The 288358-nt window shown below is 39.2% G+C and overlaps 3 protein-coding genes and 1 long non-coding RNA gene across 13 annotated transcripts in view; 2 read left to right on the top strand and 2 right to left on the bottom strand.

Annotated features, from left to right (window-relative positions):
• Positions 1–67288, bottom strand: part of VPS13C (vacuolar protein sorting 13 homolog C) — a 74081-nt gene extending 6793 nt beyond the window's left edge. For 2 of the 4 annotated variants that reach the window (XM_021554234.3, XM_021554238.3), the window contains exons 1-81: positions 67089–67288; positions 65743–65786; positions 64684–64726; positions 63861–63956; positions 63061–63162; positions 60608–60670; positions 58943–59008; positions 57103–57212; positions 56214–56273; positions 55591–55650; positions 54763–54843; positions 54074–54131; positions 53652–53779; positions 52674–52780; positions 51866–52037; positions 51342–51404; positions 50613–50748; positions 49968–50062; positions 49209–49351; positions 47856–48048; positions 47592–47706; positions 47122–47258; positions 46337–46463; positions 45609–45726; positions 45148–45277; positions 44783–44861; positions 43935–44074; positions 43233–43386; positions 42754–42830; positions 42530–42589; positions 41108–41261; positions 40835–40951; positions 39783–39886; positions 39317–39484; positions 38262–38566; positions 37872–38019; positions 37072–37180; positions 36491–36624; positions 36040–36196; positions 35330–35409; positions 34461–34520; positions 33204–33369; positions 32133–32249; positions 31498–31601; positions 30917–31084; positions 30162–30466; positions 29634–29778; positions 28370–28526; positions 27378–27508; positions 26182–26351; positions 25412–25650; positions 24967–25196; positions 24150–24242; positions 23302–23667; positions 22072–22161; positions 21504–21659; positions 20221–20485; positions 19232–19389; positions 18681–18802; positions 18142–18436; positions 16412–16801; positions 15593–15697; positions 14903–15067; positions 14423–14551; positions 13709–13842; positions 13336–13462; positions 12212–12447; positions 11733–11883; positions 10514–10654; positions 9421–9502; positions 9261–9330; positions 8795–8906; positions 8362–8475; positions 7775–7911; positions 7427–7508; positions 7106–7219; positions 6775–6850; positions 6054–6217; positions 5190–5235; positions 4055–4178; positions 3317–3431 (exon numbers count right to left, since the gene is read on the bottom strand). In XM_021554234.3, the coding sequence (XP_021409909.1) occupies positions 3317–3431; positions 4055–4178; positions 5190–5235; positions 6054–6217; positions 6775–6850; positions 7106–7219; positions 7427–7508; positions 7775–7911; positions 8362–8475; positions 8795–8906; positions 9261–9330; positions 9421–9502; positions 10514–10654; positions 11733–11883; positions 12212–12447; positions 13336–13462; positions 13709–13842; positions 14423–14551; positions 14903–15067; positions 15593–15697; positions 16412–16801; positions 18142–18436; positions 18681–18802; positions 19232–19389; positions 20221–20485; positions 21504–21659; positions 22072–22161; positions 23302–23667; positions 24150–24242; positions 24967–25196; positions 25412–25650; positions 26182–26351; positions 27378–27508; positions 28370–28526; positions 29634–29778; positions 30162–30466; positions 30917–31084; positions 31498–31601; positions 32133–32249; positions 33204–33369; positions 34461–34520; positions 35330–35409; positions 36040–36196; positions 36491–36624; positions 37072–37180; positions 37872–38019; positions 38262–38566; positions 39317–39484; positions 39783–39886; positions 40835–40951; positions 41108–41261; positions 42530–42589; positions 42754–42830; positions 43233–43386; positions 43935–44074; positions 44783–44861; positions 45148–45277; positions 45609–45726; positions 46337–46463; positions 47122–47258; positions 47592–47706; positions 47856–48048; positions 49209–49351; positions 49968–50062; positions 50613–50748; positions 51342–51404; positions 51866–52037; positions 52674–52780; positions 53652–53779; positions 54074–54131; positions 54763–54843; positions 55591–55650; positions 56214–56273; positions 57103–57212; positions 58943–59008; positions 60608–60670; positions 63061–63162; positions 63861–63956; positions 64684–64726; positions 65743–65786; positions 67089–67188 (10884 nt within the window). In that variant the 5' untranslated portion in view covers positions 67189–67288. Of the gene's footprint in view, positions 2530–3316; positions 3432–4054; positions 4179–5189; positions 5236–6053; positions 6218–6774; positions 6851–7105; positions 7220–7426; positions 7509–7774; positions 7912–8361; positions 8476–8794; positions 8907–9260; positions 9331–9420; positions 9503–10513; positions 10655–11732; positions 11884–12211; positions 12448–13335; positions 13463–13708; positions 13843–14422; positions 14552–14902; positions 15068–15592; positions 15698–16411; positions 16802–18141; positions 18437–18680; positions 18803–19231; positions 19390–20220; positions 20486–21503; positions 21660–22071; positions 22162–23301; positions 23668–24149; positions 24243–24966; positions 25197–25411; positions 25651–26181; positions 26352–27377; positions 27509–28369; positions 28527–29633; positions 29779–30161; positions 30467–30916; positions 31085–31497; positions 31602–32132; positions 32250–33203; positions 33370–34460; positions 34521–35329; positions 35410–36039; positions 36197–36490; positions 36625–37071; positions 37181–37871; positions 38020–38261; positions 38567–39316; positions 39485–39782; positions 39887–40834; positions 40952–41107; positions 41262–42529; positions 42590–42753; positions 42831–43232; positions 43387–43934; positions 44075–44782; positions 44862–45147; positions 45278–45608; positions 45727–46336; positions 46464–47121; positions 47259–47591; positions 47707–47855; positions 48049–49208; positions 49352–49967; positions 50063–50612; positions 50749–51341; positions 51405–51865; positions 52038–52673; positions 52781–53651; positions 53780–54073; positions 54132–54762; positions 54844–55590; positions 55651–56213; positions 56274–57102; positions 57213–58942; positions 59009–60607; positions 60671–63060; positions 63163–63860; positions 63957–64683; positions 64727–65742; positions 65787–67088 lie in introns of all 4 variants that reach the window. The other 2 variants (XM_021554236.3, XM_021554235.3) reach the window with 2 other exon arrangements.
• A 15-nt stretch (positions 67289–67303) lies between these two features.
• Positions 67304–89067, top strand: LOC110483955 (uncharacterized). The gene is made up of 5 exons (XR_002467661.1): positions 67304–67340; positions 68850–68936; positions 72764–72839; positions 83708–83807; positions 88792–89067. It is a non-coding gene; the product is annotated as an uncharacterized LOC110483955 (long non-coding RNA).
• Positions 89068–94348: 5281 nt separating this feature from the next.
• On the bottom strand, positions 94349–96146 carry LOC110483942 (C2 calcium-dependent domain-containing protein 4C). Its single transcript, XM_077785806.1, has 2 exons — positions 96029–96146; positions 94349–95759 (listed from the first exon to the last, which is right to left on the bottom strand). The coding sequence occupies exon 2, from the start codon at positions 95702–95704 to the stop codon at positions 94412–94414; it is 1293 nt and encodes a 430-aa protein (XP_077641932.1). The 5' UTR covers positions 95705–95759; positions 96029–96146; the 3' UTR covers positions 94349–94411.
• A 27200-nt stretch (positions 96147–123346) lies between these two features.
• On the top strand, positions 123347–265265 carry TLN2 (talin 2). 7 transcript variants are annotated; one of them, XM_021554183.3, is made up of 60 exons: positions 123580–123765; positions 127760–127873; positions 153966–154098; positions 166112–166194; positions 176270–176440; positions 179547–179644; positions 180294–180423; positions 181680–181832; positions 182669–182811; positions 184243–184370; positions 189448–189511; positions 191637–191741; positions 192094–192249; positions 193112–193213; positions 195193–195269; positions 196881–197061; positions 198986–199099; positions 199722–199830; positions 200480–200688; positions 200831–200929; positions 201991–202158; positions 202280–202574; positions 203445–203611; positions 204675–204803; positions 206249–206362; positions 208171–208284; positions 209580–209714; positions 210655–210783; positions 211399–211501; positions 213044–213252; positions 214046–214165; positions 215025–215222; positions 217243–217382; positions 220064–220157; positions 222960–223049; positions 224152–224274; positions 225535–225678; positions 225865–226026; positions 227127–227267; positions 228388–228569; positions 228967–229099; positions 230597–230698; positions 231433–231603; positions 232203–232349; positions 233172–233273; positions 234605–234724; positions 236209–236355; positions 237093–237259; positions 237979–238162; positions 238793–238918; positions 239210–239326; positions 240863–241048; positions 244919–245026; positions 248204–248309; positions 249964–250088; positions 256698–256823; positions 258579–258641; positions 258737–258919; positions 261073–261198; positions 262163–265265. In XM_021554183.3, exons 5-60 carry the CDS (start codon positions 176305–176307, stop codon positions 262289–262291), a joined length of 7629 nt encoding a protein of 2542 aa, XP_021409858.2. In that variant the 5' UTR covers positions 123580–123765; positions 127760–127873; positions 153966–154098; positions 166112–166194; positions 176270–176304; the 3' UTR covers positions 262292–265265. The 7 variants fall into 7 exon arrangements, with proteins under 7 accessions (XP_021409855.2, XP_021409860.2, XP_021409858.2 ...); XM_021554180.3 differs by lacking the exons at positions 123580–123765; positions 153966–154098 and adding an exon at positions 123347–123457; XM_021554181.3 differs by lacking the exon at positions 153966–154098.
• Positions 265266–288358: the final 23093 nt, after the last annotated feature.

Here is a 288358-nt window from a genome sequence, read left to right as displayed (position 1 = left end):
TGTTTCTGAACTATTCTCAATACACCTGATAGATGCCAGCACAATGATGGTGGCATTATGTAAAAAGGGGGTTGCACTTGATGTAAATTACTCCATGACCTGCACAGTGTTAAAATTTAGACATCTTAATCAAAAGCTGTTGTTCTTATGAGTATACTAGAGCTTTTTGAAGAAGTTAACTCATTCTTATTTTACATGGAAATGAAAGAACCAATGCAAATTTACACAGCAGAAGAGTGAGTCAAGCAGAAATAGAATCTGCCGTTTCCAGCACAGTCTATGCTCTGCCACACAACACTGTCTCACCACCCTGCCTCAATTATTCATGAGGTGTTCTGCATTCTTTATAAAGCTCCAAGCTTTAACTGGGAAATGAAACAAAGTAATGCCACAGGCATTGAATAATGTATGAGTGACATCATGGCAGCCCCGAGGAGCTGGGCCAGCAGCAGCCCCAGCCGGGCACAGCCCCGCCTTGCCAAAGGCTCCCCGCACCTGCTCCAGCAAAGCTCAGCTCAAACACCCCTCAGACCACGACTGGAACTCTTGAGAAGTGATTCCTTGGAAAACAATTCTATTTGCCCTCTGAGTTCTGCAGGCACGCTGTGCATTTATGAGTAACAAAACCCACGTGTGCTGCCCAGCCTCGCCCATGAGCTGAGGTACAGCCTGCACCACGGCACATCTCACCCCCAGCTTTGGGATTCACTGAGCACATCCCTACACAGCCCACAGACATCAGATCCAGCACCTCCGGCACAGGGAACTACAGAAACAAGTTTACACAACTCAACTGATCTACTCCACCTGACTGTAGCTCTCAGTTTGCACCAAAACCTGTGGAATAAGCACCTTCTCTTTTATAATCTACACGTTTGCTCCCCTAAGACGAGCTCTAAAGCCTACATTTCACACAAATGTAATTAAGCAAAACATTTTTCCATCCAATCACTGGATGGTACTAAGGCATCTAATCATTAAGGTAACCTTACAAGGCTTCCACTCTTTATTTTAAAGGGACATGCATTAAATGTAGTTAAAGTGGATGAGAAGATGTGGGTTCTGGTTCAACTACTTGTAATATAGGATCAAAACTGGATCCAAAAATAAGCAGCACTTGTACCTATTTTGATAAAATTTGTAAATGCACATAGGACTGACTTTGACTCATTTTTTTCATTAAATATCCAATTTCATGTAAAGACACTGTCCTGTCTTGCTTTACATTGCTTGCTAACTTACATTAGAAAACAAAGCCTTCCCAACACTGACCTCTAGCATGAAAATCAACAACAGTTAATTAAACCTCTCCTTTATTCCATTAAGTGACTTGTTGAAAGAAACCAATTGTATTTAGTGAACTGAACAGAGGATCTATTCTTGGTTTGCATCTCATACCAATCTACACCTCTTACAAAAAATACAAACATGTATTTTTGTGGAGGAACTGATTAATATCAAATTTTCTGTCTTGATTGTGCCATCTTTGCCTTTTTGCTAGATGTAAAAAACATAGGAGAAAGCTCCCAAAAAACTCAAGAAGTAAAATTGGTCTGCTTAGTATATCACAATTTCTTTTAATCCTCTAAAAAATTCACTATATGTTCTTTTGGATAATTTTAAACTGACCATTACATTCTAAAAGGTATTACCAGCAAAGATGCTTCTGTTCAACATTTTTTCCCATATAATAGGCAAAAAATTTGCTCTGACAACAGCTAGTTAAGCTTAGCTTGCTAATTTCTAAGATGCTGTATTAATAATGAAATTTATGGCAATGCTTAGTATAGAAATACATATATACTTGTTTATATATGTTTGTGTAAATTCCTGTTAACAACTGAAACTTGATACTTTTTTTCTTAATGTTGAACAGCAAAGCCCCTGAAGATTCTGTGAATAAAAGCCAGAGTCAACTAACCTAGCTGTATGTTTTAACTGAGCAAATTCATAAAGAACCAGCAGTAGTAACTTGAAGGTGTAGTGGGTCAGTATATTTGTAGCTGTCAGGGCAATGGCATAATACAGAAATCACAAGTACACATTTTCTCAGCATTTCTATGAAAACTTGAAATTACAAGCATTTTCCCAAAAGTAACTTTCATTCTTTATCACTATTTTAAATTTTGCTCAAGATGTTGCTCTGCCCCTCTGTCCACAGCCCAACCTCTAGGAGAGCACCAATAAATAAATAAACTCAGGATCTAACCTACTATGATTCTTTTTTCCAAGTGCCTTTTGTTGCCATTCATAACGAGCTAAGCATCCTCAGAAAAATAAACAGGAAACAAACCCTCCCTGTCTCTCCCATCTAATCTTACTGAAGATGGTTATTCAAGTTTGTTTTCTGAGTCTGGACAACATGAAAAACTGTTCTATTCAACTGCTACACAGAAAATATAGAGAAGAGAGGAGAGGACATGGTAAATGCAATCATGCCCTTTATCTAAATACTTAAGGCAGATTAAAAACCATGACAGAAACAGACAAGAAATATGGAAAATGTTTACTCCATCATTCCAGTTCTTGCTGCATGCCAGGAGAGAAGGAGAAAGAAAAGAAATGTTAGAAACAGTACAGGGAATAGCAAGAAGCAAATATCCAAGTTTTGATCTAAAAATGTTAATGAAGTCAGTTATTTTACTCCAACTTTTTAGCAACAGAATAAACATTTAAAAGTAAATATTAAGAACACAAAACCTAAAGTACAAATTAACCACATTCTGACTATCAAGAACTTGAAAACTCATGTTGTTCATCTTCCATATGTTAGGCACATGCACATGAGAAAGCAGGCTAAATGTTCACACAGTGCCTGTAGCTATGACAGATTGCTATTATGAACAACATAAGGAAAAACCAAGCAGCAGTATTATGAAAATTCATGCAATTTTTTAAATTGCTGATATGACCAAATAATTCAAGGTCTATTGCTTAGTTGCTTAGTTTCTAAACTAACCTTAGCTTTGTTATAAAGACAAAAATCTGGAACTATCAAAATTGGTGGGGGGGGGGTTCACATATTTAAATCTTAATCCTTACATTTTTTCATCCTACTACCAGCTTCCAGAGTATGAGAAGTAACTACAGAACATAAAATGGAGAAGACCATAGAATAGTAATGCTGCAAGTTTCCATTTTGCATTCAGCTTACTCCAAGCACTGGGCCCTTCCTGTTATCCAGGCTTGCTTTATGAAATATACTGGGGTAAATTTTTACTTCAGATAATGACTGCTAGAGATTGATTGCAATTTAATCCTTTATGGAACCCTGCAGGTTAGAGAATTTTAACTGTGTTTACAATGCAAAACATACCTCAAATAGATCATACCCCTCAGCTTCCACCCTGTTGTAGGGCCGGATGATGCCATCCTCACGGATGAGGCGTGGGGGACGGAGATTTGACACTTCTTCAGTTGATTCTGCCACCCTGCCATAGACAGTGCAACATCATTCTGGTGAGCTTAATACAAGCCTGAGTTTCACCAATATATCTTTAGAATACATCACTTGCCACACATCCCACTTACACATCCTGGGTCCCCAGCACATGTAAATAGTAAAGACACACTGCTAACGATGAATCAGAAGTAGCACTAGTCAATTAAACAGCTACAGACCAAGCTCCAGAAGTTTATTCCCAAATGCAGATAACTTAATAATGATTCTCAAGTTTATTAACACACTATCCAAAGGTCCCATTAAAACACAAGGAGCCCCTGATGTGCACTGCTAACTAAATTTCAGACTGGGAGGTTTTACTCTGAAAATTTCAGTGGTCTATTTTTCACAGTAAATTTAACTGACATTTCTCCTCAGGGGAAGAAGCAAAACGAAAAAATGGATTAGGTATTGTGTACCTGAACTACCACACTGCAGCATGTTCTCCAAAGCAGCAATTTCCTTGTCATGACAGGCTACTGGACATTTCTCAACCTCACATATCATTCTGCTTTTTGTATTTAACAAATAGTTGTGTGGCACTACTGGAGCACTCTACCACCTGGTATCCAACATAGGGTGAGTACTTCCAAACTTCCTCTTGCACTGTACCTTTGAATTCCCTGGAAGGTACTGCTTGCCATATCTACAATGCCTCCCGTCGGGCGGGCTACCACTCCTACAAGCCCCTTTCCAATTCCTTTAAAGAATCCAGCTGCACCTTCTTTTTTAGCCCCTTGAAAAGAATAGAAACAGAAAAATAAACGTTTTCATGACCTGCTTAACCACAGATTTTAAATCATTATTGCTACACAGGAGTTGTTTTGTATTTGAAACAGCGCACAGCCACTGATTGCATAGAGTCCTATTGTACACACAGCTGTCTGTGCAAAGTCACCCACTGCTTCCTGGTCTGCTCAGACACATCACTGTTCACTTAATACCTTACCAGCCTCTGAAGGGCCCAGAACTGAGATGTTATCAAGATTCTCCTTCTCACACTTTCAGTCAGGCCAAAAGGTGAGCTTCTTATAGGTTGATAGTCATTACAAAATATTCTGAAGACACTAAGATGAACAAGTATGATAGAAGTTAACTATTTCTATCTCAAAATTGCATGGTTCTGGTGATATATAACTCTGGGAGAACCAAAGGAGAGTTCAGAAAGCAGGTATAGTCACCCACCCAAGAGACAAGGACTACATATCCAAGTACCATGCAAAAGCTGTAAAATACCACACAGTTACAGCTGACTCCCAACATTTAAATCACTGGCACTTGAAGAATAATGAGAGGCATTTTATCCTGGATATTTTCCATCATCTATCATTTTCATGAAGTAACAGGAACAAATACTGACTTCAGGCATAAAACCAAATTTGCTAAGATTTCTCTGACTTTTGGAGTCCCAAATAACTTTTTCAGCTGGTGATTTTTGCTTTCTTGTTTTTACTATCTTTATTCTAGCTTCAGACAATAAATTGGGTACTACAGCAGGCCTAACAAAATACATCACAGAGACAACCCATTCTTAACTCATACAAATTTTTAAAAGGTGGTAAAGCCAGCAACAGATATAAAGATATTTGAAGAAATCATCATGTAAATTCACATTTGAATAAGAAATATAAAAATCTTGCTATGCTTTAGCATTACAATACTTGGTTTGCTATTTCTTAACATTACAAAATAAATTATCAAGTATTGAGAAACCACTTAAGCAGTGCAGTGCAGCCTTTGTGCTTACCTTCTACTGGTTTAGTGATGATGCCTGTCACACCTCCAACAACACCCTAAAACAAAGATAATTTAGTTTCCAATGAGAAACTGAAATGTTCTCAGTCCAACTGGGCAATCTGTTCTCTCACATCTTTATTTTAATATTTTATAATATAAAATTAAGTATCAGAAACACTGTCTGGCTAAGGGTTTTGGCTTTTTTTTTTTCTTTTACTTTGTATTTTTAAGAAAACTGTAACTGAGGCAAAGACTTGAATAACAGAATTGACTGCAAGGTCAAGTAAAGGCATGTCTCAGCACATGTCACAGTTGAGATGGCCACAATACACACAGTACCATCACACAATATAAGTGGGCCCAAACAGATTAACACCATACCACATCAGAAGCTTGCAAGCATCTGCTCCTCTTGTTTAGCCCAACCTTTTACACCCCTCATGTTGATACATTGCACCTGTGTGCCCTCTGTTCCCTTTGGTGGTTGGGCAGTGCCCCTGGGCACTCCATGGCTCAGTGCTGCTCACCTGCTTCTCACAGCTGTGCCCATTCCCAATTCCACAAACTGTACATACAAGGGCCCAGTTACCTTAATTACCTAACACATTTGTTGAATATAAGTAACTATTTATTTATTTATACAGTTCACAGGAGAAATTGGTGTTATTTACCGTTCCAGATCCTAACTTCAATTCCTCAGGTTACCAGAAACACGACCTCAAACACCACAGCTGATGCACTACACTGAGTCTCCTATAAACCCACTGCCTGTTTGTCTCTTCTGCTTAATTAACTGACAAAAAAATATATCAAACTTCCTGCAGGTAATTGTCAAGCAAGTTGGCACATGAAACACTCATCTCCAAATCCATACCCGTAACAGGCCTTTTCCTCCTTTGGCCAGGCTCTCCCCAAAGTCTTTTGGCTGCCGACCCATTTCCTCTCTCCTTTTCTGCTGAAATTCTTCATCCAGAGTAATGGCAGCCAAGCCTTTGCCAACAGTACCAGTGATCCTGGACACCATCCCTGCTGCCCCACCTGAGGGAACAGGGCTGATAGTTACAGAAGTTACTGTGCTTTCACAGCTTAAGAGCAGACAACACACAGGAAGCCAACAAGTTCATAGCAATTTCCCTTCATATTCAGTTTAGATGTGATGAATTCACACAGAGCTACATGTTATCCATGAGAAGACTCCAGAATCTGGTCTGATATCCACACATACAGCAAGAGGGAACACTTACACCACTTTACTCCATGTTACATAGCATAATGGATGAAACAGTGTTTTCTCTAATTACTGTCGAGACACAGCTAAATAAAAATCTCAAGTAATTGTAACAGAACACTTCTCAGGCTTCCCCAGACATTTTAGGACCATTAAAATTATGCTTCTCATTTATCCAGAGCATGTTACTAATTTAGTTATATATGCAATGTTTCTCACATTGGTTGCTCAGTCTACAACAGATATTTAGATGGTCTCAGGTAAATAACGTGTGAATGATCTGTATCAGAAACACTGGCAACAGTATGACAACCTTAAATACTCACTAGAAAAATACTGTGGGAATTCACCAAAAAAGAACACATACCCACTGTGTGCCCAAGAAGACTTCTAACACCAATTACAAAGCCTTCAGCAAATTCTTCAGGTCCTTGAACTGCACCCTAAAAATGAAATTTATTAGGAATAGCAGAAAACTACACCATGATGCATCTGTTTCAAGAAAAACTAGCAATTTCTTTACATTGATGCAAGTAAGGCCACTTGAGTAAGTTATTTCTTTGAAATTCACATTAAAAAATTAAAACAGGCTGCCTGCCTGTTCAGGGTGTGGAGTACAGTGACAACAAACTATAACCTTAGCAGTACATTCAATCAGCCTTTTATAACAACACAGTTAAAGAATCAGGAACTCATACCTGGAAGGGCTCATAAAAGAAAGCTTCAACTCCCTCAGACAGACCTCTGATCAAACCAAATGGATTTCCAAGAACATCTAATCCAAGTACAAGAACATACATCTGTTTCAGGAACTAAATTATGAGAGAGAAGAAAAAAGGCAAACAACAAAAGCAGTGTTATGAGCTGTTGTAACACACATCAGAACATCAGCCTGGTTCATTTTTTAGGTATTACCCAAGTAAGGTATTAGAGTGCCCAACTAAGTAGTTGGTGGAGAAAAGTAAGATTGTCTTTAAGACATATACTCAAAATCTTCCACAAAGAGTAAATAAGCTTACTTGTTCACTGTAATGTCTAATAACTCTCATCCTCAGTTGATCTCTCTTGTAGAACTGGTATTTAATTTCAAAGAAAGCAAGTCTGAAAGACAAGTAATCATACCTTAGTTAAAAATACTCTTCCTCATTCAAATACTTCTCTGCTTTCCTTCAGAGAATCCCGAAGACTATTGTTTTAAAAAGGATCCCAAACCCCATCTTCTCTCCATTCATCCCTTTCCCCTAAGACTGTATAAATTTACACTAGTCAGTCAGCAAAGTTTACCATGGATCCAATTATTAAGTGTACAGCAGTCAAAGTATTAAACAAAAAAACCCAAACAACCCCAACTGATTGTGTTGGCTTACTTGAAAATAACATCATCCACATCTGTTAGAGTAGCTCCAATACTTTTCAACAGCAAATTCAGAGAATGGATGGCTATCATTTCTTCCCCTTTGTCTGATGCTTCTCCACCAGAAGCCAGAGACAAACTCAAATGCAACTGTCAAGGCAGAATTAGTAAAACAAGACGAGTCAAGACCAAAGAAAACCCAAACCAGAGCAGACAGGTTGTGTGGTGCACATGTAAACAAATCAGTGATGAAAGCTGAGGAAAGCTATAATTTTATCTACTGATGGTTTTTCTTCCCTTGTGCAAAAAAAAAATCTAACTGCTTCAAGAGAGAAATGAAGATAATCCCATTACAGTGTATTTTAATACAATTTATGATACATTACTTTATCCAATATTTTATCTGGCTTTCAGCATTATTATACCCATTGATTCTCCTCACTTAGTTATGGTTAAAGGTCTGTTTGTATTCATGGACAACAGAGGAAGTTTTCCAACAAAATATTAAATTCTAAAGAATGTAAAATCCCCACTAGAGGCATATTTACTGTAATGAATTAATTGGATGATTTATTAACCAATAATCTCTCTATTGCATACCTTAATTGGTGAAATATGGAAATGTTCAAAGAAGCTGAGCATTGACATGTCTGTTAGGGAAGACTCCATTAGCTCAGTGTTAAGTGCATCCACATCTTGCTGAATTAATTTAGACTGGTTTCAATATTAAAAAAAAAAAAAAAGAAGTTAAACTTATGCATATATGTAATACAATTAATCATATTATATCTAAATGTGTTTTTATATATAAAAATAAACAGTAGAAAGAACAATCATAGTTAAATACAGTTGACTAACTTAAATATGAGTATATTAATGAATCCAGGAATAGCAAAAAAAACCCTCAAAAAATTCATAACAGACAAAACATTTCTGAGTGGTTTTTCTATTTTATATTATATTGATATTCACTTAAATTCCTCAGTCACTCATGGTCCCATTCCATCAAAACTCTGTTTCTCTCATATATTACCCTTTGTCTTTCAGCTTCTGGGTCTGTAGACGGAGTGAAAAGTTCACTAAGTGCTCCTAAAAATCCTTGATCAACTTTCAGTGCCATTTCCTGGATAAGAACCATGAAGTACCTAAAATGGGAAAGAAAGTGTACACCTAAATATGACATGCTTAGCCTACACAAGTGGAGTCTTGCTGTGCAATGTCACATTAATGTCACACATTAAGATTTACAATCCACAATATCAACTCTCAATTTATAGTTACAAGTGCTTTCTGGCCAGCATTGCACAGCAGACACACAACTCTGATACTGTAGTACAAGAAGGAAATAATTCTGATTACTAAAGAATTTGCATAACAGTCCCTTCATGTGAGCTGTCCTTATTTTCTAAAAATAAGTTATTTTTTTAAAAGGAATAAGTTCTTTAATTTAAAACACATTACATCTCTAAAACGAAATTACAATTCACTGTTACACTCACTTGAATTGCAGGACTTGGCTGTATTCATTGAATCTAGTGATGATGCTGATGTCAATGAAGGGTTTTGGCTCTAAGGAGAAAAAAAACACTTAAAAATAAATTACCAAGCTCCTACTCCCAAGGCTGAATAAATCTGGTATTACTATAGACTTTCTCTTACCTGAATCCAAAGCAATGGACTTGGGAGGGGCTACAGGGTGAAATACAACGGGAAACATCGATCCTGGTAATTGATTATCAACCTAAAAAATTATTGCATAATTACAGGAATATTTTAGTGACATGATAAACACAGTTCCCATTTCAGAAGGCTTGAGTAACTTGTTTATAAATTGTGCTCAAGAGGAACACCCTACACTAAAGGTGAAGGAGGAAAGAACAAAGGGATTACTCAGACATCATTGTGGAATGCAACTCATTCAGTTATAAAAGGTAAGATGGTTGCAAGTGCTGCACAAGGGATGCTTAGAGAGGTTCACACCCACAAAGACTCATTTACAAAGTCTACAGCTGATTGCATATATCGACTGTATAGTGAAAACCACCTTCAGGTAAAAGTAAAAACAACATGAAAGATAAAAGAAAAGAGCAAACTTCCCCACCAGCTGGTCAGAAAAAGCACCAGGGTCCTCAGTGAAGGACAGCAAATGGAGATGAAGATGGCAGTGATGATGACTCAACATTATTTCCCTCTAGCACTGAACACTTCTTGCTAAAGTGCTCTAATGGCAAGTTTAGCAACACTATTAGTACTGACAGGACTATGCTGATCTGCTGCAAGTGCTGCACATTAATTCAGTGTTAATATTACATGTAGATACATTACTGCATTTATTTAAATGCCTGTTCTCTACTTCCCATTAGGCAGGCAGTTTTTGTACTAAAGGTCTCTAAACCCCTAGATATACTCTGTAGAATAACGTTACACTTCTGTGTAAAAACTACAGCAAACATGTTGAAAAAGGTTGAGGTCTGTTTTAAAACACCAAAACACAGTTCTTTAGAAATAAACTCTCCATCATAGCACCCTACTTTACATTAGCACACAGTTTTGTGAAATTCCACTTCAGAATGCTGGGATGACAATTCTGCAATACTTTTCCATCACAGCACCCCCACTACTCTGATGTAGTGAGCAAAGCACCACATGCATAAGATCTGGAGATACTTCTTCACATAAACGAATTAAAAAATGAATTAAATCAAAGCCTTCATGTGTCTGTTTAGTTTCAAAACCAGAGGAAGGCTGGTACCTGCAGCCAGTACAACTGGGCCCGTAAGCTCCTTTGGTGAGGTGACTGCTTGAATTCAACCTGAATTCCTGACAGGAAGTTACGGCGGATGCTGCATCTGACTGGGAGACGCATTTCCATTGGAGACTTGCTAAAATTCACCTGCAAATATTAGAAAGCAGAGCCAAGATACAGTTTAATTTGGGAAACAATAAAATGGGACATTACTAGTTAACAGATTAACAAATCAACCCTGTGGTTTTCCTTATTATCAGAACACAAGGCTACTGAGTTTCTCCATCTAATTAACTGCATGGAAAGTAGTGAAAATCACCAGTTGGTCTGACAAGGACATTACACTGCAGCTTTAGCTGTCCCAGGCAGGAAACACTGTGCCATCTAAGTAGCTATTTCTTCATGAGTGATATATTACACTGGCATAATTAAAAATGTCAGTGTAATATATAAGATATTTAATATAAGATATTTATATGCAGCTGACTACTTTCCCAACTGATGTCTTCCACTGAACCTGAAATTTTTTAAGTTATGAAAAGCAGAAGCATAAAGCTCTCCTTCATTAAGAGTGAAATGCAATGACCTACAGATAAAAGATTTGATACCATGTATCATAAATGCACTACTGCAATGGTCAAAACTCAAGTATTCAAAGAGCTTCATATTGCAAATGAAAGGATGATACAGGAAACAGGTCTGACCTATGGTACTGTAAAATGGTTGTATTGGGCTTAGCCATTTGAATACACTCTTTATTATGGAATACAGGTATGTGTAATTCACGTCTGAACAAGCTCAGGTAAGTGGATTAATTTCCAGAGTCCTTGAACACTGCAGGTTCCTTTATCATATCAAGTAATGGGAACTGCACCTTATTAAGGAGCTAAAACCAAAATTTCTGCAAAGAATTTAGGGTATATACTGCAAATATAGGTTCACAACTAACACAGACACCAAGCAATCTTTTCTACAACACAAAAGAAAAATCCTTCGAAATTCTTTCTCCATAATATAACCCTGGATAATACCTCAGTACTGCCTCAGTATCATCACAAGACAAAAACATTCTGCTGTATAAAATATGTAACTATGTAAATAAAAATCTTGCCTCCTGTTTCTGTTTCTCTTCACGCAGCATATCTCCCAACTTAGCAAACCAGAAATCTGTTTTAACTGTTGTACTTGTTCGGCAAGCATTTAAACACTAAAGCTCAATACATACCTCAGTATTGCTGTCCAGTTTATGCCAACCAGGACCTTGAAAAGCACTCTTGGAGAGATACTTTTGGTATGCTTGTTCCAATTGGTTTATTTGCTTTTGATTAAATGGTTTCCACTTTTGCCTTGGTTTCCGTTCCCAAACAACATCGGAACTGCAAGACAAACAACAAAGTTAACAATTTTAGAGTACTTATGCCTTTCTTATGCATGCAAACCACATAAAATATATTTTTCTAATTTCTCAGGCTCAAAAAACCCTATTATGTCTTTTTCTAATCTAAGTTTAAAAAAAAAGGCAGCTAAATCCTACTGGTTCTAATTCCACAATAGGAGTAAATGCAAAACTTAATTTTAATTAAAAATGCTTCACTTGATTTAACTTGAAACATATCCCCTTCAACTCTATTGTTAAATTTATAATATAATACACTGCCAAATTTTGATTATTCAAAGGAATATTTGCATTTCCATGGGCAGTACCTTGTAATGCCTATGTAAGAGATTTCTTTTTTATTTTCATTGTTAACTAGAGAAAGTCCAAGACTATGGATTGACAGGTTTATTTCTTGATCAGGTTGCTCCAGCTCCTCTGCTTGTCGTGCTTTAGAAACCAGTGCCACATCATCTGTGAAAAGCAGCACTCGCTGGCGTCCATCCAGGAAAGACACCCAGTGAATTTGAATATTTGCATTATAAGGGAACTGGCCACAGTCATCCTGTATCAGGGGGGAAAAAAAAGCATATTACATGAGTAAAGCCTTGATGTTGCTCCATGTTTATAAGCAAGTTTACAGACAAACACAAACCAGAACTCAGTATTTTTCCTATTTGTTCAGTTTACTGCATTGTCCTGACTTGGCTGCACCTTATACCCTAATACTGGAAAGAAATTTTTCTCCCCCTTTTGTAAACTAAACATTGCAGCAATATAGGAAAGAAAAGGCTTCAGAGCAAAGGAAAAGGCTTTCAATCTTAGTAATAGTAGTAGCAAGCAATAAATCATATACCATGAAACAGTAAAACCAATAAGGTCTCTGCTCTTCAAAAGCAGATACTCCTTATTTTTAATTTGCAAGCCAAAACTGAGATAATTAAAGCCCTTTTCTCAAAAGCCCCAAATAATCATGAATGTAACCATAATTATATGGTAAGGAAATTAGTTTTAAACTAAAACCATTTTTAAATGTGAAAAATTTGACCCAAGGAAGTGCTTATACAGTAAAGCACCCTATAACTGGTTCTGTCTGAGTTCAGATGCATAAAATTAAACCAGTTTCCAGTCCAACTGATACTTAAGTTTGCTTTCCTGTCCTTTCTTCTGGCTAGCAATATTTTTCGATTTTGTTAACTCTGTGCTACTCAACAGAAAAACCAAACCATGTCTAAAGAATTCATTTTAGTGTAAGGTGCAAGTGGGCAGCTAATTAAAGGCAGACACACTGGACTAGCAAAACATCTAAAACCTTGCTTCTTGACAGTAGCTCTAAGTCTCCTTTAGGGTGAGAGAGAGACAAAGTTACTGAAAAAGCTTCCTCCCAGAGAGTTTTCATTTTGGAATAGTCCTAATTTCGTTCAGCATTTGCTCCTTCCCTTATGACATTTACCTTAAGTAGGTCATGTTCACCAAAACATTGAGAGTAGCCCCAAGTCAGTTTTCTTGGTTTGGTTGGATCTGTCCAGGCAAAGAGGCATACTTGCCTTGGTTTCAACTCCATTTCCTCTTGTAGTCCACTGCAGGTTAAAATAAAAGGAGAAAATAATAGCATTCACTGGTTAAAAGCACTGATGGAAGTGCTGCAAGCAAACCCCAGTAATAACTACTCCACCTCTTCAGCAGTGAAGCATGAAGGACCTAAGCTATTCACCCCAGACAAGTCCAGCTGCAGGTACATCAGCTCTTCATACACATGTGACATCTTATCTTAACCAGGATATTCCCTGTTAAACAAGCAATGGTGAATTGTTTCTTTCACATACCTCTGTTTATATCTGAGGGAGTCCCAGGGAGTGTGGTTTACAATCAGAGCTGGGGCAGCTCCCTCATGGTAATCCGTGAAGCTTATCACAGTAGAATGCTCTGAGACATTCACATCTACCAGCAAGCCCCCATTCTGGAGAGGAAGTTAGACAAAGCCCAACATTTGCTCTATGCATTAATACAAGTTAGAACTATGATAAACTTTATAGCCAAAGACTACTGAACATGGTACCTTTATAAACACATTCTCTAATGCTAGGCTAGGGTGAATTCCAAAATGGTAATATTCTTCATTTGAATCAAATTAATTTAACCATGAACTGTGTGTCTTCAACATATAATAGCTTATCAAGAAATCCTAAACCAGAATGTATTATTTGTTAACTATTTAAACAAACTGAAGGCACCCAAAATATACCCTCTGCAAAAAGCCCAGATGTCAGAGATGCAGTATACCATTGTAACTTAATAGCAAAGAGCTGTTCAGTTTCCTGTAAGCTTGTCACAAGTAAATCAACTTGCCTACACAGCTATGAAAATATTAACACCACCACAAACTTGATTCATAACTTTTTTAATGCAACAGAAGTGAAGGAAGTGCAGTGTACCCATAACTTAAGGCACAAGGTTTTGATCTTGATGATTTCACTGAGTCAAGCTACCATAGGAATAAAATGTAGAATTAACAACACACTACACAAAGTCAGTCTCACCAATTCTTCTAGTTTCAGCAGAGTACCATTATCCTGGGCTTTAAACAGGAATGGTCTGGATGAGCTTTCATAGCCAACTACTCTTACACAAAGTTCACCAGATGAGTTTTCAGGCCAAAACGGAAGACACTGTAAGACAAGAAATACACGACTTTAACATTTCATATATGTTCAATATGGTAACCCAGCAGTAAAACAAACAGGTTTGTGTGACTGAGACTATTTCACTATGCCTTAGTTCTTAGCCAAGTGTCTCCTGATGAACACAGCCACATGTACTAACTTACCTAAACTGAAGGACTTGATTAATGTATGAGCACATGCAACCTGTACTGTTCAAGTTCTCCTGGATGTGAAATATCCATGTCATGCCACCAGAGGAGACAGCTTCCACAACAGAACTGCCCTTCCCTTAAGTGACAACTTAACACCAGTTTTTTGTCTACAATGATATCAAAAGGAAAAAACATGAAGCATTACCTCTGAAGCTGAAATATAATTCCATTTATTAGTTGGAAGAGAACCATTAGGACCAATTTCTCCAACTTCAAGTTCCAGAGAAGATTTATTTGCTATAGTGTAGAACGGAGTGAAGGTAACTATCCTGGTAAGGTTGAAACTACTCATTCTGATGCTAACTCCAACCTGTTGAACACAGAGAATTTGTGCAAATAATCAACAACAAGCTAAGAAAAGTCAGGATGAAAAAACAGAAAAGCCAACATCAGGGTAATTACAAAGCCTAACACACAACACTCCTGTTCCTTCCACCTGAAGTAAAAGCACCAACCATGCACTAAAATCAGCAGATTATGCAACACAACTAATACAAGAGTTAACTGACAGGCTTAGCAGTAGCATTTTGCATTTTGTGGGGAAAATCCACCAGAAATCCCTCTAGAGTAAATCACGACAATTTAAAATTATCATTATCATCAGAAAACAGTTAAAGAGTACATGAAAGCACACCCCATATCCCTTTACTCTGCTCGGTTGTGCAAATGCAGTCTTGAACAAGAAGTACAGATCTAAGCACTTGCAAACAATTGTGAACAGTATCTCCACTATGCATGTTCATCGTGTTTTCAAACAGCCAACTACTACATGTTTGTGTAAAGTCAAGCCAAAAGCACACAAAGAACAATCACAAATCACTGCAACAGATCTTACCAGGTAGTCCATGTTATTAGCTGGACACCTGACACATCCATAGCTTCCTACAGTATCAAGGGAAAAGCTGCTGGACCAAGTGCTAGTTGAAACACAGAGCTGGATCTACACAAAAAGAACAACAACATGCAAAGTAATTCAGTAAACTTATTTTCATTCTGGGGTTCATGCATTATGGAGTGCAATTATATCACATATAGCAATGTAAAGACAACACTTCAGAGCTTTTAACACCTTCCATAAATTAGGACAACTTAATAATGTAGTATCACTATTCATATTCTGATTTATTAATCTGTGACCGAGTTCTGGGAAAGATGTACAGTAAAAGGTATCAAAGCAGAGTAGTCCTCATTGATTCATGCTCATGACAGCACACACATATGGGGAAAAAAGCCCACCACTTTGGTGTGCTTCACATATTTGAAGAGATGGAAGGAAATAATCAAATGAGCAGTTTTTCAACCATTTCTTCAACTATTGTAAGGTAAAAAAAATTATTGAAAAAGTTCTAAATTCCCAAAAAAATCCAATTTTTTTTCCAAAAGTATTCCAAAAAAACTTCTACTGCAGTACTCTTCCCTTGACCATGTAAACATCACGTCACACCAAAATCAAAACAAAAGGAATGCATGTAACACAAAGCAGAATATTTACAGTGTGCAGTTTATATGTCCAAGTACCAAAGAATGCAGGAGGCAAATTAGAACCTTCAGACTTAAAAACTACATAAAAATATTCCTTATATAAAAAGCATGTGTGTTTTCTCCCTCAGAGCATGGCCTAAAGATTAGGCCATGCTATCTAAATTAAGCATACCTTGTTCTTACTAAAAATATTTTTCTTTTTAAATGAAAACAGAACAATATCTCTGTAGTCTGCTGGATGCTTGACGTGAGTGTCTTCAGCTCGGTACTGGAGAACTCGGGAAGTCTTGTTGATAATCCAGTAGGGGCTGAACACAGACAGGACCATGTGGCTCCCAATCCGCCTCGAATGGATGTAAATGTCCACTGTCATCTCTGAGGCACAATGACATGTGAAACACACAGGGAAAAATTCAGACATCCCATCACAAATTTTAAGATGGCCATGCCAGTCTTTGCCTTGATATTTTAACAATGCAAGCTCCATTATTTCTCCACTGATTCTTGAATGAAAAACATCTGCAGTACTCCCTTCAGTTAATTCACGGTCTTCTGCAGTTCCCTGTAGCAAAATACGACAAGGCAAACCAAGTTTTCAACTCATAAAATTTAAGTGTTCAAGAACCAGCATTTTATTCTCTTATAGGATGTAGATTTCAGATACCTCAGTAACCCATGTCCTAATCTCCAATCACTTGAGATTGATCCTGTGAATAATTTGAGATCAACAGCACTTTACTTGCAGAGCAGTACAGGCTCCTTAATTCTCGATGTCTGAGGGGGCAAACTAGTTCTAACATATTCCCTATTTCCACTGCCTCCCTCTCTCCTCCATTATTTCCAAAGGATTTTGGCAATGATTTATTATTCATATTCTTACAATACTGGGTATAACACTGCAATAGACTATGCTGCAGATACACAGCCAGGATTTTTCACACTAAAGAACCCCCAAAGCACAAACTTGCCAGTTCTGCCATACTATTTGGTAGCATAACTTGGCTCAGGCAGTAGCATCCAACAACAATAGCTTTCTTAATTTTTACTGATAAAACATTTTTACTGATAAACACTATATTTAATTGTATGGGATAGTAGCCAGGCTTGATTAGCACATAAGCACAAACTCCTGTACAGGTACAGTGACTTCAGAAATAGATACAAATTACTGATTTCTAGCTCCTCAGTCAAGGCAACAGTACTCTGTTGTACATTCTGTTGTTCTAAGTACTGAAGTACAACGGAGGTGAGGAAAACTGGGAATAGTGCCATTGGGATGTTGGAAGAAGTGAAAGAAAGATATAAATCAATGTCACAGCCAGTTATGCAAGTAGGACAAAACAATAAAAACAAGGTGATTCTACATGCTCATACCTGTTGCATTTACTAAAATCACTCAGCCTTAATGAAGAAACACTAAATACTGAAAATACTGAACAGACAAGAGCAAAATGGTCTGTGTAGCATTCTTCAAGGATTCTTCAGATTTGTGCAAGACCTCACAATAGTCACCAGTAAAGAATCACTGTCAGAATTGAGAGAATTTGCATTTTATATATAGGAAAGAAAAAGTCTAGAAATTGCAGGTGCTTTCTCTTATACCTCTTCTTGCCAAGATAAAAACAACTTGCAAAACAAACAGATTCTCAGAAGAATATAAAAGAAAAAGTACTAGTACCAGATTCCTGTTAAAGAAGCAAGCCAGAATTGGTCAGGTACACACAAATTTAAAACAACCCCAAAACATCCATAATGAATTATCAGCCTCATTAATTTATAAGAAAAAATACAAAACCCAACATTCAGCATCTTCCACACTACATTTACTTTCACTTCTAAGTAGATGCATTCTTACTCAAAACCAAGTAAAGGATTTACAAATAAAACCATAAAGTAACTTACCTCAAGTAAAAATCTCAAGGAGTATGGTAGAAGATTCCTCACAGTCAGTGTAGGGCAAAGGTGGATAATGTAGGCAGGATCCAACTCCTCTGCACAACTTGAAATAAAATTTAGTTCATCAGGTACTGCTGTTGAGCTGATTATTAGAGGCAAGAAACTGGTCTCAGTGGCTGGGCACTGTAACAAGCACTTGACTTCATTGCTCCTGTGTAGCTCTTCCCTCCAGGCAATGTAAGTTGTAGACTCCTTGTACTGACCCTCATATATTCCTGCTGGTTGGACATACAGATGGCACCTGTAAGAAAACAGCAGGGATTGTACACAATGGCTTTTCACTCACATCTAACTTCATCCATTTTCAAGTCATGGCTAATATTCTGAAGTGGTTTTGCAGCACACTAATTACCTAACAAAGACAGCACTTTAGAGTTTTGGACCAGTCAGGAAGACTTTCACATGCAAATTAAGGTTTCAAAACTAATGCTGTATTTGTGCATCAGTGTCACAGAGACTGACCCTACAGAGCAGAGAAAATGTACCTGTATGAATGTAAAGGAACATGAAACTCTTCTTCTGGTTTGGATATGCCAATTGGCTTCAGCAACTTGGAGCCTTTAGCCAGCTGGTAGATCACAAAAGGAATTGAGAAATGGTTCTTGATCTAGAATCAGAATGAGTAATTTTTCATTACATTTCCATGGTACAAATTTCTAAAGGAAAAGGTATCAGTAACAACAAGGAAAACCAACATTAGTAAATTTAACCCAATTTCACTAGAAGACAGACTTGAGCTGTCTTAATACACAAGTATATGAGACAACTCTATTCAAGTCCCAAGTATTGAAAAACACGCTTAAAATGTCATGTAGCATAAAAGGCATCCCCAATGCTGAGGATATTAGAAAGCCAAACAGAAAAGGGAAAACCAATGGAAAACTCATGCAACAGAGCAAAATACTTTGTAACTGGCCTTTAAGTAACATTTTGGAAAAGTATGATCTCTAAGAAAAGCATTAAGGACAAAAAGGAAGGTGACAGATAGAAGAGCAGTGCTTTCAGGAGTTGGTTTCTGTTATTGGTTGGTTTTTACCTGCAGAGGGGAGCGCACAGTAATGACCTTATTTCCTTCCGCAGCATCGATCTGCACCACGACAGAGTCCAGGCAATTGGCACCATCTCTGATGCTGTACAGGCGGCGGCCTGGCTTGGCCACGGGAATGCTGAGTGCCTCCTTGTATCCCTCAAGTTCTGATCCATAAAAACAGACAAAAGTCTTGATCAGCAACACAAATCACATTACCATTTCCTATTTGAACAGTACTTAAGCTACTCAAAACTCAGCAACAACCAGGACTGAAGTATCCCCTGGCAGAAGGCACTTAAATGGTACTCGAGTCCCGAGTACCACTGAAGGAAAGCTTCCAAATGCTTTCAACTCCAAATGCTCCTCAACTCCACAACATTAGATTATGATTTATACACAGCATGGGAAATACTGCAAGCAGGCATCAAAGGTATTTCTTGGCTGAGTTAATGAACGCAGAACAAGCCTTGTATCACGACCAATTAATTTCATATGGGATGTGAAGGAAAGGGAAAAACTCAAGATGATTACATATTAGTGGCTATTGCAATCTGTTTTCTTAGGAATATTTCCTGGCAAAGCTAAAAACACAGAATCATAACTAGTCTCAAATAGATGGGTAACTACAGAAGGCCAAATAAAAGTAGTGATAGGAGAAATGGAAATCCTATTTAGTGGGAGTGGGAACACACAGGCCTATGTCACAGGGGCCTCTAAGATGGTCTATCAATGAATCCACTAGGATGCCTTCCTGTTCTCCCAAGGGGTAGGAAAAAAAATATCACTCTTTTCACTTTCTGAAAAACTGGAGCAGAGGAATTTTCCATCTTTTTAAAAAGCCCAGTACCTGTTTTGTGGTGTTTTTTTAATTGGCATCAATATTCAAAGGTAATTACAACACAACACACTTGACCTGAATTTCTACCACACTGAATTTAACTCCCATCTTCCCATGCACAGCCTGTCATAACAAACAGCATTCCTTAGCATAATACCTAAGTTTAAAGAGAAGACAGAGCTTTCCTGTCGGTGCAATGCAGACAACCTTCCTCGCTGAGGTGCTTCAAAAACAGAGTATTCCAGTTCCATGCTCTGACCAGTTTGTATTTCATTAATGTTTTCTTTTCCAACTGAACCCACTATCCGAAAATTGGAGCTAGAAAGCACTTTGAGAGAAACACCCAGGGCATTTTTCACTATGATAGGTGCTGTCTCTTTAAAGGAATAGCCAAAGGTGGATGCAGTTGCTTCTGAAAATGCCTGTAAAGAACAACATATACAGTATATTATACACAAATACCCACAACAACATAACTATAAGGACTTTAAAACACAGCTCCCAGTAACTACCTTTTTAAAAAGTAGAGGAATTATATACAGCAAGACCTATGCTTTGTATAGTAGTATTTCAGGCAAGTACAGGTTACTTCCAGAGAATCTAAATTCATTCTGTGATTTGCAACAAATGTTGATGCTACAGTAAGCATTCATGGGCCTCATGGGGAATTTTTCCAAATCTTACGTTGTAAGAGAAACAAGATCTGGGACATAGAAGTCACAAGGAGATGGAACACGTACAAGCTCCAAATTCAATCACAACTTGTGCTTGCAAACTTTTGTTTGATTACGCAGAAGCCACAGTAACAGACTGCCAATAAAGACTTACAGTGTAAGCAAGTACTTAGAGAACTGCAGTTCATTCAGAATTAAAAATAAATAGACGTAAGTCACATTCTGTAAAAACAGCTTGATTTAGTGACTAAAATTTCCTGACCCCAGGAAAAAAAGAGGGAAAAGCAGCCTTGACCATTCATAAGCACACCTACTATCACAAGAAAAATAGAGGTGTAAAGTATTTTTAACATACAGGACATTCTACTCCTGCAATTTAAAGGCCAATCCTAAAATGCACAATTTTCTTAGTATTAAATCAAGCAGAAAATATGAAAAGGAAGTAAAATTCTGTTTTAATATTTCAGAAGGAGTATTGCAGGAAACAGCTGTGTTTATTACAGCATTTCATATTCATTTAACCTGCATGTATGACACTTCCTCAAGTCCTGTATAGGCAGAACAACACAGAAGCTACTTCTTTCAATAGATAACCCCACCTTTTTGCTGACCCTAGAAGAGTTGTCTGAGTAAAACTCCTCAGCTCCTCCATGTCAGGGCTACAGAAGAGGCATTGACTGGCAGCCAACACAGTTCATAAAACAAAGATAATTGAGAATTTCCCACGGAAGCACATAACCGTGCACCTTCTGCCTGTTGGGGTTACCTTGGCTAGGTTACTGAACACAGCAAGACAACATTTGGATATTGTTATATTCATTGTGTCCATTGAAGAGATGTTAATTGCTGTTTGTGGCTCAGGAATAACAATGAAATCATCTCCAGGCAGCAGACTTCTCTCCTGGACAGGGTTAGTCTTCATCTAAAAGAAAATTCTCATTAGACAATTACAAACCTCTAGTTTACTTTCTCCTACATTGCAACAGGAAAAACTACTCGACTTACACTTGATAATTGTGCAAGCAAAGTAATATCTACTTTGCTTTTTAAATCTCAGATGCTTTAAACAAGCATGGAAATTTTATACCGACGCAGAAGGCAAGTTACTTTCTCTTACCTGCACGGTTACACGCTTTATTGTGTCCATGCACTGGTAATTCACATTATTCAGAAAAACCTTAAGCTCTCTAAAGAATTTTTTTTCCTCATGTAAAACTGCATAGCTCCTTCAAGCCACAGCATTCAAACAGTCAATGCCCCATAAAACTTTAAAGAAAATTTAAAATAGCTACCTGTACAAACCATTTCACATAATGTCAAGTATCTTTACATACCTCCAGCTTTAAATTCCATTGCTTCTTTCCTCCTTCGACTCGTTCAATGAGTGGCTCCCACACTGCATAGGTTTCATTGTAATAATGAACCTAAAGAAATAAAGAAAATTAAATAAGGTATCTAAATAGAAAGCAATTATTACTAAAAACATTAATAAGAAAGCAACAAATCTTCATTTCATGTTCTGGAGGTCTAGTATTAACTTCTAATGGTTTTAAAAACTAATACACAGAAGTATAATACATCATATATTTTTCACAAATTACACTATTTTTCACGAGTTCATTTCCTGGATTGCTTTGAGAGCAATCAAGCATCCTGGTAACACTATATCCTTTTAACACTTTCAAATAACAATCAAATCTCTTATCTTCCCCCACTTTATTTGAGAGAATGATTTTGAGACCAGGCACTTCAGTGCCACAAATACTTTATAGTACTGTGAAATAACAATTAGTTTGAGCCAACTATAGTCTGACTCCAGTCCACTGGAATAATTCCTCTAATTCATAGCCAACACCAAGTTTTTAATTTGCTTCAATCACTACAAATCTGAATAGAAGCTGTGGACTCAAGAGTTCTGGATGCTCCCTTTCAGCTGTTTTGCTCGTCCCTTGTGGAACCACAGTGACTTCCCCCAGAGGTACACAATTAAGCATCTAAACTCCACCATGAAATGCACATATGGCAATGGAAGAAAGCTACTTCTATATCCAAGAACAGAATGAAAAATGAGATAATTTGGTAAAATGACAAGGGTAGTAAATGCATTGCATAGAGCAGCTGCACATGTGGTTGTGTGGTATTTTAACATGTTGTCTCCGTGAGAGACTTTTACCATCTTGGAATAGTATCTCATTTTGCCAAGAGTGTAAGTTCTAACTTACCAAGAAACACAATGCTAGAGAGACAAAACAAAAGGGAGGGGCAATAAGAGTTAAATATGACTATTCAAGTAAGCCAAGCTCATTGCTCATACAGCAGAACTTGAATATGCAAAAATAATACAGGACTAGATTATTTCACATTACAACTGCCATTAAAATCTATTGGCTTCCAACTTTCTGTACAGAGTATGTTATGCTTACTTGTCTTACCAAAGAACTCCTGAGAGCGTTTCAATTTAAACCTATTATTAATTCAGCACATAAAAAGTATATTAAAAAGTTACTTGAACTCAGGAACTCTACAAAAGTGTTTTAAACTGCTAACAGTTTGACCCCACATACCTCCAGTGACATATCAGCAGTGACCTCCATCAGTGAGGACCAGTTTTTAAGAACACCTGAAAATGTAGATTCCACTAACAATAAAGGGACAGTTCGATGGCCCAGACCACATTCCAAGGTCATCTGAACTGATTTCACTACAATATCAAATTTCTCTTGCTTCAGAATTTGTTCACGGTCCTTAAAAGCTTCTGTTGCTTCTGTGGCTATATCAACACCAAGAAACCAAGCATTGCACTCGTCTACAGGCTTCACTTGCCACAGATTCTCAGAAACTTCAGTTGCTCCTCTAGAATCCTCTTCTGAGGTTTTGGGTTTTAGGGCAGCCATAATGGTCACAACAGTATTCAAAATTATTGGCGATATCTCAAGAAAAGAAAAAGGTCTTCAATTAAAATACAAAATCTATGACAAATGGAAATACCAAACATGAAAAGTCTTTTAAGGGATACAACTTAAATTTGCAAAGAAAATCTATTCAAGGACCTCCTCTTGTTTTTCTTTCCTGAAAAATTTCCCAAAAACAGTGGTGGCAGCAGCAGGGGGAAGAGTTATTTTGTAACTATGGAGGGAAGTGGCAGGAGGAATCCTAGAATCTGAAGTATTTTACTTATTCCTTTTTAGTCAAGGGACTGTCAAAATGACCAACACAAAAGTATTTTTTCCAACACAGAACAATTCTAAAATGTGTATTTCTAGAATTAAACCAACAGGGAAATAAAAAATGTAAATAATATGCAAATGAAATAAAATGTTAAAAAATGTAGGAATCATTTTTAAACAACAAAAACCAAGCTACAGCTTGAGAAATGTAGCTGTTCTTCCAAAGGCAATTTTAATAATCTTACCTTAATAGTTAGCTCCTCCATTGTTACTGCCACAGTGTGTAACCCTGAAGTGTGCACCATATTTTCCATGACCAAGGAGCATGGCCGTAACACCTGAGCGAAAAACAATTTGACTATTAAAGTGACTCCTTGAATCTGACCTTTTCCTAAGGTTTTGTACTTTTTTTCATTCCATAGGCCAAAGGGACAGTGATCCCATGAAGCAACAACATGTTTCAGAGTAAAAACATTCCATATAGTGCAACAATCCCACATCCCAATTTGCACAATCACCATTTTGCACTGGAAGTTTAAAAGCCAGTGAAATAAAAGCTTCTGACAATAATGCTTAAAAACCAGACACAACAAAAGCCCAACACACAGACAGTGGTAAAACAGTAAAAAGAAAACATAATCCTTAGAAAACCTAAATGCATAAGGGAAGATAAGCACATGTGAGATGAAGCACACAGGCCACCTTTGTGGCTCAGTGCCCCCTTGGCAGGAATGTGCCAATGAAGTTTCAGACAAAAGGCTGCTCAGGACTCTACTGCAACAAGGAAATCAACAGGCAGTCAAACCCTTCATGGAGTTCCTTCACTAAGAAACTTTTAATGTCGTTTAGAAATGCAAAGGACAGGTTTTAGACAGAGGTCTAAAGTGCCCAAGTCCTGCACCTACTGATATAAGATTCACCTTCAAATGGCACAGGCCCCTCTTCTGAATAATCAATGATACAAAAACTGAGTGTTTTGAGTGCTGTAGATATGCCAGCTAAGGGACGTGCCTGCCACACATTCTAATTGTTTTCTTCAGCACTAAACACTGGTTTCCTTACCGTAGTAACATTCTTGCCTTGTTTTTCTTTGAGAAAAGCACAGGCCAACACTTTGAAGGCCTTCACTTGAGCAGTCATCCTTTGGACAAGCTTGTCTGATGTCAGAGAAAAGTCACATTGGAAGGAAACTTTTAAGGCAGGGGCATCAGCTTTGGTCAAATTAGCAACAAATACAATTTCTGGATCCATAATCACAGCTTTTACAGTCATGTTTGGCCGTACAGATACCTCTGTGAAAACAAGTTTAAAAAAACACCTTGAATATAAAAACCAGAAAGAGGAAAGCTATTACACTGTCAGTGGCCAATCTACACATCCTGAAGAATAAACTAATTTCTTAAGTCTGATGCCAAGACAGCATCTGGAAAACTTTTGCATGAGTAATTTTCAGAATGAAATCTGCAAAGGAAGGAAATGGAAATGTGTGGGAACTGTTTTTACAGACCTGTATCTGCCTTGGATTTCCCAGAAGCAACTTGCTTTAATTGGAATTGTGCAGATCCTTCAGCTGAAGATACTGGCATTGACTTAATGAAAAAATGTGCTACTGTCAACAAAAACTCCATACTAGCACATATGTACAACTTGTCAAGGACAGCAACAACTTCAGTTCCATTTTTATCCTGCTTATATCTTATATCAATCATAGAAATGTCATTTGTGTCATCTTTCTTGTCTATCATTCTGGAAAATAAGTTCAATAAGAAACATCTCAAACATCATATAACACATAGATCTAGGAAAACAAAGATGTATAAGTACTGCCATTCTTTTCTCCCCATGCTATTTATAAACAAGAATTACTGCATAAGAAAGCAGTCTTTCTTCTAGAAAGAAGAGGGTAGAGGCTTTTCTAGAAGAGTAATTTCAATTTAAGACTAGTGTGCTACACTTCTGAAAGCATGCACATAGCCCATAACAATCACTGAAGTTTCATTGCACACAACCCTCTCGTTGAGGCTGGGTGCCCTCTATTCAGCTGTTCTACAGTTTACTGTAACATTCCAGCCCCCAAGATTTCTTTTTATTTTGGATAACCTGAGAAATCAATATAAAAGAGTAGAAATTTCTTGAACATTATTAAAATTACATTGTTCATTGCTTAAGCACAGAGTATTACAGGCCACAGCTGACAGCACTACTGCCAAGTATAGAACAAGGAAAAAGCCTTCCTCTTAGCTGGAGTTTTTTCATTTCGGATGCATTCAAACCTACCTTGCAGTCACATTGTGAATTCCTTCTCTGAGATCATCCAAGGTACACGCTTTGAGTTTAACAGTGATATCCATGGAGCCATCTGAGAACATCTCCCCTGCCGACGCCATGAGATGCAGCCGGAGCTCACCCAGGCGCAGTTTGTCACTGTGCACCGAAAGCAGAGATTCCTACAGAAGGACAGAGTGCAGGGTTTACTTGTCACTGAACAAAACAGTGAGACATGTCCCTTGCTGCTAGCCACATGCATCATCATCCAGCAATTGAAGGATCTGCTTAGCCTGTTACTGTCATTAGTCCTCCACTCATACAAAGGAGTTCAAGAAATTCACTGAGAAAACAAAAAACCTGCTGAGTGCAGTGAAGTTGTTTCTGCACCACACTGCCAGCAGTTGCTCACAATGCATCACTGAGGGATAATCTATTTGAACTCTACATCCCTTACCAAAGATCCGTCCACTCTCATCACAGTAACTCACCTACAAGAGCACCTCAGAAATAAGAATTATATGACAGTTTAAATTAAAATAAAATCCCACAACAGTGTTCTTTTTCCCTGTGGTACTCATAGCACATGAACATCTTAAAAATTATACACAAATAACATCCATGATACACAAAGAAGTATAAAGCAAGCACCTTCACATCTACACAAAGCAGACTTTATTAAGTCATAAAAACAGGACATTTCACATCTTTCTCTTCTGTTTTCAGCACAGAGAGGATGCCTATGATTGCTCACACTCAGGGATATGCAAGAGGAAATTATGGGCCATATACAACTTGGATCTGCTTAATAACTCTAGAGGCACCATGCATAGAACTAGCACTGTCTGAACTAACAATTCCTGCTTCTCAAATATTCATTTCTCTTTTGGGTAACTGAAATCAAAGTTTGAATGACCAAATCAAATGCTGGGTGGTTTTGGTGGTTTAGTAATATTTTTTAACATGACTTTCAGAAATGCACATACCTTCTTCTTCTTAAGGACACTGTCTGCCCAAGAAAGCTCAAAGCTCCATTAGGAAAGCATTACAAAGCCAATGCAGCTTTGTAATATATATATTGAAATATATAAATATAATATAAAAATTACATATGAAATATATAATTTCATTTTTCTGACCAAAGTTCTGTTCATGTGAGAAACTTTAGCTGCCCACCCCACCTGTATGATAAAAGCTTTGTCACAAACCTGAGTTGGGTCACTGTTGTAGAGAGTTACAGAAAGGGACTCAAAATTGAAGTCAAATTTAATCAATGTATAACATTCCACAGAAGACTGAACTGCAGAAACACTTTCTTGTCCAGAATCAACAAAGGCACCTGTCAGTGAAAAGAACATATTTTTACATTTCTTTTGACCACTAGGCTTGCTTTTGGTTTTGGGGTTTTTTGTTGTTGGTTGCCTTTTTTTTTTTTTTTTTGGTTGGTTGGTTTAGTGTTTGAGGTTTTCTAAATTAAGATGAGAAAATCACAAAAAAGAGGGAAAGCTCTAAATCCAGAAGACTACTCAAAATAATTCTTGTAATTTTGTTCTATCCAAAGCATACTAAAACTATCCAGCACAGAGTAGTTTAGAACCTTAAAAGAAGCTGTCATTATTTACTGATGTCCTTTGTTCATTTCAATGAAGAACAACACGAAGTACCAAGGCTGCTTAAGGAGTCTGCACTGCTCTTCCTTCCAGTTTCTATTCACAGCAGAGCAATTCAGCTGTTGGTTAAACAGCAATTTTTTGACACTGAGAATGTCAAGTTCGGGGGAAAAAAGAGATTCTGGCAAAATGTTAACAATATTTCACCCAGAGACATGCACCGATTACACCGACACAATATTTGAATACAAATATCTTCCTCAATTGTTATAATTGTACATCAACATTCTGGGGTACATGATTTGGCTTTTTTCTTTTTTAACCACATGCATTTAGAAGAGTGGTTGACATAAACTGAAGAACACCACAGTATGAGAAATTAATTACAAAAAACACATCACCAAAACTTCTGATCATCAGGAGCTCACACTCCATGTGAATCCATACATTCTTATTTATAACTTTTCATATATACAATATATTTGTAACAGTTAAAACAATTTGTAGTGTTTCAGTTAATACAATTTGTAGTATTTGAACTTGGAAAGAGCCCTCTATCTGCACATATTCAGCCTTTGAATTGAACATACCCTCAGAGCCACCAGATTCATGTGGAGCTTTTCCTTTTTTAGCTATCTGCATATCCTCAATATTCCCTTGCACAGTATTTGGCTGGGAAGAAGCCCCTCCAAGGTTTTCAAGTAAAATTTTCATTATAACAGTTAGGTCATCTTCACTGAGTGCAATCTGTAATGGGATAAAGCCACAAGTTCATTTTTGGCTACCACATTTCTTCCAGCACAGTATGCAAGCACTGAGCTGCTTCCAGCAGAAACAAACTGAAAAGTCACAATTATCCTCTCCAAAATAATATAAATTATTTCCCCATTTCTCCTATATAATTTTTTACTTGTTATAAACAACAGTTACAACAAGAAATGACAATCCATATGAATAACACTTTCCAGATGGATCTTTACCTATTAAAAATATGGGTAATTGATAAACATAAGCACTTCTCAACAATTCCGTAATCCAAAAACATGACCAGAAAACATTAAAGTCAAGATTTGCATTGTATACACTAAAGCAACTACCATTCAGTAGGCCTTCAAACATTTAATGAATAAGTATCCAGTCATAACATTACAGAGTCACAAAAAAGTAAGCAGAACAAAGTGACAGGATGCAATTACTTAGCCCATAGTATACAGCGTAAGAATATTTTCCCAGTATTTGATTAATTTTGGTGGTACTCCTTTAAATCTTATTTCTCTGTGCTTCAGCAGTGTGACATTTGGCCACAGCACAGATACAGGAATGAACAAGGAAAAGGGCTCAGAAACAAGGAAAAAGTGCCCCAGTTTGGTTTTACCCATTAAAATCCATATGGTTAATGCAGAAAAAGAAAAATAGAGCCCTCCCTCTGAAAGACAATTTTAAATTGTTGTGTATCAGAGATAACCTTTTCATTCTTAATACGTCTACTAAGCATTCAAATAACCTGAATGTTACAGATTAAACTATTTGAATTGTCAAATTTTGTTTTTAAATGGTAACTCAACAAATAACCTCAATGATTTTACTGCCTGTTGAGTCCATGGATCGCTCCAACAGACCTCCCGAAAAATAAAACTAGGTTTTATTCCATTTGCTTGCAGTTACACCAGAACTATTTATTATACAGCATCAAAATTCTAACAAATCTATAAACTGGATGATCCAGCTGGAAGTCTTTCAACATACTGTAAAGGACACAAACTGAAATGAGTTTATAAGCTCCTTAACTAAGCTGAGGACTATTCTGAGGATCTGTGTAACTTTTAATATAGTTTTAATTACTCATGATATTACCTGCATTGGTTTTAGGTCTCCTTTGACACAAATTGTTGGGTTTTTATGATACCATGTTGCTGCTAAATTTCTCTGGACCAGTAAAGTCAAACTCACAGGACGCAGAATTTCAGAATCTGGTTGTGAATCTGTGGATATAATGCACCTAAAAAAAAAAAGACAATGGAAGTAACAGAGGAAAAGTGTTGACTAGTTGCAGCAAACCGAATAATATCATATTAATCTAGCAAAATTACAGGCATAATTAATTAAAGAATAAGCTCATATGCACTTATACTCATGTATGCACTCCAGATGAATTCAAGTTACTGTGCTATCAGTCCTTTCTTTCCAATAAAGTTTAGAGATTGTAGACCTGTGTTTCTATCTAAAAGCACTCCTAAACTTAGCTTGGCATGGTTTTATACTTGGTTTTATTACATTCTCATTGCCTACCATGTTCAGATAAGAGAAAAATGCTGCATACAGAACATGGACACTTTTCCTTTACGAAGACACTTGAACTCAGGGAAAAAGCTTCATGTTTACCTTGATAACTTCAAGTGAGTCAGCTGAACATCCATGTTGTCAATGACTGGAGGAAGAGGAGATTCATCTGAAGACACCAGCTTGAATTCATTCTGAACTCTGATTAAGCCAAGATCAGCTACCAAAGCATTAGGGGAAGCTGAAGATTCAGGGACAACTATGACTGGGGCTTTCAAGTTGACATCCATTAGGAGGCGGAAGCTCTTTTTAGCAAAGTCCTTCATGCTGGAAGCAGCCATTTCTGCTGCTTGCACAGTGACTGCAGTCAGGGCTTCCTGTGCTGCTTGGAAATTGTTTAGGAAGTTCTGTTCATAGGTAGGGAAAAAAGGAAAAAGTTCTATGAACGCCAATAAGCTGCTCAGAAGAAGGCAAGTTCCAGGCAAAATGCAAATTTAAGAGAAATTAACACCTTTGGTATAAATATGAAATACCTAATTCAACCACTAATTCAACTCATTTCAAAAGAGAAAGACTCCAAAGAGTTAAAATCATGAATAAGCTTACACATTATTTAACTGTGTAATTTTTAAGATATTGTTAAAGCTATCAGCTCCATTTATTACTTCTTCTGTCATCATTCTCTTTGGCAATCTTCTCTAAAGCAGTGCAACTTTAGTCGTAACTCTTCAGCAAAATACTCCTATGTGCTTGCATATTAGCTCACCACCAGGTACAGGTCAAAAAGAGCTGATTGCATTTTATCTGATTAAAAAGAACTTTTATTGTTGAGAAAAGAACTTAAAATAATGTCTTACCAAGAGCGACATAAAGAACTTATGTAGGTAAATTATTTGGATGCAGCCCACTTTCAGAGACATTTTACCATCCACCCTTGACATATCAGCATAGGCTTCCCCTGCAGTGGCATCTGGATAAAGTGACATGTGAAATCTAAACACTTCATCTCCCATTATGGAGACAGCCTAGAAGATCAAATCCACATGGTTAATACTACCAGGTATTTCTGAAACAAAAAATATTTCCCCAAAAAGATCAACAGCAACTTATGAGCAGTACTTGGACACACAGTAGGCACAAAACAGAAATCACCTATTTTTTAGGTGCCTCTTCTCACTTGCTTATCTATAGCCCATTTTATATTTAACCCCAGCTACTCAAAATTAAATATATCAGTGCAAATGGAATTAAAAAGAACTAAACATTAAATGGAAGAATGTTCTGCTTCTCTGAGAGGAAGGAAATTAACCAATAAATTTTGCTTGTATTACATCGTACATGGCATTCTATTACACAGCAAATTAAATTAGAGTGCTGTCAATAAATAACTTGAAAAACTGGGTCTCTTCAGCTGTTTACAATCTGCTCAACACATTACCTTTTTATGGATTGTTTTTGGATCAACATTTGTAATTACAATGTCCTCAAGTCTGGAGAACACTTTAATCTTTTTAGGCTTCATAGCCACAGATGCATCCATTCCTGAATGAAATAAAAGAATGAAGGAAATAAATGCACTTCAGTAAATTTCTAAGTAAACACTTCTGCTAAAAAACAAGCAAACAAACCAACCCCCAACATTATTTACTACTGAATATAAAGAATAATAACAGCTTAGAATCCAGCCTTCTGCTATGTAACAATGAATGCTAAGCCTGAGAGAGAAGTCAGGGCCTTACTGCACATGACAAATGCCAACATAACTTGATTCTAAGAGTAGAATACAATTCCCCAACACTATCTAGGATCTAGCTATTGAAAAAAAAAAACAGTCTGTGTTATCTAAAACATGGTGCCTTCACTTTTTTAAATTTCACTACACTTAGAAATCGTCTTTGTTTTCTGAGTCAAACATTTTCTTCCTTGCAGACTATTTCATACAATCAACATATATTTAAACACGTTAGAGACATCTGCAGTGCACACAGCGGCCTTTAAGAAGTAAATGAAGGGAAACAGCCTATTTCTGCCTTCAGCCAGCTTCATCTAATATTTAAATAAAAAACACTTCACCTTGTATTCTAATGTCTGCAATTCTACAGGTCTGATCACACACTGTAATACTGAATGCATTTAGCTTTGTAGTGAGTTTTAATTCAGAGACATCATCCTGGGCTGCATCACCAGATACTGGAGAGAAAACACAAGAGACACACAAGGAGTTCAAATATTACAAGCCAACTGTTTAAAATAAATATTAAAATAGTAGTTTTGTAAATATATGAACTACTCGAGAGCAACCTGCAGTCATTCCCTAAAAGATATGATAATCCTTAGTCAAAATGTGAAAAAAGTAATTTATTAACAGTTTCCTTCAGGCACACAAATTGTCACCAACCAACACAGCCAAAAAGCCATCAAGATGATGCCTTTTCTCCTCATTAATACCTAATTTTCATGCATTAGTTGCTGAATTCAGTATACACTACATTATTTGAAACACTGTCTCATCACATGAGAAATACTCCTCTCTGTGTCAAATAGCAAAGCCAATTTAGGCATATCAGCTGCAGCAACACTGTACAAACACATAATGTAACAGCCACTGGACTCAGTCCCAATAGTATTAAGATCAGAAAACCTTGAATTTCGCAAACACTATAAGCACAAGAATCAAGAACACAGGACCTGACAAAATATTCAGGAGCTTCCATGCAAAAAGCCTTACTATTTCAAGGTTACTAAGATCCATACTTCAAATAAATACACCACCCCTTCAGTTCAGAACTTGTCTTTGCTTCCCCAGAGCAGTATTTATTTTCAGCAATGTAAGCACTCTTTAGAGCCTTCAGACTGCAAAGCTACATGGTTGTGATGCTAACCTTTGGAGAGCCTGCACACTGCAACATCATTTATTCAGCTTTCATTATAAAAACCAGACCACCATCCAGGAAAATGTTATATTGAGTAAGAAGAATTTGTAAGATTAAGCAACAGGAAAGATTATTTCTCCCCATTTACAGTTGTGTAGACTTTGTTTTCCACCAAATAGACTGCAGTGCTGTTACTGGAAATAATATCCTTTGAAACTGCAGGTGAGATTCCATTAAACAACAAAGTACAGCCTGTCTAATATGACACTACCTGGTCTAAGAGTACTTCCTTTTTCCTGTTCTTTCATTTGAGGCTTGTGGTCAGATGATTTATCAGTACTGGGAAGACCACCTGATGGAACACTGAAGGTGAGGAAACTCATGATGGAAAGCAAAGCCTCTGTGTGAAGTACTATATCCAAACATGAAAAGATGACCTAAAACCAAGGCAAGGAGAAAAAGTCATATTGTAATTGAGTAGCAGTTTATACTCTAAGAGCTCAGAGTTGCTGTCATAGCATCAAGGAAAAAAGCCTCTTTCTCAATTTCACAAGTATTTGACTTTTCCATCTCCATCCCCTTCAACTTCACAAGCTCCAGAAAAGATGAGGGAGCAAGGGAAGGGACAGCTACAGAGAAACTGAAGGCCAATCTAAAAATTGATGTCTCATGTGGTCATGCCTCTTCAGGACACTCTCTTTAGTTCTGCTGCATTTCATTCAGCACTTTGAGAACTTCAGAAACATATGTGAAGTTATTTTAGGAGATATGGTACAACAACAGCAAAAAAAAAAAAAAAAAAAAAAAAAAAAACCAAAACAAAACACCACCAAAATTCAAAATTTGCAATCAGAACAGGGAGTACATGAGCAGCTACTACTCCTGGCAGTATTACTTAGTGAAACCCAGCACCAGCCACTTATTTCACATCAGGCCCTCAAGAAGCAGCTTGACCCAACACTACTGTTTTAAAGGAAACATTTTAAAAGCAGAATGACATGCTTACTTCACAAGTCACTGAAGCCATGGAAAATTACTCATTAATAACTGCTTTCAGGAGAAGTAAAAGGACTAATTGCACTCAAGACCCCTGAGAATGCTGTTTGGACATTCCAGCTCACATCTCAATTTCACTGTTACTGTTACAAGCTCAGAAACACAAGGCTGTGGTTTATCTCTCTACCAAGTGTATCAGTACAGAAACAAAGCACATGCTAAAGGCCTAAACTAAAATTCATAAGGTGATTTTTCTAACTAGTAAAAAATGTATAGTTTTTAATTTTAAAAAATTATTACAATAAATACTTCAGTAAAAAAAAATTCCTTTTTTTTTTCTATCTGGATTTGTCTTTGAAGTAGTTAAGTATAAAGAAGTAGGTCTTAATAATGAGAGTGAGCCTTTGGTCTTGGGGTTGGTTTTGTTCCCTTTTTTTTTCCTCTTCAATGAGAAGAAAAAAAAGAGAAACTAACACAGCTGTCATTATTTGAAAAACTTAAAAAAACAAAACTAAGTACATCCAGTACTTACATTGATGTTTTGCTTGGTGCTTTGGTAAGTAGTGACAAAGTCTGGTCCATCAGGATCAGCCTAAAGGGAAAAAAAAAATAAAAGGGACATGGTCAGTCTCTATTGAATTAGCCAATAATTAATAATAATTATGAATAATTTTATTAACTGAATTATTTTCATTTGGCCCACACACAAGGATTATTCCAATTGCAAAAGAAAACATAGGAAAGTGAAAGTCTGAACAAACAAGTTCTTCAAATAATGCACAAGCAAGGTAACCAGAATGGTTTACTCACAGTGCTCTGCTCAGAGACATTTCATAGCACATATTTTGTGAAAATTCAACTGGCTAGTTACAAAACTTTGTCTCATCTAGAATCTATTTAAACTGGATCAATTTATGTTTAATACTTTGCCAGTACAAATTCATCTATTTTTTCACTATGTAAATGATGCCATTCCAGATAAGAGTATTGAGGAGCCCACTGGTTCTACAACCTATGAGATTCCCAAGTATTCATGCAATTTTTAAAGGCTTTTTTAAGCTACCAACATATCACTCTTCAAATGCCAGTTTTATCACCTGTAGATTATCACTCTTCACTTGCACAGGCAAAGGCCATCACACCTGTTAAGTTTCACACAGGTACTCATTTGTGCTGTACACACAGAACACAAACAAATACTTGTCTTGCCAGTGATTTCAGTAATAGCATTGACCTGTGAAGCAAGAGCTATATGAAAACAGTGGTGAATGAAATGAAATGTTAAACTGAAAAACAGGTATTTGGGAGAAAGCCTTGCTAAGTTTTAGATACAAATCTACAGGCTAAGTATGGAAGCCTTACTTTACTCCCCATATAATTTTACTGAAAATGTATTGAAACCTTAATATATTCCATTTTCAAAAGATGTTCATCTGTCTCACTTGAGGAATTAAGAATGCAAAGAGGCTCTCCTTTTGAGTCTGCAAACAAAGAAATAAAAATGTAAAGTGTTTCCACTCAAGCTTTAGTCCACCTATGCAATGTCTCCATGCTAATTCTATATTACATACTAATTAGATACTATACTTGCTGAAACAGTGAAAGTAAACAGCTATTTTGACTGAGAAGCTACACATGAAGCATTATTTTGTGAAATGCTATATTCACTTCATTTAAAATTAAACTAGTAAAACACCTTTTTCTTGAAACAAGATTTAAAATTGAAAGTTCTTTGCATTCCTACCTTCATGCTTTCAACTCAAAGCCTTACTTTTCTACTTTGGATAAATGGCTGTTTCAGTTATAACTTCACTGTCAGGTTGAATTGTTACTTGACTAACCAAGGAAGCACTTGCATCTCCAGTGCTGCCAGAACTGGTCATAAAGCACAGAATCAGAAGCTCATCAAAACCCACTGAAGAGGTGGAATACTTCTCAAATACATTAACTCTAAGTCCAGCAATGGTAGTAAAATTTGGTATCAGGTAAAACAGATTCACTCTATCTAAATTACACCTTCTCCCCGATTATTGGTTACTATACGTTATCCTCTGGCTATAAATCCAGTTGCACACACTCTATTGACTGTATCAGTTCCCTAGAAGACTTACCATTTATTTCAGTGCATCTCATTGTAATTTTTTTCAGATATGCAACTGCAGCCAATTCATGATTTCTAATTTTGGTTTTGGTCCCAAGCTGTAGCACAGTTAGAACATGCAATGGATATCTCTCCTTCTGAACCTGCTTCATCAAGGTTATTACAACCTTGAATATGGAAAGGGAAATAAGTTCAATATTTCAGTGAAGTTGTTCAGACATGCCTGGCAGTTATAAACAGGCTAAATGTGAAACATAATATTAATCTAGACATTTTGCATTTTTATAAAAAGACACTAAAGGACCAATTTGCTAAAGATTTCCCCTGGTCCCTGTTCTGTTCCTCTTGTTTTCTTTTAGTTGCCAAGTCAAACTGTTAAAATGGACTCTATAGCCCACTACTTCTAAGAAACAGATGAGTATTGGGCTCAGATTGATTAAGTTGTACAGATGGATACATACCTCTTTGATTTCAAAATTAAGTAGCATATTGGTTACATCTTCATTTAACATTATTTTTCTCTTTTCAGACAGGATTCCTTCTGAAACATTCTTATCCTGTATCAAAACTGATCTCTCCAGTTCTTTAATTTTACCTGGAATATTCAATATATTGCTTAACTTTTTAAACGGACACCATTTCTTTAGCTCAAGAAACACATCCAATTCTTTTATTCATTTAGATGGATTGCATTCACCTAAGATAAGCCAGCAACATTTTCATAAACAGAGTCTTTAACTTCAGAGCATGAAAAGGAAATAGAAACATGTTCTGGCAACAAGACGACTCTGACATCTCTATATCTTGCTAGTTCCTTGACAACTTAGCTAACACAATTACCAAATTTTGTCTTGTAATGTTTCCAATTTTTTGAAGTATCAAAGTAAGAACACTATCCTTGCAAAATTAAAAGGAAGACTTTATCAATTAGACTCAGCTTATTACCATACTCTCAAATCTAAACTTTCTTTCCAGATAATAAATGCTTTTCCTTACTCCTAAAAGCAAACACACTTAGTATTAATGACAAATTGCATCTGACCTTCCTTTTGCAGTTCTGATTTTGCATCCTTTTGAGTTTCTTCTGCTTCACCCAGGTTTTCCGTCAACACTTTGAGACAGACATTCAAATCCTCTTGACTTAACACAACCTAAAAAGTTTTGCAGATCACAATTCTCAGGGAAAACACATGGTTCCTTGAACTTATCACCTGCTAACAAAGCAGAACAATGTTTCCTGGCAAGAAGAGTGCTTATTTACAGCTAATTTGCCAGCAGAATCATACCTTCAATAAAAAAAAATTAAATTCTTTCAACCACTTATTGTAAAAGTATGAGGAGATTAATGGTTTTAACCTCCAGTGCTGTATCAATATACAGCAGCATTTAATGTACCTATGCTTTTAATACATTCCTGTCAATTACATGCCCCTTCATGGAATTTTCATTTCAGTTTCACCAAGGATGTCCCTGGTACTTTCACAGTGCAAAAAATGTCACAAAAAACAAGTATCCTACTCAAGGGTGATTGGAAAGTAGGAAGCTGGAGTTACTAAAGCAAACATTTGTATTAATTTAAACTCCTCTCAAGAAGAATCAGTTTCTACAGAAGACTAACCAAAACACATCAAAGAATTCTTGCTCAGAGAACTGGTCACAAAACCATTTATGTGATCCTTTCAAACCACTACATTCATCTAGGAAAGGTTAAATCCTATTACATTGCTGAAATCCACTCCACACCTACTAAAACTTTGCAGCTTGTGGCCCCTTTGTGCCCAGAAATAACATTAAGGGTTGCTTTCACACTAAGTATTATCACCACCTTCTCACAAGACTTACATTCATTGTATCCAGACACCCTGTGACCTCCAACACTGGTAACTTGTGAAACCAAGCTGCAGAGAGATTTCGTTTCACAGACAGGCTTAAATTAATAGGGTGAAGTATCTGAATATCTGGATGTGACAAATCTGTCTCCAAAGTGATCCTTGAAACACAGAAAGGAAAGAAAAGAAAACAGTTGGGAAGTTGGAAGTCACAGGTCGAATTTTTGAAAATCTTAAAATCTCAAATGTAGCACTACTTTCCTAAGCAGAAGAATTTCTGATTTTATTATTGATCTAACTGCTCTAAGATAAAAGGCATTTTAATACCAAATATTTAATACTAGCACCAACCATGGTTTCTAGGCAAGAATATTTCTGTTCTACAGAGTATTAGTCACTGTACCTCGATAGTTTCAGCTTTGTCAGCTGCACATCCATTTTGTCAATGACTGGAGGGAGTGAACTGCCTTCTGAGGACACCAAGACAAACTGATTCTGAACTTTAATCAAGCCAAGATCTATTACTATGGCATTGGGGGAAATGGAGGACTGGGGGATAACTATAACTGGTGCTTTCAAGTGAATGTCCATGGCAAGCCGAAAACTCCTTTGCGCCAGGTCTTTCACACTGGTAGCAGCCTTTTCTGCAGCCTGGACTGTAGCAGCACTCAGTGTCTCCTTGGCTGTCTGGAAGTTGTTCAAGAAAGTCTAGAAAAGTAGTTAAAGAGAAAGGAAAAAATGTCTGTAAACAGTTTTCACTCTAGGTTACTTTCTCATTTTACATCATCATCCACCTGCCGCCTCTGTGAATTTTCCACAGGAAAAGACAACCGAGTACCTTCTGTCATGACCCCTAATGGAGGGTCAAATTAGTACTAACCAGTGCAATCCAATTATTCTAAATTCATCTCTAGTTTTACTTCTTTCCTTAGCTGCAAGACTCCTTAGCTCATTAGCTTTAGGGACACAATTCTGAAAGCCCCTCTTGCCCTCCCTGAATACTACTGAATTCCTATTAAAGAACCTATTGAATGAGAGAAAGTCCACTGGTGCTTTATTGAAAAAGCTATCATTAGGGTACTCAAACACCCTGATATTTACCCTGGTTAATCTGTAGGCATCATGTCACCTACCTTCCAGAAAGATTTGCTTCTAGTGTTAGCTCTGATATGTTTGCAATGAACTCTGACTTTTGTTAGGGTGGAATGGGCAGCAAACATAAAACCCCCAAACTACCTCAATAGCACCAAGTTTTTCTCTATTTCCAAAACTGAGTGTGGGAAGCGACCCAACTGAAATTTCTATCAGTTCCTTACCGAAGTTTTTAATAGTACATAGGAAAAATTAAACCCATCCCTCATCTTTTAGAAACTGAAGCTTAACACTTGTACTGAGAGCACAGCCCAGAAGACTAATCTGAGAATGCAGCAGAAACATACAAAGGGAAATAAGACTTACTAGGAGAGACATGAGGAATTTGTGAAGGTACACCAGCTGGATGCAGCCCACTTTCAAGCATACAGTACCATCTACTTTTGACATGTCAATGTAGGCTTCTCCCTCAGTCGCATGAGGATTTAATTTCAGATTGAAACTGAAAACTTCATCTCCCACTATAGACACAGCCTAGAAAGAGAGAAATAGCACCCACCAGCCATCAGCAGCTTCTACAAAGGTAATAATACAAAGAACTAAAGATACCATCAGCCTATCAGATTACAAATTAGATTACTAGTTTTTCTAATCCTTTAGACATCCATTCTTGTAATAGGAAAATTATTCTTTACTATGTATCTTATTTGAAAATACTTATTCATGACAAATCAAATACTTTTAGAAGAGTGGAATGTGTAATACATTTCACTTTTACACACATCAGACTAACCAAGAATCAACTAAAAGTTAAAATCTTGTAGTTGAGTACTTTTTTATGAAGGGTCCTTGGATCAACATCTGTGACAACTATGTCCTTAAGTCGGGCAAAGAATACAGTGTGGCTTGGCTGAAGGCAAAGAGATGAGTCAAGACCTGCAAAGTACAAAAATAGAAACAGAGTCTTGCACAGCAGAAGTAACAGTTATTTTCAGGGTGGGGACACCAGCAGAGGAAGTGAGGAAAAGTTATTGTTACTTTAAGAATGACTGTACTACAGCTTCAACAAAAATAAAATAGAAATACTTAGAATACAAATACTGTCTCAATATCAATTAGCTCTGGAAATAACCTAGCTACTATTCATAGAAAAATAATCAATCATCCACTTCTTAATAAGCAAGCTATTGAGCGAATGCATTGAGATTTTCTATTAGGAAAGATGCTACTATGCTGAACTATTTGAATCCAGTATTTTTGCATACATAATTTTGTGTGAGTACATTATGTGATTTAGAGATGGACACAAGCAAAAGACTTTATGAACTGCACTACTAATCTTGCATATCACACATTTTTAAATATTTATAAGAGAGTGTTACCAGCTATGACGATGGCAGTTAAAGCCAGAGAGAAGTGAAATCCCCCCAAAGAATTACTGGTAACCCTTCTAAGGGGCAAAACCAATCAAGAAAACAAAACTGAAACAAGGAACCCAAACAATCCCCCAGGGTTTAAAAACTCAAGAAAACATTTTGAAGGGGTTTTCTTATCCTACATAATTATTTATCCTAAATAACTTTACCATAAAAATATCCAACATTTAGTACAGCATGAAAAGCCCACCATAATCAAACTCCCTCAAAGGATGAACTTAATTATTTAAGTAATACCCTAGCACATCTTTCTGGCTGGAGGCCAAAACATTATGACAGACTTGAAGGCTGACTTTGAAAAAAAACAAGCCATTCTTGCACAGATAAAAATAAATAAATAAACAAAAACAGATGCTGCATATTTACATGTTATTTTTTAGTCCAACGATTAGCAATTGCTTTGAAACTAAAGTACAAGAGCAGTTACTTCTAATAAAGAATTCAATACCTTGTATCTTGATCTCTGCAATGTTCTTTTTTTCATCACAAATATTTAAACAGAAGGCATCCAGCTTGGCAAAAAGCTTGAAGTCAAACACATCCTTATCCTTGGAAGGTTTAGGCACTAAAAATAAGAGAAGGTGGGATTTTCAAGGCACCTATGACTCATATTTTCACTTTCATCTTTATTTCTACAAAGCTAATCGTGTTTCTCTGGATTTGCTTCACCAGTATGCAAAACATCCTTCTAGAACCATCATTGGGATAATCACAACTGTACCTTTCTTCAATCTAGAGTCATCTTCTTGCTTTTTTTCTTTGGATGGTGTCTCTCCACTTCTTTCACTGCCTGATGGACTAACAGCTGTTAGAAAACTGACAGCAGACATAAGGGCCTCTGTATGCAACAGGAGGTTAAGTGATGAAAAAGTTACCTGTTGAAAACATGAGAGTCCATATGATCAGTTACTTAGAAATGTCAGACTGAGGTGGAACAGCACCCAGTGCAACAGAACTATTCTTTAGAAACAGGAAAGCTGCATGTGTGGCCAGCAGCAAATAATAAAAGAAAAAGCTTTCTATAGAGCAGAAAGGGGATAAGCTTACAAAATAAGGAAACCAAGCAACAACCCAGCTCTTACAGCTGTAACTGCTAACCTATAACCTCCACAGTACAGGTGGCTGACATGTAGGTATTTTGAATGTTCATCAATAAATCCACTAAGGAGTCCAAAAGGTAAATAAGAGTGCCTGATATGTAGTTTAATAGAAGTTGTCCACTTAAATGGGCTTGGAACTGGAAATAGAGCCCAAATACAATCCTTCCAGGCACAAAAGTCCCATTGAAGAGCTGCAAGGCAACAGTAACTCCAGATGATGTACAGAAAATGGAATTCTCTTGACATTAGCACTAGCCCATAGTAGAAGACAGGTAACTCAGCAGCACTGGAGTATCAGAACTCTCATCTCCTGCTGCAGCTTCAGGAACTGCTTTTTGGCAAAAGGATTTCAGTAACTAAAGCTCTCAGATGAAATCTATGGACAGTCTAAAACTATTACACAACAAGTGAAATATTTCAGTCTTCATACTAAACTAAGGCAGGCAAAATAATGTCATAAAGGTATAAAGAGGAGAAATTACCTGTCACAAAAAACACCCATCTTTGTACTTTATTTCAAGAATGCTTCTAGTCACTCTTTTTCCTTAGATTAAAATCTGACTCAAAGACATCCCCATTAGTAAAAAAAACAAACAAAACAAAACAAAAAAAAAAAAAAAAAAAAAAAAAAAACAAAACCCACACTCAGATATGGATTTAGACTCCTTACAAAAGACAGCCAGAGTGCTGAATTTACATGACACTCACAACACAGATTATTTGACAGAAAAGAGAAAGACTTTGTGACTCCACTATAATTTCCCATACTGGGCCCCTGAATGTCATGATCCCTGATGCATGAGAAGGTGCATTCTTACAGTAGTTTGAATTTCATCCACATGAGCTAGACAGACATTTTTTCAGCAGTTCAACAGACAAAATTTCTACTCTTAAGTGGTATAAAAATTTTCAAGGACATTTTAACTCCTGAAATCTCCTGCTAGAAGGCAGGAAAACTGGAAAGCAAAACACTTCTTATTAATTCCTCTGCTCTGAGCAAACAAACCAAAAGAAAATAAGCAAAAAAATCTGTAAACACTCACTTGAATCATCTGTTCAGTGTTGTTAAAAATTGTCTGAAACTGTGGCCCGTTTCTGTCAGCCTGAAAATAATGATTTGCATGAAGGTTAAAATTAATTCTAACCAGTCACTGTCCTCTTGAAAAGATACAAAATAATCCAACTAGCTCTGAATAGTAGGTTTAGGACTATATATTAAGAATACATAGAAATGCTTTAAAAATAATTTTAAAAAGCTTTTGTATACCTTGACATATTCCACCTTCAGAAGGTCTAGGCCAGGCTTGTCCGAGGAACTAATTAAATGAATGGGTGCTTTTTTACCTGTAAAACACCATGTGAGATAAACAAGAATTAGGATCATTTTTGTTCTTTCAGAGAACCAAACAATTTGTGCCTTGAAGGTAGGGATTAACTTTCAGTACCATTTGCTAAAATACATTGCGCCACCAAATATGAGTCACTGGTTTATCTTTGCTAAATCCAAAACGGCAAATCCCTTCTCCATCCAAAGACTGAGGTTTAAGCCATTTATTTATCCCATAAACATTATGGTAAGATTTTAGATCTTACCAACTGTATCAGTGGTACAAGCACTGCAATGGACAGCTGCACATTAACTGGGAAACCAGAAAAACATTTCTATTTCAGAGAGCACGAGGCACAGGAGAACTCCAGCTAATTGCTACACACTCAGGTGTCCACTTCTCTGCCACTGCTTATTACCTCCAATTCCATAGTAATCCAGGCTTATTTTCTTCAAATAAGATACAGCTGCTAAATTATAGGTTTTGACAGTAGCTTCTGTCCCAAGATGCATTACATCAAATACAAGTACTGTTTCCTCAGTTTGCTTTTGTCTGGTGAGTTCCACTAAAACCTGCATAAACAAGAAATGCAGTTATGCCATCTTTTCACATGCAGTATTATCACCATTTAAAACAGCAACTAAAGTTCAAGATTAATGCCTGCCCTGCTTTGTTGGAAGCACCGTTTTTACTACAGATTTTAGAGTATATAATAGAAAGGGGAAGTGATTGATGGTGAAAGATATAAATACAAAAAATACTTGGGGATTTTTCTCTTTGCAAGAGACCTGCCTCGGACTGATTTTGTTCCTCCAGTGCAAAATTGCCACTCCCTAGCCTCTAATTATGAGTTGGCACCAAGTTTTTCTAGTAAAAATACTCCAATAATTTCTTTTTTTTAATACATCTGTGTGTATGCATCATGTTTTATTTATAGGCATCCCAAGAAATATCTCATATGCATAGAAATATGTATGTGGATACATGAGGGTTATTTTTGTTGGCTGATTATGTTTCTGCATCCTCCACTAATCTGGAGAATACTAGTAAAAGAACAAAGGATTTTTAATTTTTTTTTTTAGTATTCTTTAGGCAAAGGAAAACAGAATTAGAGACATACTTCTTTAATTTCAAACTTGAGGTGAAGATCTGTCAGTTCCTCCTGAGCAGGCTCCTCTTTTCTTATTTCTTCTCCTTTAATTACTGAACTGTCAGTTGGTTCAGAGCTTTCCTCAAAATCAAAATATTCTTCTTCAGAGTCTACAGAAGCAAAATGACTTTGTCAGTTAACTTTTTTCAGAAACAAGGCTAAATATCCCACCCTCTCTTTCTCATTCCAACTGTATTTTTAACAGCATGATCACTTTAAATCTAACTTGATAAAATATACTTTAGATCTATACTGCTCTCCTACCCACTGGATGAGAAGTGAACAAAATTAAAGCCCTGTTAAAGACAGCACTAGAGTCTAAAGGCATCATTAGACTTTGAAGAACACAAAGTAACAGTAAGAGAAGCTCCAGGAACAAGTGTCCAGGTTCCACTACAGGAAATTTTTCACTAAAATAGCCATGAAAATAAATGCTCAAATCCAGAGTCAAACAGTAATTTCTCAGTAATGTGTTATTCTAGTTCTGCCTTTTCAGAAAATTGAGAGCTTTGTTAATGCAAAACAGTCAGGACAACCTAATACAGTATTTACAGTTCACTCATTTTAAGAGGTTGCTTATGCATAATATTATTTTTTTTTAAAAAGCAGGTCTGCTTTTTAGAAAAGGCAAGTTTGCTCATCTGAGGTAACATCAGCATCTTAATCAAATCTCCTCATGCACTTGAGGGTGGATATGACCCACTATTCTCATCTCTGTTGTCCTTACATGTTTTATCATCAATAATAGCATGAAAATACTAGCTATTCCCTAAGTTATGGCCTGCTACCCTTACAAAGACACATCTGTAGCTTCTTACCTGACACTATTTCTGCTAACAACTGGGGTGTACTAAGCAACTCTTTACCAACAGCAGGAATTGTGGGAATGGCTGGTACCTGGAGGGAAAGAAAAGAGAAAAATAACCAACACAGGAATTTAAAGTTTATATAACTTGCTATGTTCATATTTTTTATTGATGATCAATGTTCCACAATGCCTCCCCCACATTGTTTGGCAAGGTCAGCTCTGCCAATACTTATATGGATACCAGCAGGACAATGACAAAGGCTCCACCATTGCTTGAGGAAGCCCAGAATGTTTGGATGGTAAGTCAAGACACTAGTGATGTTTTTTTGCTTGTTTGGGGTTTTTTTGAAGTTTTCTTAGTTGTATTCAGCTTACCTTTGTGCTTGGAACTGCCATAGATGACTTCTGAGGCAGTGGAATGCTATCAATCAGATCAGAGATTGCCTTGATTTTCTGGTCAGAGAGCCTGACATGCACCAAAGGAAGCCCTCCTGATACTTTAAACCTTTAAAAAAAATTTATTAAACTCCTATACAAAAAGCTACCAAATCCTCATTTAAATCTTAACAATATGGATGCTCCTATATAAAGATTACATCACAGTAAAGCCAGGGATTCTGCATTAAAACAGGGCTTGGACTTAAGCAGTAGTTAGCAACCAGCAAGGGCTTCAGGGAACCACTCCCCAAAAAAGATTTTGCCAACAGTAGTAAACTATTTTGGTTTCTTAGTTAATATCTTCAAATTACAAAGTGCAAATGAACCTGAAAACACGTATTTCTTTTCTCTAAGTGCAATGTAATTCTAAATGAGTATTTTCAACATTAATATATTACTTTGGCATCCTGGAATCTCTTTCCACCATTGACTTTGCCAACTGCACATGAATATCCATAGGCTGCAAAATGTGCAAAGTTGATGGATGTTGAAAACGAGCCTTCTTCCAGTCTTCACCTGAAAATGTCCCGTAAATTTAAATGAAAGAACCATCTCTTGCTAATTGCTTTAATTAATGCATCATTAAAGTAATCAAATGGAATTGCTAGGAGGGTAAAAAAACCCACTCACCAACTAAAGCAACCTAAAACAACTTAGGTGAAATATTTTAAGAGCTTTTAATCCCATTTGTGAACACTACTGCCTTAGCAGCACTAAACTCATTTCTACACTAAAAGATGTATCTACATTGACCCCTAGAAAAACAAATGGATAGACAAATAAAAGATAGAACAGCAACCTAGCATTCTACTGATTATATGAAATTAAGTTTAAGTGAAGAACTAAGGCAAATTTAAGCTGTGCTTTTCCTGTATATGATGGAAAACATAACAGTTCTTTTCATTTACATTCATTGCTACCATTGAAGCAATGCACAGATCCAAACAAAAAATGAGCAGAAATGAAGCATTTTTTTCAAAGTTTGGCACCCAATGTGTACTATAACCTATCTTATCATTTATTGATTTTAGTGTGTCTTTTTTTCTTTAAAAACCATATTTATTTATTACAGGTAGGTAGCCTTTGACAATCTTTTGCATAAAGAGCAGCTATGTTGTTTTGTTACCTGTTCGTCCAAAAAGAAGTTGCACATTTTTAATTTTCACGTCAAATTTGTCATAAGCTTTGTCCATAATCTCCTCTAAAGATGAAAAGTTAGAAGCTTCACTACTGCCTTGATTTATGCTGTTCAGCTAAACACATAACAAAATAAAGTTAAATCTTTGAAACAGACATGAGCTATTCATTCTAGTTAAGATGAAAAGATGATTCATAGGGGTTAATAACTGACATTTGGACTCTTACAGAGAAATATCTTAAATCACTTCCCATTTCACTTATTCTCGCTAAGTAGATTTTTTTGCTGTTACTTCTATCAATCTACTTAATTCAAGCTATTAAAATTTTTTTTCACTAATCTATAATTTTACTTATGGAATACAACTAAAATATTTAATCAGTCATTAAATCAAGCTGAATCTTTCCATTTTATAGAAACAATGGAATTAATTTTAAAATTTCAAGAGAAAAATTATATTCTCTTTTATTAATAAAAGGCTATAATTTTACAAGAAAGGAAACAAAAGTTCATGTATTCTGCTGAAGAAATTCAAGATACTAAATGATAAGGTATTACAATCATGATTAAAAAATGAACATGTTTCAAAGATACCCTAACAACTCTGATCAAACTGCTGACCCAAATTTGTTGGGTTAGAAATATGCTAAGTTAAAAATATGTTGACACAGATGATCACCCTGCCTTCTGAAAGCAAGATGCTTCCAGATGACAGCTATGTTAAAAGAGAATATTTGCTTTCCCTGAGCTTATAAGAGATGTCATTTATATACCTGAAATGTACCAAAGTCCAAAATCAGCAAATCTGAATTTTCATGGTAGAAACCAGTCTGTGGAACCACCAGGTAGGAAGGTTTCAGATTAATCTTCAAGTCAAGGACTTTCCGCGTTTCGATAATATGAGCTAATCCTTAAACAAAAAGGAAAGGCCATGGAAATGTAAATGCTGTTCACAAGTAAAAACAATTGTGACAGCATACAAAAAGATGTTATCTGAAAAGTAAAGCCTCTTGAATCAAGACTTTGATAGTATTCTACTGATTTCTTACTAAACTCAATGCTCCTTCCCACAAAATATTCACTAAATCTCCAAGCAACTAAGTGGGAAAAAATTAACTCTATCCCAGCCAAAATGAGGCCACCAACTCAAATTAAAATCCCAATCAACATAACCCAAGTATTTGGGTAATCACATGGAAACATTTTAAGCGTTCACCATCACCGAGATGTGTTACTATCTTACCTGTAGCAGTTCTTTCCTTGATTTCCTCTAGCTTCATTAATGTGGCTGTTGTTAATCTTTCAAGATCCATTCCCTTACTTGTCTGAAAGAATTCTACCATCGCATTTATTGTTCTCTTAAAAAAAAAGACAAGAACTAGCATTATATAGCATTATAAATATAAGTCACTCAATTAAAACTCAAAATTAGATCTGGACAGAGACAAGAGAGTAAGAGCAGGGAAAGAGGACTCAGAAACACCTGAGAGTTTTGGCTACTACTCACTGCATCATATTTTACTTCCACAGGCTGCGATTCAATAGTAAGGCTCTGGTCAGCTGTACTGTCCTCTGGGTTAACATCAAACTCAATCTTAAGCAGAGAAGATTTGCTATCCCCTATGGAAGCCACAAGAGATGGTACAATGTTTTCTTGTCTCAGGCCTGTAACATACCAGTTCTCAAGCTTTGCTTCAACCCTAAAGAAGATAAATAGTTAAAAATATTTAATTGGGCAAGGGTTAGAACCAGTTGCAAGAGAAAAGAAAGGTAGAATATATATGGTTACATAAATAAAAACTGTAGGAATGTTTACTACTGTGTATGGATGTAAAAAGCAGTTATAGACTTCTTTTGGTGCAAATGGGAATTCTGTACTGAGAAATGCCCTGACAATAGTCTTAAGTGGAGTCTGTAGGAAAACACCACTGAAGAAAGCCATTGAACACCACCAAACCACACCAACTTCACTCATCCTTAGAAGTGTAAGAAACTGCTTTTCAGGTCCTGTGCCTCCACCATTAAAATCCCTGACTTTGGGAGGCAACATACTTAGCCATAATCAGTGTCATATATCTGGCTCTGTTGAGATAACTGAACTACATTTTTTCCAGAAACATAACATAAGACTATCTGTTCTACTGCTTCAGTCTCGCAAACTAAATTTTATGGCATGCATTTATGTAAAATAATGTCAAAGCTCTTTGTTTCTGTGCAGCATTCAAGCCACACCTTGAAAATTCCCCAGAATGTTTTTCAACAAAAATATTCAAGACTCAGTGACTGAACTGGTGATCTTATGTATGAAGCCTGAACTGAAGGAACTACAAATGAAAGCAAAAAGTGCACAGATTCATTTTCCAGACACTGGCAATCTTATGCACTGACTGTGTAAGCCAGTAATTTTTGTTCAGTATTTCTGGTGTGCACTCTCTTAAAACACAGGAAGGTCTCAGTATCTTATGTTCCAGCTGATTTTCCACCTACAGCACAAACACATAATTTCTCATTTCTGTAGGCAGTGAGTAATACATTCACTAGCTTGGCTGGAGTGTGCTGGCCACACCATTTCACTTGGCTTACCTATCACTTCCCAGAAGTCATACTCAGCACTTCAACACTTATATTCAAGAAAAAGGTTGCCACTGTTCATGAAAACTAGAAGACAGCATTCTCTTCTTCCTTCCATTCTGTGTTATTCACCAAATTATATTATTTACAGCAGAGTACAATTACAGAATGCCAACAAATTTACAAGGCAATATACAACAAGCACTGCCCAAGAAAAGTTAAGAAGCTAGGGAGTGGGGTGAGGAGGGGCAGAGATGTTTCTACAAAAAGAAAATACCAATCCAATTACTTAATGGCTTGTGCTCCTGGGCGCTGTGATATTTTGGTACTCAGATCAATTATCTGTACTTTTAGAGTTTCTGCCACATTCTTGTCTTCTTTAATTGTAAGAGAAGTGCTTAACAGCTTCAGTGTCACAACATGGGCAACATACTAGTGAGAAGAACAGAGGAAACTGAAATTAGTCATCTCAATTAAAAAAAAAAAAAATTCAGGATTCTTCATTTTAACAAACTAAAATGTGTCTAAGTTTTTCCAGTCAACTAAGATTAGAAACTCATCTCTATGCAGAAAGCAAAGTACAGATTCTTTACTTTATTCAATGTTTACCAATCATTTCTTTACCATTAAATAGTGTAATAGTAGTTCAACAAATGCAGAGCAAATACAGTCTCACTCTTTTCAGCATTAAGGAAATTCTTTTAAAACCTGAAGCAAGCATAGCTAAACTACATTCAGTAGAGCACTCACTAGATCAACCAATATCATTATAATCCACATAAATAACTACATTTCAGAAGATACAGCTTGTATGTCTTCATTCTTCTTACTGCTACATGTCAAATCTTGGCTTTGCCAAGAGAGGGTTCCAACTTCCCAATATATGTACCATTTTATGACTGCATAAATCAGCAACTTCAGAAGGCTCAAATAATATTTCCTACCTAAATTTGAAGCCTTCATCTTTCGTCAAGGTAATGAGAGAGGTGAAGGCATCTTTAATTTGTTGCGTAGTTTTTTTTTTTAAACCACCCCATAAGTTGCTTACCTGCTTTGGTAGTGAAAGGTGATGGGAGCTGTCACTATATCCAATAGCAGTATAAAGTTTAGCTTTCTCCTCTGGTGTCATTAGTTCATCAATAGCTAAAAAACAAAAACCCACACAACTTGCACCTTAGTAAATAACAATAACACTTTTCCTCATATTTGCCTTCTATTACTTCAGCTGTGGTGATACATTTCATTGATTGTTCATATTGCACTGAATTCCAGATCGTGAAATAATTGACAAAAGAGTCTTCATATATATGGTCATACATATACGTATATGATGTAGCAGAGAAATCAATTCAATTTTTATTACAGAAGTATCCATAGCCCATAATGATGACAATAAATTTCAGAAATTTTAGTAGATCAAGCCTCTGATCCAGACAGCAAATCACCAGAATGACAGTATTCCAATTGTTGCCAATTATCACTACAGCTGTAAGTGCCATATTTTTCTCCTCACCAAGATTCTGAAAAGCTTATGGCCAATTTAGAAGAATGCCTTATTTGCCAGCTCAATATTCAGTCAGAGGTGCCATAAAATGCATACCCTCTCCTGCATAGTAGGAAGCAAAAATACTGTATTCTTTTTAATACTTAAAAAGATGTAAAATCTCTCTAGTGCATTACAATCTACACTTACTTTCAGGTACAGGTGATTCTTCATCTTCTTTAGTCCTAGGTTCTCTTTTACCCCAGAAACCACTAAACCATCCTCCACTTTTCTTTTCTGCTTCAGTGCTTTTCTTCTTCAGTAATTTTTGTCCTGATCTTATTGTCTACAAACCAAAAATTAAAACAAATTTGACAAAATACATAATATATAGTATTACTAGTTTTTTTTTTAATAATCCATATATGTGTGCATATTGAACATGCATTTAACTGAGGGACAGCAACACCACACCACATGGAATTCAGAGCTCTTTGACTCACTAGGCAGAAGCAAAGAGAGGACCAGAGTGAGGGACATGTCTCTGTGCATCTGTGCATGCACAGACACAAGCACACCTTATTTTTACTTTGGACAGTTTTTTCTACACATTTCACCAGCTTTTAGACTACAAAAGGGTAGGAACCATAGAAAATGACAGTATTTAAGAGAGTATAAAAAGCATTTACATTCCTTAAATCTAGTAGATTTCTTAACCTAGTAGTAACAAATTCTGAGGACCAATCCTGTACCATTTAAAAATGTTGAACTTGTTTTTGAACTGGTTTCCAATTTGAAATTATTTTACTCTTGTCCTGGAAGGACAGAAACCCATCTATCCTATCATACACATCAGCACAATTTTTAAAAAAATACTATAATGAGAAAACCATCCTATATGAAGTGCTACAATATTACTGAACAGAAATTACACCTTACCTCAACTTGTGCTTGTTGTCTTGCTAAGATTATATTGAAGACGTCAAGTTTCCTTTCTAGGTCCTACAAAAATGTATGCTCAAATTATTTGCTGCTAAAACATATTTAGGAAAGGCTCGCCACTATAAATTTTCTACAAGCTCCTTCATATTTACACTCCAGTTGATTTCTAGCTCTGCTCATTTCTATCACAGGCATAGCCCACCCCCAGCTGCCAAGTTCACTAGAAGATAAAATTGATGTTAGGCAGTCTAGTCTTTTTTCTTAACTAGATCACTCTTGCACTTCATTAAAAGTATCCATGCTCATTAATCCTCAAAGATAGTTTGTTTTTAATGGCACTTTAGTAGCATTTTATTTTGTTTTCCACAATAGGTTACATAGAATTTCAGATTAAGAAGGTATTTTCACAGACATCTTGTGTTCTTGCAACACCATCAACCTGGATTACTCTCAATTATAGCTAAAGAATTATTTCACAGAGGGACCAAAAGATAATTCCTCCAAAGAGAAAAGGCTCATACCTGGATTTGCCTCTGTGTTTCTTCTGACAGTTTACTCTGTGTTAGCTTGTTCTTGTACACATTTTTGTAGCTCTTCAGAAGCTGCCTGTGCTGTTTTATGTTACACCATGACCACATTCGAGTACATCTTCTGATGTGAACTTCAAGAACACTGTTACCTGCATATTTCCACCTACAATAATTCCATATTTGTGAACAACTTCCCATTTCATCTGTGCATGACAATTTACAGGTTGCAGAGGTAGTTTATTAGTATGCAAACGCTTTGTTCACCACTTGTAATTTGAGTAACTTGGCTTATAAAAATTTGTATGTTTTCAACATCACTTTTGAAAAATGGACAGAGGGCTTACATTTAATGCGTTAAGAGCTACAAACCTTCATTACTGACTTCTGCATGTTTGCAAATTTGGGCTGTTACAGCACTACGTGCACTTAGCACTTTGATAATCATTATCAGTTAGTTCTTTAACAAAAGACAACAAAAATCTTATCAGTTCAAATCTACAGCTGACATACATGTTTCCCTTGTATAACATTTGCAAAGTTTTTTCTTTAGCCTTTCTAAAATTACATTTTAACCTCTAGTGAGAGCATTGACATTTTGTTCAGGGGACTTCAACTTAGCAAGTGAGATTTTCATCAACTGGATCTTTTATCACTTGAATCTAAGGGCTAAGCAAAGCTCTGTGGAAGTTACATCAACGTGTAATCTAGTTTTAAAACTACTTTTAACGACAAAGGAAAATGAAGAAACTGAAGAAGACTCCAGCATGTCCCAAAGAATGCATGAATGTACACAGCTTACCATTCCCTGGCATTTTTATGGAGAGATACATTTGGCCTAAATCTTCTGTACGGTGCATTGCGAACCATGTAATCTATGGACTCCAGCAGGTCTATCATGCTGAGGTACTAAACACAGGAAAACAAGTTTCTTAGCAGAGGTTCAGGTTTTGCTTGCAGGCAGTGCTTGAACTGCATGTATACCATGGCCTTCAGTATTCCTCACACTACATAGAAATTTAGGTCCATGCATTTTCATTAGTATCTGAAACTGGACCAACTGCAGGCATTCTTCTCAAAGGACACCACTTTCAATGCCTGTTTCCCTCCAGGAACAACAATTTGTAGTTTTACCAGCCTGCTCAGCACAAACTCTCAAGCTTTTTCAAACCAACCTTATTTATTTGTCAATGCAGTTTCCCTCATTTTAGAGCTGCCTTTCCATTAATGAACTTTACCAGTACAGTTCTGAACTCAATATATATATACACTTAACATTGGTAAGAGCGAAAAAGCTCTTTAGCCAACTAACTGCAAATTACCTCTGAATAAATGAGAACATAAAATTGCTGAGGAACCATCTAAATTAGTTCCTTGATATTTCAGCAGGCTTTGTTACCAAAGCCAGCACACTCCATTCATTCCCACCCTTGCTTCTACTTTGGCATCTCTGCAGTTATAATACTGGATCATAGTTTAGAAATATAAAGGCTACTCATGATTGCTTTCTCTAGGTGAAACAAATGCTACTGGAAGGGCTGAATACAGATCAGGTGGGTCCCAGAGGGTCCACAGATAAGAGTGTCAGAGTACAAGACTCTCCAGGAAGTGATTGTTACACAGAGGGGAAAAGATCCTACACTTTTCCCACAGGTACTGCTAAACAGTTTAGAAATTCCACAGGCATATAAGCACACAAACCCCTAAGAATGTTTGCCAGTGATAAAACACTATAGTTGATCACAAAGTGAAATGGGTGATAAATACCAAACCAACTTGCCTGTGGCTTAGTGAATTCAATGACAATTCTCTGTACTTCTACATTACAATCAATCTTAGGAGTTTTCAGTTCGACTTCTGCATATGGGTTGATATAGAGTCTTGCAGATGCTGACACTGGTCTGAAAACTTGAAGATAAAAATAATGAGATTTTTTTTTACTTAAATATAACACAGAATAGATCAACCACATCAATAGATAACATGCATGCTCAAGCCCCACAGAATCAGGATGCAATTCTTACCAACAACAATTAAGTTAGCCCTGCAATAGTCAAAAACCATACAAGCCCTAATATGTTTTATAACATTATGGTTTTGCTAAAATGAAGATAGTATGGCCATGCCTACAGGATCAGATCAGGCTGTTGTACACTAACATGCTCAGAACAGTTTACATTCACTCATTCCTAGCTCACTTACTGTACTGGTAGTCTTCAGGCTGGTGACCATGGCAGGGAATTCCTCTTTTCAGCTGATCCTGTAAAGGGATACAATACTGGCTAACAATTGCTGAAGAACATTACTTGTTTAGAGTTCTCAAAACTTTGAGTAGACAACTCAAGTTCAAAATGTGTATTTTGCAGACTTTTGCACCTGTCAATTCTAGCTGTGTATCAATTTGTGTTTTCACTTCAGACTGAGATTCAGAGAAACAAAAGGAAAACATCCACAGACAGGCAATGCCAAAGGAACTTGGCTGTTCTTAGAGAGCTGGATGGTTTTAAGCACTTCAGGGTTTTGATTCAGTCTTCAGTGTTAGAACCAAGCTCACTGGGTTAAGTACATAATTTGTTAAGGACAAAATAAAACAAAAATAAAGGTATCCATAAAAGATGAGCACAAAAGAAAAAGGGAAAGTAGTAGCATTGCTCAAGGACACACAGAACACCTTAAAAAAATAATAGGTGAAAAATATATCATGTCTAAACCTTATAGGGGTTGATAACAAATGAGGTTCAGAAAATATTAACAATAGTGCAATGGATTAACATATGATCTTGAACACAGTGACCTAAGTGCGAGGAGTGGGGTAGGAATCAGTGTGGTCTAGCTTTGAATACTTCAAGCACCAGAGAATATAGTAATTAATGCATTTGCTTCTACATTACCAGTATTTGTTCACGGGATCCATGATAATACATCTTGCTGTGTATGTTCCAATAAGCACTGAGGCTGTCCAGGCACAAAAGCTGCACAGGAAAGAAAACGTGCAACCAACTGCATACTCTGTATTCAACCCATTCTACAAATTTAGCTTTCCATTTGTGAAAACAGAAAACATATGAAAGCAGATAAGACAACAAATGAACCATTAGTATTGAGATGTATTTAATCTGACAATACTATTTTGAAATGATAATTGAATTGCAAGTTCTTAAAGCACACATTCATGCACATCAGTTAAACATGACCCTGGATTACAGGGGTGAGGGTGCACAAAACTGGTACTTGGACTAATGAAGAAGCCAAAACTATTAAAGCCTTCAGATTGTTCCTATAATTCATTAGATTTCTGTGTACTCCTTTCCACACAAGCCTGGGGGGTGGTTCAGGAGGTGGGCAGGGAGAACAGAGACTGCTTAGCTCCCAGAATCCCAATTACATTAGGAATACAAACTAGACTAGGAAATGGCAATTTGACAACCTGTTTGAAATCACAGTTTCCACACAGGCTTGCTGTATAGTGCATTAAACAAGGGAATCAGCATTCACTTTTAAGATAAATTATTTAAACTATGGAGTTTAAGTTTATGCCTTACATAAAAACAGTTATTTATGCTCTACTTGTGCTTAAACATACATCAAAAATAAAGGAAAACAGGAGAATTGAAAAAGCAAACTACTTTTTCAACTTTATTTAGTGTCCTAGGTTTACTAGTCTCCAAGATCAGTTGCTTTCTTCACTTGTGTAGGGAAAAAAACCCACATCACGTTACCTTGTATATTATTTTTGCAGCTTCATTCAGAATGGAAGGTGTCCAGTTCTCGTTTGTTGTCTAAAAGTTCAAAGTGATAAAAGCAATTTTGTGCATCTTAGCTAACATATTTGTGGGTTTATCCTATGCTTCCAAGCAACAAATGCATCCAGTTTTTCTGCATACACACACATCAAGATAACATACAAAAATCTGTCAGTTTACTGTCATACTTTGATATTCAACTCCTCATCCTACCCATAAAATGCTTAACAGCTAAAGCAAAGAGGTTAGATGAAATTTTCACTCCCCATTTCTCAAAAGGCCTGGCAAAATACCAAATTCTTGATCACCATGATGCAATGTTTGCCTTCATTTACTATGCCTGGACATAACCTGCCCAGTTTCAAAGGTCACTCAGATCATTAGAACAAATCACCAAGTCTCAGAAAGTGTTATGTTCCTCAATACACCTCCCTTCTGCTTGCTCAAACTGCCAGTACTATTTGCATGAATATAAGATTGTCTTCACTTCCAGCTGTATGCACAGTCACTGTATCTTCTTACTATGTTCCTTTTCCTTTCTGCTACTCCAAAGACAAGCAAACTGAACACACAAGAACATGCATTTACACACACATTACCAGTAAACTAAGCTCGCCCAACGTCATTCCCAAGGAGATCGGACACTGTGGGTCTGTGATCTACAAAGACAGAAAAATAACAGGTATTTAATTACCTTGCTGCAGACAAATATAGCCCTTAAAATTGACTGAAATACTGAAATATTCTGAGCAACTTCCTTTGCTTAGTGAATCTAACTGAAACATTACTGGAACCCACTAAGATAGGCCAAAACTAGTATGGCTGTATTGTAAAAATGTAAAACTTCAATTCAAACTGATCATTTTCTTTTGGATTCTATCACCATAAAGGAAAAAAAAATATTATTAGACTACAATCTCAGTCAGCTATATCCCCTCATTATATGTACTTCTATGACCTTTTTAACTTTAGTGTCTCTGAAAACAGTCCCTAGGAAAGGTTTGAGAAATACCCTATTATCCAGTGCTTGTCTTTTAAACTCAATTGTCTCATAACAAACTGCTTAATCATTTTACTAATGGAAGGTAAACCTAGAAATACCAGTTTGGTTCATATAAACAAACATTCTTTTCATCAGTTAAGTGTTTTCAACAGTTTGCCTTCAGACCCATCTGCAAACCCTTCAGTTTCTGCCATTCTGGACTCTCCCCAGGACACTGAAAAACTCTGTGCATCCACTGCACGCAGCAATATGCGACAGCAGACACTGCCCACATTTAGTGAGTAAGGCAGCACTGGACGAGGGGAAAGAGAACATCTGCTTCATATATCCATATTTCTGGCATTCAGTCATATCTGGGGCAAGTTATTTGAAGAAACCACAGCAACTTTTTCAAGGGGACAGAAAACAGTTTCCCTATGGACTAGAGAATCAGAACTGCATTGAAGTCCATTTTAAAATGAAGACAATGTGCCCCAGTTACTTACATCATCTTCGTATTTAACATGAATGCCTGTGATTTTGACTTGCACATTTTTTATAACTTGAGTTGCAAGTTTTTCTAAGAAAGTATCCTTCTTCTCCTCCTTTGGTTTGTCTAGAACAAGAATTTTTTAAAAGTCAGTATTTAGTGTAATAATTGCATCTTGAATTTCATTACACCAAAAACTACACAAATGTAAATTTACTTTTTCCTCTAAATTAACATTAGTTTTCACTTATTCAGATTACATATTTGTATTTTTTTAGATTAGATATTTGTATTTTTTTTCTTTTCTGCACATCCATATTCTGAAGATGTGATATGAGCTGCCCATGCACAAGAAAATACATGTCTAAATTTCAGTCAAAACAGTTTGGCACACAGCAAGTTCTGGATTAATATATTCCTTCCACTCCTTCCAAGATAAAAGGTTCTCTCTTAAAAGTCCCTTAATGAGGGGTTTCAAGAAGCAAATGAGTAAGCACAAAACACTCTTGAATAATACATGCAAAGGCAAGGAATAATATTTACAATCCCTCATTATTTTACTATAGTGATATGGCTTTACCATCTCAGACTGTGTTGCAGCATTTTACCTGAAGAATGGCTGGATGAGTGAGCTGCTTGTCCTCTAGCTGCCTTTACAGCCTACACTTGCATTCAGTACCCTCCCTACAATGTGGCTATTCCAGCAAATGCCATTGATCAGCCTACCAAGCTTATACATTTTTGCTGGAAATGCTACAGATGGCTCAAGTTGTAGAAATAGTCATGGCTATAGAGAAAAATAAGGACTACAGGTTTTGACTCAGCTTACTTGAACTGTTTCTAACTTTTTACATATGCAATGCACAGTGAACAAAGCAGGTATCTAACTTTGTACATCCTGCTAAAAGAATGAGAAATTTTCTTTAAAAGCTTTCAGAGGGTTAGGAAATCGGCATAACAATAAAACTTCACTATTGAACACCATGTAACACAGTTTTAATCAATAGAGTATTTGATTTCAATTGAAAAAAACTTGCCAGGAACTCAGAAAAAACAGAAACATTGTATCACTTTTACATGCAACATACATTTTCTCCTATCAGCTGACTAAAAAAAAAAAAAAAGGCAGAAGACCTTATCAAAGTTTCATGATCTCTAAGTGCAAGGAACCATTCACACTTTTGCAGCCACGTGCAGCTACCAGCAGCAATTCGTGTGAGACATTGCAAAGCTTATCTTGGGTCTCCACAAGGTTTTCCCTCCAACTGCAAGTCAACTGCAGCTTCCTCCAAGACCAAAACATAACAATACAACCACATGGGACATGTCAATTCTTAGACACATGCTAATGCTGAATCCTGCACAGTTTGGTGTTTACAGACAATGATTATCCTCTCGGGGAACAACATCAATTTCATTCCTGTTTAAATATGCCATAGCATTAAAAAAGATATTTAGAACAGAGAGATACAAGGTGATGAAAAAGACTGTTTACTGCTATAGCACCAGTTTCAGGTTTTCTTTACCTATTAACTGGAATCTTACAAAAATCAGACAAACTGATGTAATTCGCACATGCAGTTTTTCCAACAGTAACTGTGAAGTGCCACTAGTTTACAGAGAGCTCAAGATGAAGGAACAAACACAAGTATCCAAGTAAAGAGAAACAGGGACTCCCTTCAGTTTCACTGGATCCAGAGAACAGATACACAGCAAAAAGAGCTCTCTCCAATTTAGAACCTCTTTCAAACAGGAGGTAAAAGGTCTCATTGGATGGACAGCCAAGGCTATTAAAAACCAATCCAAACAGAAAGCAAAAACAAGCCTTAAAGTTGAAAACCATAACTGTTACCCACCTTTTGAGTGATCACGACCTCTAAAGGGTCTCTTAAAATGCTTTTTGTACTTTTTACGCTTACGTCCTTTTGTAATGCAAGCAGTTTTTTGGAAAAAGGATAAAATTCAAGTTAGTAAAGCAGAAATGTAAGAAAGCATAAGAAAATATAGAAGAAGGTTTAGCCTGTCTTAAAGCATAATGGCTTAGAAGGTCTCATTGCAAGCTTTTCAAGAATAGCAGCTGTGTTAAGCAAACAATCAGCTACTTCTCATAGCATAATATACAAATGTAGAAGAGGATAAGGACATAATTTTCAAGCTAAGATACAGATGTATGTGGAAACCCAAAGAACGCTTTTCAATAGGATTCTCATGATAATCAACAGTATGGTATGAAAACACTCTGAAAGAACAAATCAAGTAACCACAAAAAAGACACACAAAATGATGACTCCAAATGCTGTACATGAAATTAAATTCCATAATTTACACACATTTTACAACCCACACAATCACATTTCATTATTTAAATGATGCTCTTACTTTTCCACAATTCTGAAGAAAACCAGTTTGGTGAGTTGCACTGTTTCTTTCCCCCCTCTGGCCACCCCAGCAAAAGTAACTCAGCAATAGTGCTGCCTGTGCTTATCTTTATGGGGTTGGAGCAGAAGAAGGGTGTATCCCACAAAGCAAGAAGGAAGCAAGTATAACAGTGTACCTAACCTAACCATGGGGAACACCTGATGTCATCAGCAGGCCTGTTCAAACAAAGGAGGGAAATTGCCTGCCAAGATTTCAATTGTCTTGCAGGTAAGGTGAGAGGGTGGTCACTATATAAATAATAAAAAGGAAGAACTCGACAAATAGAAACATTTTATTTTGGATAGTTCCTTTTAACAGTACAAGTAGTCCTTTATCAAGGTTACTTCAAAAGGACAGCTTCCTTCAATTACTATTGAATTTGTAGGTCACAGGCTTTCACTCCCATGCATGACAAAACTAAGGAAACAGGATATTCTTCTTCTTCACCCACATCCACTACTATGGAGAAACTAAATGTATGTTTTTAAGCTTACTTTAAACCTGTGCTCAGATAACAACTCAAGGAAGAAACTTCGGCCAAGTGTAAATTTATTAAAATCAGGTATCAGAAGTTAAAAATAAAGCATGTCCAAAAAACAATAGTTCCCCTGAACTTCAAGGGAAGCTGTTTCCTCGCCTAACTTGAGAGTAATGCAAAGAGAAACAGGGCAAAGCATGCTAATGCCTTCAATTGTTCATTTTGTCTGTCCCAGGCTTCAAGACAGCCTGGACGTCCATTATCTTAAGCCCAGACACATTAAGTAAGGGTAATCACTCTCCAAACAGCTAGAGATGGTGTTGTAAAATTATAGTAGGATATTGTCAGCATTTTATAACATTCTTGAGCTCAACATGACTGATGGAAATCTAAGTGGTCTCCTAATCTTCTGAAACAGCCACTTAATTAAAAGGGGACTAAGTCATTGCAAGATTCCACTTGAATACACATTCATTAAAATCTTATTTCTAGAACCAGCGATTTGCGGATGTTTACCAAACAAGTGTTGTTTTCTCATTTGGCTGCTTTATTGAAGGGGACTTGAAAACATCTAAACTGCCTGCTCATCAGCATGTATAAAATGTAACTAACCATGCATACCCACCAGGCTTGGTGTCCTTGTAAACCAGACTCTCCAACCCATACAAGGAATCTTGTGAATGTGTACCTTGGTCCACATGGCAGCAAATAACCAAAAAAATGCATTTGGTTTAAAAGAAGGAAATCAACTCGTGATTGCATAATAAGTTCACCAAATCTGTATGACCAAGTAGTATTTTCATTACAGTATCTGACAGCCCAATTCACTTCAGAACATGTAGTTTCAGTCATTACCTACATAGGAAAATAATGCCATTTACATTTTTCTTGTAGCCAGCAAAAGACCTGCAGCCTCTGGTCTCCATATATGAGGTCTGATAGAGACAGACTGTAACAGCTTAGAAAAAGGAAAATCGTTTCATCGGCTTGTGTCAGCAGTTTCCACTTCCCTCTCACACTACCTTACCAACACAGTGCCATGACCATTTTGCTCAGTATTTGAAGAGCACATCAAAAGAAATTATCTCTCAGCTATTTATATTCTTAAATCCAAGGACTGAATCAAGATTCTAAACATGTTAATATAAATCAAGTATTAGTCAAAAAAGAAAATACAACTGAGAATCCATTAACCCTGACAACTTTCTATTCAAGATATTTCCTAGCTTTTCAGCATCTATTGTATGCTCTTAAAAGCCTAGAGAGCTGAATTTCTCAGAATTTTATGGTTCAGTAGGGCAACATTGGCTCCAAGATTTCTATATCTAGCAAAAGCAAAGGATCTGCTTATGCAGGACTTACACAAGTCCTCTTGAGTACAATATTCTAGTACAGCACCACAAACACAAATGGCTACCACTGAAATATGATCAGAGGATAACAGAACTTCTCAAGTTAGAGTAGAAAATAATCCAATTTAAATGTTCCTCTTGCTTTTCCTTCTCAAGGCTTAAAGTTTAAAACTGCAGAACATGACTAAAACTAAATCTCATTCTCGATTATTAGATAACCAGTTGAGCTGCTAAAGTATCATTTTTCTTTGACAATTTTTTCTCAAAAGCATTACAAACACTGAATCTAATAAGTTTTTAAAAAAAAAGAGAAAAGTGCCAGTGGTGCACAGACTCATTCTTAAATACATGAAGCTCCAGAATGTGAATTTCTCAAGCAGTATCCATTAGGTTAAGTTCATCTTATTACACTATCCTTTCATCCTATTGCTACTGGTGCAAAGAGCATTGGCTGAAACCCTGCTGCTGTACAGGACCCATGTGCTACATAACTGAGGTTAAACTTCTATCAACATTCCTTCACCCCAGTGTCAAGTAATGGCTGCAAAATTCATTCACTGAAGTTGTCTTAGCCCTCAAATATTTTCTGGCACATTCAAGACAAGAAATAAAGGAAAGCTCTTTTCTTCATTGCAGCCAGATTATTACATTGCCACTTGAAGGAAACTACACATGTACCTCTCAAACTAGCAGAGCACATGTACCTCTCAAACTAGCAGAGCAGGAAAAAGGTCTCTGCTGTAACTGGAGAATTAAATGAGCAAAGGGATAACAACCAAACTCTTTTCCAAGTGTTGAAAGCATCATCTCTTTCCCAGTAACTTTTCCATGAGTTGCAGCATTACAAGTAGCATAGAAATGCATCTTAAGAAGCATTACACAAGCCAACAAATAGGTCTCAATTCAGACAAAAACTTCAGTGATAACTTTTTCCTCCAACACAGGTAGTTACCCTGTCACTGGTTCTGAGCTTGGATTCTGTCCAAACAAGCTCAATCAATACCATAATTCTATTAAAGGTACGGGTTGTGACAATATAAAAGCAAACAGCAAAAAAAAAAAAAAAATCACCACCATGAAACAAGTTTGCAGGACTTAATTGAGAGCTTAACACTTTTTATGACCTACAGCAAAAGTTTAAGGTTCCTATGTTCCTGCTCAGTTGTTTTGTTGGGTCATGAATATTTCCTGCTCACAAGAGTTTCATTTCCCAAACAAGTCCATCCTCAGTACATCATAGAAGCACAGCAGAAACTGAAACAAAAGCATTATCATTGCAGTAAAAGTTTACAAGCCTTACCTTTCCCCTTAAAGGCTCTTTTCATCAAAGAACAACCTACCACAAGCACCTCTAAAACACACAGTTAAACATCTATTATTATGGTGCTAAAGCAAGATAGCATTACCCTCACACAATGTACTTTCTATTGTTCTGTATGATCCTGCTCCCCTAAAGCACCAAGGAAAAAAAAAATAAATAAAAGACATACCAGATAAATAAATTCCCTTTTCCCTTGGAAGCTGACTGAATAAATGAATGGTAAACAAACAAATAACATTTCTTTCAAGCTTTAGACTAAAAAGGCTTTTCAAAGCACTGTAGTAAGATTAGCTAGACACTTGAAAAAACAAAATTTATTAAGTCAATTAGAAACCAGGACTTTTCTTTCACAGCACAGCCCAAGTCCTCAAATTCCAATGGAGATTTGCATTATTAACTCAGTACCTTTTTCTGCTGCTTTCTGCAAGGCTTCCTCAATTCTTGCCAGTTCCTTTTGTTTATTATCCTGCAAGTATTTTTCTTCCTTCTCTGCATCATATTTAACACCTGTAAGCCAAGTTGAGAAAGCATTAATCCTAAATCTCTAATTATACAAATGCATTATCAAGCAATGCACCATATACAACATCATGTTGTAAAACACGTTGTTTGCTGAACACTGCAGCTAGACTCCAAAATTTCTGTTTTTACACAATTAGATATTACCTCACAGGAGAACTCTTCTGTGGAAATTCAGACTCTTAAGAGTGGTCTGTGCAATGCATGACAGATTTTTGAGTTCTTCTATATATATATTTACTGCTCCAGGAACCTACAAGCTTTCTCATCATACCAGAGGTACTGATTTCAGAGAAAACTACAAGTTCTTTGACCCTGTTCCCTCTCCCTACAAACAGTACAAATAGAATTATTACCTTGGATTGTTATCATTTAGCAGCAAATAAACAGCTAAAGATCTAAACCATGCCACAGAACTGGATTCAGGATAAGCAAGTTTTAGAGGAAACTTGGCTGCTGAATTGAACTTGGAATGAATACAACCAAGGATCTCCATAAAAGCAACAGGTGCTGTTTTCTCCCATCCTTCTATTAACTTGCCAGCATATGTGTAGAAACTTCCCTGAGAGAGCAGAATGTAAAAAAGGTGGCTCACATGAACTACTTGCTACTATAGACTCATTTACATGGTACCCTTAGATATTTTTCTCTTCCATTATTTAACTGTTGCTGAGAAGTTTACATACTTGCTCCAGGAACTATCAGAAGATACAAGCCTTCTAGAGTTGCAACAACTGCCTCCCCATAGAGATTCTTCCAAGGAATCTTCAGAGTAAGTTTATCTAAACAAAGCAGATACAATTACATCAAAACAAACATCTCTACTGTGCTTGGTCCAAAGAACACCTCCAGCATTAAAGAGCACTAGTCCTGTATCTTGATGTCCTAAACACCTTAGAAATAAAATATATGCAGAGGAAACATAAGCTATAAATTTAAGCAAAAAGTCACAGTCTGAGTAAGAATACTTTGAATCAAAACCTGAGATCATGACTGAAGTTCAATTCACTGGGATGAAAAGGATTTTACCAGGAAGTAGAAGAAAAAATACTACACATATGTAAATCTCCTACAAATGTTTCATGTGAAAAAGCAATGCTGACTACCATGGAAAGGAATTACTAAAAAAAAAAACCAAAAACTAAGAGTTCCTAAACCTTTGGCATATTTTGTCAGTTTCAGGAATTTAACTTCATTCTTCATAGTCTAAATCAGTCCTTTAAAGAACAATGCATACTCTGTCTACACTAAACAGCTCCCTTGATCATTCATGTCTTTGGGAAGAACCTCTCAGATGTGTTTTTCATATCAATCTGTAAAGTTACACAAAGAGGGTTTGCCAGATAACATCGATGGCAGCCATATTGAATTTCTATGCCAGTTTCAACAGTGAGTATAATTACACTTATAAAGCTTGATAGCTTGATAAAAGAAATTCAGGGGCAAGACTGACCTTATAGCATGTATTAAAATTTCTATTGCAGTAGTTGTGCTGGAACTAAAACTTACCTATCTGACCAACTTTTACTCTAAAAGGTACATCCAGTTCACTCTGTAAATTACAAAAATAAAGTATTAAACAGAAGAAGTAGTAAAAATCAGATAAATTTGGATTATATTTGCAAAGTACTGTATTTACATACAGAAATTAAAAGCTACTTCTTTTCTACTGGAAAATCCTAGAAGGAAAACAAGACAGCAGCAGATGGGCAAACTAGAGTAAAAAAGAAGAACTGGACCATATCATATTCCTTTGATCCCTTCTTTTTCAAGCAAGTGTAGGCTACTTCTCTACAAGTGGTGTTTAATACTGACCTCCCTTTAATTACTTTTGCATGGAAATCTAACACATTGCAATTGTAAGGTTGTCAGAACCATCCCTTACTTTATGTTCTTGATTTGGTCTTGGCTCTGGTCAGTCACATACATGACTTTGCATTTTTCTACATCAGAACTGCTGGAATCTGAATCAACCCCCATTAGAAGGAAAGGTGTGTACAAAGTAACACTTCTTTCCTTCCTTGTCTACTAGACATGAAGACATTTGTAGCAATTGATTAGAACTACAACAAAGCCATCAGGAATGGATGAAATAGACAAGCAAAATATGAAATTTCAGAATAACAAAGAGAAGCCAGTGATCAGGTCATATAAAGATCCAATGTGTTTCCAGTGCACAGAAAAGTAACAGTTCTCTTTAGTGAAGTTGAAACCCATTAAATTTTGGAGCAAGATTCCCTCAGTAGTACAGATGTTCATTATCCAAATTAAGGAACATGAAAATCAGCCAAGTAATTTGTTTTTCCAGAAGAGTATGGGAACTTAATGAAAGTTACTTCTGTTTTTCAGCCACAGCTTTTCTTTCTCTTCCAGTAAAATGAGCAAAATTAGAAGCAGTTAACCAAGAACTTACTTCCTATAACCAGTAAAAAAAGAACTCAGTGTATCCTCTTGTGAGACTACAGTGAGCAACATTTCATCCTAAGTCTTAGTCTTTAGACCCATAAAACAAATACAAACTTATTAGTGTTATAAATGAGAATTTATTCAGCCAGATAGGATACTTACTAATGCGTTCTCCTTTATCTGTAAATTGTCAAGTGCCACATTACCTGTTTAGAAAAAAGGGAGAAGTACAGAAAAAATTACTTCAAGTATTACTTATGTTAGAAAAAGGAAGACAACCACAATCCTACCAAGTACTTAAGAATAAAACCTGAAAACATTCCAGTTACACAATAGCACAAGAAACATGTAATTTGTAAGAGCCACTAAACATGGGTTATAGAAAAAATTTCAGTTGGAAGAGATGATAAAAACACCACCAACTTAGATATCAACATGTTTCTACTCTATTAAATACACCCACAAGAATAGGAAGTCTTATTCACTTGGTGTGAATGACAATTGCAGTTCTATCAACATAGGGTAGACTTGGAAAATGGCATCTTGTTTTTCATGATTTCACATGAAAGAAAAATCATGAATCACAGAGCCACAAAAACACATTCCTGTTTTCACAAACACATTAACTTTTCCTGACGCAGACAATGTCATAGGATTTCTAAATTAAACACTGGCACAGAATTATACCTGAGGAAAGCCTATATACCTGTTAATACTTTAATGTCAGTTTCCTTAGAGCTATATTCCATTTCAAGTATAGGTATTAATACTGCTTAAATGCTAAGACACGTACAACCATGACGAGCAAAACTAAGGTGATGACCTACCTACGGAAGGCACCTAAACCAGCCAGCTTTCCTAGACAGTACTTCGGCTGCTTTTCTGCATGACTATAGCATAGCGAACGGAAGTGTTTTGATACATTCAGCGGGAACAGCTACTCCACAAACCTGCACTCCCCGGCTGTTTAACACGTATTATTTACACCGATAACTGAAACACACGGCTCCCCAAGCACTCCATCAGCTGCACCGGCACCAGGGGCACTGCGCCATAAGCCCGCCCACAGTTCCAACAGCACCATCGTGCTTCCACCCAGCACCCGAGACAAGGAATAGGAGAAATAACAGGGGTTTTATCGGTGTCGGCGGTCTCCTCCCTCGAAGCGCTCCGAGGCCAGCGCCGTGCGCCCATGCCCCCGCCCCACAGACCGACGCGAGGGAGAGGTGCCAGGGACGCCGGGCACACGAGGACCGACGGTCCCCCACGGGAGCGGGGACGTGTGCGGCCACGCACCGCCCGCCCGCCTCGGAGGGCCGCGGCCCCGGAACTCGCCTCCTGCTCCCGGGGGCCCGCAAAGCCACCGCTCGTCCCTCAGAGGGGCCGGCGGTCCCGCGGCCCGCGGACCCCTCACAGGGTAACCGCGGCCAGCCAGACCTGCTCCCCCTGCCCCCGGTAACTCCGGCGGCCCGGCGGACACGGAGCAGCAGAGGGAAGGGGCTCCTTACCCCCCCATATGCCCAGCTTGAGCTGAGACTTGTTCAGGTTCTCCACATAGTCGCCCAGGAAGCGGTTCAGCAGATCCGCCACCACTGATTCCAGCACCATGGCGTAGGCGGCCCCTCAGCCGCGGCCGCCGGCTGGGAGGGGAGCGGAGCGCAGGGGAGGGGGCGGCGAGCGCGGCGTGACCCAGCGCGGGCGCGCCCCCGGCAGTCAGCTGACGGGGCGGGGCGCAGCCCGGCGCCCGCCGGGGTGCGGAGGTGCGGGGCGTGGGGGGACTCGGAGCGGCGGAACGGCGGCGGCGCCGGGCGCGGCCAGACCCCGGGCGGCAGCGCAGGATCCCGAGCCCGCCGCCGGCGCTCGGAGCCGCGGGGCCGAACGAGCGCGCGAAGCGGGGCGGGGTCGGCGCGGCGCGCATGGCGCCCCCTTGCGGCGCGGATCCGCGGCCGCAGCCGCCGCTCCCCCGGCGCTTCGCGGGGCGAAGAGACCGCGTGAGGGAGGAGCGGCCGCGGCACCGTCCTGTCACCGGCACCGCGCCCCGGCTGCTCACCCGCGGACGCCGTCCCGGCGCCGGCATCGCGCCTCGGCTCCTCAGCAGGCCCGGGGAGCCGTGCGGGTGGGACGGGAGGCTGGCGGGGGCGCGGGGAAGGCGCCGGCGCAGCCGCCCTCGGTTCCCCTCAGGCGGGTCCCGCCGAGAGCCGCTCGGTTCCCCTCAGGCGGGTCCCGCCGAGAGCCGCTCGGTGCCGCCCGTTCGCCGTGTGGGGCCGCGGCGCCGCCTTTGGGCCCTGCCGCTGCCGGCGCCGTCCCAGGGCGAGTTGTGCACCTCAGTTCACCTGGGACTGGCGGGACCTGCGTGTGCTTAACAGTGTCTTAGAAAACTATTTCTGATTTTAAAACTGGTAATTAAACTCTTTAAATCTAGCAGTTCAGGAAACTCACAGAGGAAGTAAACACAAATGAGAAAAAAATCCCAAAGCCCAGATGTTTTAGAGGTAATAGGACTGCAGAGAAATTACATAAGAACATGCTACTCCGTGCGGTGAACCTGCAGGTAGCAATGTCAGCCCTGGAACAAATTTTTAAATCTCTGAAGTGCTAATCTCAAACTGGTTCTGTAAAGTCATTCTGAACCCATAGGAGCTCAATTATTCATGGAAGTACAGCACTTGATAGCTCAAAATGGCATATTCAGTCTAAAAATGTATTCCAAAGAGCAGAAAACAATATTAGCAATAGAATTCACCCTCAAAAATATGGGAAAATACATCAACACCGCATAAATATAATCACGGTTAGACAAATATTGCTTTAAACAGCGTTCAAATCTATTGTGGATCTTAGTGCAAGCTGATTTTACAAAACCACAAAGCTGAAGGAAAATATTTAAGTTTGACAGAGGAAAGGTCCATCAGCAATTGTTACCACTCTGGTTTTGTTACAGCCTGTGCTTCAGGCTTGCAAACTCCCTCTTGCTGCAGTTAAGGTAAATCCACAGAGCTTTGCTAGGAACACTTTTGACTTTATTTGAATTGTGGATGCTCACCTTCATCAAAATGCATGTATCAAATGCATTTTCAGTTTATCAAACCACAGTAAACCACATAGTGCAGTTCAGAGCATGCAAGCAGCACAAAAGGTTTTATCACCTTTTCACAAAGTGTGAAGAAGCAAAGGGCATACATTATTATTAAATATATATACACATACCTACATATATATATATATGCCTACCTTTATGTTAAATTTACTTGTTTAATTGTTTTGTACAGACTTGGCTTTTCCCGTCAGAGAGAAGAGACAATGGAAGAAAACATGTCAGGAAATTGTGAATAAACTTCCTGCTGCCATTCTATTAGGTAATGATTTTTCATTTGGAATTTTTAAAAATGAAGTTTTGAAATATTTTAATTTCTGTGTATACAAACCACAGCTGAATGACTAAAGCTTAAGCAAAAGTTCTGGTTAATCAGGGACAGCTGTATGTCAATTTAAGAGCAAATCAATGGTAGTAAGTTTTCTCTGTAACAATTATACAATACAGCCAGGATTATATATCCATCTTCTACTTCATTTTTCATCATGCTCATCATTTCTGCACAGGAAAAAACATACTCAAAGAAAATTTAATCACAACTATAAAGGGTGTTGAAAACCACAAAAAGTAGTTTTTATGTAGTTAAATAATATCCTGACTGATCAAAGTGTTGTTCTAAAGAACTTAAAAGAGTTCCATGAATTCATAAAATCATCTGTTTTGAGGAAATGGCCTCAAGTAGCTCCAGGACAGGATTAAGTTGGATATTAGAAAAAATTTCTTCACTGAAAGGTTACCAAGCATTGGGATAGGCTGCTCAGGGAAGGAGTGGGGGTATTAAAAATACCTGTGGATATGGCTCTTAAGGATGTGGTTTAGTGCTGGCTTGGGCAGTGCAGAACAAAAGTTCTGCACCTTTAAGGATCTTAAAGGTCCTTTCCAACCTAAACAATTCTATGTTTTCCAGAAAATGTAGGCATGAGATGTAGTGGATCAAAAATTGGTCCTGAAGGAGTGTGATTTAACCTGGAAAAGATCACCAACCAGTACATTTGTGTCAGATATCCCATTTCAGTAAATCCTACATAGATTTTTAAAAATAAAAGGAAAATAAATGGAATTAAGAATGGAAAACCTGTGAGCAGTTTTATTAGATATTTTATCAACCATGTGTGTGGTTTAAATACTGCAATATTACTTGAAAATAAAGGCACATAGTATTGCACCTCTATTACCTGCAATCCTTTGTTAATCTGCCTGAGAATCTCTTGGAGACAGGACACCACTCAAAAATTACATTAATGTTGTTCTGTCTGTAGGTAGGTGCCATTCCTTGTGTGTTCTCAACAAGAAAAGAAACAGTCCAATATGGGATGCAGGGGAGGGAAACAAACCCAAAACCCCCTCATCCACAAATTATATGTCATAAGAATTCTGTATCTAGGAGAACAAATCCAGGACAAACAGAAGTATTTGCCCACCATTCATTGAATACACAAATAATGTTAATTCTCCCTGGGGAAAACCCAGGCACTCTACTTACCTTTTCCTAATGATTGGTTTGATAAATATGAATTAAATAATTACTTTTACTCAGGCAAAAGTCATCAAAAGCTCATTTTATATTATTGTAGCACTCTGTTAAATATCTGATAATCTGATGATTCCATCACTGCACTAATTTACTAAAAAAATATAAATACAAGATTGTGACACTTCTGTTTGTAGGTGTGCTATTTTATGTGGCAAGATTTGATCAAACTTCTTAGGGAAACCTTTACCAAAACTATGAAGCCTAAAAAAAGACAAGAAATCTGCATTAAAAGTTATCAGTTAGAGCTGAAATTTTATTAATAACTGCAACAACAAGTATTTGTTTAGAGTTGCCTATTACGCAATCCTGCATACGTAAACAAATAATAGCCACAGCAGTTCTAATCTGAGGTGAGTACATGGGTTGAAAGCTCAATAGCCAAGCTTTCATCTCCTGTTTTACTGCATTAATATTATAAAGTCTCAGCTCCTACCCTCTGACTGTTGGCAAGTGAACAGATGGCAAATTTTATCCACTGTACCTCACTAAACACACTGTATGCCTATTAGCAGTTGGGAAATCAGCCAGGTAATGTTGCATCAACTCTCATCACAAAGTCTACAGAGATAAGAGGACTTCGTGATGAGTTAGATCAGGTTGCCAAAAGTCAAAAGTGTTTGGACAACTTCAGAAAATCTCCAAAACCCAATTATGCCACAGCCTCTCTGAGCAGCTAGTTCCTTGTCAACTCTGATTATGTTTCATTCCTTCCAGCTACTGAGGATTTCCCTTGTCACAATTTTGGATTGTTACAGTCTCAGAAGTAACTATATTATTAAAGCACATATTTTTGGACCTAACAAATGGAAAAGATCAATATTCATCTTCTTACCAATTTGTCTTTTGTAAAGAAAAGTTTAGAATGCTCTACAAGTAGTAGTATTCGATACTGGGGTTAATCTTATTTATATTTTGATTTTAAATTTTTATAATAAGTTCATTTTGCACTGATTTTCATTTTTTTCTAAGTAATACACAGGAGATTTCATTAGTGCTGAATGCACTTATAGACAATAAGTGAAAACAAAAGGTGCTTAAACAGTTATGGCAAATACTAGAATAAACACCCAAATTACATGGATTAGAGTAGCAAAATAGTTAAAACAACTGATACTACTTGGAACACTGCTAATAATTAAGACATTTCTTAGAAATTTTTACAACACTTAATCTTATTAGCAGTAAGTAAACCCAGCAGTTTAAGATATATTAAGATGTCTGATGCACTAAGAAGATGCCAACACAGCAATCTGCTTTCCCTTTTCCCTTGTAACAGCTGGAGAGTCTCGATTCTCAGAGAAGAACTGGCATCTGCAAAAAGCTGTGATAGTGTTTCACTGTGTGTCCTTTCTGTGATCCAACAATAAAATATAAAAGACTTGGCATGCACAAATACGTAAGAACTAAATGATATGCAAATAGAAGCCTGTCTTATTCATAAAAAATAACTTCATTTGTCTGCAGAAACCCCAGTTCTGTTTCTCAGAATATTTTTAAACCAGACATGCTGTCTAAATCCTAAGACAATTATTATATTTTTTTCTCCTATAAAAATGCCACATCTGTTTCTAAATAAATAAATAAATACACACCCATTATCCTCCAAGACAAACCCTGCATAAAATTATCCTCAGTGGCTTCTATAAATACATTTTCAGAGAAATCTAGATTTAAAAAATTGGAATTCTCACTGACCTTAGACCTTAAAAGACTAGACCCAAAGATCTTTACAGCTTTCATGTGATTAGAAAAAACAAGGACAGCAAAGTGTAAACACCACATGGTATGAAATAATGCTGTATCCACAGATGATGACAGCTCCATGGCCAATCTGACTGTGACAGGTGGTTTTCAATAGAGTTTGAGGAATCATTTCCTTTATCTGCTGCACCTTATCAGCATCTGAAAGGTTTATCATAGAATCTGCATTTCTGCATGAAATTTCTAGGCCAAGAGGCTTAGTTTATCTTATCAGTATTGATCACATGCATATCATATCAGCTGAAGTTTGGAATCTAAATCACATTGCTGTATTTTATCCTGAGCCAGGGAATCTTCAAAAAATAGCTAAGTTATATCATAAGAAAAATCTAACTTAATTTTTCATGAGGGTTTGTCTGACAGAACTTTTGAGAGTCATATCTTTTTGTTTCAGTGATATGCTGTGAAGATGAAAATGCCACTAGTTAGGTAGAAAATTAGTTGAAATAAAAATGTGCTTATTTTAATGAATATGATACCTTTAAGTGAGGAACAAAGCAATAATAGTCTAGTCTGGACAAAACATATTTATTTTAATTTATAAATATAAATTCATTCATGGATAAGAGCTTGAATTTATTCATTGTGAAAACACACATAAAATATCTATTATTCCAAGCTATTGCCCTTCCTAGAAATTTTCAATTTTTTCACATGCACTTGGACATTGGAAGAGTCCTCCAGCAAAACCCACTAAATCATAATGAGAAAATTATAGTCTTCTTAGCAACTTTTTAATGCAAATATGTTCTTTTTCTTCTTTACCCTCTTGTACACTGGTTGGGTGCTTCAAGGGTGCAAAATCTGCTATTCAAAGCTGAACTTGTGGAGGCTACTACCCTCTCCAGACCCTGTGACACTCAAGAGAGGGTAAGTTGCTGGGTTTGGGGATACATCTTTCCACACAAATCTGCAAGATTGCAAAGACTGAGGGTTACTGTAATTTCTTATTACAGAAAAACATAGTCTTTATATTACCACTTAATTGTTGGAACTAATTCATATGAGGAACTAACTTTTAAATGGCATTTTTAAAGCTTATCTAAATTCAGAGTTTATTGTATTTCAATTGAAGTACACTTATCATTTCAACGTTATTGTTTTATATGCATAGTCTGGGTATTTATTAGATCAGGATTCTCACATAAGAAGTAGGTACATAGCCAAATGTAGCAAGTTACCAGTTATTCCAGAAGTGAGGCACTTGAAGGTCAGAACATACAACATATTTGAATACTGTACTTGAACTCAAACACATAGTATCTGCCCTTAAGTTCTTTAGTTCTTCTCAACAGATAAGAGATACTAAGCAGTCAAGCCTGATTTTAAAAGTCTGCCTCATATTTGACCTTCCAATCTTCTCTGGAACTTTAGTATTCTTTGACTTTTTTTAACTTTTAGATACTTAAAGTTGTAGCCAAGAGTTGCAACTTTTTTCCTTGCAGGCAATGTGACATTGCAACACTGCCACCACCCAAACAGGAGATTCATATAAGTATTGATAGTGCTCTAGTGAAATCCTGACTTCACTTCCATTGGAAACTTTAATAGTGATAGTTCATAAGATAGTTGTAGATGTCAAGTTTGGCAATCAGATTGTGCTGAACCCATGTTTTTCAAGGCTGTAATACAACTGTGCCAAATCAGAAAGTGGCACTGAGGTGTCATGGTCACCTCAGCAGAAAAGCTCCTTATTTGGTACAGCTCTCCTACAAATTAGTGCCACTTCCTTTTCTTTGCCCTTCACTTGATATTTTATGAAAAAAGGCTTTCAATAAAAACAGAGAGGAAGAAATGTCAAAGAATTGAGTTATTGGCAATATCCTACTCACACTGATTTTTGACAGTTCTAGCTGTATCCCAGTCTTTGTGATCTCGTAGGTACAAAGTGGATTGTCCCCACAGCCTCTTGGATGCTGCTTAGGAAGCAATAAAGGCAACCAGGCCCAGACTATATGTTAACTACTTGTAGAAAATACTGGAAAACACAAACCCTTAATTTTCAAAATATTACACAGCCCTAAATGCCAACATTCAATAATGAAGCTATTTATAGATTAACCTGATTTCTGAAGCTTGCCTTTCTCATGAAACATTAATCCTCTGCACATTCAGCAAACATGACTTGGAAAGGCTGAAGCCTATGGATACATATGGTATTTTAAGTTATTGCATATATTGTAAGCTGTCACTTGTCAGGAGGAAGCTATTTAATAATACCTAATAAAATAATAGCTTAACAACTACATTTTACAGGTAATTGGGTTTTTTAGGTGGAAGGTTGTACTTGGCAGATGAGAAAGAAGTTAGGACCCTGTGCTTATTCTGTTTCCACATATTTATTTTTGACAGCAGGAACCACATGTACTTTTTTCCTGGTGTTACTGTAACAAAGAAGTACTCTGTTAAATAAATTTGTACCTGAATTAGGCACTCACGTGCTGTGCTGTAGTAGTCTGTGCAAATCAGATTATTGAAATGACAAATCTCTTGGTTTATGCATTAAAATTGCAAAGTAGTAATCCTGAACTACAGACACACATCAAGGTGCCTGTTACCTTACACATTATACCAGATCCTAATCCCATTAGGGGTTAACTGCATGGACATAGGGATCTATCTGAATTCCACTGCTAGATCAGAAACCACTCATGTTCATACCTTTCTTTATTTTAATCTCCATTTAAAAATTCTTTAAAATGCCAAACTAAATATTCTTGATCCAGCTGACACCTCTAAATAGTAGTCTCCAGCACACCTTGTAGCCTGCCTGTCCATGCTGCACTTATTCAACTTATTCACCTATGTAATACCAGATGCTGTCCTGGGTAGACATCCAGGTATTTTGTCCCAACTTAAAGTATTTCTCATGCAAACAGTCTGTGTCATTTCTATTTTTATTTTCTCTCCTCTAAAATGCACAGGATAAGATCTACACAAGAGTTAAAATTAGTAAGAATAGGTCAGTCCTCACTTTAAAAACCAAAGACTGCCAAATATGGAAGTTATCTCCTGATCCTCTGGAAGAAGTTGAAGTCAGCATGGAGATGCACAGCTTCCAAGCAAAATTCAGCTTGAAAGCTGGCAAACTCTCTGGTGAGACCGTGTTCTATGAGGATCAATGCAGTTGAGCAACACCTAAGGATACAGTTGCCCACAAAACACACAATCCATGTAGTTTGTCTGTGTTCACTTCATGAGAACAGCAAGTACAACAAACACTTGCCATTACAGCAACCAGCAGACCAAATTCTGAATTCAGCATTTTAGTATAGCAGCACAAGTATAACATGGGAACTATGACTGTGTTGTTGAAGTTGTCTGGTCTGCAGAGACATTTCTTCCCTGTAGAGGCTCTGGGACCTTTGAAACTGATAGCTGCTCTTGGAAAATTCCAGGGAATAAAACTGGGAGCATGAGATTTCTGTGTACAGAGTACAGAGCCAGTCAGTATAAGTGCCTTTGGTGAGCTGAATTTTGCTGGCATCCTGCTTCTGAAACTTGTCACTAGCATGAAAGGGGCCCACCCCCAGTCTCTGTCAGAGTTTGGAACGATCCTTCCACTGCTCTAAACTACACTGAAACACTCTGTGTGTACTTCTGCCATTAAAACAGTCAAATCTGAAGATGACACTGCTTCTCTTGAGACCAAGAAAAATATTTGGAGGCAGTGGAATAATAATGATTTCCATGACACAATGTTTGGCCAATAATCACATAAAATTTTATTGACTTTGAGAATTTTGAGAAAAGCAGCTTTAAATTATAAGAGTCCCCAAGAAGTAAATAAAAATGCTCTTTGACACATAAGCATTTAAGGTATAGTCACTGAAGTGTCCTGTCACCCACACCCTTGAACTCAACTGACATTTGTCAACATAGGGATCATCTGAGAGAATCACCATTGCCTGATTTCCCATTTCATTTTAACAAGGCGATGTGCAGGAACAGATGTATTTCTTGCCTAATGCCCTCAGTCAGCTGCTTTTACCACTGAGGTAAAAGTTATGCAGGAAGGAAAACACTGAGCAGATGGGGGTGTTTACAAGGGAGTTAAACTGTGTGCAGAAGCACCACTGTTTCTGGGAATCAATGTAGACAGGAAAGGATAAAAGCATCTCATAATTAATTAAGGCATCAGTCAGTTCAATCATATAGGACTTTTTCAGGCTGTGATTGGAAAAAAAGGGTTTTCCAATTTTTCCATAGTTAATGCTAATAAGCTGTATAGAAATACGTTTTTTCACTTAAAAATATTTTATATAACACTAGCTTTTACTGAATATGTGAGAAGCACTAAGAATATTTAACCATAGAATTTAGAGTGGGATTTGAATAGTTCAAACTCTAAAATATAATCCATTTACATACTGTAAAGACAAGACATGGAAACTTAGGTACATTTACAGCAATTTTGTTTGTACTTTTTTTTCTAAAATAAAATATGTTCAGATTACACAAAAACTCCAAAGCTTCAGTGGACACAGAAGAATAATCTTGACAAATACAATGGGCACATAAATTATGACATGTTCTCAGATGAACTAAAAAAAAACAAAAAAAAAAAACCAAAAAAACATTTTTCCAGTTCCCTAACCTAAAATAGATAGTTGGATTCTTTCTGAGATTTTCATTTGTAGCACAGAGGGATGAACTCCAGCTCTGAAAAGGATGTAAGTTTAAAGATTTCCCACTTGGAGAGGACTGGGTTCCACAGATTGTGTTCAAAGTGCACAATTAATTTGACTGTCAGCCAGTGCAAAAAATCAGACAGTACTAGTTTGTAGAGACAGTCCATAATTATCTGAAAAGTAAACCTCAGCTCATAATGTTGTTGATTAAATTGAGATCAAAACAGAGTGATCTGAAAGTTGGCCATATTGATCTACCGTTGTTAGTCCTGAGGCTGGTCCAGAGATGAACCTTTATGCCAAACCATTGGCAAGCTTTGTGCTCATGTAGGTAAAGGCAACAAATAATGAAAGGGCAAAAAATAGCTCTGCAGCTGCGATGAGATTTTCAGGAGAAAGTGTTGGAACAGAAAATGGTAAAGGGCCTGCTTAGATCTCTGTAGTTCCTTAACCCTGGCTAAAGAGGCTTTATCCTCTCTTGCATTCAGCAAACCCTGGCCCTGGCAATCCCAAGTTGCTCAAGTCCTCTGTTACAGACAGGCGTTTGCTAAAGGGAAACAACTCCTGTTTCAAACACCTAATGCAAAATTAACAAATAGCCATTCTGCTCTTTGGCAGGCACATGCTTTGATTACATACTGTACTAGATTTATGACTTCATAAAGTTGTGAACACACTATCTAATCTGAACTGTCATTTTGTTGGATTATAATATTGCTCATTTTAGTTTATAGTAGTTGAGCCTATGTGATGTGCTTCTGTGATGCTAGTATTTACCCTTATCATTTAAAATAATAAAATACAAAAAAGCACACAGAGCTAGATTATGTCTTCATATTTAACAGCCTTTTGCAGGTTTCTCATGAAACACAACTTAGGACTTCTAAAAACAAAGGCCTTCATTAGAGTTGGCCACCCCTTGTGAAGAAAGATGAATTCAAATGTATCCACTAGCATGGTCAGAGGACAGGTGAACATATTGTACAGGAGAATAATAAAAGAGCTTCTCTAGCAAACTGAAGAATGATAGGGATACAGCTCAGTTCTAATGGCTTCCTTTGTGGGGGGAAGTTAATTCTAAAACCAGAGCTTATGCTTTTCTCAATTTTTATTATTTGGATCAGATTTTTTTTTAATGTTTCTTTATTTTAATAAGGCTCCCATTCCTGTTTAGCCATACCACTTTCTTTGTGATTTAGTCTTCTTGAAAACACATTGGATGGGGGTGCATACTTCTAAGTCTTTGATTAGAGTTCTCTAAATCCTCTCTGCACATCTTGTATTAAATCTCCTTCCAGAAGCCTCTTCATTTGTCTTCTTTTATGTATTACTGGAGTAAATAATGTTTTTCCTCCTCCAGGGTTGGTATTTGAGTACATGATGGTCTCTAGTGCAAATCACAACTATTCATCCACTACTATGTATCTTGCATACTGGTTTAGGAGTATGTCAGGACTGTTTTCTTATGCTGTGGGTATCTGGCTACTTGATGAACCAAGCAATTACACTGCCTTGTGTCCCAGCACAGCATTTACTCAATATGTCCAGGCAGCTTGAGTTTCTCAGTCTCACATCTGTTATAATTTCATGGTCACCATTGGGGTTTTATATCAGATAATTTTACTTCAACTGCTCTCACTTCAAGCACAGCATTTCAATTCATAAATTTCAGTGCTGTCATATACTTAGCAAAGAAAATAAAATTTAAAAAATAAATTACATGCATAAAAAAGAAGAAAAAAAGAAAAATCCACAAGAGTTATCAATTTTTATTACATAATAGTAGAGTTTGAAATATATGGCATAGACTTCTTGCATGCTCATCAATCCTTAACAGGCTTGTAACATCCTCTGGTTCCCTTTTCTTCACTGTGAGCTCAAATTTGTCCCTAAACTGCAGTGCTTAGCCATGAAAATTTTCTGTTCTCTCCTCCATCAGTAATGCTGGATGAGAACTTTCCTGGAAGATACTTATGAATAACTCTTTTTCTAAGGCAAGTAGGAACTGTCTGGTGCCAGGGTGATTCTTTTAGATCCTGATAAATAGGGCTGTGTCAGTATTAGACAATTGAGGGAATTAATTATTTTCTTCAAGAAAAGAATGCATTCTCCAAAATGGTTTCCATGCAGCTTTACCTAATCAAAGCAATGGGCTCTTAGCTCTATGCCAGCACAGAGTGGAGGGGAGGGGTGTGTGCCAGATTTCCCAGACCAACCACCCTGCTCAGCACACAGCCACAGATTGTAGAGATCATGGCAGCACCTCCTCTGTTACCCTCCTCCTTTTGTCTCAGCCCTCTGTAACCTGAGGCTCTGTTGTGAAGTACAGCACCATAATCCCCAAATTGTGAGCAAGAGCTGTGTGTCAGCTGGGGCTGGACAAAATGAGAAAGAGAACTTTACAGACAGAGGCAAGATTGTTGAGATTAAGAATGCCACTTCCTGGAAAGGCATGAAGACTTAAATCAAAAACAGGGATTGAAGGAAGGCAACTCAACAACTCTGAGGATGAGCTGAGCTGGTACCAGGGAACAAGAGAACACTGTTTTCCCCTGTTGCTGTCAGGTCCCTGCCAGCTCTCCTTTGTCTGGGAACTTGTCAGTCTCAACTATGTGAATAAGGCAACAAATAATTGCTTTGTAGCTTAAAGATGTGTGTATCCTGCTTGCACCGCCTCTTTCTACGCAATCAGTTGTCAACGGCAAAGTACAGAGAAGAACAAGGACACCTGCACTATGCCACAGCTGCCAGCACGGCCAGGATGCCTCACTAGATGTCACCCTGAATGATGGCTCATACTCTGCATGCAAGCAAGGAAAAAACCTGATGGTGCTTTGATACATGCAGACAGACTGCCACTAGATGGAAAAGGCAAAATCTGTTCACTTGCAGCAAATGCTGAGAGTGGGGGGGACCAAACCACAAAATTAATAGAAACCACAAAATAAACATATGATCATCATTCACACCTACTTTTATCTGATATCAAGCTTTATGGCCTACCAATTTATCAGAACCACTGCCAAAAAGACCTCCATTCCTCATAGCTGGCGGCACAGAACATGGAAGCACAGACCAGGAATCCTACTGATGCTCAGCAGACACAAGGTTACAATGAGAGCTGCTGTTTTCAAGTGTGATACAACTTTTCAAAGAGGACCACACTAATTGTCCTGCTTGATCTGTAAAGATCCTTATTTACCTGCGTGACTGTGGAAAGTTTGTTGCATTTATCCACAAGCCGAAGGGAAGTAGATATTAGTCTTTAATGTCAGAATCTGAATGTCTGCCTAAACAAACACAAACTAACTACTCTATAATCTGTCAGTAAATGAGTTTTTCTGGGACTGAAGGAAATGCCAATAAACTTAAAAACAGGAAGCTGAAAATAAGGCACCAGCAAAATGATATCATTTATTTAGTAGGGAGGAAAATTCAAGAAATGTGGTGGCCATAAGGTGTCAATTTTTCCTTCAATTTGTTCCATGATTTGGATTTGAGAAATTCTTCAATGAATGCATGTAACTTGCAGGCATTGATTGCTAACCAGCAGCATTCATCAGATTTCCTCTCACGCAAAGTGACTCTATGGGCTGCCTTCCCCCATCATCCCCTGCCCTTTGACCAACAATTTCTCACTCCCAATATCCTTCCGAAATAACTTGGGAAGCTTCTGCTCCAGCACATATCTGGCTTTTTCCTGTGATAGTAGCAATCGCTAATGTTATATTTTTGAAATAAATTATTTTAAAACAGCTTTCAGAAAACACACATTAAAGAGTAAATTCTACTAACCTGGGATATTTTATCCTCAAACCCAAAAAACTGGTTCTGCTGCTTGAGAAACTTCTGCTATTGATGATTTTCTTACCTTGACCAGTGCAGCTACACTCTTTCCCAAATCTCCATTGCTCTAGCTCCTCCTCTGCTAGTTTGACTCTCTTCCCTCTTTTGTCTTCTCAGAGCCCCAGTTCTTTGAGCTGTTTTTCTGCTGAGTCCTTGGCCAGCTGGGCTGGTCCCCCCAGCCACCACTGTTTTCCCAGTCATTATCCACTCCTGCAGAGGACTGCCATGTCCTGCCAGCTCCCTGAGGTGACCCCTCCCTCCTCTTGGTCTTCACTCCTCCTTCTTATCATACATCCATTAGGTTCTAGCACAAGGGCAATGTAAGCACAAAAAAATACAAGCTCTGTGCTGGGCCCAGAGCAGCTTTGATGGGCAAAGTCTGACTCTGTTTGCATGCATGGGCCAAACAGCCTTGATTACTCTTCAGAGTTCATATACACACACCTTGATCAGAAACAAGAAAAATTAATAATTTTTTTCACTAAAATACAGTCTGAAGTTAACATCCAGGCTAGAAAACATGAGACCAAAAGCTTGTGATTTTACAAAGTTAGCAATGACTAAAATCCACCTCCAATGACAAGAAATATCAAGCAACCTAAGTAACCAGCTTTATGAGCTACAATTGTAATCAGCTTCCTAATGTTTCTGGTACCTCTTCATTACCTGTACTTCTCTGGAGTAATTTTTCAAGAAAAATTATAAAAATAATCTGGTTTTGTAGGTTATTTTTACACAGCTGTTTAGAGCATGATACATTCACTTGGTGAAAGGATGTTAAGTCAGCTTCACAAATATTTAATCAAGCTCCAGCACAACTTTGCTCCTTTCTAGAAAGGCAAATATCTGTGCCTCGTGGTTGCTGTAGTTACATCTTACTGGAGAAGCATCCAGGCTGTTCCCCCTTTGGGTTCGAGACTTCCTTCCTAGATCTGTGGTCAGCTAAAACACTAACTATAGCTTTCTAGACAGAAAATCTACTATTGCCAGGATATTTCACTGGCTTTGTGAGAGAGTGTATATGATTTTTCAGGAGTGTAAAATGAAGTGTTGTTTGGTAAAGTTAGATTATTTTATTATCAGAGAGTGCTGAAATAATAATTCTGTACAGTTCATTAGTATTATATTTATTGAAATTAAAGGTCAGATTTATGTAATGAGATACATAGCTGTTCTTCTTCTTCATGAGGTGTAAATTTTGTTAAAGCTGCTAGTAAAAAACAAATCAGAAGTGATTTAAGCACTGCATGTTGTTCCTCAGAGAGCTTTCATGTTGTTCCTCAGAAAGCCTTTCCCAGAAATAGTGTTGTTTTGTTTTTGTTTTTGTTTTAATTTCAGCAGTGAATTCCACTCAAAGAATGGTAATTATTTGTGGTTTAGGTTGCATGTATCAATGTTCAGACTTAATTAGATTGTTGGCTATGGTTGCCTGGGTATTTGCATGAGTGTGACTGCAAACAAGCTCTGGTGGAGTTCCAGCATGGAGGCTGTTTCACTGCAGGGCAGTGCCAGCCCTGCTACACTAAACATGTGCCAGACTTGGAAATAGAAGGGACCTTGTTCTGCTTCAACCTCAGGCCTTGTCCAGCATCATGCAGTGACACTTGGAGATCTTTCAAGAATGTGTGTCATAGGCCCTGTGAGAGCAGATAGGAAAAATAGCAGAACTACTGTACAGCTCTGTGCTGTATGAAAGCTGCTTCCATGCATGTTTACAAAGTTGCTACTGAATAATGAAAGGACATTTGAAAACATTTCTTTCTAAAGACATATATGAAATCTATGTTTTCCCTGTACTACATGAAAGTGAACAATATAGTAGAGGAATTAGTAAAGATGGAATTTGCTTTAGGACAGTACCAAGGAAGGAGAGAAAGGCAAGCAGTATCTAATAGACATGATATGCTTGTTAAACTATTCCTGTTACTCTAATTCACTTAACCTAGGTACACCCATTCTTTTGTGTCGCTTTAGAAGTCACAGTAAACAGCTCCTAAATGGATCACTAGGGGCTGGATGCCCTCTTTGCTGAGTTGCAGCCATACAAACCCAGCTTCAGGGCCAACACATTACATGCTGCAGACAGGTGTTTGGAAATTACTGAGATAGGTAAGTAAATTACTGATGCGTTAATAGAGGAAAAAGTGATAAAAATAGCATAGAATCCCTCAGGCTGCAAAACACACCAGATGATAAAATAGACTTGTCAAATTATTGGTGACAAAAGACAGTGAGTAGGGAACAATTGTTCAGTGTTTCTTCCAATGAAAGATCTGCAGATTTTCAAATGAAAATAATAGCTAACTGAAAAGAAGGGAAGACATTTTTTCACATAGTGCACAGCTAAAGTATGAAGCATTTTGCTGCAGGAATTAATGTTTACATAAATTCCAAAGACTCTGCAAAAAATTCTTAGAGGAGAAATCTGTCTGGCATTTTTAAACACATCAAAATGGACTGTGTATCAGAAAGCCGCAAAGCAGCCTCAGCTTTGTAGTCTGGGCTGTGTCACCAGAGCTGCTGACACACTCGTCTGCCAGTCACTATTGCAATATCCTGCCTCAACACAACACTGCACTTCAAGAGCTCTGGGTTTCACCACGTATGTGGCCTTTTGTATTTTCTGTCATTTGCCTGCAGGACCATAAACCTGACTGCAGCATTTGTGGGCAGTACAGGACGGCACCACCATGGACTTGAGCTCCTTGTATGGGGAGTTCACTTGCCTGTGGTTTGAGCTCACCGCATCTGTAGAGAGAGAAAGTTGCTTCCTACTGCTGTTTATTTTTAGCAATTTGCTCAAACGTGGACTTTCACCATTGAAATGTAACAGCATGAATATGTAAATAATAAATCCCTGTCAAAAAGTAATTTAGGAAGACTCCAGGTACCTTATCGCTCCTCTTCAGTTGCATCATGACTTATCACAGTTGACATTTCAGTGAGGCTGTAGTAGCAGATCCAAATTTGAACATCCGTAGGGAGAAGATGCAATACAGCAGCTTTGATGTCAATAGAATGTCAGTCTGTGTCGACTTTGTTCAGATTGAACTTAATTGCAGGAACTGCATTAATAGTCAACATAAGCCATCTGTTTAAACGTGTGTTTTGAAAAGAACTGCCATGTACAATAAACATGTTCAGCTGTAATGACTCACATATCTGTTCACGTGAAATGGGGATTTGGCAATTTCCCTAACAAAAACATTCAATTACAGGTTAAAAGTATTTTTATATTAAGTTAATTTGTTTTCATGGCAGGTCCAGTGATCTGACTGTTTTGAGGCAGTCTGGAAGGTATGTTCACTGCTGAGCTGATGAACCAAACTGTTTGGCCAGCCTTGTCTCACAAACCTGTTTGGTAAGTCAAAGTTGCACCAAGAAACATCAGCAGCTCATGGCACTAAGTGGCTGACAGGCACATAGTTACAGTTGCAAAGTGTTCCTCAAAACATTTGTCCAGGTGCACTTGAAGGCTGAGTACAGTGTCCCAGGCGTGGAGCAACTGTTAAGTCCAAAACAAGCCAAGTAAGCCTCGTGGCACTGGCAGACTGGCTGAGTGCTATCTGTAGCCACCATGGGCTCATGAAAGGCATAAGCATTCACCTTGATTATACATTATACTGAGCCCTGATCATGCATGGAGGGAAACTTACCCTTCAAGCAGCTGAAAAACCTGAGCAATTATGTGACATCACCTGAGCAATCAGAAATATGCAACCTCCCAGTTTAACTGTCAGACTGACTAGGAAGAGCAGATTTTCAGCCCTTTGTTCTTTCTTAAAAGTAACAGCTAATGTGCACTTACAGGAGTGAAACAAGCTGCCATTAGCTATTACTTGTGGTGTCAGTTCTAAGTAAGCTTTGTTAAATTAATCATTGCAATGCACTGGTACCTGGACTTATTCAGCAGAATCATAAATTATGAATCTGCTTTCATACAGACTGAGCAGGAACATAGAGCCTGGCTGTGTCCTTCCCTCTCATGTGTACAGAGTAGAATCCTGTTACATTATTGACACACTTATGGGTGCCTGTATATAGAAACGCAGAAACTGGAAGGGGTAGGGAAATAGGAGGGAGGAAAAACCCTGTATGGTCAAGGAACATCATGAATTAGCAAGTCCAAAATCTTTCCTTGACATCACCTTGGACTTGTTTTTTTGTTTTGTTTTCACCTCTAGGATAATTTTAAATTACTAGGAGCTATAAATAGGTCTCTTATTTCCTAAATTATTCTACTGCACAAATTGCTTGTTACAATGAGGTGCAATGCTTCATTAAATTAGGAGGTTAATAATTGTGTATTATGATGTACTTTAATATCCTGCTCTGTCAAAGGATTTTGTTAATGTTTATATTTCAGTGACATTTAAGTGGACATGGTGTAGAAGAAACCTGTAGAACTAGACTTCTGTGTGCTGTACTGGATTGCTCCTTTCCCCTTACATCTGATTATGTCTTCGTTTGTAGTTTCCAGAAAATCTGGCAGCACAGCCTGTGTTAGTTTAACCACGCATGTATGGCTAACAGGTCTCCTCTCACCTACCACTACTCAATGTGTAAGAGCATCACAAGCAAGCCAAGCTGGGCTGTGCTGCCAGTTCTTTCCAAATCAGAGAACTGTTACCCACAATTTCAAAATCAGTCTCCAGGGCTGTGTGAGACAGGCAGGTGACAATTCAGTAGCTTTGCAGAACCCAGAGTGTTCATGTCATTAAATATGAATTAAAGTGGCAGTGATCCCCAGCTTTTCTTATGATGTATCCACTAGAAAATTATGTTTTTCTGATTAGCTGATTTATAAAATTGTCAGTAGTGTTTTACATGGGAATATTTCATGTTTTGTTTCAGGGTTCAGGCCTCCCTTCCATACACCCACATTTCTGTTGTTGCTGTTATTATACCTACATTTTTTTAGGGGTATCTATGGCACATAAGTGCTACTTTCATTTTTTCTTATTCCTCATAATCTGTACAACATAACAGGTGACAATAGCATAATTTTCAGGTTACTTAGCTGGATTTATCCTCCAAAGTCTAGATGCACAGAAGTCAGTTTGAGACTACTCTGGTTTTCTCCAGATAGATACATCTGAGGTGTCCACACACTCAGATAATTGTCACACAACAAAATAAGGATAAACAGGAGGGCACAGTGAGGCAGATGGAGAAGGCTGCACAGTATCAGAGGGACCAATGGAAAGCAGAAAGGGGTAAAGTTCCCCTCCCATCATACACAGAAATACAGTTCTTACTACCACAGCTCCTACCACTGACTCAGTCCTGCCTTCTTTTATTTGATATTGCATAGGCGGTAGCTACAGGCCTGGTATATTCAAGACCATGGTAAAAAGAATTTGCTCTTCTGATGTATTCTGGGCAAAAGCTTCTCTTCAGATATTGCTGTATCTCATGTATGAGATACATGTTTATCTAGCATATTATTTTGCAATGAGGGTTCAGGGTCACTCGTCAGAAAAACATTGAACAACTCCTGTCTTCACTTTTAAACTGTTGTCAGTCTGGTTGATGCATTTGGAATTACATACTGCAAATCTTTTCACCCTTTCACTTGACACACTTTGGTCTTGCAGCCTATGCATTCAAAAATCTTGTTAATTTAGGTGCAATGAGCAGAGAAATGGATCATCACTGAATCCCAGTGTTCTGCTCTAGTAATCTATTGAAGAAGCAAGACTTCAGCCTTGCCAAATTATTTTTGTCAATATATTTCAGGTTTTGAGTCTTGCTTAGTTTTGTAACACTTGCATTTTATACTGATGACAGGGCATCTCACATAGGTATTAAAAGTTTTTAACTTGGCACTTATGACATTCTGAGATTCCCTTTGCATGTAATGTAAGCAGGGTCAGACCACAGATATTTGTAATACTTTTGGTAAAAAAGCCAAGATAGGTGAGACATATTATTACATTTCTGGTATTAGCAAAACATACAAGCAATGGACAGAAAAGTCATCTCCCGTGTTTGGAAGGTGAAACTGAGTAAAAGGAACAATGGTGGTGTGATTTGAGGAAGCAAAGATGGAGCCAAATTCTTCTCAGTGCAACCAGAATGAACAAAAGGAAACGGGTGCAGATGAAATATGGGAAATTCCATTCACACAAAAGATGACATAGGAGAAGGAAGAGGAGATAAATGCCACTTTTTTACTCTGGGGGTGGGGAAGCACTAGGACAAGTTGTCCAGAGAGGATGTAGGATATCTCCATCCTTTGAAGATACTCAAAATCCAACTGAACATAGTCCTGGGCAGACTGCACTAGCTGATCTTGCTGTCAGCAGGGGGCTGGTCTCAGGGATCTCTGGCTCCCTGCCAGCATCCACTATGCCAGGATTCTGAAGCTGACAAAAAGTCATGGGCCAAAGCCATAACAAGGACTATTTTTCTTTAGGGAAAAAAGTTCTTATCAAGCAAAAGGGAAATGTGAGTGGTACTCAGTCCTCAAATAGTATTTCTTTACAGCACAAGCCCTGAGTGGAAATACAAATAAATGGAGCAGATTAGCTCCATACTGGCAGACCTGCCCTGTATTTTGGCTTTGACTTTATCAGTTTTTTCTCCATTAACTTCCCTGAGATCATGCTGCATTTTGACCTTTTAAAAAGTCCCACGGATTAAATCTCCCTTTGTTTTTGTTCATATCTGTGCAATTCTCAAGTGCTCTGTTCATCTCCTGTGCCCATGTAGTAACTTCCAAGGGTTGTCAGCTGGACATGTCTGTTGTCCCATAACTTCCACCCAGTCCCATTCCTGAAGCAACCTTAACTCATTCATTCTTATCAAGATATCCTCATAACAAATGGTGAAAAAAAGTCACATGCTTTTTTAAAACAATACAGAAATATTCCAGCTGGTTCACATAGCATTTTGTCTACATTTACTAGATGTGTCTGTTCCTTTCCAATAGATCTAGTTAAAACAAGTCTTAGGAAACACACCATTGAATTAGATTTGTGCTTAGGATTTATGCAGACTTGGAAAATGTTCAGTGTTCCCAGTGGGTTAAGAATAGTTCTCAGCTTCACCAGTGTTTTCATACTAATGGTCTTGTTTCAAATTCCTCTGGATTATACCAGAGGAAATAGCCCAGCAAAATATTCTGCTAAAAAAGCCAGCTGGGTTAATAAGCAACAAAGCTGTGTGATAGGTTTTGTAACTTTTCCAAACTTTCTATAAATCAGAAGTTTTACCTTAAAAATGCAAAAATATTTCTCTGATGCACTGCAACCTCTGTCAGGGCACAGGGTTTATCACCCATCTGAGAAGGGTGGGTATTTACCTTTACAGAATCCCACTTGACAATGCCTTTGCTCCCAACCCAACCATCCTCCATCACTGGTGGAGTACATGTGGCAGACAAACAACACTTAGGGCTCTACATAAATTGTCTTATCCATTAGAAATCATCTGTGGAGGTTTGACTCTCCTTCCCCCACAGACCAGCCAATTCAACACTGCACAGCTGAATTACTGTCTTGAATCAGCTTTGACAGCCACTAATTAGGGGTGTGAAAGTCAGCATTTACCACTACAGTCACTTTTTCACCATTTGTGACATTGCTTTTGCCAACACTCAGCATGAGCTGTTTGCCTTTAACAAGCTCTACTGGGTGATCCTTCTTCTCCTGCACTTCAACTCCACCTTTATTGTCAGCTTCAGCACAGCAGTCCCTGCAGGCTGGGCAGCAGGTCACGCTGAGCCTGTCTAACACCACAGCTTTGTCATGCTGTTCAAGTGTATGCAGGAGCAGTGCTGGGGCCCCCAGCTCAGCTGAGGTTCTGGCATGCAGCACCGCAAAAGCCAGCTGTGCCCAATGCCTTCTGCAAAATGTAAGCTGGGGATTTCAACAGAAAGCAATTCTCTGCTGTGGGCACTGGGCTGTCAGAAAAGATCAAGCAACACATGCTTACAAATAGGGTATGTTCTAGAATCAAAATTACATAAATAAAATCATCTAGTGAAATCACAGAAACCTCAGAGGCAAGCTGAAGTTGACTCTGGGATTTCAAGACAATATCTGTTCCTGCTTTTATATTTACTGGTATGATAAATTCAGGTTTATTGCTCATGGGAAACAGCCAATGGTTAACATAGGAAGATTTGCCCACCCCACCAAAACCAGAACAAATATTTGAGTTAAAGGGTTTCACCTTCTAGAACTGTCCACATTCATAAGGAGCTTATAGAAATGATCCTGAATATTCATACAATGCCATTCTAAGCTACTTCATCTCATCCTTCACCTCTGTGCATGAGCAAATGAGCACCTCTAGTATAAGCCTCTTACCCGAGTAACATTTCTCAATGTCTTTCACAGCTCTTAAGAGAGAGAAGAGCTCTTCCTTACAGGCAGCTGAGGAACATGGTGACACAGACATATGAAATCCACAGCACACAGGGATGCAAGCATCAGGAAACAACTTGTGTGACCTCCTCTAATTCACAGCAACAGTTTAAACAGACAGGCTGTGACTTGCTTCCCTGTAAGTGCTTCTTCATTGGATTACTTTCTTTCACCTTGTGCTCCTTCAGATGTTTCTCGACTGCACTGAAGAGGCTGAGAACAGTAAGTAGAAAAATAATTTAGATTTAACAGAACAGAGGCAAAGTGTTAAATCTCATTCAGTTCTTTCCTGTCCAGAACATGCAATGCTTGACAAGGTCAGGTTCTTACTGTGCCACACAGGATAGCTAATTTTGCAGCATTAGAATATTTAAAGCCAGAAAGAGAAAAGTAGCTGGAGTAGGAATAACAAAACCAGAAGACCAGACATGTCTGGCCACCTATGGTGGTTATCTAAGCAAAAAGGGCTATGAATTATATTCACTTCTGTTTGTTGGACCCTTCCTCTCATCTAATTGACTGTGCTCCGTTCCCAGCAGCTCTCCTCAATTGCCACCTATTAACAGGAACCTGGGCTATAGCTATTTCTGTTCTGACAGGAACAAAGAACTACTGGAAGCTCTTTTCCTCTCAAAAGGATATCCTAAATGCAAACATGCAGCAACACAAAACATTACTTGCTTGTCAATCCTAATGGAGACACAAAATAGTGAAAGAATGTAGAGCCTTTCCCCAGTCTGCAGGCAGCACTATGCTGAGATGGGCTTTGGGGCATCACTCCTATGTTTTACATCAATCACCTCAATGCAGGGTAGGTTAGTTCACAGACCCTCCACAATGTTAAACTTAATTTTACCTCTGCTACAAGGACAGATTATTCAGCATCAGCCTTTGCTTCTAAGCCGCTATTAATAATATTAGAGTACATCTCAGTGACCGTCACTAGCATTAAGTCTGTGCTGAAAAGCCATTCATTTAAATATGCAGATAAATCTTACACACATTTTTTGTTCAGGGCACACAGAACTCAAAAACAAGTAGTCTCTAACTATACTATTCATTCTGTGAGTGTAAGGCTGTTTGTTTTAATCCTGCTGCAAAAAGCTATCAATAGATATGACTTGTTCCTTTTCCTACCCTGTCCAAATATCATGGCCCACAGTTCAGGCACCCATGTAAGCTGAAGCTCCAAAGTAGATGCAGGACAGCTACCCAGCAGCCAACAGCTGGGAAAGGCGTGGTGAGCATAGGATGGCCCTGTGCACACAGCTTGTGGCATGACCTCTCTAGTGGTCCTCACACTGAGCAATCCCATTTGCACAGATTTCTCCAGGAAAACTTCCCCAGCTTGGCAGCCCACAGACAGGCTTTTTACAGATTTATTAATTTATCTAACTGTTCTTTCATCAGTTCTCTAAGGAAACTAAGAGTTTACCCACAGCAATTACTACCTAGACTAAAAAAATAGAAGAATTTTTGCCCTTTAGGCCCCATTATATGCTCAGTCTTTCACCACAGTCACTATGGCTAACTGAAAAGCCAAGCCCCAGGAGCAGAAGATGAAGCACTTAGAAGCAGAATAGGTGCTGTGTTCAGCAGTGCCTCTCCAAAGGCAGTCCGAGAAATGGGAGCAGCTTAGAAAAAGTGATGCAATAAGCAGAATTTGATACTGCAAACACTATGTTGCCTAATCCCCGGCCTACAGATCTGTCCTGCTAGGCTTTTTAGGTCACATGTATTTGCTTCCTTTGGTGTTATTTCTGAATTTTACCTGAAAAGGAGCTCAGTTACAGGCATTGCATTTTACCATACCATGCCTCAGTATATTTCAACTCAAATTGTATATGAGATAACCTGAGTGGATTTCTGGAAAGAAAAACATAAACCTTGCTTAGCAAGAGTAACATTTCTCCAGAACTGAAGAAGCATTCTCAAAATAACTGCATTTGATAAGGCCAGCAAAAGTATTACTTCCAGTACAGGTGAAACAAATAATATTTGCTTAGTAGAACATGAGTCCAGGATCTTGGCATAATGACCTTCTTTTCCTCAATTGTCTGAGGTTTTTTCAGATTTGAGATGTGATCTTCCAACCAGTGACTACCACTGAACACAGCTGATCAGACTATATCCAAAACAAGAGTTGTGCTTGAAAGAGTCATTTATGCTCCCATATTTTCATGGTGTTCTAGAAGTTCCAAAAACTCCTGAAGATAATATTTCTTAACTCTGAGTAGCTGTTTGCTAATGCCAGGAGGTTGATTTTCTTCTTGCTGCTGACTCTAACACAAGCATTGAGGCATCATGAGTTTTTCCAGGCTGAAGTATCCAGTTGCCTTTTTGTTTGCTTATGCAGGTGTTTTACGTAATTGCCCCAATAAGGCTGACGCTTACGGAAAGCAGCTGCAGCATAGGCAGTGTTGTAGGTGTTCACCACTTACAGCTTAACTGGCCTCTGAGAGTGTAGGAAAACAAGCCCTGTGTTTTCTAGTCAGGTTAATTGAAGTGTTAAAATTATATTATGGCCTTGCATTGTTAATAACACCTGATAAGCAACACCCCAAAATTCAAAATTATTCAAATGCTCTAAAATATAAAGAGACACCACAATAAAATGGGGGGAGGATCCCACCAAAACTGCTTCTCATCTAGTGTTACAGTCATATCTAGTCTAGTCTAATGTATATGAATAGGTATTTAATTCAAAGTTCTTATATTAAAGAAGAAAATTATCAAGAAAAACCTGAATCTAAATTATTTACTGGAGAAATGTAGGCAAAGTCCCTATATCCTTCCCAGGCTTAAAATCTGCCTTTGAATTCGGTCTGCAAGTCTTCTACTGCTTTGTTTTGTACCCCTCTAACTTGTAGGCCTATCATCAAACTTCCATGAGAAGGGTTTCTCAGAAATATATCATTTTTTAAAGAGTCTTAAAAAACAGCTGAGTTTCCTTTTAACCAACCAAAGAGGTGGCCTTTACCTGTTTAAATACTTGAACAGATGAGCCTAGCTGGAAACCTATCTTCCTGTGACAGGAAGGGAGAACTTTTTTAAGAATTTAACTCATTCTCCACCTGATAAAAGATAAGACTTCAGAAGCATATTTCTTTTGTGGCAGTAACTGCACTGTGCTCACTGGGCTGCAGAAGAAAAGGCTCAGGGAAGATCCCATTGATATGTATGAGTATCTGCTGGGAGGGAGTGGAGAGGATGCAGCCAGACTTTACTCAGCAGTATCCAGTGACAGGACAAGAGGCCATGAGGACAAATTAAAATACAGGAAATTTCACTTACGCAGAAAAAAAAAAAACCCTTTTCTGCTGGTAAGGTGGTAAAACATTGGAGTATGTTTCCCAAACAGATTTTGGAGTCTCCATTCTTGGAGACACTTTAAGCCCAATATAGGACATGGTCCTGGGCAACCTGCTGGTGCTGACTGTACTTCCAGCAGGAATCCCCAAAGGCCCCTTCCCCACCTCAAACCTTCCCATCATTCTGTGTCCCTGCAGTCAGCACTGGCATGGCACAGGTCACAGGGCAGATAGATACCCAGCACAGTGTGACTCTACGTGATCCTCTGAGGCCTGTAACTTCTGTATTATCTCAGAAAATCTCTCCATGTGAATACACCTGTGAAGAGACTCTAAACCCCAAGAACTAAAAATGTGATGGTGGATGAGTGACAAGCCTGAGATGGAGCCTCTGCCCTCCTTCAGGAGACTCCATGCAATAACTAAATTGGCGCTTTTTTTTTTCTCTTTTTTTTTTTTTTTTTTTTTTTTTTTTTTTTACATTATTGATTCTTCCTTGAGGTCACATTTTTAGTTTCACTTCTCCCCACTTCCTTTAAGTTTTCCCTTATGGTCAATTTGCCCAGATTCAAGGATAAAAATGACCGTGTATCACCTCCGTCTGAGCAGTGTATCAGTACATTTAATTTCTTCCCTTAGCACAAAGGGATTATTATTCCATTTTATTTCAGTTGGCTTCTGGGAATACACCCAGCCATTCACCTGTGTGAATTGTCCTTTGTACAAGGATTCTGGTTTTAGAAGCATCTCACGTGAGTTGGATCAAGGATTAGCAGTAAGCATTTCTGAGGACTTGTGGTCACAGTTAACATCCTTTGGGTTTTTTCTGCTATCAGAAGGAATTTTCTTCTATCCTTCCTGGACTATTTCTGTCTGAAACAGAATCAAATTATTCATTGGCCAAGGAATACCACAGTCCCCTGTGAGTAGTCCCATGATTTCCAGACAACTAGACTCTTGCCAGATTAGGCCAAAGGGAGATCCTGCTAAAATCTTTGTGAAATAGCATTTAAGATGTGTATTTGGGCACTAGTAAGGCCTTATTTCTACAGCCTCAAAGGCAACACAAAAGTAAACCTTTGTTTTCTCTGCCCCTTGCCTGCATGGATTGATCCTCCATTAAGGCTTATCTCCTTTCACATAATGAAGCCTGCAGCTTAACCAAGGGAAGCAGCAACAGGCCTGGACTTTCAAGACACTTTTGCCTACTCCCACTAATTTATCCATTTTACCCAGCCCCAAGTAAACCTTATTAAAAAAAAAAAAAAAAAGAAAAGAAAAAGAAAAAAAGAAGGGGAGATGGTCTCAAGCATGCAGGAGTTCTGCACCTTTGTGTTTCCTATTTCCCCTGGCACTGAAGCAAGTGCTTCAGCCACTCATAGCTTGGTGACAGGACAGATTGATTACACTAATTGTATGACAATGACTTGAGCAAGTCATTAGCTGAAGTAGGAATTCAATGCCGAGATCCCAAACTGTCCTTTGCCCTTGCTGCACTGATACCTTATCTGCTTCAGCTTCAGAAAGGATTCAATGGCTGAATTGCTGAGGGCTGTAGCTCTGAGGAACATTCCTGATCAAAACACAATTACCTGGCAACTTGATTCTGTGGGCTGTGAAACCGACCATGGAAAGGGAAGGTAAAAGAAGATGCTGACCCTGCTGCAACCTCACCCAGGCTGTTCAAGTGTTGATACTGTAGGTCTGTGTAAAGAGAGCCCTGCCTCCAGTGGCTTTTAGCTGCTGCTCAGCAGCTGATCTTGTTTTCCTCAATACAAACTTATACCGGCTTTGGGAATCCAAATGCACCTGTCGTAAAAGACCTCATTCTCCCTCTGAACACAGGGGTCATTAAAACATTCATTTGTGCAAATATGAGTGCTGTCAAAATGGTCCATTGAACTGATCTTGTACCAAGGAGCTGCGATAGAGTTCAGGGTATACTGTGTGCACAGACTGTTACCCACTTAGGGACCAGGTAGAGTGAAAAACACTTCTACCTGAAGTTCATAGCCTGAAAGCCATATAGAAGAACAGCCTTGATTTGGTAACAGCCTAATCCTTTATCCTAAAGGCAAACTAGCCCTTCTTCCCACTCATGTCAGTATCTCAGATTTGAAGTGTTAAACAGCAAAACAAGGCACAAGAGTATGACAGTAACACCAAGCAAGGCAGTGCTTTTAAGTATTCTTAAAAAAAAAAAAACAACAACGTAAAAGTCAACCTAAAACTTTATTTAGTATAAAACTTTCAGAAGACAATTTGTTTGACTATTTGAAGCACTACACTGACAACATACTCATTAAAGACAATTCCCGTTCTCCTAAAGTATAATCTCGTTTCATACTGCACCCTTTATTTGTTGCTTTCATCCTGACAGAGAGGCTGTACAGATCTTCTTCCGCAATGCCATCAAAAAAGAAGTCCTCATTGAAGATGGGATTTCTGCTTCTCTTTATAACTGTGCTTTTCTGCTTCTGTGTTTTCCCTGGCACCAGGGAGAAGGAGATACAGCAGTTTATGGTTTTGGGCTCTACAGAATCATCATATAACCCCTCTGCACTGATCAGGCGGATCCGCAGCCTTTCGTTCTCTGAGCAGTATTCAGCTGACAGCCTCAACACGCCTCCCTTGTCCATTACCACAGTATTCTCTCCCACCAGTCTCTCCCGACTGCAGGTCAGGTCCACTGGAAACATGGGAGAACAGGAAGTGCTCTGTATGCCAAGCAGCCCCTCAGAGGCTCTCCTGATGGCACTGGGGCTGTTATCAGTGGAGCTGCTCTCCTCTGTAGAGAGAGAATTGTTCCTGGGCATAATGTATTTGCTCTTGTCCTTCAGTGCCCTGCAGAGCAATCCCTCCTGACTTTGTGCCTTGATCAGGGAGCAGGGTCTGGGAGGTGACCTGCTGAGAAGTGGAGAACTGAACGGAGAGGAATCACTGGAAGAGGCAGTGTCACTGTCACAGGCACCTTGCCTGTGCAGAGAGAGATGCTTGGGCGGCAGTCTCACAGAAGCAAAGCTGATAGCAATGGGATTAGATATACTCCCTTTGCCACTGAAGGTGTTAGCTCTGGATCGAGACAGCTTCAAGCTGGGCAGAGCACCACGTGGATCACCATGGAAGATGGACTCCTTCCTCCTGGTGTGGGGACTCTCCAGCAAAGTGCAGAAACCATAGGAAGTGGGGGCTCTGGGAAAGTGGGGCAGGGAGAGTGCTGCTTGGGACTGTGGGTCTGCATTGGTGCTTTCTTCCTCCAGGGCAGAGATCTCCTCTTCAACACTTTCCACCTGAATGAGATGTGGGCAAGAGCTGGGGCTATAATCAGCAGCAAGAGCTGCATCCACTGAACTGTGATCCTGGTGGAAGCCACTGCCCTTAATGGAGGCAGAGCTGGTCAGCCTCGGGGGAATGCAAAATTCAGGGATTCTGTCAGGAGTAATCACATTTGGAAAAGCAGCAGCCCTCAGTTGAGCTTTTTCTGGCAGATTTTGGCCTTGTGGTAGTCCCAGGAAGGAGGAGCTGGGGAGGTTTCCATTTTCATGTGATGCTCTGATCTTTTCCAACAACCACATCACTGCAGCTGGGCAGGAAGTCTTCAAAGGGGAAGAGTTTCAAAGAGAACTCCACCTGCAGACACACAGAGAGGAAAAGGCACATGAACATCCTTTTTGGACACACTACAGCCAAGCAAAGCACAAAGGGTGCCACTCAAGGCAGGACTAGCACAAGCCCATGTTCAAAACAGCCCCTGCCCAGCACACTACCTTTAGCGAAGTCAATAGGTGCAAGAATAGAACTAAACCACTAAAGACAGAAAACAGCATCGAGTCACTAGTAAAGGGAAATGTCCCTCTTGCATAATCCCTACCGTGTTTTTCCCCCAGCAGAAGACGTACCTTGACAAGTGCAAGCCTCGTTCTTTCCAGCCGCCCCGGCTCGCCACTACCCGGGCTCGTTCCCAGCAGCTCCGATCGGACCACGCAGCCCGCCCCGAGCCTTTTGTAGCGGTGCCGGGCGCCGCCCCGCCGCGGCTCCGGCCGGGGGAAGGGGCGGGGCCGGCACCGCAGCTCCTGCTCCCCCGCGGAGGGCAGAGGAGGAAATCTGCCCTGCAGGGCGCTCTGCTGGGCACCGGGGCCGTGCCTGGGGCAACGGGGAGGGACTTGCAAAAGGGGCCTCTCACGGGAAAGCGCTTTTTGACCGTCTCCTTTTCGCCCCCGCAGAGCAGCGGATGTTCCCGGCGCTTGGCACTCGCCTGCGAGCGCGGGGGGACGGGGCTGCCCGCGCCCTGCCCCAGCCCCTTGCCCTTCCCCTGCGTCCAGTTTCTTTTTGATTAATATCTACTTACAGAGGCGTCCCGAGGTATTTCGAGATAACTAACAAACCCAGGACAAAAGCGACATTGTCTTGGCGATTCATTTCTTCTGGAGATCCTGGCAGCTTTCCAGTGTTAGAGCAGTAGGAAGTGGGGATTGCGGTTTTCAAGCTCATTTGTAAAGAACTTTGCTGCCCTTCTACATCTGAATGTGTCCACCCCCTCGTTACTCACAGAGACTACGGAACGCTGACACAGCGTTCTTATCAGTGACACTGAGCAGAAACAGAAACGGGAATGCAGGTGCATTGAGGAGAAAGACAAGGCACGAAATGCTTTGGCAAGTCACCTTGAAAAAGAGCATTTCAAAAACCGAGGCCCGCCTGACGCTTAACAGACCCTGCTCAAAGCCAGGTGGGATCCATGAACTTCCTCACCAACGCCGCAGAGGCCGAACGGACCTCTGCAAACTCTAATTATTCTGCAAGCTGCAAGTAGGAATCTTTAATGCAAAGCCAGGAAGGCCTGCAAAACCGGTTGCCTAAATACTCATCTGAAGCCTATAGCACAGGGATAGTAGACAAATAATATTCTTCCCACTTCCGATGAAGAGCTAAACTGCATATTTACTGAGTGCTTGAAATAGATGAGATGTGCTCAGAGAAAACAAATCCCGTGGGCAACAGGGGCAGGGAACATTTTGAACCTGCTGAAAGACTTAGCTGGGTACACACGTGTTCTGGGTGTAAGCCCTGCCTCACTCCTGTTTGTTTTATACCAGTTAGGCTTCATTAGCGTAACAATCTCCTGGTGATTAAAATCTGAGAAAATTCTTTTTGTCGTGCTTTGTAAAAAGGTTCAGGACACCCCAAATATCCCAGTGACATTTCTGATGTAGGAGCTCCTGTAGTTTAGTTAGATGAATTTACTTGATGTGGGTGTGCTTCAAATAATCTCCAATCTAATTTAGAGGCTTCTGGAGAGGGTTAGTGCTTTCTCCAGCCAATGAGAGTTCACAGCAGAATAGTAAGAGGAGTTCCTGGAGATGTTGGGATGCTTTCTTTTAGGAAGCAGCATGTGCACCTTATAGCTGTTATCCATTCAGACCAGGCAACACTGTACCATGTATCATGCATTACATGTAGTTTCTAAAGAGTAAGTGAGCTTGTTCTGTGCTATGCACCTCTGCCTTTAATAGCAAAGAAAAAAATACCTCTAAACATGGAGAAAAATTAAAGAAATGGCACTTTTTAGTGGAAACCTTATTGCCTTCAATAACAGATTATAGAAGTTGTTCATATACAGCAGTCATGGCAACCAGCCTCAGGTGTACTAAGTTCACAGCTGGCATCAGGCAGTGATGAAATAAAATAGCTACCCTGTTATAGGTACGTGATTTCTCCCGAGTCTCTTTCCCGTCAGGGAAAAGAGTTAGGGCTTCTCCAGATGTGGTCAGAGTCTCATGATCACAGTTGCCTGTCTCCCTCCAGTGACTGTAAAGAGGAAGCAGGTGCCTTTCACGTGTTGGTGGATCCTCCCCTTTCTATGAAAGCCTGCACTTTTATAGACATTTAACAGATTGCTCATATGCTGGGAGTTCAGCAACACTCAAGCACTTGTACCTGCCCCGTGGAAACAGGCTCTCAAATGTGTATATATAGCTTCCTGTGTTCAGAACAGATTCTTTCCTTGATTAGCTTCAGAGCATAATTAAAATATGCTACCAACAAGACTTCTTGTTGTTATAAAAATGTGCCTACAATAATCCTCTCTTAAACCGGATATAATTCGTGGCAAGTCTTTATTACGATCCCTGTACCAACAACAGGTGAAACCCTGGGATCTCGGCAGGGGCTTGTAAAAAAAAAAAAAAAAAAAAAAAAAAAAAAAAAAAAAGGAATCTCCTTCCAACACAGGAGGAAGTCGGGAGTTTTCCTTCGTGTGTTACTGGTGTGATTTATCTCCTGCCGTTCGGACTTCACGGGCTCAGGAAAGGTCCACCCGCGTCTCGCCACCTCCGGCCGCGGCGCCCGGGCAGCCCCGCCCCTGCGGGAGGCCGGGGCTGGGTAACGCATCAGAGCCCAGCACATGGCTGAAGCTGGCAGGTTCAAGGACCTGCAACTGCACGGAGAACCCTTTCAGCGGATTGCAGATAGAGCTACAGGAACTGACGGCCCTTGGAGAATGTGCACCAGGGGAGGGGAAATCACTCCCTGCCGGTCAAAATGAAGGCAAAGATAAAAACAAAAAAAACCTCTGGTTCTGGTCTGAAAGGGGGAGATGTGAATGCCAGTCCTGGATGAGACAGCACATAATAACTCAGTATTCTTAAAGCAACAGCAATGGCTGTGCATTATATTACCCTAAAACATTCCAAATTTCCACAAGTTTTTGTGAGAATAGAGAACTCAGTTCAGCTTTATTTTCCTAAAGAATGCAGCAGTAACTCAGCTGTAGCTTCTTGAAAGAAGACTTCAATCAACTGAGAAGCACTTAGATACACATTTTTTTTTTGTTAGAGGTTGGAATCATGAGCAAAACCAGCACATTGTATAGCGCATTAATTCCTTCCTGTCACTTCGACAAATGTCAAAGATAGCTATTAGCAGACTGCTCACCATTTCTGGCCTTAATCAATAGCAAAATCATTCTGCATTTCTTTCATAGTAATACAAAGAATAGAGGTTCAGCAGACAACCTGACCTTTTTTTTTTTTTTATCACAGAGTAGCTTATATTTTATCTCATCAGCAAAAGACAAGGTTCTGCATAGCTTTACAAGAAATGTCCATGCTCCTTTAAATGAACAAATGAGCAGATGCCCAAGTGCTGGCAGCAGGAGCTCAGGGCCCTTCAGGCACTTGGGGACTTTATGCCAAGTATCTCAAGTACCTTGTGTCAAAGCAGTGTGAACTGTAAAAAACTAAAAGCATGAACTGAAGAATTCACTCTTGATAGCATATTACATAGTCCTAAGAAGCTGAGAGTTGCCATGCAAAAATCCAAGAAAGGTATGCTGTTCCTAATTCCACTCAGCCGGTTTCCCAAAAAAGCAAATTCTACAGATAGATAAGCAGGATAAAAATTCAACAGCAAAGTGGAGCAGATTTCCAGGACCAGAGGGTTTACTAGACAGCCTGGGCAGTTTAGGTATGTTGATGGGAAGGATCCTAAAGAAGACTGGAACTGGTTTGAGGAAGGAAGACAAAAGAAAGTGGGATTTAATTTAAAAAAAAAAAAAAAAAAAAAAAAAAAAAAAAAGCTGAAAGGACTGCTTGCTTCTGGAAAAAAAAAAAAAAAAAAAAAATCCAAAACAAAAAAAACAGGGATTTTTGAGTTGTGTTACACAGCTCCAACTTTGAAGACACATGTGACTCTCAGCCAAGGCCTGGCAAACTGCTGCCTTTCAGTGACTTGCAGTCATTAAACTTCAAAGGGGAAAAGGTCTCAGATACTCAAAAGGAGGCGCTGATACCCCTGTTATGACCACTACTGTGAAGTGTGAAAGTGTCTGATCTTCCTGCAGGGAATCAATATTACCAACAGAGCTAAACGATGTCCAGTCAGGAAGATAACTTTATAGCTGGACAGATGCTTGCTGAGAGGCCAGCCATAAGGTCACAGCCAAGTCATGCAGATGCAGACACAAAGAATGGAAGTTTCATTTCCTCTAAAAGATTTACACTCCACAGGCACTGCAAGTGCCTTTAATTCAGATTCTTGAAGCCGTGGCAGAGGTGCACAGTTTTCAGCAAGACAGAAGGAACACATATCCAAGGGACTGCTGCATAAACTGCATTGTTAGTGGATGTTTCATTTAAATCTAATAGGGCTAAACATGATGAAAACCTAAAAATTCCCATGGCATTTCCTACAGTTTCAGCTCTGTATTACAGACTGTGTTTCTTTCAAGAATTTTGCAATCTGGTGAAAGCAGAACTGCCCCTAGACTGTCTTGTTAAGGTGACTCTTCAGTTGTGGAAGATTAACTTATTCCAGTGTCAAACAGTAAACTTTCAGGGCAGGCCTCTCCTAACTAGGCCAGGTAACTGTCTTTTAGGAGTCTCAGGAGAAAAACTGGTTAGGTCTTCTCACAGAGATGTACTGGTTACAGCAGTAATGAGCTCCATGCATATCATGGCTTTGTAGAGTTACTGTGCTGTGGCTTATAGAAGGATACATCCTCAGTAATGAAATGGGAAAATTACCACTGGTATTTTCCTCTGAGTAAAAATAGAAATTAAATCAGGCAGTACAACTTTCTAATTTATAGACCAGACTATTTCAGTTGAAAGGGACCTAAAACTATCATCTAAGTCCAACTGCCAGACCAATCCAGGGCTCCTCAAAAGTTATATGTGTGTTATTAGGGGCACTATCCCAATGCCTCTTAACACACTGACAGGCTTGGGGCATTGATTGCCCATCTAGAAAGCCTGTTCCAGTGTCTGACCACACTCTTAGTAAAGAAATGCTTCCTAACATCCAGTCTGAACCCATCTTAACCCAGCTTTGAACCACTGCCATGTATCTAGTCACTGGATCTGGATCCCAGGAGTAGAGTTCAGCACCTCCCTCTCTGCCTCCCCTCATCAGGAAGCTGTAGAGAGCAATTAGGTCACCCCTCAGCCTCCTTTTCTTTAAGCCAGGCAAACAGTGTCCTCAGCCACACTCATTTCAGATTCCCTGCTTAGACACAAAAGCATAAATAAACACTTAATGCAACCATCTCCATTCTGGTAGCCTCAATAGAATATTTTCTGCAGTTTGGTCCCATGCCTAATGTAGTCTAATTTGATGGTCATTCTCATGTAACCTAAATTAATTCATTCCATATAAGGTTACATTGACACCTGAAAAGTGAATCACACACACACAGAGAAAAACTATTCTCTCCATCTTCTTTGTGCTCTAAGTAAATTTAAATATGAAAGATAAAAGCTACAAATTATTTTGCTTTTCAAATAAAAATTAGCCTTTATAAAAAGAAACAAAACAAAAATTCTCCACAAACCTTCAAATCAGTAAGGATCACTCCTATCAAGGTTAAAGAGAAAAAGATGAAAACAATGCCAGGACTGTGTATTAGGAAAAACTACATCTATGTTTGTCCCTGCAAAGAATGTAATTTTTTACATCCATTTCAGAAAGTCAAACTAGAGGAAAAGCTATGGATCTATGTGTTGGTCTTTTATCATTTTAGACACCATTTTATGCCTCAAAGGAAGACTGTAGTAGCGCGGCATGCGCTCCCCTCGCCGCGGCACCCCGAGCGGTGCCGTGCTGGGCGGCGAGAGGGAAGAGAACGGGCGGCCGCTCCCCCGGTGAAGCTCTGCAGTCCCAGTCGGTGGTGCGGGAACAGACAGAGGCGACAGGGGACTTGGGGGTGAACAGGATCGTTTTATTCAGTGAGCCCCAAGACCCCCTCGGGATTGGGGGGGGGCAAAGATTTTATACAAGAATTCAGGGAGACGGATGTAGGAACAGCAACCAATGGGGGAATAGCAGGGGAGGAGTTTAGGGCAGAATTAACCCATCACAAACCTATCAGGGGAAGCAGGGAAGTGAAATAACACAAAATAAGCAATAGGGTTTCGAGTCTCACCAAACAGACAGGGAATGCTCTGGAAGCAGAGGAGGGGGCTAGGATGAATGACAGGGAAGGTTCCAGGGAAAGGGGCAGGGAAAGGGAGGATTGACAACTTGGAGATGAGGGGGTTAGGGGAGAGCTAGGGAATACTGACAACTGGGGAGAGGAGGAGATTAGGGATGGGGTGGGGGAAACAGATATTGAACAAAAATCAAATTAAAGACACACCACCGCAGAAGACTATATGAATCAGCAAATGGATAATTATCTACTACTAGCACCTTAACCAGGTATTACAATGTCAGTAGTTATTCTCTGGAAGAATAACTCCTAGGATTTCCCTGCTTGCCAGCCATATTCCTTCAAGACAAAAGCCTAAAGTTGTCAAGTTAGTTAGACACCACATGGTGTGCCCCATGATTTTCACAAATAATATTAAAAATTTCCTCAACAACTGTGCTATATAATACCCCTGTAGTCATGCAGAAACTTGTAAAAGGTGATAGGGATTTCCAAAAGTAAGGCAGGGTTCACCTATGCACTGTAAAACACTTACTGGCAGGTTTTATTAAACAAGCAGCTCTTAATAACCTTCCTGCCTGTCCAGTCACACCCACAGGAGTCCTTCTCCAAAGAGCAGAGGTCCAAAGCAACCTTAAACTGAAAAGCAGAGGAAGTATCTCTCTGTAATGCTCCTGAAATTCATGCTCTCAGGATTTCCTGGCTGGCTGCAGTGTGTCCTGCACCTACAGTATGTATGAAGACAAAGGCACCAGATGATGTGTCTGGGTTGGAGCAGCAACCTGCTGGTACACACAGGGCTCATGAGAAACAACAAGACAAGACAAGGACATTTCAAAAAGGATAATTCACCTCATCAAAACATGCTGGGTCTTGACTAGGAGTGTTTAACACTTCAAAAACAGGTGTGTTGGCAAACATCACTTCCCATCATTTTCCATGCCATGAGCTACAAAGACTGAGATGTCACTGCAGGAGGAGGGTTGCTAAGCTCTGCCCTAACAACAAGTGCAGCTGCCTGCAGGCCATGCAGTCATACTGTGATGGGCTGGGAGAGCCCATCAGCAGAGCCCAGCTCCAAGGAGTTGTGCGTGGGGACTCTGTTGTTCCTCCCTTGGCCCCAGCCCATTCCCTTTGGAAGGCAGATCAAGAACTAGGTTGGGGAATTTTGCCTGCTACTACAGGCAGCTTGACCTAATCATTGCAAATTAAATCTTAAAAAAGAAAACTCACTAATAACTGAAGAGTTATTTTTTCCTCTGAAGAGTCAAATTTAGTTGAACATTTCCTCTATCTGAAGGTGGTACATCACACTGGTGGAATTGGCCACAATATCTTGATAGGTAGGACATGTGGTCATCAGAGTTATACCTTTAAGTGGAATACACTTCAGAGTAGTCTCAATAACCAGCAGCATCTCATTAAGAAACAAATGTCGGTTTTGGTACACTGAAGTTCAACCTTCAAAGCAAAGCTCAAAGCTAGACTCTTCACCCTTAGGCTGTCCTCAGCATTTCTGTGTACAAAAGGATAGTTCTTTTTCTAGAATTTCCACATCTCTAGATTGTGGACTTCTGTCCCCTAGGTTGTGTTTCTGCAGGAGTATTTTCAGAAATGAGATAGCATTCCACTTGTACTTTCCATTTACAAAACGGGGCCTGCTATGGCCCTGACCCTGCAAAGCTTCACACAGATGATTTATGATTACCTCCCTTATCTCAGATCTCCTAATGCCCAAAAAATATTTGGAGAACAGCAATCCCTTGGACTATCAGTGGTGGAGGGGAAAAAAAAAAAATCAATTAACCTGATACTGGTAAGAGGAATCTGATTCCAGGAATCAATGTGAAGAGCCCTGCAGACTTCAGACAACTTTGGGAAAAGGCTTAGGATTTTGTGAAAGTGCTGGTTTTGGTCTTTGGGAGCAGAAAGGATGAAAAGAGACAATGACAGTTTTGTTACCATGAGGACATTGATTGTCTGAAATTTCATTTAAAGGAAAATTAGAAGAAAAGTCACAGATACTATCATTATATCCAGGGAAAAAGCAGCAGCTCTAGGGCATGTTGTGGATCACACCCCAGAATTCCCATGTTTAAACATCTGCTATTAATGGTTTACAACCAGAGATGTGTAGCAAATTAGGTTAAAAGTGCTTGGAGAACAGCACTGGCTCACAGCAGCAAGCAAGAAGAGTAGCAGAAATGCAATGATTTTCCTTGACAAAATTACTTCCAACTCAGGAATCCCTAGGCATGAAAAAAACTGTTTAACTACTGCTACTAAACACAGAGTTTAAACATATGGCCAGATATTATTGCACAAAGAAAAATAATTTGCAGTTATTGCTGTCACACACATTCCCATTGGAAAAGCAGAAATAGGCTCATGTGGCTATAACAGATTCTCTGGCACTTGGTAAAAATTATTTCATGGTGAGAAGCTTTGCTTAAGTGGGGAGGACAAAATTAAACCTTTTATTGTTTGGCTTCCTCATCCTTTCATTCCTTGAAGCAAGCCTGAAGTTTGAATCCTGCCTCAGCCTCCCTCTCCATCCCCCAGGGCCAGCAGGCTCCTCTGGAGCAGGCAATGTGGAACACATGGCACTTGTGTCATGGGAACCTCCATCCCAAATGCTTAAATCAGGCTGCAATTTACTTGTAGTGCATGTTTCACTGGAGGCTTCACACACCCAAAAGCAGAACCCAATACTTCCACTGTTAAGACACTTGTGGGGTTTTTTGCTACGCAGGTGTGTAAAGTAGAAGATGCTTTCCTGCTTCCTGGAACTTACAAGTGTCTCACCATTATTTTGTCTCAATTAAAACAACAAATACAATGAAAGCTCTGGAAAATGCTTCTTTTAGAACCAGTCTTACAAGGAGCTGCATAGACAGGTCATTGAGAAGAAAGGAGGGACATGAGGGGAGAATACCTTTTCCAGGCTGTACTTGTGGGAAGCACAACTCTTCCTTCATGATGGGCAGCACCATCCTCAGAGCTGAGTGCGAAACCAGCCAGGTAATCCAGCAGGTTCTGTATCTTCCTCCTACATTAATAAATTATAAACTTCCTGGGCAGCAGTCTCTTTCAGTCCCTGGCATTAATTTATTATGCAGATGATCAGGAGAGGGCAGGGACCAGCCCCTCTCGTGTGTCTCTGGGACAAAACCCACCCAAAAGCTGCTGTTTCACAGAGAAAATCCCATCTCTGACCTCCAGACTGAGATTGCTCTTCTACTCTGTACCACAGCAGTGTCTGCCTCATCAGCACTCTCAGACAGCAGGGACAGGATCAGAAAGCCATCAACTTGTCCCTGCTGCTTTAATTAAGCAGAACTGTTCAGCAAATGGCCTAGGCACTAATAAGCCCAGTATTCTGACTTTGCTTATTCCTAATATTGAGCTCCATGGCAGCAGCACCCTCACTCTGTGCTGTTTGCTCTTAATTGCTATTTACTGTGATCAGTTGGAAATTGGGAAGAACAACTGATCTTAACTAATTAAAATATTATACTTGGCAATTTACTGCTCAGCAACTTTCCTAAAGCAATAAAGACTGTGATTCATTCAGCCCCCATTGTCCATTCAAGGATCAGCTCTTTCAAGGCAGACTAAAAGTCAGCAGCAGCAGCCTAACTTCACCTGTCAACAATCTGCTCTCTTCTAAGAAGACAATTCAGATCTCTTCTGCTTGTGATTAGATCTAAGTCAAAGCCCCTGAGAAGTTGTGAGGAACCTTAGTGACCCTGGGCTTGATTAAGCTTTCTGAAGGAAACTTGGAAAATAAACTACAGGTTTGCAGATTTCTCTTCTCATTTTTGAAGTAGTGCCCTGGCAACAGGGAGCTGCTATGACACCTTGATAGAAGCCCTTCAAGGATGGTTTCAGAGTTATGATCTTATCGGTACTATGCAGGAGTACATTTCACTCACTGAAAGGAGTGCCTGGATAGAGGAAAAAACACTCTTGGGCTTGTGCTATTATACTGAATGCTTTAATTTTAAATATTTTTTTTCAAAATGACTTCAGTGTACTGCCCAGTGAAATTCCTGAAAAGCATTTCCTAAATCAGTTTATGTTAGTAGCATATGACCTCCAGGCAAATAAATCCTTTATGGTTTATCTGTACAATAAGATAGCATTGAAAGAAAGGACTGAGGATTGCTATCAGTGAATGGCTGACAATAAGAGGGAAGATTGATCTGATCACAGAAAATGCAAACAAATTATGCCTTGTGGGGATCATCAGTGAAAAACAGCATTAAAATAAATCATCAGATCTCTGGAGAGAAAGCAGCTGGGAATGGGCTCATGCTTCCTCCTCTCAGTCATGCTGGCTTCACCTCTGTGTAATCCTGCTGACTTCAGACTTTCACTGCACAACTGAGAAGAGAATCACCTGCCAAATACACACCACACTCCCTCTGACCCAGCCTAGCAATTATGACTCCAGAGTTACCCACAGTCCCGAGTCCTTCTATCCATCTGAACATTCCTTTCACTGGAGCACTTGAGATCTACACTATATAACACCAGTGCTTTAAGAAAGCTCCTTTATGAGGAAATGAAAAAGGCTGTGCACAGACCTGATCCTCCCAAGCACAGGTGTGAGCAAACACACAGTCTGTGAGAGGAGGCCCAGGAGCAGCCCCACAACTGTTTTCTGTGATCCTCAGAGCCATGAGCTCCATCTCACCTGACAAATCCATCAGGGTTACTTGTACTGAGCCATGAACCAGACATGCCATCATTTCCCCACTATTTCTGGCATCTATAGCCAGTTTCTCTAGACAGTGATGAGTCAAGAGGACAACATTTCAAAACCAAAGGGATATCACAACTCATTGCTCTTAGTTACACTCATTTCTCTCCTCTATAAAGATACCAATTTCCTGAGCCAAAACTATTTCTCTCGCTTTCCCATTGTTTTTGCTCCCCTTCTCTGCCCAAATTATGATCTCACCCCTCACTATTTGGTAGCTGGCTTGCAGATTGTTAGCTTGCAATTAGATGTACATGCATGGTTCCACCTGCTACATGCTTTTTATTTATTTCTGGCTCTGACACAGCTGTTGCTTTCCATTTTTGCAAATTCAGAGTAAAAGAGAAGAGGAATTTTTTTTTCAGATGCTTGAATTTTCTGCAGGATATCAGGGCATGTAACAAATTCAGAAGAAAATGTAATCAGTATTTTACATAAGTTTTGTCAGTAAAACAGTAGACACATAAAGAGTTTACTTGGGGTCCCCAAAATTATTCAGGCCCATGACCACAACTGTTTGTCTCTAGGTGTTTTATTGAACTTCATGATTTTTATCAATATTTACAAAGCAAACCAAGGAACTGGAAATTTTATAACCCAAAAAATAGAATAAGAAATCATAAAGCAATCAATGTATCAAAAATCTGCCAAAAAGTGATATGGTAAGAACTCACTGCTCTGTCTTGAATACCTCATTTAAAAGTGAGGGAAATAGAGATATACACTACATGATTTTTCAACTCACTAACTCTAAGTCAGTCCTTGACTTTATCAATAATAGGGCATAACTTTCTCAAAAGCATGGATATGTGTGAGCTTAATTGTAACATCTTTCGACAAGTCAGCTGTAGGCAAAGCAGATAAAAATCCCAACTTTCCACTACTTGATGATGTGAAAAACTCAGTTCTGAGTTATCCTAGGGGAAGTAAGCCTGCTATTGCAGAAGAACAGAACTGGCCATGCTCCCTGAAATAATGGCTCCTTCCTCTTAGGGAAACACTCCCCAGTACACAGGTTTGCTTGAGGTTTTGATAAGGGCTTTAGTAACACAATATACTTTGTATCTCAGTATTAAAGTCCCCACAAAACCTTGAGACCTGTTCACTGTTAATGTGATTCCAGCTAGTGAGTATAAACAAAATGCACCTTACCTCATGGATTTTGTTTGGGATTATTTTCCCTCAAACATTTCTACATGAAAAACCCCAGAACTCGTGATTAGCATAACTCCCCTCTTGGAAGTGCTGTATGTCAACATTGGGCAGGAGGATACTATTCCTTCATTGAATTGCTTAGCAGAAGCAGTGTCTAAGCACACAAAAAACATCTGCAAAACCTGTCCAAGAGCCAAAAAGGGATTTTGAGTTGTGAGATTGGTAGACCCTGTTGCCCCGTGGCCAAGTTTTCTGAAGCAGCACAAATTTCCTTGCAAAACTATAAAGTTGTAACTCACTCCTTACAGAGTCAAAAATGCATAGAAAATCTAATGTTATGCTCTCCCTTTTCTTCCCCCACTCCTTGTCTAATATATTTGCTGTTTCCAACTGTACCCAGTTTACAGCTGTTTTCTCAATACTCACTGCTCCTGCACACCTCTGGTCTCATGCAGGTGGGAAACATCTTGGTGATGGGCTGGACTGTACCTGTACTAAAATATTGGAGCTTTCCCTTGCAGTGGGACAAGCTGGCTGGCACAAGGGGGAGGTTTGCACACCTGGTGGGCTCTAAGCTGATTGGGATTTCTGCTGTTCTTCAATAAGTTCTAAGCAAAGCAGTTCAATGAAAAGTGCTTACAGCTGTTTTCAGGAAGGGAAAGCACATCAGACCTAAGTGTGCAGTGACAGAGTTGAAAATGTACTTACACTCAGTGATGGGAATAAACACTCAGCAGGGTCTCTTGAAATGAGATTTTAAAAAGCATCTGAATGATGTGACTTGCACTTGTAAAAGTTCAGGTGCTTTTACAGTTCTGCACTCCTTAAGTCTATCTACACAGGCAATTCCACACTTTCCTGAATTCAGCTCCTTGGCTGTTCAGTTCTCATTAAAATATACAGCAAAAGATGTAGCGTTTTCAGGCACACACCATTCCCCAGCTACATCTGGTCAATCTGCCAGCTCTCTCCAAACCCCTCCCCAGCTTTCAGTCAGGACACACTTCACCCAAGCTGCTCCATCTGAGAATTGTAACATGAACATCAGTACTTCATGAAAAGACACCAAAACATCCCTCACAAGCTACTGTCAATTCCAACCACTGACTAGGGTGTGCAGAAAGCCACCAAATCCTCAGCCCCTAGGCCTTGCCCTCCTTGCTGTCTGAGCAGCATAGCCTTTGAGACTTAAGGGGTCAGCTGTATCTCTGCATGGGGCTCTGGTAACTGCAGATTCCAAGGGATCAGCCCTGTCAAAGCCACTTCTTCATCCCTAAAATGACAAGTTCTACAGGGTTAGTCTTTTCCCTAAATTCAAATAAGAAAGTCAGTTCATGGAACATCACAGACCTGAGCTGAAATTAAAGTTTGGGGTGAAAGATTTATTGATCATGACTAAACAATTTATGTTCATCACTTTAGTTTCCTTTAATTCTGGTGCAATACAACCAGATGCTATCTTGAAATTCAATTTCCCCACTAACATGAGTCCTTCATATACTCAGAAGTGCCTTCATTTTCTTCAAACACTTAGTCACGATGGTATTTTCATTTTGCTTTCACTGGATTTTTTCACTGCATTTTTTCCCCATCTTGGTTTAGCTTGAAATCTGACTTTTGGCTTTCTCAGATAAGTGAAAAATGTGTCCCAGTGGAGGCCTGATAGATCCTGAGTGTGTAGAATGAAGCAATAAGCACTGAAGATGGCTGCACTGCGGACACACCACCTATCTTACAAACAGGAAAGCAATAGTGAGCCCAGCTACCAGCAGGCTGCATCCTGGATTGACCCCTTGTTACATGCCATTGTTAATTTTCTGACACTCCTTGAAACACTCTCTTAAGACCTGTATGCCCCCCTGTCTGAGGGTGGCATTATCTCAGTACCTGGTAATCATTTGCCCTGTACCCTGCAGTGCCTCAACACAAAAGCACCATGCTAATGCAAGACCCTAGCTGCTCTTATTAGCTCACAACAGATGCAAACCCAGCTTTGGAGACCTTTCAGCTGAGCAAATGGACATCTGCTGTACCAAAGTGCAAAACATAAAAAGAAAGAACAACAAGGGTGAACATCAAGTATAATTAAATATAAATCATTATTTTATATTGTAAATCTAACACAAAAAGGCTGCTCCTACTTACAGCTAACAGGCTCTATTACTTGAAGAGACTGAGTTCTCAAGGAGTGCCCTATCAGCTTGCTTCTGTAGTTACTCTCAAAGTGGTAAAGCAAGTACCAACCTTTGTCTTCTGGGGAGTTTTCCTGGCCAATCCTATACGAGGCCAGTGTCTGCCTCACAGGAGGGAGGAATAACCACTGCAAGCATATTCAAGAGAACAGCCCAAACACATCCAATTCCCAGGGTGTGAGGGACATCCCTTTTACTCTCTCCTAGTCAAAGGAGCAGCTGTCCCTTCTGCTGTGTGTTTGGGGCACACAATCTCTTGTTACCACCTTGGCACAGATGATTCCACATTGTAGTTGCAGCACTGCACAGCCTTCCTCTCCTCCTGCCTGTGTTTGAATAACAGAAGTGCACAAAACTGCATCAACTTCACAAGAGTGTGGAAGATAAGAGTATCATAGCATTTACAAAATGGTGTCCAGGTTCCTAAACCTGCATATGAAGTGCAGTTATAAATCCTTTTCTCATCTGTTACTCCTGGGCTGCAGTCAGAAATGACAAAATGTTCTGTTTAGGCAGGCAAGAAACAGAAAAATTTCTCACATTTTTCCTAACTCATTACTTAAGTCTCTTGTCAAATAAGAGACTTAGGAAAAAAGGTTGGGTTTTTTTTTTTTTTTTCCTTTCTACACAAGAAGTTCCAGTCCTGTTTACTAAGAAAAGCTTTAGAGATCTGCAAAGCTTGCATGCCAGCTTCTGAGGGCAAAGGCTGGCACTGACAGGAGAAAGCACAGCTACAGAGCCTGTTCTGTTGCTGCAGGAGAAATACTTCTTCCTCCCTAGGTGGTTAAGAAATATTTAAACCATTCCAATTCTATGACCATAAAGTAATACTAAGTAAAATCCAACTAGAACTGCTAGAATAAATTTATATTGATACAATTTAATTAAACATTTAAGGGATACAAAACATTCTGTGCAAGCTGTGTTTCTAATTTGCGTATCTCTAATTGGCACTGTTACATATTATTGAAGGCATGCCAAAATCATTCCTAAGGCAGGATGCTTACATTTAGTAGTAGTGTCTAGTACTGTTTGCTGCAGTACTACAACTGCCTAACTATAAGGTTATCCTGGCAACCTCAGAAGCAGTGAAAGGAAAAAGCCCAGTTCACTGTCTCATGAAGGTTACAGCTCCCAGTTCTCTAAAAAACTCCTGATAAAACAGCACAACTCATCCTGGATGTAGCTGTTGCCTCAGCACCATGCCAGCCATTTTTAAGATTCCCTAAATGCTTGCACAGAGAGAGAACTGATGTCTGACAGGCCAGGGTTCAGATACTACCTCATCCTGTGGCCTTAACTCAGCAACACCCCAAGTGCCTATTGGCCACAAAACAGGGCTCTGCCTCATCACTTCATGGTGCACTTTCTCCGTGTCAGTGCAGCAATAGTGCTCACCAGCAAGCTGTGGCAATGCCTAATCCTGCCCCACAGATTCCAGCAGGATTTGTGCCATAAGCTTCAAGAGGTGCAGGATCAATCAGTTAAAAACTAGCTTTTTCACAGATAGGACACAGACTAGCAGGACTTGAGCTATTTCAAAATTGCAGCAGGGTTTTACTGGCCTTTTTAGGTGAAAACTGATCCTTGCCCATTGGACTGTTTTTCCTCCAAGAAAATGGATGCCACTATAGACCTAAACAGTTTTTCATTTTCACTGTCGCTACAGCCACAACTCTGAATATGCTGCTATTGCTGAGACATTCAATCCTGATGCTGGCTGCTGAATCAGGGCCTAGAAAAACAATCTGACACACAGAGCTTTGTCAGAGTGGTAGAAAGAGGCAATGCAAGGAAATTCTGAGAAATACTAAAAGGATCTAAAGATGCCAATAGTTACTGAAGCTCTGTGAAAAATACATTTATCAAAGTAGGGGGGTTTTGTGTATTGTAACATGTAGATCAATTGACACTTCACTGCATGGATGAGTTATCCCCAGATACTGAGTGCTGTACAAATCCATTAGTATTTGTGTCACAGAGGTGGCTGCACCTAATATGGTCTAAGTAAGCCTCTATTGCATTTAGTTAGATATTTGGGAGAATCTACAGTCTAGACTCCTACGTGGAAATCCAGTTTAGTGGCCACAAAAGAGATGACACTTCTGGGCAAGGGAAGAGTATTCCATCTCGGAAAGCTCAGAAGACAAAAATGGTTGGAAGTGTGCCACTGGAGAAAGTTACTCATTGGACTCAGGAACAATTGGAGACATTATTACAATTTCTTCTGGATAGAATTGTGGAAAAGTAAAAGTAACATTTATTAATGACTGATTATTCATAGACCAATTCTTTATCCCATAGACTTACTCTCTATCCCTCACTTCCTCCACCATTTCAGAACAGGCTGCTTCTAGGCCCCTTCACAAAGGCTCACAAAAGCCCAAGAGCATTCTCCACACCTCTGGCACCGGGAGCACTCTCCTGCATTTCTCCATCTTGCCACTTCTGTCTGCGCACCACATAAGAGCCCACAACTTGCTGCTCTGCTGGAACAGGTGAGTTTCTCCTCACTAGTTCTGCTCATCTTTCATACTTCATTTCATGTGGGTCTAAGTTTTTGTCTGCCTGTAAATATCCATGGGTGTCTGCCACTACTCATCAATAGATTTCCCTGACAGTTGTTTTTAAAGCAGTATCTGTTTGATTTGTGAAGTGGCTAATTGAATGCATTCTATTTGGAAGACACAGTGAATGCAAGCCAACCACCAGAGCTGGCCCAAGGCTTCTTATGAGCATGAGCAAACTACCCTGTGCTGCCCTGAGGATGAAGTGCACACATTGCACACAGAGCTGGCTTTTTCTGCCACAGAAAAGTGAACAGGATCCAGCAAAGGCTCACATGACCCATTTTTCCTGAAGTGGCTGCTGTTTCATACATTCCCATCCCCTTTCCTGGCAGCAGCAGCTGCCAGGCTGGTTTTCAGGGCCTTGCCAGAGCCCATTCTGCCATCCCTATTGCTGCCTCCTTTGCCTGTGCCTGGATCTGGCCCTGCCCAGCACGGAGAGATTAGTCTCATTCAAAAGTAAAGGAAAACCTCAAAATCAACTGTCTATGATTCCTGCCTATGCATATACTTTCACTTCACTAGAAATTATTTATCTATCAATAACCTTGCCTGCAAAGTTGAAACAAAATTATGAGCAGTACGTATCAGTTCCCACCCTGAGTTTAGCTCTTACTGAAATCTGCTGCATTATGTTAAAATAAAAGAAAAAACTCTGCCCAAATTGCCAAGGTCACTACTAATTGCTTCTCTTTGGTAAATGAGGTAGGCATGTACATGCACACACATGCTCACAGACACCTACTGCATTCAGAAGGCAAATAACTTTTCTTGTGCTTTATTTGAATGATCAAATTTTTGCAGAGGTACTTGAAAAAAATACAAACTCTAAAGCTAGCTATGCACAATGCAGGGTGCAGAACGACATGTAAAACCCTAGAATGACACCAAGTTCCCATTAGGATACACACCGCAGTGAAATTTCAGTTCATGCTTCATAATTAAAAAATATGTACCACACTTAAGAAATCCTTCAACCCACTTCATGAGCACAAGGCTAAAGTGATACAAGAGAACTTGTACTGCTCCCTTGCTTTGGGATACATTTCTTCTAAGCAATTGACCACAAAATGTGTAATAGTGCATGTACATATGCAATACATTCCAGCAAGTAAAGCATCAGGGATTTATCCACACAAAAGCTCCAGATCTCTCATTCCCCCTTCCTGCAAGATAAGGAGGAGGAGCATATAGCACAATGAAGACTAACCCATTCTGGAAGGAATGCAGGTCTGCACTTAAACAGTGAATTTTGCTCTTAAGGTCATAAATACAATGCAAAAAGAGCAAATAATTTTGTAGACTTCATTACATTTGTGGGAAGAAATCCATGGGTCCATTTTCCAGAATTGAGACAAGCTGTCTCAGGCCCAGCCTTGCAAAGCATTCAGCTGTGGGAAGGAAAGGGTGGCTTGGCAGAAACAGTAAAGCTGGTCAGGGAGTAAGGGAAAACTGCCAAATACACAAGCCCTGATTACAATTAGTTGATTTAAAGACTCTTCTGTTACGAGATCTCTAAAATGAAAAAGAAATGTTGGGGAATGTTTAGCCCTGTTCTAGTGGTATAGCTGAGTACATTAGGTGCTCCAGGGCACCTCACCTCATTTGCATTACAAGCAGCAGAAAATCAATGGACACGGCCCCTTCCAGGGAATAATGTCCCGAGAAGGGGGTTGATGGCAGCACGGGGCTGCCAGTGTGGCTCCCTAGAGAAATACAAGGGACCTGTGCTTAAAGCAGAGCGTGGGAGGAGGAGCAGTGCCAGCCACCCTTGACTTCCCACCACCCAGCAGGAGATGGGACAACTGAACATAAGCCAAGCCTGAGAGCTAAAATGTCCCCCAAAACCAGAAAGTCCAAAAGTGTCACACAGCAGACCATAAAATCGAGTCATGGCTGTTGCATTTATGTTCCCCCCAGAGCTCAGGCATGCCAGAAGTAGTACAGCTCTCATTAGTAACTGCTGTTATAATTTTAAAAAAGTTGTTTAATCATTATTGACTTAACACATCAACAAAAGATGACAACAATCAAGACATTTATCAAAGAAGTTACAGAAAAGGCAACTTACTTTTAAAAGTCTAAGATAAGGATTCATAGGACACAAAAAGGATGCACTGATCTATTTTTATAGAAATATAAATTACATGGAATATTCTATTAATTATGTGTTGTCTGTGATCTCATACAAAGAATACAAATTTTTCATTTTACTGAGGGAAAATTAATTTGCTATTCCCATGGCTAAAAAGATGATTATATATGAACTTGACAATTGCAATCAGAAATTATTAATCATTTGGTTGAGACTGTTATTCTTATAAACCTGGTTTCATATGCATGAACAAAATGATGTGCTCTGATTAGAACAGGAAACAGAAATAAGAGCATTAGCACAAATGTCTAGAAAATGCCTTTGCAAACAAGAATGCTGCAAGATCTAGACATCACTTCAGTTAAATCCAGGCCACCCTGATGCACAAAGGTAGAGGTTGCTTGCTCAGCACTGCCAGACAAGGACTCCATTTGCACACTTACCCTTAAGACACATTATGCAGAATTATCAATTATGTATAATTATAGTCTCCTACTTAATGGCAGAAGTGGCTCTTCTCTTCCCACACAGACCTTGTAAAAGCTGATCTACTTCATCAGGTTTTTAGAATGTTGCATTTTTCACCCATTTAGATAGCATTGGATAAACTGACCTAAGACTTTATTGTAGAAGACAGATTCTCAAAAATCTACTGCCTTCTTTATGGTAACTCCTTTTATCCTCCAAGTCACTGACTATCTAGTTTTATGCAACCACTTTGTTTATGGAGCAAAATTCTACCCATATACTGCAATCCTTTTCAGAGCTCAAGGTTGTTCGAAACATTGCCACCAGCTATAAGGAAGAAATTTGCTTATCTTTTGGGGCCCCCCACCATTTTTCCCCTCAGATTTTAGTATTTTTCAGCAATATAGTAAAATACCATTGAGCAAAAGCACTGGTATATTTCTACTACATTAAACTTATGCTTTTATGTACATATACTGCTTAACAAAAAGGAAAAAAAAAATTTCCTACTACTATTTGAACAGGTTTGAGGATTTGGTTCACCTAAAAAAAATCCCAAAAACAACAACAACAAAAAAAAAAAAACAAACCAAGACACCCAACAGGAATGGAAATAGCTAGAAAGACAGAATCTCAGTACTTTTCTCAGTGTGTGAAAAGTTAAACTAAGGCCAGTAAATGCTATAGCAGAAGCCCTTGGCAGGGCTTCCCTTTTGCTGTGGAAAAGGCCAGACTCACAAGCCTGTGCAGTACACGTGAGCCCACCTGCCCCTGCTCACAGCTCAGTGCTCACCTTACACCTGAGTGCAGCACCCGCTCCAGCTGTTGAGCATCAAGGTACAAGGACAAGGGAAAGCAGCAGAAACAGTCAGGAAGAAACAGACTGAGGAATCAATGTAAGCAGCTTCCTGACAGCACAGATGACAAACGTCTTCCTGTACTCTGACCTACCACATGCCTTATCTTAGAAGTAACCATCCCAAAACACAGCTCCATTTTCCTGTGATTTCATTCCTTGACTCTCCAGAGGAGATCAATAGACACAGCATTGCTGGCTGCCTGCAGAAGCCTGGGGCCATGCCATGGAAATCCCAGTGTGGCCATAAAGAGAACAGCAACTGAATGGGAAGCAGAGGAAGGAACAAAGCTTATCTAATGCTTTAGCTCCTGAAACCCCACGTGTTACTGATAGAAAATCTTTACAAAAGGAAGGCCTTGTAAAATCATGGCTCAGACCTGTTACTTTGTCTAAGTAGAAAAGGACTGTGGGAAAGAGACTCAGCTAAATTAGGGGTAGAAAAACAAGTTATATAACCACCATGTGTTCACATCATGATGTATGGTGGTTGGTTGAATTATGTTTGTTATGCTTTAAAACTGTGTAACTGATAATGAGCTAACTGCTTAAAAAGGCCTGGTTCTTGCAATAAAGCAGCTCTCCCTTGCATCTGCCTGGGGACTCTGCCTCACTACAGACCCTCACCCAAGTAGTGTTAAAGTAGTACATGGCCCCAAAGCAGATACTTCAGGATGGTTTTGCTTGAGTGAAAAAGCTTGCAAATAAAAATTGATTTGGAAGAGTTACACTGCTGGTACACACAGAGTTTACCCTATGGGCCCAGATGTTTGTTTTATTAAACACACACATTAGAGGAGACTCGCAATAAAGAATAGTGCAAATAACACCAATTTTTTCTTTGGCAAAACTCCAGCAGGAAATAATCTTGTCAGCTACAGCTCTGTCCTCTGGTACCACACAGATTCAATGCACATGTTGGATTTGTTTAAATACATGCAAGTCAGGGTTTCATTGTTTGTAAAGACTTCTTTGCTAAAAATCATAAATAGCCAATAATTCTGAACAATAGAACAACTAGATAAAAATCAGGCACAGTTCTCACCATGCGTTGAAGGAGATTATACAAGGAAAAGGAAACAGAGTTACATGTCTTCAAACAAATAATTTAGATAAAATATAGTATTAGGGTAAGGTGCTAACAACATCTCTCATTTTAAAGGTAAAGAATCTTGTCTACCACTGAATCACCCTAGTTAAAGAAGCACAATAAAAATTGCTCTTTATTCCAGAAAAAGAGTTAATGTATTGTAACATCTGGTGATCCAGGGAAACAGCAATGCATTTCCTAAAATACCTGGCATTGTTCCAGTGCTTTATCAGCATCCTGAAAATACAGACAATTGAAAAAATACCCACTATTGCTGCATGATATGAATTTCAGACAAAGCAAAAAGTTCAGCATAATTCCATACAAGTCACATCCAATTTAGATCACACCATGTAATAGCCAAGCAATTTAGAAGGCTGAATTCTGTTTTTAGAACTGCAATAAAGTATTTTCATGTGTAATTTGTACAGCAGACTTTATGTTCTGGATACAGACAAGAAAACAAGAGAGGGTCAGACTTCTGAAAATCAATACTAATTCAGTAGGTGTTTTGGAAAACAAACCTAGCAAAGCATGTCTACTGCTACTCAGGAATCCCTGTATTAAAGACTCAGTATTACTTACTGTTCATATTGAGAATTATCACTTAGATGGATGTGGGCTTGTGAACAACAGTCCTCATGTTCATTTTCTGATCCTTTTTCCATCACTCTTAAAAACCAGGAGGTGTTCATCAGACCAGAATGTAGCTCAGCTGCAAACAGAAGCATTAATGTGTTTATCAGAAGCCACAGAGGTGTATAACTAAAAGGCAAATTGGGTTGCCTTCTGAGGGACAGCATTCCAAAAATACCCTACTGGTAGGGAGTCAGAACTTTTCTGATGATGGAAATAATCAGAAAATCTGGCTGCTCAAAGGCAGCCAGACACATTGAATACAGGATCAATTTAAGACCCTGCCACTGTGGGTGCTGTGTCAGACACAACTGTGTGGGATGTTACTCTGGTTCTTAAATCTCCTGAGCTCCCACACCACCAAACCTGTGTCCCATTAACTTTGCTCTGACTGACATTTTCTGTGGTAACTAGATCTGAATTAAAATCCTATCCTTTATTCTCTTGCAGCAGTTCCCTTGAAGTTTAGGTACCAAAATACCCTCTTTGTTTTCTGCAGTTTTGGTCTTAAGTGTTCCTTACCAATAATGTCAACTCCGTAAATTTATTTTCTCATTTAGAAATAGCTGATAACTTTTTTGCAGCTATAACCCACATAAAAGTGAAATATAATTTCTTTTCCATATTGTATTTTTGTAACAAAAAAGCTAAAAAATTAATTTTCTAAGATCAGCTGATCCTGCTTTAACAGACAATGCATTGTCCTCTCATCATAACTAGAATTAGTAGAGCTAGGAAAATTTGTTTGATTATGACAAGACTGCTACACTGCTGTGCATTCCCTAGAATACTGTAATCCTCTACCATAAAATGAGAGGGACATGATCCCTTCAGTTATTTAACACCTTTTTTAAGGACTGACATCCAAATAAAATTTTTTATAATAAAATAATTTCTGAAATTTACTGGGCAAATCTGAAGAGTAATATTCAGCAATGCTGTAATGCCTCTTAGTAATGACCTACTTCCTTACAGAACTGGATCTTTAGCAGGACCAGTGAAAAGTTTACAGATAGGTCCAATTATTACAAGAATAAAAAAGCCCATGTAAGTTAAGAACATGGTTGCGGTAGCACAGTAATGCTGTGGTTTTTGTAGAGTGCAGTGGCATTGAATACAGTGGATGTTGCCAAAAAGGAAAGCAGTATTTACACCAGGCAAGCAGCAAAATTGTCACCCACAAATTCACTTCCCTCTCACACATGCAAGGCCTTCACTGAATATTGGACGCAACATGTGGCACATGCTATTTCACACCTGCTGGTGGATATTTGGCAGCTACCAGTGGCTGTGAGCAATGGGGAAGAAAATCAGAACCATCCTCCTTCCCCTATGCCCTGCCCACCTGTAGCACAGGGGGGTTTTGCTGCCACTGCCCCTCAGCTCAGGGAGGTCTTGGGATGTTGCCCAAGGAGGAGATTTTTACAACTCTGATAAAGTCAGAGGACAGCAATAAGCCTCAAGGCAGCAGAGATAATGTAATCTTCATAAAGCCCACAAACTGCTCACAATACAAGGCACCATGGATCAAAAAGACACCAATTTTGCAGTTAAAAATACCTGTGAGTACTGAGGAAGACATGAAAGAATCCAGAATGATGGGAGATAATCTGAAGATATGCTCCACTGTCAGTGAACTCAGTTAGTAAAGAAGGGCTCAAAGAGAAAATTAAAAGCTTAAATACAAATACAAATTAGAAATTAATCAGCTGAGTATCAGAAGAGCAGAGATCAGCTAGAGAGCTAATTGGATTCACAAATTAAAGCTAAAAAGACACTGGAGAGGGCAGCAATGGACTTTGAAAAGCATAAAGTTACAACGATCCAGAGAAGAGTACAAAAATCCAAAAAAAATTAGTAATCTGTCTATGAACACCTAAATAGGTGTCAAGCAGAGCAAAGAAAAACTTTCAAATGATGAAGTTACAACTTCAAGAATATGAAGTCTAGATTACAACCCACTTGCTTATTGTAACTTAGAGGGAGCAGAACAAAAAGAACCCATGTGACTTAGCACCATGAACTTGGACTGGGTCCTCATAGAAAATTCCTAGTAAGACTAGTAGAGTACCAGAACCAGTTACACCAAGAAACTGCAATATTCCCTAGCCCAAGGATTTTAACAAAGAAAAAAAACCCAACCAAAACCGCTCCCAGCAAAACAAGAAAAACTCAGAAGCCACCCTACAGCACGCAAACAAGAGTTACAAGACAGATATTAGGACAGCAGACAAGTTCAACACAGAATCCAAATTTCTAGAGAAACTTGCATCAATAAAGCAGAGCCAAAAAGCCCCAGGCCCAGGGCTGATCTTACATTGAGCACCTGGGCCATGTGGGCAGGGGTGTGGGTGGAGGCCCCAGGTGAGGCTGGTCAGGGCCAATGAGGGCTATGAGAGCACTCAGAACCAGCCCCACCTGCAATGCTAAAGGAATACTGGCAGAGCAGAGCCTTGCTTAGTATTACCTACCAAGGATAAATTTGACTTATTATAAAGGTCACTTTTATAAATGCCTTCAATATATCTGTCTAAGCTATCCAGTGTAATTATTAAAATAGTCTTGTCACACACAGAGATCTAGTTTACAGGCTTGGGTATGATTTAGGTTACATTTTAGTAGACTTGTTCTGAGACAGTGATTCAAAATGTATTTGAAATGACAGATGGGAAAATTGTTTATAATGTACTTCATTGAAGGTCCCTGCACACATACTGGTTCACCCAAAACATCAGTAAATATGCCAGTGCTGCTCTCATCCACAGGATATTTTGAGGGCCAGAATGCTAAAGTAGCTGCAATACCAAGATTAACAGAGGGTTGTGAACAAGTATGACAAGTATGACAGCATTTAGGAATAGTCTGGGAAGGTGCTTCATGACTGTTTTGGGAGATCAGTTAATGTCTGTCTCCTGACCTGTGGGAAAGGCAAACCACTAGAGACATCGCTGATGTTCACACACCCCACCCACTTCACTTTGAAGAAGGACATTAGATTGGTGTAATTTTTTCTCTGATAAAACACACTTACCCTTAAAGTTCTGGGGTTTGGTAATAAGAAGATGGAAAGATAACATGTTAGAATAGCTGGGATGGCAGGAAAAGACAACCTTAGAAGTGAAGTCAGGTATCCAATAGAATACCTTAATTTCAAAGTATTCACTGAATACAAATAAAGCCTAGAATTATTACTGAAATAACAAAAGCTCAATCCTCACATGACAGATTGACAGAATACCTCACTTATTATTGTATTAGTTTTTTCAAGGATTCTTACTATAGAATGCAGGTATGTGCTCAGACCGACTTGTATTTAATATGATGCAAATATAGGGGGGAAAAAAATACTGGTTTGTCCCAAAGCAAGTCACCAGCAGGGCAGAAAGGGAGACAGTAAATGTGTCCAGACACACAGATGTATTGGGAGGAGCAAAACACAGAAAGGATACAGGGGAGCCTGGTCTTGACATTGCACTCCATATTGCAGTGAAATTTTGTTCTTTGGGATTGGGGGGTACTTTTACTGACATTACTGAAATCTCCTTGCAGACATTTCAAAGGAGTTATTGGAGGCCAATGCAGCACAGAGATTTAAACAGCCTTCCTGTGAGCTGAGAGGAAACAGAACACTGAAATGACAAGGGCAACAGAGTCTGGAATCGTGGCCTTGCATGTTACTATGTGAAAGAACACACAGGTTAGGAAGAGGTTTAAAAGTGAAGGTCAAAATATATAATGCAATCAAGAATAGCCATGGTGTACAAGAAGCTTCTCTTGATGCAGTATTGCAGCCAGGAAATAGGATAATACTGCATGAAGAAAAGAATGAAATGTATAATTATTTATTTTTTTTTAAAGGGAAGATTAAGTTGTATGCCACACAGGGAAAACCACATTGTTGGAAGCTTATCATCATGGTAGTAAAAGGCCAGGAAAAAACCCAAACCAAACAAAAAAGCCAACAAACCAAAACACCCCAAACTGCTCTTTATGTAAATATTATGGCTGTTCACAAGTAACTTGCATGTGCAAAAGTACCTCTAAACCACAAAAAATACTTTAGTCATCACTTCTTTTAATAACATGTTGGACAGTATCTCTTTAGTAACAGATGATAACAGTAACTCATTTGTAAAACTCATAATATTGTCAAGTATTGGCAAGTTGTAAGGCAAATCCTGTGTAGCCTCTATTTTAGTTAACAGAACAGACACTTCTTGTTTGTTTGATAAAGCTGGCACAGCTCAGGGTGACTATTAGGGATGTTGAACTTGTGATGCTTTTAAATCTGTAGGGTGGGTGTATAAAATAATCTTGTTGGGTTTTATATCTATGGACTGCCTTGAACATGCCTACCAAGTGCATTGATACAGGCTGCGTAACTGTGTTGGACTGTAGAACCATGCATTGACCACTGATTTTATTTCAGCTAAATCAGGTGAAATTATTTTAGCTGTATGATTTACAACTGTTGCAGTTTTAGAGAGGCCCCAGTATACATGGCACTAATTCACATAAAGGACCTAAGTTGGAGTAGGTATTTATTTTCTGATATTTGTATCAATATACTGATGTGAAAAGCATTTACACAACTCTTAACAGTGTTAGAACTGTTCGAATGATACAAGCTGTGTAAGGGAAGCCGTGAGTGTCCTTTGCTGCTACAGCAGTTCATTTGCTGCTGGTGTTGAACCCTGGCCTGTGTCAGGAACGCTGTGGCCAGCAGGACAAGGGGTGTGATTCTTCCCCGGTGCTGTTCACTGGTGGGGCCACACCTTGAGATGTGTCCTGTTCGGGGCCCCTCAATTCAGAGAGGACACTGAGGTGCTGGAATGGGTCCAGAGAAGGGTAGTGCTGTGAGGAACAGCTCAGTGCGTTCAGCCTGGAGGAGGCTCAGGGGTGACTTTAGCACTCTTCACAATTCCCTGAAAGGAGGCTGCAGCCAGGTGAGGGTCGCGTTCTTTTCCCACGCAACCAGTAAAAGCACAGGAGGACATAGTCCTAAACTATGCCAGGGGAGGTTTTGGCTGGACATTAGGAAGAATTTCTTCACATAGAAGATGATTAAAGATGGGAACGGGCTGCCTAGGGAGGTGGCGCAGTCACCAGCTCTAGAGACGTCTGGCACTACTCAGTGCCACGGTCTGTTTGACAAGGTGGTGTTTGGTCTTAAGCTGGAACTCGATTATCTCAGTGGTCTTTTCCCACCTAACGGAGTCCGTGGCTCGCAAGCGCCCGGCGCGGCGCTCCGCGGGCGGCGGGGGCTGCTCCGCACACCTGCGGCCGCGCCCTCGCCTTCCCTCGCCCGGCTCCGTCCCTGCCGCGGCTCCGGGGGCTCCGCCGGGCGCGCGCTGCCTGAGGGGAGCCCCGAGCCCCGCCGTGCCCCGCTGGCGGCGTGCCTGGCCCCGTGGGGTCCTTCCCCCCTCCGAGGGGCTGCTCCGGCATTCCTCCTCCTCCTTCCCCCGAGGAGCTGCGGCGCCCTGGCCGCCTCTGTGCCGGGCGGACAGAGCGAGAAGGACGCTACCTCACCGCCTGGGTGAGGGCTGCGGCCGGCGGAGGTGCCTCTCCCTCAGGCCCAGGTGAGGGGGAGCTCCGAGCCCTCAGGTGAAGCGGGCTCTGCTCCCGCCGCTCTCCGGGCACGGGGCGGGAGCCGCGGGTCCCCCAGAGCGGGCCGGGCCGGGCGGAGGGCGGTGGAGCGGCCCGGAGTGATGACGCGCTTCCTGCCCTCCCCGCCGGGGGTCTGCGCCTGGAGTCCGCAGCGGCGGCGGCTGCGGGCGGCGGCGGAGCCGGCGGGAGCGGGCGAGAGGCGAGCGGGGGGAAGGAAGGAAGGAAGCGAGAGAGCGGCGGGGCTTGGGCGCTCCGCAATGCCACAGTAACAGCGTTCCCGGTAGGAGCCCGCGAGGACCCTCGTCCTGCCCCGCCGTTGCACACTGCATAGAGCGTGTGGTCTGTGCGGAGCCGCCGAGAGGGGGAAGACTCGGCGCGGGGCTGAGCGGCGGGAGCGCGGAGCCGCTGGGCTGCCGCGGGGCTCTGGATGCGGGCTGCCTCCGAGCGGCAGCAGCCGCCGCTCGCCGCTCCCTGCTTCGCCCGTGCGGGCTCGCCCGCGGGCAGCGCTGCCTGCCCAACAAGTTGTCGGTTCCAGGGAGCACAGCAACAGCCCGGCCCAGTGCCGTGCGGGCTGAGCTCCGGGAAGGCGAGAGCGGCCTCGGCTCACCTATCGTTCGTCAGGAGCCGGGCCGGCATGAGAGGGAAAGAGCGGTCTGTCGGGATTTCCCTGTGCCGTGGAGGGCTGGAATAGGAAGCAGGTGCTGGGTCGGCCGGCCCCTCGCATCATGCCTGGGACAGCGTGGCGTGGCCGGGTCGGAGCTCTGTTTGCCCGGGGAACGAAGCTGTTCGCTGCTGGGCGCTATTGGCGACCGTGATGTAGATAAAACCTTTTCGCAATACGTGGTGAAGTGACGACCTCCCAAGGACGATCCTGCCGCGTCTGCATATGCGTGGATCGTATCTATCTATGTGTGTTTCTGCCCGCGCCTTCCCACGGGAGGGTGGAACGGCTCGCGTTGGGAGCGGGGCTCAGGGCGGTCCCGGGGGCCCATCCCGGAGCGGAGGGAAGGACGGGGTGGGCCCCGCGCAGCGCACACGGGGTGGGTGGGCGGCTGCTCCGCAGCCCCGCTGTTCTCCGGGCCGGCCTGGGGCGTGCAAGGGTCCCGCGGCTCCGGGCTGCCTGTCCCGGTGAGGCTCCGTGGGCAGGGCTGAGCAAAGCGCAAAGCCTCCCTTCGTGCGAGACGGCGTTGTGTGCTTGCAGCGGGGCTGGCCGCGTCCCGGCTGCGGTTCTGTGTGCCCTGAGACCTCCGTTTCTGCCATGCCCTAGCAGATTCTGTCTCTGCGTGCAGCCTTGCCTTCGGGTGTCTGGAGAGCCCTGGCGCGTTGTCACTGCGTGGGAACACCTCACTGAGAAATGGGCCTCTGCTGGCTTTATGCTCACCTTCTGTAGCACCTTTTTTCTTCTGACCAGCCACTTCAGATTTTTTAGGCTTTACTTTTTGTGTGTTAAAATGCTTCTATGACGTGTAGTTAGAAAGATTGTGGGAATGGTCATTGATTGAAAAAAACCTCTTGTCAGTTTAAACAATTGTCCGCTTCCCTCCAAATATTTTTATTCTGTAGACCTATATTTTGGAACAAAGTTTGAGCCATATTAAATTGCAAGGCAGTTCTGGGTTTGGACGTATGTTACTTAGAAGCGTTGAGGAGTTCTGCATTCTCAGAAGATCCCAAAGGCTATGGAACAATATCCCTCTGATTTAAAAACAAAGAAGCAACATATTTCTGAGATTGCTTTTGCTTATGTAAAACATTACTTATTTGTATGTTTACGGCAGTGTGTTTTAAGTAGGAATGCAACTGCCAGTGTTAATTAAAAATACCTTACAAATTGTAGCATATGAGAAGCTTTCATATCTATATGGTGTAATGGTCAGCCGTACTTCCAACAGAACAGCTTTTAGACAAGTTACCTTTGAGTTTAGTTGGCTGAACTACTATTCCTGCTTTATTTTTCATAATGTGACATTTTCAAGGGAGATTCAAGGTTATCACACAGCTGAGGAGGAAGGGGGAATGTCTCTTGCCTCCAGTGTCTCTTGATTCTTGGAAGTGCATTTCATTTGAGTTTCCTAATGCCTCATTTAACTCACTGGTCACTGCAGAACTAAAGGGTTAAGTGGAATTCTAGCTTATCTATTAGTGTCAAAATTATTGAGCTTATGTAAGATAAGAATACTTATTGTTGCTGGTTGCCAATCTAAGTGGGCTAACTATGGCAAATTTGACTAATATTCAAGTTCTGAATCTCAATATAAAGTTAGATAAAGTCTACAGCCATTTTATATGGGATACTCATTCATTTTACCATTCAGGTTACAGGAGTTTATCCTGAATAATTGTCCTGTGTGTTTTTGGAGTAACATCTGTTGCATGATATCATGTAATGGAATGTGGTACAGCCTAATTTAAGTTGATTTGAAACACTGCCATTGCACTGTAGTAGTGCCTGAGAGGGTGAGAGGTTTTGTGGTGTGTGTGATGGATAGATTGGTTATAAGTAGGCAATATTGAGGAAGATGAACTTGCATTTGAACTGCAAAGGATTAAGTAATTTTACTCTGAGCTTGCTTTGTTTTACAGTTTAACTTAGACTTCTTTTATCGCTTGCCAGCTAATGCAATGGCTGAATTCTACTTATATTAGGAAATCCATCTACAGTTATATTTATAACTTTCATTGCAAAACATCACTACAGTAGAATCTCAGTCTTATTTTGGAGTGGGAAGAGTGGGCTTGAAAGAACTGTCTTGTTGTGACATAGCTTGAACTGCATGAGACATAGACTTTTTGCTGTGAAAACTTTGATTTATTTGGTATTGTTTCTGCAAGATTTGACTGCACATAGCAAGGATGTTCTGATGCATTAATATTTGGATTGTCACGTTATAGGCTTATATGTATGTATCTATTAAATCTGTGCAAATGCAGTCTAGATGGGTTGCAAAAATGGGAGTACTTAGTCACCACATCTAGACAGGAGTTCAAACATCTCACCTCCATTCCTTTTTGTGGCATTGCAGTGTCAGATAACTGTTGGGTTATCGGTATTGTATGCTCATGAAATATGAGCAATACCATTTGTTGAAGTATCCCTACAATCCATAATTTTACCATTGTGGTACTGAAAACACCATTTGAGTTGATTCTCAGCTGCCAGTCCTATCTGACCTTTGGAGATTTTGGTAAGCTGCCAGATATGTAGACATCTTGATATTATTTTTTTTTTTTTTAACATGAAGAGTTTCTTGCTAAGCAGTGTTTTCCAGATTCTGCCTTTGCACCAGGCCCTAATTAGGTAAGAAGTGTGAGTGTCTTCACAGACCACTGTATCAGCTTTCAGAAATTCTTTTCTCCTCCCTGCTTTTGAATCTTTAAAATTTTTGGCAAGTCTGCTTGTGCATGTTTCTACAGACAATAGAATGCTGATGCAAATTGAGAACAGCAAGCAAAATGTTGGGTGTTGTTGCACATGGAGGGAAGCTGTCTTAATAATGCAGTGTTATGTTTCATTTGTTTACTTTTAGATTTTAGTGTTTCAGATGGGGCAAATGGAGATGAAAATTGCAGTTTCAGGTAGTGCTGAAGGATAATGCAGGTTTTTGCTTCCAGGGCTCTGCTTTTGACTACATATGGTTATAAAAATACACAGTAAATTGAACTTCAAAAATTTTGGGGCAAAGGAGATGCAAATGATAAATCAGAGGGTTTTTTCATAGTAGTTTATCTTACAACTTCCAGAGGCTATGTTAAGCAAAATAATCTAGGGTTTTGCAATTCAGTGGATGAGATTATGGTTATGGACATCATGCTGCGTCTTAAGCTCTTTTATACTTGATTTTTATTGTTGTGATTAAGCAGTCTATTCCTTTTACACAAAGAATGCCTTGAAGGTAGCCTGAGCTCCTTAGATGTGTAAGTGCTGATTCACAGCATGTGGTGCAATCCTGGGTCTGATCTGATGTGTTCAGAGTATTGTGCCTTTTGTCTCTGAGTGCAGGGAAGTTCCACCTTTGGAGTGAGACTGGTATGCTTGGGTATGAGAAGGTGGTAAGGAGCCCTGTGCTTAGCTTTTACACCAGACTTTTAACTGTGTACAATGAATTTTGTAGCTTTCTGTCCCTGCTAATGCTGCTGAAAACCCATTTCACAGTAGTCAGAGAATCATTTCCCTGGGTGTGCTATGTGCACACATGCTTATCTTGGAATTGAGTTTGAATTAGCCTGCATACTTGAAGCAATTGTGATAACATTTTGATATTTTCCACTTCCAGTTGCAAGCTGGAATTTCATCCCCAGAGATCCACCCCCTCGATTCTCAAAGCTCCAGCACCTTCTTACTCAAGCATCTTCATAAAGCTAGAAAATGCACTGACTGACTTCACAAGGTGAGGGTGACTATACAACAGTAAGTCTTGTCTTAAAATATCTTTACAGTATTACAGTGCTGACTTGTAGTCCCTTTACTTGGCAGCTACCAGTTGATTTCCTGCCAAGATGGGCCAGGCTGGCACTTGAAACTGCCTTCCTTTCATTCTCAGTAGGTAGCTCATCTTTCTGTGTTCAGGCAGCAGGAAGAAAGTATGGTCTGAAGTGAATTATAAATGAACCTTGTGTCTCTCTGTATGGTAACTTTTGTAAGGTTGAGATTTCTTATTTTTGTGAAAAAGTGACAAATAACCCAGGAACAAGCAGGAGACTCAGTCTTGTAAATGACAGCAAATAACTATTGGGATGATGAAGAATCAAGGGTACTACATGCATTGATTACTTTTTTGAGTTGAATAACAATTTTTGTTTACCCACTGTGGTAGGTTTGTGGCTCTAATATATTGAAAAGTTTAGGTTTTCACAGAAGTATTTGGTGTAGTGGTGTAAGAGCCTCTTAAATAATGGCATTGTCTAAGTTGTCAAACAATGGCAAGTTGTGTAATCCTTTTCTTATTGCATATTGTTTATTTTCATATAATGATCTCTCTTCACATTTCTTGAGAATTGATAGCTGTAATGTGGTAAGCAACCCTTTGTCTCAGCAACCTCAAGTCCAGCCTATCCTGTGGTTTGGTTTCAGTTATGTTCTGTACTAGCGGGAAAGTTCTGATTTTTCTGGAATGTGAGATTTAAACTTTGTGTATAGTTGACATAAATATAATCATAAAACAGTTCCAAAAAATGCTGGCTTGAATTCGTTCAGCTGGAGACATTAATTAGGCTTAAAGTAATTTACAGTGAGTACCGTTTACCGTAGTTCAATTTATTTGTGCCAAATGCTGTGTAGCAGGAAATGGCAAAGTGGCACTTGGCAGACAGAACAGCAGCAGGAAGGACAGATTATCAATGTCTGATAGAAGTGATGGTGCATGCTTGAGAGAAGACCTGTGATAGTAGCGGGGCTGGTCTCAAGAATGTGATGGTGGTGTAGGACTGATGGGCATAATCCTTAACACAATGAATATATTTAGATACCATGTCAACCAAAATTTAGCAATGGGCTTATTAATGAATATATGAATAAATGAAATCAGGAGGTCTAACCTGAATATTTCAGTTTACTGTAGCTTGCAATTTCTGTAATTCTTGTAATTCTTTGTCATTTGTGACTACAAGATTTTCTTAGATGGTTTTTTGTTGTGGTATAAGGACATACGTGTTGATAAGGCCGTGTCTGAACTCCCTGGGGAGAGGATTGAGCAGCAGTCATTGCTGCACAGCCAGCATGCAGGATCAAGCAAAAGGAGCCAGTGGTGTCTCCTGGGTCAGGATATCACTAAAGGCACTTGTGCAGGGAGGAAGAGATCAATGTCCAGCTTCAATTGAAAAAAGCAAAGGCTGTGGGAAATGAGATCCCTCTGTTGTGTTGTTTAAAGTACTCTTTGGAAATGTTATGTGCAACAGCTGATGTACAGATCCCAGGCAAGAACCCAAGATGTTGTAGTATGTACCAAGTCTGAGAAATATTTGGGTTTTTTAATTTAAAAAAACAAAAAAAATGGTGGCTGTGTTTGCAGTTGTGAGTAAGGTCCAGATAAGCCTGGTTGTTTGCTGGGTTGTCTGTTCAGCTGCACTGTGATACTAATGAGACTTAAAACCAGCTGATTAGTGTAGGTGTGTGTGCAGGAGACCAGAAGCTGTGAAGAAAGGGTAGTTAACTTTGCCTTGTGTGCTTGAGCAGACCAGACTACAGATTAAATACAGAACAAATCCAGACATTGAGGAGGGGTTGCAGGGGATGTAATGAATTTTGTCTGAGGCCTTTGTATATAGTGGACCTGGACATGTAAGGGGTCAGTTCAAATGGATCATAGGTGGTGTATAAGTGAGTGAAAATTTATTCTCACTCTCCTAGGCAGAGAATGTATTTTTAGAGTTTTTGTGTCAGAGCTTTAGCTGACTCTGTAATGCCACTCCCAAGGGAACAGCAGGGCTTTGGTGATGAGGCAGAAAAATACCTTGATTGTGGTACAAGTGTGTGGGTAAGGTGAGCTGCTTATGCAGCAGTTATGCACTTGGAGGTTATTCAACACAGACAAAGGAAGCCTGCAAGCAGGAGGAAGGGTGGATGTGGCCTGAGGAACTGAGCAGACCAGTACGGGAGCAATGGTAAGGGCAGGCTATGAAAGTGGTTCAGTAATGAATGTGAATATCTGTGTGGGAACAGTGTGTTCCTGCCTCAATGCTATTATCATTCCTTTTCAGGAATAAATTGCAGTTTGAAGCGTTACAAATGCCATCTGTGTATGAGGGTAAAAATCCTCTAGTACTTTAGGTTGAAAACTAAAAGCACTGTTTTCCATGTGGATCTTAGTATAATCAGCCATTGCCTTAACTTCTCTGGGATAATATTGCCAGCCTAGCAGGTCATTTTAGGCAATGGTTTCAAAAATTTTTTTTGATCTCACACCCTCATCAGTAAAAGATTTGTGAGCAGACACACCAAAAATATATGTATTATTCATAAATTTGCACACATACTACTTAACTATTATTATACACCTTACAGAACATACACAAACATTAGAAATTAATAAAAAGACAAACAGAATATATTTTTTTTTTTAGCAAAACCCTTTTTTCCTTTCATTAAGGAATAATTTAGTGAGACCTATGTGATTAAATATGCATCTCAAAATTTTTTTTAGATGTTGGTTCATCACTTGTATACAGCCATTTTAAGGGCTGGTTCTAGGTTCAATTTATTTCAGTACTTGGCTTTAATGACTTTCCAAGCCAAATAAAATGCCTCACACAGACAGATCCAAGTGGAAGAAATGCATTATTGTTGCTTACTAAATAATGATACTAATTTTCCACTCCCATACACTATGCAGAGATTCTTCTTGGGATTAATCTATTAAATTTCCACCTTCCCTGATGTCAAGTAGTTCTTGGAGACTAATGGGAGGATGTTGCATTCTTCTCTTTTCCTGAGGGACTTCTTTTGGAAGATTTCTAAACAGTGTTGGGGTTTTTAAAAAGATTTTAAAGTTTAGGAAATAATGTACAGCTTTCAGATTTTTTTTTATAGGAGTTTTTTTCAGCGGAAACACTTGCAAAATTCTATTTTCAAAACAATCTCTGTAAAGTGAGTTTCTTCTGGAAAGCAGTTACCTTCTTACTTCCTGTTAAAATGTCAGCTTCACCTTGAAGGGAGGCCTTAGGTGTGTATTTATTTGCAAATATCTGGTAGGTAGGATAATGCTGACAGCCTCTTGTCAGCACAGAAAAGAACAGGCGGTTTTGAACAGTTGCCTTTGTAGGAAAAACATATGGTGTGTCATTAAGTGTGACAACTCTTTTAAGCCCTTTGCCACAAGCTAACTAGCAAAACTTACTGTGGGAGTATGAATTTCATGGTCACTCCCATCTTGTTATAAGGTATTCTACTGCTTGAAGATCTTGTTTTTATAAAATTATATAATCAATGACATCCTGAGCACTTGGTGCACTCCTGCCTCCAGCATTGCTGTATTAGTTTATCTATGAATGATGCAGTGAAAGAATTTCATGTGTGGTTATGGAGTGACTGCTTTAACTGGAATAAAAAATAAAAGGATTCCAGTGTAAAGATTACAGATAAAATCACTTAAGTGTACACTTGCACAGTTTTCTCATAAAACATTGTTTCTAATAAAGAAATAATTTATTATTGACTCTACTCTGATACATTGTTCCTGGAGTGGCTCACAAAAGAGAAGCTCCCAGTGTGTTTCACTGTTGAAGCAATCCAGCCTATACCCTAAGATGAGGCATGTAAGAAACATCTGTAAGGTCAGCCAACAGTGTAGCACGCCTCCCACACTGCATAATTTGTCCTAATACTTGTTTCCTCAAATTTTCAGCTGTTTTCTGCGAGTCTTCCAGCAGTATTTGCTGACAGAGGAATGCCATATTGTCTTCCATGTATTATTTCAGCCATTATTTGCTGCAGTAGGAAGACCAAATGGTCCCCCATGCCTTTGTCTCTTCTGCTGCAAAGTAAGAAAACTTAAAAAAGGCTTTTGAAGATTTGCCATTGAGTTCAGGTGGTTGGTTCTTTTTTAAGTGAAGTACTATATTAAGTATCACATAACTTGAAGAAATTGTAGAGTTGTCTTCACCTCACTGGGTACTTAATTTTTTATTGTCTTGCTAATCATGATGGCGTCATATTATCATTATCTAATATCTCAAGGCAAAATGTGTATTTAGAGTAAGGTTCATCATTAATGATGTTAGATGTAAATCCATATTTCAAATAGTTATCATCATAATTCCAATTTTTTTGGCCAACTTTTTGTCAGATCTGATTAGATTGTTGATTTTACCTTGTTTATGTGACAAGTAGCTTTTACTAGGAATAGGAAGTCAGCTGTTGCATATGGATTTTGAAGCAAAAAGATCTCTCTTGGCATCTGTGTGTCTGACATAGTTACACTTCAGAGTCTTCAGGATCAGAGGTGATTTTAGGAAGATTTGCCGCTGTAGAGGGCCCAACAGGCACTAAACTATTTGTGTATTTTCCTGGTTAGAGTTCCTTGCCTTCATTTGTCTTATGTTATCATACCTGAAAATAGGATATTTAGTTATGTGGTCCACATGTGTTCTGACAGCATGCAAATTTCTATAAGCATATCTTTGTTAATTGTGGTCTTAAGCTGTGCCAGTTAAACCTTTAGAAATAAACATTCCTAAATAATGGAAGCTTTATTTTGCTGAGTTTTGTTGGTTTTGCTTTTCTTTGTTTCTGGGACTTGTAAGAAGAGACAGTAATTCTTCTAGTTTGCTTATAGCAGCCAACATAGTGTAGTTCCCATCCTGCCTGAGGCTACAGCAGATAAATTCCAAGTACCTGCAAAACATCTGCTATCAAGCACCACTACTGTCTTGGTACCCACCCAAAAAGTGTATCTTTTCGTGTACAGCTCATCTTTCTGTAGCTGCCAAGGAGTGAAATACAATTTTTGCCCTGAGGAAGATGCAAAAACAAGGTGGGATTGCAGATAATTGTGTTTTGGGTAGAAAGAGAAGATAAAGCAGGGAGTTGCTTTTAGAAGTTGTTTACAAGACTTTGAAAAGCAAAGGAAGAAATGTAGAATGAAGACAGAAAATGATAATATAAAATGAAAAATGAGAAAAGCATACTATAGTTACAAACTATAGTTACAGCTTTGTAAAGACTGAAGATTTCTAGTAGTGTGTATTGTCTAATTGGTTTTGTTTTTTTTTTTTTTTTTCCTGGACTAATTTGACTCATGCCAAATTTCTTGCTTCATGTTTACCTCTCATTGTTTTAACCAGAATTGTATTACTGCATGTCAAATACTCTTTTTGTTATTATGACCAGATATAGAAAGCAACCATGTCATCACAGAAACAGACCTTAGAGAATAGCTGTATTTTGTGTCAACACTTATTTTGACATCTTCAGTAGTTTTGCTATTTCCTTCTGAATTTGAGTTGTTCTGTAAGAACTTTCTTTTATTTTAAATTTAGCTTTCTTTTATTTGGCACATTTTTCTTTACGTGTATTTTATGAGATCTAACTCTCCCATGACATCTGGTCAGGGAATCTCAGTGCTGGAGACTTGTACAAGTGAAATTTGTCTTCCTTCTTGATCTCTAGTGTTTAGTAGAAGTGTTGTTTCTTCCTGACCAGTCTACATACAGATGCTTGAAATACTTGTGCTTGTTAGGCGTTACCATTTGAATCTAAGCAATTCATGCTTTAGATATCTCCAAGTAGCTTAGAATTAGAAAACCTTTCTTCTGGCAACATTCATGGAATTTTCAACTAAGCAATAGGAAAATGCTTCTTTACAAGTTAAAAGCTAATGAAAGCCTAGTATTTGTATAATCAGGCTTGACTGAGGAGTATGGCTGTCTTGTCAGTAGCTGTTGGAATGCTGCCTTTTGACTGGGTAGGAGACAATCTTGTGTTTTGTGTTTGTGTTTTGGTGTGAGTGACCACTGGGTAGTGAAACAGCTGCCCAGGGGAGAAGTAGGGCAGACCAGTCTGGGCTTCTCTCTTAGAATTCTTGTTATTGGGAGTGCTGCCATGAAACCAGCTCTTTCTCCACGATGCGTCTGATGCAAAATGGGGTTAAACTGAGCAATTTTCATTAGAAAAACATTATAATGCATGGTGAAGAATGTAAACAGGTGGATCTATGTAATTTTTAGGCCTACTCTGGTTCCATAGTGGATGTCTTGGGGAAATGAAACTCAAGTGGGATGCAGATTTCTGGTGCAAGTCCCACAGTCTAGAAGTGCAAGAGTTGTTAACAAGGAACCTACATTCAGCAAAAAAGCTCTAGTGATGCGTGCGGCAGAAATCCTGATTAATAGTTAGCTAAAGAGGGGATTTAGAGAAGATCTTTTGCAGTTCCAGCATCTTTTCTCACCTGCTTTGTCAAATAGTACTTCTCCATCATGCAAAGCTTTGAATGACCTGTTCAGCACACAGTGGCCAGTGGCTGATATCTCACTAAAGGGGAATGAAGACTGAGTGTGCTTAAGGTTCTCTAACAAAGGTGTTATTCTGCAAATGAATAATACAGTGGTGTATCTCCCTAGCAGAATGAATAAGGAACTAAAGCTCTCAAAGCAAGTATTTCTTGTAGAAGAGTTTTGATTCTTTGAGCTGGAAGATATAGCATGATATGTTTAACTGTTCTGAGATTCTATGGCAAAGTCTGCAGGGTGCTGCAACTTAATTTGTTTGTTTATACTGCTGATTTCCAAATGTCTGTTCTTGGTTTGTTTGGTGGCAAGTCTTGCGATAGTTGCTTCCTGTAATCGAACAAAGGAGCAGTGTTGAGTTATTTGAGAGAGTGCTTAGCAGGTAGCTGAGAAAAGGTACTTCCTCAGCTTGGAAATCCGGGAATTGAAAAAAAAGTCTTGCTTTCTCACACATGCTCTGCTTTTCCCATGCAACTCTGTTGTCTTGCTTTAACGTCTGCTGTTTAATGATTCCAAATACATAGGAACTTCGGTCTAGTCCTACATAAAGCAATGTGTAGGCAGGAGGAGGTTTGCCCACTTCCAGATCTCTATGAGGTATGTGTTAATGTTGAGTAATTTCTCACATTGAACCAGCTGATTGCATTTTCTGAGTTGTTGTTTCAAATTCTTTTCCTGCTGAGATACCGATGTGACTGCTTTGTTTTTTAAGGTGCTCTTAACAGACATACAATCTGGAAATGCAAAATTGAGCTAGTAATAGTTTAGGTCTCCATGGTGACATGGGATCTTGAAAACTAAGGAAATTGTTTGACTTCCTAAGGCTCTAGGTTACTCCCTAGACCCTAAGGATTCAGGCTTACAGTGGTAAAAAGTGTTTCTTCAGGCAGTATAGAAAACTATATACATTATAGAACATAAACCCCAGGTTTGTAATTACAAGGGAGACACTGTGGTAGTGTTCAAGTGAAAAAACAATAGGAAATCTTTGAGGAGGTCTACAGAGATGAACTACACTTTACAAATTACTTCAAAAGAATCTTATAAATAATACTCAGGGTTTCCTCCATAAGGTGTCAAAAGAATGAGCTTGCTGTATGACAGTTACCACACCTGAAGACAATGTAAGTTATTAATGAGATAGTGAAATTAGGCTTTCTATTGTATATACTTGATATCTTCTAATTACTGAACCCAAATTTTCAGTTATTCATGGAGGCATGAGTCCAAGTCATTGAAGCACTATTGAAATCTGAGGATGAGTAGGAACAGCTCTGAGGCAAAGTGTCTGTAAAATAAACATGTATGTGATGTGCCACATCTGTCTAAATGAGTACCAATACAGCCTGTGGCTTTGGCAGTTGATTACTTACTATTATTCAACCTCACATCAAAATAAATTCACTTATTTAGTGCTGATGTCAGAAAGAATAAATAGACATTTATTTTGAAAAGTGGAAATAATTTAACTTCAAGATGGTTTGTTTGACTTCACAAGGATAAATAGACTCAGGAGTACATGGTGTTGACTTTGAGTACTTTAGCATAGTTATTGTGAGTTAGAGACAAGTACCAGTCTTTATGCTTCAGTGGCAAAGTGTCTAGACATTGAATTGAAATCTGAACTATTTCTGTAGCCCTCTCCTAGGTAGAATGGAGTAACATACCAAGTGTCAATAAATCACTGGCATCCATTTTTTTGTTTCTGCATTTTCTTTTGGAGAAAAATGAGTTTGATAGTTGAGGGCAAAGCTCTCCTGTCATCTGATGCTCTCCCACAGCACAGAGCCCCTCTATGGGCTCTGTGGGCTCATAGCTGGGTAGCCATATGGGCTGTGGTTATGCATGCTACAGCAGAAGGCCTCAACTTCAGCCACAAACAGTGCAATTTACAGACTGAGCCTGGGGGAGTGTTTTTTCCCTTGCATTGTACATGCAGGCATGGCTAAACAATCAGGATTTTGCCCTTCTCAGAAGCATTACAGGCGTGTAATTGCTGTGTCAAAGGTAAAGGCAGAAACCTTGATGGGCAAGGGGAAAGTAACTTTGTGTGTCACAGTAAATTGAGTTTCTCAAATGTCAAGCTTGGATTTGAAAATTTAATTTGAAATACTGACTTTGAAGGCATGTTCTGACCTACAGCTTGAGTTTGAAGCTTTATTAAACTTGCATCCCTCTACCCTTTCTTTCTCATGCCATTCTCCAATAATGTTTCATATACTCACTGAGCATAATGGAAATAACAAATTTGAATTGCTATATTCAGATGATACTGGAGAAACTCAGGGAATGGATGTTGCACACCAGTATTAGTAGTGTGAAAATTCTTTTTCTTATTTGCAAAAGTATATACCTTTTTAGGGAAAAAAAGACTTAATACATTCCAAATGTTGCATTATTAAAAATAAGAGCAAAAAAATTGGCAGTAATTCAGGAAAAGTTGAAAATGCTCCAGTTCTCCAGGGTGATGTTTATCTTTTTGTACTCAGAGTTGTAACTGACCCCAACTTGCAATGACATGTAACTCAGGTTTATTCCAGCTTCCTAAGCATTAATGACACTTGGGCTTGAAAAAGTAAATAGGTTGTAAATAGGGGTTAGGTTGTGGCTTGGTCTCTACTTGTGCCTTGTTTAGGGTTTGATAAATTGTAATTTTGGTTAAAATTTTTAAACTAAGATCAACTGTTAAGTGCATGATTTTAAACTACTTGTTTGTTTCTAATGGCTAAATAGAGAAAGTGGAAAGATCTTGCTCAGCAGCTTGCGCCTGGAATGTGAGCAGCCCATTTTGGTGTGTTGCAAATATTATGCATTCTTAAAATGGATCCAATCTCTGTTATGTTCTGTTACTCTTTATCCTAAAATTCAAAACTAAGTATTTTTAATCTTGATTATTTGGTTTGGTTCTTCAATTTGTGCTACCTCACTCCCCACCACCTCCCACCCCAGCTTTTTGGGCTTTTTTCCCCCACAAACTATTGCTGTGGGAAGCATTATTGAAATACTTTCCAGATGCATATTGCTGTACAGCCTGGGACAGTAAAGGGGTCGTTCCTTGGAAGGTGAGTGTCTGCCTGCATAGCAAGCCCTCATTGTTCTACACATGGCTAGAGTTTGTATCCCATCGTTATATTCTGTAAAGATATAATCCTACTTTATTAAAATAAGGACTTTGGAAAAAAATGTGTCCCTCTAGCAAGGTTTGGGTTTCAACACTTGGGATGAATACCATAAAAATCATTTCCTGTGCCCAGCTACCACTTGCCCTCTGTAAGAAGTTCTTTGTTTGAAGGTTGTCAAGTTACAGGACAGACACTTGCTTTTCTTTGGTTCCTCCTTAGCTGCTCTTAATAGGGAACATCTTTTCCAGTTGCCTGCTGCTAACACTGAAGAGAACCCTTGTTTTTAATATGTTTGGCAACAAATATCTAATTCCAATTCTTGCAAGAAATGTCCATTACCAAGCAACAAACTTTATTCCAGTATGACAAAGCACATTATCCAGGGCAATTGTCAGTAATGCGGTTTTCTTCTCAAATTGTCTATTCTGTGTGAAAATAGGGATCCTATTAATGTAGTGAAGATTATTGAATCTTGCATAAATACTGCCATCACAGCACATGAAGGGCTGGGATTTGGACATGCAGCAGTTGTTTGCACAGCAGTGAGGAATCTGCCCTTGCTGTGGGTGTGACACGCAGTGTGTGGTGGTGCACACAGAAAATACTGGGAAGCTGGAGATGCTGATCTTGGTGATTTGTCATCTTTTTCTTAAACACAGTTTTCAAAAGATTTGGGGCATGTTAACTCTACCAGGAGGATGTTAATTGAACTAGTGTCAGATTTCTGGCCCCTGATTTGGATTCTACTTTTAAGCTATGTTTGAAAGAGAGTCTCATCAACAGCTAGTATAATTTCATGTGTATTTTCTCTGGAAACCCTTTTGTTTCATTTCAAGTAGAGTTACATTGACATCCTGTTAGTTTATGACAGCCTGTCATCAGGAATGAAACTTTTGGTGCCAACTTTCAAGAACAGAATTCTCATCAGTTTTCTGTATTAGGTATTCTGGTAAATATGGCTCCAAAGATTGTTTCCTGCTTCAGGTGATCAAAGAGAATGCAGAGCTGTCCACTGATGGTTGTGGTTGTGATGATTTCCTGGCCCATCCAGCAGTGCAAAAAACCTGGATGAAAAAAGTTTTTACATGTTTTACAGTCTCTTATGTACAGAAACATCAACAAATAAGCTTCCTGATGGGATTAACTACTCTGCTCACCACCCTTCAGTTTTTCCTGAAATCAGTAGCTTAAATGCACTCTGGTACAATATCTATCTGCTTGATGGAGATGGGCCCAAAAACTATTTGGGTAGTGTATTAATAGAATACTTGGTTGACTTCCAGTGTTCTTCTCGTGAACTGTCAAAGTTTGAAAGCATTCTTATGTTCATTATTTAATTTTAAATGAGTTGGAGTGTTAGGAGGGACTCTGCCTAACAGATGTTTTAATCAACTGTATGTTTTGATACTTTAGTTGTGTAAAAGCAAATGATGTATATCAGTTTGCACACTTTTTTTGGGTTGAGCTAGAAACTGGAAATTCCTTTTGAAATTAACTCTATCTAAGGAGTCAAGTCTGCTTGATGGAATAGACTTTCAGCCAAACCAAATTGTCAAATGAACCCAACCAATGCAAAATCTAGTCTTTCTTGCAGCTGAAAAGCTGTGGGAAAGCTAGTAGTAGTTTTCCTTGTTTACTCCTTATTTCAGTGATAGATACTTCCAAGTTCACTGCATTCGGCATTAATGTTCTACACAGAACACTAAATGTTGACTTTTATTAACTTGTGTTGTGGAAATGTGGAAATGGTCAGTGTGTCTTGCTGGCAGATGAAGCCTAAGAATGTTGTGTTTGGAATACTTGTACCTCTCATTTTTTCCCTTCCCTGCAGAAAAAGTTGCTGGAAGAGCTGCCTGTTAAATTGGAAATGACCTTACTTGCCTTCAGTTATAAATAGCAGTAAAAAGGAAGGGGATTCCCCTGCTGTCAAGCCCCATTCATGGCTTTCTATTTTGGTTAAAGCCATGTCTTACAATGAGTGCACTGTGGCTTCCAGCCCTCAGCATGCTGCAACAAATGTAGTTGCATTCCAAAAACTATATGCTTGAGGTCATAAGCAGGTAATGTTGCTCTGGTACAAGTACTTTTTGGGTTTTTTTTTGTTGTTTGTTGTTTTTGGTTTTTTTTGTTTTTTGTTTAGTTGGTGTTAGAGATGACACAATAAGTATTGAAACAGTGCCCATGTGCTAATTTGTGTGCCTCATGTGTTCCTTTGGGCTCTGTTGAATCATGACAAGCTGTTAATGGTGAAACACTACTATGCCTGAAATTTCAAGAAAAAAAATCTTGTGTATATAACAGCTTGAAAGGGTAACCCTTTTTCTTTGTTGATATTACTTTCTCTTAGAGGGCTATGGTTCTTGTACTGTTGTGGAAGCAAAGCACTTGAAATAAATTTAAAAACGCCTTAGTCATGTTTTGATGTGTGTTCTTTAAGACCACATTTAAACATAGTTTTAAAGATCAGTTATGTAAAGTGTTAGTAAAGATATACCCTGATTTGATACTAGAAGCGCTAGCTGTTCTCAACCATTTAGTTATATATATTGTGTATCTCACTAGCTGATCAGTTACCTTATTAAAATACATTTTTGGCCACATGCAGGTTGGTGTTGGTGTCCAGTTCACACCTCACCTTCAAGTGACACTGTTTATATCTTCAACTCTGCAATCATGTCAGTGTGTTGGGAAGAAGCATTTGATAATTTAAAATATGATCATGTGATTGATACTTGATCTTGTAAGTAGTGCCACTACTTACAAGCATAATAGGATTCCTAATCAGATGATTGTGATTGTATGGAAAAACAGCTCCTGTAAAGCAGTGTAGAAAGCTCTGTATCTGTTAAGTGCATGGCAGGGTATAATTAGTCCATTATTCTGTACATCACTATAACCTAGTTTAGAAGGGAGAATGAAGGGAGGCTTGCCCTCTGACTTCAAGTGCTAGTTAAATTGATCTGACATAAGTAGTAGTTATATGTCATTTCCCAAAAACAAGACAACAAAACTGTGGGCAAAGGTAGAATTAGTTTGAAAAACATCATCTGTCATAGGCTCATGTCAATCCTTTTCCATTCTTTTGCTCATGTGAGACAAACTAAAACCAGATTTGTCTGGTTCAGCTTTTCTATGATTGACACAAGTAGGTTATGAGTGGTGATTGTACTCTCAGTTGTTGAGATTAAGAAACAGCTACAGTTGTGGCTTTTTCAGTGCTCTTCAATATATGAATGAAGCTGCTCAGCTTCATCTGCTTCTCTTTGCAAAGCTGTTCTGTTGCAGCCAAAGCCATTGTTTACATGTACTGTGCATAAATTGAGTATTTTGTCCTTTATGAAAGTGAAGAAGATTGTGGAATGTGTGTCTGTTAGTAAGGTATACTTATCTTGACAGAACATTAACTATCTCCTGAGACAAGCATAATTTTAGGGTAATTTAGATAATCAGATTTAAAATTATTAACCACCATAATCTATTTCTTATGGTTTTGTTTTTGAAGGAAGCAGCAAAATACCAGAATATTTGTAAAAGTATCAGTCTAGGAGGATGTATGAAATGTAATTAACAAACTGAACTGCATGGACATGAAATCAGTTTTGTGTGCTCCATCTGAGATGGCTCTAATGGTTTTTGAGTGTCCAGCTTATCACTATTCAGTAACTTGGCAATGTATTCTTTCTGACTATGTAACCATTTGAAAGCTGGGTCTGAGCAGTAGTTTTTACTCAACACTGCAAGGACTTTGACATGCACAGACTGAAGCATCTAGAAAAAGAGTCTGAATTTGCTAGTATTTAAGTGCAGATTGACTACAAGTCCTTACTGATCCCTGATCTGCAATGGGCACTACGTACACGGGAGAAGGCATCTCTGAGTATTCATTGTGGAATTTTGTATCATAATACTATATTCTGTATCTTAAAAATACAGGGATTGTAGTTTCCCATTTTGGGAACAGCTAGTCTTATAAGAATTCCCCAAGAGTGCCATAAGTTCACCCAGTGCTACAACACAATGCTCGCTGTGTTGTGTTCTTCCAAGTTCCCATCCAGTGGATTGCTGAAGCCTCACAGTTGAAGTGCTGAGACCTCAGAATTCAACCTGGCATTTGATGTTTGAGGTGCTTTTTCACTAATATCCCTGAAAGGTCAGCAATTCTTAAATAAAGTGAGGTTGCTGGTGGCAACAGGGACAGGATCATTCCAGTAAGAACTCTGGGTAAGATAGATACCTAACAATAGATTACAGTGTAGGTTTGTTTTGAATCCCCAGTTATTTCTGGTATGGCTTCAGTTTTCCTAAATAAGATTAGCATTTCCCTTATCTGTAAACTCTTGAGATGAAATGACTTAAAATAACTTGTACGTATTTATGAAGTACTTCTTTTTACTGAGCCTTAAAACTGAAGGAAAGCTATTGAGTCACTTGATTTTCTTTTGATCAAAGGGGAAAAAGCGAATATTTTCTATTAAGTTTTCTACATTACCCTCAGTAGGTGTAGAATAGTGAATTGAAGGGCAGGAGGGCAGGTGCTCATGCTGGGAATATCTGATGTCTTTTGGAATGTCTAGCTTTACTGCCTGGAAGAGCAACAGCGCTGAAGTGAATGGCAATGACAGCTGCTGTACTTTCAAGACCAACAAATGACTTCATTTCCTAGATTTTTTTTTTTTTATTTTTTTTTTTTGATGAAAAGTTAAGCACTTGTAAATTAATGCTTGGAACCTCTAACAACATATTGTAGTGGCGTGTTCATTACTGAGGTTGGGAGTAATGAAACCAGTCAGGACTAAAGGGTAGGCTGTGTGTATGCATGCATACGTAGGGTTGCTTTAGTGTTTGCATCACTGGATAACACTATCAGCAGCTTCTAAGTCCTGTTTAAAACACTGTATTTCTTTTAACTTTGTGAGCATGTTGAAAGTTTCAAGGGCAAGTATTAAAGTAAAAAGCATTTGTTAGACATGCATAATGTGAATTTTAGTAATTTGAAAGGGAGATGAGGTCCATGAAGAAGCACTTTAGTTGTAGAAGATACATTTCTTCTCAAATTAGCATTTTAGAATCAATGATTTAACACTCAGGAATACTAAAGACCCTTTTTGGATTGCAATATTTACTCAACTGGCTCTAGTGTAATTTCTTTGCTTAGTTTGCTGTGTTTAGCCTAAATATGTCAATGCTGAATTGATGAGTTGCATGAGAATGAAATATGGGATTTTTAGAAATATGTAAAACTTGGCATTTCTTAAAGGTATTCTGTTAAGATTTGGCAAAAATATTGTAGTTTTTGACAGCCTCAGACTTTGGCCTTCAGGTTCATGGATGTCAGTGAGGACAAATGACATTTAAAGAGAAGCTGGATTCAGAAACGGTCACTGCTTGAAGTGTTGCTGATTCGCTGTAGTGTTTTATCATACATATCTTGAAAATGAAGATACCTTGTCTACAAGTAGTTGTTGGGTGATAGAAACAGTGACACAGCAAACCTTAAAATTACCTATCAAGAGTTTCTTTTTTCTCCACACATCTCTAGTATGGACTTTCTTGGAAGCATTGATCAAACACTGTAGGTTTGCTGTAGCTCATGTGTGTTTGGACAGCAGTTGCTGCTGTCAGGTCATTCCAGCTCAGTTCTGCAATTTGAGCTGCCCTAGTTTGTTATTAACTTTACTCTGAAGGACCGAAGTGTGGTTGCTTTGCTGCCACAAGTCAAGTTATTCAAGCTTTTCTGTTATTTGGCTTGGTGTGTCTGTCATTTTGAAAAGCAGTGTCATAACATGCTGTTTCTTTCACATACCTCTTAGCTTAAGTAAAGTATTTGAAGTGTTTTTCTCCCCACAACAGTACTCTGATGTGTGTTAACATCTAAGTCTTGCTTGCTCCTAGACTGTCCTGTAGACCTGTTTCATTATTCAGAGATCCCAGATTGGCAGGAAGGAACCAGTAAGTACAGTGGTATGGGGGAATATTTTACTGGCATTTAATGCTCTACATACCTCAAAGCCAGATAGCACCAGTCAGAGTGATAGAGTGTGTGGTTTAAGAAAACTGGCAAAACAAGTGGCTAGTGCCAGCATTTATTTTATTCTTAGCTTTTATTCTTAGCCTTAGCTGATCAGTAATCAGAGTTTAGGCTGCTGTCTTAGAACTAGATTTTACATCTGCATCCCTTAAAATATTAAATGAGAAAAAGAGCAGAAAAGATTCCTTTCATGTATCTATCTTCTTTAGAGTCTTACCATCTTAGGGGAAGTATTTAACTGCATAAGCTATAAAACTGTATCAACAGGAGGAGGAACACTGTGAAGTATTCAGAATAACAGTATGATCGGATTAAATTTGACAGTCTGGAGTTTGCTATGAGGAGCTTTTGTCTTTGACAGGACACCATGTTGTTCCACCTCATCTCAGTGTTCTTGGCATGTGAATTATTCACAGGAGTTATTTGTATACTGGTACATGGTAAATACATACATTGTGTTGTAGTACATTTTGTTACAGTTGCTTAGTTTGGAAACAAGTCATGTCATCTGAGCAGCATTCTTTCTAAATGCCCAGGGAGTGTCTGGTTAGGTGGCATTTCTGATGAGAGTCTGGTATTTCTGCCCAGATGTCTGAGCTGGCTTCAGGAACTGAAGCACTGTAGCTGTAGCAACTGACTTGATTTCGCCACTGATCTCATGGTTAGTGAGTTCTTTTGCCTTTTTCTTTTCTGGTTCCCCTCTTGGCCACCTCTGTAGCTGGAGCTTTAGCAGGTATGCTGAAAGGCCTTTCTGGTTTAGGCACATGCAAACTGTGTCATCACCAGTGTGTGTTTTCTATGATGAACAGCTAAATGTATCACTCCATCTCTTATTTCAGACCACTGAAGCTGGGTCCCTAATCAGCAGCCTCGGGGGACTACTTGGGTGCCTTTGCTGCTTTGTACTTTTTGTTGTTGCAAAGTTGTGGCTAAAACTAGGAATATCATATTTGAACAACTACTCTGGAGGAAATGGTATTCTCTGTAGAAGAATGGAAAATGAAGACAATTATTACTGAAATAGCAATGAAAAATAAAAATGCTTGTTTTTTTTTTGAATAATTCATTAGGTTCTCCTTGATGGGAGTGCCATAATAAACACTGCATAGTATTCCAAATATCAGTATGCTGCAATAATTGGGTCCTAGAGAAATACCTGAACTGAAAAAACCTGGGTTTTGTTGCCAGGATTTCATACTGTCATAATCCAGAAATGGGAAATGTTAGAATATTTTTATCATTGCCTCAATTACTATGAGAGGAGGCAGAAACATGAAAATCCTTCAGTCAAAATGTGATTCAGATGTGATGGGAAACTGCACATCTCCCTTTGAGAGAATCTATTGATGTCTTCATCAGTTATCTTGCTCTGAAAATGAAAATTTCTTCATCATGTGACATGTGTTTTGACTTTATAAGTTTTGTTGTGTTTCTTTTTTTCTCTTTTAATGAAGATTGGCATAGTAATTTAGCTTCCCCAGTATTTTATTTGAGGCCATTTTTGGACACAAGAACATCCAAGTGGAAATAAAATTAATTTTCTTCTCCCACTGCCATTTCTGTCTCCACTGGAATGGCTTTCTTCTGTCAATACAGTTGATTCTCAGTATTAGTTATATTTAACTGTCTGAATACTGAGTAGATTTTGAAGTGCAAACACTTGGACTTATTGGAATTTTTACCCCTGTTTCAGCAGTTTCAGCTGCTTACTGCCCTGCTGATATTCACCCTCGGTACTTGGGGCTGCTACTATGTATACATCAATCGTCACCACTATTGCTAGGAAGTTTTGCTTCTTCTGTTCCAGATTTGAAAATGACTAAGAGAAAAAAAAGTGTAATTTACTTTCTTTCCTTATCTCACTATGTATATATGTAGAGTAACTCTTAAAAGCTTCAAGGTTAATTTATTTAAAGGTTTAATTATATACTAGCTTTTAAGGAGGACACAGTATAATGAAATGGCCTCTCCTACAGAGGGGGAAATGTTGAACCTCAGAGACCCAAATGAAGCCAATCTCCACTGCATTGTCAGTCCAACAATGAAGTTACTGTTCAGGCAGAGCTTCCCAACTTGGCTTTTTGGCTTGTGAGGGCTGATCTTAGGGCAACACTGAACCATTCTTTGTTATAGTCGGGGCTCGTGCTGTGTCACCAACCCCACAGTGTTGCCCAGGTGTCCTTGACTTCTGTTCAGATTGAGTTCCAGGAAGTTTGCCAATATGTTGTTGTTCAGCTTCTCCTAAAGCCTACTACAGCCTCAGGTTATGGATTTGTGTCCTGCATGTGCAACTTTTGGTTTAGTATCATTGTGCTGATGGGTTCTGTAGTTCAAAGATGATTCTGAAGATTCTTTTTGCAAGAAAGAACTGCTCAAAAATAATGTAATTTAAGATGCAGGGCCAGTTTAAGCAGCCTAATCATTAAAACTTCAATACTATGAGTTTTAGAAAGTTGTGTCAGTTCATATTTGAAGAAATTTAAAGCTTGTAAGAAATTGGTGCTGACTGTAAAGCTAACACGTTGTTCCAGGGGGTCTTTCCCTACTGTCTTTTCTAGCAGTAGGGAAAGACCCCTTGGAATAGGCCTTGAAATATTTGTCCTGAACTTAAAGCTAAGGCATTATTCTTGTTTCAGTATTTAAAAAGTCACAGTTAAATCAGGTGTAAAATGGTGTGCTTTATTCTTGTTTCAGTATTTAAAAAGTCACAGTTAAATCAGGTGTAAAATGGTGTGCATTTTAACTAAATTCTGTGCACACTGCTTCATGTTCTCTGAACATTCTAGATAGTAGGAGGACCTTTTGTACCTGTCCACATTTTAGCAGAATTCTTCCTGTTGCTATCTCTCTGCTTTTTCTTTCTTAGATTATATATGTGTTGTTCTCAAAGAAAAACAGTCCAATTTATATGACTTTGAAGATGATACTGAACTTAAGTAATCAGGCCTGTCTTGGTAATCAGGCATATTTTATCAGTCAACTCTGTTATATCTGGAGAGTTTTCTGATGTTTTCTGAGATCAGGCTTATAGAGAAAGCATGTTTCCTGAGAGGTAGGAAAGAGTGAGAGAGAATTCCAGTTTAAATATTCTGTTCTACCAAATATTTTTTCCTTTGTATATGCTTTCCATACTTCAAATAAATAGATAAGCAGTTCTAGCCAGTTAAATTCAGGATGTGTCAGAAGCTGTTATCTTCATACATAAATGATGAGAAGTTAAATATCTTTTGAAAATGTATAGAGAAATATTGAGCTTAAAATACCTACTTTGACCAAGTTAACTAAATGGGTGAGATACATTTGATAACTAAGGGGAGACAGAGGAAAGCTTAAACATTTTAGGAGCAGTAACATAATAGAATCCAGAAGTCTGAGGAGCTACCAAGTATGCTGGGACTGCAGTGCCAAATAATGATAGTGTAGAGTGAAAAATCTGGTTTTATATTGTCAGTTCTTTTATTATCATTAAAGCATAGTTCTTTTCCTGGAATTTAAGGAATATAGGAATTAGAAATGCAGCTAGAAGGAAGCTTTGAACAGCTTCCAGTGTTCAGGTGGTCATTGACTGATATTTGCAATAGTTGAAAGGTATTACTCTCACACATCTACAATTTGTAGAGTCTTTTCATCAAGGGTCCTTTAAAGAAAGATCTTATTTAGATAAGAGATGGGAACAGAGTTTAAGTTGTACTTTCTTGAGGTGAAGTGCTCAATATTACGGGAAAAAAGCTTCTGCCTGAAATTATGTAAGATAAAGAACATATTAGTGAAGTTTAATACTTGAGACTTCAAAGATTTTCAAGAAATAGGAGTGCCTTATGCATATTCCCTTTTAGCTTACAGAACAAACTTTGCCATGTGCAAAAGAGCTCTGGAGCAGGAGCTGTTTTGCCCCCTTTGTCAGCAGCTTTGATTACTGTCCCAGAACTGGGTTCTCAGCCTTTTGCAAGGTCAATGGTGTGTTGCTTTGTGTGTGAGGCAACAGCTCAAGAGGGCAAAAGCTGTGAATACTTGCTCTGCAGCTTAGGGTTTTTTTCGTATTTCTGCAACTCTTCTTTGATGGGTGGGAACTTTATAAACTGCTGCCACGATCAGACCCTTTAAAAGTCTTGGGAAACTTTTAGAAAACTCTAAACCTAGAACAGACTCTGCATCATAACCATGGATATGTTTGGTCATGAAAAAAAATACTTTCCCTGCCTGGGTAAACAAGTTAATATATACTTTTGTAAGGTTCCTGTAAGAAAGCTGATGTAAATGGAAGAATAGGTTGCTTTTGTTTACTTGGAATCTTATTTTTATTTTGCAGTTGAGATTTACAAATGCTACCACCTCAAAAATCCAGTCTGCAGTTTATTAAACTATTATGCAAAACAAAGAAAGCTTCCTGTTTAGCAATTATGTGTGCAGATGTTGTGTGATGAGTTTTTTGTTTGAATTATTTTGCTTTCACTAACTGAGTAGATAGCTCTCATTTTGAAGTGGATTATACAATACCGGGTTGAATTTTAATTGCATATCTAGACCGAAGAGGGGCTAGTTCCAGGAGGTACTTTCATCACTAGGATGTACATTGGCATCCTGTTTGTCTTTCTTCTGTAATATTCTTGCCAGAATAGCTGAAATGAAATTCCTTCTGCCCTACTTTTGCTTGGGATCTGAGGAGATCTATTCTAGGTGGCAAGAGCAGTGAAAGAGAAGTGTTTGTTTACTAGGGAAAGTTGAATAGGTGACACACTGGTGATGTTACAACTTGCTTGGAATGTGGGACCAAAAAAATCTGTGGAGGAGTAGGCCACAAAGCCTAATTTAACATTGGGGAGAATCAAATGGTCACTACTGTAAACTGAATTCCTCTGAAAAATATCCTCAAATACAGAGTACAGTGAAGAGCTTGCTATGACTTCTTTGTGGGCACATTTCCTTGCTCCACATGCTCTATGCTCTGTCTTCAGTGTTTCTATTGCATGGCTGTTAGCACCCATCTCTATCCATGAGCTAGGATAAAGGCATCTTAGAACTTCAGCAAGAGACCAGAGTGAGTTAAATTGTATATGGATTCCATGGGAAATGGCAGTACAGGCTAGGGTACTCTCTTGGCATTTAAATGTTTTTTCTGTGAAGTAAAGTACTTCAAATTATGCTGCTGTTGTCTTCAAGTGGGTCAAGTGATTTTAAGTTCATGTGAGTGGTGTCAGGAGGGTAACACATGCTCATTTAGAAGGTGCTTTGGGAGTAAATAGAAAAAAAATCAAAGATGCATTAGTGCCATGCAAAACCAACATGTACAATTTCTGACAAATTAATTTTGCATTTTTTGCTGACTGTAGCACTTCTCCCAGTGTTTCTATGACTGGAGCTTTGATAATACACTTGGATTGCTTTCAGGGTAGCTAATGTGGTGTTGTGCAGTCTATGAATTGAAAACTGTAAAGGTCTGTTGATCTAAAGGTCCAACACTGGTGCTTGGCTGTCAGTGGTTGAGCTGAATGAGGAAAAGTAGGAAGAAATAAGTGTCTGCAGCTTTTCTTCCTTATTAGAAACACTGAGGGATCAAATTCAGTCTTCACCAGATAGAAAACTCAGTAGGATTTACATTTACTCAGTTTACATTCGGTGAGAGGTGGCCCCTTGGTTTTTAACTGTTCACTTTGGCTCTTTCAGACCATCTGGGGATTTTACTCAGCCTTTCTCTTCCTCCAGGGAATGTGGTTAAAAGAAAGGTGTCTGCTAACTTGTCAGTACAGATTTGACACTGTCAAGTTATATCTGAATCTTAATCTCATTGTGAGCTTCTGTTTAGTTTAACAGGAGTTCAGCCATCCTCGCATTTATGCGGGGGACAAAAATGAAAACAAACCCTGCATTTTCATTGCAGTTGTTGCTCTAATGTAAAATTTTTAAACTGCTTAAGTTCATACTTGGATCATCTTTAAATAAGAAATTTTTTTCAGGTAAATTGAGTTAACCGGAAGGAGAGATGCTGGGATATCTCAGTCTTTATTTGATGCTTTAATTTTTCTAATGCTGCAGCTGCCTTTGCAACTTCGTTTTCTACAAACCATTGCAACTGTTGTGGTCCTGGCTGTTGTCTTCAGTGTACACTATTGCTTCCATTTACCACTCTTAACTTGTTCATCACCTGCATGCTGTCAGCTTTCTCCTTTTTACAGCCTGGATTTCCTGACTTGGCTTTTTGCCTGCTGCTGCAGGAGGCTCCTAAGGGAACAATGTCAGAAAGGTCAAACTTCTTTAATATGACAACTCTGTAATTTTCTGTTATTTTAAGTATTTTTTTTTCTTTTTCTCATTTTAAAATACTGTAAATTATTTTCTAAAATTACCCAGCATAATTTTTCAGTTGTTACTTAGAGCTGGTAGTAATTAAAGGTGCCATGCATGTAGCTGAGGTCAGTTTTTTGGTTAGGAATTAAGCACAGTTAGGATTTGCTTAATACCCCTAACATTCATTTAGATACAAGTGAGGGGCTGTATTTCTTCCCGTTGCATTGAAGTGAAGTTGGTTCAACTGAAAATCTGAGCTCTGAGCATGGTCAGCAAATGGGTAGCTTTTCCCTAATACTAAAGGACAGGGGCTCTGGTGATAGGGCAGCAGAAGCTGTAGTTCCGTAGTGGATTGACTTGCATAATGCAGTTTTGGAGAGCCACAGAAGGTGATTTTCAGGTGTTCAGCCTCCTGCTGTTGTGTGTCCCAAGCTTCTTATCATCAAATGTGAATGCCACATACAGTTTTTCATAAGCACTACATGGAATGAGGAATTGCTGCCAAACCCTTCTCTTTATCTTCCCTTCAGCCGGCTGTTTTCTACCCTCTGGTCTTCAGGTAGCACAGTCATTCCTGGTCCTTCTAAAGGCTGTCTACTTGCTTTGGAAAGGGCACTGTTATTCCTCTCCATATCCAGAGAACAGAGGCAGCTGAAGCAATCTCAAGCTATCAAGCACCTGTGCAAGGCTGTGAAAGATTTCACAGCTTTATACACAAAAGAAGTTCTGGTCCTCTGCCTCTTGTGGTTTGTGTGGTTGGTTGCCCTTTCAAGGGTAAAGAGCTTGGAAACCACAGGACTTAGCTTTTATCTGGGCCTTATTTAGAGTGTGGTGGCCCTATTTATGTCTCAGCCTGGTGGAGAAGGGGTCTTCTCTGCTAATAGAATTGATATTCTAGAGCAATTGAATTAATATTCTAGAGCAATTTAATAGAGCAACTAATCTCTTCCCATCTTGAACTGAGGAATTAGTACAGGCACCTTTGAAGGCTAAAAAGTGTGACAAACAAGGTGTCCAAGTTCTCCACTTGTAAGGCCTGATTTTTTATCTCTAGAAGGCTTAATTTAGTCCACAGAAACTTTCCATCAGGACTTTCATGTTTACTCTTTAACAGTTCTCTTCAACACGTGCATTGCCTTTTAGATTTAAATAGTGTAATCTGAGATGAGAGCAGTATATTGGCACTAAATATATCCTTACAGCAGAGCCCAGAAGTCCAGCATTTGGAATCTAGTTTTTGAAAAGAGGAGGGACTTTGATATTTTTTATAACAATACCATGTAAACAGTTCTTTTTCATGTGGTGGTGTAACTTAATTTTAATTTATTTGTTCATTTTTCTGAGGCACTATTAGGGGTTTAGGAGCTGATATGATTAATTAATTAATGTGAAGCAAATCAATTTAAGCTAAATTGTAGTGTTTAGTTTGTGGGGAATATGGATTTGCTTAAGTAACAAGGTGTCAAAGTGTAAATTGTAAGCTGTCCTGATTATCATGTAATGCCATATTCTATTCCATTTGATGGCAGAACTGCTTGAAATTGTATTGAAGTGTCCATAGTGGAATATGTTTTGATGGCAGAACTGGTTGAAATTGTATTGAAGTGTCCATAGTGGAATATGTTAATTGAATGTTAATGGAGAAACAAGTGGTTGGTGAAAATTCTTGTGTAATTATTGCATGAAATTTTGCATGCTGATTAAACAGTTAAATTTTGTCTTGTCATATGAAATGTGGCATAGAGTAGAAATAATGACATAAGAAAGCCTGAGTGACTGCAATTGAATTTCATTGCATTTTATGGTATATAAGTGCTGAAATGAAAGACACTGGCCTGTATTTTTTGTTCAAGTTTTAACTTTTAACTTTCTAAAGCTGAACTGCTGTTCTATTGCGGAGGCAAGAAAATTACCTAACCTAGCTGGATTTTGCTTTGTTATTAAACCATAGCAGTTTTCATGTAGGATTCTCCTGGCTGAGCACATTACACATAGTGAGGAGAGACACAGCCAGAAAGAGGCAGCTTTGCAAACTGCATTTTACAGATGAAACCTGTGGGAGCACATCAGGAGCATAAATGACCTTCAGTGGTGGGACAGCAGGCTCTGCAGAACTTGATTGGATTTTTCTGCATTGCAGATGCTCTCAGATACTTTGGTTGCAAGCTAATATTCCAAAAATGGACTTGGCTGTCAGGTCTTTTTCTACATAGTTCTAGTCAAGTTATGGATGTTTATAAGAAATTGTGGTCAGACATGAGAAATGATGTCAGCTCTGGGAGGCAGCAGACAGAAAGGGAATGGGATGCCAGCTTCCTCTTATGACAGGTGTCAGTTGGTTTTGGTCTTTACTCAGTAAATAAATAATTTTGAATAAAGCTCTTTGTAGTCGAGGCTGTTTATCAGGTAGGCTAGAAATGATGAAGATAAGCAATTAGATGTTGCTAAGAGCATTTTAAAACTTAGATTTCCCTGACTGAGGACAACTACAACTAGCCAGCAGGTTTCAGATTGGAAGATCTCCCTGTACGGAGAGCCTGATGTAAATTGGTTGCCTCTTTTGCTTACTGGTTGTTCATGTTGTTTGAAGGGACTGTGTTTTGTCTTTGAGGATGCTAGGAAAGAATCAGTGAGTTTTAGTTCATTGACTGTAAACTCCTCCACTTTTGTCTTTCCAGAAACTGTGCATGTAAATGAGGTGGTATTTCATGGCCTAGATTTTAGTGTTTGTGTCTGCCTCTTCATCATGCTCACAACTCTATGTGAAACTACACGATTAGGATCTGTTTTGCTTTTCCTTCCCCTTGTCTAGGCTGTCATTTAGCATGCCCAAAGTGCTCTCTTGGATAGCAGTGCTTGCTAAAAAATGTACATATTCAGCTTTCTCTTGGTTCATTTTGTAAATTCATTTTCTGTAAGCTCATCTTAGACTGGATCAAGCAAGACAGTGGGAAGCCTTGTATAAAACAAACCATGCCAGAGTCAGAAGTGATTAAACCATGGTTTTAAACAGCATAGCTGTCAAATTACCTGAAATTATCTAAAAATGTTCTAACAAAGCATGCATAGCAAATTAAAAGGTACAAAAGGTAATAATCTTGACTAGAGCACGCCAATGGGATTTTTTCCCCTTCTCTAAATGAAAACATTAGCAGAAACATTTGCAGTTAAGTAGAAAATATAGCTGTCCAGTGTAGGGCTTTGTTGTATAGTTGGGGTGGGGTTCTGATGCCCTTTTTTTGCACATTGTGGGCCAAGCTAAATCAGCTGATTTACTGGTTAACTCTCTGAGCGTGCATGTGGTCTGCCACAGCTGGCATTGTGCATCCAGAATTAAGCTGCTAAGTGAAGAACACTGTACATGCTGGTCAAAAATAGCCAATTTTTTCAGAAGTATTTATGTAAGAAATAATTAACTTTTGCCACAGTTTGATTTAAGAAAAAATGTCCCCTCTTGAACTAAGAGCACAACAGCCCTTGCAAGCAGTTTTCCAACAGTGAACTTCTCAAGTCAGTCTTTATTCTAATCTAACACTAGACATTCCTTAGAAATAAAATTAAGAGCAATACTAGGATGTCTAGTTGTCTAGAAAAAGAACTCAAATTTCCAGTTATGTTTAGCAGGTGTCAGGTAGCACAGTAACCAATTGTCTTGGAATCACTATTTCTGTTTTCAAATACTTCTGTTTGGAAAGTTGGCTACTTGTTAATGAATATTCTGGTACAAGAATGTCAGGAAATCTTAGTTAAAAATTTTAGTTACAGCAAAGATAGAAAAACAACTATTCTGAGTATCATTCAAATTCACAGCTTGTGTGGGAAGGCAAATTCCTTGGGAGACCGAATAACCCCTGAACTTTTCTGGAAACTGTCTCATTATTGGAAGTTTCTTTTTGTATGAATTTTTAATTTGGAGCAGGGACCTTTGAAAATTTAGATTTTGAAGTTCATAACAACAGAAACATGGATTTTTTTCCTCTGGGCTAAATTCGAGTATTGTTAAATCCTATCACCCCACTGCAGTGTATTGGAATAAGGTCACAACTGGAATTTGACCATGTGGCTGAAACGTGCTTTGCTTGTTGACAATGTCTTCTCATTCTCCAGCTCATATTGCTGTGCACAATGCCTTCTGTGAAATAAAGCCCTGGAATTACAGTGGAAGTTTGTTCTGGACGACTGGATTAAAGCAGGGTTTTTGCAGCCACAAAGGAAGATATGGAGATACAAAGTAACTTCAGTAAGTTTTTACTGGTGTCACTTTCAGCATTCAGCTGTGTTGTGCAGTAGGGAGAATTGTGTGGTTGCACATATGGTATCTTCTTCAAAAGGTAGTTTAGGGCCTTGGCACCTCTGCTGGAATTGTCACTTTTAAAGGCTGACAGCTTACTCTACTTACAGTCCTCAGAGGGGTGACTTACTTCATAAAAACAGTGAAAATGGACCACATGACAGAAACAACTGCTTGTTTTTTGGACCAGTGGAAAAGCTGGGAATGCTTCTAAATCCCCTGTGGAGAATGAGAGATGCCTTGGAACGTGTCCTAAAACTTGGTTGTTTCGAAGGAGTGCCTGGTAGGGGGAACTGGAAGGCTATTGTGGAGCAGTTGCTGCTGGAAATGAAAGTTAAAGGGAAAAACTGCCTTTGCAACTTGAAGATGAAAACTTAGGGGAAACTGGGCTTCAAGTAGAGAGCACAGAAGTTTCTGGGAGAATTCTAAACCACCCCACGACCTTGAAGAAAGCTACTGTGTTTTTGTGAGGGTATATTTGACTCTCTTGTGATGAAAACCCCTGAAGTTGCTGAGGTCCTGGTTGTTGTTACACTGGTCCTCTTTGCCGCTACTTCCATCTCTGAAATTCTTAAGAATATCTTTTATTGTCTTGGTATTGCAACCATGGGGCAATACCTAGCATGGCTAGGTGGCCCTTTCTTCCCCAAAGCCTGATTTCTTTGAAGGTTTTGTGCAGCCTGTGCAACCTGCCAGTTCAACTGAAGCACAGATGTCAAGGCAGAAGGTTCTGCAGATGCAGCTATTAATTTATGCTTTTACTATTATCTTGATTTTGTTGTAAATTTTGATTTGTTGTTTTAAAAGTCTACTCTGTGATAGTTGTACAGCACCTTTTACACATTTCCTTTGTACAGTCATTTCCCCTCAACTCTTTTGTTTCATGTATCAGTATTACTTATAAGATTACTTTTTTTGTCTTACCATTTTTTGAATGTTTTCTCTTCTGCCTGTGTTCAAATAGGTTAGGATTGTTGACATTATCCATACCCATATGTCTAAGGAAAATCAGGGAAGAAAGAAATAAAAAAACCTTCATTTCTGTTTTTTTCCCTTTTTTTTTTCCTGCCTGCTTTCCCTGTGACAAGAAGTTTAATATTATAATTTCAATTAATATTATAATTCTGTCACTTCAGGCATATGCGTCCTTGGGATGGAAGGCATAAAAGCTCAGAGACATAGACTGTCCATCATAAAGCTTTTTACTTCCCCAACCATATGGTTGTTGTGAAAAAGTCTTTTCTGTCACATGAATGTTTTTTTAAGCCTTCATTTCTGGGTCCATGCAATCTGAGGCTAATACTCTCCACAGATTTCTGTACAGCTGCAAAGATATAAGGAGGTAGAAACAGTGCCAGAATAGATGAGCTTTTCTCAAATGAACTAAGTTCTAGACAGTTGTGGGGATTTCTTCAGATTTAAGTTACCAATCCTTGGTCTTTTCCCTGAAGGGGAAGCTCTTTCCTCCAGCAATTCAGAAATATTTTAGAAGAATTGGATATTGTGGAATTGTGTATTTTACATTGCTAAAACTTTGCTCCTCTGCCTATTGTGTGTGTTTCTTGAAGCACACTAATGTCTTGCAGCGTGTTTGATCCTACAGTGGTGCTTCTAAATACAAGGCTTGATTTGTCATTTTCCATGCTCTGACTGATATGTCTCCTGTCACTTTCTAACTAAGAGAAAAGTTTCCTCTGTAAATATTTGCCAGTTGCCAGTTCAGGGCAACATTCCAAGTGGCAAACATGTCAACCAGAAGCATGTTTCTTCCCACATGCTTCTCCCCATGCTAGTCCAAAAAGAGCATTTGGCTTGGACATTCTTGGCAGAATTGCTTCCAAAAGCTTGTTGTCCATCTGCTTGTGCAGCTAAGTGCTGTCCAAGGAGCCAGTAACACATAGCTGTAGAAGACTTGAGTGTTAATCATTCATGAGAGCAGCTGAGTGAAAGGAAATCCAGAACACAGTTCTTAGTTGGGCTGCTCTGAATTTTCAGACAAATCAGAAGCTTTGCTTCCAGAGCTCACTGTGACAGAAGTGGAATCTATCACTTAAAGCATAATGAGGAGTACTTGAAAGTTGTTATAATAAAACCCATTTAATATCTAAACCACAAATTTAGAAACAGGGCAATAAAAATGCAAGTTGAATTCAGATATTGCCACTTGGCCTGTTGACCTGTTAAATGTTACCTACCAAAGTACAGTTGCACTATTTCACCAGGTTTCATGGACATGCTCACTTGCTCTGTTCATCCAAAATGCCTTATGTATAATGTCATGCTAATAATTTATTTCATGTTGGTTCATACATTCCTGTGATCTGTGACCAAAATGAGTGCTACTGAGCAGGTGTTTTAGTTGTTGCATTCAACAATCACTTGCATTCTTGGTAGACACTTTAATTTTAAGATCTGTGCATTTTCACAGCAAAAGCCCTCTGGGCAGAAGTTTCAGACTTTTTTGCATCTCTGATTAGTGCCTGTTCTCTGATCGCTGGGTTCAGTCTGTAGCAGAGCTGTTGCATTACTGGACCTCCAGATCTGAATGTTACACATCAGCTTCATTTGTCATTAACTGGAGTCTGCCTGGATTGGCTCCTGCTCTGCTCATGTGACATAATTTGAGTGTCTGCAACACTGAGGTCAGTTGTCACCTATGTGCTAACTTGATGCAATAAAACCATTAAATGCAGAATTGGACACAGGTCATGATTATCAAATTTTACTTTTAGTGCAAATTCTGAATACAGTGTTTTGGCTTTTTGGCAGAGAATGGGATAAAGGTTAGGGAGTATTGTATGCAGTAACTGAAGGTCCCAAAAGTGTTTCAAGTAGCCTGCACTGTAAGTTCTGGGTTGCATTCATCTTCCTTGTTAAATCTATTTTTTTTGCCAAAACCTTGAATATGGGCTTTGTATGCTTGGAGAATTAATACACAAGAAACATGTCTTTTCTGAAGTGAGACTTTGGGATGAAAACCAGAGAGATTTTAGCAGAGCTGTTAAGATGACTCAGCTGAGTTATAACAGTAATTTCTCCTTTCAAAATCTGGAAGCAATAAATGCTTCAGATGTGCTTTTTGAATGCAGTGGAATCAGTCCCTTGGGCAGACGTTGTATGAAAAAACTTTTGGAATTGACTTTGGATATCAACTGTATGTTACTGTGAAAATATTGAAATGCAATATGCTGACTGGAGCTAGGAATGCAATGTTTTACCTCTTCCTTTCTGAAGCCTTCATTCTGTGCACACTGATGTTATAGTGTTTCAAAAAGACCAGATAGGAAAATTGCTTAATTTAGTTGTTTTTTTTTGGCTTCGAGTCCAGGACAATGAATGGAAAATCAGTGAAAATACATCTTTCTGGGATCTCTGTTATTCACAGTATTAGAAGTCAGTTCATTCTTCCATACAAACAGTTTGATACGTTGCTGACATGTTGAGAGTGCCGAGTAGTTCTGTTCTAACTTTTTTGCATTTGGTGGTTTTGTTTTAGGGTGAGAGTTCTGGTTGAGATTTTTTGGTTTTTTTTTTTAGCCCTGTTTAGAAATCCTGCAGCTGTACACGGCAACCATGCTAACCCCACTTCTCAGTGGCAGGTAAAGGGCATTGTCTCCATCTGCAGCTGCAGTGTTGCAGGTCTACAGTCACCATAAACAACTGAAGCCAGCTCTGAGTGACTGAGATTGTTGAGTACTTGAAGTTTTGAAGGTTTTTTTGGGTTTTTTTTTTTTTTTTTTTTCCAGTATTTAAGTAGCTTAGTTGATGTGAAGGCGAACAATGCTTTCTCTTTAGCAAATTGCCTCGGGGTGACCTGATTTAAATTTCTTCACAGCAAGATTATGGGAGTCTGGGCTGGTGTGTGGAGGAAGCTTACAGGTGGTAACTTCAAGGTGAGCCACAGTGGGGCAGGAGATCTGAAATGGAAGCAGCTCCCATGTGGGGGTGATTGGAAAGGACATTACTTGGGATTTGACAATCTGTGTACACATCTGGAGGTCTGACTTGGTTCAGTACACAAGTGTGATGGAGATTTGCTTGCTTTTTACCCTATTGAATAAATTTAAAATATTTATATAAAAACTCCCTGATCTAGGACCACCACATATCTAGAAGCAGGGGAAACAACTTGAAAAGGATTATTTTGTGTTCTCCAATGTAACTCAGGTACTGTCTCATACCAGAAATATGGTCTTGGAAAGCACATTGTGTCAAGAGAAGGCCTCTCTCCTCCATTTACTGGAAGAGGGGAGTGAGAAGGAGGTTGAGCTTTTCATATTTTCAATTTAAATTGAGTATTAACTGTATGCATTTCTTAGGTTTGTGTTTTCCAGAATTGCCTCTCCTTCTTCCCCCACTTAAATAGCCCTTCCTGACAGTGTTCTCCCCTAGGACACAGTAAGTGCTGTTCATCCTGTCTGTGAACACTGCAAAGCATCATTTTTGTTCTTTAGGGGACTTGAAGGGAAGTAATTAAAATGACAGGAAGTGCTTGGGACTGAAAGATTTATGTCTGTGGAAAGATTTTATGAAATTCAAAGCATATTTGAATCAGAAAGAATTGATTTGGCAGCTGCATAGTTAAAGAACTTCTGTTTCTTTCTGAAATGTTAACTTAATGTCCTTCAAGGCAAATCAGGCAGAAAAGGAACTGCTTTATGCATTTTTGGTATAGTGAACAGCAGCAATGTGTGCAGTCTGTAAACATACTAAATTCTCCGTTGCTGAGGAACACTAATAAATAGTGATTAAAGCTGCCTTTTAAATTCCCCTTTCCACAGTCACATCAAAAGACATGTACCTCCTTCAAGAAGTAAATGCAGGAGGTAGACACTCAGCTTCTTCATCTGTTTGATGTGTCTTCACTCACTTGCATAAATGGCTGTTATTTGGAGGAGGAAGTGTATTGAAAGTAGTTTAGAAATGATGGTTAATGTTGAAGTTTTGTATAGAAGCTTGATACCAAGTCATGGTACTGGGAGAACATGAGCTCCAAGCATATAAGAAAATCAACAAGTTGTGCCTTGGCCTTTACTTCCCCCCAGAAAGGTTTATTTGGTGTTCTCCATGTTTCCTAGTGTTCTGAAGTTTTGTCTTTTCCTAGGTGCTGATGAGGTTTTCACCTTGGGGCATGTGTATGCAATAGACTTCCTCCTGTTGGAAGCTTCTTGCCTTGACCATGTTGAAAGTGCAGAGTGTGCTGATATGATGGAACGTGGGGGACACCTAGCTAAGGTCATCATGAGCTCTGTAAGAAGGCCATGTGTGCTTGCATGTCTAAAGTAACAACATATATGTACATGTGTGTATTTAGAGTTGGGCCAGAATCACTTCCCCCCCACACCTCAGTGAAGTTGCATTTTGTTTGGTAACCAGGTTTCATTCTCAGGAGGTCTAGGACTGGTGCTGTCTGTTTTTTTGTTTGTTTGGAAATTCTCTGTAATGCAGACTGGCCTGGCCCATCAAGGGTTTGTTGGTATGGTAACAGAAAGTAATTTAAATTTGTTTTGTATCATTCTAGTTTGAGTTCAAAATACTTCCTCACTCTATATATCATAAATTTTTGTGCTTAGGTAGATTTTGTATATTTAGTATATTTGTGATTAAGTGTGTTTTCTTGTGGTATAGTTAACCTGTTGCCTAAATTAAAAACTTGGTGTGAAGATATGGAAATTTTACAAACCACTGCTCTTTAAAAGGAAGCTCTTCAGTCTACTGAGGTAATGAGGATAGCTTGAAAATGGAAGATCCAAAGTTTCTATCTGTTGAAACTGGGTTGCCAACACTTTGGATCTGGACTCTCTGAACTATTACTATACTGACCCTTTGGATGCAAACACGGAGCAGCCCAGCTTTCAAGGAGTATGTTTGGAAAGTTGGCAAGCTAGCTGTTAGTCATGCCAAAGAAGTAAACTGTATGTTTTGTCTGCTGCAGTGTGAGTGGGTCATAGTTCTGTTATGAACAGATTTGGCTGGCAAGCTTTGTTAACTGCAGACAGCTTAAGCATTACACCACTGGAATGGCAGGTGCCTTGCTTTGGTAACACACTCTGAAGAAACTATACCAACAGCAAAAACCTGGTGCTGTTGTGTTGTGGGATTGGTTATTTTTCTTCTCTCTCTCTCTCTCTTACCTGCCTGATGAAAGATTACTTTTGTTATTTTATTGCCTCTTCAGCTCATGCACCACCTCTGGACATGAAATCTCAACTTCTAACAGCCATATTGCCAATGACTTTATTTGCAGATACTTAGGGAGAAGTGGATGATGAATTGCATGTCGTCATTCAAAGTGGAAGTGTTCACATTGCAGACAATCTCATTAGGGATTGAGAACACGGCCTGTTATATCCTGGATTGATATGCCTTTTGGGATAAGTAGTTTAAAGGGAAATGTGAACCCACTGTAGAATATTCAGGAGAAAGGTTTGCAGCCTGAGTGATTCATGACTTAACAACAAAGGAAAAGTGCAGGTTCCCATATTGTTGTTTTTTTGCTAGTTGCTTATGACAGTTGAATTCACACTTTTTCATAAAGGTCATGCAAAATGTACTATTTTTTATTTATGTTTCCATTGGAGGTCGGAAACTCAGCAGGTGCCACTGAACCAGTGAATCTTTGCCTTAGACTGCTGAATTCTGTATTGTTTAGCACCATAAATGGATGAGAAGTCTGTTTAATTTTGACCTGAGTGCAAGTACATATTTGGATATTCAGAGTGTACAACACCACAGCATGGGAAGAAAATAGTCCCTGTGCTGAGGGATTTCTGATCTGTGGGACTGTGTGTTCACTGCTCAGGTCCTGGTATCCTGCAAGTGTTCTAAGGCAAGCTACACTGGCTGTTCTTGTGAAAGCTAGGCTTAGCATCTTCTTTACATTTGTTAAACTGCTTGCAGACTGTCTTTTTTGAAATAAAGGATAACATTAGATTCCAAATTGTAAAAGGTCAGAAACTACAGGTAGTGTGAATGGTACCTTGGTGAGGAAAGTGCCATGCACTCATTTTTGAGAACCTGCTGTTTTGCATCTTTACCTGTAATTTAAAATTACTATGCATGGTATTATACAGTTGTAAATTATGTGTTTAGCTCTGCTTTTAAAGGACTGTATTCTAAGTTCAAATCTATAGCCAGAGATTTTGGAATAAATGAAGAAGCATCGATGATGGCTGTAGTAGTTAACTCCTTGCAGATATTACATAATAGTGGTTGGTAATTGTCATTATGTGGCCACTCCTGTGGTGGTGTTGGGATGTGAGGGTCACCACGACACGAGGGTGGGTGGGTTTGCCATGTGGCACCTCCCAGTGCCCTGAGGAGGGCATGAAGGCCTGGCTGCCTTACACTTCACATCATTCCTGTGCAGTCATGTCAAACTTACTGCCTCTCATCAGAGGCGAAGCTTTGCCTTTTGATGCCAACAAGACAACTGTTCTGGGCAAACGTGTTTTAAAGAACTTACCAAGGGTGATTGAATGTGAATATTTGCTGTAGCTTTTTCTGTAGTAGTAGCCATAATAAAAATCATAGTAATACAAAGACTGAAAGTTACAATTTAACTTTAATCATAATAGGAGTACAACTTACTTTAAACAAGGTTGTCTTTCTCCTAGAAAACAAAATTGCAACCTTTTTTTTTTTTAATTTACCTAGATGGGAAGGTGGAGTTCAGAATAAAGTCTGAATAATAACTGCTCCTTTATGAAAAACTATTGATTGGTCTTGAAGAGTCCTGAACCAAAGGCAAGTAATATTTGCTTGACAAAAAGTTTATATTCATGAAAACAGATGAACATTAATCACAGAAAGTTGGGTCAGCAGCATAATGTAAGAGATGAAATTTACATAATTTTGAAAATTAATCGGAGTATATTTGACTTCAGTGATCACAACAGATAGTTTTCTCCTGCTATATCAAAACATGAAGCCTTGAGAAGAAATTAATGCCGTACTTTGCTCTTGTGTTGCAGAATTTACTTGTTCTATTTTATCAGACTTCCTCAAAACTATTATCCCAGATGTGCAGGTTGCTGTAAGGCTTGATAGCTTAAAAAAACAGTAGTTAAGATCTGATAAGAGTGAAGCAGTAATAGGTCCTGAGGGGCTGAAAGCTGAGTTTTGGCAGACCAGTGCAGGGATAAGCTACCACCATCTGTCAGGTTCACAGAAAGTCTGGCTTGGGCCACCAATTTAAAAACTTCACCATTTTTAAGGAATAACATTTTGCTTCAAGTAGGGAAGAGCTGTATTTGACAGTGCAGTTTCATATGGGACATAGTCAAATTTGTCTAAATGCTGAAAACCTTCTACTAGGTGAATTGTGATCATTTATGAAGTAGTCTTGAAGCAAGTAAATGAGACAGGTAAGAAGGAACAAGAGTTTAAAGAAGTCACACACTACAGGACACCTGAAACAGCCATTCAATATGTTTATTATGTGCAAGGAACATAGTTTGGAACTTGATCATAGAACTAAACTCTCCAATGTTCCAGTTATCCTAAGTTAAATTTGCCAGTGTCTCAAAGTAGCTATTCCCCTGTCTATAGCTTTAAAATATTAAGCTATGAGTAAATTCATTTAGCAGAGATGCTACAGTAAAGGGGTGGCAAATGCCAACAGGATTAAAACATACCCTGTGTAATGGACCATAGATTTGGATTTGGTTGTGGTGAAAAAAACCCCAAACCCACACAATCAAAGAAGCACAAACAAAAAGAACAGCCCACAAAATACAGCATAGGAAAAACACACATCATAAACCCAAAGGAAGTACGTAGGCAGAAAGATCTTCCACATTCAGAAGATGTAGTATGAGATGATGCTGGAATTTATGTTCGATCTCAGTGAGCCTGAAATCCAAATGCTACTGAATTAAACTGTTACCACCAAGAATTTAGAGAATACCTAGGAAATATCTATAAAGTAAGTTACTTCTAATTCATGGTATAGGAATCTGCAGTAGAATTGAGAAAGTACATTCTGCTTCAGTGCTTTTCTTTATTCAGTTTTCTTGTTTGGTAAATAACATCACGAGCATTTGAACCAAAAGCATTTCATACAACTGTTGCTGCAGCTAAGGAAAGAGAAGGGGAGGGGGGAGCCAAGGGGCTACTGCTAAGAAATAATCCAAATATTCAGAAAGCCCTGTGTAAACTTCTGGAATTAGATTCTTTATGCACTCATTGCTCCTACCCTCCAATAGATTGTAAATAAATCCTGAGTTCAGGGCAGCTGCTTTGCTGACTGGGCTTCTAGGCAGTCTAGTTCCATCTCTGACTACATTCCAGGAAGTGAGGACAATAGAATAAAAAAACAGTGATTAATATTTTTTTTAGGGTCTCTTTATCTCCCAGTTGTTAAGTAAAAAATATACAGCTGCTTCAGCAGTAATCAACCCACATGAAAAATAAATGTTGTTGCCACAGTCATGTTTGTTCCAGCTAGTCTTACCATATATCATAGTACAAGCAACTTTTATTTTCCTCAGACTCCACAAGATATATCCATATTTCTCCTCCTAGGTATTCTGATGACTTAAAATCTACTATTTAAGATTAAGTTGTCATTTTGAAACATGGTACTCTATTCATTGAGTTCTTCTGGTAGTACTTGCAAATGAATTGTGTTGTTTATCCTTTGATGTAAAATGTTAATGCAGTAGTTGCCTTAGCTTTTTAGTCTCATTAACACTTAAGTAAGTAGATAGACCCTCCTGATAAACTACAGAAAAATGAATTTCTAGTTATTCATGTTTGGTGTACAGCTTGAAAAAAACAAATTATTGAGGGTTCTTTGTGTTTGCTTGATTTTTTTTTTTTTTTTTTTTTTTAATTTTAAGCAATGATTCTGGTTTGGAACTGCATTTGAAAAGAGCAGATTTCAAAGCAGTTTCATAACTATTTAAATCATGATGATGGTAACAACATGTATTGAATTGGAATGTTTGTCTGGAGGCCTTTGTGTGGTGCAACTAGAAAGAAGCAATATTGGGATAGTCACTCCATTCTCTGCTGCATCTGGTTCTGCTCTTTCCTAGGTGTGGTATGTTCTACAGGCATTCAGTTTTTGATGCAAATCCAGAAAGTGTCAGCCTTCATTGATGGTGGTTCTGAGTAGAGGTGAAGATGCTTCAGCTGGTGCTTTGTGCTTACAGAACGGGGGGACTTGAAAGGGCTTCTGGTGTCTTTGTTAACAAAGACTGAGAATGAAGACAGGTGGCAGTTGCAAGTGACTGAACTACTTCACAACTGCACTTGATAACAATTTTAGAATTTTAAAATATATGCAAGTATGGAGAAGGACATAGTGATGTCCAGGAAGCAGGGTGACTGGTGAGTTTATGGGCTGTACTGAACAGGAATTTGGCATGTTACTGTAATGCAGATACTTGTCTTGCAGATCAATCCGTAATGCACTGATAGCGGCCACCTTGGGGAATGTCTCAGGTGTTCTGTGAGCTGAACTTGCTTTTATCCTGACCTTCTATTTGAGTGGGAAGCCCATGAGGTGCAGGCTGCTGGCATACCTTTAATTAGATGTAATTGTACATTATTTGCTCATTACTGGAAACTTGGCAGGCATTGAAGTTGGATGAGTATGATCAAGGATCTAAATTTCCAAGTATCAAACTACTGCATTGCTGTTTTTAATGCACATGCAGGTGATCAATTGGGTGCTGAAATAATTGTGGTATGTATACTGCATTTACTCTGGCCTGCATTAAATCTGTTAACCTGTAGTTAATAGTTGTGTTGACATAGAGCCAATATTGCTTAAAAGTCCACTGAAAGCAAAAAATCGCTTTTCTAACCAACCAAGACAAGAAAAACATTAGGTGATGAATTTGTTTTATCAGAAATGTTTTTGTCAGCTTTATTTGGTTAAAATTTGCAAGAATTCTTTTATTGCTGTGGGCTTCTCAGCTAAAAGGCATTCTTTGCTATGCAGCTACATGAAAGCATAACTTTATTCTTTAACATCCTGGTCTTTCTAAATCTATGCATAAACTGGTTTCAAATTTGGATAGCTGCTGTGGATCAGAACTTCATTTGTATTTTTAGGTTGTCCAGGAGATACAAAAAATGGGATGAGAGCCTTCCATACCTGCACATGTGGAACACAAGCCTTTGCTAGCAGCCAGACCTTAGCCTGGTTAATTCTGTGCCTGGAGATGTTTGGAGATACTGGGAGAGAAGCTGGTTTTTATTTCAGAGCACTGTGGGGTTTCAGAATTGCTAAATGGCTTGTGTGCAAACTGATTTGCCCATCCTCATGATTATTAAACCACTATGATATATTAGCTTTTGTTTAGAGTAAAAACTGACAAATGATCCTAAGAAACCTAGGGGGGAAATAAAGAAAGCCAAGTCTAATAAATAAAGCCTGAAAATACTCAAAAAAGAAAACCCACCTCCTCAAAACAGCCAAAGCGTTTGAAACAGATTTTGTCATCTTTTAAAAGCAAAACAAAACTTTTTACCTTTTTTTTGCAATTATACTTCCAGAAGGGAGACTGCCCAGAGAGGCCTGAGTTGTGGTGCTTTAGACTGTTATTCCACACAGGGACAGTAAACCATGGAAAAGCAAAGTTAATGCAAAATAAATGGTTTTGAGAGGTCAGTGTGATAGTTTATGTTAACAGCCAGACTTGTGCTACAAGTGTACTTGTGCTACAACTGTTTTCATAATTAACTAGGCTGTTTCAAAGTGTTTACCTGTAAAAACTCATGAATTCGTTTATTATGAGCTCTTATGTGTGAGTAATTTAGAAGGACTGAAATTTATTTTTTTGAGGACAAAGACATTTTGGCAATGCAAATTCTGACTCCTGAAGGGAAAAGGAAACTTAGAACTTCCTGAGTTGTTTTCTTTCCAGAGTGTTGACAGAGAAGATACTTGAAAAACAGAAATTGTTGAACTGGGGATAAGAAAGTAATTTGTTTGTATTTTGTGTTACAGACTTGATTGCTGGAAGCCTTCCATGTGATCAAACAGTACTTTCAGACAAACTTATTTTCTATTAAATGAAGTTTAATTTTGAGGTAAGGTCCTGTTTAATTTTCTTTGTTATGCATATAATTACATAAAACCTGAAGTAATTTTAAAGCTTGTGCATATTAGTGTAAAATTTTCTTTAGAGAGTACATGAAATCTATACTTCTGTGGCTGTGTTTATGAAGAGAGAAAGTGAGCTGAAATATAAATGCGATGTATGAATATTGAAGTGCCAAGTAAATACTGTAATTAACAGCCTGGAGATTAACCTGGCTATGACAAATATTGACTATTTTGAAACAGTTGCCAGGGAAACTGGAGAGCATGATCATGTAATAAGTGATTTCTCTAAGCTTTAGGAAAAAGAGCCATGCCTTTCATTGGTATGAAACAAATAGCTGATGACTTAACTCTTTCATCTGAATACGTGTAAGAGGTGGCAAAAAGAACAAGGAAAAATCATTACTAGAATAACTTGACAGATACATTACCATTTCTGTACTGTAATGGTCTCAGAAGAAAATGTCACTAAATGGTAAAATTGTCTTTAGGCAAGATGTTGATAAATCTCACCCCATGTTCTTAATCTGTTGGAGTTACTTTGACATTGTCCACATTACTGTTCTAAATGTGTCTCTGGCTTTGACTGCTCATCTGGAAATGGAGCTTGAAATACTGAAAGGTCGCTAATGGAATTTTGTCCTGCAATTCTCCATGTTTGAAAAATGTCTTCAGTGAACTTTCAAGGCAGGCTATAATTAAAGCAACATATCAATTTGTATCAAATATGTCTAAGGACAAGGTTAAGTGAAGGTGTTTTAGGTACATATTGAAATGGGCTTTGCTAAGAAAACTAACAAAATACGTGAATTTAACTTCAAGCATTTTAAGTCTGCCAAGCTGACTTTGAGCTTATTGGTAAGATGTGCTCTTGGTAAGCACATTTGGTGTAAGAGAGGTTTGACTTCACATTAGCACACAGTGGGCAGTGTGCTAGACTAAGTATAATCTAACTTACACGTCAAGTTTGCACACACTGTTACCTAAGTTCAGCTATGTGTCATGATTTCTTCCTCTGTTCTGCTGTAGAAGCAGTGGATGTTTTGGGGTTCAGACCTAGGTTTTTCTCAAATCCTGCTCATAATGACTACACCATCTGATTTCTGTCCTTCCTTATCCAGTAGCTGTGAGTTTTTACCTTGGGAATATGGAGTGCTCTTAAAGCTGGAGCTCAGTCTGTGTTGTCCTGTTTTGTGGCTGTCACAGAGATGTTGATTTGATAGATGCAAGCACACTGTTCTTGCTGAGCTTTTCTGTTTTCATTAATGTTGCTGATTCTGGTAGTAACTGAGCTTTCTGCAGTCGCTAGCTTTTTCCTTTCCTCAACTACTCTTTTTTTTTTTCCCCTCTTTACCACTCTATTAGTTGTTCAAAACTCTTTTGATTAGCCATTCTCTGTTTCTTCTTTTGGAAGAAGTGTTCTTTTTTTAATAAAAAATAATTTAGTAATCAAAATGCAGTCTTGACTTCTCTGCCTGAATTTGAGGTTCAAAAAAAAAATGTTTGCAGCTAGCACTCAGCCTTTGAAATGGTAAGAAACTGTTAAGTTTTGAAACATCTTCTCTTGCCTTCCCTCTCTGTTTAGGTGCTAGCATCAGAAAATAAAAGGAGCATGCTCTAAGGTCATTTAACCTTGCTGCAGTAGCATCAGCCAAATCATTAGTATTCTAAAAATTGTCAACTATGACTGGTAATGCTTGTGTGGTAAACTGTATGTGTGTGTGGTAAATCTCAAGTAGGTGATGGAGGTTGGAAGAGCAAGAAAAGTTCTTTTTTAATAGCTGTTTAAAGCCATTGGAAGGCAATTGCATGATCTGCTGTTTTTCTCTTTGGCATGGCACCATCTGAGTTGTAGACTCTGTGTAAACTGTTGCCTGTAGTTTTCCAGCATTGCCAGGGTAGGATGACAGTTCCATGTGACCCCCTTTCTAATGATGGGTGAATGCTGGATTACAATTGTTGTCCTCACTGACATGCAAGTTTTTTATTTTTACTGCTTTTCTGCAAATAATTTTCTATTTCCATGACATGAAAATTGATAAAGAATGGTAATTTGTTAAAAATTGTGTTGATCTCATGTTGATACCAAATTGTGATAGCTTGTGAGAAAAAATTGTCTGGATAATATTACAGTAGATGGAATAGAGACCTGAGTGTTTAAGTGGTAGAAATATAACTGAATTAATTATAATTTAGATTTAAGAAGTGCTTGGCTTTGGTTTAAACTCCAGACAATTTTTGTCTGGTAAAAAGTGTGCTAAAGTAGTGAAGTTACATGGTGCTGCTGGAGGAAAAACACCAACCTGTTGGCCTGTATGAGTTTGCATGGGTTGTTCCTCTTATTTCTTTTGTGTACTTAGGTTTTTTAAAACTGGTTTTCTGACTACTGTGGGAGAATTATGGTAATAGTTCAAGTTTCAAAAAACACATTCACAGGTGTATTCTTGCATACCTTAGGCAGTGTCCAGTGTCTTGGCTTCTAGCATGCTGCATTTTTGAAGTAATTCCAACACATATAACCATGTAAAGCAAAGGTTGAAGAAATGCTATTAAGTGAATTGTTCTGGTGGACTTGATTCACCATCTGATCCTGGACAGTCTGCCTCTTCATGGAGCTTCCAACAAGCAATATTGAAAGATTCACAGAGGAATTGTATATAGTAGTTTACATGGTTCACTTGATGACTTTTCAAGATTGTTACTGCAAGTGTCTCTTTGGTCAGTCATTTCCAGTGAGTTGTCATGTACCTTTTTTACTAAGGAACTCCGTGCTGTGATTCCTGTCTGAGACCTTTTCAGTAACACTTCGTGCAGAAAAAATGTTGAGTTGGGTTGAATCGGTAGGATCACTGTTCTTGTCCAATTGTTTCTGCAAGTAAACATTTATGTTCAATTTCAACACTACTGTTAACCTCTGCATAAGTGACACCAGAAATATATCTTCAAGTCTGAAAAGTATCTGTGGGAAGCACTCAGGGTTTTTTTGCATTTGACTCCAGGCCCATAAGCGCATGTTCTGTGGTTCTTATTAGGATTCCAACAGGGAATCATTTTGCTTGCAACAAATTCTGTCAAAAATACTGCTGCCAGTTTGATTGTTGAGTTGGTCTTGACTTTTCCAGATTTAACCTGGGCTTTTTTTGTCTTAGCCTTAGTTTGTGCTAAGTGTCAGCTGGGTAATTTTACTCATGTTTCTTTGTTCTGTGCTTCATTCTGTTTCGAAGAGAGGTGTGCATGATGGCAGAGTTCTGATTACACAACTGGAAATGACATTTGAAGCTGTATAAATATATATGAATATATCCCATCGTAAACAAGTTGCAGTGCTTGAGATGGACCTAGATTAACCTTAGGAGTTGAGCTTAAAAAAATAAAGCACCCCTCCAAAACCCAACAACAAATCCTTTAAGAAAAGGGAAAAATAAACCCACACTAAATAAAAATGTCTTCTATACATCAGATACCATTTTAGTAATAGTCTGTGCATATATTTAGTACTGTCCTCCAAATGACTCTGGGGGAGGAACCTAGCCAAAGGATGCGATTCTCTTCTGGTTTCTACAGAAATTCATGTTTCTGATTTTGGTTTTCTCTTGCAGTGTTTTTGCAAAATAGGAAAAAAAGTCTGGAAGGCCTCATCAAAGACATATCATTGACTGCCACAGTGAAGGCTCTTGCTACTGAGGCTTGTGATTTCTCTGTTACAGCTAGCTCCAGTCAAGCTCTTTGCTTATCTTCTCTAAAAGCTGTTTCAGCTCTGACTGGGACAGTGACATTCCTTCTGTAGTTCCTTGTAATTCATACTTCCTTTTGAAGCTAGTTAGTTTGCAAATATGCCTTTTGACTTAAAAAGCAAGCTGAAGTTCAATTGCTAATAAGCTGACTTTCCTGTAAACAACTCTTAATTAGACCCAAATATTTTGGTCTCTTACATAATTCTGCTTAAGGGAATTTCATTGTTGGGTTCTTAGCAAAAGAGATGCTGTTGCTGGATGACTATAAAGTGTGAACTGGGAATGGTATCTATTAATGCTTACTGATAATTACAGCCTACTTTCACAGTAACCTTTCAAAGCTTGTCCTTCATCTTTGTTTTGCTGTGGGGATTTTTTTCCAAGTAGCTTATTTGTAAAATTTAGTACTGCATGTTATAGTTAAATGCAGTGAATTTTTCCTGAGATTGTTGAAGATTTTTAAGGTAAACTTGCTTATCAGCATGTGTGGTATGTGTATACAGCCATTGTGGTTGAGCAGGGATTTTCTTAGGGCAGGGGGGCATGTAAGAGTTCTTGCATTTTAATTTTATGTGCATACTTGCAAACAGAATAAACAATGTTTAGTGCTGTACAGTGTTAAGTTCCTTGAATTCTAATCAGTGGAAGGAAGGGTTATGCTTTTTTGGTTGCTTGTTCCAACTTCAAGAGTTCTGATCAGCCACCCCAGACAGCGTGTGGTGTCTGAGGTTGTCAAGCTACTTCTGGACTCTCCAAGTTGATATCTTTGTACTTACTGCCCATTTAGAACATCAGCTTTTTCTCTATTGGTTTGCTCTTGCCTTCTGCTTTAAGATTAGAGGGAAAGTAATAGCTCTTTTTGTTTCCTTTCTGATCAGAAGAGATTCTAACCTTACTGACGAGACAACTTCCAGTCCAGTCCAGTTTACAAGTGTGTTGTTTGTGCATGAGTGATTGTTATCCCTGAAAGCAGCTCACCACACAGTTCCCAGTGGAATGGCAAAAATCAGTAATGACATCTTCACAGTGTCTTGTCCAGCAAGGAGTTAATGATGGCCTTGCTGTGATACGTGGGCATACATTTCAGGCACACAACCCCCAGATGATAGTTTGGTTCCTATACTGTGCTCTGGTGGAGAATCTGCTTAGTCTTCTCAGAAAGTCTGTTAATGGCAGCCCTTAATAGCACTGTGGTATAAATGAGTTACAAATTGACAGCAATGGAGCACTGAAGAGAGGGCTCCTTGAAAGGAGCAGTGCCACCTCTTTTAAGATAAGATGCCAACATAGATGCCATTGTGAGTCTAGAGTAAAATGGGTGTGTTTACTCTCTATGCCTGTGCAATCGGCTGGTCATCTGCCTGCCTTGTGGTTCCATTATGTTCAGGTTTTGAAGTATGATGCTTTTTTGGAAGTAAACAAAGCTATCAGTTCAGAGTGCATTTTGCTCATGGAGGTCTTAACAGACACCAGTCCACTAAACAAGTATTTAATATGTACAGTAGAATTAGATGTTCAACCTCTGTGAACAATACAGCTTTGCCTCTACTAGTACGTACACATGCAGGCTTTTAGGCTGTGACAGTCTCATGACCTAGATTTGTGTTTGCTCAAGCTTGAATGAACCAGTTAAGAAATATCTCCGGGGAGACAGACCTTTACTAAATCATGGCAGAGCTTTGCTTTTAACCATAGCACTGGCAGTGACAACCTTGCTTTAACTGGATGGGTGTGGTCTGTGTTCAGCAGTGTCTGTGGTTGCTGTTCCACGTTTGCTTGGTTTTGAAACACAGGTGGTTTTGGGCTATATGTTCCCTCAACACTCAGTTGGCAAGGATGTGAAATGCACATTCCCTCATAGCATTGAGCTGACATTTTGCATTCTCTGTTTGCTTAGCATTGCAGTTCAGGATATATAGATAAAATCATGGCCTCATCAGCTCAGACACTGTAGATATGAGGGTAGGAATGGAATGAATTAGGCCAGGCGAGTCAGGGAGGTCAGTGTGCACTATCTGGTCTTCCCTCTAAATCCCCCTTCTCCCTGCATCTTTATTTTGGTGTTTTATTTTATTTTATGCTTTTGGCTTGATTGGTAGTTGATTCCTGAATTGAAATTATGTGATGCAAACTTCTGTCCGTGTCAGTATTGGGAGAAACAGCTATTTACCTTGTGTTACATGTCTCTGGAGAGGCCTTATGCTTGTTGAGATAACTTCGCTGCCCCTTGCCTTGGTCTGTCTCTGTGTACAGCAGCTGATGAGGTTAGTTCCACCTTCCCAGTCTAACAGAGCTGGACTCTTAGGTGCAATTTAGTTTCTTGGGAAATCTTCTCTGTAATTTCTGTAATTGTGGTTTTATCATGTTTGTTATCTCAGCAAGGTATTGTGGAATGGAGATCTGTTGTGTGCATGACTTGAGGCTTACATTCACAATATTGATTTGACTTGTGAAATTTTCACTAGTGTAGAGCTGGATCTTATACTGATTTAGTACTCACTGTATAAGCCTGACAAAAAATCATGGAAGCTCTCTAATTAAGGCAAGTCTAAACTTGATCATATGTGAGTCATCCATCTCAATGCTTTTAACATTTTAAACAGATACATTCACAAACATCAGACAACTCATTTTTGCATATTGTTACAGAAGGCTTTTTAAGGAGCTGGTTGGGCAAGCCATTTGTTGGTGAAGCAGAAGTGGGATAAGGAAATTTGAGAGTAAATCCATGCAAAAGTTGTTCATTTACTATGGTAGCACAGACTGTGTAGAATTTACTGTTTAGTTAGAAAATATCTTTCTAGAAATTACTGTTGGAACTGATGGAGGAAGAGGTGCAGTAGGATATGAATAAATTAATTTGTTACTCAGCTTTGGCAGTCCTGCAACATGTTGGTTAGTTGTTTTGCTCCTCTTGAATGACACCAGGCGTAAAAGCAATTTTAAATTAATTTCCAGTGGAAATGAAGGGTGGGGGTGTTTTGGCATCAACTGTCTTTCTGTTAATTTGCGAATATTTCTCAAACAAATATGTTGGAGCTTTTGTTCAAATTATTAGTTTGTGACTTGCAGTAGGCAATTTACAGATTTATTTAATTTCAGGTAAAATATACTTAATATTTTTAAATATATATAAGTGTTTAATCAAATAACTTTTTTTAATTTAATGTTCAAATCATTTCACTGAAAATACCTACTTTACAGGATATGAAGAAATATTTAATTTTGTAAACATTGGTCCTTAGATTTTCAGAATTTTCAGATTTTTCTCTTTATTTTTTTAATGAAGAGAAATTATTAAAGAAAAATATTTTAACTGCTCATGGAGTATGTATCTGTTTATAAGCCCACACCTTTGTAATTTATGCAACAGCATGTAATAGAACACCATCCCAGCTCTAGTGAGAATGTATCCTGGCAGAGAGCTTTGGGGAAGGATACAGTAACTCAGGTAAGACTTGGAGGAGGGCTGTGCAAATGGATGGAAGTGTCTGCTCAAACTTAGTCCTTCCAAAGGACAGGGACCAAAGCCCAGGGTGACCCAGCTGGAGCAGCCTTTGCCTCCTGCTGCTGTGCTGGAGGGTGCTCCTGCCATGGATGTTCTGGCTAATTGTGTATAATCACTCCTTAACCCAGAGGCACACATTCCTCCAGCTGGAAGTTACTTCATTAAAGAACCTTATTGCTGTCTCATTCTTGTTTTACTTTTCAGACCTTAACAACATCTTGGGATAATATCTTATTACTTTTCTGTAGATCTTATTATCTTGGATAATATGTGCTTGAAATACTCATGCTTGTTTGCTATGTTGGCAAGGTATCTCTGTGAGCACACCAAGGCCTGCTTATCTTAATTCAAGCACTGGTTAGAATTCTGTTTTGTTCAGTTTTTTCCAGAATGTGGACACTGTGATGGTTCAGCTCAAGGCCTTGACATCCACACTCTGATACATATCTGCAGGCACTGGGTTCTCTGACTTAGGCTCTGTGACTTTTTTAAGAAGCTGCTGCTATTCCTCCCAAAGCTGTCAGATTCATAACTTATTATTCCAGTCTCCCACCTTACAAGCACAGATTAGTCACAGTCGGATTTAGAAATGTCCTACTTTATTACTCACAGAGAATTAGTAGCAGGCAAACCATTCCATGTAAAATTTTCTTGATTTCCAGGATCCTTTTCAGTTTTGATCAGCCATTCCACAGACTGAGTGATTTTGAGTGCACAGAGAGTCCATTACTTGCAGAGAGAAATATTTAAATGTGATGTGAATCAGTGTATAGAAGATAAAAGGAATGTGGAAGATATTTTCCCCTTGTTTTTCTCAGTGATCTCAGCCCTTTTTCTTGACCAAGTTCTTAGATCTCTTGAGAAAAAACAGCTGTCCTGTTCTGGCTATTACCCAGGAGATGGAAACTGCCTATCCCATTTATTACTGTAAGCCAAATGGAGAGATTCAGAGCCTGGAGGAGGCAAATGAAAACCTTTCTCTTGAGTTTGAGAACATACTATTGGAGGAAGCTGATAAGTCATGAGCTCTTTTCATAAGCTCTTTTTCAGATGAAACATCCTTTGGCGTCTCTGAAACCCAGAGCACTGAACTGAAGGAAACCAGACCACTGATATATTTAGGTCCTTCCTTCTTTGAGTTGAATTTGACCCTGGAAAAAAAAATAGGAGTGGTGGTGGGAGGACACAGTAACAGGTTCCCAACTTGTGAAAGTGCATTAAAGATATCAGTGATAAACAAAAAAAAGCTGAAAACCTAAATAATGTACTTTTAAATGAACATTCTCTAAGACACAGGACCACTGCTTGTTTTTAAGTTAGCCAGTAGAGCCTTTTGTCACACTAACAGGAGTACACCTTGCTGCCAGAGAGCCATGGCCTTGTTGCCTTTACTGAAACCTGGAGACATGAATCCCGTGGCTCGGGTGTAGCTCTTGATGGCTACTGACACTTCAGAGGGGACAGGACTGAAGGGAGGTGGGAGCTGTTACCCTCTACATCAGGAGAGGGAGAGGGTGCCAGAGCTGTATCTGAAGAATGGCTGTGAGCAGGTTGAAAGCCTGTGGATAAAAATCAGAGTGTGAGGGGACAAAGGAAAACCTCGTGGGAGGTGTCTGATCTAGGGGAGCCTACTGACAAATGCTTGCTCCAGCAACAGGAGGCACTGCAGGCCCCAGTCCTGCTGGGGGACTCCATCCACTCTGCGAGCCGAGGGCAGTGCAGGAGGCTCAGGCAGTGCAGAGAGGGTAACTGTACAGCAGGTGACAGCCATCCCTTCCAGGGTGGGTGCAGTCCTGCTGACCAGCAGGGGCTCATCAGGGATGCTGGATTTGGAGGCAGTCTGGGCTGCCAGGCACTCTGAAATTGGCAGTTGTGAGAGATATGGGTCAGATGAAGAATCAAGTCAGGCCCCTGAACTTGAGGAAAACAAGCGCCCAGCTCTTTAAATTCATAACTAGGATGCCCTAGGAAACTCATATTTAAAAATACACACATCAATTTATGCAGAAATTATTTGGGGATTCTAGTGTATTCTGTATTTATGGAGAATGGATTTAAGTTCTGAAGAGTTCTTGGAAATCGTTGTGGAAAGTCTAGTGATGGAAGAGTGGTTTGGACTGTTAAAACAGCAAGGAAAGACACTGGAGACAAAACCCAGACTATCTACAAAATGAAACAATACAAAAAGCATCTGTTGCTTCCTGTTGCTTTAAAAAAAATGCTGTCAGATTTGGTGTAGTTTTTGAAATATAGATGAAATGAAAAATAACTCATTCTTGAAGCTCTCTGTAGCTGTGCAACAGGCTAAAAATATCTAGCAGGTCTATGTGGAGACTTGAGAAAAACCATAACACTATGTTGCACACTTCAGAATCTTCAGGAAAGAGTAGCTATGTGCTAAGAAAATCCTACTTTTGATGAAGTAGTTATTTTAAGCTGTTGGTTACAAGCTAGTCTAGATGATAAAATAAAAATGTGTGGTGAGAGAAAAATAATTTTCTGTCAGCAGTAAATATGTTGCCAATATACCCAGTATGTGTGTTGGTTTTGTATGCACCATTTTAACCCACCTCTAAGAAAGTATGAGCATTTAGCATGTGTACACAAGTTTTTGAAAAGTGAATTTCCATTACACAAAGAAAATGTTACACCATGTTTTGGCTAGTTTCTAGCTTGATGATACTAATGAGACTTTTTATAGAAGTGCATTAGAATAAATGTAATTCTACTGAACTAGTTTCATTTGGTTGATGAAAAGCTGATTATATTAAAGCATTAAATGAAAAACTGTAAGCAACAATGCCATTACTGCTTTTTCAGGTACTCTAGTAGGAACTCACAAGTGACTTGGCACCATGGTAGCTCTTTCCTTGAAGATCTGTGTCCGTCAGTGCAATGTGGTGAAGACGATGCAGTTCGAGCCATCCACTGCCGTGTACGACGCCTGCCGAGTTATTCGTGAGCGAGTGCCAGAGGCTCAAACGGGGCAAGGTGAGCTCCTGAATGTGTCCTTACCCACCTCATTGCCTGAACTGAAAGTGGACATGAACCCAGAGGGGTTTTTGACATTGTCCCGTTTTTTATGTTGGAGGGTTTGGTTGTTTTTTATTTTAAGTTGTAGGGCTCTGGAGTGAAAGGAAACAAGTGCAAACAGATTTTTAAGCAACAAAAGTAGATGAGTTGTTTTTCTTCCTTTTGTCCTACAATGGATGTGTTTAGTGAAACTTTGACTTCTTAAATAAATATCTTGTTTGTCTAGAAGATGAGAAATTGCTCTGCTTGGAGAGCATTTTTTTGGTACTACCTACTTAATGCAGTGTTTCTGGCAATGTGTTCTAAGAAAATCTGTGCAGACTTACTTTGTGCCTCAGCAAAGGAAGCGACAGCACAAATTAGAAAAGAATAGCTCCAAAATGTGCAAAGAGAAATGTTTGAAACTGGTTAATAACTAAAATCATCACCATGCTGTGCATACCATAGTTACCATGGTGCTACATGTTAATCAAATGTAACTGTCTCTGTGCCTATTGAGCAAATTAGGTGAATACAGACTGGGAAACCCATGGACAAAAGATCTAGTTTTAACACAGCCAAAGTTGTCAAAAAATTCAGATACTTCAAAGCCCTGTGGTGCTGCATTGTATATAATGCTACTGGAACGTAATTCTTAAAGCAGGTTGTTTATTGCAATTTAAGCTCTCAACCTTTACAGCCATTTCAAAAAGCTGGTTGTGTTAGAAAAACCTACTAGTAATGGATTTAAGTACTAATTACTGAAAATTGCTTCTTCTTTGCAGGAGTCCTTTGGAAATCTAGTTACAGAGGTTCAGTTTTCAGATAAAACTTGTGCATTTTTACCATGCTGGTCTATCAAGGCAGTGATTGTAGACAGGTGTTGAATTGGGTGATAAATATCCCTGAACATCCTGAATCTCAAAGAAAAGCCAAGGAGTTCTCAGATTTTACAGTAGGGGTTTTCCTTTACTTATGATTGCAGTGCAGTGCACTAACAAAAAATAAGATTGAGTGATGAACAGAAATGCTTCCAACATGTACTTTCCCTTTCTTGGTGGCTGTTAAAATGTGTGTTTGCCTGTTAGTTCAGAAGATTCACAGGGGTACAGTACAGATAAACTGGTTCTGCACAGCAGAAAATATACTTATGGCTGTCAGCTGTGCACATTTCACTTCTCCCATAAGCCTGGTCCCAGCACAAATGTGGCCATGATTTTCATGTGCCAGTTGCACAGCTCCTGCTGTTCCATTACCAGGTGCATGCACCACAAGTGAGCATCAGAACCGTCTATGCTTCCTTGGGTGTTGGGGAGGATGAATAAATATGATTGCCTGGCAAAAGATTTGCAATAATACAGCCAGGATGAAAACAATCCCCCCTACTGGTTGAACAATGCCCTTACCTACAGATAGGTCCAAAGGTCAAATGGACTGTTCTATCTCAACCCCCAAAATGTATGGCTCATCCCACACCTGTAACCCTCCCCTGGAGCATCAGGTGTCTGTGAGCCCACTGGCCTAAGTCTTGTTCCAGCCCACCTTGAAGCCCCCTGATAAGGGGTCTCTGAGGGGCCAGACGCTCTCTTGGAACTTCCACCCTCTCCTGGAGCATCCTCTTGTCTCCCTCTACCCCTTGTCTCTCCCCTCCCCCACTCAGGCCCTGCCATGTGCTGCGTCTGGCAGCTCCAAGCAGGACCTTTCACCCTCTGTTATAAACCAAATATTCTAAGAGCAGCCTTCTGAGATCTCTCGTCTCCATCCATCCAAACCGTCCTGGAGCACAACTTCCCTGCACTTGGGACTTCTGTGCTCTGTGCAAGGCACTTTGTCTGCTCCTAAAGGTCACAACCTATTTGTAGGCACAAATTCTAAAATCTTTCAGAAGTGATTCTGTATTGAAGCTGTATCATAAATATCCCTATATGTACAGTTCACTTGACCTTTCAGGGAGTTTTTAATTAAGGTTAGCAGGGAAAGTTTTTCATCTTTCTTAGTTGTTTGTGGAAGGGTTCTTCCTTTTAAATTGGCTATCTGTAAGTCAGTTGCACTTCTATCAATTATGTTTAAGGTCTTTTATATAATTGCACAAGTAATCATGTGTTTAAGGTAAATGCTGTTAAATGTAAATTGTTGCTATACATGGCATTTAAGGATGAAATAATATCAGAAAATTGTAGGTATTTTTACCTGGCTTTCTGGCCATGGGGTCCTAACACATGGTTGAAAGTAAACAAGGTAGGGCCCAGAGCTGCTGTAGCAGACTGCACTGCTGGCCATGAGAATAGGCATTAGCCTAACCTGCAGAGCTGCAAACAGAGCAGCCTCACAAGCTGAATGGTTATTTGTTGTTTGTGAAGTACAGTCTGTATTGGTTCTTCATGCATATGGATAGGCCTTAAATTAACAGTCATGGTGCTTCATTTTGTGTATCTGGAGTTTACTCTTTGAAACCTAAGCCTGGGTTTGGTTTTGTGTGGCAGTGAAAATTTTATCATTTACTTCTGAAGTAAATTTGCATTCTTTAGCCTTCAAAAGATACAAGTTTTTACTGTGCTTGCTATGGATATAATTCTAGAAGCCTTGTATATTTTTAAATACCTAAACCTGAATCATCTATCCAAGAGATTCCCAAGTTGAAAATAAACTCCATTTTGTGGAGGGTTGAAAGCAATCTGTGTTTTGAAAATAGAACTGCTACTTGAAATAGTACACTGTGGTTAAGGCCAAACTTGCTTGTATTTTTGGTTAGTCAATTCCAAAACAGGACCTGTGAGCATTTAAAATAGGTTGTCTCAAAAAAAAGTAGTTACAAATATAATACACAGTAGATGTGACATGTGAAGATGTGATGGCACAGTGAAGCTTTTTTCCAAGTCTTCTGTAAAACCTAATGTACCCTGCTATCTGCTGCTAAACTAAATATTTCATGAAGCACAGAAAAATATTCTATCCAAATTTACTTGGAATGGGAGGTAAGTGTAATGTAGGCTTAACCCTGAATCGTAATAGCCCTGAATAAAACCATGTTGGCTTTATTAGGTTTGATGTTTTTCAATGTGTCTCTGTCTCTTCTGTCCCACAGCCTCTGACTATGGATTGTTCTTGTCTGATGATGATCCTCGAAAGGGTATATGGCTGGAGGCTGGAAGGACACTGGATTACTACATGCTGAGAAATGGGGTATGGTGCAAGTCTGTTGCTTCCTTCATCATCATGTTCTTAGAAAACTTGCTTCCTAAACAACAAGAAGAATGTTTAGCATTTGGAGGGCTGGGAAGGGTCTTGAGTCTATTCCTGAACTTGACCTACTCCTCTTCCTTGCTGTACTTCAGGTATCAGTTTTTTCCTGCACTCAGGTTGTGACTGTGAGCTACTGTGGTCAGTAATGTCTTCACATAATGATTAACAGAAAGTTGAAAAATAACTTTGGTTATATACTTTATATTTGACCTGACCTTGTGTTAGAGTTGGTTTCTTGTATGCTGGAGGTGGTGAGGTCATACTGGCTCATGTTCTGGGCAGCTTGCTGCAACCACAGCCTTGCAGTCCTTTTGAAATGCTGGAGTAGATTTCACAGCACAAAGGTACTTTGGTCTATCCTGCCCTGACCAGGTCTTGCCACTTAGGACAATCCTTGAAAATTGACATTGGCAGATCTAAAAGCAGTTACTGCTCAAGTTTATGAAATGAGTACATTTGTCTATACTGTAACAAAGGAAAAATCCAGCTTGGAGGGTAAGAAGGGAATCCTGTTTTAGACATCTGAGGTATTGGCTTGGCTTGTGGTGGCTTCCAAAAGCATTTAGAAACAGTTGTGTTTACTTCCTAGGATATATTGGAGTACAAAAAGAAACAGAGACCTCAGAAAATACGTATGTTGGATGGTTCAGTGAAAACAGTCATGGTGGACGATTCTAAAACAGTGGGTGAATTGCTGGTTACCATTTGCAGCAGGATAGGTAAGGTTTTGGGACCCACATGCTTAAGAATTTGTTTTTCTGTCGTATTTAAATTTTGATTGTTAGGATGTTATGTGGCTAGAAACTGGCATACATGTGAAAAAAATTAAATTTGTTTTAAGTTACTACTTACCAAACACTTTCTTGAAACCTGTTATCCAGGTTTTATCAAAGTCTATAGAGAGTCAGCTGTATCCTTAGACTTCAGGATTTAGCAGTTGAAGGCACAAAGTTATCCAACAGTACAGGTTCCAATTTTTTATTGTACATTACATTCACCTGTTCTTTCCTGCTATGAAGTAGAGGTTTAGAATTGAATTTATGCTTGGTGTTAATTGGCTAAAAGAGGAGCAATGCTGACCTTGAAATGTTCCCAAGCTTAGGACTTAGTGTTGTTATGATTAAGAGTTGATCACAAAATTGTATCATTTGTAAAAATACATACAGAAACCATCCAGAGCAGCTGGTTAAAGTTGTGTCATATTGCTTGTAGTCTGTCTCAATACTTAGCTAAATAGACATTTTTTAAAACAAATTTGTATTTAATACATGCACTACAAGTATGCATCCAACATGGATTGATTAAGTCTTAAAACAGTGCTTAAATCTCATTTAGAGTTCAAGTGGCCTTAATTTGATTTATATTATTTTACTTGGAAAGCGAATAATGTATTTCAGTTTTGAGGTCTTGTATGTTGGATTCTAATATGCTGCTAATTTACCTCAAAAATTAGTTTGATTTATTGTTGTGAATGTGGTCATGTAGGTGAGCATTTAATTTTCTGTCTGGTGTAACATAAACATGCTTTCCCAAACAGAACAATGAAATGGGAACAGCTTAGCATATATGCTAAATATTTTGAACTGATTTTTGATTCAGTTTCATGTAAAATTCACAGGAAGAGTTGAATCATAACACTTTAAACAAAAAAATCATGAATTTCACATGCTTTCTGTTCCTCAGTTGGCTCTGCCACATTTCTTTTGCATCATGGGTAAGCTGAAATTACTCAGTCCTCAGGAAGCAATTGTAGGCATCCATGAATAGAAATTTACTATAGCCTGTCTCCATTTTGAAATTTATTGTTATTTTACATTCCCTCATGTTTTTAAACTGGCAGCTTCTCTTGGTAGGCAGCAGAAAAAAAAAGTACCTTACACTTAATACCTTTCTGAAAGTGGCAAATGCAGCATATGACAAAGAAATCATGTATTAGAAAGATGAGGTCAGAAATTGGATTTATTTATGATTCCAGGAATAACAAATTATGAGGAATATTCATTAATCCAGGAGAGCATTGAAGAGAAGAAAGAGGAGAGTACAGGAACACTTAAGAAAGATAGGACATTGTTACGTGATGAAAGAAAAATGGAAAAACTGAAGGCAAAGCTTCACACGGATGATGATTGTGAGTAATGTGTTGCAGGGTAATTTTTTGATTAATATCTTTCCACAGCAATGCAAAGAAGCCAGGCAGTGGCTATTCAGTGTGTTTCAGTTGGTTCCTGGCTGTATTTTTCATCCTATTTTATGTTGTGCTGTCTGCAATTGAGTATTTTTAAAATTAAGTGAGTGGGTAAGTTAATGCCTTTGAGAGTTAGCAGGTGTTTTGAAGTGCATTTTGGTATGTGTTTGGTAGGGGCATTCCAACATCAGTGTGAAGGGTTGTTTTTGTCCCTTCATTGATGTTGGATATTTAATAAAGGATGCCTAGTGAAAGCCATCAGAAGGTAGTTTTGTGTTTGAAGATAAAAGTTTTAACTGTACATGACATTTGCCAAAGAACTAAGAGAGTATTTGATTTGTTTTGTTGCTAAGTCAGATAAGTGTTTTTTCTGTTTTACTGTAAAGACACTAAGGTTAACTGTAAGTGTCAGGAAGATGTTTTAAAATTGTGTTAATGGATAAGAAAGGTAAACAGAATCATTTGGTTTAGAGGTAAAATGTGGTGAACTTATTTTGTTGTGAAGCTTTGAAGATCTAAATTTAGTGATAAAACATTACTAGAGTTGTTTCTTCAGTATTATGCTGTAGTATATCCTTGTTTCTCAGCAGTGCTGCTTTTCAGTTCTCATTTTTAGCAAACCTTCAGCACTGATGACTAGCCCCAGAAATGAAAGTAACATTTCTTGTGGAGTTTTCCCCCACAGTGGAAAAGCCAGTCCTCCCATGAGTTTGACAAGGGCTGTTACCTCTGGCAGCAGTGTGGGTTAAACAGTGTGCATGTCTGTGGCTCTGTTGCAGTGAATTGGCTGGACCACAGCCGCACCTTCAGAGAGCAGGGAGTGGATGAAAACGAAACACTGCTCTTGAGAAGGAAGTTCTTCTATTCAGACCAGAATGTAGATTCAAGAGATCCTGTTCAGCTTAATTTGCTTTATGTTCAGGTACAGTACTTTCTACCTTGTCTGAGGAAACTCATGTAGGTTAATTAGAAAAAATTTGCTTCTCAAATACTCCATCTTCTACAATTTCAGATTCCAGTTCTGGATGTGCTTTAGTTTTGCTCTTTTGTCTAGCCCTTCAAAAACACAAGATGGTACAGAAGCTTTTTTTTAATCAAATACTTTGAACCCAGTAATGAACACTGAGCCAAAAATCCACTGGCTTTCAAATCCTGCTTCCTTAAAGTTGGCACATGCCTTCAGTCCCAAGTTGCTCCTTTTAGTTCTTCTCCCTCTTCTCTTCTCTGGGTGGTTCTCTCTGTGTGATGTGGAATCTCAGGTCAGTCTTGTGAACAGCTTTCTATTTCTCATGTCTTTTTCTCCTCTGCCTGATCAGTGAGAGATCTTCTGCACTCCTTTCCAATTTTCAACACACACAGCACACAAGGCAGGCAGGCTTTCCATCAAAAGGGACCTGTCATGTAACACAGTAGGAATACATCTAGACAGGTTTCCTAAACTGTCAGAGGGACTGTACATACCTTAGCAAAGCCAGGAGCTTCATGCAGAAGATAATATTTAGCTGAAAGTGCCATTGCACTTGCCTGCAATTCAGTCTGAAAAAAAAAGTAGGCTTTAAACTCTTTGTTAAAGTTTTAGGGGTTTTTCCCAAAGGAAAAAAATTGAAAGTTTAATGGAATGTGCTGTTGTTATACTTGATATTGCTATAAATTACATGTTAAAAATCTGAGTTAAAAGGTAAGGCTGTTCTCTTGCTTGTAGAACAGCAGTACCTTTTTGAAGTATTTTAGAGGACTATCACACTAAGCTGTTCTCCTGCTACTAAAATTTTTCATTCAGGCTGGCATGACAGTATGTGTTGATAATGCTTTAACATTGCTTTGTCTATGGGTAGGTGAGCCTTCTACTGCCAAAGTTATAAAATCTGTCATCTTCAATGACCACCAAATTTGCACAGAAGGAAGAAAAATGTTGCGTTCCATTCCCTGACGCTGTATCTGTAACAGTGATTTTGTTTTTACCTACTAATTGTGGAGATCTTTTTCCCCCCCTGTATAAGGCAGTGGGATGAAAGCTTTTTCCTGTGTGTATTTGCACACACGTGCATCTGTACATATGTGTGTACATACACAGAAGTGTATGTGCAGGTTATTTTATTTACACATGCGTCAGGAAATGGCTGTCAAGGTCTCTTTTCGATCAAAGCTGATACAATCATAGCTTCAATAACTCTCCACAGATACTCACAATGAAAAAATCTAGCCCTTTGTTTTATTAGTCACATCCAGAATGGAATAATAAAGACATTCAGAAGGAAAAGGATGTGTTGCTGTCTGTATTCAAGTTTTCAAGGAATTTGAGATGGATTAGTTGTCTTGGTGTCTCTGACACATCTTTGTTTGTCTCCTGTAGGCTCGTGATGACATTCTCAATGGCTCCCATCCTGTCTCCTTTGAGAAGGCTTGTGAATTTGGAGGCTTTCAAGCACAGATCCAGTTTGGACCTCATGTAGAACACAAACATAAACCTGGATTTTTAGAGTAAACACTTCTAACTTCTAAATTTGGGTGACCTCAAGTGTAACTAATGTTGAGTTGTCACAGATTAAACACATTTTATTACTCCAAGCAGAGGTAATCAGATTCAGTGTATTTTCAGTAGCAAATCTCCCAGTGAAAGGAGCTTTATTGCACAAATCAGCAGCCTCAGCTGGTGAGGGGACCTTTGGCAGTGCTTATTAGACAGCACTAATAAGGGCACTGGCTCCTCCCAGAGTGCCAGTTAAGTACACACTTGGTAGCAGGAAAGTACAAGAGTGGAAAGAAGTTTTGTCATTTGAATAAAGTGAGTACCTCCTGTGTGTAGAAATTAAATTTTCCAAACTTTTGAGTGGCATTAATCACTTGGTCAGATTCAACCTCTCATTGTGTTGTATGAATGGAATTCTAGAACTGTGCTCTTTGTTTCAGGCATGGACAGGAGTCCTGCTTACAAGTGGCTCATCCTTTAATCTTTATTGTGATACCTAACTTACTGTGATCAGGAGGGCAAGTTAAGGGCATTTACATGTCCCATTTTTCTACTGATTTGGATTTTCTGATTGCTTTACCTGCTGTAAAATTAACCAAGGGCTGAAGTCTGAGGAAAGCAATGTGGGAAGGTAAAAGAGAGCTATTTACTGCCTAGTCCATCAAGCCTTGCCTACATATGAGGCTGATAAATACCTTAATTGAAGGCACACAGCAATGGGTGCATATTTGGTTTCTGTCCTGTTTCACTGCCAGAGTGCTCAGTGCTGCCTCAGGCTTCCTTTGTGATCCACTTTGGGGTTTATAGTATCTCAGGGAATCACTTGGGGTGGTGTCTTGCTGTGGGATGTGCAGTGCTGCAGCTCTGGTTGTTTGAAACACTTCACTTCTGGAGCCTATACCTGAAATAGCAGTTCAGTTATGCAAATAAACATATTTCAGTTCCAGTTAATAATCAGCTTTTCTTTTTACTGTCTGACTGCTCCTGATTGACCCAAAAATCTTTGCTATTAGAACTACTGATGTCTAAGAATTACAGGGGCCCAGTGTAATGCTTCAGTGTACCCCTCGTTTTTATTTCCTAGAATTGTGACCAGTTACACAGCAATCTTGCTCTGAGACTTGTCCATTGTGTGCTTATTCTTCCCTTCTCACTCCACTCACTGAAGAGTATTCCTGCAGCAAATTGTTGGGATATTATGTCATGATAAGATAATGTTGTGTCATGGTAATGATTTCAAGAGTTAGGTGTTCCCAGAAATAATTGCTTTTAATTTTTAAAGCAGTAATTTCCCACAAACTTAACCAGTGGCTTTTGCAAACTGCTGAACATCATTCAGTCACTTAAATTTTTTAGGATTTTCTAATGTACTGCTGTTTTTTTCGGTGGAAAGTTTTTCTCTTTTCTTTTTCTTAAGCTCCCATGTAGTGAGTGTGTTTTTTGGTGTACTGAAGCTGCTGGCTGGATGACACTTCTACTTTGTATGCAGTGCCCATCATGAAACAGCCATCACTCATAGAGTGTGCATTATCTTTTTTTAATCCTAATAGAGGTGAAAGGTATTAATAACTGAACAATCTGTTAGAAAAATAATGTTACTTCCAGTGGAAACCATTCTGAATCAGAATTCCAAAATTCCGAACCTCCTTATATTCTGTAGGGCATTTTTCTATGCTCTTGTTTTATTTTCATTTAGGGCTTTGATTGTATTTGAACCAAACTTGGCAGGTAACCAAGTGTAATTGCTCTCTGTCCTAGTGTTTAATCAGTTTAGTAAAATTAAGCATTTCTCATTTGGAGGTAATTCAGTTTTTTCCTCTGTAGATGAACCTGCTCCAGAACCATAAGTCCCTGGTCATCGTCTCCTAATTTGAAGTGTACCTGTTTATGATGTAGTGGTGATACCTTTATTTCACATAGCCATCGTGACAGCCTTGTTGTGAAAGCTCATGCTTTTGTTTTGTGAGTCTAAGTAAGCCAAGTGATCCTGGCTCACTATGAACAATATAGAGAAATAGTGTAGTTAAATGATCATTATTTTTTTTCTGAAGCTGTATCTCTTATGCTTTCAGAAAAAAAACTTCATCTTTTTTTTTTATTCCCTTGAAAAAGAGTGAGCTTTTTAAAAGTTTCATCCAACTATTTTCTACTGTTTGGTGCATAAACACTGATGCTTTTCAACTAAGACAGTAGTTTTGTTTAATATAAACTATATGCTGTAGCTCAATATGTGAAATACATTTGAGAGGTATCCAGTCACTCACTGAAACCTTAGGATGCTACAGGTTCCCTTAAGGAGAATCTGTCAGCTCCTAAAAAAACATCACAGGACAGAATAGCTCTAGTATTTCATTATGCTGTTTGGAAACAGCTTAGTTTAGTTTGCCTGTCTATGATATGTTTGTGTAGAGAGACCTTTTGTATCCTTTTTTGTCATTGCTAAAATATTCTTGGCACAGATGAAGATTTTTGCCTACATCTTGCTAAGACATTGGTATTGGTTGTAGGAATTGCCTTGAAGCTCATGCCAAAGTAAATTGTGAAAGCATTAAACTATCAGTTTAAAAGTAGTCCTTCTTCATGCCCTTCGTGGTACAGATCTAGTTTGGCATGGCACATACAGAGGGTACCCTGGGGCTGAATTTATTGAGAGAATATCTAATAAAGAGCTTGCACTGTTCATCTGCAGGTAGGAAAGGAGCACCTCAAACTGCACACCTCCACTTCTTTGCAAGCACACTGGCAAACAGATAAGCTGCAAATGATAAGTGAGCTTGATGCTGAGCTCAGTTCTTGAATCTAACCTGGTGTGCTGAATTAAGCTGTATTTTTTGAGAACACATTGGTGCTAATGAGAAACAATCAAAGTGTTGGCACTTACATAACTTTTTAAGGAACTGGAAGATGAAACTCAATGTAAACCAAGTTAAATCAACCCTGCTTGCTATTAGCTGGTATATTTTACTGAGCTCAATGTACACTTTCTAATATGTGTAATTTAAGGGACTAAAGAAGGTTAAATGAGAAGATATTTCCATTGTTTTTGCTAACTCCATTTAAAAGCTTCAAAATAAAGTGAAACTGTCTGTAAAGAAAATATCTGGATTATAGGTAGAGTTAAAATAATTTCAGTCTATTCACAACAGGCATTTCACCCTTTCAGATGAGGTGATCACTTGCCTCTTGATTTAAAAATAGTGGAAGGTGATAGAAGGAAAAAACTTCCAATCCAACTGCCACCCACATGTGCAGGAGTATTACAATTGTGTTTAGTGGACAAAGCACAAAGTTGTTTTCTTAACCCTTGCTGTTTATGAAGCCCCAAGTAATGTTTGCTTAGCAATGTTTTTTCAAGTGTTGTATTAATTAAAAATGAAGTAGACATGCTTAAAAATGTAATGGTTTTGATAGTTTATCTGCATCCAGATAGCTGAGAAAATTAGCTAATACAAGATGATAACTCAAAGTGCATTGATAGCTATAATTTATTTGTTTATATAATTAGATTTCCAGAATGAAACTTTGTTTAATTCAGGTTTGGGTTTGTTGCTTTTTTAATTTGCCTTGGAATTGAATTTAACTAAACTGGTTTGAACCTGTGAAATTCTGTATAAAATCACCAGTTTTTTCATAATAGATACACCAATATAGATAAATAGATACACTATTCAAATAGATACATCAGCTTTTTAAGATAATAAGCTGTATTGAGTCCTTATCTACAGTTTGATTTTGACTTCTCAGCCTTCCCTACCCCATGATGTGTCTTTGCAAATAAGTCCCCAAGAAGAAATTTCTTTATCATGGATAAGTGAAATGTAGCTATGAGAACATCAGAAGAAAGATTAGCAAGGACGGTTGTTCTTACTTTGTTTTATAATGCTAGAAGACAAAATGTGTGTTCTCAGTACTGAGTAATATTTCTGAAGCACAAAATCCAAATTTAGTATTTTGAGCTATTTTTTGATTGTCTGCAATGGCAGTCTTTTGTGTTTACAAACAGAAACATAAAAAGTGCACAGTAATATAAACAAAAAACCCAACAAAAACACTCCCAAAATATAAAAACAAAGCAACTCCCACAGAACAGTTGAGCAAGTTTTTGCCAATCTTGTTTAAAACAATCCATCCTTCTCAAAATATCTAACTTTGTATCCTAGTAAGTAGTCTTTTGTTTGTTTACTGAATGAATAAGTGCATTCTCCAGTCATACTTTTTTATGATCCTTAATAGTTCAAAGTAGGGGGAATCCTTAGAGACTAATTATTTAAAATGTGCAAGTTTTTTCAGGAGAAAATGACCTGCTGAATATATGACATGGTTTCATCAGAGTAGAATATTCCAGATGGGAAGGTACAGTCCAGAACAATTCTTTGTTAAAGCATGATGCTGATATGCCCTCAGGTTAGGGTGAAATCTGGCTGAGATAAAGGATTATTTCATTGTACAGCAAGGAGGGGCAGATGAGGTGTTGAAGGATTCCTTCTGAATGAACTTTGTCATGGAGGCTGCACTTGTTTAATTTAATCCGTGTTCTGAGTGCTGCAGGAATTAAAATTGCTTCTTTTTTTATTTTGAGACAACACAGTGGTGTTAAGTGTCCACTTAAATTAGTGCCTAGTTCTTCAGTACAGTATTAGTGTTCTAACACTTCTTGGATGACACAGAGAAAGAACTTGGTCCCACACATCAGTAAATCAAAAGTGCTGCTGTGAAGTACCAGCAGTGTCTGAACTCAGAGCTGGCTCAAACCTCCATGTCCCTTCTCCCAGATTACACTAAGTGTAGTTACATTTAGATACGAAACCCTGTGAGCTGCTGAGAGACATCCTATACCATCCTATACTTTAAAATTGAAAGTGTCCCATGAATTTTCAAAACATTAAAAGGTACTGCATGGGGCAGCAACTCAAGTGGTAAGGTAGCCTCTTGCTCTACTTAGTTTTGTTTTGTTGTGGAGGTATTTAGCACCTACATTAGGGAGCCTGGGGGACCTAGTGCCAGTAAAGATGTATGGAAATCATCCCTCTTCAAGAAGGAACCATTAACTTTGGAATTTCTTTTTTTTTTTTTTTTTTTTTTCCCTAGCCTGAAAGAATTCCTGCCTAAAGAATATACCAAACAAAGAGGGGCTGAAAAGAGAATATTTCAGGTAATTGTGAGGCTAAAAAAACGACTATAGTTTCACTACCTTTATAAGAAAAAAGTGAGATTCCCAGGTGTATACTTTGTATGTATACAAAGAACTTTGAACTATGTAGCTATCAGAAAATGGAGTATCAAGTATTTGACAGCTTTTATTTTATTTCTTCAGCAGATTTATTGTCTTGATCATTTTTTCTTTACTGATGATTATCCAATGTGCTTTGTTAAATGGAGAGTGAAAATTAAGTATTTTTAAGATCTTTTTGTCAGTTGCATTGAAATACAAAGATTCATATTTGTATTAAAACAGATTGATGTTTAGGAAAGCCAGTTTTCATTTCATACCTCATTCAAACATGACCCTCAATTCTGCTTGTTAATGCTTGAATTCAGTGCTGTGTGTGACACCCCACTGTAAAAGACTGGAGCAATTAAGTATAAATGGGAACATAAATACTGATATTGTTACAAGTGGGCTCAGTCTGAGTACTCTGGATGCACCAGGTAACTCTGCCCACTGAAATACAAGTTTGGCAACACAATGGAAATTGGAAAATTCTGAGGTCAGCAGGTGAGATGAAGTCTCATGGCTTCTGGAAGGACACACCAGAGATCTGTGATCTCAGCTAGGGAGACAAGTTCAGGAGCAGGAACAGGTCACATTCTTTTTGTCTGCTACACTCCCAACTGAAGAATCCTGTAATTTAGTGAGTCTGTTCTACCTTGAGTTTTCAGTACTTCCTTGTAGATGAATATATCTGACACCTGAGTATTTTCTGTGCACCTTTAAGTCAATGTGCAGTGACATTGCAGTTTAAGCAAAAACCAGATTCATTCACTTCTAAGTATTGCAGCCATGCTTTTAATAGCATGGGGGTTTTGCCCATGTCAGATATGACCTATGAGTAATTTCAATCATTATGTGCTTTAGAGCATGGACCAGAAGCTCATCAGTGAGGGCACTGATCTGGGCAAAGAATCAAGAAGGTAGAATATGTGAGGTGTCTTTTTGAAAAAACTTCAGCTGTTTCCCGAGCCATGAAGTTCTGGAGCTTGGCAGGTGCAACATTTGTGCTCCTTGTTCTTTTGGGGTCTTGGTTGTGTTCTCTGCTGAAGTTGACAGCTGGGAGCAGCCTGTGTTCTTGGGGTGCAGGAGGTTTTTGGAGTTGCAGTTGCTCCTCCCAGTGCTCTCCCTTGGAAGCTCCCACACTGTTGAGGTGGGCACAAGTGGAGTAAGAAGGCATTTCCCGTGCTCCTGCTGCTCCCCCTGCTGCCGTCAGTCAGCATCCAAGAGGTGGCAACCAGCAAAAGGGGAAGATGGGATGGGATAGGGAATCCCACAAACAGGATTTCAGTAGTGACATTTGGATGAGGCTTTCAGCACAGTGGTCTGGATAGGAGAGCAGATGCTTGGGTGAAATTTAAATACATAAGATGGGTACCTGTCATTACTTACACGTAATTATCAATGTTCTAATGACCAAATTGTTTAAATAAGTAGAGACTGAGTTACAAGACCCATTTAGTTGAGTATTTCAGTATTAAATACTCAGAAAAATCGTTGTTTGTTCCTCATCTGTAGAATTATTTTCATGTGATGGGAAAAAAATTTGGATAAGGCTGCAGCTGGCAAAAAAGGCCCATTGGAAGTACCTACAAGACATGATAAATGGTCAAGTACAAGGTGTGAGGCTGTCATGAATCAGAAGTTTTGGGCACAAATCAGGAATAAATAATCTGTTTCTGGGAAGAAAAAAAGGTTGCTGGTACACTTAAACAACTCTTAAAAGCTGAGCAAAGAGACCTTAATTGTGTGAAACCTAATGGTGTCAAATAGCAGGAATACATAGAATTTTAAACTGTGCCAGAAGGGATTGAATGTGCATGGTCTGAGGCACAGATTGATGGTCAAAGAGGAGTGTTCTATTTGCCCAGGTTAGTTATTTTCTCTGATGTGAGGCATTATATGATAGTTTTGCTAAGATTTCTTCCCAGTAATTTTTTTCAGATATTCTAAATGTAATGATTATGACCTAAGCATCCTGAATTAGATAAAAGCTGTGCCTTTTTTTTTGTTTGTTTGTTTCTAGAAAGCTTTGGTTCTGCCTAATTGATACTGAACTCTCTTACAGGAGCACAAAAACTGTGGTGAGATGACAGAAATAGAAGCCAAAGTGAAGTATGTGAAGCTGGCGCGTTCCCTGCGCACCTATGGGGTGTCATTTTTCCTTGTTAAGGTACCGTGGGTCCTGCTGTGACCATCCTGTGTCCTTGGTTATGGATTGTCTCAGGTGCCTCTCTAAGCCAAGGTTTGCTGCCTCAACCACTGAGATATTTTAGTTTCCTGGAGGAGTATGAAGAGGGGTTGTCTTTTGAACTGAAAAGTAAAGATGCACTGAGGACCAGAGCTGCTTAAAGCATTGCTTGAAAATCATTGTCTGTAAACAGACAAACTTAAGCCTGGAGTTTTCAATTGTCACTGTCTGCATGCCAGTTGCTTCCCTTTGTCAGTATATTCTATCTTGCTTTTCCTTTGTCTTGTGGAAAGCTATATTTGTATGGAAAACAATCTTCCACACCTTGTTACAGGAAAAAATGAAAGGCAAAAACAAGCTGGTTCCTCGTTTGCTGGGGGTCACCAAAGACTCAGTGATGCGTGTGGATGAGAAGACCAAGGAAGTGCTGCAGGAATGGCCACTGACAACTGTGAAACGCTGGGCTGCCTCACCTAAAAGCTTCACTCTGGTAACCTTTCTGTGTGTATTCAGAAGACAAGGGATTTATGTGGCAAGGAGACTTAGAACAGTTTCTGTACTGTAACTTGTTCTATCTCAAATTTTCGGAATCCTTAAGTAATAAATTGGCACACATTGTAGTCCAGGTTCAATCTGTAATTTGGTGCCTCAGGACAGGCCAGTTCCTCAGAAGTGCTGTTTAAATCTTTCAACAAACCACTGTTTAAATCTGGTTTGTGCCTAACTAATGAACCAGTTATCATTCACACTTGTGTAAACAGTTATAATGCTTGTCACTCATAATGTACTCTGTGACTTGAAAGATTTGAACATAAACAAAGTCAGCTGGCTCATTCATGTGTTTGATAATTACAAATTTAGAGAAGCTTCATGAATGTGATATTTTGCTAATTATTTGGTCAATAGGAGACCACTGCAACATACATTTTGTATATGAAAAGGTTGTTTGAAGTGACGGAGCAAGAGGCAGAAGCTAGAAAATTGCATTCACTTGATTCATGTGCATCTAATTTCCAGTTGCATGGATGATTATACTCTAGGATTAAATGCTAAAAAAACTTTTCTTCATCCTCAAGTGACTGAATCTGATAAAGTTAGATGAAGTATCTCTTGGGCATTTCAATTTATGAAACATCTGTGAGTATACTGAAATAAAATGCATTTTTCTCTCCTTTCTCAGTCTTACATACAGGCTGGTTTAGAATCTTGGAGTTTAACTTACTGTTGGATATAATAAAATGTCTATACAATTTCAGAATTTGAATTTTCTCACTCATATTTGGTACTATTTCTTCATTTATTTACTTCACACTTTCAAATAAGTTTTGGGTTTTTTCCCCCTTTTTCTTCAGGATTTTGGTGAATATCAGGAAAGCTATTATTCGGTACAGACCACTGAAGGAGAACAGATCTCTCAATTAATTGCAGGTTACATTGATATCATCCTAAAGAAGGTACAGTATTAACGTCTTGGCATGTAGCAAAAAAAAAAATGCAAAACTTCAGATATGTACAAACTGCAGTTTTTCTCTCATGGAGTCAGTGTTGTATCTTCTGTTCTGATGTTATATATTTTTACGTGGAAGCAAGCCACTGCTCCTGGAAAAATCAAGGCTATTTATTACATCCCTAGAATGTGTCAGGCTCAGTACAACACTCCTGGGCTTTACTTTTCTGTCCAGAAGATGACCTGGTGGCTGTGAGTGTATATCCAGGGAAGAGTCCAAAGCTTCAGTTATGGATTTTTAAGCTATAGTGATGAGTCAGGTGGGAAGAAATTACCCTAGAATCAGTATTTAAAACTACAGCCAGGACTACACAACATTGTCCAGATGCTCCTGCATATAATGTACCAAAGCTGAGAAAGTTTTTGGCCAGAAAAACAAGCCAAAAAGCCCCAACAGTGCATTGCTTGAAAACCACTGTGATTAGTAAAGTAAAGAATTAGACCTCAGTTGTACAGAGGGGGATAAGATCAGTGTTTGTGAAGAGGTCAGACTGCCTTGAAACTCGTTTTTATAAAATGTGCCTGGCAGGAGAGAGGAAGTGCTGGTACAAATTTCCAGTATTCAAAAATATTCCAAAGCAAGCAAGTGCAACAGCAAAAAACGGCGAATTTGCCAACAAACATGGAGCTGAATGGTCCCATTCTAAGCATGTTATATAGAAAAGTGAGGTGTTCCAAACAACACTGATTCATTCTTGTCAAAATTTTACTTCATTGACATTCTTTACTGCAATAGATTTTAGTAGCAAGAAATCATGAAGTAGCCCAGAAGAATTTATTGCCTTTGTTTGTGTGAGCAGTAGGATGTAACATTAAGGGTTATGTAAAATAAGAGGTTGAGGAGGATTGCCAGAATTCATCACACAGAATTCATCACATGCCTTTTTCTCTGAGGCCATCAGGCTCAGGTTTAATAAACATAAAATAAATTGCAGGTTTCTGTAGATGCTCTAAAACTTGATTCAGAAGTAGCATTGTTGTCTAGTGCCAAATGAAAGCAGCCTTCTGTCTTGATAGAATACAAATGTGCAAATTTTCACTCCCTGTTCTTTTAATTTTTTTCTCTGCCATCTGCTGACACAGCCAGTTTGAAATTAATGAATTAGGAACAGGTTAAATCCTAAACACCCATGATTCATATGAGAAGCTGCAGTTTGTAGTTGTGAGCCCACATAATCTCTGTGATGGATGCATCAGAGTGAGGTTTGTTGCTTTCAGTTGCATATTGTTAATTCTTGCTCTATTTTGGGCTGGCCCAGCTCATTTTGTCCCATGTACATTGATAGGTACATTTTTTTCTGCTCCAGTGTTATCTGTTTTTCAGACAGATAAAAGTTTGGTCCACTTACATATCAAGGATTAATCCTCTAATTACAGCTTCAGGAGATGAAGTTGTATCCCCCCAGTTCACTCCCCCCACCAGTTCATTTTTGTTTATACTTTTGGGACCTGAGGCTGTAGGGTGTCCTTGGATTCCAGGCCTAGAGGGATGGTTTTGTCTTACCAAAATGTGGAGACAGGTGACTAACACTTTATATGGAGTTTAGAGTTATGCACTATTGCAGTACAGGATTTGAAAAATATAAAGGCTAAAATCTTAAGGCATCACTAGGTAGCACCATACAGTAACACTTCAGCACTTCCCTTATACCTTTGTTCAAAAGGGCACGAGCAGTTTTTCCTTTACATGCTTCTTTTGCCAGGGTTTAGAACCTGGGCTGTTAAATGCTGAAGAGTACATCTCCTCTGGGGGAGGTTGTGTTGTCACTCACTGCCCAACAGCGTGGTGGGTATTCATAGTGTTCAGCACCAGACAAGGTTCTGCAGGCCATTTGTTTACATTTGTGATAAATGGCAAGGAAATGGTGGAGAGAGAGCAAGAAACAACACACATTGTTTAACTTACCTTTTTTTCCCCCCCTCCAGAAACAAAGTAAAGATAGATTTGGGCTTGAAGGTGATGAGGAATCAACCATGTTGGAAGAATCTGTTTCACCTAAGAAGTGAGTGCATGCAACAGGAGGAAATGGTCTGGTTTTAAGTGTGCCACATTTAGCTGTGGCAGCTTTTTCAAATGAAGTAGTACAATTATTACTGTTAAAGAATGGTTTTCTACAGATTATTTCAATAGAAAGAAGTACTGTCCCCAGGCAATTCAGTGGGCTCCTAGCTTCATTCAAGGATTGAAAAGGAGATATTTGTCACAAAATTGTTGGCTAGGGCAACCAGCAATGGCATCATCAACTTGACTCTTGAACAAAGGTGCTCAGGCTGTAATTCAGTAAAATGCTGGTGCAGAAAGGGGAATAATGAAGCAGAGCTGCAAGTAGTTTTTTTTCATCTTCATGTATGATTTACAAGGTTTTAGTTGCTTGTGTTTGCTAGTTCCATGGTTTCCAGTAGATTTGACACCTGTCAGTTTAGTTGTACACTGTGTTATGAGCAGAGCTGGCTTATTTGACCAGCCAAACCCATCAGATGTGTGGTGTGGGTAGGGGAAAGGGTTTGGTACAAGTAGGTCAGGTTATGGTTTTGATGGGAGAGTAACTGAATATAAGGAAACACAGAACTGTAGAGCTGGCCACACACTTGAAAAGGAATGTCAAATCTTTCTGTGCAGTGAGACAATAAGAAGAGATTTGTGACATTATAAGCTGTAATGAACCACTCAAGTCTTTTCTTGGAGCTCTTGAGGGTGGTAGTGTCAGCAGTGTGTATGTGAAAAGTCCATTTGATTTATTGTCAAGCCTGTGGTTTATATGAGATAGATTTGTAAGGTATTTCATGTGGCCCTATGGGAAATTTCGTCTTTTGATGGATCACACATGTTCAGATGTGCTTTATTTTGACGCGGCCCCTTCCAAATCACATCCAGAATATACTGTTAGTTAAGTGCTGTGCAGAGAAGCCCAAAACTTGTAGTAGGTAAATACAAGATTCTTCCATAATGAAAATAACTCTTTTTCCCCTCAGCAGAGTGTTGTTGTTACAGCCTGAATTTCTGTCAACACTTCTAGCTATTAAAGGTTGAATCATGTTTAAATATGAGCAGTATATCTGGCAAAGCAGTTCAGGACTGTGGATGGCAGTTACTTTATTTATTATTCTCCAGTCCAGTATCTGGGGGGCTGCCAGATTATTTGCAAGTACTATGTGTGCTTTTTTGTACCAAAGGGGAAGAATTAAGTTTTTATCCCAGTTCTAGGGAGTACTTGCAAAAGATCTCCTCAAGGTTGATGCTTCTATTTCGTATTGATCAGCCTGTGATACAACAGAAACAAAGTAGTTGTTATGCCATAAACCTTGTTCTGCTTCGGTCTGCCCTGTAAAAGGGGTAAAGCTATTGTATCATGTTAACAAAATTGCACATTGCCATCTTTCCTTGGTGCCTGCTCATTAGTGCTATTAATAACTGATTTGCCAGAAGCCCCAGATTATCTTTTTTCCAGTTTGTTAGAAAATGGTTAGAAAGAAAAACCATAAAGTTTTCCAGCTTCTCCAAACGTTGTAAAATGCAATTTACATTGCAAATGCAAGTCCTAGAGAAGCACAGCTGGCAGACTTCCTTTTGCAGGAGCTGACTAATTGTGTGTTTGTTGGCTGTGTTTTGCCAGACCCACCATCCTGCAGCAGCAGTTTAACCGGACTGGGAAGGTGGAGCACGGCTCCGTGGCCCTGCCGGCCGTGATGCGCTCGGGCTCCAGCGGCCCCGAGACGTTCAACGTTGGCATCATGCCTTCTCCCCAGCAGCAAGTCACCACTGGCCAGATGCACAGAGGACATATGCCCCCTCTTGTGAGAAACCTCCTTGTTTTGTGTGTGAAACCTGTCTGGGCAGCAAGTAGTCTGAAACAGAAACACACTTCTAAGACCAGGAGTCCTCCTGGCTGTAATGTCCTGACTGTTCTACCAAGCATAAGTTATGAGTATCCCTTAAATATGTAGCATGTCACTTTTTGATTTATTTCCTCATTTTCTTTAAAGCAGGCTCTTCCAGCCTTTTCTTTACTTCTAAGTAGTTAAAACTAGTATTCAAAGGAAAAAAAAAAAAGAAGGTTTAAAGACTGGCAAAAGTAAGTAATTTTAAGGATAAGGCTTACTTCTGCCTTATCACTAGCCCACCAACTTAGAAATTTTTAGCGGGCTTAAATCTGATAGTACTTTTTTTCATTTAAATTGAAAGATTTTCACATGCCCTAAACAGCATTTAGAGAATATAATCAGTGCTTAAAATCATGACATATTACTAGAAGTATAGTCTATGTAGTGAATTGACCTTGGCTGTTTGCCAGATGCCTGCCCAGCAGGCACTCCTACTCCTCAACTAAAGAAGTCTGTATGGAAGATATATAAGATTAAAAAAAGCTTTATTATCACTATAGGTCAAGATAAAGACAGGGACATCATCAATTATGTTCATGGGCAAAACAGAATCAGCTTGGAGAAAAAGAATTTAATTTACTGTCAATTAAAATACAGTTGGATGGTGAAAAACAAAAGAAAACTAAAAATTCTTCTCACCCACTCCCTTTACACAGACTCAGTTTCACTCCTTCAGTTCTAATTATTCTACTTCTTGCTCACAAGTGCTCAACTTGTAACAGCCCCTCTCTGCTTCTCCTTGCTCCTCACACTTTTCCCCATCTCTAGCATGTTCTTCCTGTGGGCTGCAGTCATTGAGGATAAACTGGCTCCAGTGGGGGTCCCCCATGAACTGCACTTCCCTCCTGGAGAACCTGCTCCAGCTCTGGGCTCCTTCCTGGCAAGGTCCTGCTCCAGCACAGGCTCTCCATGGGCTGTAGTTCCTTTCAGGGAGAGACCCACCTGCTGCAGTGTGGGCTTCTCTGTGGTCTGCAGAGCAGGTATGGACTATTTGCCCCAACACAGCCCTCTCCACAGACTGCAGAGAAATACCTGCTGCACTTGGCTCTCTCCCACAGGTTAAGGAAACTCAGCTCTGCTGTCTTGAGCATGCTCTCCACATCCCTGTCAGCCAGTGGCATTTGCAGTGTTGTTTCTCAAACTCCTTTTTGCCCTAACTGCCCTTTCTCACCAAGATTTTGCCCTTTGTCACCAATGTTTTCCCAGAGGTGTCCTCAGTGTGGCTGCTGCACTCAGCTGTGTCCTGTGCTGGGTCTGTTGGAGCTGTCTAGAACCAGCTGTGCCCAGCATGGGGCAGCCTCTGGTTAATTCTCCCAGAGGCCACCCCTGCAGCTAAAACTTTTGCCACAGACACACAATACAGACAGCATCCTTCTCTGTATTTGGTCTGTGGCAAAACCCCTTCAGTCTTCTGTTAGCTTATGCATATTGATGACAATTTAGTTTTAGAATAATCCTTGATTGCTTTGGGAGGCAGTCCCAGGAAATCAGTAATGATCTCCTAGAAGCAAATTGAGTTTTCATGTTGCTTGAATGCAGGGTCAGTAAGACAGCTCAGTGGGTTTGTGTGTGTCTGTTGGCCATTGTTTGAGCTGAGAAAGCTGAGCACTTTTATGTGTGTGAAAGTAGAGTGTAAAATGGCATGAGGAGAATCAAAACTGTGATAAGACTTTGAGGGCTTTGCTTTCCCCACTGTGCCAGGGAAAAGGCAGCTCTCTGAAATGGCCTGGTGTGGTTGCTGCCCTGCTGTCACTCAGGGTCTCTCCGTGCACATATGGCTTGTGCTTGACGTGCCCTCTGGAGCACAGCACAGCCATTGCCTTGCTCTGCCTTGCAGACCTCAGCTCAGCAGGCCCTGATGGGGACCATCAACACCAGCATGCACGCGGTGCAGCAGGCGCAGGCCGACCTCAGTGAAGTGGATAACCTGCCACCTCTGGGGCAGGACATGGTGAGTTCTTCGATCCACACAGAAATGAGCCTGAGGCCTTTGGCTTGTTTCCTTGTTTACCATTGTCCCCAGATCTAAAGCTTTTAAGATGGGCTAAAAATTTTTGCTCTCTTTAAGGAATTCACGTACAGTGGTCCAGCTCACTCTAATCAGTCTCCTGAGACCAGATGTAGCAGACTTCCTTGCATTCCTGCCTGGAATGTTATTGTTTTGTAGCATATGTACCATTAAACACAAACTATGGGCAGTATTAGTGGGGGCACTTAGTGCCTCTCAGAGACATGGAAAATAAGAACAAAATCTGATTTTGTTGCTCATGATCCAGTTTAGGGCAGGAGAATAGAACCAGGGGGTTATTGCTTATGGGGGTCTGTCAGTCAAGAGTGTTTAGCCTTTCTTATGGCATTTACCCTAAAAGGGCAGCTGTTGAAATGTGAGAGCAAATCTGTAATGAATGAATGAACAGAAGAAAATATTTATGAATTATTTCACTTTAAGGGCCTGCTGCTTGTCTTCTGTTTCTCTTTTAAAAGTTCACAAATATATTGAATATATACCTAGTATCTTGCCTTACAGAACCTCACTGCAGTCCCTAATTCTTCTTTGCTTTATTGCTCTTCAGGCATCAAGAGTTTGGGTTCAGAACAAGGTTGATGAATCAAAACATGAAATACACTCTCAGGTTGATGCTATCACTGCAGGAACTGCATCTGTTGTTAACCTTACAGCAGGTAAATTTCAATAGGAAGGATTTCCTTGCTAAATCCACTTACATATGAACTGAGTATGGGGCAGCTGCAGAAAATTTTCTTTAAAACATGCCAAGTGTTAAGTGCATTGATATGTGGAACAAACTTGATGTCCCTCCCAACACAATTTTTTCTATCTTCAGTTTCTCTAAAGGTGTAGCAGTCAATGAAGATAAAATGTAGCTTGCTTATCCAACAGAGTATTTGCAAGGTTACTGCAAGAAAGCGTCATTGATCTGGGGGTTGTTAAGGAAAGATTATGTTTTTATTGACAGTGGGTTTTTCTTCAGCAAATTACAGGTTGAGGGAGCTGCGAGGGGCTTAATGGGGACAAGACTGTATTGCCTTAGGTTCTTCTGGTATTGAAGGAGGCTGAAACTCTGGACTTCTCAGCAAATTGCATTGAATGAAGAACTATTGTATTAGAGGATAGATTATTGCAGAAGAAATGTAGAAATCAGAAAGGTTATAGAAATCTAATGTTTTTTTAAGTAACACATTACTTAGTAGATTGCTTGGCTGTCTTGAAATGTCTCTTTTATCTCTCACCAGTGTGTAGCTTGTTGTAGCTGCTGCTGTTTCCCTTTAGCCACTAAAGCATTCTGGTCATTGAAAAACATTTGCTCTGCAGGGGACCCAGTTGACACTGATTACACTGCTGTGGGGTGTGCAATTACAACCATCTCCTCCAACCTCACTGAGATGTCCAAAGGTGTGAAACTGCTTGCTGCTCTCATGGATGATGAAGTTGGAAGTGGAGAAGACCTCCTGAAAGCTGCTCGAACCTTGGCCAGTGCTGTCTCAGACTTGCTGAAGGCTGTGCAACCTACTTCAGGAGAAGTGAGTAAAGAAAAACTTTTCAAGTTCCCTCTTTTTGGCCATATTGCTTGCACACTAATGTACAACTTCCTTGAGGAAAAAGAAAATGCAAGTAAAGCTCATTTTCTTTGAATTAATGCGTTTCACTGCTGCCTCTTACCAGCCTCGCCAGACAGTTCTGACTGCAGCTGGAAGCATTGGACAAGCCAGTGGGGAGCTACTGAGACAAATTGGAGAGAATGAAACAGATGAAAGGTTCCAGGTAATGAGGGGGTTGCTTGTCACTGTCAGAACTGTCCAGTTTTGTTATAAGGAGGTCCCTGCATAAAACCAGGCTGCTCAAAGTGTGGCTAGAAAATGCTGAAGTTTCTCTATGCTAATTGAATCCATTTTGAAGTTGATTTTAATTACACAATTGCAGAACGCTGATTTCATAGGAACCCCTACTTCATTCTGTGCATCATACAGATGCTTCATGGAGAGCTTTCTGCCCTCTATTTCTTCTCATTAAATATAATGGGGTTTATCTAAGTGTTTGCTGTGTCTGTATACATGTAAACATGTAGAAGTTAATAAAATCTTTCGGTAAAAAAGTGGAAAAACCTGTTGTATTGCACACAAAATTTCTTTAAGATGAATAGTAGCATTGGTTACAAAATCATAATGCCTTATGATTTAAGTGTTGCTGTTAACAGTTTAAGACCAGTGCTCTTGAATCCTCTGTAAAAAACATGTAGATTTTTTCAGTGAATGCCAAGGACATGTCTGCACCAGAACCAAGGGAAGGTACTGTTCAGCAGCAGATAGACCTCTGGAGTGTTCCGTGTGCTAAGGTGTCTGCTAATACAACTTACAGGCCATTTTTATCCCTTCATCCAGCAGTGAATCTGTAAACTTCATCAGCATTCTCATTTGTATTCCTAGTTGAATAGATGTATTACAACTCTTGGCTAAGAGAAAGAATTTAAGCATTCTTATTTGTGTTATGGAGTCTTGGAGAAAGTGGGTAAGGAAAGGTGTGGTTTATCATATCTAAAAGCAAAAGAAAAAGTAGTGGGTTTGGTTTTCAGAATGCAAGATTTTCTGCCTGCTGTGAAGTTGAAATTATAAATAAGTGTACTGAAAATATTTTCTTTACTGGAAAGCCAGGTCATTTTAACAGTAGAGGCATTAGAAAGACTCGATCCTACTAAAAAACTGAAGTATACGGGTGGGATTTTAAGTGGGGAAGTGGGAGGAAATCGTTTTAGCTTAGTGACTGCAGAAATTAACACATAAGTGTGTTTTAATGTTGCAGAGTGAGTTTTCCTTTTACTTTACCAGGATGTTCTGATGAGTTTGGCCAAAGCTGTTGCCAATGCTGCTGCCATGTTGGTACTGAAGGCCAAGAATGTAGCACAGGTGGCTGAGGACACAGTGCTGCAGAACAGGGTCATTGCTGCTGCTACCCAGTGTGCACTCTCTACTTCCCAGCTTGTGGCCTGTGCTAAGGTGAGGCAGTGGTGTTTGTGAAGGGGCAGAGCATCGTGTCCAGCGAGTGCTGCTTGTGCTTCCAGTGGCCTTGGGAATAGACTGCTAAATTCTGTGTGCTCCGGGTGCTCTCCCCGTGCAGGTGGTGAGTCCCACCATCAGCTCCCCGGTGTGCCAGGAGCAGCTGATTGAGGCGGGGAAGCTGGTGGACCGCTCGGTGGAGAACTGCGTGCGGGCCTGCCAGGCGGCCACGGACGACAGCGAGTTACTGAAGCAGGTGAGCGCGGCCGCCAGCATCGTCAGCCAGGCCCTGGGCGACCTCCTGCAGCACGTGCGCCAGTTCGCCAGCAGGGGCGAGCCCATCGGGCGCTACGACCAGGCCACAGACACCATCATGTGCGTCACCGAGAGCATCTTCAGCTCCATGGGGGACGCTGGTAAGTTCCTTCCAGGAGCGCTGCACCTTTCAAGTCAACAAAATAAAAATCCTTCTCTGTTTTCTGCTTCTAAGCTACTGCTGTTGTCATGGGTAGTGATCCAGCCCATAATATTAATCAGCAATGTGCACATAGCTGTGTGCTAGATGAAGTAAATATTCAGTGGAAACAATCAATACCGTGCTAAAGGAACACTGTAATATTTGTTTTCTGCCACTGCTTCACTTCATAGTATTGTATAGCAATTTCTCATCTCCAAATAAGAAGATAGGCACCTGGGCAAATACTTCACAGTGATGGTGTTACTATGCATAGATTTTGTTGTAGGTTTTTAAAAGTGCACCTTCTGAAACAAGAAACAATATGTTTTTGGCTAAAATCATCTTAATGGTGCTAAGTGTTTTCTGACAAAGTTCTCAGTTTATATTAGACAAAAGATAATTCCCTAGAAACACAGGAAGAAGATGGGTAATTTTTATTGAAGGAGTGAAATCTTGGCTGTGATTTGAAAGCAAAGTTGTTGGTCTTTGCTGGGACAAGAGTTTCTTTGAACTGTATATTCAAAATTACCTAAAAATACTGATTGTATGTTTTTGTCTTACTATCTAGATTGCAAATACTATGCTTTTTTATTCATCTCCACTGTAGTGGTTTCTGTCATTTATATTGGGATCCAAGATTTGTTTATGAAGCTTTCAAGTTATATATATATATATATATATATACGTGTGTGTGTGTGTGTATCATTTTCAAGTGAAAAAATACTTCAGCAAATGTAAATTCATTTTTGCCTTGTGAACCAATGCTGAGTTTTGAAACCAAGGCTGAAATGCAGAGAGGAGAAGGTAAAGATGCAGCTGTGCTCCCCAGGTGAAATGGTGCGGCAGGCCAGGGTGCTGGCTCAGGCCACCTCCGATCTCGTCAATGCCATGAGGTCCGATGCAGAAGCAGAGATCGACATGGAGAACTCCAAGAAGCTTCTGGCTGCTGCAAAGCTCCTGGCAGATTCCACAGCCCGCATGGTTGAAGCTGCAAAGGTACCAGGAAAAGAAACTGTCAGCTTAAAACTGAGGTTTTAAGGCTGTACACAATGAAGAGAGGGTGTGTGGGATTTATAAATAGGATCTGGCTGATAGTAAAAATGGTTTATCTTATCCTGTAAGAGTTGGCATTTAATGACATTTAATAATGGTGCATTCCAAAACCCAGTTTATTAGCTACCTGGATTTTTTTGGTTTTAAAAGATTACTTTGTTCTACTTTTGCTTTCCTGTGTGCATAGCCATATAGAGCCGTTACCACCAGCCTTGAGTCCTGCTATGGTCCAGAGTCTTGTAGCAGTGCAAGTGGAACAGCAGAACCACAGCAATCTCTTACTGGAATCTTTACAAAGCAACTCCCCTCTAAGAAACAGTTTCCTTTACCTGGGGAATCTTGCCTGTGTTGTTCCCTCCCTCCTTGTTTTCACAAGAGACATAAATATCACGACTTTTCCATTTCTGTGTGGAAACCTGTTTCAGTTTGCTAGGAATGAATATGTCCTTTGAATTGTTTCTCAGATCCTGCACTGAAATGATTTTTACAGCAGCAGGGCCAGCCATTCTTGTTGGGACTCCAGAAGGCCTGTGTGCCTGGCTACCTATCCTTGACTTTCAGTATTTTCTGACTTGAAATTGAGAAGATCTGCTGTGTTAAACTTCAGGTTTTGGACTGCAGCTACTGAAAGACATATTGAATTGGGAATTTTAAAAACTGTTTTTTTTTAAAAACCTGTATTCATACAAGTACATTATTTCAGAGCAAAGGAGAAGCAGGTAAAAAAGGCTTTTTTCCCAAACACCTGAAGTGGTATATGAAGCAAATGTTCAGCTTTCTTCCTCTAAGTACCAGACATAGACAGTAAAAGCCTTCCACTAGAAACAGACTTTCTGCTTTGAAGTTTTGTAATACTTCAGTGTTCCTCTAATTTTCCTTATGACAATTTAAGGAAAATAATGCTAATGTAGCAGATACTGTCTGAACTTCAGTCTTGATGCTCATCCACATTTTCTCCATTCATTTTCACTCAGACTTATGGTTTTTGCTTGGAAATTTTGTGCAGGGAGCTGCAGCCAATCCTGAAAATGAAGATCAACAGCAACGTCTGAGAGAAGCAGCAGAGGGACTGCGGGTTGCTACAAATGCTGCTGCACAGAATGCCATCAAGAAGAAAATTGTCAACAGATTAGAGGTTGGAAACCATATAGTGAAAGATCTAAGCAGAGAATGGCAGTGCTGTAAGCTCAGTTCCAGAGTACAGAGCTTAGAATTAAACATAACAGTATATCATAACATTATCCTCAGAAAATTGAGTAACTTGTATCACAGATGTGGTAAAGTGGTGTACGAATTTGACTCGGAAGATATTTGATGGTGGCTTAGTCCTAAAATTAAACAGCTGAGCTGAAATGGCTTCATTGCTGTGTTAATTTATCTCTCTGGTGTGCCATTTACACACAGTATCTCTTGGTGCCTTTACTAGGATACAGAGTTCCAGATGAATTTCTGTACAAAGTTGGTTGAATCACAGCATGTCCAATTAATCTGGGAAATTACTCAGAGTCAAGAAGCAGAAACCGGGAGTAAAAAGATATATACTGTCTAGTGGCCCAGCCAAGAGGGAGAAAGGCAGTTTAGTAAGAAGAAAATATCATGGAAGCTTATTTTATGGGCAAAGTTTGATCTTTACATTCTCAACTAAAATGAAGAAAAGGCAGATAAAAAACCCAAACTTTTCATAGTTCCTGGTTTGCAGCTGTGATTTTTGCATTAGTCTGATTCAAATGCAGTAAGGTGGCCATGTTCCAGAAATACATTATTGCCTAAGTACTTCTGATTTTTAGTTCTAGAGAAACTTAAAGGCTGACGTCTGTCACTGCATTCAAGAAAGTTTTCTTGGATTTTCTAACTGCATTCAAGAAAATTTTATACGAAGAATATTTTATATGTTTTGCTGTTATATACTGCCTTACAAAGGAGTAAAATGTGTAATAAACTTCATGCTTGCTTCTATTTAGTGGGCCAGTTAGTGTTCTACAACATGTTGAAGCACCTTGGATAAATTGTTGAATTTTTATTTTTGTAACATAGAGATGTTGATAATAACATTTGAAGAAGGTGTTCAGAATGCTTTTGGCCTCAGAAATAGCAGTGTTTTGTACCTCTGTGTCATTTTAGGATCTTTGTTCTTGCTGTAGAGCAGTCTCAGCAGAAACTGTCTCCCTTGTGTCCTGGGTCAGAGGTATCAATGTAGCAGTGTGCAGCACTGCCTGTGCTTTGCCTGTTTTCTCTGGCTTTCTTAGGGAGCTCATTGTTTAGACCATTTCTGCTGTTTGCAGTTCACTTATCTTCCTCTTGTTGAAACCTAAGCTGTGAAAGAGTAAGGGCATAGAATGCTTTTAAGTCTGCCTGTTTCTTTATTGGCAAATCAGAGATGGATAACAGTATTCAAATCATTTTCACCTTGAGAGAAGAGCAGTGATGGTCAGTTGAGATTTCCTTAAGGGAAATCAATTTAAGGGATAAAATGTATTAATTTGTCAATGTTGTTACTGTCAAAGTTGCCTATGGTAATGTGTGTTTCATCCTCTGCATTACTCACTGTTAGTACTGATTTAACTTTCTTTTTCTCCAAAGATTGCAGCTAAACAAGCTGCAGCTGCTGCTACTCAGACTATTGCAGCTTCTCAGAATGCAGCTGTTTCCAATAAGAACACAGCAGCCCACCAGCAACTTGTGCAGAGCTGCAAGGTAAACACAGCACAGCCCATGACAAATAACTCTTGAGCTCTGCTTTTTGGGGAACTGATGAGGATCACCTTCTATAAAAGTGTTGCAACCTCAAAAGAAGCTTTAAAAAAAGAAAAACAGAACAGCACTGTTTATGTTCATGTGTGTGGATTCTGGAGAACTCCTATTTGCTGTATTATCTGTGCATTGCTCTTTGTAGGGCTTGGCAAAGCTGACCTACTGTTAGTGCCATGTAACACTTGTAGAATATGTCAAAGTGTTACACACACCTTAGAAAAGAATGCACAAGTATTAACTGCTCAGTAACAATCAATTCACATGAAGTAAGTACTTTTACTACAAGTTTTGGTACAGATCAGCCAGTGATGGAACATATGCAGAGCTGTACTGGAAGCACCGTACAGAGGGGTCCAGTTACTTAAAATTTGTGATTCCCTGACTGTGATTCTAAGCCTTGGCTCTGCATTCAGTGTATGAGTGTGATCTACAGCAGGGGAGTAGCTTTGTGATCATCAACACAGGCTGTTGAATCATACATGGAGTGAAAAGGGACTGAGGTCTGTTGTGGGATAACCTTTGGATTTTCCGTAATGGAGGATGGAGGAGCAATAGTGATTTATACTATAATGGAATGAAATTCTTATTTAACATATCAGTTATATAATTGGTCATATAACTGACAACTGCTCCTGCTATTCTGCTGTTTCACCTCCAAGCAATTGGGACCTTTAATGTCACCATAAAAACAAAAGTGACAGATATTACAGTGGGGTTACCATGACTCCTAGCTTGAAGTTAAAGCTGTAGGATCTCAGATTTCAAGGTATGCCTGAAGTCAAGCACATTTTTATACTTCCAAGCTAGAATTCAGAGTCTGAATGAGAAGCTGTTTCCTTTTGTGTTTAAGCCATATTTGCAAAAGACAGTAGAATGCAGAAGGATTTTCTTCTGAATCCAAGGACATTTATTTGGGGAACAAGAACAAAGCCGTTAAAGATGGTATAGTTAAAAACCACATCAGCATTAAGTAATTCTGCAATTACTTCTTGTTATGGTGCAATCCTAACAAATGTTGGAATTAAATAAGATAGCTCAAGTATACTTCAGACTTGGCTGTAGAGAGCTGCTATTTCAAAATGATTTTTTTTTAAAGTGCAACCTGGTAACTATTGTTTACTGTTCATTCTAATTTTGTCTTGATGCTCATTTATCAGGTGACAAAGAAGATTCAGATACTTTTTTACATTTTTGTGTTGGTGGTAATTTAGTATTGCACTGCTGAAGTGTTATTCTGAAATGGATGGACAAGGCCCATTAATATGGATAGTCCAGGAGTAAAGTTTTAGCAATACATGCTTGCAGATGCTCCAGCCATGTGTGAAGTTTGTGTTGCTGAAAGCCAAGGAAACGTAAGCTGAGGTGCTTTGTGTGTAAAAGAGAATGTTTTTCTGAAAGCAGGACATTCTCTTGAAAAAATCTATCACCTTCACTACTGGCACTTGAATGTGCAAAGGAAATAATTGATACTTGATGTACACAATTCTGCATAAAAATCTTGGATTGTTTTGTAGGAGTCTTTAACTAACAAGTAGATTGAATAATGATTTCTTAAACAGAACATCTCTAAAAAAGTCCTATTGTACATTAATTTGGTTCCATGCATCCTAAATTCTGTGACAGCACAGGAGTATTTTACTTGGAAATACTGCAGTTGTCTTCAAGGGGAGTGGGAAGGCTGCTTGTTTTATTTTCAGAGGATTTTTGGGTTTTATTTTTTTACTGAAAATTTTTCCCTTTGTCCACTTTAGAATGTTGCAGACCACATTCCTCAGCTGGTGCAAGGTGTAAGAGGAAGTCAAGCTCAGGCAGAAGACCTCAGTGCCCAGCTTGCTTTAATCAATTCCAGCCAGAATTTCCTTCAGGTGAAGTGAACCAATCATTGCAGTAGGTGTAAAAAGCATTTTTTTAGTGCTGTATGTTTTTATTTGTGATAAATAACCAGTAAACTGTTAAGAACCATGTGAAGAAGTTCGCTGCTATGAGCCATAGGTAGCAGAATTTCATTCCTCAGGCTAGGTGGCTAAAATACATTGTATCTGTGGAGAGTGAAAACTGCTGACATTGAGGTTAAAAGTTACAAGAAAAAAGTATGTTTATGGAGAAGAAACATTCATTACTGTACACCTGTCTTCTGGGTTAGAGTTTAAAGAACAAAATTGAGAGAATTCAGCATCTCTCTACTAAGTAGAGGTCTGAGTCTGAATATATGACAGGCTGTTGTAACATTTTTAGGCAAGGTAAAAACCTAGTGTTGCAGCAACGGGTTTCAGAATTCCTCAGAAATAAAAGGGAATATTGGCATGGTTTTTTTAGATATTAGCCTGCGTAATAGATTGATGGTTTGGGAAAAACACAAAATATGACTATATGCTTTTTATATAACATTTTAAAATAGATAGAATATTGAGTATTGATAACAAAACTATTGGCTTATTGTTAACATTACAAGAAACAACACCAGAAACCCATTCTCTCTGTAATGGCATGATCATTACTTGGCATTAGTTAGTCTTACCTCACATATGATGGCTGTTAGCAGATTTTATGGTCCTGTGTAGGCAGAGGGATCACAAACCATGTTCTCACTCTGTTTAAGTATTTGCTTTATGATTCTCTCTAGAGTCCTTCACATAATTGATCCATCTCCCCTGTGGCTGTATGTGTGTACAGTGGTGATGATGAGAGTCAGCAAAGGTTTTTAGTTGTATTAGCAGTAATCCCTGTGTAGAGGAATTGGTTGAATTGCAATTTTAACTTCATTCAATTTTGGCAGAGTTTAATATTTCTAAACATAGAGAGAAATTTGCCATCTCTGCCACCTTGAGCTGATTGTACCACATGAATGCTGAGTGGCAAAATTTCACATTTCAGTATTTTTAAGTAGTCTACATGAGTATTCAAAGTTCTCGGGCAGACACTGGAACCAATGGAGTAGTCATTGTCCCTGTAAAGCACAGATGAGTCCTGCTGTAGAGGATTTGAAATGTGATAGAATTCTGACAGGATGTTCCAGCTTAACGTCCTAGTCATTAAAGAAAAATCTAGAAACCTCATGAGTCTGTGAATGGAGGAAGCAGTTTGTTTGTTGAATCCTAAGCCTTCTTTAAAGAAAATGAGCTGCTAAAACAAATTGTGTTCACTGTTGTTCTTTGAACAGCCTGGAAGTAAAATGGTGGCATCTGCTAAAGCTGCTGTCCCCACAGTGACTGATCAAGCAGCAGCAATGCAGCTCAGTCAGTGTGCAAAGAATCTTGCTACCAGCTTAGCTGAGCTGCGAACTGCCTCCCAGAAGGTAGGTAAATACTGCTGTTAATCAGCTAAAACAGGAGGACTTCTTGTCTCCCCTGAGGCAGTGGCTCATGCTCAGGCAGTGCTCGCCTCTCACTGCTGTGTTTTGTGCACTGCTGTGTTTTGTGCACGCTTTGCTCAGACTCCCAGGTGGCCTCTCTATCATGAGAGAAAGGGGAGGGAGAAGTGACAAGAAAACTGAAAAAGCTTGTGCTGCCCTTTCCATACCAGATAAATGGGAGCAGAGTATACAAAGCAGCACATCAAGACTCTGAGCTGCTGTTAAATGCAGCAAGGGAGAGCAGGGAAGAGGGAACACATCTTGTGCACCACCAAGCCAGTGAGAACCCAGCTACAGCTCTCCTATGCTGTAATCATCTGTAAAATTCAGGGAAGCAGATGCTCTGTGTTTCACACACAGATTTCTAAACTCTGTGGGGCTTAAAAAAAATGCAAGTTGAGAATCTGATTTCTTTTGTGTGTGTGTGTGTACACTGAGTCCTGAAACCAGGATTGTAACATTGAGGTGGCTACACCTGAGCTAATGCTGGAATTTCCATCTTGTACTGATGAGTGTGGGCTGCCACATCAGGGAGTCAGTGGGATTTTGGTCATGATGCACAAGGAGGCCACTGGTCCAAGGGAAAGTCCAGAGTGCAGCAGTTACTTCTCAGTCCCTGGGCTGCCTGCTGTGAAGGGACATATACACAAACCAAGTGCACCTCATTCCCCTGGTGCCTCTTAGCAGAGTGCTGTTCTCTTAACAGACTGAAAATATTGTTCAGGAGTTTGGAATCCATGATGTAAAACACTTAGAGGGCTCACAATGACCTCTAAAGTAGGAAGAGAAATAATATGGGAGGCAAGATTAGATCTGAAGCATATTCTGTTTCTGAAAGTTGCATACAGCTGCTAACAGTGGTACTGATCTGATTTCTGAATAGGCTCATGAAGCTTGTGGCCCAATGGAAATTGATTCTGCTTTGAATACAGTCCAGACACTCAAAAATGAACTGCAAGATGCGAAGATGGCAGCTGTGGATGGACAGTTAAAACCTCTCCCAGGAGAAACTGTAATTGAGGAAGGATGTTCTTCATTTAAAAACAAACAAAGTTAGCTGTTAAAAACTTAAATATTAAAGGCAAAACAAGTCAGGAAGCTTTGGACAATGATCATGCTGATAGGATTTTGCACTGATTCTCTTAAAAAGAGTATCGGTTACTAGTACAGCAACAGTATGCTCTGTAGTAGAGTTACTCATAGAACTGTAGGGCCTCCTTCAGAGAAAGGAGGAGAAATTACAGTTAGGTAACAGTAATGTTTTGGTCTTGTCAAAAAGAATTTCTTTTCAATAGTGACAATGATGAGAACTCAGGACAGCCAGTTCTAGTAGGCTTAGAAAGTTAAATGGCTTATTTGGGGGGAAAAAAAGCCCTTCTTAGATGAAGGTATTTACTTCCATTGCTAATTGTAAAATAGTTTTATTGTTCACAATATGTAATATGCTAATTTATTTTATCCTGAACAGGGAAAATCTGTTAGTCAGATTTCAGAGAAACTGTGTGTGTGTTCAGTAGCTGAGGTGAAAGTTTAGGTTTTTGTGAAATGAGGAATTTTTCAGTACTATTTAAAACTAAGTGTATTTTTATTGAGCTTAATGTATTTTGTCCTTTGCAATTTTATACAGCTTGAGAAATGCACTCAGGATCTGGGAAGCACATCCAAAGCAGTTGGTTCTTCAATGGCCCAGTTGTTAACCTGTGCTGCTCAGGGCAATGAGCACTACACAGGTACTGTTTTATTCATAATGGCTCTGTGAAACCTCTGCTTTGCATCAATACTTGATGGAAGGTTTTCTTGTCACAGACTACTTAAATCAAGGAACGACTTCATTTTTTTTAATGCTGATGGTGAATTGTAGTAAGTTATGAAGAATTGAGTGTGACTTATGCTTCATAAAAGAGCAGTGATGCAATCTGCTCTGTCTTTAATCAGAATAGATTGGGACATCTGTTGTTTTTGTAAAGATGTGCCACTGAAACTCTGTGAAAGACTGAAATAAAATGTATTGCATTTTAAAGGTCAGTGCCACTGGAAATGTTGCTATGTCCTTACAGAAGGTTTAAAGGATATGTTTTAAAGCAATAGGATATGAACATAGTGGGGATAGCTTGGTGACATTCAGAACTGCATCTCTTCCTAGGTGCTACCAGTGTATATGTACAAAGCAGCTGCTCTGGCTGATTCATTGAGCACATTTCCATAGTTTGAGGTAAAGCCAACAGGAAACCTGGGCAAAAAGATTCTACAGTTTATTTTTGTACCTGTACTTCTAGTTTAGAAACAAAAACACCTTAATAAGAAAAATGCTCTACAGGAGGGACAAAAATTTACTCATGGATGTTAAAATGTTCTGTGTCCTTATTTCTGTTAGAAATGAAAGCTGTTGTTGCAAATGCCCCCATAAGATTTTTTGTCTAATATTACTGATAAAATGTGTTATGGCAATTACCACTTCATTGGTTATAATTGCATCTGTGCTCTAGAACTTACAGTTGCTTTCATTTGAAGCAGATGGAATTTCATCAAGATGGCTCATGTTTCTATCACATAGTTGTGGAGAAGTAGGCACTGGGTATCAGGCAAAGGAGTACAGCAGCTGATAATGAATAGCTAAATCTAGTAGCTCTCTTATCATCAGATTGTAGGAAACCCCACAAAGCAATAAGTTCCTTTAAAATAATTTCATAAATAGAAGAAGGAGACCATTATTCATGTAGTCCTATGCCTTAGCACTGGAGTTGATAGATGTCCTTTAACAGAAGATAATTTTATTACATCCTGTGACCTCATTCAGTTATTTTTATATGTTTTTACTCACAGTGATGTAAGATTATATCAAGTTGTATTGTTCCTAATAATCTCTTTTTTGATTGCTTGAAGTTAAACTATTGTTGTGCTGTGGCTCTGAACACCTGTACACCATTCTTGCAGACAATCCCTTCCCCTATAGCTTGGAGTATGAGTTTTTCCTCATCTACAGGTTTTAGCTTTTCTTCTTTTTCAGTGCTTCACTAGGATGTAGTCACTGGTAGAGAGAGCTGTGCCCAGCATATAGTCTTTTGGCTGTAACATTTACTTTATGGCTTTACTGCAAGCATTTCAATAGACAAATGATACTGTGTATTTCAAATGTCTTCCTCTTTGAAGATTTTCTTTTAAATTGCAGTTGCAGCATTATTAATAGGATCATTATCTGCAAGATCATGTCATGAAATACAAAGATTGTCTTTAAAGGTACTAATAGAATCCTTGGTGAAATGTGACCACAGGAGTTGCTGCCAGAGAAACTGCTCAGGCCTTGAAGACTTTGGCTCAGGCAGCACGAGGGGTTGCAGCGTCTACCAGTGACCCTGTGGCAGCCCACGCGATGCTGGATTCAGCCAGGGATGTCATGGAAGGCTCTGCCATGCTGATCCAGGAGGCCAAGCAGGCCCTGGCTGCCCCAGGGGATGCAGACAGTCAGCAGAGATTAGCCCAGGTAGGCTGGGACTTGAGCAGCTGCCTGCATGAGTTGTCAAACACACAGTGAATTGACTCCAAATCAGCGTTAAATAAGAAAGAATGACAGAAAATGAGGTTTGTCAACTTTCTGTTCCTTTCAACAGCTCTCAGACAGTAACATCAAAAATTGTTTCTCCATTGAGAAAGTATGGTATTTTAGTAATCTCTTAGAAAAATATACAAAGATGCAGTTCTGTTCTTTTACCCACAACATATGTGAGGAGACTACTCGACTGCAAAAGTGAGATAGCCATTAAACTGATAATTGTCAAATAAAATATCTATATCCACTTTATATTCAAAAAGTGTGTGCATGTTTTCTTCATGTGTGGCACCACTATATTTGAAATCTTTAGGAGTGACAGGTTCTTTTTATTGCTGATTTGAAAAGTTTTAGAATTGGCCTGCAATGTAAATAATTTCTTATGAAGAGACCTTTTTGTAATCAGAACTTTGTAAAAAGTAGCATGCAATGCATTTCTGTAATTAGTATATAGATAACTTCAGAGGCATTCTCTTATCTGCAGTGCTGCAGCCTTTATCCCAGCTGCCAGGAGCAGTTGTGGGGCTCCCCTGCCAACACTATCCTATCCCATGGATGAGCCTAAATAAAGACTGCAGACCAGCAAACTGAGAAAGTTGCAAACATCAAAAATGTTCCTGTAAGGGTCAGAATGTAGGAATTGCTGGCTATGGAGTAGAGACTGTGCCTCCTATTAATGAGCACTTAAGCCTCTCTCAGTGTGAATGTGTTCACTTGTGTGTTGTAGGTGGCAAAAGCAGTTTCTCACTCCTTGAATAACTGTGTGAATTGTCTGCCTGGACAAAAGGATGTGGATGTGGCCTTAAAGAGCATTGGGGAATCCAGCAAGAAGCTCCTTGTTGATTCGGTAAGGTGGCTTTTCATGTGCAAATATATTTTAGAAAACTGGACAGCAGATCTGAGTTCCTCATGTGTCAAATAATTATTTAGTAAATGGACCCTAAGTATATTTCATGTAAGCTGTGCTTAAGTTTATGCACCTTTAGGCAGCTGCTATTTAATCTGAAACACCATTTTTGTAGTTTTATGGGTAGGGTGAAATGTGTCTGTGATTTGTGAAGGCAATATTAAAATAGTCACAGATTGTATTAACTTTTCAGTTTTGAAAATGGCAACTATGACTTGACATTCTGAAGAATATGAAAATTAGAAAATTATACTTCATCTCCCATCTAGAAGTGATCAGTTTACTTAAAGGAGCATTGTGATCTGTCTAAAAAATGCTTGGTCATTTTGTGTAAAAAGTAGAATTGTTACTTTGTTTAACTGCATTCATGTCAAAAAACCCTTTTTGCATTGGTAATTTGCCAGAAGATTATACTATTTGAATAGCTTTTTTTTCTGCATTTATCACTGACCTTGCTATCCTGTGAACGAAGGAGGAATTGTATTTTGATATGTTCGTGCAATGCCTTTTGTTAAAACCAGGGTTTTTTTTTTACCAAGCTGATTTACTAGAGAGAGTTTAGAGTAACTTTGAAGAGCTGCCAATATTTGTGTCCCTTGAAAAGCTTACAGACTTGTCTGTCTCTTGAAAGAAACAGCAGGACACAAGTTGATGGACAGATTTCTGGTTGACAGCTGTCCCATAGTTCCAGCTCACTGCTCTGTTGCATTTGGTATTCTCAGCACGTGTTGAACTCTCCAGTCATGAAAGGCTGGTGTGATGTGACAGACAGTAAAATAGCTAACTTTGTCTCTTACAGCTACCTCCAAGTTCTAAGTCATTTCAAGAAGCTCAGAGTGAACTGAACCAGGCAGCAGCAGACCTGAATCAGTCAGCTGGAGAAGTTGTCCATGCTACACGGGGCCAAAGTGGGGAGCTGGCTGCAGCCTCTGGGAAATTCAGTGATGACTTTGATGAATTTCTTGATGCTGGTATTGAAATGGCTGGTCAAGCACAAGTAAGTTCTTGATCATGCTAATTGAGGGATAATCTTGGCCATAACCTCTGGCAATGCAGTACATTGCTTTTGTAGCACTACAGTGCAGCACAGCATGCTGCTGTGTGAGGAGATGTTTGTTGTGAGGGAGTCATCTGGAGCTGGTTATCTGGAAAAAGGAGAACTCAGCATTTGCATCTTCTGCAGGATGCTGGTATTTGTTTCTGTGTCCAGTCAGAAAAACAATTTCATACTCCTGCTTAGTTTGAGCTGTTGCTCCTTTTTGGTGGGTCTACCATGAAGCATAATTTAGGTGGTCAAAATGTAGCACCTTTCTTTGCTACTTTTGAAATGCTTTAAGTAGATAGAGGAAATGATGCTTTGATATTACTCCATGGTGCTGTGGACATGCTGCAGAGTGGAGCAAGCACTTGAAGAGGGCTGCTTAAAATGCCATCCTTGGATCTGACAGCAAGCATTTAGACTTGTGTTCAGTGATTTAAAATCTGGCAGAGTTGTACTCTGATGACCTCCTAACAATCAGGAATGTTGTTACATATTGCTGAGCTCTGTCCTGGTAGTTGGAGATACCACCTTCAGTTTATTTTACTCGATACAGTTGTGCTAAGCTACAGTAATTGGTCATTTGGCAATGATTTAGCATAACAAATGTCAGCATATAAAAGGAATTGTGTATCAGAAGAGATGGGAGGACTTGCAAAAAAAAAAATATATATGCAGATAGTTTTATCCTGGTTAGTAGGAGGACCCTGCAAACCTGAGAAATGGTTGCTACTGGAAAATGGCCAGAAGGTCCTGAGTGTGTGAGTCCTTTGAAGTCATTTATGAAATGTCTCTCTAGAGCAGGTACTTTGTAGATTGAACTGAGCAGAGACATCTGACAGTGGTTGGTGGTGGTTCTCCATCAGAACTTCATTCAGGTTCCAGATGTGTGAAGTGAGTTAGGTTCCATATACAGCTGACTCTCTGAAAGTGAGTAGTAGTGAGGTACCTGACTGTTTCTTTAGCTGTGGACCACATTGACTTGTAGAATGTTTTGTTTGAGACAATTCAATGAAGGCAAAGGTAGAAACAAGACTGCAAATGGCTGCTTGAAATGCGAATCCAGCTGCTGATGACCTTGTGGCCTTTGTGAATTTGCTGATCCTGCTGACACAGGGGGTGGTAACCATCTTAGTTATTAATGGCTGATCTTTCAAAAGAGAAGGCCTTCTGTGTATAGTTATTTGGCCTGAACAGAAGCAATACCAGGTGTTTTGGGTGACTAGCAAAATGTAGGGGTAGGGAGGAAGTAGATATATGTATCCATGTATGTAATGTAGTGAATATAGAGTAAATGCTATTCGTAACAGCTGAATAATATGCAACCTCTTTACATAAAGCTATGAACAGACTTATGAAAAATGGGTTCACTTCTACTGATCATTGGCAGAAGAATCTAGTCACAGGCATTGGCTGTGAAGATACAATACTTTTCTGTAACTGTATTTAAACACAGGCTTCCCTTTTCAACAATGGCTTAAAATAAGTAGTAGAACATCCAAGTCAGAATGTTGACCGAAGCAGGCTTATAGAAAGTTATTTTATTGGGAAAGATGACTTTCTGGATGATATTTTTGTGAGCAATCTCAGTTAAATGCTAGAGAGCCTGCGGGCTGCACAAACGATGCCAGAGAGTGTACACAGACTGAATAATGGGAAGCAGTTGTGCCAGGCAGAGACACATAAGAGTCTTGACAACAAAAGCATTGTTCAACAAGTAGTGAAGTTTCTCCATTGCTCATTTGTGAATGCTACCACTGTTAGAAGCCAAGCTATTGGTTGTAAGGGTCTTTTTCTGTGACGTAAGTGAAGCTAGAGGCACCTGTCTGGGTGAACAGAGGCTTGAGCCATCCTTCTCTGAGCTCACGTATGTCAGTGGCTTCAGGCGGACAAACAAACTGGGTTTCCATGTGTGGTATTAGCACACTCTCTCAATTGCTAATTTTGTACTTAATGTTGTGCTGCTCTGGATTTCCAGACTAAAGAGGACCAGATTCAAGTCATAGGTAACCTCAAGAGCATCTCTATGGCTTCCAGCAAGTTGTTACTGGCTGCCAAATCTCTGTCTGTTGATCCCGGAGCTCCTAATGCCAAGAACCTCTTAGCAGCAGCAGCAAGGTAAAGATGTGTTGCTTGCTTTGTTTTCCTGGGATATTTGCTTTCCTCTGTGGTATTTATATTGTGCTTATATATTTTTCTGCTATTGACAGTTAAGTGAGTGGTTGGAACCTGTAGTTCTGTTTAAATGGAAGTAGGCCAGAGGAGAGTTGCTTACGTTGGAGTAGTTCCTCAACTGGTATAACTTGTTACCCTTGGTGGAAATAGAAACCAGCATTTGAAGACTTGGCCTGGTTTTTGAAAGGAACCAGTGTGTTTTACCTACTGTTTTCTCACCATCTGTGTTCTGACACAGCAACTGAAAGAAAAGAAATTGAATAATATTCTTAGATAAAAAGTACTTAAAAATAATAGCTGCCTACCATTAACAGTGTGCATGTGTGTATGATCAGGAATGCTTGGAGGGGTTAGATGATACATTTCTTCAGAGGAGCATACCCTTACTTTAAGGTTTAGAAATCCACTCCCTCAGTAAAGGGCTTCCTTAAGAACTTACTTTGAAGCCTTTAGAAGCTACTTTACTTTGTTGTATTTTGTTTAAAAAAAATTACAACTGTCTTGTCTCCCTGGAAATCAATGCCATCTATGAAAATTTTAGCTAATCAAAGACAGGCTGCTTAAAAGTGAAGGAGTCACATGAGATTTTGTTACTGCTGCAGCATCAAACTGCTCCAGATTTCTGCTTTAGGCTTGGAGCATTCCAAATTGGAGTGTAGAGGAATTTCACTCCAGTGAAATCCAGGTAGTTGTAAGTCCCTGCCAGGTTGGTATTCCCTCTGTAGAAGCATGTAATAGAAAAAGGGAGGTGAGCCAGGTCAAGCCATTAGCTGTTCTCTGTGCTTGTGTGAGACCTTACACAGACACCACATACCTGTGGAAGTGAAAACTGCACCAGCTCTCAGTTTGTGTTTAAGGAGACACTGGGCTTCCCATCTCAGATCCTGTGCTCTGGCTTGTGACAAGCTTGCCAGGGCTCTCTTATCTTTCCTGCTATGATACAATCAGAGTAAAATATTTTACATTCTCTCTCATGAAAATGAAGGAAGAGGCACAGCTTCCTTATTATAAGATAGCTTTTCTTCTCATTTCTCTCTCATCATCATCTGTGGTACTGTGCTTAGTGTTAGGGTTTTATTTGGTTTGTTTTGCTTTCTTCCCCATTTGCACCAGCTGTAAGAGACACCAACGTTTTCAGTAGTTTTTTCTTCCTTGTGGAAGCATTTTTTTCTTGACCACCTCTGACAGGACTGCAGCACTGCTGAGTTCCCTGCAGGGTCCAAGTATTTGTGTTGTATTTGATGAAAACAGATGTGTCCTAGCAGTCCTCTTCCCCTCTGGGACTGGTGTTTGAGAGGCCGCCTTCCTGGTTCTACGGTGTCCAAATGGTTTTCAGAGTAATGTTTGTACACTGAATGGATTCCTGGGAGAGTTAACTGGTGTGTAATAATATTTGTGAGACCAAGTGGCCTCCTCTACAAAGCTGATAATTCTCTCTCTTCAATTGCTGATATTCTTTGAGTCAGTATGAATTGTGTCTCAGGTTAAAATCAACAGCAGACAAGAGATTTTTGTGTGAAGTTTCTCTGGGAGTCTGAAATTTCTCTGGGAGTGAGCAGAACTTTCAATTTCTGTCCTATATTCCTATTTCTATATGCAATGATTATTTTCTGATGCATAGAAATCACAGATGTTCAGCAGGTGAGCACCAGGTCCTCCACAAGGACACCAAAGCTGCTGAAAAGGGTAGGAATCTCAGTTAAACAAGTATGTCTGTTAGTTTCCATTCTTTTTGCCCTGGAATTTTACATGAACAAGTTAAATGTAGTAAGCACATCCTGTTTCCTTTTGTAACAGACAGGTAATAATGTTATTGGTAAGTTATCAAGTGCCTGTTTTCTGAAAGGGAAAATAAAGCAAATGCTATTCAGTTTCCAAGGCCAAAGGAAAGCATATTCTCCATGCACTCCAATTTCATTAATTTTCTCTTCTAGATGCCACTTCCCTGGGTTTTAGTCATGAGTCTGAAATGAATGTAGTTATAATGAATTTTGCCTGTTATCAGAGCATTCATCAAAAAGACAGTGACTGTTGTATGTCAGGTTCAGCCTATGTCCAGGAGCTGTGAACTCCCATAGGAGCATAAGGCCTTTCCATAACTTGTCCTCTGTGGATATAAACCTATGGGAGAATACCAGTTATTAGTTAAAGAGAAAAAAGACCAATTTGCTAAGAGACTATAGAGAAATATATAGCAGGACTGTGTGTATTACATTATGTCAAACAAGACCAAGACTTTGCTAGACAAAGGTAAATATTTACTTTACATTCCACCATTGTTTTCCATACCACACATTTGTTTCTGGATCCTTTAGGGCTTCTGGAGTGGTAGTTGAGAAGTGATTCAGTTAATGTCAGACCTGGAGAAGTGCTGAAATACCTTTTAGCAGCTACACTACATCACTGTGCCAATGTAATGAGTTGCCCTTGGCCTGCTGCCAGATGGTGTTCTGTCCTTTGTCACCAGTATTTTCCCAGAGGTGCCACCAGTTTGGCTGCTGGGCTCAGCCATGTAGTAGATGATCAAAGTTTTATATCTTTATGCATTATACATTTAATGACAAAAGTTTTACTAAGAGGAATAGTTAAATTTTAAAATCCACTTTTTTTCCTCCTTTCCCCAGAGCTGTGACTGAGAGTATAAACCAGCTCATCACGCTGTGCACTCAACAAGCTCCCGGGCAGAAGGAATGTGATAATGCACTCAGAGAACTGGAGGTATTATATTTCAAAAGTTCTTATGAATAAAAGTGGGCCCCCCATGTTTGTTTCCCTTGTATTCTGTGTCTGAATAGCTCCTGTTGCTGTCTTCTCACTTCATCTGTGGCAGGGGTTTTAGCCAGGTGAGCATGGAACCCATGTAAGTATCTTGCAGGTTTGGCCAGAATGAAATTTTCTACCCTGCCCCCATCTCCTCTATCCTGCCCTCCAAAGATACAGCTTAGTCCATGTTATTCATATTTACTGTTACTTAAGGAAGAATCACGACAAGATGGATGTTTCTACTCCACCAGTGCACTGGAGAGAGTTGCAATATCTTGGTTTTTCCACTTGGAAGATGTTGTTGCTGAAATCCCACTTAGAATGATGTTTGCAATCTTCTACCTTGACCTTTCTTAGTGTAGGTTTTTAATGCCTTCTTCCTGCCTTCCCTGTCAAACTGATACGATGTGTGTGTCAATACAGGCTCTTGCAAGATACGTTCTTGATCCTGAGTGAAAGGTTTGGCTGGCTAAATAATGGGTCTGTTGAAAGAGCTCCACTGATCACAGACAGGGCCACTTGCAGTAGTTGGAAATAATCTTTTAATTTAAACTAGATATTTGTTGTTGTTTACTGTCGAGGTCAAAACATCAAGGGGTGACTGGCCTGTGTCGAGAGCATAAAATGCCATTAAACTTTTTATTTCTAGCCCTTAGTATCACAAAGGTACAAAGGTCCTTCCAGGATATTGTGAGGTTTTTTTAATATGCAAGTCCATGATTATCATCCCAAAATGTTATAGGAGTTACCCTAGAGCCACTTTGTCCTTCTGAATTCTTAGTTTCCTAAGTGTTCTCTCCTTGGTCACAGGGAGCAGCAGCAAATCCAAAGAATAGAAACCAGGAAATCAGGCTGTAATGTAAAGGAGCAAGCAGGGGGAATGAAGTGCTATTCCTCAGGACTTCCTGAAACACTAATGGGGAGAGATCGGTGAAATGGCAGGGATGTGAAAGGTGAGAAATCTAAGAGCTCAGAGGAGAAATGTAAGACAGAATCCCCTTAAGAGCCCTTGCAGAGGGTTCTGTGCCAATAGCACAGAATGGCACATGCTGGCATGGATTGAGAGCAGGACCAGCAAAGAGCAGAAGGAAGATCTATGGCATCTTGGACTTCCCAGAGAGAGGGTGTTAGTAAGAAAAGCCTGGATATATGGAATTGGATTAATTTATGGAAAAAGGGAGACCAAGGCAAAAGCAAAAAGTCCTGAAATCAGACTGGAGACTCACATCAAAGTAACTGGAGAAATCAACAAAATTTTAGAAGTCTTAACTTCTAATTTCTCTTTACAGTGAATAAACTTTTGCTTCTTCCCTTCAGTTCCTGAAGTCATAACATATTATTCCTAGTCTTTCCAGGGCTTCTTAACTACTAAAAATCATTGTGTTTATGTAGAAAGAGTGTGTCTCAGCATGGATTTGATACTGTTAATAGTCTTTGTGGTCTTCTTTGGAGACTCTGGAAAACTGTTTTTAGAGAGGACCTCATTGTCTAACCTTCAACGAGGGAGCTAAACTTGCCCAGAATTGCAGCTGACAAAAGTACCATAGGTGTTGCAGTAATTGTAAATGTGTGTTAGTGGGAAGTTTGTGCTGGCTTGTGTTTTGCTGTTCTGTTTCTTATATTCTGAAGGCCTCTGTCTCTAAAGCAGTGTAAGTGCTGTAGGAACCTTGTTTGCTTTTTAAGTTGTTATTTAATAGAGCACAACATGAAGACATCCTGCAATGTTAGTGAGAACTTACAGACAGAAGAGACAACTGGAAATTGCTTTCTAGATGCCACATCTTCGCCTTCTTCTCTTTTTTAATTGCTGTAAGGCAACTTTTACAAAGCAATAGCTGAGCTGTTAAAAATACTGTAGGTGTCTCCATAATATCTTCAAGTTAGAAGCTGTGTTACCAGTCCAAGTGTTTAAAATCATGTCTTGATTTCCTTTAGGTGGAAAGCAAATGTCATATGCAGCTGCTAGTATCTTTCTCTACTTAATTGATTTCACTTTCATCAGAAGGATTAAAAGTCTTTTCTGCATGATATTTGGCAGTAAAATAGTGTTCCTTAAGAATTGAAAAAAGGTATGCTACAGATATTTTTATGTATAAAATAATTAGCCTCCCGCATTTTGCAGTTTTTTACAAGCTTTGTTATCTAACTGCATTCATTCTTCTCAATGAATATGTGACTGCTTGTCACATTGTTATTTTCAGAACTCAGAATCACCTCAGAAAAAGACATTAAACCTAACTATATGTAGTTTCCTGACAGAACATTTTCCTCTGTTGGGGAATCTGTTGACATTGTAAGAGGCAGGCAGGTGGTGGATGTGTACTCAGTTCAGTAACCCTTTGTGTTTCCAGACAGTGCTCAACAAATGGCAGCTGTTTTTCTTATCACTTCTAAAATCTGTTTATGAAATTTAAAACAGTTCTGAAAACATGTGTTAGACTATTGATACCTGACAGAAACCAGATTGTCTCATGTCAAGCTGAGCACCTCTGACCATATATCACTCATCACAAACACAAGGTAAAGCTGAACTTCCAAGAGATTGGTGGTGCACAAACACGGAGTTCCCAAAGCTCAGTTCCTGTCGGGTGTGGTTTCCTGCATGGCACGCCCTTGGGGAATGTGTAGTTTTGGCTGCTTGCTGCAGACAAACATGTAAGATTACACTGGGATAAGCGGAATAGGTGTGATGGTCTGTGTTCTTCTCAGCTTAGTATTTCTGACTCTGTCAATAATCAGTTTCTTTCATTATTTCAGACAGTTAAGGGAATGCTGGATAACCCAAATGAACCCGTGAGCGATCTCTCATATTTTGATTGTATTGAGGGCGTAATGGAAAACTCAAAGGTAATTTCTTTTTCCCACCTCTGTGTCAGTTATAAAGTGTGTTTGGATTTTCAAAAGTTTCCCTATACATATTGAATATTAGAGATGCAGCCAGTATTTATAGCTAAAATGTCTGCTACAGTCCTTGATAAACTCTGCCTGAGCTAGGTCTCTTGCAGGTAATTTCAGGTTTTGGTCGCTTAGAAGGTTTATTGCCTCAGTAAGAATTTTTTAATTATTTGAAAGCTCTGAAAGCTTCTCCTCTCACCCTTCCTCTCCTTGACATGCACTAGACAGCATATGTCATAGTTTCGGGTGCTGTGTTTTGACTGCAGCTATGTTAGAACAGCCCAAAGCATGAATGGGAGGGCTTGGCAATGAAATCCCATTGTATTGTTCTGTTCAGAACAGCTTTGCCAAATGTCTGAGCAGTCCAGACACCCCACCACATCAGAAAACCTGTGGGAAACCTCTTCAGTAACTTTTAATCAAACCATGCTGTACATCTTCCTTTGAAGCTGACTTTTGTGTCCTTATTATTTGATTCGTTGGAATTGTCTCATATTCCTTCTTCTGTAAAAGAAAAAGAAAGTACCTAATGGATGTGTGTGTCATCATGCATCTAAGCAGAGCTCATTTTGAATTTTAAAGCCAAGTGAACTGAATTCAGTGGGAATTCGTGTGCATTCTGACACTAAGATGGCTCCAGAAGTCTAGGTGCAGTTTCATTCCCACTGAGCTTCAGTGAGTTTGCTTACAAAAGTGATCCTGTAGGTGTCAACAGCATCTGCAGGACTGTCATGCAGGCTGCATGAAATGCACCTAGTTCCAGGTTAGCTGTGATGACCAGTGGATGACAGCAAAATTAATGGGGGGTAATTCTGTACCCTCTTAGCCATTTGAGCTGCAGTAGTGCTTATGTTCCCTGTCAGTCCAGTGTTGGTGTGCATGCATGATCCCTCACACCACACAGAGAAATGTGCCCAGTTTAGTGAAGGCTAAAAATTCTGGAAGCCAAGTCCAGGGGGTTTGTGGGCCAAAATTGGCTTCAGGGCAGCAATTGCTTGCCTCTAAGTGGTAGGGATTCATATTTGGAAGATAACTTTGTTTTTTAATTTCTGAGGTTCTTGGAGAATCAATGGCAGGCATTTCCCAGAATGCAAAAACTGGGGATCTTCTGGTCTTTGGAGAATGTGTTGGAGTTGCATCCAAGGCTCTTTGTGGCCTCACAGAGGCAGCAGCTCAGGTAAGAGACTGCAGGCTGTAAAGCAATTAAGTATTTTTAACAAGGTCATGTTCTGGGTTTGTAAATCTGAAATTCACTTCCCTGTGGTCAAGCAAGTGATGATTTTGTATTACACGGTGTGTTCTGAGTAGACCCACAGAAACGGCACAAACTGCAGGAGGAGCAGAGTGCAATAACATGCATATTTTCTAAGGAAGGGAAATGCCATCTCGAAGGAAGCTTTGCTGAGGATAAAGCAAACCAGCCACATATGGAATTTGTGTTTGCAGCTCAAGCTCAGAACTATTATATAAGGAAATGCACAAAAAAGCCACAGTTAAAAGTAATGAATCAAGTTCTGGTTGATCTAGTTCTAATCTGCTCTTAAGGAGCACTACAAATTTCAGACATTGGAACTAAGAAGAAACCTGTTTCTGCTGTTCAGATACTTTTGGAATAACCAAAATTCTTAAACTGATACACTAAATTAGGGTCTGATCTCTGTGGTTTCACTGATCTGATTACTGAGTGAACTATAAAGAGCTGATAACAGTCACCTTGGTGAAGGATTTGGCTGTGGGGGATCGTGTTCTGCATCTGAAAACCTCTTCTTGATTTCCCCAAATGTGTAATACTTTGGTATGGACTAAATCTCCTTCACATCTAACTCTGAGTTACCTCACTGGCATATTAAGGTGATAGATAATTGTATCTGTAACAAATATGAGGAATCTTCACAGACGATTGTGACAGTTCAGATAAGTTGTGGTTGTTGAGAAGCGTGAAACTTATAACGGAGAGAGGAGGTAAGGTTGGCCATCAGACACCTTGGGCTGCAGTGAGACCAGCAGCTGCAGGCCTGATGGGACCTGCACTCAGCACAAGTGCCTTTGCTGGGTTGCTTTTGTAATCTTGACAAAAACCTCCACTGCCTCAGCTGTGGCTAATACAGTAACTAATTTGCCAGTATATGTAATTTTTAAAGCTCTCTCCATTGCCTGTGCAAGTGACAATGTTTTCAGGGATAGCAGTTGTCTTAATAGTGGACTATTTGTTTTTTTTCAACTAATTAAATTTCTCAAATGTAAGGGTATATTTTATGGTTTCAGTGGATTCTGGTGATGTATTGCTAAAAACAAATGGTAATTGTATTTCACAGTATGATTTCTGAATAATCTCTGTCCACCATGTGCTACGACATATGGCCAGTTTACCAGTGATCCTAGCCAGAATTAGCATGATGTATTAAGATTGTTTTCTTCTTTCTTTCCCCATTTGTAGGCTGCTTACCTGGTCGGTATCTCAGATCCAAACAGCCAGGCTGGTCAGCAGGGCCTTGTTGACCCAATTCAGTTTGCCCGTGCCAACCAAGCGATCCAGATGGCTTGCCAGAACCTGGTGGATCCAGCGAGCAGCCCGTCTCAGGTGACTGCAGAGGATTGCAGGGAGGCCATCCCTGTTGGGACACGGGATTTTGCTTTGTTCCTGTCCAGTCCACGGTGTTTTGGTTTGACTCTATTGCCTGGCTTTGGACACTGACGTTGCAGAGCTGCAGTGTGGTTACAGTCCCACCCCTCTGACATTGGGCCTGTTGTGTGCTGGTTTTTACAGGTCTTGTCAGCTGCCACCATCGTGGCCAAACACACGTCTGCTCTGTGCAACGCTTGTCGCATTGCTTCATCAAAAACAGCAAATCCTGTTGCCAAGAGACACTTTGTGCAATCTGCCAAGGAAGTTGCAAACAGCACTGCTAACCTGGTTAAAACTATCAAGGTACAAATGCTGCTCAGTTGTGCTTTCTTCTTCCTATGCGATTTAGAGGGTTTTCTTGTTTGGTTTTCCCCCCCTGTTGAGATAAAATCAGAACAGTTAGAAATATATTTTTACATTCTTGGATATACATGGTTTAAAAAATCACTAATTAAATATTTGAAGAGCTGAATTGGAAAACATGTTCAATGGCCTTACTGCTGAATTCAAGTTGAAAAAAATTGGGCAGTTTTAATATTAGGAGAGGCAGCTGGCCCATCCAATATGATGGGATTGATGTATTTAATGAGCTTGCACCATAAGAATAATCTGCAAACAACTGGATGGGAAGGTTTTTAATGATATTAAGTTCCCCAGTATATGGAGGTTTTTGGAGCTGTTTCTTACAGCTTTAACTTATCATTAGAGAAAAAAAAAGGAAATAAATAATAGTGGGAACCAAACAGAAGCCATTTATGTTGCTAGTAGTCTCCTGTTAATAGTAACCTTTTATTTTCCAGATTCCTTCCAGCAATTTGGGAGGGAGTAGGTTTTTTTCAAGCAAGCAGAAGTAATACTTGTGAAGCTATGGAGAATTCACAGTTCTGAACCCTTCTGGAAGCCATTAATTGACTTAATCTGAATTAATTAGCTGAAATGTTTATTCTGAAATTGTGAGAGAGATCAGCTGACTAGGGTGAAAATGAGAGCAATATATTACTGGTTTGCTTAAAACAGAAATAACTAAATATTTTCAATATCCATCCATAGGAAACAGCCACCTTCACAAACCACAAAAAGGTGGGAGTTTAGCCCCTTTCTCTCTTTGGAGTGTGGGTCCTGGGACACTTGAGAGACTTGAGTCTCATTGGAGAGAGACTTGAGAGACTCATCCAAGTGCAGTGACAGAAAACCTGCAGCAGTTTAAAGTTCAGAGTCAGTAACCAGCTGAGGAAGGAAACACTCCTAAAAGATCACATTCTTTGCATCAATCTTGTTTGTGAAGGAGCTTTCAAATATTGTCAACACACAGAAGTTTAAAACTAGGAAGACTTAAGCTATCTTCCTTCAATTTTGCTAAAGAAACCCATTCAGACAGAGCTCAATCCTGACTTCATTTCCAGGCACTGGATGGAGATTTCTCTGAGGAGAACCGCAACAAGTGCAGAATTGCCACTGCACCTTTAATAGAGGCTGTGGAAAATTTGACAGCATTTGCTTCAAACCCAGAATTTGTCAGCATCCCAGCACAGATCAGCACTGAGGTAAGGCAGGATACTGCATTTCCATCCTTCAAAAGTTGAACATGTTGAATATATCACATGTTGGGAGAAAGTGAGTGTAAAGACCCCAAAGTATTTCCTTGGGTTTCTGGGTGTTCACAGGACATTCTGCTGTCTCATGTTTAACCTCTGAGCTTGAGTTTTCTACCAGTAGGATGCACAGTTTGGCTACAGTAAGTGCTGCAAGTCTGCTGTTAGCAAAACCATATAGAACAGGTGATTTGCATGGTTTAGTAGCTGCATCCTTCCATGCAATACAATAGTAAATATCCTCTTTGTTTTCCCTTAAGAGCAGTTTTAACAAATGGAACCTAGTTAGTTCTGAAAACAATCCAAGGGATGATGCTGGGTTTTTCCATTTTTGCCCAAAAGTTCAGTCCTCAAACTGTGTAACTACAGGAGAGTAGAATGTGAAGAGACTAATAAAGGATTCATTGGGTTTGGAGTTTTTACTCAGGGAAAAGAGATAAAAAAGCAAAGCCCTCAAGCTCTGTAAAAGCTTTGGAGTAAAGAGAGGCCATGTATTGTTACTGGCCCTCCAAGGGCTGCTTCCTGCTTTTGTCAGGCTGTGATCCAGATGGCAGTATCAGATGATGCAGTAGCTGTTGCAATCTTACAGTTACAGCTGTGAGGCTGTAACTGAAATCTAAATGTGTCCTCCAGGTCTGTGGTACCTGGGTTTATCAGCCTATTGGCAATAAAATAGATACACAGCCGATAACCCAGTCAAGAGTCATCAGTCACCACTTGGAGTAATAGTCTGACTGGGGAAAGGGCACATCTGTTGATGACAACAATTTCTGTGACAAAGTGTATTTTCAACGGTATTTCTGTATTCTGCAACTAGACAAGTCTTTGTTTCTCAGCTGGAAAATGCATTTCTTGAGACATGTTTTTTAAGTATGTTTCAGAGAAAGCTGTTGGACTGATTATTTTTGTTCTATTTCTGTGTTGACTATCTGTGAATATAATATTGCAATGGAGGAGATTATAATTCCATTTTAATGCTGTTAATTAAATAGACTTCTAGGAGCAGAAAGTGTGGATGAACTCAAATAATAATTCAGATGTTCTTTCTGTTCTTATATTTTCCTGACCATAGGGATCACAAGCACAGGAGCCAATTCTGGTTTCTGCTAAGACAATGCTGGAGAGCTCATCTTTATTGATTAAAACTGCCCGTTCTCTGGCTATCAATCCCAAGGACCCTCCTACATGGTCTGTACTAGCAGGGCATTCCCATACAGTCTCAGATTCTATCAAGAGTCTTATTACCTCTATCAGGTATGTCTTTTGTAGTAACTGAGCAACTGTTCATAAAGAAAAATGCCATATGGCCATTAGCACTGCTATTTTTCACTGATAGAAATTACTCTGTGATGTACAATATCTCTCCAGTTACACTGGGTGTTTAATCATAATTGATGACTGCAGCGCCCTGCAGCACAGGGCTGTTCTCTGTTTGTATTCTGTTCTCCTTCTCTGGTTCCACCCCCAATTCACTCTAACATAAATGTAATGAAGAAAATGAACACTAGCTAATATTACCTCCATGTAGATCGTGTACCAACATGCAATAGGTGGGAAATAGTTGCTTTTGTTTTTTTAAGCAGTCCTGTGTGCATTCAGGAAAGACCCTGCTCCTTGGCACCATGCTCAGTTGAGTGTCTCTGTGTTGCAGGGACAAGGCCCCAGGGCAGCGAGAATGTGATTTCTCCATCGATGGGATCAACAGATGCATCAGGGACATTGAGCAGGCCTCGCTCGCTGCTGTGAGCCAGAGCCTGGCCACCAGGGATGACATCTCTGTGGAGGTGAGGCAGAGAGCACAGGCACAGAGGAGTGCTGGACATCCTGCTGCTCAATCACAGCACAGTCCACGGCCAGTGAGAGGAGAAGGGTCCTTACTGGGGTCTTTCTAGGCAAAGTCATGCACAGATAAAATTGTATCACTTCTTCAAAGATCCCAAAATCACCAGGGAGTAGTAGGGGTGAAAGTAGTTTTTTTTTTACTGCCACCCACATATTACTCTTACTTCCTATGCTGATATGACAGACTGGTAGAGTTTTTGTGGTACCTTGCCATGTGGAAGCCAGGATTAGTTTCTGAAGATTCTTAATAAATTTGTTTCTGAAGTTGGTCTATTACTAGAAGTCCAATGACATAATTGTCAATGTTCTTTATTCTTAATGTCTAGTTTGTCCTTTAATAAGTGAAATTTGAAGTTGATGTTGATATGTTCACTTTAAGAAAGCTTTCTTTTCTGCCCTCTTCAGTGTCTCAACTCATGTTGAGATTCTCATGTTGGTATTTATGTCTTTTCATACTGTTGCTTCTTGAAATTACATGTTTATTGGAGTGGTCTCTTCGGGCTGTAATACTGCATACTAAAAACATGTCAGACCAAATTAAGCTGTGCAAAAGAAGTCAGTGCAGGAAATACATTATAAATCATTCTAATTGAAGTTATCGTATTCATGTTGAACTGAAATAAGTGCTGCCAAAAATGGCAGTTATAAAGCGGTAAAGGAATGTAACAAAGGGCAAAAATACTTTTTTTCTCTTGCCTACCATGAGAGCGACCTTAATCCTTATGGATGCCAAGATAACAAGTGCCTCTGAATTAGCAGCCAAAATTTTAAAAAAATTAATTAAAATTTTTAATTAAAAATTAAAATTAAAAGCCAGTATTTATGGCTGAATTAAAAGCCAGTATTAATGTCTTGACCAGGCCACTAATATGCTTTTAATATGTTTACTCCTGTCCTGCAGATTGTATTCATGAGGTCATTTCTCATCTCTGTCCTTCAGAGATGTGACATTTTTCCTTTGTCCCACTTGCTTCAAAATCTGCGGCAGATTTTTTTGCTCTTGCATTGTATTTTCTGCTTTGAAAAATATTTCTTCACACTTAAATCAGTGCTCCTGACAGTTTTCTGATTAGTGCAGTGATTCTAAATCTTTGTCAGGGCAAAAATAGCTTGGGAGGTGTCAGGCGGGCCCTCGAGCACATTGCAGTGAGAAAGGACAGCTAGCCCTGAGTTGGGTGCTGTCAGCACTCTCTCTTCAGGTTTGTCATATAAACCTAAGAGGAGCAGGCTCATCTCAGGGTTGCTGGTGTTGAAAGAGGATAAGGGAGAAGAAATGAGCAACTATGTGAGGAACTAGCACTGTGGATTTCTGCATTCTGCCATAGTGGTCACTTGAACAGCTTTGAGGATATTGGCTGGTCTGAGGGTGATTGTCAAGTGTGGTACAACTGGATGAGAGAACAGCTGTGATAGCAATTGACAATTTCTCTTTCTTTTAGGCTCTACAGGAGCAGCTGACGTCAGTTGTACAGGAAATTGGCCACCTCATTGATCCCATAGCCACTGCAGCTCGGGGAGAGGCAGCTCAGCTGGGGCACAAGGTACTGTGCTGCCATGACAAAGGCATTTGAAATCTTGGACAGCTGAATGTTAGCAAAGACCTCAATTTCATGGCAGTTTCTCTTCCTATGGGAGAGCAGAAGAACACATTTGTAATGAGAAAAAAACCTGAATTCTCAAATACTCTGAGCTAATACCAAACCTTTTTACAGGCCAGAGGAGAGATATTCTTATTGAGGTTTTTGTTTAGGGGCTTTGTGTAAGTGTATTCCTGTTTTACGGAGTGTAAGTAGAGTCAAATTCTTGCTTGTAGAATGTCTGTCCAAAAAAATAAATTTTAGAATGCACATACCAAAAGCATATTTACCATGGTTAGTATAAGATTTAGAAGTTTCTCACATAGCAAGTTCTCATCCTTTATATTCTTGAGAGTAAAAACTGCAGAAGCAACAAAGATTGAGAGGCTCCTCCCTTGCCCAGAGGAGATGCTTTTCAGGGATACTCTTGAATAGCCTGTGACTCCTGTGACAGTCTTGAACATGTAACCTCAAGGGACCATGTGCTTCTGGAGGAGGAGACACATGGCTTTGCACAGGAGTTGGACACTGAGGGGAGATACAATCCCTGGGCACATGATCCAGACCCAACCTGTACAGTGCAGAAGCATTGTGCTCCTTGAGCTAGCCCACATCCCAGTGGTGAACAGGGAATGTGTTTTCTGTTTCACCTGGGAAGTGTGGTTAATGGCTTCCTGGGGTTGTTCTGGCTTTCTTAGGTAACACAGCTGGCAAGTTACTTCGAACCCCTTGTTTTAGCTGCAGTTGGTGTGGCATCCAAGACACTGAATCATCAGCAACAGATGACTGTGTTGGACCAGACCAAGACTCTAGCAGAATCTGCCTTACAGATACTGTATGCTGCCAAAGAAGGGGGAGGAAACCCCAAGGTAAGTTGGTTGTGTGGCATTAAGGGTGAGCGAGAAAGGCAAGTATGGTAGAAAACCCAGCATGTACCTGCTGTACAGTCAAGGGATATGTTTGCAGACAAAGTGCCAGTGACAGCTCTCATGATGTCTCCTGAGAGTGAACAAACATTTCTCCAAGACAGGATTCCAGTCTTCTCACAGCATCATCTCAGGGGACACAAAGTCAGGGTATTGACAGCAGCAATCCAGGCTCTCATAGAAAAAGCAAATGGTTAAAAACCAGGGCTTGTCTGGTGCATGGCCCAGTGGGATGGGAACCCCTGCCAGGCAAGAACAGCATTGCACAATCATTCATAACTCAGGTGCAATTTGTGCCTTACAGAGAGCTGCCATCTTTAGAGACTGTGGCACCTGAGGCTGAAAGTGTTGTGTGCCACAGCTCCTTGTAGGAGTTAAGTTCTGTTCTGTCTGCTTTGCTGCAGTGCTTTTCTTGTCATCTTTGCCAAGAAGTGTTAATTTCAGTGCCTTTACTGTTTTAATTTCTTACGCTTCTGATTCACACATTGTTTTGCAAAGAGAACATCCTGTGACTATCTTGGTTTTCTTTCTGTGTCCTCCAGGCATCTCATACTCATGATGCCATCACTGAGGCTGCACAGTTGATGAAGGAGGCTGTGGATGACATCATGGTCACTTTAAATGAAGCTGCAAGTGAGGTTGGGATGGTTGGAGGTATGGTGGACTCAATTGCAGAGGCAATGACCAAGGTAAGCATAGAAGTTGATCCCTTTCTCATTTTGTGCTTGAAAGCTGAAACACATTGCAGAGCTTTGGACAAACTGGTGCTGATTTAGTGGTCAGTCATGAAATGTTGTCACAGGAAACCTGAAGATTATTTGATTCTGCATAGTGTAAAATAAAACAGATGTGGGCCATGGTGCTCACATTTCCAACCTACATGGTACTGGTCACTAGAATTCCTACAAAATAGTTTGTTCAGTAATATTCTGGCATTTAACTATCATCTTAGGTCAAGTGACCTCTTGTTTTTGCTTCCTTTTTTCCCCTTATCTTTTATGTTAGTCTCTTAAATGAACAGCAAGCCAACCTTGAAGTAAGTTACCTTCAGAGATGATGTCAAAGCCTGAAATGCTCTGCTATACTTTGTAATGCATTCTACTGAAGATGTATAGTTGCAAAGTGTACATAAATTCAATCCAAATATTTGGGTCTTCCTATCCTGACTTAAAGATTGAAGACTTTACCACATAAAGAAGTCTTACCTTATCTTCTGTCATGAACGTTTTGATTTGTGACTGTTGCACCTTCCTTTGTCTATTAGCTGAGAAGAGCTGATTGTTTGACCTTGCATGAGGAGCAAACCTCATGTTCAAAAACTGTACTTTGCACTGTATATTCTCTGCATCTTCCATACTTATAACCTGCTGAGCTTCTTTGTACATCCTGGTGCCCTATCTTCACATGTGTATCTTGAGAGAGAGGAGATCATAGAATTGAATATATATTGCCTGTAAAGTATGCTGTTTATTGTGACTTACTAATGCTGTGTTGTTCTCTCTGTCTAACAGTTGGATGAAGGTACACCTCCAGATCCAAAAGGAACATTTGTGGATTATCAGACCACTGTGGTGAAATATTCTAAAGCCATTGCTGTTACAGCACAGGAAATGGTAAGAAATTACCTAAACAGGGTCCAAACTCTGTGTACATAAGGAACATGGAATTGTTTGCGCAGTGTTGAGACATTCTTGATCATCAAATTTTTAATAACTTTATCTCTTTTGGGGTAATGGAGCAAAAGGAGTTAGGATCTTGTCAATTTAACTTTTGCATCTTAGTGGTGTGATCATGGAGAGGTCCTCTACAAGAGGAATGCTGGATTGTATTATGGCTGTTCTGTACAAAAGCTTTTTATTTGGCTCATTTTTGAGGAGAAATAAAAGGAAAACCACATGCTTTTTCATCAGCCCATTTAACTGGGCTGAAATGCCACTTTTTGTTTATCAATGACTGTGATACTTTTTCCCACTTACTGTTTCATGTAGCCAGTGAAATAACATCAGTGTTTTCAGAGCACTATATTACTTAATGTATGAATGCAGATCAACATCCCATACTGTCCTTTTCTTTCATTTCTATGACTCACCTGGGTTTAAAAAAAGAAAAAAGTGACATCTGTTGAATTGAGATTTTTCTTGACTTCTTTCACAGTAATGCATAATGTATCTTCCCTTGGAACAGTACAGAGGTTGCTAATTTGTTCTTGAGAGAGTTGAGGTAACTGTTCATGAGCGCTACAGACAGGATTTTTCACAGAGTCAATTGCTTTTGCAGCCAAGACAGGTCCATGATTCTGCTATCTATGACAGTAGAAATTTGTCTAAAACTAGTTTTGTCCCAGGGATGGACCTCTGTTGCTTTTGAGCAACATTAACTTGAGACAGAAGAACTATCTCTGTTAAGAGGTAGGAATTTTCTGAAGAGAGATTCAGTTATTTGTACTGACATTGTACTGAGACATTCTGTGTCATCCTGCCTATTTCTTCTCCATCGTGTTCCCTCATCTGAGATGTGTTTTGCATTGGTCCTCAGATTTTTTCCATTTCCATGCTTCCACGTCTCAGCTGAGGCTGGTGGGGATTAGCTCACCTTTGACAAAATAAGGTGGCTATGACACACAAACCCCACTTTCCTTTGCAGTTTGAATAACTGTACCTAGCCAATGGCCCTTCTGTGTCAAAGAGTGAAGTATTGCCTCTAACTGCTGCTCTTGGATTCCTCTATCTGCAGCAACTGCCCAGTTGCCATGACTCTAATAAAGCATGTTTGCTTGAGTTTCCTCTGGAATTTTTGCTGGAGGACGTCCCTTCCATGGCAAGCGGATTATCTCATTTTATCAGCGTGGCCAAATAGATGGGTGTGCTTCTAATCTGGGGTGTATTAACAAGTTGTTCTCATGCCTGTCAATTTTCTGTTTCTCTTGCCTGTGTTCTTTTTTCAGATGACTAAGTCGGTTACTAACCCGGAGGAGCTGGGAGGACTTGCATCGCAAATGACCAATGACTATGGGCATTTGGCTCTCCAGGGCCGAATGGCTGCAGCTACGGCAGAACCAGAGGAGGTCTGCAGTTTTTAGACCTCTTTATTCTCTGTACACGGTGGTGTTAACAAGGGTGTTCTTTTACTGTGAAGAGCACAGTAAAGGTGACAAGCCTTGTTATAAGAATTGCCCACAGAAACCCTTTGTCAAAATCTCTGGCTTTAGAAAGAAACAGCTTGGGATAAAAGTGGATCATTCCACAGACCACAACGAAACCTCCTAAATCACTTGGGACTTTCACTTACAGGCAACTTGCAAATACAAAGAAAACTCTTAAAACTTTTAACATGTTACTGTGTGGCTTTCCTTCAATCTTGCATGTTTTAAAAAGCTACAAATATTTATATTCCTTTTTTGTCTTGCCTGTAAGTGATTTTAAGTATAATTTGCTATCCTGAAAGTGAGATTCATGCAAGGAATTGGAATGTGATGTGGGAGAAGTATCTAAGACTTGCCTCATGCTAAGTGAGGAGGATGGGCTGTTCACCTCAGTTGCATTAACCTGTTGTGGGAGTTGCTGCATCTTCTCTGAGCACAGCTGCACAGCCCTTTCATCCCTCTCTTCTTACTGGAGCATAGGAGAACTTTGTCAGGATGGGGTAGAGGGGGTCTTACCTTCTCCGGATGTATCAGATTATCTACATAAAAGTCCTTTAAAGAGTTTTTGATTTTGTGCTTACACATCCTGCTGATACACTTACTTTAATGTTTTGTGCTCAGTAGTATGTGAAAAGCAATGTCTTGCACTTGGCTCAATACTGTTAAATCAAATTACCATTTCTGCATGTTACTTTGTGCCTGAGGTTAAAGTAAGTCCGTTTGTGATACTAATGGCTGTGATTCCTGCTCATGTATTAATCCCAAATCACACCAGAATGAGGGCATATATGCAGGGACTAGAGCTACCATGTTTCAAAACAGGGACCACACATCCTAGGATGTAGGATTATTAATAAATCAGAAGCAGTAATAGCACAATTTTCCCCATTTCAGTGCTTCACATGGATGTGATTTATTCTGGAGAATGAAGACTGTGCAAGGTTCAAAACCAAGCAAAGAGAATCACATACTTACTTATTTTTGACCCGGTTTCAGCAGTGAACAGTGTTGTGTGCTTTTTACCTGTTCCACATACCTCGAGTACAGCTGATGCTGACAGGCAGTTCTGGATGATGCAGTAGTGTTGTTTAAATGTCAAGTTGTGTGTGCTTGAATTATGTCTCTTGGACTCGGTTACCTGCCCTACCCCTTCTCTTTCACGGACTCTGGGTTATTCCTGCCCTGTTTCATCGGGGAGCCTTTTATAGGGTTGTGCTTCATCTGTAGATGGAATTACATCTGTGGGGTTTTTTTCTGATCTTTGGAGAGGATATAGTGGTGAGCAGAATATTGGTATTCACCAGAGAGATGGTGTCCATTTCTGTCGACACAGTGTACCAGTATGACGTTTATTTATTTGCTTTCTTCTTTCTTCCTTTTTCCCCTGTGCCTTCTTTGCCATCTAGATCGGGTTCCAGATCAGGACTCGAGTGCAGGAACTTGGCCATGGGTGTATCTTTCTTGTGCAAAAAGCTGGAGCTCTCCAGATTTGCCCTACAGACAGCTACACCAAAAGGGAGTTGATAGAATGTGCTCGTGCTGTCACAGAAAAGGTAAGATGGCTTTCCTTGTTACCCCACAGCTGTTTGTCTACCCAGCTTCCACTGGGAGTAAACCAGTCCAACTGGATTCAGGAAACTGTTTCTTTTAACTTTGCATTGTAGTACTGAATAGTGTCTGAATTACCCAAAGGTCTTGCTTCCTTCAAGCATTTGGTGTTTGTGTGCTGGATTAGCCCATGATTAGTCCTTCCTCAGGCCTTGCAATAAAACTTCAACCTCCTGTCAGAGGGAGATTGGTCCAAAACAATAACCTAATGTGTGAGATGGCTCTTGTGCCTTATGAGGCATTCCCTGGCCACAGTTACTGTGAGGTTGGTCAGTGTAATGTGGTTTCATGCAGCAATGTCCCCTCGTTTTAGGACAGAAATAACTGCCTAGAACTGCATCTTGAGACTTGGGCTTCTTGTTCCTTGGAAACATCCCCTTCAAGTAAATAGCCTGGGTAGTTTTGTTGAACATTTTTGATGGCATCTCTCTCCTTTTATTGGACATGAACATTGAGAGTTGGTGCCAGCAGTTTTCAGATCTCACCAAGTGCCATTGGCTCAGCCTGTGTTTATGTGCTCTCAGCTGTACCAGTTTGATGATGTATCCCAGGAGTAGTAACAATTCCAAATTTAGACAGGGGTAGACAGTACCTTGTAATTAAAGCTGATAAAGGGAGTAGTAATGATTCACAGGACCAACTTGCTTTCGATGACCGCCCTGTTGCTTTTTGCTGTTTCTAGGTCTCCTTGGTTTTATCTGCCCTCCAGGCAGGTAACAAAGGCACACAAGCCTGTATTACTGCAGCCAGTGCTGTGTCTGGGATAATTGCAGATCTGGATACCACTATAATGTTTGCTACTGCTGGAACACTTAATGCTGAGAACAATGAATCATTTGCAGATCACAGGTCAGTGTTGCTGAAAAAAATAGAAGACGCATGTCCAGGGGGACAGTGGAACTGGCAGAAGAGACTGGGACATGGAGATAAATTTTTACCATTTTTGATTCCTGTGAATGAAATTGAATGAGGCAGGGCAGTGAGAAGAATAGGAAATCTGGGATTTGATTTGTTTGTGAACTGCATACTCAAAATTATTTCTTCTTTTACCCAGATGTTGCTTTGGATTTGTTGTCCTGGCATGTCTAAACACAGATATGGGTGGGAAGGGGTGGGGAACCCTGACCAAGACTCGTGGGTGTTCCTGGAGCCATTCTTCCTTCTACCTTCCTCACCTGTGATTACTTTAGTTTTTCTTACAATATGCTGATTATTATGGATGCTCAACAGCTGGTACTTTTCTCACAGCATGGCCAGATTTTCTTCTAGTATTCAGATACAATGCTCTCTGATGCTACTGCCCAATCACTTTCTTTTCAAGATGGGCTCATTTTATTACACTGCCCTGCATTCACCCTAAATGCTCTGCTGCTGTTTTAGTAGTTGTCTTTTGGTTTGTTTTTTTTTAAACTTACACTCCTGGTCTGTGTTATGTTATGAATGGACACTGGTATGATGATTTAGATCAGCTCTTTCATGTAGTTGTTAGTCACCATAACACTAGAAAACACATTTTCCCCCTTTTCTCCTTTTCCGCTTCTTCCCTGCTTCCTCTTCTTTTGCTACAGGGAAAATATCCTGAAAACAGCAAAAGCTTTAGTTGAAGACACAAAATTGTTGGTTTCTGGTGCTGCCTCAAGTCAGGACAAACTGGCCCAAGCAGCTCAGTCATCAGCTAACACCATCACTCAGCTTGCTGAAGTAGTAAAATTGGGAGCAGCTAGCTTGGGGTCTGATGATCCTGAAACACAGGTGAGATGTTTTAAGATTTTCTGATACTCTTACAGAGAACAGTTTTCATTTGGTAGAATTTTGTGTGGTTTAACGCTTTTAAGCAATGCAACATTGTTCATCTCCTCTGGGATTTTTCTGGATTTACTCAGATATCACTTGTTTAGAATACAGTCAAAAGGCTCAAGCATTGAGTAGAACTACTCAGGCCTTTGTGTAACCCTTCTGCTTTCATTTCACTGCTATGTTCCAGCTGGGATACTTCTGGCAAAGTATTTGGTTCATTTTTGCTAACTTGTGATAGGAACTCTGGCTCATCGTGTTTTTATTCTGAAGAGCTTGCAGATCTTTAAAGCTGCCCATCCAGCTTATGTCTGCACTGTGCTGGGTATTATTTGTGTAGGCTGACAAAGTCTTGCCATTCTCCAGCTATATGTGTCTTACTTTTCAATTAACTCTACAGCTTTTTCATGTGCATTATCCCTAATAGTCAGATTTTTTTTTTTGTTTGGATCTCAGTGAAATGGAGGCAGGCGAGCGTATTGCAGATGTTTGAAAAAGACATTGATTGTTTAACTCTGTTCTAAAAATCACACCCTCATGCAGACACACTTTATTGCCTGAGCCTTATAGCTGTTTCTCATTCCATAGGTTGTTCTGATCAATGCTATCAAGGATGTTGCAAAGGCTCTTTCTGATCTCATTGGTGCTACCAAAGGAGCTGCCAGCAAACCAGCAGATGATCCATCCATGTATCAGCTAAAAGGTGCTGCCAAGGTAAAACCTTAAATTTTGTTTGCAGGTGGCTGTGCAATCACATTTGATAAACATGTGGAACTTTAACTTCAACAATTTCTGATTGCCTGAAAACTCCTTTATTTGTTTAATTATCATGGTATCATGGCCAACACAAGAGTTGGTATTTAGTTCTGTAACAAGTAGAATCCATGAAGTCTCTTAGGTCCTATTAGAAATAACAATGCTTCCCAGCTTGCCTTGCTTCATACCCTGCCATCTCTGAAAGCAGGAGGAAGGATTCACATGTTATTGTTTTCGCTTCTTCTTCAGGTGATGGTAACAAATGTCACATCCCTCTTGAAGACTGTTAAAGCAGTAGAAGATGAAGCTACTCGAGGGACGAGAGCCCTTGAGGCCACAATTGAGTACATCAAACAGGAGCTCACGGTACAGAACTAAATTCCTGTAGTGGGTTTTGCAACTTATACAAAGCTGGGAGCAACTGCTTCCTTTTTCTTTAGACCTTCAACTTTCAGTACAGATATTGTTTTCTGATCTGATGCTGTTCACTTTTTTTTGATCCTGGCTTTGGTAGTGTCTCCTCAACATCACTCTTATACTGTGTCTGCCGTTCAAACTTGTTTCTATTTTTCCCTTATTATAAAATTATTGTACCTGTGACACATGGCCTGCTATTGATATCCTGTGTACATAGGAGTTAATAATTTTTAATAGTGTGGAACTCTCTTTCACAAGTTACTGTTGTGTTTCCTCATGAAGGCCTGGCTGTTATATCCCCTCCTGTAACTCTGAGCTAAAACCTGTTCACATCTGTCATTGGAGGATTGTGCATTATCACATCTTTCTCAGTTTGCTTTGTCTATTTGAAATGTCCCTCTTGCTTTTGTCAGCACTGCTGAGGGATGGACCTCTGGTTGTGATGCTGTAATCTCATTCATGGGGAGAGGGTGGCACATAGGTACTCAAGAAAATGTGTCAGGCTTGATCTGGAATTCCAGGGGCTGACTGAGAAACACTGAAGGATGTCTTCACACATATAAGTAGAATTCATTTTTTTGAAATTGCTTCTATTTCCGGAGAGAGAAAGTGAAAAACTGATTAACCGGGAGCACAGGATAGACCAGGCTCATTTTTGTCCAGACATTTGCATTCTGAAACCACCGGCCTGCTTAGCTTGCATTGTGTGTGGTCAAGAAACCCGATTAATTGTGCACTCCAAATTGTCCCTGCACAGTAAAAGAATGGCAAGCTAATACAGACTATACATTAAAAGAATGGCAAGCAAATACAGACTAAAACTCAGGAAAAGAAAATATGCAATCAAAATCAGGTTGCACAGCTTGTTACCTGCATCTTCCCACAGTTCCTGTATTCCAGAATTTGTGTTGTCAGGTAATTTGAACTATTTTCACATTATTCACCCTGCAAAATTCTGTCTTCAGGTTTCTAAGGGAGTCTAAATATAGCCAAAGAGAAAACGCTCCACCTCTGCTTTTTTAAGACACATTTGAATATTTTAGTGGTGATGTTCTCAGCCTCTACTGCTCTGTGCCAACAACCACTTGGTAGGGTCCAGCCTTTGCAGGGGAAGGATCTCCCCATGTAAGTAGACCAGCCTAAACAGCACTCAGGATGAGAAAAGAATATAATGAAAGGAACAGTAATTCTTTTCACCTGGTAAGGCTCTGAACAGCTGCCTGTAACTATCTTGTGGGTAGTTAAATGCAGATGAGATTAATGGGTAACCTTTTTTATTGTCTTCTTCCCTCAGCTTATTGTTCCTCTCTGTAGGTGAGCAGGCTTATCAGATCCAGGCCTGTGACAAGCAGGAATTATATCCAAGTACTCCAGATATGTTTCTAATTTCCTGCTGTTCGAAGGCTGCTTCCGTTTGCTGTCTCTTTCTCATGGCTGTTCTGCTTTGACTTGACTGGTACCAGACTCTTCTGCTTTCACTTTTAGGTGTTCCAGTCAAGCGAGGTTCCAGAGAAGACATCATCACCTGAAGAATCAATCCGGATGACGAAAGGAATCACCATGGCAACTGCCAAAGCTGTTGCAGCTGGGAACTCATGCAGGCAGGAGGATGTGATTGCTACAGCAAATCTGAGCCGCAAAGCAGTAGCTGACATGCTAACAGCTTGTAAGGTAAAGATTCCCTTCCTTGCCTGAGATTGATCTTTTTGTGTTTGTGTGCCTCTAAATCCATAGAACATTATATATTTTCAGTTTTCTGCTTTTCATATGAGAAAGTTAAGATCATTTTAAGGGAACCTCTCTAAGAAAGGATTTTTTGTGCCATGCACACAAAAAAACCCCAGCACTGATATTCACTGTTTTCTTTTTGTGAAAATGAGGAATTTTATTTGAGCTGAATTTTCCTGGTTTCCAGTCAGAAGACAAACAATTTGTGCAAGTAGTAGAATATACACATATTCCTGTGGTCACAAATATAATTTCAATATTCCTAGAACAGTGAAAGGATGGGTGAAAGGAATCCCTTTGACCTATCTTTAGTAGTTCTTTTCCCCCTGACTAAATCTGTTGGTTTGCTCAATTTCTTTTGTACTTTTCAAAAATGTGTGCAACTTTTATTGTGAATTTTTTATAAAAATAGCTGTAGACCTATGAAAACAGTGTAGCTCTATTTTCTACACTGTATGCTGCATAAATGACTGTTAAGCCATTTGGCCTTGTTCTGATGATAAAAAAATCTAGACATAAATGGTTAAAAAATGTGATTATGAAGATCTCCTTCCTTTTCATTTTCAGTAGTGACTGTAGTAGTAAACTGCCTTTGCCTATAAATCATAGTTATTTACTTTTACCTTTCCATGTATGGAAGGTGACAGTGAAATAATGGTGCTCTCTTAGAGAATTGCTTTTGGTGTTTTTAAATGCAGCTTCACCCTCTGTGTGGTGTCTGATTTTCAGTATCTGGTCAAATCCGAACTGCATCAGTCCCAGACTGAATTTTAGCCTAATACTGCCCAAACAGAAGGGTCATGTTTGTTTTAAAAATTATTCTCTTTCAAATGTGCAAGTTCTGATTTAGAACTGCCTTTCTACAAAACCATTGAATGAAACTTTTTACATTGACTTAGTTTTGTAGCAGGTTTTTTAGTGTATAACTATTCTTCACCATTTTGCATGCTTTAGATTTTGATTTATCTTTCCAAACAGACAGCAAATTCTCAGGAACAGAATCCTCTGGTTTTAGTAATGTTATAAAACACTTCCATGCAGTCACAGCCCAGTACGTACTTTTGAACATCTATTTATAAACATTCCTGTTTATGTTTACATTTGCTCACAGTTGATTTTATAATTTAAGTGGTTTGTGCATTGTAAGTAGCAAGTGGCTGACAGGATGAAACTCCCTGTCAAAACCTGTAGAGGTCTGGGATGCTGGAAAAGCCTTTGTGATATCCCAGAGAATTGCTTTCACAAAGGAAGGAGTCTTCAGAAAGAGAAGGGCTGGGAATCATTTTACTTGCTGTAATGATACAGTGCCAAGGCCCTAGATCTAGTCTACTTTCTTAAGACCAAGAGCATTTTGGACAAACAAGAATAAAAGTCTCCAAGAATACTAACTTTATGCGTTATCTAAAATGTGTGAGAAAATAACTATATCATTTAAGAAATATTTTAAATGCACAGTTTTAATCAGACTTGATTTATAAAATCTTGTTCCTACAAATTTTGCTCAGAGTCTTAGGAATCTTATACCATTAATTCTACAGATTGATTACTGGATGTGGCATTTCCATGATAATCCACATTCTTTGAATTTTGATGATAGGAACCAGCAATCTTAGCCCTGCTATGCTGTAAATGCTGTGTGATGCAATGGGACTTGGGTTTTGTGATATTTGACAAACACTGGAGGGGTTTTATAGTGATATTAAGGTATTTTGTAGAAATAGCACTGATAGATTATCAGATCTTTATGTTCTTTGAGCCAAGACAAAAGTGCATGTGTATGATCTAGGGTAGAATTGTACAGAACATAGCTCCGACTTCCCCAGTGTCAGGAATTTGAATGCAAGCTCTATCTAATTGTCTGTTGCCTAAGGAATGTAGTATAAGGAGTTTGAATTAACAGTTATGTAGATGCCTGTGCTTGGTCTGCTGTAGATGAATTTACAGTGCTCATTACTAATTCATACTGTTCTTATGAGCAGATGCCATTTCAAAAGACAATAAGGATGCTTTATTGTGGGATGTACTGAGACAACTCTCACTAAAGTCGTGGAGATGCTGTAATTTATTGAATGTTAGAGCAGGCTCTAAGATAACAATTTCTTCTTTTTTATTACGTCTTTGTATAAAATGATGCCATAATTAACCTGTGTGCAGTATCACTATCTATATATCACAGTATCACTTCGGCAGTAGTTGCTGTTGGAAAGGAAGCAGATATGAAAGGCAGCAATGGAAGTGAGCAATCACTTTGATCATTCCACAGGTAGTAGATAGAGAGAAACAACTTGTCACCTTTTCTCAGCACTGGTTGGGCTGCTGCTGGTGGCACTGGAGGGAGCTAAGCAGAGCACTGAATGGAGCACAGGCCCTGGGAGGAGATCCAGCCCAGCTGTGGTCCAGCCAGGGAAGAGACAGCTCCAGGGGGAGCTCACAGCAGCCCCCCCACACCTTCCTCCACAAGGCACCAGTGGTGCTGATGGGGCAGGAGTTGTACTAGAGGCAGGTACTGCTGGCTGCCTTACTGCTGGGAAAGCATGTGGAGAGAAAAGGAGGGCTGACAGTGAAGGAAGCCTCAGCATGAAGAAACAAATGTGTGTTCTGGTTCTTCAGACACATTTCAGTTTGAGATGCTTGGGCGGACCTTCTGCCCAGGACTGGAGGAGAAGACATTTCTCTTGCGAGTCCTGACTGGTGCAGTAAGATGTTTGGATGTTCCTGGGTTACAGAAATTATTTCCTAAAATTACTTCTCTCACCTCTTTAGGCTGCTGTGAAGTATATAGAATTTATACTGAACCTTTAAAATCTCCCAGAATACTCTGATAGCAGTCTTGGCTACATATGCAAAACACAGAAGGAACTTTATACTTTCCTCCTGCAGATGCTTACTCTAACTCCCTGTGTTACAGTAATATTTAAGTGCAGAAGACACATTTTAGGATGCTTTACAATATATGTATAAGAACACTCAGGGGCCCTTTGCCCTGTTTAAAAAATTAAAAAAAAAAAACAAAAAACTGTTCTGAACTCTTCAGATTTCAGCAGCTGGTTTGAAGTATGCTGAAGATGAGGAAAATCAGTCCTGTTCCTGCCATCTCCATCCCCTCAGCCAGGGTGTTGGTGGGATGAGGAGGGGGAGCCCGCTCCGTTTCTGTGCTCTGCTCATCCCGAGCTTCCCTGCAGAGGGAGCCCAGAGACCAGCGCCTGCCCTGGCTCGGGATCTTGCGGGCTGCAGGAAGGGCCGAAAATAAGTGAGCCGTGAGATAATCCCCCATCTCAACGCGAGATAAGAGGCTGCAGGAATGGAAGGAGCTGTTCTGCGAGAGGAAGTGCTATGCGTTTTGGGAACTTCCACTTGGCAACAAGTGGTACTTCTGCTCGATAAAAAAGTTCCCTAGAAGTTTATTGTAGAAAATACGAGGCTTGAAGAGGCTGCAGGTTTCACTTTTTATTAAAAATAAAATGGTTTAATTAGTCGGGCTTATATTACATGCCAGACATTACACTTAGTGGAAATCCTTACAAAGGCCTGACTCTGCTGCAGCTTCTCTCTGTGTTTAAACAGATGGTTCCAGCACTGCTATTGCTGTGTTAAATCTCTCTGTCAAGCTAACACCATTAACGAGCTTTTACAGAACTGGAGCACTGCTGCTCTTCCAGCACCATTTGCTTACAGCAGAAATGGCTGGCCTTAAGCTCAAATGTCCTTTGCACACTCTAAAAAAATCTCCTCCCTTCTCTTTCCCCCATCTCTGTGTGCTGATCTTCACTTGTGGGAGCCATTTTGGATATTAATATTGTTTTGCCTTCTCAGCAAGCATCATATCACCCAGATGTGAGTGAAGAAGTTCGGGAGAGAGCCCTGCGCTTTGGAACAGAATGTACCCTGGGATACTTGGAACTCCTGGAGCATGTTCTCCTGGTAAGGAGTCATCTGCATGCATATAGTGCATTGCTTCCAAGGAGAGTCATCTCCCTGCCCTCTTTCTATAGTGACTGCTAGTGACACATTTTTATCAGTTTGTCACAAGGTTATGAAGTTTTGTTGTCAAAGAAAGCTAAAGGAAACTCAAAACTTCAGCTCAAACTGTGAGACAGAAGGAATACTGGAGTACTTAAATGGAGCTGTGTTCTGGATCAGATTGGAAGCAGTACAGATCTGAACCTAAAAAAGGTCCCTGACAAAGAAATTTTTAAGCCCACAATAAACACTAGACATATGAGACACAGGCCTGTCTCCCAGACTGAAGAGGTTGCACAATCTTTATTGAAAGCATTGTTACATGCCTCTCACAGCCACACCTACTCCAAGCCATCCCAAAATCCCCAGCCAGCACTGCCTCACAAAGAACTCTCCAACACATCAGACATGGCACCCCCAAAGCTCTGCATAAAAATTCTACACTCAAATCCAAACTCATGAATCCTGCTATCAGTGGGCTTTGCTTAACCATACATAATTATCATGTAATATATTAGTTATCCTATAATATTTGTTCTTCTGTTCCTATTACTTTTGTAGGAAGCAATAAGATGTGTTTGAACTAATATTTATGAGATATTGAAGTCTCTGGAGAAGACTTAAATCAGCAATCAGCTTCATGGATGACCAGCAGTTTCTTTTAGGTCACTCTCAGCTGACACATTGAAGTATCTGAAACTGAAATTTGCAGCCATAGCTGCAGAATAGCAAACCCAAATCAGTTTTTCTGCTGAGAACATCTGCTGCATCTACTCACTGACACTTATATATAAAGTAAAAGTACAGTCACAGTTGTGCTTGCCACTAGCAGGTAAAATAGTTTTTAAAAAATGGAATTTGCTAATGGAATTCTTAGAGCTGTATTGCAGTAAGTGATTTAGCATTAGATGTCTGATCCATTTTTAGTTTAGAGGACTGTGAGGAATTTTTCAGATTTGACCCCTAGAATGCTGGCAGTATGTGTTTCAAACTAAGTACCAGAACAGACCAAAAACTTAAATCAATTCTTGCTCATTTTATTTGTCTCTCTGCTAAGTCAAGAGCCTGTTACTTCAATAAAATGGAATATGCCTTTCTTACTGTAGGCCTCTTTATTTTCAGTGCCCTAAAGCCACAAGCAAGTTCTGCCCCCTTGTACCACTCCCTGTCCCTTCCCCAGTGTTTGCTGCTTTAGAAAACTCTGGTGGTTTAGAACCCCTAGCTCTGCAATCTCATTTAATTTATAACCTCCAGAAATGCAGATCATGTGGGATTAGCAATCTCTCATTGGTCCATCTGGCACCCTGTGACACAGCTGTCAGGAAGTTCAGTTACACCCTCAATGGTCAGGCTAGGCATGCTTGCATGGGTGCCTCAACACAGGGGTGCCAAGGGGTATTCAGCAGCCATATTTCTTTGAAAATGGTACTTGTTAGGTGCAAGAATTGTCAGATGCAGTATCTAAAATTTCTCAAGCCAGTGTATTAACTTGTGTAGAGGTTGCATTGGGCAAGTGACTTGTTTGTTCAAAGGACTATTCCACTAATCACCTAGCTAGGGGTAGGGCCAGGAACACACTAATTCCAGCTGTATGGCCTGCACATCTTAGTAAAACTCCTTGCAGGATGTACTAGTGAGGTTCAAGACGAGCCTGCCCTCCTGCATATCCATTTGCTCCATCCTGTTTAGTATTGATCCATTCCGAGTTGAGGGGAAGTCTGGAGCTTTGGTTGTCCATGACTGCAGGGATGAAACTGCTGGCAGTTCTAAACTGGTTTTAAAACAACTCTGTTTTGGTTCTTTTCAGCCTAGTTTTAAAATTTGCTCAGTTTTTTCAATTCCAGTATTGTCAACACTAGTACAGATAGTACTAGTGTTACTGGAATAAAAAATGGCATTCTTTGTTATAGACCTGATTACATTTGTGTGGTTTTTTGACATTTTTGATTTTGACCTTTTTGCTTATATTTGGAAGATAATCCTTACGATGCTCAGTTTCTGCCGTTAGAAGAATGTATGCCATGTATAAATTTTGGTTATAACTGTGTTATTATATTTTGTTAGTGTTGCAGATTGTTTAGCTATTGAGGATTCATGTACTTGTGATTACTGTGGAAACTTGTTGACAGGAGGCCAGACACACATACGTCGATATGGCAGTTCCAGAGAGAGAATTCCTCTTGTAGCAGGGTTCTCATTAGGCAAATTTAGGAAAATAACATGGTTTAATTTATTTTGTCAAAATCAAATTGCATTTGACTGCAATATGGCAACAGTCTGGCAAAAAGATACAATCTGTTTTCAGTATGCACCTAGAGAGGCTTGCAGGGGAGTTTCTGAAAACATTAAGATGTACACCTGGATCTGACTTTCATGACTCAACCATTTGTTTTGCTCTTAAAGCTCTATCTATGTCTGTCACTCTTCCTCAGAAGGAGCTTTTGAGTATACATAAATCCAGAACTTAACATTTTTCTTTACAATATGTTAATTAAAAATGCATATGTTCCTGTTCAGGGAAAGAATTCAACTTCGCTCTTGGAGTGTCTTAGTGTTTTTCATTTGAAGAAGCAGAGTTTAATACTTGATGCAAATATAGTTCAGAGATGTTTTTCTTCTCTTTCTGTTTGAGAGTGTTGACATTTGCATTGTGTTCATCATCGCTGATCTTTTCAGAACAGGCAACTGGCACTTTCAGAACTCTGTAATTCTGTCCCTCAGAAATACGGATGAACCACTCTGTCAGTACTTCAAAATCACCTTCTCTCCAAGAGTGTGAAAAGACTGAGCTTGATGCAGAAGTATAATGACTAAAATGCCTGAGAACAGAGTGCTAAAGCTGCAGATTCCTCGCAGATACTCAAACGTGTGCCTCTGTTTTGGATAATTCTGTCCTAGATTTAGGATTGAGAACTTCCAACAACATTGTCAGTTCCTGTAGCTGTGCAAGGCAGTGCTACTTTCCTGGAGTACATCCAACACTGTAGTGTAAGCCTTTGGTCCTAGTGCTTCACTGACATTACAGTTGTCTTGCTGGGCTCTCAGACAATTACTATACAAAATAAATCTTTCACTAGAGTGCCTTGGGAATCTTCCAGCATTCTGGAATACTTACTAATGTGCATTCTCTTTCTCTAGATTCTTCAAAAAGCAACTCCAGAGCTAAAGCATCAGCTGGCCTCTTTCTCCAAGCGGGTTGCAGCTGCTGTCACAGAGCTTATCCAGTCAGCAGAAGCAATGAAGGGTGAGTTGGGAAGCTGGGCTGCCAGTGTGGTGTGCTCATTACTCCAGAGATGATGATCTGATATTCTGTGTGATATACACTGCAGGGTCTCCTCAGTTATTTCCTGCTGTTATCACTACATGATCCCTGGAAATGAAACTGAACTATAAGCAATTTTCATATGTGAGAATCCATTTTTTCTTTCCTCCTTCTCTCCTTATCTCCTAATATAGTTACTATTTCTCATAAAACAGTGATCTACATTATGCTATTTCCTGTTCAAGCAGCTTTATTGAATTCTTCAGTTTTTCCTGTGTTCTCTTATGTTTCAAAATTTCCATTTCCATTTGCTAACAAGGCAAGCCAATATCAGACCTCTTCTATTCCCTAGGTGTTTTTTAAAGATCTTTATATTATTCTCATCTTTGGACACATTTATTAATTTCTGGAAATTTTTGCATTTTAATTAATAGTCACTAAAATGAAAAAGCACTTCTTATTTCTTTTTTCACTTGCTGCCTGTAGAGAATGTCTTTAGTCACTTTAGAAGCTTTTTTTTTTTGTGGGAAGTAAAATGTTTTTTAACAATTCACAATTTTCTTTCCTTATTTTTATTAATAAATACGCAATAAAATTGTCTCCTAACAAATTTAACATGTAAATGTTTTAACCTTTGTGAAATGCCTTTTTTTGAAAAAGTAACAGCTACATTTTACAAATTTGGGGTTGTCTGTATTTGTACTTGCTACCTTCTTTTTTTTTTCCCATTTATCTGACAGTGTTAGGATTTAATATAGAACACCTTCATCCTGTACCGCCTTTGAGCTAAGAAATGGTTTTTAGGCCATGCCTTTAGAGGTTATTGACTACTTCTGGCTGTTTCATTGTTTTCCTCAATTCAGAAATGAATGCTTTCTTGTGGGTCTATCCTCTGCAACACTTTCTGAATCTTGTCATTCAGAGAATGGTTAGGAAATCAAAAATAATAATGCACTGACAGCTTCCAAAAATCTGAAACCACTTCCAGCCAAGTATTCATTTTGTGGATCTACAAAATTTCTTTGAGAAAAGAGAAATGCCAAAAAGTCAACAGCAAAAAATAGTTACCCCTCAGATGTGATACAGAAACTGCTTTGGCCTTTTCATCACTTCAGAAACACACTGCTAATGGTGTGCTTCCTTCAGTCAGTGCTAACTTCATCCCCAGCCACTGCCAGCAAACAGACTGCCAGGTCAGTGCAGGGGTGACTGCAAAGTGTGCTGGCAGTGAAGTGTTTGCTGTAGCCTGTTCTCTCTACCACTGTGTCAGTCTTCTCAATGTACCCTATGGTACATTGGTCAAGTTAGGAGCTGTCTGAGAGGACCTCTGATAAACACAAGTTGAATGACAGCTGGTTTTGTTCCCAGTACACACAGTGTCCCTTTTTGAAGCTTCTTTGCTTACACAATTAAGTGTCTTTCATGAAAGAATAATCCACCTAAATACTTCTTTCCCCTCTTCTTTAGAGTTTTCTCTGTGACATAAGCCACTGTTTTCATGCCATTATGGCACTAAAATCAGCTTTCTGTTTGTACAATCTGTATTGGACACTTGAGGTGTGATTGCAATTCCCCCTGTTTGAGTGGCAGCTCACAGTGACACTGAAGTTATTGTCTCCGTCTCTATTAATTTCAGGGACAGAGTGGGTGGATCCAGAAGACCCAACAGTCATTGCAGAGACAGAGCTATTAGGGGCTGCAGCATCAATTGAGGCTGCAGCAAAGAAGTTAGAGCAGCTGAAACCAAGAGCCAAGCCCAAGGTGAGTGTCCATCCCCATTGTTTGGTTGAGGTTAACAAGGCAGAGGGTGCACTTTGCTACTGGCCACAATAATGGTATAAACAATCAAACCTTGCATGAGTCTCAATGCCACAATTGCTCTGCTCTGGATAGCACTTGCCCCTGAGGGTAGAGAGGGTAAAAAGGTCCTTTTCAGGGAGTGAGCCAAGCACCGGCCATAAGCAAGCCAAGGAAGAGGAGCCAAATGTTAGAAACGCTTGTAAGAGTTGTGGCATCATTACTGTTGATTATTTACCTTTCTATTTCCAAACATATGTTATCGCTGTGTAGTCATTCTTACTTGCTTTCTTTTGAAGACCCTTTGTTCACATCTGAATTTGTATGGTATAGCAGAAGAAAGCAGCAGTAACACACTTAGGATTCAAGAGAATGTAAATGACCTGCAGGATTTTCTAAGACTAAAACCAGCATTTTATGTCATGCTTAGAGAGCAGCTGTTTCAGTATGGAATCAGATATGTTGTATGATCACTTCCATGTCACTTTCCTGAAGGAAATTCAATTACAGTCCATTATGATATCAAGTAGTGTTGCATGTTTCCAGGTCATTTCAAATGTGTCTCTGAAGATATTATAAAATTAAGCCAACTATTTTCACATGCAGTACAGAGGGAGTATATGAAACTGGTGGATCCCAGAGAATTGCTACCTTTTGCCTGGTGTTAACAGGCATGTTTTAGTAAAAATTACTATGTTGCATCTTTTTAAAAGAAAAACATGTTTTGGTTGTGTAATTGATGTCAGGAAAGGACTATATATCTATTTTCCTCTTTATGCTGCTTTGTCTGTTGCAATCTGTTCAAGTCTGTTTTCAAAGTAAAGCTAATGAGAAGTCTTTCTAAATAGCAGAGCCTCAAGACCATTCATTCAGTGTTGGATGATTGTATTGGTGCAGGGCAGTATTTTGTTATTTAGGAGCATCAGATGAAATAGTTCTTGGAAGCTTCAGCCTTTAAGGACCTCCCACCCCCCACTCCCTGTTTAGTGATAGAAATAAATTAGCTCATTAAAAAATGCTTTGTCTGAATTTTTTAACAAGTCTATCAATTTTGTTTATAAAGAAAAATGGTCCTTTATAATGAGGTTCCACAGGCTGAGTCTGAGAAGTGGAAAAGTCCTCCATCACCTTTTCTATACAGTTACTGCACAATAGCACATGTGTGTTGCCTGGTAACCATGGAGCAGTTTCCTTCCAACATCTAAGCCCCTCCAGGGTTGTTGTAATTTCCCAGTAAATACAGTTCTCACACTTGCTCATTATTCAATGTTAATTTGAATATCCAGTCTGCTTGTGACTTGCAGGTTTGTTTATAATTTTCTGGAACTAAAATTCATATCCAACTGTTTGATTTGGGATTTCAGCAGCCTTTGCATCCTTTTCAGGCCTTTGCATTCTGGAATCTCTTTCACAATAGAGATTATAATCCACATCAAAAACTACTAGGAAGATCACAGAATGGCTCAAATAGGACTTTTTCTGCTGCAGACTTGTAGCTTGTACTCTCCCAGAGTAGGATTTCTTGTGGTGAACAGGATCTGTCTTTTTAATGCCCGTCTTTGACAATAACCCAGACTGTTGTAGTAGGAATACTTAGACTAGGTGAGGGTTGCTTTGTCTTTTACTCAGTCTATGAAATGTAGGAATAGGAGTTATTTTCTACAATGGAACAGACTATCTAGACAATATCTTGCTTTGGTTAGCAGCAATCATCATCAAGTGAACTTGCAGAGGAGTCCTCAGTTGGTAATTTTAGAATGTCTACCTGCAGGAAATCTATCATTACTAGCTGGTGGCTAATTCACTATTTTTTGGTAAAGTTTTTTATTGGTGCAGGGAATGAAAGTAATTTGATTTAAGCTTGAAATTTTGATCTTTGTGTTCCAGTTTCTTTTACCTCTAAAAAAATCCCCAAGCGTTGAAGGTAGAGTTTCATCTCATTTGTTCTACCATCTTAAATTTTTTAACATTTGGATTTTTTATTTCTTCTTTTCCTTGTTTCCTCTTCATATTTTTGCACGTATCATACCTCCCTTGATGTGTTAAACTGACACAAATAGCATGAGACATCATTTTCTGCTACTGGGAATCAGCTTATCCCAGAGAACAATTTCTAATGAGAACACTGCTAACTGCTGCCCATGCTTTATTGTATAATGCTTATTTTGTTGCTTTAAATCCGGTTATTTATCTGGTTATTTGGCTGCAAGTGAATGTGCTCCCAAAATACTTAGTCCACTAGTCCACAGCCCCATTGACACTCCATAAATATCTGTATGTCTTCTGAGCTCGTATCTTGGAAGAACTTCAAGGATTCTCCTGAGTAGCTGGTGTTACTACTGTCTGTAACACAAAACATGTTCAGTATTCTCCTTGCAGTATTCAAGGTGGGAAATGATCTGAGAAGCTATGAGATCTTTATGGTTTATTAAGCAGGAGTTGGCTGTCATGCTTCCTACAAGCACAATTACTTTTCCTGAATGTGTACTCTTATTTTTTCTGTTTTCCATTTGGAGAGTTAGTTGTATTTCAATGCAGACACACATTCCTTCTGTTACATAAAACAACACCCCCCAAAACTAGTAATTTTCTGAAAAAAAAACCTATTTTGTCTAATAAAATCTTCATGCTAATACTGGGCAAAAAGCACTTATAAGTAAAAAGGTGTGGTAGATGAGGTATAACAGGAGAGAGCATTGCTGTCCCCACCCTGCTCTGTCTGCTCTTCAAGCTTCTGTGCAGGCCTCTGCCTCCAGACACGGGTATCTTATAGTCAGTAAACGTTCCCTGCTGGTAGCTTTCAGCAGTTGGTCCTTTGCTTTTTTAACCCAAGATGAATCAAACCTGGATGCCTTTTTCTGCAAGACTCTGTGTGATATGTTTGATATATTAGGTTGTTATTTAATCCAACTATATATCAAACATATTCCTACAGTGTCCTGCCCTGTCTCCGGGGGTTTTAACATAGTAGAAGGCAATATGAAGGAGTATAGACACTCACAAGCAGGTTTAGAAGACTTCCTGTAAACTCCTAATCTAATCTGGTATAAAATACATACATGAAGTGCTCCTTTATCAGTAGAGTTGCTATTGGAGATATTTCAAAGTTGTGTAGGGCTCTTTGTGACAGTGAGCTGCACCTGTGCCAAGAACTGACTTTCACTGAAATGCTTATTGTGCTTTCCATGGCTCAGTGCAATAATTCATATTGATTTGCTCATTATAAAGTTGAAGATTAGAGGTGCTTGAAAATAAAACAGTTTGTCTTTTGTAATTTTTGCTACTGTTTTGCAATGAGATTGGGGGCTTGCTTGTTTTCTTATTAACCCTGACTTTATTTATGCCACCCCTAATAACGGAGATGCTGTAGAAAAATGGTTAAAATAGAGTACAAAAACATATCATTTTTGTGTTGTTTTCAATGACATAATCATTTTAAGGCTATTCTATTCTAAAGACTTTGTAGTGAGCCAAATGTTTGTCTGTTCTGATGACTTAATTTTCCAATCCATTTATAGCTGTACATGGTAATAACAGCATATTAGTTCAAGCTTGAGGAAAATGAGATGCTGATCTCCATGGGGGCTGCTTGAGGAAGGAGAAGCTAATCACTTTTGTCATAGATCTGGTTTTCTAAAGAAACCTGCTCTAAAATTTCACAATGTGGTATTTTCTGCCATATATCACAGTGTTGCTCTCTACTTTATTCATGAAGGCTGTGAACTGACACATTGTGAGGGTACTGTTTATGAGTGTGAACTGAAGACAGTCGAGGAGACACACTCTTTTAACAATTGGAATGGTGAAATACTTACTTTTCTTGTAGGGCATTTTGCTGTGGTCTGTCTTGTGTTCCTGTCCTTATTGCTAAGGAATGTTCCTGGTAGAGCACTGGCAGTAACACACCCACAGTGCTGCCTCCCCCATTGAGTATCCAGCCCTTAGATGTGTGTCACACCTGAGAGTGGTGGAGGGAAAGCCACAGAGAAGGGCTAGAAAAGAAGGATTTGTTAGAAAAGATGAAAAACCAACAGGCATTCAACAGTTTGAGTGCTATGTAAGGCTGCTACAAAAACAAATTCTTCAAGAAGGGATCAACTGTCAAGAGTTTTTTTTCCAGAAGTAAAACAAGTTGAGAGATGTCAGAGAATGCAAGACTTGGAAGTTTGAGAAACTTGACATATGATTTGAATCTCCCAAACCCCAGATTTTCCAATATAATTGGAAAGAAAGTGATTTGGTAAACAGGGGAGAAAAAAATCTGTTACCAGATGAGATACTAAGGTTTAGCTGTTTTCCTGTTGAGCTTCAACTGCTGCTCCACAGTAGAAGTTAATCCAGCCATTGTACAATGGCATTCTTGATAATGCAAGCTTAGATTTCTTGGCATTCTCTTTGAAAAGCAGTAATTTTTCCTTAGGATTTTTTTGCAATATTTAGTCCACTCACTACCCTGAACTTAGTTTAAACAACTGCTTTTGTTCAGCATCTTTTTGATGGCTGTTTTTTCACAAATTGAATTTCATCTGAGCACATATATAGCTGTCCAATAGATCAGACTATGGCCATGAGCATTTTATTAAATGTCAGCAAAGACTGACATCTCCTTTGTAATAAATAGGTATTGGAGTTCTCACTCATTTAAGTTTGAATTCCTGACAGTGCTGACATATAAAGAGTAATGTACATAATATATTTTATATTGGAAATGAAAATTTAAAAACTTGATAGCAAGAAGTGTTGGACAAAAGTAAAAGTGCAATAACAGTCTTTTAAAAGTACAGTAAGTCTGCTAAATTTACTGTCAGTGGTATTTTTGTTGGTATTTCTATTTCAGTCTTTAGTCACATCAAAGTCAATAATGCATCTGTTTTAATAAGGACAGTAATTCTGACTGAGAGTCTACTGGATTCCATTTAATCACTCTGGCAATGTCATAATTGAAATAAGAGCTTCTTAAATAAGACCTGAGGCCTATAGAGGGCCAATGTGATTGTACTTTGGTATAATAATGGTCATGATGTGGCATTGTAAGCACTGCCAAAATTTTATGTGGAACATGACTTGCTCACTTTTCAAAGCAGTTTCTTTTATTACAAAGACATATACTTTAGTTGATGGGAATAGCCCAATAGCAAGGCAAGAGAAATATTTTTTCATGGATTAGGTGGCTTTTCCTTAGAAAAGAAAATAAAATAAGAACTTCCAAATGCCAAACATCTTTATCTACACATCAGTTTTGATTTTCACATGATTCTGTTTTTCTGGTGTCTGTGGATGCTATTGTTTCATCTCCTGGACTTTTAGTTATGTGACAGTTATGTGAAGTGCTGTAGGACTGAGTGCTGCTTGATGGGTTATTTTGTAATTACTTATAATTATACTTTATTATTTTATAATTGACTATTTCATCAAACTGCAGTAACAGGAGAACTAAATCTGACTTAAGTTTAGATGAGTGTGCCTAGACTTACAAATAAGTGTCCAATTTTTTTAACACAAGGCCCACCTGGCTGGAGTTTTTAAAGTTAGTTGTGTGACACAAGAACATTGTGGTTCTAGTTAGAAAAAACCTGTATTTCAAAAGCCTTGTCTCTTACAAAACAGGATGTCCTGATATTGTAGCCACTGGCCCTTCTTGTCCTATGGCCATGGATTACAGGGCTTGTGATTGGATCACAAACAAAATACATTCTGTTGGAATATTTATATAAAAAACTATCAGAATACAAGGCTCAGCCCTGGTTCTGTTTAAAATAACAACTGTTCATCTCTATCTAATTTTGTTAACAGTTCAAAAGCTAGTAAGCATGCTTAGATGGACAAATGTTTTCAATATTGGTTTAAATAATTTGAAAGTCAGGAAAGTTTTTATAGAACAATAAAATGGCATTTTAAATAGTAAGAAACCTCATTAGGAGGTTTTGCACATGCTTGCTGAAAGACATACTTGGATGACTGAAGTGTTCCAGACAGACCTTTGGAACTTCCTGTCTCCAAGACCACTGAACTGGACTGCTACACAAAGCTGCTTTCTGTGCAATGACAGCTCTTACTGGAAGCTGGTAAATCCATGCTCTTGCTTGGTATCTACTTTACATTCCTTACTACAGGTGAATGAGACAACACTTATTTATCATTGTTCTTTTTCATTGCCTTAAGTCTTTAGATATTTAGAAAATGCTTTCCCTAGTTTAGCAGTCTTGGAAGCCACTATTTTGGCACTATAGAGATAATCTTGATAGGAATCCTGATAGAATTTTTTTTCAGACCTGCACTTTTCTGAATGCAGTTTAGACTAGCTCTAGTAGGAGTAATGCATTGGAAAGCTGATGGCTTTAAGTATCTTGTGTGATGCTTTGTTTCAGTGTGAGCAGGCACAAGGGCAAGCTAATACTTTATGCTGACTCCCAGCTTTAGTCCACAGAAAACCCCTTTACAGTAAATGATGTTACAGGTCTTACTGACTTTACTGATGTGTTCCAGAATCTTCTTGTCTTTGTCTATGTCCTCAGTCTTGAAAGTATAATTGCTTTCAGGTGAATGTGTAAAATTGTTCTTTCTTGGTTATAGCAAGCAGATGAGACTCTGGATTTTGAAGAACAGATCCTGGAAGCAGCTAAATCCATTGCAGCTGCTACCAGTGCCCTTGTGAAGTCAGCTTCAGCAGCCCAGAGGGAACTGGTGGCTCAGGGAAAGGTAGGTAAACAGGACATGTAGCAACAGTACTGGGGGAAAGCATCAAAATTTAATCTAGTCTCCTAATGGTTCTGTTAAAAACAGTAGGAAAGAAACTTGGGAATGACTATTGAAAATGTAAATTGTTCACTGCTCATCACAATACATTGCCCAGACCTGGTTCTGTTTAAAAAATTCCAAAGTTACGTTTATTTAAACCTCACACGTGTAATCAAGTGCCTGGCTCTTCACGTTATTTCATTGTGGGGAGTTTTACTGTGGAGGTTTTTCACTTCCTGAAGATCTGTGATTCAAGCTGGTAATATAGATTCCCACACAACTGTCTGGGGATCCAAACCCAAATGTCATCATGCACGATACTGCTCTGGACCAGAACAGCAAAAGGTCCTCAGTAATTGTGCCCTCAGTGCCTTGTGATTCAGTGGGGACACAGGCCTGCATGTAAATTCAGGACATTTAGGTTATTGTTGGAATCAATGGAAGGAGTGTTTACAACACATGGCATCCTTTTGGTTTGATCAGAACTGAGATTTTGTAAATAATTTAATATCCATCACTATTTTTCACAGTCAGTATACTCTGAAAGATAAAATCTAAACATCAATCAGGTATGTTGCCTCTGAGAACAATTTATTATAGGACCATTTTTGCTGTGCTGTTATGGTTTCCATTTTCAGCTAATTCTTAACTTGGAGCAGGCTCTATTATGGATCCCACAATCAGGCTATGCTGTCTGCTTCAGCCTGGGTTCTGGGAAGCTTGTGCTTTTGTTTCTAACAGGACCAACAAGCACTTCATCTGTGGTCTGCTTAAAAATACCTTTTGAGGGGATGATGAGGCAAGAAAATCTTGAAACCTAAATACCTCAGGACCTAGTGGGTTTTTTTTGTATAACTGTTTTGATTTTTTTAGTTACATAAAAGTGTCACCATAGCTATGAGAGAACATATCCTCTGTTTATGTTGATGCTGCACTTAATGATTTTATTCAATTCCATGGAATTCTCATTATGCTCAAATGCTTGTCTCCATGTCTTTTAAAACACAAGTCTCTGAACCATGTTTACATTTCACATCTTTCAGCTTCTCTCCAAAAACCACCCAGACCCAGGCAGCTGGGGATGTGGGTCTGGCAACCAACTCTAGAGTTTCATTGCTTTCATCTAATATGGGAAAAAAACTCTCCAAATTGTTTCTGGTACTGTTGATGCCATGAACACTTCAGTAGAAAAGCCATGCAGACAAGTGGGCTGCTCTCCTAAAGTGCCGTTATTAGGCATGAAAGCACTTAGGGGGCTTCTCTGTGAACCTTTCTGATCTGTACCTTCCCACAGTGCTCAAATCAGAAGAGATGAAAGAATAATGTAAACTCAAATGTATTATGGAAAGAGAAGTAACTTATTTTAAAGCCTGGGACTTAAGGAACTGCTGCTTCAGCTGTTGCTTTGACTGTGGCTTCAACCACCAGTAGTCTGCTAATTACTGGTTATTCTGGTAATTACTTCTGTGTGTTCCAAGAATGCATCAGCTGAAGCAGTACAGTGAGCTGGACACTTCCTGAGCAGGCAGCTGTGTGCTGGAAGCACAGTTACTCTGACAACTGACTTCCAGTTGGATTTTCTGCTCTTGAATGTGCTGGGCAGAGTCACAGGTACAGGTGTTTCCTTTTTTCATGGATTACTGCTTGTCTAATTCTGAGACAGAGCAATTGTATTTTCTAGTTTTTTTGTAAGCTATCTCTGAACTGTTTTTTCAGGTTGGAGCAATCCCTGCAAATGCAGCTGATGATGGACAGTGGTCTCAGGGACTTATTTCTGCTGTGAGTAACTACTTCTCTTGAGAAAACTGGCACGTTTTCAGAAGAAATAATAGTCTGTGAGAATACACAGTGACTTTTTTTTTACTGCCTTCTAGGCCCGAATGGTGGCAGCTGCAACCAGCAATCTCTGTGAAGCAGCAAATGCCTCTGTTCAAGGCCATGCTAGTGAGGAAAAACTCATCTCATCTGCCAAACAAGTTGCAGCTTCTACAGCACAGTTGCTTGTGGCTTGCAAAGTGAAGGCTGATCATGACTCTGAAGCCATGAGGAGGCTACAGGTACTTGTGTTTTAATTACTGAAAATCCATGGCAGTGCTATGTAAACACTGTTTCAGCACTACAAGATTATGCATGTGTTCAACCAAGTATTTTTTTAAGTGCTAGCCTGGATTTTGGTCAGACTCCCTTTGTTTCTAGGAGTTCGAGAGACAGCAGTTATAGATAGAGCATTTCTAAAATGGAGAATCATTATTAGACAAAAATAAGAGGAGAATCTAATGCAACATCTCAACTGAAGTCTGAGTGAGCTTCTTTACATAAAACTGGTTCCCTTTTATGTAACATCCATTTCATGTTGAGCTTCTCTGAACTGCTGCTGAATTAACACTGTGTTCTGATGGGTAAAATGTAAAGTTTCTAGAAGTTTCATTTGAGGATGGTAGTTTTTAAAATCACTGCAGCCTTCTCTGCCATCATGCCCTGCAGCATGACCCTGGAACATACAACCATTTCAGCTGCTTTTTTTAATACCACCTTTGGTGAACAGTGAAAATCCCCCTTTTTCTTGTACTTGCACAGCTGCTACTAATGGACACTCAGTGCAACAGTAGCTAGGCTAGTATCAAATTCAACAGAAATACATAAGACTAACTATCTGTCTGAGCTTGAGGAACTGATGCCATCATTTTTTTCAAAGTAGAAAAATGGTTTAAATATTTAGGAGAAAAAAAAATATGAATGTGTGAAAAGGATATTTGTTTCTACAGAAAACAGTGGTGTGCCAAAGGGCAGTTACAGGGCTGAGATGGTTTTAGTGCTTTATAGTGAATCCAGATTGACATTGCCAAAGATGTGTGGAGAAGGTGACAGTAACTGAAATAATGCAGTTTGCTCTGTGGTATCTAGGTGCCAAGATGGTCTGAAGGAATTTTAAGTGCAGAACAAACAATAAGAAGAAACAGGAAAAAATCAGCTACTAGAGATTTCTCTCAGCTCGGACAGGATATTTGGGGTTCTCAGTCATTGTGGGCAAATATTATTAAATAGATATCGAATGTGAGAAATTGGAAGGGAATGTGAAAAGAAAACAAGCCCAAGCATGGACTGAAATCAAACTTTGCCATTTTACCAAGTTGCATTATAGTCCCAGAATGAACAATGAAAGGAAGAGCAGTTTGCGCTTGGAAATCATCTCCTTTATCATAGCAAAAACAATGAGTTGATGTCTACTAAATATTTGTATTGGTGGACATGCCAGAACTACTGAGATTTTTCAGCTGGCTTTGCCCCCAGCAGAAATGTTTTACATAGCTTTACTCAATATGTTGGATTCAGGACTTTTGAGTGTCTTGGTTTTTTCCTTCATACCCCAAGTTGAACTGTGTTTCCCATGAATATAAATTTGGAATGCACTGTACAGAATCTTCCAAAACTTAATGAAGCAATTGGAAATGTTTCCATTCTTTCTGGATGAGCTCCAGACTAAGCAGAGCAAATTTCAAATAATTTATCCTTGGGTCATTTCAGTGAGGAAGACTTGAAAGTGAATGCAGCTGGAAATATGGGATAGCACTGGGGAAAGGCAGGGGGAAAGGCTCAGAGCTGGTCCTTCCTAGGAAGGATGGAAGGTTGGAAGCTGTGGCTTCCTATTGCCAGTGTGTCTCTAGCATGTGGGAGCAGGCTGTTTTGGGCTGCTGGCAGTATCCAGTTCACACAACAAAAGATATATATTACAAATATTTTACTGTTTCTCTTTAGAAATCTGAGAATTCTTAGGAAATGAAAGTTTAAATGTGAGATAGCCATGGCTGTTTAAGTAGCTAACATGCCCTGATGAAAGTCCATTAATTTAAAAATTTAGTTGTTTTATAGTATCTTTATACACTAGCTGTTAGTTTCTGTTCTTCTTTCTCGGAAAAAAAAAAAAAAAGTATGATCAGCATAATATAACTTGTAATTTCCTCCACTATTTCAAACTGTAGAGAAAAAATATCTCATTTTTGACTTCTCCAACTTTCAGCTTTATAAACAAAGGAATTTTATTCTCTCTGTACCACTGATTTTCAAAGATTAATTTGCTTTTCACTGGGGAAAAACACCCCATAGCATTCCTGTGCAGTCAAGCAAAGATGTTTGGTTTGATGTTCAGACATCAAAACAAATGTTAGTTATGTGTTTTCCCTTATTAATAAATTTATTATCTTTCTCAAAGGCTGCAGGAAATGCTGTCAAGCGTGCATCAGACAATCTTGTCAGGGCAGCCCAAAAAGCAGCATTTGGAAAAGCAGAGGATGATGACGTTGTGGTCAAAACAAAGTTTGTGGGTGGCATCGCTCAGGTTGGTACAATCACTCCGAAAATAAAGCAGGGAAAAACCATCACAGAAATGAGCAGTGTTACAATGTCCCCCTGCTGCATTGCAGGCTGGACAAATCTATTGAGAAATCTATGATGAACTACTTGATGCCTCATTATAATGGAACCCCTGACATAACAGCACAGTGATGTCCTACCTGGTATTGCACTTCTCCACTGAGCATTTGCTGTAGTAGCAATTACCATGGTGCAATAGCTTTTAGTTCTAATTCTGTTTTCATTAAATGAATGGATCTTTTCAGAATTTTCTTATGTATTTTAAATGTTCCCAAATCTTAATGAAGCAATGATTTTGCATACATTTAAGCAAAGAAATAGAGAATGAGAGATAAAAACCAATGATGTTTTGTTACTGTGACCATAATAATTATTGGGAAATAATAACAATATTTAGAAGTAGATTTCAAGGCTCTGAGGTACCAACTTCTAGATTCCTTATAATGAATGAGGTATATCATATACTGTACTTGCTACTTAAAATATACTGGACTTGATTATTGCTGCATGTCTGTACTGCTGCCATTTTTTCTTTGGCATTCTGAGATGCAGGCAAATAATGTGGATATCTGCAGTAAGGAATGTCATGTTTTACTGTCACTCAGACATTATCTGAAGACATGGTGCTTATTCTACAAGTTCTAACCCCCACACTGCTGAATATTGGGAGAATGCAGAGCTGTAAAATTCATTATGGATACATAGTAAAACTATGGTGGTAGATTCTTTTTTTCTTTTTTCCAAGTGGAAATACAATACTTTTCTTGATGGCCTAGTCCTGGCAACTGGAAAAATTTGAGCAATTCCTGATGAAGTTATTGAAATTAGGTGCTTCTCTGGAGAATGCTCATACACAGCTGTGAATGTGGTGTCACAGGGAAAGAAATGTTATTTTACAGACAGTATTCCTTGCTGCTTCTATTTTCTAGATTATTGCAGCCCAAGAAGAAATGCTGAAGAAGGAGAGAGAACTGGAAGAGGCAAGGAAAAAACTGGCTCAGATCCGCCAACAGCAATACAAATTTCTACCCACAGAGCTGAGAGAAGATGAGGGTTAACTGTTAACCTGCTGAGATTTTTCTTCCTTTTTATTCTTGTTGTTTTATTTTTTTTCTCTTTTTTTTCTTTTAAAGAAATAAGCTAAAGGGGGACAGCACATTGAGAACTGCTCTGACAGCATACTGATATGCCAAGCACTTAGCTAAATAAACTGCCTGTCATAGCTTTGGGTGAGCAGAGGGCAATAAACACTTGTTCTTTCCCATCTGCTCAGCTGAGGTGCATGATGATCAAATAATGGTACAGTGTTAGGTCCATCATTCCTGTTCCTCCCTTGATTTATATCTCAGGAGAGAATGTTTCACTTTTTACTAAAGATACTAAGTCAGTATTATTGTCACTTTCCTGATGCTTGAGGTATTTATCGTTCCTTGACTTGTTCTAAAACATTGATAATATTAAGTAGGAAAAGAGTCAAGAAATCTTTCATATGATAAATATCACATGAGCTGGTGGTTGTCCCCCAAGTACCCTTGTAAAAAGAAGAGCAAGAAGGAGAAGGATGTATGGCTGAGTGGAGAAACACGCACGAGTGTGGGTTTGAAGAAGAAGCCTATCCTTTTTCAGTGTTATATAGCTGGTTCACCCCAAAACTGGAGGAATTGTCTCTGCAGCTGTTTGCACTACTAGTATTATTCCTTACCTGATACCAACAAGCTTCTGCTTGTACAGTATTTAGGTTTACATAATGTGGCAATAGCCATTCTTTAAAGAGCTCAAAAAACAAAGAAATGGAAACCTTGTTACTGCCTCAATAATAGCAGGTTCATGAAAGAAAATGCTGTTTCAATTATATACCTCTAATGTGTGACTACTTTTACAGTATTATACACACATACACATGCTCTAACATTGGACTGAATAGTTTGCATTTTGTTTTTTAATTGAAATTATCTGGTTCGTACTGTGGTATTTCTGTTAGAATGTATCTCAGTTAAAAAAGGGAAATGCCCAGTACAACAAAAGACTATCACAACTCTTGTTATTATTTTAATAATTACATTTATAATTATTATGTTTTGAAACCTGTGGGAATTGTAGGAGAAAAGAATAAGTGATTTACAAGTGGAATTACAATTTTTCCTGTAATATATTTTTTAAAAATTTGGACTCTAGAGAGTTTGTTTTCATAGTTGCTATTGATGAAAAAGGTATTCACCAAGGAATTGCAAAGAAGGAATAGCAGCAGTCTATCAGCAATCTTTGTGCAGAAAGGTACAGTATGCTCTCAGTATCTCTGCTGTGACCTAAACAATAGCAATTTGGGTGGAGTAAGATATTTTACTATGTCAAAAAGAGAAGACAAATCACAGCAACTTTAAGTAGCAAAAGCTAAACAATTTGAACAACTACAGAAACACCATCTCTCCTAACAGTAGTTTCCAAGATGTCTCCAATTCCACTCAAGCCCTCCTACACAACAATGGCAAGTCTGTTCAGGTCAAAGGATGTTGCCCCTCCAGTCCTTCTGAAGACTGTGCTGTCCTTAGACCCAGCCAGGTACGTCCAGCTGAGCCTGACTTGTGTTCTGTGCATACCCTCCTAGTTGTTGTTGCTGCAGAAAATACCTGTCTTGTAGACTCCCCAGTAACCCCCAAATGGTAGGTTCATCAGTTTAGATAGTGCTAACTCCTCATTTAAGTTACCTGCATGAGACAGAATTATCAGGAATTTTGTTACACTAGAACTAAATATATAGCAAAAATCTGCTAAAGAATTAATAAATATTGAAGTGTAAAAAGGTTTTTATTGTCTCTTCTCTGATACTGACATATTTCAGACTCAGTAGAGTTGCTGAAGAATCCACAATCATGAGGAAAAAATCCTGGTGTATCCCAAATGGAATCACTGGCATTGACAGATGTGCTGTGATGTGTAGGCTTGTGTGCAAATGCAAACCCTGTAGTATAAGAGATGTGCAATTCCAAGTTCTTTGATATGCCACTTCAACATAATTTGGGTTTTTGTTCAAGTCACTGTGAACAGTGTCACAGTCTGGAATCCTACACCAAAAAAAGGCTTCCTGTAAGCCTTTGGGCAGAAGGCTAAACTGGTATTTATTGCTATAAGACCTAAATAAACACTGTTCTAGTGATGGTTGCTGCTATTGGTAGGTTCAACTCCTTTGCAGCTTATGCCTTTCTCTTTTCTTACCTGGATAGCTTCACTTGCTGATCTCTTTCAGAAAGATCTGCAAGACAGATTTGCTACTGCTTCCCTTTCAACTTACCTTTAACTGTTATTTGATCTCATTAAAGCATGAAGAAAGATGATGCTGTCTTTAACACCATGCCACTATTTTATTGTAGGGATAATACTGATGTAATATACTTCAGTAAGGATGGTATTTTCCAGTTTGATATAAGCCAAAAAAACCTTGTCAAATGCAGCTATGTATGGAAATTACATAGCTAGAAAACTTTATCAGTATGTAGAAGGTTAGAGCATGCTCAAATTGTGCTCCAGAGGAAAGTGTTTGGGAAGTCCATTTTAGCACAGCTATTTTGAGACTTCTCTGTTTCTGATTTAGTGCCCCCTCTTACATGACAGAAAGTATTTTTTCCTTAGCTGGGTGTTCAATAGAGGAACCACAGTCAGGTGAATAGCTGAGCTGGACAATGGAAGTATTTTTTTACTAAGAATTTTGGGTCTTCATTTGTGAACCATTAAGAGAATATAAGGTCATCCAAAATCTTTCAACTTTTTCCTTGCTGTTATAATTTGCAGTATTGCTGAAGTTCACATGTGAACATCTGTGGAGTTTGGAACTAGTTCATCCATTTCTTTGGCATGGGAACTTGCAGCAGGAAGCGACAAGTTGGAGTAAGGGGTAGATGCTAATTAATAAGAAGGACAGATGTTTACTTTGTTCTGTTAACTTGTGAAATGATGAATGAGCTCTGTTGTATCTCACCCTTCTTCATGTGGAATTCACTGATAATTGTATGCAAATTAAAAACAAAATGCCTCAAAGTTCCTTGTGTACAAATAGTCTAATGTCATTTCCCCAACTGTTCAAAAAATTGAATATTTTATAATTTGTCTAAACTTTTATACTTCAGAAGCCTCTAAAGTTAGAAAAGTTCTGAAACAAAAATTGAATTCCAGACTATTTTTCGTATGTCCCTTTCCCTTTGATTTTCTCCATGTTCACTACTTAATTGCTAAGGAAGGGAGGAGTACATAAATCTAGAAACATCCTCAACCTAAATATGTTGAGATCATGAGTGCATTTTTGTTTTTCATCAGTCCTTATCAAACTGATAAGATATTCAGCCCAGGAGTATGGCATTTATCATCCCTGCATATTTTGTAACCTCTTGGGTTTTGGGTTTTTCCCCTTTAGGAGTGGGCTTCATGTAGGGGCAGGTAGCTTCCACTGTAAGTTTTCTCCTTATGTAATTGCATCATGGTTAACAAAGAGAGTTATCTGCCCATAATTGTCATGATTTCTGAAACCTGCTTTTCCACACTCACATTACTTACATTAAACACATTGTGGTTGGTCATGTTAATGGAACAACGCATTTCTGTGGCACAGTTAATGATGCCAAATGCAAAAACTTTAGTCACAACTCTGTTACAAATTGCCCTCATTTGCCAAGCTATAATAAATGCCATTTTGTCACTTTTTAAAAAACATTTTAAAATAATAAAAAAGCAGTACAAGCCCCTGTTTTTTCTCAAATTAGTGCACTTTGTTGCAGTGAAAGAACTTTCTGCGGAAGATAGTTTTGAAATTTTATTGCTGGAGTTTCTAGGGGTTTGAGGTCTCACTTTAATGTCTTCCCTTCCTTTTAAAGTTTTAACCCCAAGAGAAGCACAAATAAATCAGTAATATATTTTAGTTTAGTTTGGTCTTCACTAATAATGAGCCCGTTGAAAGATTTTTAAGTTTCTTGGGGATTTTTGAGGGGGGGGGGTGTTGTGGTTGTTTTGGTTTGGTTTGGGTTTGTTTGGTTTGGTTTGGGTTTTTTTTGCCTTCAGGTATTTGTGACTTGTGTTGCACTGGTGATCATGCAAAGGATTATTTTGCCCCTTAAGCAAAATAAGGCTGAAGTTGCCTGTAAGTGGTTAAAATTCCCAGGTGACAGAGAAGAATGTTCCATTTCAAGTTCTGCTGCACAGACAAAACTAGGAGTGCTTACTTTATGATATGTCAGTATCTTTGTATCAGGTATTCTTCGTGACCATTCAATATCCTTTAAGTATTTAATACAGAAAAGTCAAACACCAGTTATTCAAGGGTGTTGGATATTTGGGTTTTTTTGGGGGAAGGCAAGCTTTGCTTTTATATTTTCATGATTTACATTTCATTCAACATTTTTTCCAAGTCAAATATAACTGTGTGTGTAGGTACTCCAGTTTTCCATACGAAAACTGTGCCAGAAATCTTGCCACTGCTCAGCTGTGTTACAAGTTCTTTAATGTTGTTACCAGAAGGGGCTGTTTCTGGCATAATTACACTCAAAGTGGGATCTTTTGGGTATTCTATGTGCTCATCAAGTGGCTCACCAGATATGTATGTTACATCTCTGATGATGTGATAGCTTTTTCCACTCATTCTTCATGACAGAAACAAGACTGAAGAAGCTCATTTTTTGTGATGGTTAGCTGCATAATGAATTGAAGGGCTATAGAGGCCCTAGGCATGTTTTAGGCTAAAATATTTTCAAATATCTTTGAAAATAGATACTTTAAACTACTACAAAAAGAAATTTAGCAAGTTTGCTGCCTGGTTGTATTTTTGGTGTAGCACAATTTTAATTTGTGTTCAGAACATTCTAGGCACAAGTTAGAGGCTCTAGGAAAATTAATCCTTTTTGCTTGCACAGTATTGCCTAACCACAATGTTTGATATGCTTGGATCCCTTTTGACTTTACCTTTCTTTACAAGTTTGTTTGCCTTTGCCTTTTTCTTATGAAAGTTGGGTTCTTTCCTCCTGGAACATCTTTTATCAATATACAGACTTCAGTTTTCCACCTGTGCAAGTCAGTTGTGTTTAGTGTGGCAGGGAAAATATTGTGTGGGGTTTACCCACATACTGTCTAATTTGGATGATGTAAAGCTTATCTTACAAACATGATTTTATTTCCATCCTGGTTATTTTCTTGAAGTATATTTATTTGTTTTTAAAATGGATAACAAGGGCTGGTGGCTTTGTACCATTCTAAAATGTCCACTGTGAGGGTTTATCCAGGTGAAGGAAATTCATTTTGGCATGGTTATATATAAAAAGTTTTGCTATAAACATCTCTTTATTAAAAAATTACATGGAGCATTAATTTTAGAAGGCCAGAACTTATAGTGATGAAAATTTGCTCATGGTACTGAATCAAACAGTCAGAGGCATTTTCAGAAAAAGAGGCTGCATTAGGACAGTGAGAAAGTGTCACTGGCTATTTTCTAAATACATTTCTTGCTCTTAAAGGGATAAGTTTACTAAAACTAATTGGAATCTTCAATGCCACACAAACCAATATTCAGCACTACCTAGGCTGTTAGTATAACCCTTTTGTTATAGATTAATTGCCTGTACTCTGCTCCATCTTCTCTGAATGTGGTTCCAAATCAGTTCTTTGTGGCTGTTTGTATTTAAGTGGCAACTGACCACGTGAAAAGGTTAACAGGGAGGCTTCTTCCAGCATTACAGTTGGTGATCTTTGCATTCAAACAGCATTGCATATTCTAAGTTCTTGATTAAAATATTTTATTGAACATAAGTCACCAAACTGTTGACCTGATTAAGTCATGGAAAGAATAGTCAGATTCTGGGGCACTGAGTATGTTATAAATATGTGTTTGCATTGTATTGTACATTTTCCAATTCACCCATAAGTACATTATGTGTATTAAGGATGCACTGCTAGACAGTAGTTCATCAACCTTGGTTCCAAACCAGAAAAAGTATTTATGTCCCAGTTCACCAAATGCTGTGGCACATATTTACATTATTTAAAAAAAAAAAAAAAATCACTCATATTCTGTGTGTAATATATAGTTGCCTCAATTTGGGATTAAGCCCATGCTTAAGAGATTTCCAAATGACAGTGTTTGAGATGTTTTGGCCATGGGCTTTACTGCTATGCTGTTAGAACCTCCTTCTCCATCATACCCATTCCAAGATCACCATAGCAGATTTCAAGCATTAATAAAAATAATCTACTCTTAGAAACAATTTCTTATTTGTCCTTTGTCAAGCACTACAAATGAGTCAGTCCTGTTTTACAGATTGCAAAATTACGTTGCAGGAAGGGATATAATTTGTTCAAATCCATAGAGCACGTTGTCCTGAATGCAATAACCAGTCCAGTTTGTGTGATCTACATAGAACTAAACAGACCAGTAGAAACCATGTTCAGCAAAGAGTTAATATTTATATTCCCCTAGTTCATGTATACATTATTTTATGCATTAATGTTTCTGCACTCTGTCAGTTCCAGAGAAATCAAATGCATTCTTTATTGGTAACTGTATAGCAGAGGGACTTAAAACAGTGATTGTGATTAGAGCCAAGAATAACCATCTTTCACTGCCAAGGTTTTAGACAAACATCCTGTCTTCCAGAGTTGAATTTAATCTGCAAGAATCTTTGCTCAGTTCCTTGGCTTTGCCTTATGTTGTAACCACTTCTGTTAAGGCACCAGCCTCAGTTCCCTTCCATTTAGGACTTACTGTACTCTTTTTCTGACTTTTTCTACAAGAAAAGTGACAGCTTTAATAATTTGGACAAAAGCTTTGCAGCTTATTTAAATCAGCCTCCTGATTCCCAAACCTTCCTGGAAAATACAGTGAGAATCCTGAGGCACTGAAGCCTTTAGTGTGACACTTTGAGCCACAGAACCTGTTTTGAAGTTTACTCAGAGATGCCTTTAGTCAGCTGCAGTGATTCTGGTCTGTCTGCAATTACTCTTTGCCTTCAGCTATATAAGCATGAGTATTTTCTCTCTTCTAAATATTCATCTTTTGTTTGCATTTTTAATGGTACATGAGTTTAAAGGACACTATATTTCTAAAAGGCTAGCACAGTTTCTCGAGATCCAGTCTGATGATTATGTTTTAAGACATAATTTTTTTTAAGACTAAACTTAAGTAGTGATTTTAGCTAAATGTCTGTGTGTGAGTTAACTTTGAGAATGTTTCATTTTGCCTTAGAAAAAATGAAAGTGAGTGAGAACTTTAATGACATGTTGCTGATCTCATATATATTGGTGATCTTTTCTGATCTGGGACTTGTGTTACTGAGATTTCACATGTGAAAACTGTGGGGGAAAAAAAAGTTCAAAAAGATGACCTCAGAAAAAGAGCTTCATCGGTCATTCCGTTGCGTTTGGCTTGCATTCCAGTTGCTGTACTCTATCATTTAGTGGTGATAATAAGGCTATTTAGGGTAATTCTCAAACTAAACCACTGCTCTGACATGCCTATGATGCTTCCAGATGCTGTAGCTCAGCAATTCAAGCCACAGAGAAAATTTTCTGGTTAGTTTCTTGACTGTTCATCTCAGATCTCTTCTGAATCACAGGAGTGGCTCCTTACTACATGACCAGATCCCTCATATTTTGGTTTATCTAAGATAATTTTATTTGAAAATAGGCTAAATGCAAAAATGTATCTTCAAAGGATGTCCTACTTCTCTCCTAGAACAGAAAAACTGAATATGCTGAGTATTTTATAGACTAAATGTTTTGTAAAAAACATGAGCAGATTCATGATGTCAGTTGATGAAGACAGCAGGTTCTCCCCTTTATTTTGTTGTTTCATACCCTTCCTCCTCCCTGCCAAACATCCTGTGTGGTTCCTGGTATCCTGGTTGCTTCTGACTGGAGGGAGAGCTGCTGGATACAGAATTGAAAGTTGCCTGTAGTTTCTTTCTGGGACTGTAAGGCAGGCAAAGGTTAGGGAGTGGCTTTGTGATTTGCAGAGGTCTCTCTCTGGTGAGTCACATTATTGCAGTGGAACTGAGAAGCCAGCACAGCTTTGGATATGTGTGAATGTGTCCTAGAAATGGGGCTGGCCAAACTGCAGCACAGCCAAGTCCAAATCCTGTGCTGGAGACAAAAAATAATCTCTGTGACCAAGGGTAGGGGGTCAAAACATTGAGGTAACAGCTCTCCATCCTTTAATCGACATAATGAAAGATACTGCTGCATCTTTACTCTATTGCAGAAGGGAAACAGGATAAGGACTGGGGGAACTTTACTTGGATTTTCCTAGCAGGTAAATGCTGTGTTACTTTCAAGTTCACAGAATGGTTTAGCAAAACTTCAAAAATATGTAAATTGAGACAGCAAGCAGACCATTTGAGGCTTGTTTTAGATATTTGCTTCCAGACAAGGATTACACCATCTCTAGTTGTTCCCTGCCAGTAAAAATTGCAGTGTCGAAAGAGTAAGTCAAACTTGTAGTGACACTACTTATGCTGAATTACAGAATTATATTTAAAATCAGGTGAACTCAAATGTTTAGTCCCTTTTGATCTTGCAGAAAAGTAAATAGTGGCTTTTGAGACATCTGTGCACTTCTGAGAGTCCAAGCCACCTTACAGTTCAAACAAAAATATATGCAATAACTGGGGCATGCTAAAAGCCATGACTTCATTTCTTAGAACTTTAACAGCTGTACAGCTCAAAGACAAATAATTCATCTCTGGCTGTTCCCTGTAATAACACAGACATCCAGAAAATGCCTGGCATTTTTTTGTTCACTACTTGGGATCAAATTCATCTGATTTTGTTTCCTTCTGGACTAAGAACAGACTATTCTTTATGTTGCAGCCTTAAGGAGAAATTCTGCATCTCACTGCAGCTTTGTTTCTACACGTTATATGGTCCCTGGAAAATTCTCTTGTGTGAGCAGTAATTGTCCAGTCTCATGTCCAGCCCTTTCCATCAGCAGTGAGTTCCTGTTGCTTTGTTTAGATTTTCAAAGAAAAACAGATCTCTTTGCTCAAAAACTGCTTGGCAGCACTTCAGCCTAACTGCTTCCCCAGAGCCCCAGCGAGCTCTGTAAAGAGTTGCTCCTGCAGGACTCATTCTAGGCACTAGTTTTGAATGCTCTGACAACTTTTTTTTCCCCTACAGAAACTTCCATGGTCAGAAATCCTAAGCACAGCATTTCAAAGGGCAGAAATTCTGAAATCAAAAGGAAATGAGAGTCTGTTCTGAGAGCCAAAGGGAGAAGCGTTTTGTTTAAGCATAAGAGACTGAGCCAGATATGGCTCCTCTGCATAAAAACAGCAAGAAGGTAAGTGCAGATTTGGGAGACAGGATGCTATTTAAATTCACAGTCGTGCTGGCATAAGAGGAATTGGTATATATTGGTCCTAAATTAGATTAGGCAGGAAGAAAATTCTGGACTATTCTTTAAGAGAAGTCAACCTGCTTTTGACATGAAGAATGAGACACAGGCTTTACAGTCACAGTAAGGGTTTGGCCTCAGGGCTTTTGTGTCTCTGTCCTTTACAGAGTGTTTATTTTGTGATGGGAAACCCAGTGTTAGGGTTCCAGGATAATCATCCTGAATGATTGAATCTAAACAGCTGCCCAGATTACTGCAGTCAAGCCAATGTGTGTTAGAGCATCCACAAGTGTGCTAGTGCATCCAGTCTATTTCTCTGCTATTGCAAGTGCTACTGCAGAAAATGTTTTCTGGTGTTTTCACCCAATCTGCCAGCTTTAATATACTTTTTAATCCTTTGATTGGAGATCCCTGTAGACTGCTCTTAAAGTTTTTTTCTTGTCAAGAATCCTGGGTGTTTATAACCTGCCCTTCACCAGTCATGTTTATGTTGAAATTTTTACACTTCTGTCACAGCCTGGCCAACTCTTCAGAGCTTTGTTCTTTTATTCCTTCATTCATGGTTTTCCCTGCCCCAAACCAAATATAGTCTTGAAGCTGAGACTGAGTAGAAAGGAGAAATCTGAGTGACAGTCTGCTGCTGCTAAATTGCTTTGATGCTTCTGCAGCCCACTGCTTCTTGCAGGGGTTGCTTTCCAGCAGAGCCTGAACTGCCGTTGAAAACTGCGTTTCCTGCTACACAGAGCTCTCAACCAAAGCAGAAATCAAAATAAGACCAAACCCAGTGCAGACTCTGGCAAAGATCACCCTCTCTTCATATATAAAAGGGAAGCATTTAGCCTGACCTCATAAAAGACAGAACTTGAAGGACCATTCTACACTTTGAAATTCTACCCTCAATGGCATGGGAACAAAATGCTGACTTGGGAATTTCAGCAGCTCATTTTGTTCTGCTCAGCCTGCTCTACTTCCTGAGCATGAAGAAGCTATTGCATCATCCCAGGAAAATGAAGGTTATTGGGTCACTGCCTGTCCTTATAATCTGCCCAGTAAAGAATTTCACAAGGGTATAGACTAGTGCCCAGAATAACATTTAATAATATCTGGAAAATTATGCCTGCTACAAGCAGAGGCCTCTTAAAAGTTTGTAGGAGGCCTACCATTTGGATGAGTTAGCAGCACAGCCTGCTCTATAAATATCACCTAAAACCAGCAGCTTCCAGGAGCCAAGGAGAGAAATTGCTAAGGGAAGGGTCCACATGAGTTAGCTAGAAGCTTAGTAGCTTTCTTAACATACAGGCCTGTGTTAAATGGGGGAAGGTCACTACCAGGATCCTGCTTGCCTCCAGAATGTGTCAGGCAAACTCCACCCTGGAGTGCAGGTATGGCTGAAACTGTTTGCACTGCCCAGCTGCGGGGATTTGCAGTGGAAAGCAGGAAGAGTGTTATTCCTATTCCTAAAAAGAGTTTCTGATCTCTCCTGTTTGTGTCAGCTCGTTCTGTGCCTACAAAAGCTGCTGCTTGTGCTCCACCACTCATCCCAAACCATGACTGTAGTTCAGCCTCCAGCAAGCAATGTTGAACTGCGTTACAGTTTTTATTCAGATAAAGTGTGAAACTGCAAATATACTAGTGAGCACAATTCCACACAGCATTACACTACACTACATCTTGCACTACAGAGATAGATGAAATGTCTACCAACAGACAGAATGGTCAAAGCTTGAAAATACTAGTGAAATAATTTCTAGTTAGTAAGTCCATTTTTATAATGGGTAACATGAGAACAAAAGGCACAGGGGAACAGAGACTTTGGAAAATGGAGTTTAATACTAAATTATGTATTTCATATTGTTTAAAAGAAACCCCAACATAACTGTGCCTGTGATTAGATGAAATCTAAAACATCTGCAAGAACTCCCAAATAAACCATGGAAAGTGGGAGGAATTCAACAAATGTTGGGAAACAAAGGAACAAGGAGCTGGGTGGAATTTGTGTGTCTGCTTTAAAATGCCAAGCTTTCCCCCATATTGTCACTATTGCTACACAGAAATTGTACTTTCACTCTTTGACTGTGTAAAATTTCTGTTAACATTGAGGATTTACAACTCTCAAGCCTGAGAGCTGAATTCTTCTACCACTGAGCTATATGGCTTTTGGCAATTTTCCTCTCTCTTCTCTTGAATATAGATAATGTAATTAATTTTTCTGTTTAGAGAGAGGTAATTCAGGTTTAACTTGGGCAAAGAGTTAATTTGGCATAACCTCTAAACTATTTTAAGCAAAAAGGATAACAACAATTTGAAAAATGAGATAATCTTCAAGGCTAATTTTGCCTCTTGTAGATTATATTTTAATCTATTGTGCTTCCTCTTTATTTGTATCTCCAAAGACATTTGGATGAGGTAAACCAAACAGTGAAAATTACCTTCTTTAAACATACCTTGGAATAGCCCACAGTTCAGATCCAGCAGAACACTTTCCCCCAAGTTACCAGCAGCACAGCCAGGTCCTGTTTCTGTCCCCTTCTCATGCAAAGAGTTCTGCCCACACCTCTAAAATCCACAGAAGCACAAGAAGTGGAACTAGTGTTCATCAGGAATGGGAGATATGGGAAAATAAATTATTTCACATACCTGGGGAGAACTCTTCCTATAACCCGGGAAAAGGTTTGTATGGTTAGGGGTCTTTAAAAATTAGAGATTAGTGAAGCATCCTTCTTCAGGTGCCTTAACAGATACAAGATTTGGAGGGGAAACCACTTGGTATAACAACTTCTGGTGTAAAGCACTGAACTGCATTGCAGGAATGGTCAACAAGTTATTTTCTCTTCATTTAGTTCTCAAATTGTTGCAGACAGCTCTATTTAAACTGTTTTAAAAATAAAATTCAGTCAGAACAGTATTGCACACCAGCATGAGACCTAGAAAGTACAGTGATAGAAAGCTTCTTCCTTTTTTTCCTCCTCAAACTAAACTGTAATAATTTTTCTCATTCTTACTATGTTTGGCTCAGAATCAACTTCTAGGACAGGATAAGGAAACAAAATGGGGGAAATGTTTCAGTATTAGCATTAAGCAGTATTTTTTTTCATATGACTACTTCTGGTGTCTAATCTCTCATTTAGGACTAGTTTGAGTACCTCTCTGCTATATTTCTCTGAGAAATACAATTCTATAAATGGAAGAAGCTAACATCAAGTCTTTGTATTCCTTCTTGTCAGGATGGTTCTTCTTTGAGGTACAAGTCATTGTAATAAGGTAGTTGAGATCCATTTTTTATACAAAAATGCAATTATTAACCACTTCCTCAATTGTCAACATGATCAGGACTGCAATTCCACACAATATACCTGCTCTGTCCTTATTTAACTTAGCTGCTGTACCCACAGTGAAGCAGTGACCACTTCAAAATGCCTTCAGTGTTAACTTGGATGCCAGCAATTGTCCTTAGGGAGCTCTGAAACCCCTCCCAAAGCAGGGCTGTGTAGATTGGTCCCTTCATATTTGCCAACAGACATAGCCTCTGGCAAGGGCTCAGCTGCACTGGTTTGGAAGGACCCTCCTGTAGCCATCACCCTGGCACTCTGCAAGGTGTATGGTAAAAAAATAAGGTGGGGGGACTACTTGTAGGGTTTTTTGCAGTAAAAATGCAACATTGCAAATAGATTCTGTTGTAGTCTTTTGTGTGGTGATGAAAACTTGCTGCTGCTCAGACTCGTGCATCTGCAAAGGCATTTTGGAATGCTGAAGCAGGACCATATTTGGCCACTTCTCTTCATAGTCCCTGTCTGGTTGTAGAGAATGCTTTTGCATCCTGTTAACATTTCCTGACTGCTGTTTAGCATGCATTAGAAAGCTCTACTTTCCATTTTCAGAGTTGTCAAACAGCCTTAAAGAGATGCTAACCATTTTGGAAAAGAAAGAGAAAATCAGCCTTTCAAAACAACTAAAGTCAGTCTCCATACACTGGGTAATTTCAACACATCCCTAAGGAAATAAGGGTGTGTGCTAAGAAACAAAGCATCATATTATGGTCCTTGATAAAACAAGGGGATAACCACAGCAGTCTTTTCATGCTGAAAAGGCTAAGTGATGGAGACAGGACAGAGGAGAGTAAGTAAAAAATGTACATAAAACTTTTAATCTGCCCCTAAAATCTAAGTGAAAACAAAGGTGGAGACCAATAAATCTCCACAAATTCTTTGTATTTAACAGACCAAGTAATTTCCCTCAGTCATTTCATGAGATGTCTTTTTAAAAGTCACGTTCAGCTTCAGAAATAAATGTCTATTTGCCAGTACTCATACCAGCCACACTTCTAGTAGCTGTTTGTTATGTATTGTTGCTGTAGTTCTCTAGGGTCCCAGCTGGCTTTTTCTGTTTTCCTGAAAGAGGCTTTGACTCTTTGAAGTTATGTCTCAATTCACTTGCTTCAGGGTGCAACAGTGGGAAAGAAGTCCCTGCCTGTGACTACTCTCCCATTAGGATGCAAACCCTTCTCAGTCCTGTGGAATTGCACACCTCAGTCCAGCCTGGTGTCTCCTCAGTGTCATACCTCAGCTAGCAGCCAGTTCCATGTATTTAAGAGGAAGGGCAAAGAAATCTTTTAGTGATTTTAACATGAGCTAAACATGATGAAACATCTTTAGCACACTTGAAATATGGTCTAGCATTCTTGACTCTCTTCCTTCTTTTGGGTGGGTTCTGTGCTGTCATCTGTTGCACAAAAAGGAGTGTTCTCATCTGCACTGTTAATCTTACACAAAATTAGTTCCTTTGGCTCAGTTAAAGCTACAGGGTGGCACTGGTAGCTTCAGTGTTACACCTGGATATAGTCTGGTCCTCATTAGAACCAAAAAGTTGAAAAGGCTAATGATTGTCTGCCTTTCAGAGCTGGTCTGAAAGCCACCTGTTTCTAGGAGTAAATGGTGTAGTCTGATGCTAGGATGCTAGATTCTGCACACTTAAAGACCACACTGCACCTATAATGCAGTGTTTGAAATTCTGGGGTTTATCATTTGGTGGTTTGGTTTCCTTTAAATTAAATAAAACAGGCATAGGAAAAGGCTGGCTGTAGAAATAGGAGCTGTTACTTTACAATTGGAAAGAAGGTGCATGTTATCCTGTCAGCTCAAAGCAACATTCAGTTTTGTGGCCACCTGCAAGTTTTATCCTGACACACCAATGAAACAGATATTGGTAAGGTTGCCTTATTATTTAGATGGATACATGGGTAGATCTGCAAGCAGGTTGTGCTTGCTTACACAGACATGCCCACAGAGTTGGGAAATTTCCAGTAACATGGTGCAGGAGTGCAGAAGTCTTCAATTTGCAGCACTCAATTCCCAGGCTGAAGACAGAGCTGAGAGCTGTCTGGTCTGGCCCTGCACTACCCAGTGTGATACAGACACTCCAGGATGTGGTCTGCAGCTCCAAGTAGCTCTGCCAGGAGACTGAGATGCCTACAGGCCTTGACAGAAAATAGAAGCAGAGTCTGTCCCATGTAAGACTTGGCTGTTTATTTGCCTTTGCAAGAAACAAAGGGGTGCTGATTCCGAGGGAGATATTGCATCTTGGCCTAGAGATATCATAGGATAGCAGTTCTGAAAGTACAATGATAAACTTGAATGAGTCTTGGTAATAGCATTCTTAGAAAATTCAGTCCTTGAAGCATGGGAAAAGTTCATGGTCCTAGGGTTTTTTCATCTTTCCATATTTTGTTACTTGAACATCAATTATATTTTTTTTAAAGAAGCTGGATATTTCTGGCTAAATTCCAAGCTGAATCATTGCATTCTTAATTCTTGCCACATTTCCTTCCCTCAACACAGTGGTGTGGGACAAACAACATTTGGCTCTTCATGGAGCTCTTCAAATATCAGTATGTGAGAAATACCACATCCAGCACAGGAAGTCTAGTGTGCAGAGTGTGTTACAATCAAAGGCATTGAAAAATCACTATTATTTTACATTAATAAATATCCTACAGCTTTAACCAAGATTTTCATCCCAAGTGGTTTCAGAGCCTACCATGGTAGACGGAGGAGCTGCATTCTTTCTAGGTTTCCCAAAGAGACTTGCTTTTCTCTGCTAACATCAGAGTACCGTAAACAAATGGATCAAAGCTGTAAACCCTCACACAGAATTCCCTTCATACCTTCCCTTTGTGTACACATGGATGGATTCACTGTCAGCAGGGACTCCCCTTGTTTTCTTTCAGACTCTGCTGCAGTGATAAAGGCAAACCTTCAGTGCCCCAGTGGAGAGGGCATCCTGCCCAAGAGATGACAGTAGTCAGTTTGATACCTCATCCTCCCACAAACTTCCTGTATGACCTCACTCGTGTCTTTTAGCCTCGACCTCATCTGTAAAGTCAGATCATTGCATGTAAACCTCACAGAGATACCTGGCAAGATTAAATGCTGAGAGGTGAGAGGTGCTTTGATCTTACACTGCTCTAGTTCCTAGGGAGCTTTGCAGGGATGTGAATATGCATCTAACTTGGAATGACATGAACCAATTTTCCTGGAGAAGAGGAGTTCCCATGGAGCGTGCTGGACAGCTGACCTGCTTTCTTGTTTAAAATTTGTCTGGATTTTCTGAAGGAGTTCAAAGCAATCTCTAATTTGTACTAACGTTTTTATCACCATAGATAATTGTAGGTAAACAGGATTAAAGAGGACATCCCAACCCAGTTCCATCCTACTTAGGCAACTCTCCTGGAAGCATTTCTGTAGCACACCAGATGTCTAGCAGGTCAGTGTGAGAGAATAGAGTCCTGTGCAGTGCTATTAAGGAGTGTTCCTACTTGTGTTTGCCAAGATTTAAAAACTTAACCTGAAGGACAGTAACAAGCTGAGGCTTGCTGCTTACCAGACTATTCCATTAAGCATATCATTGTAGAGAGAAGATACAATGCTGGTAGGATGGTGATAATGCTGAGTTATCTGAACTAATCCCTTGTCAAATTCCCTAGATCCTTTAGGTTGTGTGTGTGCAGTTAAAATGTCAATTGGTATGGGCATGAGTTGGATAAGTTACAGTAGTTGTTGCTGTTGGAGATAGGCTTATCATACACAGCTCAGTAACACACTTTGTCTGGCACTCACTGGTGTCAAGCACTTCAGTGTGCTGCTGGAAATGTTACAGCCAGGGTTCCTCTGGTGAGGTAGAGTCTGTCAGCACTAGGGAATGTACAGAGCTCAGGACCAACATGCAAGAAACTATGACATCCCTGTTTTTTAATTTTTGGTTGATATGTTCTGGACCACAAAGGTAAGAATTCAAATCAAGGAAGATTCCCTGTCCTTGCAAGTTCCCTTGGGTTTGGGAACACAGATAAGTTAGTAACATCTAGCTTTGAATGCAAATATCCACATGGTTTTCTTTTCCCTCTTTTCGCACACCAGTACCAGTCATTTGATGAAACACAGAAGTGTAAATGTGCCAAAATGAAATAATGGCCATCCTGCGTAAGATTTTTCATGAGACTTTCAACCAGTAGACCAAAACGGCTTCATCAGAATTACTTTAACACAGGCTGTGATAGTTCATGCAACCCTGGAGAACTGACCCACTGAATCAATGCTTTAGTACCTGTTCTTGAAAGACAAAAGGAAAATGTAAACCAGATATTAGAAAACATAAAGATCAAATACGCTCAAGGTTCCATTTTATTCATTAATGTGGTTCAGAGAAGTGCAGGGCCACTGACCAAGTTTGGTAACTCCTGCTTCTTTGACGGGCAGAAGAAGCAGTTTCAAAATCAGAGAAAATATGTCCATGCTAACTTGTGGTACAGCATGACATTCAAGGTTTGGGGCCTCCTGCACTTGTCCAAATACTTAAGGAAGTTGCCATCACTTATCACAGCTAATGCCTTCAGAAATGCATTGAAAGCTACAAGAGTTTCCTTCCAAGCACCTGTTTTGCTCTGATGCTTTAATAAGTCATGCTTATCACCATCTTCTTCCAGTTTCCCTGCTCCTCATATGCCAGGTTGGGATTCTTTCATTGTTGTTAGCAACAACTTTGACATTGCACGGTTACAATTTAATGGTGGAGTCAACAGCACTGAATTTGGTTCAGATGTGGGAGACATTTCAAATTCCTGACTAATTCCAATAGTGCAGGGACTTAAGTCTGAATTTCCAATGTCAGAGGTCAGTGGGTAGTCCTGGGTAAGTGATGTCAAGAAAAGGAATGTAACTATAAACCATGAACTCAACAACACAATGTTATCTTACAAGAAATGTCAAATAAACTGCAAAACCCTCTTCTTCCTTGCTCACATCTGTAAGCCAGACAGTGCGTGGGGCTACTTAATTATCCAATACACACCACCAACCATTTCTTGCTCTACAAGTTCCTATAACATTTGGATTCTGTCCTGCATGGCAATCCAATATACTTAAACTCCACTGCTGACAGGTGAGCTGCAAAGGCAGCTTTAAACTAGCTCCAGTCGAGTGGATTTTGATTAAAGTTCCACTCTAACTCATTCCAGTGGCCAGAAAGAAGCATCCAAAATTTACATCTTGCTGTCTGCCAGATCATGCTTACTGTTGAACAGCCAAACCCCACTCTTAAGTAACTGGAGCCACCAAATGAAAAAATGGGGAGCTGGGAAGGAGGCATGTGAAAAAACAGCTACTTGGATTGCACAGAAACTCTCTGCCTGACCTTGGAAATCTTTTGGTGAAGGTTTTGTCAATGCCTGTGTTGTGCTTGAAAAGCTTGGAAAGTTCAGTTTAAAACACAGCCTCAGTTTATCTGCATCTGAAGCAGAGTGGTGATAGAAGGAAAATTGTTTGGCAAATGGAACAAAACCCCCTTAATTCTGAGTGGCTATGTACAGCAGAACTAATCTATTCATGAATGCATATCTTTAACCAAAAGGTAATTTAATCAGGGTTTTTTTCCTCTTTTTTTAAGTATTCTGAGGAACTATTACAATAACAAGCAGGGCTTTGTAGCATTCAGGCATATCCCAAATATCCTGGTGTGTGAAGTTTCCCTAAGTGCTTGTCATGAGGATGCTCAGTAGTAATGCTGACATGATTAGGCCATTGCATTTGTAGTGTCCTGAGCTTACAGGGAGGATAAGGAACTTCTGTGATCCCTCTTACCCCACTTCCAACTGCTGTGGACTCTGACTGTTGCATTCAGGCATTTTTGAGATCTGGGATTTCACTGATCTTTAAATAATCAGACAAGACCTGGTGTCAAAATTTATCCCCCTGTCCTTGGCCTTGCTGGAGCAAAGCATTGGCTATGATGGATCAGAAGTGTTTACATGCATGTGCTGTCTCTTTGAAGGAGGCAGAGCATCTCTAGTCACAGATAATAGGTCATTTTTCAGTTGATTCCTTCATGACAGCCTGCCTGTGATGAGAAAAATCTTATGGGGAGATGCTTAAACATGCTTATTTTTTTTTTTTATGAAAATTAACTGAGGTTGTGATTCCAAAAGTCCACAAACATTGCATGTAATTAAACTTTGGCAAAGGCAGATCATACAACTTTGGCAAAGAGAAGCTTGCATCTATAAAAGGCAAGATCTGCCCTTTGTTTATTCCCTGCTAAATCAGTGAGGTATGTCATGGTATTTTAGCATCAACGTAGCATATTTTACTTTTCTTTCCAGTTTATAGGCCAGTGGAAAATAGAGATTGACCAAGCTGACTAATGACTTAGAGACTGCTCATAAAAAAACACTGGAAAGCAAACAGTTTCTCAGCTCTGCAGACAATGGGCAGCATAGTGCATTTATGGTGGGGCATTACAAGCTTCAGGTGCCACAAGAAAGCTAAATATAATTTAAAACTCTGCTAGCCAGCAATGGATTTGAAATGGCATTTAAACACAGGGAGAGGTCAGGCTGCATGTATGTAACAGAAATTACCAGTACAGTCACACTGTTATTAACATCTAAAGTTACTGAGGGTATCTCTGCAAATGGTTATCAGAAGAATGGTACAGCACTGACCATATCACCCATTTGCACTGCCAGTGGGACATAACATCCATCTTCATTAGCATTTTAATTTAGAGTCAGGACTGTAGTTCTGATGTGAATCTCTTTGGTAACCTTACTTCCTGCACTTTTGTCTGCATTGCTGGGTAGCTTTGAGGCACACACATTAGGTACCTTTCAGGTGAGACCAGAAGATGTGGTCAGACCCCAAAGCTACATTTAGTCCAGACAAGACTGGAGTGAGTCTGAAAAAAGCCTCAGGTATGTAGGGCCAACTCAGGTCCTTAGAACCAAATTATTTGCTCCAAAACTGTTACTTTTCCACCACTCTATTTGCTAATGCAGGTACTATTGTACTGGACTATCATTACACATATACACACATATATGTATCTTTAAGTAGATAAATATCTTCCTTTGATCATACTTTTAGATGTATTGGGTTGGATATTTAGCTAGCAGAAGTCACTGCCATTTAACTGCAACCTACCAATATTTAGTAATATTTCCTAAATATTGCAGTATCTTTATATTCAGCCAAGTTAACCAGCTCCTCCCCCATGTTCTTTACAATATGAGTTGCAGCAAGCACAAGGATAGATAGCTGGAGCTGTTCTAGGTATTGGGATTCACAAGCCCAAAGGTGAGGAAACTTAAATTCAAATAACGTACTTGGCAGAGGAATATGTCTTCTGATTGCTTCTTTGAACTCCAATTTGACATGACCAGCAGACTGTGTAGATGTCCACCTCTTTGTGTGGACTGAAGTGGGTAGTTCACTATAAAGTTTCTTCAGTCTCTCCTAAAAATACCCATTAAGTGGATTAACTGCATACAAAAATTAATATCAGGATTAAACCCTGTCACAGGAATACCAGATAAACATTCAGAAGGAGTAAAAGTATTTCCATATTAAAAGATATGTTAAAAATCAAGCTCACCAAATGGAATGTTAGAAATAGATGAGTTAATATTTGTCATTAGTAACAATGAACAAGAGAACTTTCACTGTCCTTTAAAAGGCAAGTTAACATTGGATAAGGAAATGTGGGAGGGCTTGAGTCTCAGTTTATAAATGGGGTTAATGACAAAAGATCACAGTCTTGCTTACCCTGAAGTTTTCCATAACAGCAGGTTTTGAGGGTAGTTGCTTAATTTCAAACATAATCTAATTTTCTCTGTTATTTACAGTTTTTCCATTCTGTCTGATATACAGAAATACCTTCAAAAAAGGTATTTTTTGGTATCAAAAATTTCAGATGGGAAGAGAATGTGCCTTAATGAAAATTGCTGTCACAGTATTTTGCTAGTTTTGACTTGTTCTGTCATTGTCTAAGATGAGATTTCAAATAATCCCAAGACGAGAAGGCCAATATGAGGCAGTGTTCACTCACACTTCCTTATTCAGTGTAGAAAGCAGCCAGAAGTTCAACCTAGTGAGAAATCCCAAGTATGGCTATGAAATTGTATCTGCCAGGGCTGACTGCAGCTGTGAGCTCACTCTGATGCTTTTGCCTCTCTTCAGAAGCTGTCTGCCAAGACCTCACACTGTCACTGGTATCCTAAAGGAGAAGGAGGGCTGTGCAATTCTTGGCTCTCTCCTAAGGACCAAATTCCATCAGAGGACTCTCTCTCATATGCACGTGTTTGCCATTCCTTCACTTTGATGATTGTGTGCACTGCCATTTGTGGTAGCTCTTTCACTTGTGTTAAAATAAACACTGACTTTTGTATGCAGCCAGCAGCAGCTTTAATACAGGCAGGCAGGCAGCCTTTTAACATTCACAGAGAGGAGAATACACAGGTGCAATGAACCATGGCTGTTTGTAAACTCTTTTTTTTACCACAGCGATGGTTTTGAAGCATAAGTGATCTCTAGAAATACTCCAGCTTCTGCACATGCCTGTGTCATTTATAAAAGCATGCCTCTTCAGGATCCTGGAGAAGTATGAAATCATGGACCTCCTGGGCCTAATTCTCAAGTGCCAAGCATAAGGTATACTGGCATGAAATGGCTTGTGAGATCAAAATTAGGACTTTCACACTGTTATTAAGACATTTTAACTGGAGTTACTTCTCATCAGAAGTGGAGTAAAATAAAAAACAAGGGCAAAATGCTGCCTCAAGCAAATATCCTGAAAGAGATGGGTTTCTTTTTCTACCTTAGGAAAGAATGAGCTTATTTCAAGGGTAGATGATGGAGAGTCACCTTCTGATTGAAGTGTTGGACCCACCCTTCACAAGTTCCATTCAAACTACCATTTGCCATAAGTGGCATTTTGGCTTAATGTCTGAAGATTAATCCACAGATTAATGATTACTGAAGTGCAAGGAATTTGCTTTTAAGAAAACATGCATCCTATTCTCTTGCAGGTTTCCTTTGCTGCTCATGCAGAACTTGCATCCCATTTATGTGTATCACCCCTTTTCTACAAAATCCAATATGATTTTATGCTCTTTTTTCAGCAAGCTTTTGCTGAACTTCTATATCCTTTCTCAGAAGGAGAGACACTTATTCCTTTAGTAGCAACAACCACAGCTGTTGGACATTCTGAGAGATGGTCAGAATGCTTCTCAGGTGCAGCATCCAGTCCCCTCTGCTTGTGTTCTATTGCTGCAGCTTTATTCTCCATGCCTCTTAATTGGTCTCTCTAGTTGTGCTGGTTGTATCTCACACCATCCCCTTTTGCCTGGTCCTTTATCAGACACCATGACAGACCTAAAGTGTTTATCCTCAATCCTAAACTGATATGCTTCTCATTGTTCAGAACAGATGAACCAGAACTGGTGTTAGCATTGCAGTGGTCCTAGAGGCTCCACAGAGATCAGCTGTTTCCCACAGAAGTCAACTCTCAGGACAGAGGATGTTTTAATCCGACTGTAAGGCCCTTAGATCCTCATAGGCATAATGCACAATACAGGTTTATATGCTGCACAAACCAATGCAAGAGCTTAGAAGCTTTTTGAATACCTCTAGTAAATATGTTTGATTTAACCAGAATCACCAGCCAAAACTGAAGATGGGAAAAAGAAAACTCAGAATACCAGGACTTGCTAAAAATCAGAAGGTAATCAGACAGACTGTATTTAGAGTTGAATCTCAGTACACATGTTTCCAAGCTACTATCTTATCTATTAGCTTAAGTATAATCATAGATGTGTCATTCTCAACTGTGTATTTTTATTTTCTGTTAACTAGTTAAGTCCCTTTTATTGACCAACTGTTCCCCCAGTCAGGACAGCTGCACAGTTTGGATGAAAGCCAGCCACAAGTGTATCCCAACTAGAACTGTGGTAATTAAATCCAAATAATTAAGACATTCACGAGTGGTGTGTGAAATCTCTGGAAAGTGGCAATAAATTTTTTTGTGCAGGCTCATGTCACAGTGGGCTGGATGTGAGAGCTGCTGTGTGTTCCCATGTGTGTGGACAGCTGACTTCTGTGACTTTCCTATGGAGGAATGGATCAATATGCAAATGTCAGCTTCCTAATTAAGCCCTATTTTAATGGGTTATTAAACAAATAATCCCCTCCCACAAAATAAACCTCAGAAATATTTTGAAATTTTTTCTACTAATTTCAACCATTTTTTGAGACCAAAAGAAAAATACTCTCATGTTAACTTGTATACAAATCTTTCAGCAGACACAATTTAAATGCCAAGTTATTACACCATACTAAAGTACTTATACTGGAAATTGTATTTAACCCTTTTAAAGAGCTTCAGATGCATGCCACACTCAGCTCATGGTGCTATGGATACATTTGAAACTGCAGAAATGTTTAATTCTTCAATTTAGCTTATGAAACTTCTGTAGATTCAGTGTCCTGGACTTTAGCCCAGTCTTTAATATTCAGTCTGAAGCCTTACAGGGAGCGTTCTGGAAAATGCTTTTGGCATTGACAGACTTTTTTTCCTACCTGCCCATATTAGACCAGAGAAACACTGGCAAAAAGTATGACTCAGTCACTCTGAAGACTCCAGAGTATAAGGATGTTAGACACAAACAACCCAGTTGTGCTGTAAAAAGGAAGGGGGGAAAGCAAACCCTCAACTCTCTGCAGTCCAGGTATAAATGATAGAAGTTCTTGTCAGCAAACGGAGAGGCTGACTTCATGAATTACAGAGTAGCGGGACTCACTTAAAGTCTCTGTTCTAAGGCGTAACAACATCCTCCACATCAATGAGGGTTAGGTGGTAGATAAGGAGGATTAATCTCAGCCACATAAATAGGCAGAGCCTGATTTTTCCTTCCAAGCACTTCCTAGATTCCAATACTAATTTTCTAGTGGACAGAGCCTATCTAGTGTTGTTAATTAAAATCAAGCTATAGAATATGATTGACTTATTTCATAAAACCAGCAGGATTAACCTACTGTCATGATCTAAGTAAAGAATAGTGAGCTAGAGACCAAATCTTTCGTTTAAAAACAGGCATTAGCCCATAAACATTCCAGTTCCATTTCCTTAACCCAACTGCAAAAGCCCAAGAAGAGGCAAAAAAAAAAAAAAAAAAAAAAAAAAAGAAAAAGGAAGACAAGACACAGTTCTGCTTATCAGTAATGCAGCAAAAAACCTCAGCCCTAATCTAAATCCAGAAAAGAGGCTATTTTGTGTAGTGCTTTGATTATATGCAGCACATGTACAAAGATTTTCAACACTGGAGACAGGAACTGGATCTCTGATGAAAGATGTAAAATACTTAAAGCATTTATTTTTCATGAGTTCGGTCAGGAAACACAGAGGCCTGGGAGCCTGCGGGCGAGTGGCCAGCGGTGCCTCCCAGCCCCCGCGGTGCCGCAGCCCCGCTGAGCCCGGATGCTGCTCGCGTTCCGCTGCCCCCCGCGCTGTCACCGCCGCCCTGCACACCCCTGGGAGCCTCTCGAGGCTGGTCAGCGGCTCTGTGAACCTGCCCCTGTGTTTCTCTGAGACAGAAGGTGGCCAAGGGTTTTAAAAGTGGAGCTCACCTGTCTCCCCAGGCAAACTTTGAACCAGGGGCTCTGAAAAGCATTTCTGTGGTGCAGGAAAGTCGTATCTGTAGCACTCAAATAAGTTTTACAGAACAAGAGAGACCACATTCTGTGGTGCTGCTTTTGAGGATGCATAAAGAGAACATGGAAGGCTAATAGGCCCTTATCGAGTTAGAGTGTCTGCTTGCCTCACAATATGAGTGTATCGCTATTTTCACATAACACTCTAACAACTTTTTTTTTTTTTTTTTTAAAGACACAGTCACAACTGCCTCTTACTTCAGTCAGTAAATTCTATGTAAGCAGTTTGGACAAACTATAAAAGTGTACTTAATAATAAAATGGTGCCAAAACTCCAGCCTACCCTGCATTTGCAGGTTTTGTCTTCTGTAATTCTGTGGATACCATAAATTGATTATCTTCTACAGAAACCCAGGTTTTTTGCAACCCTAATATACTATAGAAAAGCTTTATTTTTTGTTAGTGCTAACATCAGACAAGTCTTTCCTCAGATCTGCAGAATGGGCAGCAGATAAATTGTTGCTATTGTTTCCATGACTATTCTACCAATTCCAAGGAGCTGTTACTGTTCTTTCTAAGGTAGTCAGGTGATAATAAACTTTTGGGTCATCATATTGCTCCAATATAAGTAGGTGATTTAAGAACAATGTTTAGATTTGATCATGCCTGATCAAAAGTTAGGACCCTTAAAGTGAGGTCTATCCTACCTCACAGGAAACAGACAAAACCAAGTAAGTAGACCGACAGCCACTTTCTCAATAATTTCCATGGCTGGTAGTCAACATCTTACCTTAGCTGTTATTTCCCTGCAGGTAAGTGTCTCACAGATGACTTCAGGTGAGTGGTATTCTGGGCTCTTCTCTTTGCAAGGCCTGGCATGTTTTACTTGACTGGAGGCTTGGACAGTCAAGCATTGATTCATCTCACTAAATCAAGGTTATGACACACCTCACCCCGTAAGCCATGACTGTCCTGCTGTCCACTCTGACCATCTGCCAAAGTTTGCTGCCCTCATGGCAGATACCAGAAAGGAAGAGGCTGTCCTTGAGCTCATTACTTGCACAGGTTCATATCTTTGCTCAATCAACTTTTTGCTTGTTTTTGAGGTTTGTTTGGTTTGGTTTTTTGTAAATTACACTGCATTACATACAGGAGCTGCTCAAGGGTAGGGATGTCTTTTCTGCTCTCTGCGCTGTGGGGAATGCCAGCATGGAGGAAGGCCCTTATTGTCCTTGGATGAGGCTGATAATATTTCAAACTGCTGTGGTGAGGATCTTTGGAGTGCAGTCAAAGTTTGGGGGCCATTTCATAACCTCCCTTTGCCACTGAGCTCTGATCTTTACATCAGCACAATAGTCTGCTCTATCTGTACACATTATAAAGGTTGTGTGGCTGATACTGTATAGTTCAACCCACACGGCGCTGATCAAGGTGGCGCTTTCACTGCCCTTTCCTCTGTGGGTTTGGCACGTTGGTTTTCCTGTGTAGGTGTCCTGTCACCCCCCACTGTCAGACAGGTGTGTGGAGGCCTGGTGGTTACTCATGGAGCCCGGGTGTGCCCAGGGCTGTCTCTGGCAGGTTCGAACAGTGCGGCCTGGCTGCTCCCAGCGCGGCACCCTCAGCCCCGGGCACCTCAGGCAAAGGGCGGCTATTTCTGCCGCAGCGAGGGCGGGATTTGGCAGCAGCCTTACCTTCCCATGACGTCTTTTCAAACCGTAGTCAAAACAAATCTGACACCTTTTCTACTCACAGACCTTTCCACCCTTCTATGAGGTGCAAAACAGTAATCGTTG

The sequence above is a fragment of the Lonchura striata genome, chromosome 11, assembly GCF_046129695.1.
Source record: "Lonchura striata isolate bLonStr1 chromosome 11, bLonStr1.mat, whole genome shotgun sequence".
Classification (NCBI taxonomy): domain Eukaryota; kingdom Metazoa; phylum Chordata; class Aves; order Passeriformes; family Estrildidae; genus Lonchura; species Lonchura striata.
Note: the sequence above shows the minus strand (reverse complement) of the source record. Positions and strands in the feature narration are given on the sequence as shown.

Excerpts from the sequence above, each read along its gene's own strand:
- LOC110483942 (XM_077785806.1), bottom strand. The coding sequence starts at position 95,704 with ATGTGGTTGTTGGAAAAGATCAGAGCATCACATGAAAATGGAAACCTC.
- TLN2 (XM_021554180.3), top strand. The coding sequence starts at position 176,305 with ATGGTAGCTCTTTCCTTGAAGATCTGTGTCCGTCAGTGCAATGTGGTG. Across the intron at positions 238,163-238,792 it reads CTGATGATCCTGAAACACAG|GTTGTTCTGATCAATGCTAT; the intron begins GTGAGATGTTTT and ends CTCATTCCATAG. Across the intron at positions 239,327-240,862 it reads ACATCAAACAGGAGCTCACG|GTGTTCCAGTCAAGCGAGGT; the intron begins GTACAGAACTAA and ends TTTCACTTTTAG.